The sequence below is a fragment of the Diprion similis genome, chromosome 1 (genome assembly GCF_021155765.1).
Source record: "Diprion similis isolate iyDipSimi1 chromosome 1, iyDipSimi1.1, whole genome shotgun sequence".
Taxonomy (NCBI): domain Eukaryota; kingdom Metazoa; phylum Arthropoda; class Insecta; order Hymenoptera; family Diprionidae; genus Diprion; species Diprion similis.
Window position 1 is genome coordinate 16,557,077 of NC_060105.1, and position 249,461 is coordinate 16,806,537.

Here is a 249,461-nt window from a genome sequence, read left to right on the forward strand (position 1 = left end):
GATATCAAAATCTAATCTACAATATAACTTATCAATCGTACAGATAATATTATTCATATTATTTTGCATAGAAAGTTTAATAAATAATAATTTTATTAAATTACGGATTATCTTGCCAAGTAAATATCCAGGTCAGAATAACTCGTGACCTCATTTGACATCGATTCATGTCAAGTATAATCGCATACCCATTATATTTATCGGTATCTCGAGATTAACCAGCTGATTTTTATTCCTAATGAAGAAAAAATTGAGCTAAAAGTTAATGTGAAAACGAACCTCTCTGCATTGCTATTATTAATAGAACAGTAGAGCCTTGCTTATTCCAACCCGTTCCATCAGAGTTCTTGTTTTGTTTGCAACATCCAGAAATATCTACATTTTTAGGACTTCTAATACGTCTATCACAGTTTAACTTTGCTCGTGTCATCTTTTTTACGTGAATTGGTATATATAGCTCTATTTCTAGTCGTTATTTAACGTGTTTGAGTTAATGCAAGTACATAACTCTGTTCATAGCGAAATATACATTTTTATACTCATTATCACTCAAAAATGTATTGAATTCTGTGTTCCCTGTTATCCAAGCTTTTCGATTATGCGAGCTAGGCTGGATCCACATTCGCTCGGATTAGCAAGCTTATTCTAAACTGTAAAATGATGACAATTTAGTTGGGTACATAATTGAGATGTTGCATTTTGTCTTACAAGACTTATTGCGAGCCGTTCCGCGATATTCTTATGCCTAGAAATCTTGTTGAAATTTGATCATAATTCTATAAAACTAAATATTCAGTATATAATCTCCGAACAATAGCAATATGGTTTTGTCCTCAAAAATGTATTCATTAGTATAACTATGTTCCAGGATAATATCTATTTTACGAGAATTCGACTCCGTGACCTAGTCCCGTCCATCTGTCTGGCACTGGTAGAAAGTAACGATGCATCGCTGCTATGAATCTGGCTCTGTATTCCTCTGGCGATACTATAGTTGGCAATTTTCCTTGACCTCCCAAGATGCCCGACTTCTTTACAATTGTTTCCAGCTTCTTATCCCACGTGAAAGTTCGTATGTAATCTATAGAAAAGTGAGCTAGTGAGTTATTTTATTTCTAAATTATATGAATTTATCTACACCATCACACTAATGCGTCATTTATCACCATATTTGCAAACAGACTTACCGATAATCCCTAGAACAAGCTCGTCGGTAGTTGGTTCCAAACCTACTAACAATGAGTAGTCCATCACAGAATTATCAGCTAAAAATTTTGTATCCATTTCTATAGCTTTGTTCAGTACTGCCTTGGCATGAGGTCTTATGTACAACGGAGAATCACAGCTCACTGAAAGAATACAAAGCTTATTTAACTATTGGATCGAATGCATGAAAATTTCAACAATTGTAGAGTATTACACTAAACAAATGATAGTAATTGATAGTAAAATTATGCTTCCATGAACTTTATTCGAATTTCAGTGTGTTTGAAAAATCAGGAAAATGAAAATGAATGTGAACGACTTGGGAGTAAGAAGTATTACATAACAGTTTCGATGAAATTCACCGTCTACCTACTGTTCAACAAGTTTTCATCGAGTAAAACAATTTCTCCTTCGTGATCTGTCTCTTCGGGATTAACTAGTCTATTTCTAACGGAACCCTTCAGGTCGAATTTATCCTTAATGATTCTGTTGTAAAACAGGTTCTCCATAACTAACAAACTAGTTCGTAGAGCAGCATTTGTAGTATTGTTTTTAAACGATACTCTGTATACACCAATAATTTTTCCAAGTAACGTCGGCTGCTTTGTTTGCTGACATTTTTCCATGTACGCAAAATAGTTAGGTGCAAAGTCAAGGAATATTTGCATTTCTAGCCGAGACATTTCCTTCAAAATAAACCGGTCATCTGAAACATTGTCAAAATTGGTGAATATCAGGGAGATTTTTTAAAATAGAAATACGAGGCTTTAGATTCACATCAAAATCAAACATCTGTTTCAATGCAAGCTTACTAAATACACAGAAAATTGTTGGATTTGCTTCAATATCAACTTAGAGCTTATTAACTGTATAATAGCGTTTTTACTGATGAGTTTTTACATTACCCATTGTTGAATTATAAAACAGTATACGCGGAAATTGTTTACCTCTAGTCTTGCAAAATGCACTGCCGCTCTTTCCACCTTTAGCAATCCACTGAACGCTTCGACTCAAACTCCGGGTGAATCCATCTTCGCCGCACGGTAAAACATTTTCTCTCAGAGCAGCAAACTGTGAAGGGAAATGAATTCTGCAGAAGAAATTCGTTGTCGAGTCGTTAAACTGAACTTCTATATAATTCTGTTGTTTAACAGCTTTTTTGTCTTCTTCAGAATCAAGAGTAGTGGCAGTAGTTTGTGGCAAATTGTCCGTTGACGGTACATTTTTTTCAGTTTCAACCGGACTCGGCAGATTGGGACTACTGCCGCGTAAGAAAGAAAGAACCGATGGCCGTTTTGATTCTGTCGATTGTGTCAATTCAGATGCGTTTTCTTTGTTATCGGAGAATTTCCGCTTGTACAGTGGACTCGGATGTAACTCAGAGCCTTTTGTAGATCGTAGCAGTTCTTGCAACTTATGTTTATAGTCGAGAGAGTCAAGCGCATAGGCTATTATCGAAGATGGTTCCGACTCGTATACAACGATCGGTACGACTGACCTGCAATTGATAAGTATATTGATACAGTAACTTAAACTGTAAATAATATATCGTATATGTTCAAAATGTTATAAGTTGCCGATGATATTCTACAAATTTCAGCAGCGTCGCTGTTGCACATTAAGATTTGATTTTCACAATGAAAAATTATAAATTAAACTTCAATTAGTTACAAATTACAAAGGATTTCTATAGGAAAAACGAAAAATTTTCAAATGTGACATTTTCAACCTACCCTAATGAGAGTAAATGGTGTTCAAGAGAACCCAACGGACACTGTATGGGGTTGACAATGGGGACCGACGGTAGCAATTGTGATAATATCGTTTTCTTCTTTTTTTTCTTCTCCGGCATGTCGTCCGAAGCCAACGGCAGCACGTCAGAATACGACCTGTGATGTGTTTTAGGCGATTCGTAAACCACTACAATGTCCTCAGGATTGTTATTTTCTAGCATCTCGTTGTCAGAAATATCAACAAATTCGCTTTGCAAATCGGTTTGAACCGCGGTAACTGCATCGACAGCGTTATAGTCGGCGGACATTGGACTCTCCAGTTGTGTTTCAGGAGCTGTATCTTCTGTAAGAAATCCTTCCGATTCAATAAAATTGCTACTTCCAGTCGTCATTGCTCGTTCCGCGAACCTCCTTTGCTTATCATCTTTTTTCTTGGCGGTGATCTCTAGAATCCTGTTATTCCAGCCAAAGACAGCCTCGGATATTAGCCTTTTTAAAATCACAATACCATCTTCGATCCTAAACATCAACGTTTGCACAATTTTCTCCGCATTTCTGCCCTCCATTTTCTTATTCTCCAATGTTGGCGACGTTAGCTTCAACTGAATTTCTTCAATTTTATTTTTAAAGTACTGCTGGTCTTTGGATAGCTGCTGTTTCATGGCGTTCAAGCTTTCAGGGTCAATAATCAAGGTAACGAGCTTATCTCGAATGCTAGAAAATACCTCGTCTCCTTTAAGTGCCACGTTTTTCATCTCTTCTATGACGTTGCTATGCTGCTTTGGATCGTAATTGATTGTTATCAGCGGCGGCGGTAAAGATATTTCCCATTGAGATACTCGTGTGTATTTGAATATCGCCAGCATATTATTTCTGCTGAAGTATTGACAATGATCGTGATGAAGCGAGTGTTGACAAGAATCGCTTCCTCGCCTGATGTAAATGCTTCCGTGAAATCTCAGCTCCAAATACTTGGCAAACGACAACGACCACGTGTCATCGGACATGGGAACGACAGGCGAAACACACTTACACTTGTTACATTTACTCCACATTAATATTCTGTTAGTATTTTCCTGGCCAAACGGTTCGTTCCCTAATTTGCTTAGACCGATATGAACACAGCCTCCTTCGTGAGTGAATCTTCGAGCATGCTGAGCTATTTGTGCCCTGCACGCTTGAGCCGGACACATGTATTCGGTCGTTAAGCAGTAACGTTCGAGGAAAAGACCCAACGCAATGTCGTTTCTACCGTACAAATCCATGTTCACTACCCAAGGATTTACGCAAAATGCCGGAGTAGTGTTACTGCTGTGAGAAAAACTGCAAAACAAAACGGATAATCTCTGATGTGTCAAAGGATCTAGGCAGTCGAGCCGTTTGGCGATATGATCATTTCCATCGCTCGGCACCGCGGTCGGTTTCATATCCAATATAACATTATTCGTAGGATATAATCGACTCCCGCATGCTCGAAAGTTGGCCAAAAGTGTTTGAACTTCTCGGCTATCCGCGCTGTTAGTTATATTAGTCCCGACGAAAGCATGAGCTGGTTTCAAATTCAAATTCATCATTTGATTATCTTGATGCCCGCATTCTGCGGATATACTGTTTGATCTAACGCCTTCGACCTTATCTGTGAATTGCAAGGAATGATATATTTCTTTGGGAAAGAATTGTCTCAGCGTACAATTCCGTCCTGGTTCAGTTTCTAGGTAGGGTATGGAAAATGTTAAATACGGTGATACGCTGAGTATCGTATCGTCTAATGCTTTTTTGAACTTATTGGATAATGGTAAATCGGCAACGCTCAATTGCTGAATGGTTGAGTTAACTTCGTCGAAAACATCGTTCTCCGAATTTAAATACTGATGCAGCGGATCGCTGTGATCGCTGATAGATTTACTGTAAGTACGTTTTTCGTCGCACGGTGCTTTATCTTTTGACTTGACTGTCTCACTCGTCGCATCGTCAGATTTTGAATAATTCGTTTCCTTTGCAACGTCGTCGGCTTTATACTTTTCGTTCGTCAGATTTATTTCGCTAACGTTAAGAGACTTGGCATTGCTTTTGATCGGCTCTGTAGCTATACTTTGATCAATTACAAGAGCAAACTGTTCAGTATCTCTTGTAATTTGTTCGACAGCACTGCTTTCATGTTCGCTTGAAGTTTCTTTATTTTTGTCACAAGACGCGACGGATTTCGATTTAGATTTGAATAATTTCAGAGTATCGTACGGATCTGAATGCTGTTTGAGTATCGTGGAAACTTGTTTGAAAGTATCGGGGCTAAACGTTGGATAGTCAATATCTTGATTCTCAGTTTCATCATTTTTTCTACTGACGTCAAATGGAAGATCGCTGCCTTTGTCAAAGGCGAATTCTTCTTTTGAAAATCCGTTTTTGCCGATATCATTAGCAGAAGATAATGTTGCAGTAGTTTGCTTCTCCAAGATCATATTTATATGAATACCGTCAACATTTCTTTCTATACTTAACGCATTTTCCGGTTGGTCAGTATTATCAACTGAATTTTTAGGAGAATTCTCGTCCAGAAATGCATCAGCTTTCGGCGATGGCGGTCTCGCAAATTCGTCCATGAGAAATGATTTTTCCATTCGCCACGAGTAAGCAGAAAATATCATCGTCAACGTCACCTTTTTAACTTTTTTCAATTCATTCTGAGATCCTCCGCGCAGTAATATAGTAGAACCCAAATGCGAATTTGCACATCCTTCGAAGAACATTAGCGTTTTCACTCCATCTGAAAAACAGTACAATTTATTCTAAGAATATGTGTACCGAGTCAATCCAAGTCAAAATCGGTTTTTATTGGAAACCAAATGGTTCAATTTTCAGTTTTTTTTAATTATCGGTTTTAGATACCGATTACTTCATGTGTTATGTATATTATTTTACACGAGTTGTTCCGTCAGGCAACCTTCGTCACTTCGATGACGGGGAAAGTATCATTCAAAAAATAGGTTTGCAGCGGAATATCGATTTTACGATATCAGTTTCAAACGAATCACGTAATTTCGACAGCGGATATACAGCGACATTCGAAATTTAGTAGTTTTTTTCTCGTGTTACATCAAATGAAAACTATTGCTAACCAGTCTAACTAGAATTTTTTTCATCCACAACTCCAACCGTCGACCTATACCTGTTTTTAAATATACTTAAAGCACGACTTGATTTTTGAAAATACTTGTTTTTGTAACTTCTCGCACATAGAGAAGTTCCCGAGTTCCTCTATCCTTGTATTTCACTGATATCTCGCCTCGATGTAAAACCGTGAACATTTTGAAATTGCAGTCGCATTGAACACGTGGAACTTCTATATTTCATATGTTTATTACATAATAAGCACACCACTTCCATCCCCGATTCTACACTCGGCATATTCGCTAGTCGAGGCGTAGACTAAACGAGTGAGTGACAATGAACTCGGAACAACGCATGTTTTGTTTTTGTTTTCGTTCTCCGAAGTACGCAAGAACATCGTAAGCGTAACGTAAATAATGGACATAAAGCAACGAGGAAGCTTTGAAATGTAAAAACGAAGAAACCAGACAGACGTATATAAAAAGTAACAAGTACCGAAAACTGGAATACATGAAAATCGAAAATTCGAAAAACTGAAAATGGAACTATTCGACTTTTCGGTAAAAACCGACTTCGACTCAGCGGTTTTCGACTTTTAAACCGATACTCGAAAGTCCAATAAATGATCTCATATAAATAAGGATTCCAACATGCACCAATTCAGTTATAGCCCAAAGACTCTTCTCAGAGTATTTTGTCCTGATGAAGTTTAATTGAATGGTAATTCAGATTGGGATAAAAGTTAAATACGATTACCTACGAGTCGTCGAATAAAAACTGAAAGTATATTCACTCACTTTTTTCGTTTGGGAAATTCCTAAGATAGAACTTTTGGCACGTGCCAAGACGATAGCGTCCTGCTATATGGGCATCCACGCTGTTAACAATATTTGCTCCGGTACACCGCGCCACTCTCTCAAGGATGCTCAGCTTCACGTTCAACACCAATGTGACACCGCACTCTCTCAGTCGATCTTGAGCTAATCTGGATACGGAACGATGGACCAATACAATATCTGGGCCAAGTGCCGTTATTCGTGCAACCGTACGACCTAGGTATTCATTTTCCTGTAATTTCAATGCGAAACTTATGATGGGACCGAATTGGGCGCAAACTCAAGATTGTTCGATCTATCGGAGTAATTTTTCCCTCCGAATGAGGGATGTGTAGGATGTGTGTGAGGAATTCCGTGCGGTTTTGAACGGTCAAAAAGTTGTCCATTCTCAAAAAAATTGAAATTTTGTCAAATTATTTAATTATATGAACAAGAGCAAAATTTCAAAATTTTCCAAGGACCGTTATATCTTGAAAGCATACAATTAAATAGAAAAATGTTTCAGACAAAAAAGTTTCAGTTTTAAATAATCTTTGTGAAAAATTTTGTTTTGTAATTTTTCGAGGCGAAAAAATAACCATTTTCATCAAATATATTCGAAAAATTATTTTTTTCGGTCGGTACGTCAGTTTCGATTTATTCGATTTATTGGATAAATCATTTTTGTTGGTCGGTATGCCAGTTTCGATTTATTCGATTTATTCGATAAATCGAAACTGACATGCCGACCGAAAAGAATAATTTTTGAATATTTTTGATGAAAATGGTCATTTTTCCAACTCGAAAAATTACAAAACCAAATTTTTGACAAAGCTTATGTAGAATTGCAACTTTTTTGTCTGAAATATTTTTCTGTTTAATTGTATCTTTCAAGATATAACGATACTTAGACAATTTTGAAATTTTGAAAAACTCAAAAAAATGCGATTCAAGAATTTCGAAAAAATTTATACTACTCTTTTTCATATAATTCAATAATTTGACAAAATCTCAATTTTTTTGAAAGTGGAAAACTTTTTTACCGCTCGAGACTGCATGGAATGCCTTATATACAGTAAGCTCAAAAATGTGATGAACCAAAAACATGACTTAACGAAGGTTTCAGAAGCGTAACTCACCCACATCGAATATAATATAATGAAAAAAGTTCTTGTGATCCAGAATAAGGTGCTTTAACACCAAATTTCAACTGCTAACACCTAGTTATCGACAATATCGAAGAAATCACATTAGTTTATTATTTTTTCACCAAAAAATCCATGCCGTTTGTCCGATTTCGATGAAGAATAACTTGTTTTATTCATAAATGAATGCACTAGAAATTGATTGAAACTGTTTTTTTCTTTAACTCGTTAGGTGGTAAAATAAAAATCCGACGTGTTCAATTTTTATTATTTACACACGATAAACTTGTGTTTTGACAATAAATACATTATTGTTACCGAGAGTCTACCTCGGACCATCTACGGAACATTCATTCACCATTCATTCATGAAGGAAGCATTGTAGATCAGAATCAGACGAGGCATATTTACGTAATTTTCAGTTGAAAATGACAGACTAATGTTACTTCTCTGCAGTTGTCTGTGCAGAAAAATCGCGTTTAAAATTTATCAGCCAGGTCATCGTGAAATTTTTAAACATAATATATGGGTCATTCCACGCCAAATCGACCACTTTTGAACCCGATCCCTTTCGATTTCGCTCAAATTCTTTTATCATTTTCTACCTCATAAAAGACGTCTCTCAGAATTTTTTCAAATTTTTTTACCTAACCAAAAAAAAATCATGAATTTTTGAAAAAAGAATGTTTTTTTTTTTTTTAAATCGCCACAACTTTTTTGAAAATTGACGTATCGGGACGTTTTTTTTTTGTAAATTTTTGTATTTCAATGTACTTTTTAGAAAAAAATAGATTAGAATGATCAACATCCATCTTCGATGTTTATTTTTAGATTTTCGGAAAAAATCGCGAATTTTTTTATGCTTGTCACTTTTAATTTTTTTCATTTAATTTTTATGAAAAACTCTATCATTTTTTATAGATTCTCAAATTTTTTCGGAGTGGGATTCTTTCATTTTCTATTTTTTTCATTCTTTCAAAAACAATTTTTTTTTAAATCTGGCTCATTTCACATAATCCCACCCTGAAATTTTTTATGAATATTTATGAGATCTCAAAAGTTGGAAAAAAAATTTTTGCTAAAAAATTTAAAGTGACAATCATCGAAAAAATTTCGACTTTTTCCAAAAATGTCAGAAAAAAAATAAAATCATATGATAATTATAGCTACTGTCAGCAAGATTGTTGATGAATAAATTCTTTTTTTTTTGGTGTGAAAGCAAAAAAAAAAAAAACATTAAAAAAAAATTTTCTTAATGAATTTCATTCCGCAATAACTACTTTAAATTTTCAGTTCAGTCAAAAATGAAGCTAATGTAAATTATTTTTTCCGTATTTCTTCGTTTTTGAACGTATTTTATGAAAAATATTACAAAAAAATTGTAAAAATTGTTTTTTAATTTTTTTTCTAACATTTTTGGAAAAAATTTTGTGAAATGAGCCAAATTTAAAAAAAAAATTTTCTTTGAAATAATGAAAAAAATAGAAAATGAGAGAATCCCACTCCGAAAAAATGTGAGAATCTATAAAAAATGATAGAGTTGTTCATAAAAATTGAATGAAAAAAATTAAAAGTGACAATCATAAAAAAATTCGCGATTTTTTCCGAAAATCTAAAAATGAACATCGAAGATGGATGTTGATCATTCTAATCTATTTTTTTCTAAAAAGTACATTAAAATACAAAAATTCAGAAAAAAAAAACGTCCCGATACGTCAATTTTCAAAAAAGTTATGGCGATTTAAAGAAAAAAACCATTCTTTTTTCAAAAAATTCATGATTTTTTTTTTTGGTAAGGTAAAAAAATTTGAAAAAATCACGAGAGACGTCTTTTATGAGATAGAAAATGATAAAAAATTTTCACCGAAATCGAAAGAGGTCGGTTTCAAAAGTAATCGATTTGGCGTGGAATGACCCATATATATAACTAGACTAGCTTTAGTACCGCTTCATGTTTCTTTGCTTCGTGACGTTTTTGTTTCATCGCTTTTTCATCCTGACTGTACTTACCTCTCATACATCCTTGAACGTTTTGTTCGGATTAAAAATTTTCAGTACCCACCTGTAACATGACTGGCTCTAAGCTCAGCAATTTTCCTTCGACGCGTTGGTACGTCAAACCGCATTGTAGCAGTAGAATTTTCGGATGGGCTATCATTGCGTTCATGCCTCGATGAGCAACATTCTTGCTACAAATCAAGCCAGATATGATGCCGCACTCATTTCTGTTGCCACCGGGCACCTTTTTTATTTGAACGTACTGTCTGATATCCATATCGTCGACGTCACGGTTCAGGTTTGGCCTAACTTGATCAACGATTTGATGCGCTATAGGAAGGATTGTTTCTGCCCAGCTTTGAGCCAAGCCTTCTCTGTTCAAGAGTTGTTTTAGTAACGAATCTTCGTGTTGCTTGTAAGCAGTTCTGGAAGAAAGTAATAAAAGCTCGTGCTAGTTGAATATATCATCTTTCTGAGCTGGTTAATAGTTAGATCGCCAGCATCGTTACTTACTCCAATCTATTGTAAGCATTGCTTTCCCCGAAAGCAGTTTTCAAGTTATTTGGTTTATGCCAACTATTTTTTTCTTTGTAGTCCTGAATGTGAAGTGTATCTTTTAATAATTCGTCCGGAACACCAGAGTTACATTCGTGTGCTGTAAAATTGACTTCTTTCTTTTCGACCAAGTTGTCGATACTATCGACCGAAAGTACACTCAATTCTTCAGACGTCGGACGTTTCAACGTCACCGTCGAAGCTTCCAAATTTAAATCCAAGTAAAAACTCGAACTGGATGATGGCATACGGCCAATCGTAGAAGACATTGAGTCCGGTTGCTTGGTTTCGCTTTCAGAATCTGTAAGCACGACGATCTCAAATTCTGAAATTTATGCAAATTCAATGCTAGCAGAACGTCGGTAAATTTTTACTCTACCCGTAATTGAATCGTGTTGAGGAATAGTTTTCACCCATGCAGGCTCTTGAGCGTCGCAAGTCGTTCGTTTGTCTGCTAAAAAATCTGAATTCATTTGGACTCGGGCTGGTTTCAATGGTTTGAATATTACTGGGCCATCCGTGAACACATTTTCCGTTAGCATACATTCTATGAATCCTGCTTCTAGCATCGCTTGACCGATCGCTGTTGCCTGAACACTGTGAAACGAAATTAACGGAAACGTTACACAAATTTATTGTTCAATCACTAGGTTTGACAAACTCAAATAAGCACTGGATTTTACCGAGTCGCGGCTTTATTTTGAGCTATCATCCAATCAACTAGTTCGCTACCCAGAAAACAATTAGGGTAACTCCGCAGCCTGAGTCGATGCGTTTGTAATATGATGGCCTGACTGGAACGAAATATTTCTTCATAAATCATCCTCAGAGAAGCTGAGTTTTGTAAAGCCATAGTTCGTTCTTCGGATGACAAGTATCCTGTCGAAGCACTAGAAAATCAAAGACATTATAATTAATTGTAACACTTCGGTAATCAAAGTGAAAGACAATGAACAGAAAATTTCTAGTCGAAGTGGTCTAATAATCATGTTGTTAACGGTACTAATGAGAATGGCGATCGCGATAATAATGCAAATCAAAAAGACAATGTGGCATATTCAAGTACCGTCCCAAAGCATATTTTTCTTCCATGTATCCAACGCTAGTCTTTCTTCTGACTTGGATCTCGGGATCCGTATCATCGTTGACATTTCTCTGAGCTGCCTGCGGTATATCGTTTCCATACTTAACTTGTAAGTCTTCTTGTAACGCTTTGAGATCTGCTGTGAGGTCAGCGCCCATATCGGAGGATTGCAGATAGGACAAAACTACTTTGCAACAGTAAGTACATACTCGCAAATCGCCTATGGAAAAAACAAAAGTAACGTTGATAATTGTAATTGCATAATATATTTTTCTCCAGTCGCGGTTCATACAGTTTAGAGAAGATTTAGGCAATACGCAGCAGCAGCAACAACAACAACACTAAAATACTCAATATCGAGTTCTATTACTCCAAAACATGTCCTCAGCGATTAAGAAATCGGTACTTAACGTTTGTCAAATCAATACGGAGTTCAACCGAGAGTTGAACAAGAATTTTTAATTAAAAACGTGAAACTGAAATTTTCAAGAGGCTTAAATTTTCAGAAATCCCTTCTTATTCCCCTTATTTATTTTTTTAAGTCTTGACATGATAACTAACTATACATGAACTGTGATTCCATGATTAATTTGACCAACCAAATGGGGTAAGGAAGTCAACGAATGCTTAAACAGAACTTAAAACTTCACAGAATCTTAAATAAATAATCTGTGGCAAAGTAATCTATATAAAACGGTTCATTAGTTGGTGCAATCATCTTGTTTAAACAGTATGTTAATTCCATTAACTGACCGGTGCAACCCATGATCTTTCCAGGAATCACTTCAGAACAACATCTTGAACAAAAGATCTGGCCACATACGCGGCAATGATGTCTCCTGCGAAAAGTTGTGAAGCGTTCTCCGCACTCGTAACATTGTTTACTGACGCTATCTGGCATCCAGTAACTCCTGAGTTGCGTATCCTTGTAAGATTGTAAATTCTGTGGAAAATTTTCATAATTGATACATCAAATGTAATTTCACCTTTAAATGTACAAATTTATGTGCCAAACAGTTTTTACTTCATACAGAATAGAAAGAAAAATATATATACATATATATGTATATTAGGGTGGTCGTTGAATGATTTTTTTTTCGAATCTCAATTTTGGATGGTCGTAGATTGACTTTAAATATACAAAAAAAAAACAAATTTTCAATTATGCTCAGGGCTCAAGGCTCTCCTTGTTGACCTTTTTTTGTGTACTTAATTCTTGAGCACTAAAATGGAATTCCCCACAAATCTTCTTCTTACTCAATCGAAAATAACGACGGTTCGAAATTCAATAGAGATTAAAAAAAAGTATAAAATAAGACATTATAGAGCGTGAAAAATGATTAAGAAATCTTATGACAAGAAAACTGAGCAAAGTGCTGAGAATAAAAATCTGAAAAAATTGGTGGCAATTTTTTCTACATTTGGAGCCGATTCATGACTATCCAACGTGATCTTCCACTTAACGACCACCCCTATATATATATATCAAAGTACGAAATTGCTCGTACACTGATTTTCGTTGAAGACAAATAAGCAAAAGTTTAATAAACTTATTTTGAATGAATGAATAAATGACTTATTTTGAACTTTCTATAGAAATGCACAAAGTTGATATCTGAAGAACGAAAAAAAACATTACTTGTAAACAAATTTCATACACTGCTTTTTAGCGCCACAATGTTACTGATACGCTTTAGAACATTAGGCAGGCTACGTCCCTCGATAGTGTCCAACGGTAAATTCATAATACTCGAGGTATCTTCGTCCGGAGTTTTTTCCACACTATCAGATTGTTTCCATGATTCTGATTCTCCGGAAGAGCTTTGTTCGTCATTGTTAGGAGTGGTTGCCGAGCCGTCGTTGGGCGATGATCCTAAAAAATAAAACGGAGTTGAATATTGTACATCATATTTCGTAATTGCTAATATTACTTATATTTCATCAATACAATATTCTGAGAATTTCGCAATGTTCTTTAGTCAAAATGTAAATAATCAATCAGATTGAAAGTATGAGTAAGAGGAAATATTTTTCCCTTAATGTAAGAGGCCAGATATTATCTTCGCAAACAAGAGAGTTTATCACTCACAAACTTTCATTTGCAATTACGAAACGGTAATCTCTTGGGGGAGGCATCGCCTCATATTACAAATCTAGCTATTAATAAAAGTTTAGGATAAAGTTACGTGATGCGATGTTGATATTAATCATTCTTCGATGATTGTGAACTAGCTTCGAACGTTCAAGGCGTGACTTACCTTTTGTAAAGTTGAAAAATTTAGAAAAGAGAGATGCAACAACTGGCGGACTCTCTTCCGGACTCAGTGGAGCAAATTCCGTCAATTTTGACGGGGAATTCATATTTTTATTCATTTTACCGATCGACTAAGCTCAGCCGTGGTTATCTTTTGGTTATATTCATTGTAACTGTCAGGTTTTCTTCTTCTATACAGCCTATTAACTTGAATCAGTACACGTCTAGTCCTAAACAACGTCTCAAGTCCGAGAGGATGTCTGAAGTGATCTCAATTCTCAAGCAATCTCGAGTTTGCGTTTGGTTTTGACCAGTTTTGACAGCAATCTGTCGGAACAGCTGATTCGAGTCACGTGTCCCAGCACGCATGCATTTTCGGGGTCTCGACGCCACTGTAAAAGAGTCGCATTTTCATTGGTTATTGCCTCTGTTTCCTAAACTGTGATTGGCCCAGAAAAGTAGGAATAATTTTATGATTCAAGTCACGTGTCGCAGCACGCATGAATTTTCGGAGTCTCGACGCCACTGTAAAAGAGTCGCATTTTCATTGGTTATTGCCACTGGTTTCTAAACTGTGATTGGCCGAGAAAAGCAGGAATAATTATCCCTGGAATAAGTAAAAGTAACCCAAAGAACCCGTCAAAAGCAACTAGAAGACTAAATTCATACGTTTTGATCGAACATTCTCTCCGATTACTTTGCAAGTTACAAAGATCTAAAGAAACTAAACTGAAATCTGTCTGATAACTGAACTTGAGTGTTTCAAACGCCTAGTATAGAAAACAGATAAACGAGAAGCACATGATTCCTACATGAGTATGTAGAGATAGTTTTGACAAATTTTGCGACAAATTTTTGCATGCAAACACAACTCTTAGCCAATCACGAGGCATTATGTCCGTTTGAACAATTACAGGATTGGCCAAGGACAAATCGACCTCCTCGCAGAATGAAAAAAACTTACCAATAGGTAGCTGCAGTGTTCGAAGAGCGACAAAGAAGTCTGCTAAGAGAGGTACTTCAAATTAAAAATTAAAAATTGAGACATGAGTTGATAAAAGTTGATGCTTAAGCAAGTTGAAGAAGATACTTAACTAATTTTGAAACAATTCATTCAAGGGAGGAAACCAGTTCAGGAGGCCAAAATTTTTCGTGTTTTTCGTAATTTATTTTAACAGGGAAGGAATAATCAGAATTTGTTTAAACTTGGAGGATATTTTACTCATGTTTTGAAGTACACTTTGTAATTTTTTCAAGTCATTTTCGCTGGAAATAGTGGAGCTAAAAGCTGATATCCATGGACGACGAATCACCATCCGAATTTTTTGCTGGTGGACATTCCTGAAGTCACAATTTTTATCTGTAATCATTACAATTTTTTTTTTTTTACGTTCAAAACATATTTCCCAAGAATATGAACCTGATTGTGATCAAAACAGTTGAAAGTTGCATGTTTTTGAGATGTTTGAACACAATGACATATTTTTATACCATGTTTTTTCACCTTTTTTGCATTAAGAATAATGTTTTTACTAATAATATCATCCCAGAGTCAAGTTCATATTCTTAGGAAATATGCTGTTAACGCAAAAAAAAAAAAATTGTAATGATTTCAGATAAAAATTGTAGCTTCAGGAATGCCCACCAGCAAAAATCTCGGATGGTGATCCGTCGTCCATGGACAGCAACTGCTACCTCTACTATTTCTGGCGGAAATGACTTGCAAAAATTACAAAGTGTACTTCAAAACATGAATAAACTATTTTCCAAGTTTAAACAAATTCTGATTATTCCTTCACTGTTGAAAAAAATCACGAAAAACATCAAAATTTCGCCCTCCTAAACTGGTTTATCCCCTTAACTGCGTTTGTTGATCAACCCTTCCAAGGAATATACACCATGTATGTTAATTTGAAGTCCATTAGAATCTGAGAAAAAAACCTAAATACATTTTAACCTGCTGTAGTTTAGAGGTTATTCGAACATGTGGATGTTGTCATATATGATATATAGAAATAATCTATTATTCTTTCTCTACATTTAAGAATTTTTAAAAGTCATTCCTGAGTCGCCGAATTCTATTTAAAAATGGTCTGCATTTGTGGCGAAAATTGTAAGGAACTATGGCACAAATTCATATGAAGATTAACAGAAATTAGTGTTAGACATGAAATTCAGAAATTTATCAAAAAATGTTTTATTTTCCAAGCAGGAAGTTGCTAGAGATCACAGATGATTAGGTGACCACTGTTGCCGATAGTCATCTGATCGATTAACTAGACGTTACCACTGATATATATGAGGTATTCCATCCCAAGTGTGTAAGCCCGTGACCCTCACCCTCTCGGATTTTTTTTTTTTTTTTTTTTCATATCATCGCATTGAGTCTAAAAGACACCCTCATATTTTTTTAGATTTTTTCAAACATCCCTTATTGAAAAAAATTGAAAAAAAAAAACGCCATTTTTTTTAAATCTGAAAAAATTCTCAAAAAAACTGTAATAACAAATAAAAATTTTCAAGCTATCACCCGTAGTGGGCAGATTTTTTTAAATGTGTTTTACAAGCTATTAACGTTCACAAAATTCCAAAAAATTCTCGAATAGCTCACCTTGAGCAGATATTAAATTATTTCGGTACTCAAAATGAATTTTATATTATCAATTATGAATTTTATATTCATTTTGAGTACCGAAATAATTCAATATCTGCTCAAGGTGAGCTATTTGAGAATTTTTTTGGAATCTTGTGAAGGTTAATAATCTGCCCACTACGGGTGATAGCTTGAAAATTTTTATATGTTATCACGATATTTTGAGAATTTTTTCAGATTTAAAAAAAACGGCGTTTTTTATTGAAATTTTTTTATTTATTTTTAAATAAGGGATGTTTGGAAAAATCTAAAAAAAGTATGAGGATGTCGTTTAGACTCAATGTGATCATATGAAAAAAAAAATCAAAAAAATCGGAGAGGGTGAGGGTCACGGTATATATCAGTGAGACGTTACGAGATCTGACAGGAAGCTGATACAGCTGCAGTGGCGCTGAGTCGTTCATTAGACGGTCAGATCAGATCGGCAAAGCCATCAATGTTTCGCAATTGAAAGAATACACTGTTGGTGCACCTGGCGATCGCTCTTTTGTCAAAGCACGAAGCTTATATAGTACACGGATCAAACCTAACCCAAAATTATTCAAATGGTACACTCGGTTGTGTTGAGTTATATTAGTTTTACCGTTTGCCAACTTGTCTCAGAATTTTCTAGCTGTATGATTGTATTGTATTTATTATACATGGGATATTCCATGCCGTTTCGAACGGTAAAAGGTTGTCCACTATCAAAAAAATTGAAATTTCGTCAATATATTTAATTATATGAAAAAGAGTAGGGTAAATTTTTTAAAATTTTTTGGATCGCATTTTTTTGAATTATCCAATATTTAAAATTTTCCAAGTACCGTTATATCTTGAAAGTATACGACTAAACAGAAAAATGTTTCAGACAAAAAAATTGCAGTTTTATATGAGCTTTGTGAATAATTTTATTTTGTAATTATTCGAGTTGAAAAAATGAACATTTTCATAAAAAATATATGAAAATAATTTTTCTCGGTCGGTCTGTCAGTTTCCATTTATCTAAAAAAAAAAATTCCAGAAAATACTCTGAAGTGTGTATAATAGGCACATATTTTTTAGATGGCTTGATTAGTTATTCCGAAGCATGATTATAATTTTCCATAAGAATTAATTTTTCGAAAAAAAATCACAGTAATTAAACAAAGCATAGCTTTGGAACGACTAATCGAGGCATCTAAAAAAATACGTGTTGATTGTACACATTTCAGAGTATTTTCTGAAATTTGTTTGTATAAGTCGAAACTGACATACCGACCAAAGAAAATTATTTTCGTATATTTTTGATATGGTCGAAATGGTCACTTTTTCAACTCGAAAAATTGAAAAACGGGATATTACACAAAAAAAAATGTCAACCTCCTGCGATGAAAATGTATGTATCGGGAACCTCTCGGAGTAGATTTTGCCCGCCGCTGTAAAAAACTCCTTCCGCATATACTTGCATCGCAAGTGGCTTAAAGTTTTTTTCTATAACATAATAATCTAAAATTTTGTGTAAGGATTTTTACATTCGTCTTCTAGTGGCGATTTTTTAAATATCGTCGACGTATCCCCGTAATCTTTAATTTTTTCTTACTGAAAATAACATCTTAATCATAAGGGTGTTTCGTTCTGAAGCAAATTTTTTATCGTTTTAATCTGAACAATCTGTTAAAGTAGATTTTGATAAGTTTGTTCTTGGGATTCGAAGTCTTTAGAAGATATTTAGAGATGAATTTCTACATGAAATTGACTTTTGAACCAAGGCTTATGATTCCTTTTCTTAGAGAATTTAATTCTCCACAAAATACGATAAAAAAAAAAATGTTCATGCGTTCCGCGTATTATTTACATAGGAAAATTTAGAATTGCGAGAAAAGTCTATTAGGAAAGAGAGAAAAATGTTGCTTTCAAAATAATAAAATACGTGCTGGGTTATTGTTTCAATTGTCCTAATCGTAACTTTACTGACAATTTGAGGAGAAATTTTTTGTTGAAATTAGACTGGCTACAAAATTTGTATTTTGGTTAAAGTTACGCATAAAATATTAGTTCATTACCGATTTTCAATATTTTAAAACAGTTCGAACTCGAACACAGTGCCTGAGAGCGTGAAAACTTCAGCAATGGTCACATATAATGAGGGTTTGAAAATACTGGATAATAAACAAATTAGTGAGACACTACATATATGATCAGAGATAAGATCAGAGTAAGTTATTTTTAAATCTGCTGCAATTATACAGTCGATGATAAAATTTTTAACATTTTAAACAATACCACAAGAAACAGAAAAACAACACGTGTCGAATTGTGTTCAGATTATTTGGAGAGAATTCGAGATAAAAAACAGGTCTAATACATTTCATAAATTACAGGTCGTAACGAATTAAGAGACAAGAACTTTTATTTTAACTTTTTTTTCAATTTATTTTATAAGGCTGGAAATGACTTCAAAAAAAGGAGTCACCACGGTGGACTCGGTCATGGCCGCAAGTATTTTCTGAAACGGAATTTTTAAAAGGATTATTAACCAGTATTAAAGCCGCTATCTTGCTATAAAGGTTTTTTTTTAACAAAATTGACAGCATGGCGGCGGTTTGAATAAAGTATCGAATTCAGCCTATTTTTTCGACAGTTTTTTATAAAAATAAATACGAAGATTTCAAAAAAAAAGCTTCCATGGTAATGAATAAAGAATCGCGTGAGACTGCTGTGTCCAAATTTGAGACAGACGGCTTGCAAGTTCTTTCGTTGAGAGTGTAGACCGTATTTTAACAATCGAAAAAAAATCGCGAAAATCAGCTATTTATTGACCCCTAACACTAGAATGATTCCATGTTAACGTTTCTTGGAGACACTCTGAAAGAGATCAACCACGTCGCTCTTCCTTCTGCAGATTCTTGCTGCACGAGACAAACGTGGTTTTACTTTCTTGGCAGGCATATAAGTCAGCCGTTGCTCCGGATTCAATACGTGATGCTATCCAGTGACGGATTCACACACTTGCCGCCAGTAGGCTATTCAAATTCTCCCGCCAGTAGGCTATTCAAATTCTACCGCCAGTAGGCTATTCAAATTCTCCCGCCAGTAGGCTATTCAAATTCTCCCGCCAGTAGGCTATTCAAATTTTGCCGCCCTACCGACCGCTACAATTCGATACCCTAGTTGACAAACATAATAATTACAATTTTGTGTCAATAAAACTGTAATTTTATGATTTGTGTATTATCGTTCTAATTACACCACCTTTTTCCCGTAATTAGTATGATTTTTAACTAGGGGATCGATGTATCAGTTCCTAGATTATTTTTCCAACCTAAATATTTAGTTAAGACTGCACAAGTAATCGTTTTTGGCTATATTTCTGAGCTAATAAAAGCTCGATCATGATCTACACGGAAAAAAATTATCGCAAATAAATAATAGTGCGACTATTAAACATTATTGCTTCAAATAGCAAAATTGTGGATTTAATATTTAATTGAAAATATTTATCATACAAATGCTAAAATTTTAAATTTACACGTAGAAAAGTAATATTTGAACGTAAAACTTTACCGTTTCAAACAGTAAAAATTACTAAGTCATTGTACTATTTTACCAATTAGGCACCCTGGGTTCCGCGTTACTATTTGAAATAGTAAAAACTGTCATTTATTTTTTTCCGTATACTAATAAGGCGGAGTAAGGTATGTCCTAATACTACTTATAAAATTTCTCTAAATGGTGAAACATATTATATGCTAAATTATTTGTGTAGACCTGATAACATTTAAGCACATAAATATGAATATTTTGATTTCTCTAAGATATAAAACAAATATTCGCCCAAAATTTGCCGCCCTTGGCTCCAGCCGACTCAGCCTGCTGGTTAATCCGCCACTGGCAATGTAGCCCAATCGGATTACGATTTCACACGAAAAATGATAATCACCAAAGTTGCTTGGAATTAAATTTCACAGAATTTTGGTCGTTATCAATTTTTCGCTAGGGTCGATATTTGTCGATTAAGGCCCGAAAAGAGAGGGTGAATTTTTTTATTCCAAATCACTTCGAAATAACCAATTTTCATGTAAAATGGAAAATAAACGTGATAATGCAGTAATAAAATTTTACCCTCTCTTTTCGGGACTTTTGAGGAGCGAAAAATTGACGAGGACCAAAATTGTAGGAAATTGAATTCTAAACAACTTTGGAAATTTCCATATTCCATGTGAAATTGAAAATAAACAAGTTATTTAGTAAATTCAATATGGCGGCTGAAGCAATGGGGTGCGAATCCCAAAAACCGAAATGTAGACTACCAGTGGCCCCCCCCCTCCCCCCCCCCCCCCCGGATGATTTCTGAAGGAAAGTCGCCACTTACCATTTTTTCCTGGTCAGCCCCTTTTTTGGTCTGGTCTAATGCTATCGCGTAAACTATGACCGTCGCAGTTCACGACGCATTTTGTCCGCAGCGTCTAACAGTTCTATAAAAAGTATGAATCAGGCTGGGAAATGCTCGAAATTAATCAGAATTTCACATGTCGAATTACGCGGCTCTAAAATCCACCGTGCCTGACCCATTTTTCCAGCCCTCGTAGGTACTTTCCTCACTTTTCAATGTCATAGTGAGCCAGCGTCACACCATCGAGTCAATTCCGCCACAGAAGAAAGCATCCTCGGAGTAATAAGCATAATCGATGTAATTATGCATGCTGGACTTCAAACAGTTTCCCAGACCAAACGGTACCTTAAACTGCTACTCACTTTATTCCCGTCGCTGATCGAGAGAATTTAAACACACTCATAGGGGGCATGCATAGCCGCTATGAACCTCTGAATTGCACAAGGAGGGCTTTCTCCTGGGTACAAGGTCGATTTATCTTTGCGCTAACACGATCCTGGAACCTTTCCCCAGTCTCTCCGAGTGCGCATCTCATCCACAATCCATTATGGACGTAGGTTGAATTTTAAGGAGGAAGAAGCCTCAATTCCATCATTGATTCCACTGAAATGATTTTCGTTGTGTTCCGAGTCATCTCCGGTTTAACAACACAATTTGTCCCGCAATTTCGATAGTGTTCAGTTGGTGTTGTTCGAAATGCTTTGACGTTGACGTATATTAATTATTTGCACTTTTACAAAACGTGGGAAAAATAATTTATCTCATCAACAGCGATATTGGATTTGTTATAAAAATATACCGGCTCACCTACTCTCTGAGCGCGATGAAAAAACAGGAGCAACGCAAATTACCATGATCCGGTACTAAAAGACGTAAAAGTTACCGATCAAACTAGGCTGCGCAGCAACGCGGTGAAAATTCTTCAGTTCACTCTCCAATAGCGCGTGTAACGAGGGAAAATTAAAAGTATATAAATATCATTCACTCAAGTGAATCTTATCTTTACGTTACAGCCGGTGTATCATGACACTTGCGTAAATAGTCGTAAAAACATGCAGTAATTAATAGCATAAATTTCTAGTTATCGTCAATCCTGTTTTCGTCATCTGAGTATTTGAATTTGGAAAGTTGGTAAGGTTGGAAATTGAATTTTTAAAAGAAGGAAATTACACCCTCGGTTGGCTGCTTGGTGGGAAATGACGTCAGCAAAAAATAGCGTCAAACAACAGTAAATAGGAAATTGAGAGCCTGGATGGCTGTAGCACAGTCTGATTATTTCATTACCGTGGAGAGTTGGATTTTTTTCATACCGCACGGTAATCACCAATTACTCATGCTTATCTTCGCGGTTTCACCAGTTGAAGGCTGTCTTAAGATAAACCGAATCGACGATGTTTATTTTACTGTCATTAACGAGTGCTAATAATTATAATAAATAAATTTTCGGAGGTAACTAGATTTCAAATTGAATATAAATTGAATCAATTGTAGATTTGAATATTAAAATTCCAAATTTTGACGGGGTAATAAAATTGATTCGAAACTTTGAGCAAATTAATCGTGTAATAAAATTGGTAAGGCTTTGGATATCGCTTTTTTCACTGGAATTGCAACCGATCATTTTTACCGGAATAGTTTTCAAGAGAGCTAAAAGGTTCTGAAGTAAAGCATTTTTTCAGAAAATCTTCAATAGTCTTCAAAAAATTGTGAAACAGACGCCCGAAATTAAAAACGCTCATCAAGTAACGACATTTAGGACCTCCAGATAAAAAATCAACACTAGCTGGTTATTGACTGCTACAAGAATAGCAGATACAATGAATATTGAGAATTATCATTTTTTCAAATAAAGTATACGTTAAAGTGAAACATCACGTATGAATCTTTCTTTATTCGCCGTCAAATTAAATTTAACTAATAGTAGTAAAATCGTAGTAACTAACAAAACGAGGGTCGAAAAGTTATCCTCATAAGTAACGTGATTTCTGTTAGTGCCATCAAAAATATGTTTCCATTGTCAATATGAATCCTACTAACAACTTTCGCGTTAATCATTAAAGTTTCAATGCAAAAAAAAAAAAAAAAAAAATTCGCATTATCAAAAATATTTTACACGACGAATCGAAAGTACGTTTTACCGATCGTCATTTGTCTGGCTGTTTACTGATCCGGAAAAATTTGTAACTAACGATTATCCTTCGAAAATCATTGGGGGGTTCACTGGCAGTCCACATTTCAGTTTTCGGAATCGCACCCCATCGATTCAGCTGCCATCTTGAATTTACTGACTAACTCGTTTATTTCCAATTTTACGTGAAAAATAATAATTACTAAAGTTGTTTGGAATTAAATTCTCTACAATTTTGGTTCTTACCAATTTTTCCTTAGGAGCGATGTTTTTCGATTAAGAGCCGGAAGGAAGGAAGGGGTGAATTTTTTTTTTTCCAAATGAATTTTTTTATTCCAAACCACTTCGATAATAACCAATCTTCATGTAAAATGGAAAATAAACGTGATAATGCAATAATACAATTTCACCCTCTCTTTTCGGGCCTTAATCGAAAAATATCGATCGTAGGGAAAAATTGATAAGGACCAAAATTGTAGGAAATTTAATTGCAAACAATTTTGGTGATTTCCATTTTTCGTGTGAAATCATATGAAACTAAACGAGTTATTCAGTAAATTCAAGATGGCGGGTGAAGCAATGAACCACGAGGCATGTGGCGATCGGTAAACTGTAACCTATATCGTATAAATTCAGACCGATTTACCTACCTTAAGTTCAAAAGCTTATGACATACTTCTACAAAATATGCCGATACATGACCAAATACTTTTATTCGGAACTTATATGATCCTTATAACAGATTAATGATAGCAACGTACATTCATGCCTAAAATAACACGTCTATTCTGAAATTTGAGCGAGAGTTCTCTAATGAAAATTTTTTTTTTTTGTTTTTGAGATCGATTTAAGAAATCGCAGACTGGAAACGTGTGGTGAAAAAAAAATTCTGCGGACTGTTTACAGGAGTTGTGTACCGCGACAGGATAAATCCTTGCTGAAGATAAAAAATGTCATGCATCAAACCTTTCCTGATGCACATGTATATGCCCGAGCGGGAGTGAAAGTTAGTCTCATGACGTTATAAAAATTTTGCCAGGTAAAAAAGTAAGTCCAACGAACGAAGTTCCCGCATTCTCGGGGGCGAGATTTCCCAGACAGCGGCCCGTTTCCATTCTCGCAGGCTACAGCTCAAGATGAGTCCCCTCCTTCCTCAGCGGTGCCTGCTCATTGTCAGCGAAGCACTTTCCTCGCGGAGTGCAGGCCTCATAGACCAAAGATACCAACGACGAGGAATACGAGCAGACGAGATCAGACCTGGTCTAGTTCGTTGCCGATCGCTAGCGCCAAAGCGTCGTTGACAGCGTCCGCGGATTTTCTGCAAGCAATTGGTCTCGACGCTCGCGTCTCTCGAGAGCCGTTACACCGAAAATCGGAAGTGTGATTGGCCTGTGAAGCCTGCTGTCAGTTCCAGGTTTTCTTGTGAAGGACGCGATTGGTCTGAAAATTATCTCCCGCCAACAAACCAGTGCTCATTCTAGCATGCGTGAGTCCAGAAACAAAGCTTCCACTCTGTGAGATTGGCTCTGTCTCCAAAAGGTGGCTATCGAACTCCATCAAGGGCAATGAATTTACGCGCTTTTGTAGCGGCCGCTCATCTCGTCGCCCTCTTGCAGAATGGACTGGGCATGATGAAGCTGGATAAGCACGAGCACGAAAGTGAGTACATAGGCTTTACAGATGCACCATCTCTGTCCACTTTTACGTAAAATTCTGCGTCTCTTGATTCGATTTTGACGCTCTGCAATCACGCAGTTCGTGACCAGATTCCAATGCCTTTGACATTCCGCACAAGCATTTGCATACTTGGCACCCTTGATTGTTTGAAAAATTATTGTACGTCGAGAGAGATCGAAGCACTTCTGTACCACTTGTGGGTACAACTTTCGATCACACGTACCGTCGTGGGTATGGCCAGAACTGGTACATCCACTCTATTCTGAATTCCTCTTGTCTGCGCCAGACTGGAATGAGGGATTAGCGAATTGCCAATTCATCCAAGGATTAATCGAAACTCTTTGAGTTGCTTAGAATGCGGGCGCGTCGCTCCTACGCAGAGGCAGTCACGGGCTGCGAACGACTCGACGTCGGCAACTGCTACGCCCTCCACCACGGGGAGGATCTTCAACGGGAAGCCGAGCAAGAGGGGCGCTTGGCCTTGGCAAGTTTCGCTGCAGCTTCTTCACCCGAAGATGGGCTTCATCGGACACTGGTGTGGTGGAGTTCTCGTCGATCCGATGTGGGTGCTCACCGCAGCCCATTGCATCCACAAGTAAGATGAATATGAGCCCAGTTCGGTTTGAGTAACATGTGTGAAATGCTTGTCGGTTCTGTATAACCGTTGACCGAATGATTTGCAAGATCATATTGACAGTGACTTTGGTCGTTATGATCATCTGATAGGAGGAATGAGTTTTGAATCTTCGTCATCTCAAAAACTCAAGGATATTACAGGGCGATAATCTTGATTTTATCTTCATTATTGATCTGAAAACACATCTCCATATTTAATGTCTCTGACAACGTGTAACGTAATAGGTCAAAACGAATTCTTGAAAGGTGCTATGTAATATTGTGAGGTTTTTCATGAACTGACTGAATTCTACGAAATTGATCAAAGTTATGAATAATGGATTGGATTGGTGAAAAAACCATCTCCGACACACTACAACGACTATCAAATTTACCTTCAAACTTATGTAGACAGTTGATTTAGGAACGTATAAGCGATTTTCAAGAATCGCTATAAACTTTCCGTATACATTGTTCGAGACAGAGAATTTCTTCCGGGTCACCTTGAAGCGCTTTGTCTGCTGGAGAAATTCACGTTGAATTCGCGAATTGGTGAAAGGGTCAATTCGGTGCGAAATTTCAATTAATTTACGAAATGCTTTGCAGGCTTTAGTTGCCGCCTCGTTTATCGCGTCGACAGCTATTTCCCTGCCCTATAATCCCTCCCAAGGGATTGGAAACAGCACATAGAGGAGTGAAAAGTTTCCGCGACTTTGGTATTCGCTCTTCGCGCTTCAACGCGATAACAAACGCGAAACTAAGTTTGGCAACGAGTATAAATAATGTACACACATGCACATAAGTTCTTCCCTCGCAGATCGGAATCGGATACGCAAAGGCACACCGACGCATGACATCGGAGGATTATAGGACATTTTCTATGCTGTTCGTGCACTCGCTATCTGTTAATTAGCCACAGAGAACTCTTCGTGTCCTTCGATCCCTCTCCCTCCGCCCGTTACTCTCTCCTCGCGTTACCGTCTCTTTTTCTTCCCACTCGTTCTCGTTCGAATGAAAATGAAATGAAGTGATATTTCATCCTCGCTACGCGTAAATAGTTCGCTCAACCGTCCGTTAACTCACAGCAATCAGTGATAACTGGGGCAACACTTTTACCACAAACTAAGAACAGCTCTACGTGATTCACTTGTTGGGCAGATTTCTAATAATCTGAATTTATTCGCTCCAGAAAATGCTGCAGTCGATTTACGGATGAGCTGGCAAAAGGTTGAAAAAGCAGAATAAATCGATGATCTTTATCGACCACGGAAATTTGCAAGTTACCCACGATTTTCCACAATAACGTTCTCACATTTTCACTACGAGTAGATACCTGATAAACTGACTCGCAAGTTGGCTGGATCATTGATCCAGCACGCAATGAAAAATTGTCGAAAAAAATTATTTGGAAAAGCATTTTGAAGGTTGTAACTTCAACTTCAAAATTGTTTTTGAAAATTGTTCCTACGGTCGTTTTTGACTTTGTGGCGTCAGTCTGAGTACCAGGTTGCGAAACGCCAGAAAACGCCACCCAAACTTACGCCACGAGGTCAAAAATGACTGTAGAAAGAATTTTCGAGCTTCAAAATGCTCCCCCAAATGATTGTTTTCGACAATTTTTCATCGAATTACAGCATTTTGAAAATCGGTATTATTTCGCAGAGTGCAGGGTGTGCCGTTAATTTTGTTGCTGAGTGTATATATAGACCATTGTAACCATTAGAGGCTCATGGGTAAACAAACAAAAAAAATCCGATCATAAAGTCTGTCACTTGTGTGAATAAATTGATATTTTTTGCCATTCTACAATATTAAGCTCTAGTAGTGAGAGTGACTAAAACTTACGCTCATATTTCGTTACGTTAATGGAAACATTTCATCTGAACAAAAAACACCGTGTCAATGCTTCTGATAGTCATTCATTTTTTGTGGAAAAAAATTAAAATCACGACAGATCATCGATGAAAATTCTATACCTATATGTTCAGCAAAACATGTGAACCTATCCTGATTACGTGATTCAAAAAGAAATGCTGAATTCAGTAAAAATTGTGAGATTATAAAAACATCAGACAATAAGTGCTAGAAAATGTCAACATATATTTTTCGAATTTACCTATCTTGATTGGAATGTTAAAATCTAGTGTACCCGGAAGCATAGATTACTTTTTTTCTGAGAATTCTATTAGGGTCCATGCATTGAGAAGTTTCGTTGTAAAGTGTTACAGTTTTTTAGAAAAGTACTTTGACAAAGAATCCTATAACCCTTACTGTTCTGAATTACGACAGTCCTTAAGGTCTTGTAATACTGATTCATCGACCATCAGTCAAAGAGCAATTTCTTTGGATTCCAGTGAACTTTTTAATTTGCCCGTTGGAGCCTTGTGGACGGCGGTGGTTGGCGAATGGGAGCTGGATTCTGGGCGTCGAGGATCTGCTCGGCTTCCGGTGGAACGAGTCATACAACACGAGCGTTTCAACAACTACGTTCACGACATAGGTGGGTGAATCATTACTCTAATTAGCCATCATCATCTATAATTACTTCATCCGTATGCACAGTGAAAGAAATTTCTGGTCATGGTTACTCTACAGTCCTCGACTATTTTCATTTTTAACCATTAATCGTGGGCACTAAATGAATATAAGTTTTGTCTAGTTTGTGTGTTACTATTTTTGTTGGTTCTGCTCGCTCGTGGTTGATTTTCTCGTAAATATTGCGATGATTTGATACTGTTGCACCAATCAATTGATGTTAAGGCCTCATTGGACTGAACAGGTGTAGTAAACTCAAACATAACAGATTCAATATTGCGAAAAAATAAGAAAATGTGATACATAGTAACAAGTATAATCTCACCATATGACTGTACCACATGTTCCACATTTTCATGTGATTCCAGCAGTATTTAAACCGTCACTATAACGCGATACCAATAATTTTATCGTAGTTATAACAACTGTACATTTTGTGTAATCTATGTAAGTCAACGTTGGTTGCACAGCTCTCCTAAAATTGGTCAGACCAGCTCCACTGTCATCCATGGTGAGGACAATCTGTCTGCCTGACAAGGACGTGAGGCTACAGGAGCAAGTTCACTGCGTTGCATCGGGCTGGGGTCGATCCGGTCCGTCACCAGCTCTTTCTACAGCTCTTCTGGAGGCCAGCGTCCCTCTGCTAGAGCTTGAAGACTGCGAAATAGCTTACGGACAGACTGTGCCAATCCGTGGTGGGCATCTCTGCGCTGGACACACCGATGGATCTACTGGAAGTTGCGTGGTAATGGAGTTTTTACTTACAATTAGTTGAGCTGTAAAGACTTGCCCACCTAAAATGAACAAGATCTTCACGAATTTGAAATCTCATTTTGGCGACATTTGTTACCGATATTACGCGCATGCCGGTAATGTATGCGTGTAATGTCGGTAAGACATTACCGGAACGCATGAAAGGTCGGTAAAAAATATCGCCAAAATGAGATTTCGGTGTTCTTCGTAATCGAAAACCAGATCAGCTGCCATTTCGTCAATTCATCATCAAATCTCATGGGACTGGGCTCAAAATGTGTGTTTCATCACCACCGAATGGCATCATACCGGATAGTTCGATCAATTCAGTGTAACTGTGAAAATTTGGCCAATTTCTGTGGGTGGTAACTAATCTGTAAATTTTTTTTCAAAATTTTGAAAAAGTAAAAAGATGCTCCACTTTTTGCCAAAGTAAGGCATTAACTGCCCAAGTTTCACTCGGATCGCTTGAGCGGTACAGGAGTTTTGCATCCCCGCGTTTTGGAGGTGTACAACGGGTCTTCATATGCACCTTAAGAGTTAAACAAACTAAGCGTATAGCCCATGCAACGTAGGTATATGAGCTGGACTGATTGAGAGTTCGGTTCGCATCATCCAGCGTAAACTGACATTCTAACAAAATAAGTGTGGCTGAAGTATCCTTCGCAATATTCGGATCCTCAAAGAAGTGTGAGGTGTACAGTCGAGCCGTGAGAATTTCTAACAAAAGAATAACGAAACGAAGACGGAACAAGTGCAACTGACTGTGAGTTTCATCCATGTGAATGAGGTCAAGGCAATGTCTTCTCAATACGTAGAAACAAATTTAAAAAATTGCAAGCTTACACGCAAGAGCTCAGTAATCAATAACTTTTAATGCTTTTGAACAATCGTTCGAACATCATCAACCATAGCGGTGATTCGATTTTTTCAAATTTATTCTTAGCTCTTTAATTGAGTAAAACGACTCAAGTTTGAAACCAATACAGATGAGATGTAATAAACTAATGCTTCGATTTCAAAATATATGACGTTCATAATGTCAAAAATCCATACCACGTGATGCGAACTAAATTAATTTACAAATACAATGAGCGATAATTAATTGAAATTGAGTAATCTCTACGAATTTGGCACTAAAAAATGGATATCGATAGTTTACTCTATACGATTACGATTTTCAATTTTTTCCCGTACCAAAGGAATAATTTTCTGGTCAACTTCTCAGAAATTTGTTCAATTTTTTATTTCAAATCTCGACTGTATCCACTTGAATTTGTATTAAAATTTTTATTTTACTGAATTCTACACCTGATACATCATCAACAGTCAATCCTTCACCAGGATCACAAATCATTTGTGTGCAGTGATCGATTCATTCCTAGATTCATTACTACGCGAGAGGCTAGGCATTGCCTTTACACTCGTGACTGCACTTCCATCGCTGCACTGAAGGGGAAAGCTATGTCGAATTAATTCTTTCCACTAGCATTGATCAATTACACGTCAGACGTGGCTAATCGGATCAGAAGAGATTTCCTTTCTTCACGGCCTCTTGTGTTTTCACTCGGACGTTTATGTACGCTACGTTACAACCGACAATAAATATGTTCTGAGCAAGTACTAATCGGCAACGCGATTTCCACTACTTACTATGATTGTCCAGTATAAATAGCATACATAAATCGCTGGCATATATGAGGCATTCCATGGCAAACCGATCTATGCATGACCCTCACCATTAGCGACTTCTTACATTTTTAAGCGTGGTGTAGAGTGTACAAAAAAATTATTACTTTTACTGAGCTTTAGATTTTTTTGGACCGAGGGTTTGATTTTCACTGCTCCCAAAAACACAGAAACCCAGTTTTTGAATGAATAGCCTTAATTGATTGGCTTTAAATTTTTTTCATGAATCCTTTGTTGATAAACGAAAATTTTTGAAACCAAAATGAGAGTGGGCATTAGACGTGTCCAGAAAAATCAGCCTTTTTTTAAACTCACATGTTCAATAATTGTAGGAAAAGGAAATAAGATACCCTTTTTAATTTGATGAATTTATATTAATATTCAGTGGTTCCTGAACGCAATTTTCCATTTTTTTGGTTGGTGATTAACATTGGAAAAAAATGTTAGTTATTTCGGAATGTTGTAGCTCAGTAACTAGGCAATATACATATCCAATAGATATTTTTGTAGGGAATTGAATGCTCTACAAAAAAGTATTTTATAACTTTTTGATAACTAAACTCTTTCAAAAGTTATTCAAGGTTAAAGTTGAAATCATGGAAAAATCACTTTCTTAGAGATTAACAACGAAAATACTGAACTTATCACAAAATATGTTATTCAATCAATTTTCAACTTGAGAAATAAAAAATTGTTGATTTTTTTGAACCAGTTTTTTGCTAGAAGCTACAGGCGTAGCAAGTAATCGCAAAGTGAGAAAAATCGTATTGAATATAAATTTAAAAAAATATGAATTCATATTTAATTTGGATTCTCTCGCTTTTGCGCTTTTGGTATCCGAAGCTACACGCGAACCAAGTAATTGAATATTTGACTGTGTAACTTCAACATCAAAGACTTCTTTTCGTCAACTGCACTCCAAGTAGCTCTCGCAGAACTTGAAATGGCACTATTAGGCTTTGAAAACATCTTAGTCATAGTTAATTTATGAATGTAAATTGTAAATTGACGATAAATAATGTTACCACAAATTCACGCGATGATCACTCGCAGTATCTCAAAAACCTGTAAAAATCTAACAATAAATTTACTTGCAATTTTTCAGGGTGATTCAGGAGGTCCACTGCAATGTAGACGTGCAAACGGCGACTGGGAATTGGCTGGTGTCACGTCATTTGGCTCGGGGTGTGCGCAGCCTGGTTACCCGGATGTCTATACCCGTGTAAAGCACTATGTAACATGGATCAGAGACACCATTCGAGCCGACAAAAACTCCTGAGATCACAAATAGGTACTGTCGATAGATTTGTCAACTCAAACGCCCGCACTTCCTTACGCCAAACTCGTTGTTAGAGATGTTTTGTGGCATTAGAGTGGAGTGCGGTGTCAATTGAGGGAATCCAATGGTTCAGTTCCTGATTATTCTTCGGATGGTTTGATTCGGCACTTAGTCCAGTCCAGTTAAGTAAAGTCAATGAGGTTCGAGGATTGGTCGATCCTCTTGCCAAGAAGAAAAATAAGAATCAGTAAGTTGATGATATTTGAGTACCTGAATGCAAGAACACCCTCCAATTAGATTTAAATACATTACTACCGAAATATTTGCCTAAGCGATAATGCGAGTGAATTTTGGATGCACAAAACTATTTCAATGGATCTGTCTTGAATAGACGCTTGAGATTTAGTGATTGCTATTCTATTTTGATTTAAATTAAAGCTTGAAATCAACGACGTTTTTATAAGTTGCAGGTGAAACCTGCACAAATAGATTTATCGGGTGAAATTATCGAGGTGCTCATTGTGATAAATGGTTCCTTGTAGATGTAAGAAGCATGCATTGTCTATTAACTAGTGTTGTAAAGTTTTTATAGTGAAATAAAATGAGTAAAAAGCCACGACGACGGTGTTCTTCGAAATTGATGTTAATTATATTGTTGGATATTTATTTATCTCATTGTCAATGTACTTTGTGTTAAATGATCAAGTTGTGAATTTGGGATGTTCTCAAATTCATATACTGAAAAAGGTGACTATGGAAGTCGTGAAAGTATATTACCTCCGTCAATGCAAAATGTGATCGTATTTTCTTAATCACAATTTAACCCTTTACTAGTTCATCGTTACCTGGAGGTGACTGAAAAATAAAAACCACTTGAAATTTGTCAATGCGACAATGAACACAGAAGTCTATTTATATGATAATTTCAATTGATTTGTCCTTACACGCAAATCGCAATTAATTTTGATGGCGGAAATGAAAACGCATATGTTGACTCAGTGAGGGGGGTGAATCTCTCCACATTATTGTGTATCTACTCATTACTTACCCCCGACATTGTATTTCTGTGCAAACAGCCACGTGGCCAGAATCCACAAGTGAGAAAATATGTGGGTAAACAATACGAACCGATAAAGAGAAGTGATTTGCTTTTGGCAGTGAATTCGTCGGAAGATTGGCCCGATTCGATCAAAGGTAAATCGTAGACTTCTGCCTTTTGACCAGGGCAGATATGTTTGTAGTTCATGGTGCTCGGAGTGTGAAATATTTCTATCCGGTAACCAGATATTCGAAATCGAGCTCAGCTTCGGTCTGTTATTTGAAAAACTCTGGTCCGTGTTCGACGGCATGTTATTCGAGTAACAAAGTTCCGTCCATTTCAGACTTTGAGGCTTCGTCTTACAAGGCTGTGTGGAGACTCGGTGGTAAAAGGCTCTCGCTCAAATTTTAGCGCCCTGAGTTTCAGGTGTTGTCAAACTGCCAATCGCCCCGGTACGGACGGCGAGAAAGGACGCTATCAACTCCTGGGGGCGAGGCGAGGTTGTCTCCGATTGCTTATTCATGAAAATGCGACGCGCGACGTAACTTTGAAAGAAAGCCCATTTCCTGAAGCACCTTCGGTCTGACTATGGGTATAACGGCTGTCTCACGGCGCTCTATCAGAATCAATTTCAAAGCCTATCTCAACTCGTATCATTGTACAAATCTGAACATCTGCATGTCTGCATTTGCATAACATGCTCCATTCTCCTACCCAACTTGCTTTTCTCGCCGTTACGCAACGATGCACGTGCCGAGGCTCTCATATATACTCCAAGGGTGGATGTGGCGCGATGCATGCGCCGGTAAATATGAGCTTGTTATAGATGTATCCAGTGTTCGTGGATCCCTTTACCTGACATGTGGTGAAATTATATAGAGATATCGATTTCTCGCTGCAATTGGCACGCGCACGACACGCCACGTCGCGTCATTGCCTCGCAAGCTCCAATGAACTATGTTATTAATACGTCGCCTCGTTGAGAGCCTACAGATGTATTCTCTATGTTTACACCATGCAGTAATAGACGCAGTATAGTCAGATCACTTAGGCAGGAGACTCTGCCGCCTCTCGCTTTTACCCGCGACACCTGCACGCACTGTATAACACATTAGAGCACGTGCATCTAACTCGTACTATGGCTACTGAGGGTTTTTTGCGTCAATAAGAACCTCCCGATTTACACTGAAAGTGCTGAAAAAAGTTTTGGGTGATGAAATGCGGTGTAAAAGGACTTTCTAATTTCTCATCTGATAGTCTCACAAGACTTCTTGCAAAATCCTAATAGCGGCTCTTTCTGCAAGATGATGATATTTACACACGTATATGTACGAATGTAAGTATAGGTTCAGTTTTGCTCTTCGCCGTTGGGTCTCATTGATCTGAATATTATCGCTCGGGGGAGAAGTGAAGACAGTTTTAGTAAAACTGGACCAGTGAAGCGAGGAAAATTAAGCTTCACTATTCGTATTACAGTCATAAACTTTCAGCAATTCTACTATACAATTTCTAAATTAAGCATAGAACTGATATCCTTATAATTTTACCTTCAGTTGCCCCGAGATAAATATTAATGCACAGCTAATGTTGCTACAATTGCGGTAATTTCAACTGCAACGAATCTACTATTTTGGACAAGTGAAATTTTCAACGATCCTTTCAAGACTGGGAGAAAATTTAACATCATCAGAAAAATTGCACGCAATGCAGCTTACCCTAATAAAATGAATCAAGACTATTTTACTGCATCTGAGCTGTAGTCCAGAAATATTGTGATTAATTCGACGAGTCATGAGTTCAAATCTGCAGATATAATATTTAGTCATTGACTCGACAATAATATCGCTTTAGTGACTATATTAAACAATTTTACTTAAGGTATACTAAGGATTAACGAAATATTAGCAGCAGCAAGCGAACTTGATAATGGATTTTAGATTCTTGATTCTCATTCTGGAGATATATTTGTGATGTCGTGTTGTGACGGAAAAATTTGTTTTACGGCCATTGATTCTATGCAATCATTGTACTTATTATCAAACAACAAAATTCCCGCGAGTAATCAAAATTCGGGTGATCAATGGACGGTATTGTTTTTAAATATAGGTACAGATGTATTAACGAATAAATACATCATTTCATCCAATCGGCAACGAAAACCAAAGTTACGGTCAACATTTCGTCATAGACAAACAAGAAGCTTTCGATCATTAATTGCAGAATAATTCAGAATTTGATATAGAAACGAAACAATGACTTGACAAAATGCTACCCAGTGATAACATATTTGCCAAATCATATCAAGTGTTGGAAGAAGAGATATCATAGATCATAGATATAGATCATGGTTATCATATCATAGATCATAGATATAGATCATAAATATCATAGATCATAGATACATGGGCAAGTGAAGAACTTGACATCTTTGAACCGGTATGGCGGGTACTTAATGACGCCGGATCAGGCTGGCATGGTCATATTCGTTGATGAAACATCATTTTCTATCACTGTTCCAAAAATTAGCTCTGAGCAAGTATTTCAAAAAGGCAAAAAAAAATGACACGTTTCTAATGAGCAATATAAAACAAGAATTGACTGTGACCTCATCACCCAAGGGCATGGTTTTTTCCGACATATTCAAAAAATTGCGCACCGCAACGATGACACCGACAGGCCGCCATACTTGCGTTTTCCTGTTACTTATAACACTGGCTAGCTTCTCAAAAAGTTTTAGCCATGAGCCGATCATACGTGCTTTTTGTTGGGGGCTCCCGGTCTATTACTTCATGCTGACGGAAAGGTAACTGCTGAACTACTACTAAACGCGTAAGCAGATTAGCATACATGAAATACAGATTAGGTGGTCGTGAAAATGAATTTAACATATTTTTACTGGGGCGCTGATTATTTCAAAAGTGAATTGTAGATAATTATGTAAAGTGGAACAAGATTGATTAAGATTCTGTTTCGATAGTCAAAAATCATTGCGTTCAGAACCACATTGAGAGACTATTGAGAAAGTGTTGCGCAAAAATCAGTATTCACAAAGACGAAGACAATTTTCATGATAAAAAACAATAAACAATCATGAGAGCTACTGCTCCTGATTTTTGACTACCTGATAATTGTGCTTGGATGTATGTATCGTCGTATTTTTTTTTTTTTTTTTTTTTTGGAAACGCTTTAAAGACTACTAAAACGCATAAAGAATTGAAACTAACAAAGTTATACGGTGAGGATGTCGATTTTCTGAACGTCGATTCTCCGAATCGTCAATTATCGAAATGAAAGGAATAACAAAAATAATTTTTGGCGGTTCCGCCAAAATCCACCACGTAAAGGACCTACAGTGCCGAACCTACATAGAGCTAATCCTGGACGTCAGGACCCACCACGTAGAGATCCAGGACGCAGAGAACCTGAAATGCTAGTCCTGGAAGTCACGATCCTCCAGGTAGCGGATCTGGACAACCAGAACTATGGAGCGCGAGTCCTGGAAGTTGAGATCCAACAGGTAAAGGACCTGAAGCGCAGGAACTATGGAGCACGAGTCCTGGAAATGGATACCCAGCAGGTAGAGGACCTGGAGCGCGAGTCCTGGAAGTCGAGATTCAGTAGGTAGAAAGTCCTGAAAGTCGAGATTTACCAGGTAGAGGATCTACAACGCAGGATGAAAGAGGTCGAGGACCTGGTGCTTGAAATTTGCGGCTAACTGATGTTCGTCGCCGAAAATTGTCGATCGATGACGTCAGAAGAGAAAAAAATTTTCGCCAACGTTGAAGTTCAACGTTTAGACATCCGGACATCCGAAATTTTCGCCTTCAAACTTCAATTATAAATGCATTCTATATCAAAATCACATGCTTATTGTAATTATTTCTTTAGTGAATTTGTTATGTATGTACAAATGTTCGAAACAAAGGGGTGTCCGAACTATTTTTAATGAAAACGAAAAATTTCATGCAGCACATTTACATGCATATAAATATGTAAGGGAATGTATGAACGTAATATTACTAAAGCGACAGTAGAACGGCGTAGCACAGACGTTGGAAATCTAATAAACAACCTAAATTGGAAAATTCAAGCAGGATGTAGGTGATTAGCAGAAATAATTTAATTATCAAAATATTCAACACAAGTGACCACAGGTTCTCTCTCTCTCGCTCTCTCTTTCTCTCTCCGGTTCCATGCCAACTTCTGATTACTAATTACATTATACGAGTAGTTTGCATCATGATATCACACACCTGTTACCAACTAGGAGCTCGCTTGGATATCAACAACAGCTAGTACAAATAGGGTACAGCTTACACTTGTGGACACAAAATAGGACGCAGATTAGCTGCTTGCATGTGCCGGGCTGTTTTAATCTCGCTTCGTTGGTTGAGTGGATGATAATTCGTTTCAGGTTCATTTAACCGTTATGTTTGTTATGTGAGGAAATGGATCTCGCCGTACAAACACAATGGGTGCGAGTAGATACACAAATGTTAGTATTATCTAGAGTTTGAAAACGCAGTTTGGGCCGTGACATTGCCAATTATTCGAATTTTTATATCAGAGTAATGCAGAGTTCAAGGTACTAAATGGTGTGATAAAATGTATAAAAATTTTTGACCGTGTACTAAATTCCTGCAGGGTATGCACCCTTCAAATGGACAAGACGTGTGTGGGGACGTCTTGCATGAGGCCGGAAAAAAGTTTCACATTTCAAGGAAATGGAATGAGACTCATTAAAGAATTAAAGTAGAATTGAAATTGTAAATAAGTGGGGCAATAAAGGAACAGCTATTAAAGACAGCAGTGAAGCTGATGTAAATTAAAATTGTCGAAGCCACCATATGATGTTCATTTCATCAACAATAACATATTAACACTGTTTAATAATGCAATCTCAATGTTCCTTAGATGTTTATTTATGCCTCGCACTGCATCTTGAGGTTCCTTTTTAAACTTCCCGCCATCTACAGATTTGCGGTGGGAAATCCTTGCCAAGAATCATAAATATCGGAGTCATTACAATCAGGAATTCATTTCAAAGTATACGTTTTGCCAGTTTGATGTAAAACGTAGCGGGAAAAAAAGTTGAAACATTATGTCGGTTTAAAAGTTGTACGAAATTTTCGAAACAAGAACTCCATGTAATTACCTATTATCAAAAAGGGTTTTCTTGACGTTTTACTTGTTTGTAAACAAATTTTCGAAAGAGCTTAAAATAGTAAAAATAATTTTTCATTCACAAAGTGGTCTGACAAAAGTTCGCCCGAAATTCAAAATTATTTTGCGCTCAGGAAATTAACTCCTGCAACCTCTTTGTCGCATAAATTCACTGTTTAACAGCTGATCTCAAAAAAGATAGCCGCGCACAGGCATCCAGCCCTAAATAGTATAGTGTAATGCAATGGTAAAATATTGTGAAATACGTATTTCATCTCACTAAACGGCATATTAGGGTTTATTCTTACTATGACACTATTAATCAGTTCAGTATTACAATTGTAACAATTTTTGATGCCTCAACTATGCATCGTCATCATCTCCGCATAAAAATTTTGGAGATACAAAAATAGGGCAGAATTTTGCATCGATATGCTGTCTACAAGACGAAGCTGAAGGAAATTTTTATCGCCTCGTACAGTAGTTTGAAAAATATACTTGCAACAATTTTTAAAATAGTTTCATAAGTACTTTGCCTTTATACTGTGTATGCTAATATCTGAAGAATTGTATTTCGCAGTTTCATGAAATCAATCTCACGTAGTTGCCGTAGTTATTGCATGCAATGCGGCTGATCTCGCAAGAATTATATTGGTTCGGACGTTGCGTACCGTGCATTTCAATTTAATTAGCACTCCGGCAGTACGGCCGTATTTTATTTTAAGCTCTCGGCTAGTATTCGGTGTGTAATCCTCACCATTACTTGATTGAAGAACTCAACCAGCTCCGAGAAATTGAGCAGACCACTCATACATGCATGGAGCTTGAAGCCCGGAGGGAGGATCCCTCGCTAGTTGCGTATTCAAAATGTATATCACTACATTTGTGTTCATGTTTTTCAATTCCAATAATGACGTGTTTGGCATCACTTACTTCATTTAAGTAAGTGCGAATCTCAAGCGAATTCTTTTTTTATTGAACACTTAAGGGACACTCCCTATAGAAGCTTCAAGATATGCACTTTTTTAGTGCTTAAAGTTATAATTTGAAATGTATGAAGGATCTTGGATGTGTAGATCATCAAAGCAACATTTTTTGTTTTTGCGTCAACCTTTCGACCCTAGTTTTGGGTCATTCTCAGGACGGTTTAATTTATTCTGATAACGGAAAAACCAAATCTAACAACTTGCTGGCGGCATAAGAACAATTGCAGAAAAAAAAACACAATGCAAATTGACTGACTTTAAAAGCATTCGTTAACACGTGGGATCAGAGTTCTCCTTAAATTTACATAATATAAATAAAATAACATGGATGGATAATGATAGACATGCTCATCATTATAACGGTAAAAAATTATTGTTTTCCTTTTTTTAAAGTAATAAAGAAATAAAAAGTGACGTCCCGAGCGCCTTTTAACTCCGATCGGCAACGAATCGAGCGGCAAAAAAGCGCAGCACCTTGTCAACAAAAGAGGCCCGTAAATCACGCAAAAGCGATGGATGGGCAAAATGAATATTACGAGGAAGCTGAAGGATTATTATATTGTGCTGAAATAGCTGACTTTTCGGTAAGTCACAGAATCATACGTACCAAAACGTGCCCTTGCCAAAACTTTAAAAGCGATTATCTCGAAACTTTTATTTTCAATGAGATGAAAATCGGTGTACACGATTACTCAAAAACTGTTTGACCGATCAAGGCTTTTCATCAAGTGATCACGTGTATACACCAGTCAATTTTTTTGCGCAGATTGTTTTAGATAATCCTAAGGTGCTGGAGTGTACACCGCCATATTTCAATTTTTTTAAGGAAAAAAAAAAATGTTTTGAAAGCTTTAATTATGTAATAAAAAGCACTTACGGCCCTGAAAAAATATACATATTCCTTACCCTAAAAAAAATCATTAAAATCGAATAAGATTTGGTGTTGTAGTTATACTGGATTTGACATCTTACTGCAGAAATTAGCCCTAATAAGTGAAAATATTTATCGTGAAATAACGTTGAGAGATTTGTGAATTCGCCGATATCGAGGAAAATATTGTTTTCCAGATATTGTACGTATTTCTAAAGCTGTTTCGAACTCTGGCGCAGAATCAACGTGATTATCCTCACATTTCTAATTTTACAATCATTCTTTGACATTTGTTGGCAATCAGATACTATTTTACGCCAAACGAAATTACAGCTAAACAGCTGAAGTACGATTCCATCGTTGCACTGTCAAACTTCAAAACCGCACGCTGAACAGTGGCCTCAGGGTTCTCGCTAGATATAATAACGACCAAATACATGTGCCATAGAATAGAGCTGAAAATATGACGAGAAGTGTGCACACCGCAACATATTAATTGTATGTGAAATAACTGGCACAATTATCAAGGAAATCCGCAAGGTACAGAAACGAAAACATTTTCGTATTCATATAACAATTTTCTAATAATTAACTATCTGTTTTCGCATCGTATCAATTGCGTGAGTTGAACAATGAAATATTTGTTATGTTATTGTTAGTAGCAGTGCGTGGCAATAGTATACATGTTGTAAGGGTGTTTCACCCTTCCAACGCATCTATTATCCGCCGTTCTCATCTAATTAACACGCGTTATAGGTAGGCCCAAGCGAAGCACATATGAGCACGCCTCCCGACGAGAGTTGTTCGCCATTTGGCCATCGCTTTGTAGGGCGCCCTAGTGCCGCTGGACTTGCGCATTGAACGCGAAAGGGCGTACAATTATTTGGTTCTTTGCACGTGGGACCCTGAGTTTCAATTAATTGGGAGTTACAGAATATGTTGATATTGTTTCCATTTATTAACTCCAGCTGATAATTATTCAAAATCAAACAATATTTGTTCGAGATATTGTTCAAGCAACTCTTTCATTCTACATTAAGGACTAATGAAGGCCATTTCAGACATCCTTTACTGACGATATATTTTTGTTTCCAAATTCTCAGTGATCCGGCTGTTGTTAAATATGAAATTCTAACTAATCCACGTTTGTTAAACGTGGAATACCGCTGGATAAGGGATGAGAGCTATGAAGCCATTGGAAAGCAGAAACATGATACTAAGCGTGTGTCAACGGTCACCATATCGATTTTGTAACAGTGTACGAGTTCATGGTGCAGAAATTTCACAGTTTTCAATCTAGATTTCAGTCTATAAGCTTTCAAATGATCACCGTTAACTGATGACAAGCTATCGGGTAGGAAAAACAAATAGCCTGTTCTTTCATTCATCCATATTGTTATTCATCAAATTTGGGCTGTATAAACAGGAGTGGAAATGTCAAGTAATATGGCTTCCAAAAACGAAACAGCAGCTGGTAGTGATCCTCAATTCCGACGAATATAAGAAAACAGTAAACTGCATACAAGCAACGGTGATAATTGTCCAAAATTCTCTCCCTTTCATACATCGCTCTTTTTACTTCGAATTTTCACCACCAGTAGGCAGTTTACTCAATGGTCTCTATCTATCCATATATAAACGGTCACATAAGGTGGTGAAGAAATGACGTTATATAAATGTTAAAATAAAAATCTTCAAGCTCTAGAAACATCCCCTCCGTGCACAGTCAACGATTCACGTCCGATTCCGATGATAAAGTATTGGAGACACAGAATGGACTCAAATTCCTCAAGACCTACGGAAAATGTGAGGGGACCGTGAAGCCCCAAGTTTTCTCGATCACCCTTGCCAGTTCTCCTTTCCAACGAAGTCAGCGATAGGGGATTTCTAGGGTTAGTCGGGGTTCAGTGGCGAGTGCTCACGGCCCTGAGTAGCCTTTCGGTTCGGATGATCGCCGACGGTGAGTTGACTGGTGTTGGATATCTAGCGCGACCGCGTCGTGCACGGCGCAGCGCACAGCGCAGTAGCACACTTTCTTCGGGCGGCAGAAAGCGAGTGACGGGTAGTAGGCAAGCGATAACTGAAGACTCTCTCCCTCGCCGCCGCATCCCGAGGTCTCCGTAGTGTTCACCCGTGGCCGTTTAACAATCCCCGGAACCGTCCTGTCGCGAAGCTCATACTCCTCGTTTGCACCCGGGGCGGACTGCTCCTCTCGGCCAGAGCGGCACCATCGTAGCTGGCAGCGGGAGCGGCGAGAGAATAACGGTGAGTCACGTAGATCTATACTATAGGCATTAGGCACGCGTCTGAAGGATGCGTTAGACCGTTGACCACGGCTCTTGCGGCCTATGTAGAGAGGTTGCGAGTTTCTCCTACTTCTCGCTGCCTTACCGCGGCACCGATAATCAACTTCTGCACTCGTTGTCAGAGTCGTCCAAGTGTGACGTGCCTCGCCGGCTGCTCCATGTATGTACATACATACATACACTCATACATACATATGGTACACACATGCATACCTATTAAGATTTCAAGGACTCCTGCGACGCCTCATGCCTTTCGATGACTCGCTGATGCTAACAAGGATTGTTGATTTGCCACCGTGATGCACGTGTGACTAAAACATGGTGGCCATAAGCCTTTCCTTGATTTGGAGCGCCCTGCTTTCAAACCTTGCTCTTCCATTTTATGTCGCCTACGTCTTCGTCGCACTTTAAATCTAGTATTCAGACTTCAGAGGCGACTTTTGTGATGGTTTGCGTTCTTGTGTAACACCGTTGCGATTGGTTATCCTTCTCGTAAATCTAGACAGACACATAGTTTTCATAGCTATTTTTGCTGAGCATAAGCTGTTTGCTTTATCGAACCGACGCCGAGCACTATTTCATCGCTACGGAGGCAGTTGTACGTATTTAGAACAACTGATCGGCCGCTTCCTTGTCCATTGGAGTCTGTCTTGGAGTGCGATATTGACGAAACTTTAGTATGGTTTTTGTACTTGTGATGCTATATTTTCACTGCAATTCTGTCTCCGGTTTTATACAGTAAAATCCGGTGTCGACAGAACTCCATCGATATTCCATAGAAACTCATACCAAATAATCATCAGACAATATATTCAGATTTTAATTGGCAATTCTTTCTTTCGCGTTAAATAAAACTCGTTATTGAACTCTTGCTCCACTACATAGACACTTAGTTGCATCATCTTCCATTTGAAATTGAAATATAACAGCATATATATAATTGACAGGATTATTATCATAACTTCACCGTTTGTAGAATCCTGAGATTATCTGCGCAGTACTAAAGTAATATTGCTATGAGTTTTATTATCAATGTCATGTGATAACAACCAGCAAGATTGACAATCACAATTAATATGTCAAAGTATAATTCATCGTTTGCTGATCCCTTCCAAATATTTTCTATTTACGATATAATCTTGGGTAAAAGTTTTTTCGTGAAGTTTCTTTATTCTTATAATCTCAATAGTATTTTTGTATGACCTAAGCAGTATCTTGATACCAGCTGCAGTTGTATATAGATGGCGTTACGTAGCTTTTCAAAATAAATTCGGCAACTTGCTCCATTCATCTCTTCACGTGTATGAATATGTGTATGCTAACAAAACCAACTCATCGATGTTGTATGAAAATTATATTCTATCGATGAAACGGATGTTTTAAAAATATTCTAACCATTCAACGTCCGTCAAGTAAATAAATACTAAATCATCTTTAGAGCGATTACACTTTCAATTGTTTCATATTGTTTGGAACTATGATAGTTCAAATTGGAGTTCAATAGAATATGTCCAGATTACCGCGATAAAACTATCAGTTACGTTATTCCAATTATTATTCCCGATAATTTCTAGTCAAGTTTTGAATGATGCAGTTCCTCAGGTAATTCAATGATCACTATTTATCATACCGTTTCACATTATACTAGGTCGTTTCTGCAAAGGTTGCTGTAGTCAGTCCTTACCAACCAATTAAAATTACACTTATTTTGTCTTTTATACATGCTTACGCATCTCTGAAGCAAACAGCTGTACGTAGCACCATTCCATATGCAATGCCGAATAAAAATATCCAAAAACTTTTTTTTCACCCAGGAATAATGTCACAAATGGTATTCAATTACAGAAAAACATTTCTTGGCTTTATTGTTGTGTAAAACATTTTTTTTTTTTTATGTTTGTAAACGGCAGTGCATTGCAATGGCATCATTTGCAGCTTTTTTACTTCAGCGATGCGTAAGCGTGACTAATACGGTCACAATTAGTGGAATTTTACTCGGTCAGTAAAGACTGACTGTAGCATCCTCTTAATATAGGTTGAATCTGTAATCCATGTCCATCAAATATATTTGAATGCGACCTGTATGATTCTTACCTGGACAGAAACAAATTTCGCCATGGATAATTCATGTACAACTGAAAGTTAGATTTAATAATTAGAGGTCATACAGGTCGTCACGTCAATGGAAAGTCATGATTGGGAATCGAGTTGCAGAAAAGAAGTAAAGATTTTCTCCTCTAATGTACTTCCTGTTCGTAATGTTTACCTTGTTATATATTTTCACTACCTACTTTCGTTTTTATCAACAAATTGCATTGGGTAACCACACACGCTTTCGAAAGGTGTAGACATGAGTTTCTTTCTAACGAATCTAATTCTACAAGCTGTGGGTAAGCTTTTTTCGCCGATCAGTTAACGCGAACCTTAAGAAACTCGATTCAGGATAATGCGGACATCATGCGTGGTTCAAAAATTACTGGAACAGAACGGCCACTCGCCTAGAAAAATTGGAAATCTGGAAAATGTCAAGAGATTACGTTTAGTATGGGAAAGTACAAAGAATGTCCGGGAATTTTAGCGAATACTCGCAGTTGTAATTGGCAATTCCCCGAAATATCGTATTCAATGCGATCTTTAAATTTTTCAACTAACACTAATAACATGGGTCCACAAAAATAAAAAAGTTTTGGATGCTGGGGGTTGGACTATATTTTTATTGTGTATTTTTTCCCGCTGAACACGATTCTAAAGTCAGAATTGGGGTTAGATGTGAAAAATCTTGAAGAAAACCACAAAAACCCATAAAAACCATGTTTTAGTCACTATTTCTTATGGTTCTTGCATCTAAATATTTTTCGTTCGTTTCTCTCTGTAACATGCACCAGCGCGCTACAAATATGTATTTTTCCATCATTCGGGGCTGTTCCGGAGGTCATGCATGGTTAAAAACATGTTTGTGTATGTTTTTTTACATGATTTTTATGGATTTTTGTGTTTTTTTTTCAAGATTTTTCACATCGACCCCCAATTCTGACTTCAGATTCGTATTCAGCGGGAAATAATACACCAGAAAAATACAGTCCGATCCTTGGTCTGTATGTCTGTCTCTCTGTTTGTCCCGTATGCATTCGTACACCATTCATTCGATTGCGATGAAACTTGGGGAAGTTTTTGTCCGCACGCCCGAGGTTCTGAATTGGCACCAGCATTTTACAATAGGTGGCGCGCGAATCGTTTCAACAAATTACCGTATTTCATATAGTTGCATGCCGGGGGTTATGCTAAGTTCGATTCTAGGTTAGGTCATTAAATTTGGATGCGGGCGAAGCCGCGACGGAGGCAACTAGTTCATTTATAAATATGATTATCGTGATATCAATCACAAAGTGAATATGTATGCCTAACCATAAGACCTGAATTTTATATTTACTAGTATTGACGATCTTCTGTTACTTGATTATAAAAATAACAATATAACTAAATATTCAACGTTTTTAAAGATGTAAAAAAAGTGTTATGAAATGCGCGATATGTTGAAGGACGAAGTCAGGGGATAAGCTTAATTTCGACCAGGGAAATAGGGAGAATTTAGAAAATTATAAAAACTTAATCCAATTAGGGTAGCATAAGACCCAATAACCCAGGTTTTTCTTTTAGGAAGTTTTTTTGGTTCTTTCATTTCTGACACAAATATGAGTAGTTTTCATCACTAAATTTATTCTCATACCCCATACCTCTTTAAGGAATGTGTATTTGGCTGAATATCGAATAGAATTAGACCGAAATCGGCGATTTTATAAACCACATACCTATATTAATTGTTTCAAATCATTTTATGCGACGAGCACGAATTGGTACTTATTAATACGGGTTTTCGTATTACATGTAGATAATGAATAAAGTCGATAAGAACTGATACGAGAATTTCTACAATATTTTAATTGTGTCAGGAAAAATTGTGGCCCCCCTTCAACTTATCTTTCCTATTTATTTTACAGTTGAAAAAAAAGAAGATGACGATGAGCGCAACGGATTCGGAGAAGATAAAACTCGGTGGCTCTTCCGCCATCCATGTAGGTCCGATCGTGACGAGTGGATCCAACGAGACGATCTCGATCGTGATTCCGCTGTCGGCTCAAGTCTCAACGTTGGCCAGCCAAGTGACAACGGACGAGGCGCGTGCTAGTGCCTGCAACGATTGTGGCAAGGATTTTCCGGCCACCGCAGCTGCCCCAGGACGATCCCGACCAGCCGACAACTCGAAGGGATGCCCTTTCCCCACATGCAGTCGTTACGGCAGAGCCTTCTCCAGGGCACACGACCTCAAGCGCCACATAGCTCGGCACGAGGCGAAGAAAGAGAGGCTTTCGGACACCGTCAACGTCCGCGTTCATCGTTGTTCAACCTGCGGCGAACATTTTCTCAGTGACGCTGTACTGCAGAAACACTCACAGATCCACGACAGGACGAATCAACGCGAGGAGGAAACACAGAATTTTCTCTGTCATATTTGCAAAAAGAGATATGGCCACGAAAAGAAACTCAAGGTTCATCTGGCAACGCATGATAAGGTATTGCAATTAAGTGTACATTCTGGATTGAAATAGTACTTTTCGTATCTAGTGCGTAAAACACGGTTTTACGCCCTGAGTGCTCAGCAAGATCGCTTCAAGGTGTAAATCGTTAATAACGTGCTGTAAACTTAGAAAACATGCTTAAAAGCAGGGTAGAAGAGGGTCGTGTATATGGACACGGAAGGGGTCCAGGGGCGAAGCTCCTGCGGGGGGAGGGCACTGCTTTCGAAGTGACAATTCTCAGAATCAATCTGACCTCAACTATGAGTGCGGAAAACAACGATTTGAGGAATTTAAGTGCTTTTTTTATTTTACACATACCAGTGCGAAAACGGGATTTTACACTCGCAAAATGGTGCGTAAAATCCCGTTTTCGCATACTTATGGCAAAAAAACCTTTTTTCTCCTTTCAATATACCTGGCATGAGGCTCAACTGATTGTGAGTCTTTTGATTGGGAACGAAAACGGGCAGGATTGTATTTTGGAATTGGGCTGTATTCAATTTCAAGAAACGTTCTTCATGTGCTGTTAAACTGTCGACAGTCATGATGGAACCTTAATCAATCCGAATGCTTCATGTTTGCATGGATGTCATTACGTCATAGATGTCATTACGTCATGGATGAAAATAATCTCTAGCAACATCAGCGTGGTCTTGATTTTCTAATTAGACATTTTTTTATCGCGACGTACCCGAAACCTGTTGCAAATAATTCAAAACATTTGTGTTCAAAATGTGAAGCACCTACATTAGTGGTTAGAACATTTTTCACCCCGGATGGTCAACTTCTGTATTTTGCACTGAATATACAAAGGCACAAGAAATTGAAATGAAAATTACGTTTAATTTGTTGAATTTAAACACGCAAGCTCACAGGAAGATGATTGACGGCCGATTTAATATCTGTACATATGGTGTCGACATTAACGAGAAATTTAGGCTTGATAATTTCCATAAAGTGATTACAATCAAATTGTATTATTAATTTCATTCACGACTCGCTTAATACGATTGGATGTGTGTTTTGAAACTTGTATATTGGTGCAAACATTTCAAACGTCCATAGGCTTTTATAAATATCGTGAACCTTATGTGCGATCCGCTTTTAATACGAAACTTTATACACCCAAAATGGGGTGATTGCCCACAAAAATGGATTTTATGGATTTTTGAAAAGACGAGTGAGAAATAATCAAATATGGCGAAGAAATGTGAAGAATGTTTTTAATGTGAAACAACTTTCCTTGTTGCAATAAAAAGAGTGAATAGTGATGTAGATTATTGAACTGATCACTGTTTATATTGTGACAAGGAACATTGTTTCAAATAAAAAATATTTCGTCACATTTCATCGCCATATTTCGTCATTTCTCTCACTTAAAAGCGCAATATCTGAGAATTAAACTCGCGAAGTGGTGCGAATACCCTTAAGATCGTCTTTTTTGATGCGGCAAATTTTTATCATACAGCGAAAATATGGAATCCCGTTGACATGTAAACCATTTTGTGGAGTTAAAGTTAGCAACGTTATTGTAATTCGCAATTGGAGGAATGTATAAAATGCAGTAAATTATATTAACTCAAAACATATTCATATTTGACTACTTCAAAGTCACTATAAACTTGCAAAATAGTGATTTTTACGCTTCATTTTGCATTTTTTGGTGACCGGAAACGGTGGTGAAATGTTTTATGAATTTAAGATCAGTTGAGCAATACTTGTTTCTATCAGGATATGATATTGTCAAAGACTTTTCAGGCTATATTCAAACTTTTAATCTTGACAAAGAACTTATAATGAAAGTAATGAATCGTTTGTGATTTAAGTAACAAGAACATCAATGATGACCTTTGCGTGTCTTATAGGTAAGAAATGATTGTGCTTTGATTCTAGAAATCAATTTCCACGATGTGCGCACTATGCGGCCTGAGGTTTGAAGACGACGGTGAATTGCAGACGCATATGAAGGAGCACACAAGTTGCGGCCTCCTTGGGGCAGAGACTTCCTTACAAGGCATCAGGTCCTTACCTCAGATCGAGAATACGGAGGAGGAATTTTTCACAAATGAGGAAAACCTCGACAAGGTTCCTGGGAAGATGTTCGCGGCTTCGGAGCAGCCCACCGTCGCAGACGTTGACAAAAACGCGAATAACAACGCGTCTGACAAAATCCGTTGCGACTACTGCTGGAAGACGTTCAAGTCAAAATGGACGCTGAACTCGCATGTCGCTGCCCACGAGGGCAGATTCCAATTTGATTGCGATCAATGCGGCAAAAGGTTCGTCCGGAAGAGTCACTTCGAGGGTCACAGACGGTCACACGAAGCCGCACGACCGTACGCCTGCGAGATATGCGGAAGCACCTTCAAGCAGGCGAAGCACCGCAGGGAGCACATCAAGAGGAAGCATCCTGGGACTCGGAATGCCGTCCAAAATCTCTTGGATAGCATCAGCGCTTGCGTTTCCGAGGAGTCCTCGATCGACCAACCCAAGTTCACTCTTCTCGTTCCTGTCGAGTTCAATCCATGAGTCCTGCAGTCTCGTTACACCTTGCGTTTGCCGAAAGATTGCCGTACAGTGTAGAGAAATACTTATGTCAACACTAATTGTTGATGTCATTGTTCAGACTTCGGTACGTGGTGATGCGGTACCATTAATTTTTTGTTAATAGGACGATGAACAGTATATACTGGTTCAAATGCGGAAAGTAGGCAATTTTCGGTGAGTTTGAAGTTTGCAGCGTGAGCCAAGGTGAGCGCTGCAGCAATCACACTAGTCAAATATCGTCTACCCACACACGCTATTTTCTGCAATTTTCGTGAAGGAAAGTTACATTTGCGAAGCGGTAGAGGCGTAACTCACAGCGCGTAAAGTAAAATTGAGGTTAAGTAACTTACGCTCAAGACACATTCGTAAATGCGCAAAAACTGCTCCGCCAGAACTATTTTTCCGCATTGTTCGAGAATGGGGCACTTTACGCACGCTCTACAGGCTTCGAAAATTGAACTTTCTAATCAGGTTTTGAAGTAATATTAATAAGTACAAAACAGTATCTGGACAAGTTGTAATACCTTTTTTTTTTCACCTCCGTGGTCACGATTTTGTAAATCGTCCTCGTCATAACTAGATATGGTAGATGTTATAGTAAATAATAATTTCAATACACTCATTGCAGTACCTATCTACACAGTAATTCAATGTTGTTTCTGTCCACTTTAACCGATTACTTCCCGACGCCATTACTTTACTTTATGCATAACAATACATATTGGAAAAAATATTTAAAACGAACTGACGTGCCTTTAGGATTTTTTTTAATCAATGGCTTTCACTTCGGTGTAGTTGCACATTCTTTCGATGAACGATCACCTTACAGATCTTGCCTGTTATTGTTGTTAGTCAACAAAGTATGGAGAAATCCAAGAAATAAAATCATATGCTAGTTTGATCTAAAGTTATCTACTCAACAATTATTTTCAACAAAGGAAATTTCAATGAACAAGAGTATCATATTTTACTATTTAAAATAACAATGGAATATTATAAACCTATGAAACTGTAATCGAAAAATGCCTTTAGGACACGCTAGTTCTTTATAATATATCACGTGTCAAGATTTTGTACATAACCATACTGCAGAAAATTTCTAACGACAGAAGAATGTATGATCAATGCTGTTGTTGTTATAAGTCAGTTATTTTCACAGTGTAGAAAATGTATTATGGGTGCAATTTATACCCATGTAAACCAAAAACGTCGTTTATTGTAGAATTACTTAAATACAGTAATTAAAAAGATCTCAGGTATATGCGGATTGATTATGAAGCATGGCTTTTGGTGTTTCACCGAAGGTTTTGGCACTTTTGGCAATTGTCTGGTGTATTGTTCGATTGTGTGTTTCACTGTATACATATATTTGATAATTCATATAGTAATCTGTTAAGGGTTTTCGATATAAAACGAGATACTTGTTCTCACAGAGCGAGACAGGTACTGATTCCTAATGCCGACTAAGAGTTACAGTCACTTTATAACATCAAGAGATGAGTGATTGTGTTGTTTCATCACCAGAGATAAATTCTATCGTGTTGATTGGTGAAAACAATGCGCATAAGTGGCAAGTGACGTTAATAATAACAAGGAAGTGTCGACTGTCGTCTAGTGCACTTTTTACAAAATTATAAAAGACTTGTATTCTCGAAAGTATTTGTTACGAATGGGGGTATCCCAGTCTGGAAACCGCACTTTGACGGTCAGAATCATGATTCTTTTTATGAATGAACTAACACTCTGCTTGTATTCTCTGTCGGCTTTGTTTTTCCAGCTAGTGTAAGCCTTGCAGTAAGAAGATTTGGTAATAATATTAAGCACCTTAGAATAATAGCCGATAAGAGTTTCCACGCCGTACAGAGTTGAAAAGCCTCTCTTTCTCCGTCTTCTGTCGCTGGAAATAATATAGAAACAAATTTCCAGATCCCGTCTCTTTTGAATGGCTCTAACGTCGTGTAGTCTTGGATTCTTTCGATCATATTGGCTCAGAACACGCGTGAAGGATTCCACTTTAAAAATATACAGTAAAAAAAAAAAATTAGGGTTGGGAATTTCCAGACTGGGAACCCCCTTGACTGTTCAGTATAGATTATGTATTATAAAGCGATGGACCTTATTTCTTTACGTATAGTCGTTGCTCAGTCAATTCATAGAAAATTAAAAATTATTATTATTACATACAAATAGGTAGATGGGTTTCACACTACAATAAAACATTAAAAAATGAGTAATTATAGTAATCTATAAGTGAGACGAAAAACGTTATATGTTTTAAAGTATATAAATTAACGTAATACTTACATGGTAATAAATTGCTTTGTTGTAATTTGCTACGTTGCCTTAATTTCCTACGTTAACTCCATAGAACTGCATATTTGGTCATTTTTACCTAGGTGTTACGTCTGTTCAATGTATCGTTTACGTTTTTCTCCGAATATAGCAGAAAGAAGGAAGAATTGTTAAATAATTTTTCCGACTAGAACAAACTTGAATCTTACAGTAAAATCTTTAAACTGGAACCTCAAGTTTGTTCAGATTTTTCCAAAAATATCGGCATATAATCATATGCTACACAATCAGTTATAAAGTATTTTGACAAAGATAGTTATTGGCTCAGTTACGAACAAACATAAAATACAAAAAGCAATAATATTCCGGACGAATCAAAATAACAACGAATTTCGTATTGTCAAAATATTTTTTAACACTACTGACTTTTGATTGTAAGAGTTTCGAATCGTCTATTGCAAATGTATGTATGTCATATCCTACCGAAGCCATTTGATGCGGATATTGTGTCTTGCTAGGGCCGTTTTTAGGCGAATGGTCGCCCGCGTTCAAAAGCATCGATAGCTGCCCCCCCCCTTCATTTTTCTCAACTCCCTAGATTTAGATGTCACCTGAGTAAGTGTTCAGGTTCATTTCAAAATCGATAGTAGCTGAAATTCCGGTGACATAACGCCATGTTTTAAATTTCAAATCAATCCGTTGAAACCGTTCGATTCGTTTTAAGGCTGCAAGAAGCTGTTTTGCGAACCTTCATTATCTTGTACAGTCTGAATACCGGTTTGAATTCTCCTTAAAATTAGTGGGAATAGTAGATTCCTATTGCATGAAGTTATATTTTTAATTTGAAACCGATCCGGCTGACCATTCGATAGATAACGAGGCCCCAAGCTACTCTCTATGCAAAAATGGAGTGGCGAAGGCGGAGAAGAGGAAGAAAAGAAGAAAAAAATTGTGTTTATAGTAAATTTTTCAGGTAATATCTCCGGAACCCGTACCGCTCAAGCGATCAGCATGAAACTTGGGCAATTGATGCCTTATTTTGGCAAAAAGTGCGACGTTTTACTTTTGGGAAATTTCGAAAAAAAATTTACAGATCGGTTATCACTCACCGAGATTGGGAAAATTTTCACAGTTGCATCAAAAGTATCGAACTATCCGGCATGATGCCACTCGACGATGATGTAACACACAGTTTGAGCCCAGTCCCATAAGATTTGATGGTAAAATGACGTATATATATAAGGCTATTGTAGATAACTTTATGAAAACCATTATTCGCGCGCATAATGAATTTTAATTGCAATTTGAATTGTTCAGCTTAGCATTATCAATTTTAAATATTCAGCAATAGTCCTTCAACAGATGAAAACATTCTAAGTTGACTTAGGAAATAGGTACTAGGTATGTAATAAGGTACTCACATAGACGTGAAAAAAAACATCCGTATGTAAAAGTGAAAATATTCATTTATTTTCGCATGAATATAATGCATAATGAATATAATTTTCGCATAATAATGAATATATGAATATGATACAAAATGTACATATATGTTACATGTGTACGTTTATGTTTTGCAGAATTTAGCTTTCTTTTTGTGCAATTGATTTTCTTTTTTTTTGCTCTGCATTCATGCGTGTGCAGTACTGCTGCATCCTTTCAGACACGTACATACAATTGGGTTAATTGATATATTATTTCATGCGCATGGTCTTTGCACGGGAATGCCAAGCCACCGTGATTGCATACGTCAGTAAAAATGTCCTCAAACACGTAAGGGGATTGGCAATGAATTTGAAATTTTTCTTCCAATTATTGAATGAAACGGTATAATTGGCCGTTTGGATGTGCCAACCCATCTCTTCGTTGCCAATTATTCAATACAGCTTCGGGAAGGATTGCCGTGTTCTTTGGATTTAATAAAGCATGTTTACATTTGATGCACTTGACGTTATTGCAGACTCGTTTAACTAAGTCGGCAGTCAAACAATAATTTATGCAACTGGCTACCTCTGGCATGGCATAATCATGCTCAGTGGTTTCTGTGAAAACCCAATCTTCGTGTTTAATAATTTTCTGCAACTGTTGTTTAACAGAATTTGCAAGTTCAATGGAAGTATCGGGATTGGCGTATATTGTTTTAAGATCCCCGAGTGTCACCAAAGGCTCTGCCAGGGTATTGTCACCGGTGCAAAAGTACAAAAATTAAAGTTCATTTTCTAAAATACATGAGTTTTTATCAACGACAATTGCACGGTACTATATCGGACAATACTGCTAGTTCGGTCAAATCAGTTCCTCACGGTTCCTCGGGACGGTTGAAAAAATGCGTAAAGCAACCTTGGTTCCTTTTTTGGTTTTTTTTTACGGTTAATGGCCTCTCAAAGGAACGGTTGCAGAACTTCCTAGGGTGAATGGACGAAAATGGGATACTCTGGAAATAGGTGGCTCGAATTACATAATAAATAGATAGATTAATTATAGATTAATTAATAAATTAATGGATATCGTTAATTACACATTTCAGTTACCGTATTGACACCCAACCACATGCAACCTATAGATTATATATTAGGGTGGGTCAGAAAAACCGACTATTTTTTTTTTCACTTTATACTCTGAAAAATCGGTTGCTATACACCTGTAAAAAATACTCACCAAATATGAGCTCTTAATTTTGATAGGAAGGTTCTCCGTTTTATAGTTTTCCATTTGTTCCTCAGTATTAGAAACGAAAATTTATATCTCTCTATTAAATGTTAGTTAAAAAATATCTCTTTTCATATTATTGTAGGAAATTGAACGCTCTACAAAAAAGGTCTCATATAATTTTTCCGTAAACCTCACCGTCTGAAAGATATCAAAGGTTTAAGTTTGATTATTTTAAGACAAATTTCTGTTTTGCTTATGAATTTTATAACTCGTTCAAAGAAAAAAATTTATGAATTGCGCGGTCCATAGTTTTGTAGGAAATTAACTGTTCTACAAAAATAGTCTCTTATGATTTGTCGATTAAATTAAGCGTTTCAAAGATATTCATCGTCAAACTCCAATGGTTGCAAATTTTTACAGTTTTTTATTAATAATTCAGAAAATTTTAATTCAGTTTATGACTTTCAGGAAAATTTATACGAATTTGAGAGGATCTTGATTCACTCGACCCGTTAACACGTACTCGAAACCACAGTGTTGTGTCGAGTATTCGACGAGATGGCGAAAACCGCAATTGTTTGTGTTTGGCCAGCATTCAAACTAAAGCGTGATTAGCTTTCTCTGAAAAATTTGACGATTTGAGGCCTTCATTTCCGAAATCGATCAACCCCTTGTACGTCAGTTCCTTTGTATTCACGCTGACACTCTCCCGAGTTGACATTTCATCTAGAAGAAGAATTCCAGGTCGCTGCGATTCTTCTATGTTTGCCAGAGAAACTTTGAGAACTTCAAAAAATTCTGAATCGAAACCGCAACTAGTTTTTATTTTCGATGAGTATCTGTGTATGATGAGTAGTAAATAGTTAAAAATAAGAAATCGTGAATCGAATTAAAATACTCAAAAAGACATTAACTACGAATAACTCATACATGGCAATTCTAAATAATATGTACTGCAAAAAATCGCACATGTACTTATCACAAAAATGTTTGTCATATAAAATAATATCGTCAATAACAATAACATACCTTCGAACCGTTCTCACAGACGGGAAAGGCAAAATTTCATTGGACCGTAGAAATTCGTACCCAGCTGCAGATCTCATATGCAACAGCATACATAGCAGCATCCATTCATCTGAATAATAACGTTCTTTTGAATTTTTATGCTTCGCTGCTTCGATTATGTGGTTTAGGACGTGGATTTGATTTTTGAGGATTTTTCCGCTCTCAATGTATTGCCATTTGCCATTTTCTGACGCATTTCAAATACCTCTTGCTTCAGACTTTTAATTTTTTGCCTCGCAAGACGTTTGATTCTCATTGCTGAGCGATACTTCGCCTGCATTTTCAGCAATTGTTTTTTCTGTTCCCTTAAATCGACTTTTTTTTTTCTTCGTACTTGTACCTTTCCCTGGATGTATCGGCGAAGATTTGTGTCGATAGCGTGTTTAGTCTTGCTACAATGTACGCAAACTTTCTTATCGGAAAGTAGCAGAGGACATTCAACGTGTCGCCAAGTGGAGGAAAAATCTTTTTTTAGTTTTTCGCAACTGAGCTGCTCAATTTCGGGCTTTACTGGTGGTTCCCAACAACCACGACACACATTCAGCCGATGAATTGCAAACAACAAATTCTGCACTTCGTGTACATCCGTGATGGGACAAGATATATTTAACCGACGAAGGTCGAGTTGTTCGCCAAGAACGTTAACTTGAATCGATAAATCTTCCGCTACAATCACTTCTTTGAATACGCCAGTTTTACAAATCCCCTCAGTTTCCACAGTTTTGAGGATGTAAAATCCTGTAAGCTGCTTTTTGATACAGCTAATAATTTGTTTTATCCATCCAGGTGGCTGGTCCAGATCTGCTCTCACGATATCTTGGAAATTCAGCTCGCGAGTTTCTACAGATTGTTGTTCCATTTGAATAAGCGAGGTAGATTCAATGGATGGAAAACCTGGTTCTTGAAAAACGATTGAATCGGGAGCAGAGATTCTACCGTCGTTATTGTTGGACGGTAGTACATGGACAGAATCATCAGATGCATTATCCTTTTTATCGATAACTGGAGGTTTTATCTGCACCTGATCAGGTTCCACTGGATTCGTCCAATCGTCCCAAGAAAACTTCGAAGGCACTGTACCTTTTCGCAGTCTGGGGACTTTATACTGAGACTGAAATTCGTCAATTGAACATTTTTATTGCTACCGCGAGACTAAAAAAAATTAAACAAATAGTTTTGACCTCCTGCAAAACATGAAAGATTGAATTTTCTAAGTGAACTTACCACTCCGAGCACTTTACTATCAGGACCGAGCAACTCTCGCTGCCAAAGAATTTCATTTTTGACGAAATGTTTTGCACAAACTGCTAGTCTTGTTGTAATACACGCGTCTGTGCGTTTCATAGCAATTCTCAATTTTTCAGCAATTACGAGATCTTTGGGAATTGTGAAGAAATGTACTTTTTCCAAGTTTGAAGGGTACCCGGAAGTACAGCCCGGGACTGAGCACGTTGGCATGTCGCCAATAAAACTTAAACACCTCGTAGATAAAACGATTTTATATATTTTACAATTTTCACTCGATTTAAACAATAAATTTCACACAAAGACTTGATGCGTTGACTGAGAATCCTCAGTCAACGCTTGATGTCTCGCTTTATATGCTTTATATCGAAGATTCTTACAGAACAGCCAGCGCTGCTGGTGGCGATTTCGAGAACTTTAGATTCCGAGACAAAACGCGTTTGCATTTATCCCATTTATCGTATGGGAAAAGGGACCAGTGTCAGGGGGTTGAATTACCGGCAGTCATGTAATGTCGGTAAGAAATGTTGCATGAATTACCGGCAGTCATGTAATGTCGGTAAGAAACGTCGCATGAATTACCGGCAGTCGTGTCGTGTCGGTAAAAAATGTCGCCAAACTGAGATGTCGGTGTTCTTCCTAATCGAAAACCAGACCTATGTGAAGCTGGCCTGCAACTTAAGATTTTTGAAATAATTAATACACCAAAAAATTGCTCCCGATTTGCTCTTAATTGCCCCGTACTTTTTATTAATTGCTCCCGCATGGATCCAGAGAAAAACTAAAAAAATGAAAACCGAAAAAAAAACTGAAATCTAGGGAAATTCTTTAAACGCGGTTTTTGGCTAAACGGAAGGGATTTAAAGGATCTTCTGTGCGGCAAAAAATTGCTCCCCGTATGCACTTAATTGCTCCACCGTCAGATTTAATGAATTCGCATTCGTTATCGAAAAAAAAAGGAAAAATGCAATGTGACCATAAAGTAGTGGGGGGTGGGCTAACTTCACAACCGGCTTGAAACAAGCCTGACGAACAAAAATTAAAAAATAATTATACTAATTAATTGCTCCTGATTTGCTCCTAATTGCTCCGTAGTTTCCATTATTTGCTCCCGCATAGAGCCGGAGAAAAACTAAAAACAAAAAACCGAAAAGAAGAAGAATCTAGGGGAAAATGGCTGGAACGGAGTAGGAAATAGATATTTGCGTCTATATATGAATGAAATAATTCAGAAAACAATTGCATTTGTGATGCTTTAATTTGCTCCACCTTTATTTCTAATTGCTCCCTCGTAATTGCACAGTTATGAGACGATTAAGCAAGCTAGATGACGACATAACCTTACGTTTGATCGGACCCCGTTATACGGAGTAAGAAAGGGATAATTGGGCATATATATGGATGGAATGAATTGAAAACGATTGCTCTTCTGTTGCTTCAATTTGCTCCACTTCTATTTTTAATTGCTTCCTCGTAATCGCGGAGTTTTAAGATGATATAAACAGGCTCGATGACAACATAACCCTACTTTTTGATAAGCCTTCGTCGTTAGGAGTAGGAAATAGATATTTGCGTCTATATATAGATGAAATAAATCAGGAAACGACTGAATTTGTGTCGCTTTAATTTGCTCCACCTTTATTTCTAATTGCTCCCTCGTAATCGCGGAGTTTTAAGATGATTCTCGAGCGCGATGACAACATAACCCTACTTTTGATCGACTCTGTTATGCGGAGTAAAAGAGGGATAATTGGGCATATATGGATGAAATAATTTTGCAAACGATTGCTTTTCTGTTGCTTCAATTTGCTCCATCTTTATTTTTAATTGCTCCCCCCTATTCGCGGAGTTACAAGATGATTAACAAGTTTGATGACAACATAACCTCCTTTTGATCAGACTCCGTTAAACGATGACGGTGATGGATATTTAGGTATATATGCGTAAAATAAATCAGAAAACGATTGCTTTTCTGTTGCTTCAATTTGCTCAACCCTTAATTTTAATTGATAGCTTGTATTCGCGGAGTTATAAGATGAAGGACAAACGCTCGATGACATCATAACCTTATCGTTGATCGGTCCCCGTAATACGAAGAAGGGATATTTGGATATATATGGATAAAATAAATTAGAAAACTATTGCATATTTGTCGTTTTAATTTGCTCCACCTTCATTTTTAATTGTTTTCTCGATTACAAATCCCCTGTTGAGCTGGATGAGGTCATGAATAGGACTTCCGTGGGGCTAACTTAACGGTAAAATTTCACTTCATTTAGAAAAAAAGTGTTTTATAGCCAAATTTTTAATTAGGCTACGTTCATTACCGCCAATTTACCGTCAAATTATTGAGAAGTGAAATAATTGAAAAAGTTAAAATTGAGCGGTTAACTTAACACCGGTGTCAATGTGTATGATGCTAGTAAAACTTTAGCTTGAGACCGTCAGAGGCGCGAAACCATTTTGGGATTGCGAATCGTGCTCTCTCCAGGTTTATAAACTCTATGGTCTCAGCGCGTTTGGTATCACTAGACGCACACTATTGGTTCACACCATTGGGCCCACAATACTAGGGGTTTTCCCCCTTTAACGCTACCCCTTCAAATCACACATGGCACCTTTATTTATAACTGTGTTTGTTATAGCTGCTTTCATTCTAACCGCGTATCTAAAACAGATTAACAAAGGAGGTTATGACGACTTTATTTTCAGTAAAGTACATTGTTCAACGAATAGTGTACATGCATAAAGAAAATAATTTTGGAATTCTATTTGAAGCTATAGTTTAGCTCCACAATTATATATTCGAGCTACCAAAGACTTTCATTGCTAAATAATTATCAATATTTTAGGCGATTGTAATAAGAGCTGTATAAAAGCGTGCCCATGCGGGACAATATAAACTATATCGGCTTCGTGCATTCCATTATCAATTATCCCTCTTTTATTCAGTATAACGGAGCGCACAATCAAAAGTAGGGTTATGTTGTCATCGTGCTTGAGAATCATCTTCAAACTCCGCGATTATGAGGGAGCAGTTATATATAAAAGTGGAGTAAATTAAAGCTACACGAATTCGGTCGTTTCCTGATTTATTTCATCTATATATAGATGCAAATATCTATTTCCTACTCCTAATGACGAAGGCTGATCAAAAAGTAGGGTTATGTTGTCATCGAGCCTGTTTATCATATTAAAACTCTGCGATTACGAGGGAGCAATTAAAAATCAAGGTGGAGCAAATTGAAGCAACAGAAAAGCAATCGTTTTCTGATTTATTTTATCCATGAAGGCTCAATTATTCATTTCCTACTCCGTATGATGGATTCCGATCAAAAGGAGGTTATGTTGTCATCAAGCTTGTTAATCATCTTGTAACGCCGCGAATACGAGGGGAGCAATTAAAAATAAAGATGGAGCAAATTGAAGCAACAGAAAAACTATCGTTTGCCAATTTATTTCATCCATATATGCCCACTTATCCCTCTTTTATTCCGTATAACGGAGTCCAATCAAAAGTAGGGTTATGTCGTCATGGAGCTTGTTAATCATCTTATAACTCTGTGAATACGAGGGAGCAATTACAAATAAAGATAGAGCAAATTGAAGCAATAGCAAAGCAATCGTTTTCGATTCATTTTATGCATATATGCCCAATTGTCCCTTTTTTATTCCGTATAACGGAGTCCGATCAAAAGTAGGGTTATGTCGTCATCTAGCTTGCTTAATCATTTCATAACTCTGCAATTACGAGGGAGCAATTAGAAATAAAGGTAGAGCAAATTAAAGCAATACAAATGCAATTGTTTTCTGATGTATTTCATTCATATAGATGCAAATATCTATTTCCTACTCCGTTCAAGCCATTTTCCCTAGATTCTTGTTCTTTTCGGTTTTTTGTTTTTAGTTTTTCTCCGGCTCTATGCGGGAGCAAATAATGGAAACTACGGAGCAATTAGGAGCAAATCAGGAGCAATTAATTAGTATTATTATTTTTTAATTTTCGTTTGTCAGACTTGTTTCAAGTTGGTTGTGAAGTTGGCCCACCCCCCACTACTTTATGGTCACATTACATTTTTCCTTTTTCTTTTCGATAAAGAGTGCGAATTCATTAAATCTGATGGTGGAGCAATTAAGTGTATACGGGGAGCAATTTTTTGCCGCACAGAAGATCCTTCAAATCCCTTCCGTTTAGCCAAAAACCGCGTTCAAAGAATATCCCTAGATTTTAGTTTTTTTTCGGTTTTCTTTTTTTTAGTTATTCTCTGGATCCATGCGGGAGCAATTAATAAAAAGTACGGAGCAATTAAGAGCAAATCGGGAGCAATTTTTTGGTATATTAATTATTTCAAAAATCTTAAGTTGCAGGCCAGCTTCACATAGGTGAAAACCAGATCAGCTGCCAATACGTCATTTTACCATCAAATCTCATGGGACTGGCCTCAAACTGTGTGTTACATCATCGTCGAGTGGCATCATGCCGGATAGTTCGATCCTTTTGATGCAACTGTGAAAATTTTCCCAATTTCGGTGAGTGATAATCGATCTGTAAATTTTTTTCCCAAATTTTCTAAATGTAAAACATCGCTCCACTTTTTGCCAAAATAAAGCATCAATTACCCAAGTTTCATCCTGATCGCTTGAGTGATATAGGAGTTTTGGCTCGTCGCGTTTTCGAGGAGTAGAACGCGACTTTGTAAGCACCTTAACACTAAATTACCAATTAATAATTCATGAAGCAAGCTCAGAACTACGTTGCAGGATCTTGAAATATATTATATCAGAGAATTTGCGTATACTTGAAAGTAAAAGGTACAGTAAATTCAATATCATGTTGACTTTTCTGAAATAAAATTTGTTTGAGATATTATAGTTTGGTTTTAGGTGTAAGATGCATACTTATAAATAAATCAAAAGGAGCAGTAAACAAAAGTGATTAAAGTTCAATTATTCATGAGATGCTTATAAACTTCATCGATTTATGATCACACTGCTAGTGGATCAGAAATTTAGGCCAATCGCTACGAAAATTAGACAAAATGTAATTGCATGATGTTCCTGAAACAAATACCATCGCATCCAATCACAGAGTTTTCAGTGTTATTTCCCTTAAATAGCTATTCTCGAGCTGTACCCTGCATGTGGATAATTTCTGTATATACCAGGACTGCATTCAAATTGACATGGCATTCATATACAGCATTGTTTGTGATGGGTAAATATATGTAATAATTTACTAGTAATTAATCAGACACGTGTCACACAGTTGTAACGTATTCAACATCGCATTGAAACCGTTAAATTAGGATAACCACTAGATTGACTTAAATAAGCACTATTGGTCAACATACTACGATGAAAAGGAATGACATGTAATTTGAATTCGGGTGGGGGTCAAAATTTCGAAGGATCAATATTTCGAATGGCCGATATATCGAAATTTCAAACATGCGAAAATGAAACGACGAGTGATGAATTGGTTGAAATTTTTATTTTTTAAAGTGACACTGATTAGAATGACTGCTAATCAGTGACACTTTCAAACATCAAGATTCGAACAATTCATTTTTCGCTATTTTATTTTCACATGTTTGAAATTTCAACATGTCGGCCATTCGAAATATTGACCCTTTCAAGTTTTGACCCCCACGTACCCTTGAATTCGTTGATGTCGATCGACCGTAGTACCTCAGGTGCTAGTGAAGCAGAAGTTGGCAGGAAATTCCCAGCAGAAAACAGGCCAGCGCTTTTCTGAGTTTGGTGCGCACAGTGGTTCTCACGCGCTGGTGAGATTTCGGGTCAGACGGTGGTTGAATTACGTTGGAATAGGTTTTTGAAGGGTGAGCAAACGATGAAACCTCATGCTTCTCATTATTATCATGAAAATTACGTAAGTTGGGTAACAATTAATTGTTTCCCTCAATCAAACAATCATCATCGGCTACATTACTTGTGAGCGCGAATCTTCTGCTAGACCGTAATTCGACGGTAGCTTTTTTTAAGGCAGTGAAGAAACGATAAAATTTCATATTACTCATTTTATCATTGGACTACAGAATATTAGCCAATTAGTTTTTTTTCGCTCGCATAAAATATCAAAACCAATAACAAACCCTTAAATACCTAAGTATTCTGAATGTATCACGGTTTTGAGGATGTAGGAGAATAGTAATGTTCAATGTGTATCAGCCGGATAGTTCAATTTCTCTCGTATAAAATATTAAAAATAGTAACAAACTATTCCAACGTAATTCCATGATCGTATGACCCGGAATTTTCCTAGCGCGTGAGAACCACTGTGTGCTCCAAACTCAGAAAAGTGCGGGCCTATTTTCTGTTGGGAATTTTCTGCCAACTTCTTCTTCATCAGCTGCTAACACTTTAGTTTAAGTCACAGGACTTGGGTTCAAGTCTACTGTCAATGAGGCTCTAGATGGCAACTCGCAAAAATGTAAGACGGGTCACGCCGTTCAGGCGTTGAGTTGCTGGTCGGTGATCTGGACTCTGGGTTTACAAACAGGTCGTAGTTGAATCTACATCAAAAGTTGTTACATAAAGATGCAGGCGAGTGTGGAGCTTTCAAAGAAATTGGTCAATGACATATTAATTCTAGCGTACGTTATTTCAATAATGTGATGGATAGCATATTTCGCAAGGTATCAGCCGATTTGACCAGATTTCACAAGATATCAAGTGATTCGGCTGATTTCATAGATCTTAAAAGATTATGTAACACTCTAAGTTTTTTCAGGATTTTCAAATTGATTTTACAACACTTCAACATACTTTTTTAGAAGATATTACTGGTTTACAAATAATATTTGAAACCTCAAATGATTTAAACATCTTGAATAAATTAAATGTGACACGATTGTACAAGTAGTTGAATGATTTATAATGATTTCAAAGGTTTAAAATGTTTTCAAACGATACCAAGATTTCAGATGATTTTGCAAGTTTACAAATGGTTCAAAATATTTCAAGAAATTCCATTTCAAATACAGAATATATCAGTAGATTCTGAATGATTAATAGATATTGAAATATAATTCCAGGCTTAAAATCCTTGGCTAGCCCTCGCCTCTAGGGTATAAACTTTATTGGCGGCGATTCGCCACCGCGAATCTCGATCCTTTCCCGCCCGATTTCAGAACCAATATTATGCTGAAGGGTTAAACACGCGAAGGGCGCTAAGTACACGCAGCAGCTCGTTTCACATCAAAGTGACGCATTTGTTTCGTCGTCGGATATACCAGACATTTTATCTTTTATTAAATTTTTATCTGGGAAAATAATAATTCTCTCGCGATGGGAGGGGTTACTAGTTGTTGTAAGACTTGTGTTACGATGGCGCACCGGTGACGTCAGGGTGCCAACATCTTTTGGACATCTGATCAACGCGCGTATTGGCGTTCACAAAGAGACACGAAACGAAGGGTTAAAAAGCAAAGGACCAAGCACCGCAACGAGGATTCGGATCATATCTAGAGGTGTAAAGAAACTCACATAGCGCGAAAAGTAGGATGAGTGGAGCGAAGCGCGCGCGCGTATCTCCGTCGGCAAGCCATTACCATCACCGTCACTCGAATTTCTCGACAAGGCAAACGCTGGACACACTGCCGCCGGAAGTTCTCGAGATGATTCTGCGCCTGCTACCTTTTTGCGACGTCGCCTACTCGGTCAGGTTGGTCTCGCGGCGCTGTTCAACGGTCTCCATCTCGGTTCTCAACGCGGGATTCCTCGCAGCCGGCGTTCGCCTCGAGAGTGCGATGAGCTTCGTCGAAGCCAGCATGCCGCGCGTCGCGACGGAGTCGGAACTCCGATCGTGCAGCCGCGCCTTTAACGCCCTGGAGCTCCTGCGGGCCCAATACCGGATGCTGCGGGCGGTCACGTGGCGCTACACCCATCCGCCGCGACGCGGGAATCCCCCCGAGCTCTGCTTCTACGCGGGCACCCTCCTCGACGAGCTGAACCGTCTGCTGCGGCTGGCGAGGTCGCGGCCCCCGGCGCTGGGCGGAACAAGCCACTGCCCGGACAGCGGGGTCGCGCGTTTCGTCGTGCTGTGCAAGCGGTTCATGAACTACTTCGAGAAGGTATCGGAACGGCGGGTGAACAAGTCGGCGCTGGTCTCGGGCTGCAAGGCGGTCGACGTGCTGGACTGCCTTGCGGAGGGCCGCCACGTGCTGGCCTTCCGCGTCGCCTCGGAGCGCGGCGGGGGCGGGGGCGGAAACGGGGCCGTCAGCATGCGGCTGCGTTACGTGATGCGGCGTGCCTGGTTCACCTGCCTGGAGGTGCCGCCGGCCCCCGACGAGAACAGCTGGCGCGACGAGCAGCGGTTCATGTATCTCAGGCTGCGCCGGCTCGTCGGCAGCGTGAACGAGCACCTCTTCGAGAAGTCGCACTACGACAGGGAACGGCTGCTCCGCTCTCCCGCGTTGCCGTCGCCGCGTGCCCCGCCCGCCTCGACATACTCAGGGTACGGCGAGTACGGCGGGCAGTTCTTCTACTACGGGAACATGAACAAGTACGCCTTCGAGAGCAAGTTCAAGGCGGCACCGACAGGCGACTGGGAGGACCCCGAGAACCCCGAGAACCCCGAGGACCCCGACGCCCCTGAGGAACACGAGGACCCCCCGCCGTGCTTCGACCTCGTCGTCGTCGTGGAGTTGCGCTGCTCTCCGGAGCTTGCGCCGCTGGCCGTCAGGGCGGCGCTGCGGTTGGACCATCTAGAACAATCGAGCACCCTGAATTACCGACCGGAACTGTATATGCGGCTTAACGTCACGTGTCCGGCTTCGGCCGCGAACAGGCTACCCGGGAGTTTTACCTGGGAGCTGAAAACGCCCCGCCGCCGCGGCCGGTTGCGGTCTAATTAAAACCGACGTCGGACAGAGTTTTACCTCTTGTTGATTTATTGTTATTGTATATCATGTACATACATACCTGGACCCTTGTATCCTCATCTTCTTGTATGCGTCTATATTGATTTTATTATTGCTGTTGGTGAAAATGTATGATCTAGTTATATTAACGCGGAGATGTAATAAACAGGCTTCGTGGATGTTTTAATCCTTAGCGGCACACATTTTTCCTTACTTACTATCGACTTGAAATTTTGTACTCGAGGGTTTTTGGGGTCGCTAATTACAAATCTGCACTCAAAAGTTAGAAATTCAAGATGGCGGATCCAATATAGCGGACCAAAACCACCAAAACGCAGAAGTCGTTTGATGAGAGCAAAAGTTGGTACTCGGGGGTTTTCGGGTTCTCTTTTTTAGTTTTTTCTTCTATCGTTTGACCTTCGCAAATCAAAAAACCCAAGATCTTTTCCATATTTTCAAATCAATTGCAATCGTTTTGCGGTCATAAAATCCGTTATTAAAAGTGTACAGCCGCCATATTGTGTCCGCCATTTTGAATTTTGCAAAATCTAAAAACGGATTCGTAATCAGCGACCCTAAAAACCCCCGCCTACCAAAAATCGTAAGGATACTCTTAAAACTATCTTCAATAATACATTTTTTCTAAAAAAAAGTGATATTTTTCAGAATTTGTTAATTTATATAAACAAATTAACGAAACATAAAAACAATTTGAACATAAACTTTCATCCTCTAACATATCAAGATCATAGAACTACAAAAAAAAAAACGGTTAAATCGAATAAAACTACTCTAAAATCGTAAAAACGTGTTTTAAAACAGGTAGCATTATGGAATGCCACTATGCCGCTAAGGGTTGAACTCGTCTCCGATAAGACTCACTTTGCATGTATATGTATACTATACGGTGTTGGTATATGACGTGCGTGAAGTGACCCATGATTAGGGACATTATTTAGGAATATTTTAACTAACTTTTATTAGTGAAAAAGCATTGATGAAACAATTTCTTACATTCAGTTTATTATCGTTACAGAAATTAAAGTAATATATTATCGTATATCAATTTCATGACACCTATTTCTAATAAGTGTAATTTATGTAATTTTACGATTGCCCGTTCTATATCGTACTAACGACGCAAATTATTGCAAGATGAAACACAAAAACACAGGAAAACGTTCATATATTTATTCGTTGCGCGATATAAAAATAAGTATAAAAACCAATCAACATTAACAAAAGCATTGAAGCCCTGGTATACTTTAACCGAATTACAGTGAAATTTATCTAAATCACAAACATGTAATCGAAAAAAATAATTTTTTTTTCTTTATTCAAGCACAAACTGCTACTAGAATTCAAATTTCAAATACCTTACGCAATTGCTATGTTCTCTGCTGTTTCGGTAATAGCTGCTTACAAGTGAAATCAAGGAGTCAATTGCCTCGTGTCATCAAATCCTTGCATAACTTTTTTTTTCGCATCGATTTCACTTCAAAAGAAGCTTAATTTTTTTTCAGAAGTTCCTCGCTACTCCTCCAGGTGGCTCGACGATCGTTTTTGTGTTAAAAAGGGATAACTCAAAAAACACCATTTTTTAGATTCTGCAATTTTTTCCACAGATTCTGGATAAAAAATAAGTAATATCTATCATAATTAGAAAGTGGGCTGTGGCTACCGCATATTTTTTTTACATTTTTTTTAGTTGCCAAAATGAAAAAAAATAAATAAATGAAAAAATCAAATCCTAATAGTCCTTACAGAAGTGGAAAGAAATAAAAAATAAAACATGTCTTGGAAAATTTTGATATTTTGCATATTTTTCAAAATAAATGGGAAAAATATTTTTATCTTTTGATCTTTTTTACTGAAAAAAAGATTTTTCTCATTTATTTTGAAAAATATGCAAAATATGAAAATTTTCCAAGACATGTTTTATTTTTATTTTTTTTTTCCGCTTCTGTAAGGACTATTAGGATTTGATTTTTTTTTATTTTTTTTATTTTTTCTTCATTTTGTCAACTAAAAAAAATGTAAAAAAATATATGCGGTCGCCGCAGCCCACTTTCTAATTATGATAGATATTACTTATTTTTTATCCAGAATCTGTGGAAAAAATTGCAGAATTTTAAAAATGGTGTGTTTTTAGTTATCCCTTTTTTACACAAAAACGATGGTCGCGCCACCTGAAGGAGCAGCGAGAAAATTCTTTGAAACAATCAGGCTTCTTTTGAAGTGGAATCAATGAGAGAAAAAAGTTATGCAAAGATCTGATGACATGACATGTTTTTAAAGAGTCATTACCGAAACAGTGGAGCACATGGCAATTTATATATAATGTCATAAAATTTTTTGCAGTTTCATAATTTCATAATTGACTAACGTTATGTCATTCATTGAAGAGACTTACATCTGTATATGTATATAATCCCTAAAAATCTATATGTATCCGATTTTTGCATAGAGTATTATATTTACAAAAATTGTCTATTTGACAATTTCCAATTGATTCCACTACGATAAACTTTTTCCAGAAAATCTCCGTCAGTCCTGCAAGTGCAGTTCTATCAGTAGAATCCAACACGACATGCTTTTTCAATTCACTACACGATTACTTAACTCCATCTTGTCACTTTGACAAACAATAATAATGAGACATTCTTTTAACATCTCTAATTAGGCAAAAATAACAAATTCAATTCTTCTCAATTTAATTCTAAACATTTTTCAATACAAATTGAAATAAAATATGCTCATTCGACAACAATGCCTACGGCATAATTTATATAATTGAAATTAACCTGTATTTTTAATACATAAACGGTGTTACAAAAGTAACGAGACGGCTAAATATTTCCTCAGGTAAGATATTGTTCAGAAACGTCAAGGTCATTTTTTCAGTAATTTACAACGAGGAATTCAATGTTGATCTTGATTTTCACTTTTTTCAAGGTTATTACAAAGTAATTAATAATTTCGGTCGTGACGAAAGAATTTGAAAAGCTTCTATTCCCAGAGGTATTCACACCTTGTTTAAGTTTAATTGATCCTAGCGTGACCTTCATGGTCAAACTGCACTTATGACTCAAGTACATATTTGAAAGTAAAATTTTGCGCTCCATGGATTGCCGATGTCAAAAAAAAGGCTTCGATGAAAAAAGTTAACCTTGAAATCACCTCGAGGGCCATCGTCAAGGTCAAAATCAAGGTCACCATTGAATTCCTCGTTGAAATTTACAACAAGAATGACCTTGAGCTTTTTGAAAAATGTCTTACCCGAGTAATGATTCAACTGTCCCGTTAGTTTTGTGTCACCCGTAACGTAAAGCTTTAATATAACATCCCAAGAATTTTTATAATAATTTTAAGTGTCGATTAATTCATCTCGTTTAAAATTTCATCAAAAATGAATATTTCAACCCTGTCGCGGCCAGTGCGAAGTCATACAGCTTTCAGTAATTTTTAACATCAAGATTTGTGTGACTGAAAAATATGATTTTTTTTTTTCTAATTTCGACTTTGCTAAATTATGTTTCCGGAACATTTGAAAAAAATTCGCAATCGACCGTTTGAAGGTTATAAATTACGTGTTACAATTTATAGAATATAAAAAGCATTGTTATATCTACAAGTCGAGCGGTGATTCAATCATCGCAACGTTATACATATATGTATGTGAGGCAGTCCACCCCAAACCGACCAACGTCTGACCCTTATTCCTTCCGATTCGAGTCATGATTTTGCATGTTGTTCCACCTTAAAAAAAACACTCCGGATTTTTTTCAGATTTTTAAAAAATTATCTCATTCTGCCAATCGATAGTCTCAATTGAAAAATCGGAAAAATTTCTGAAAAATCCTGCTTTACTTACTAAAATTTTTAAGCCTTGACCCAGAGTGAGCAGACATTTGTGTCTAGTTTTGTATCATTTTTTTTTTTCGAGAACAACGTTGAATAATATGAGAAGCAAACGTCTGCCCGCTTTGGCTAAGGGCTTGAAAATCTTGATAAATGAAACAGGATTTTTCAAAATTTGTTCAGATTTTTCAATTGGGGCTATCGATTTGCTCATTTTCAAAAATCACAAGTAAATGAGATGATTTGCAAAAAATCTGAAAAAATCCAGAGCGTTTTTTTTTTTTTAAGATGTTTTTAACAACACAAAAAATCATGACTAATCGGAAAGGTCAGGGTCAGACGTTGGTCGGTTTGGGGTGGACTGCCTCTTGTATAGGAGTACGTCTATAAATATTTGTATGGATCCATAACCCATCGCCTGTTCACCTCTGACACACGCGCACGCACACAAACGTACGACTACGACACCCCTCACATTATTTCATGCATCGATTCTAACATTATCGCTCTAAATCTTCACTAAAAGCTATAAAGTGAATTACATTTATCAACATCACTGACGATGAATTATTATTTTCAACCTAAGCTGCCAATGACGAATGAAAAATTTTTTGGACTGTGGTCGTTACGCTATGGAATGCTTGTAATAATACAATATTCTAATCTTCGTTGTGATAATAACAAGAAGGTAAAAACTTTCGGAGAAAAAATAAAAAAGTAACTAGTATAACAGCCCCGGTTTTTTTTTTTTTTTTTTTTTTTTTTCAATCAACGTGCCATCAATTCTGAACAATTCGTTTGCAATACGGAGAAAGAAAACAAAATAATGAAAAGTTTTACAGTAAACTTAGCGTGTACATTCAGGGTGCAGTGGAGTAGCTTATCTACTAAGCTTATGTATGTTTGTATAAACTAGAAGAAGAATTTCCGCTACTTTTGTCAGCCGTACATACTATATAACATTTTCACTTACCATTTCCAAAATGTTAGTTACAGTCGAATTTAAGTTTCAGAGTCTACAGTTATGCTCATTAGCCGAAAGTTCTATAAGTGAGATCTCGAGTGTAAGTTTTTTTTTCTTTTACTTTGATAACGCTGCATTTAACTGTATATGTATTTTGTAACTATTTACATAATCGTAATACGGTAAAACTGTTTGCTGGTTGTTGTTTGTTTTTTTTTTTTTTGCTGTTGTTGTTGTTGTTTTTTAAAGTAAAATTGACAACTTTTACCGTTTCTATAAAAAAAATAAAAATAATTAAACATGTAAATGACGACGATCGTTACAATTTGCGACGAACATCAACGACCTCAATATGTTTCGGTTTCCTAATTTACTTAAGACGATTTGTTTTTAACATCTAAGTATTTAGTAGTACGAGTAGTACGAGTTTTGTGACAGTGCAATGTTACTACCGACGTACGGACCTGTATATAATAATATTGATAAACTAGATAATTCTCCCTAATAACAATCAATAATAACAGTAATAATAATAGTTAATCTCACTATTATTATGACTACCATTATTATCTGTACAGATAAATCATTATTATTATTTTCTCTTTTTATACATGTTCGAACACTATTCACCCTCTATGGTCCCAGGCTCTGCTCGTTTAATTTTCTCGTCAATCCGGATCGACGTTATTGTGTCACTGTATACGTCGTCGCGTCGGCGAGTCGATCAGTTCCCTTTGATCATTTTCACTCGAAATATTTATCTTTCACTCACATCATTATTCGCCCCCGTTCACTTCGTCGTAGTGAGAAAATTTAAGAAACACTTGCTCGAGGGTCGTCTGGCTGAAGCTGTATTCTTCGATGTCCAATTCCAATTTTGCTGAAATTCAACACGAAGTCAACTCGTTAGTTCAATTGAGTAATTCTCAGTTTATCGTAATTCTGAATTTAGAGGATTTCTAGAGACAAAAAGGTGATACTAGAAATCCTAGTTTCTTACGAAATTGGGCAGCTAATATACGCGCGATCAGCCAAGCCCTGTGATTGATAATTCAAGTTTATGCATTTTCAACGAATTTTTCTAAGAAGGGGTCTAGCCGAATAAAAATTGTGAATCTGCCCTCGCCGAATTTTGTGGTGCCGATTTTTTCGAAAGATTCAAACCTGGAAAATAAAATTTATGCCAAATTACAGCCTTCTTCGTCGATACCGAGGGGTCTTTGTGCTGAAAGAACGTGCTTTTTCGATTTTTGCTGTTTTTAAATACCAAGAGGCGACCAAACATCTGGAAAAAATTCTAAAAATTCTAAAAAATCAGAAATATCTTGACGTTAATGGAAAAATTTTCTCCAATTTTTAAATGCTGAACTTTATTTTTAATCATCGAAGCTTTCTTTGAAAAATTTATTTTGGAGTGTATTAATTTTTCTGATATTATAAAAAAAATATTGACACGATTCTACTCTTCGTTCCCTACAGATTCCAAAAAGAAAAGTTTTAAAATTGAACCCGCGCTACATTGAAAAAAAAATATAATCGACAAAATTTCATGAATTTTTTGTTTTAGGTTGGAAACTTTCGAAAAAATCGGCACCACAAAAGCCGGTGGGAGCGGATTCACCATTCTTGTTCGGCTAGACCCTTTTCAATGAGGTTATCACATCAGATACCATACGTGTCAACCATAGTCAACTATCCCAACGTTTTTTCGGCTACCAGTAAAATTGTGAACTACAGCAGCGGGAGTAACTTGAAGAGGCGACAATTTTTCGTTTGGCTTTTCTGGATACTGATTAGCTGTAAAAACAAGTAATATCGACTGCTGGATAACAAGTGAAAGATACAGAAACCAGCATTGCTGTCAGTATCTTCAATGCTGGTTTTTAAATTGCTCTACGAATGACGCAATTGAGCGAAATCGCTCCTTCATATGCAACAGTTGTTGCAATTTTCAACGTATCTCAATTTCTTACACATAGACGTGCTCACATCAAGAAATCTCAAAGATTACCTCAGAATTACTTGCATTTTTCGAAGACGTTAAACTGGTTTTCTTTTCAAGCATGCATACTAGACGAATTGTAGCGCGTTGAAGATGTGTTACGGGAAAAAATTCCGCTGAAACTACATTTGTTTGATATAATAGCCGGGTACTTTGATTCCAAATTTCATGACACAAAAAAGGCCGCTTGGATGCAGTAAGTAATCCTTCCAATGCACTTTTCCTCGAATGTTTCACATTTCTTCTCATCAAGTAAACGGATTTCAAACCTAGGCACTCTAATTTCTTAAGATAATGGTCGTGTAACTGATTTGTTTGTGTTCTTTTTTTTAGTGAATTTATGTTTTTTGGTGCAACGTAAATAGTATTAGTTTATTGCCAATATTCTTTTGAAAACAGTTTTTTGTGTGTTCAAAATTTCCATACGTTGGATCGTAATAATTTGAGAAGTTTTAATCAAGGTTGAATAATCGTAGAAGCCAGTGACGATATCGGTACTATCGGAGAAGGATTGGAAAACAGCAAGATCACAGTATAAAATTTAAAACAATTTTCTCTCTACATTTTCATCCTTACCACTTACGATTAATTGAATCCTACTAGTAACCGTAATTTCTTAATTTTTTTCTGGCATTTCCTCACCCTTTTCAAGCTGCGTGAAGCACTCAGCCAGTGACTGCACCGCATGCTGCGGAACACCGAAGACCAGCCTGTCGGCAAAACTTTCCTCGAGAGTAGCGTCTGGGAAAAGACCCGCGACAAATTCCTTCAGTCCGGATATCCGGTCCCCGGACGGTGTCGTTGGGGTGCAATCGCCCCCCAACAGCTTCATCTCCAGGGTGTACCCGGCTCCGTAGAGGTTCTTGAGGTGCTGGGTCGAGCCTATGCATCTCAGCTCGCCCTTGACCATGATACCCACTCTGGAGCACAAGGCGTCGGCCTCCTCCATCGAGTGGGTGGTCAGGATCGCCCCTCTGCCCCCCTGTGCAACCGAAACCCACAATCCCATTGTACGCTTCGTGTGTCTTTGGACAGTTAACGTAGTGAACTCCACTCGTCTACCTACCTGGAAGCTGGCGAGGATTGTGTCCCAGAGAAACCTCTTCGAGCGGGGATCCATACCGGTGCTGGGCTCGTCCATAAGCACGACTTTCGGACCACCAACCATCGCCATGGCGAAGCTCAATTTCCTTCTGGTACCCCCTGAGCACTCTTGGGACTGTTTGTCAGCGTGCTCGTGAATTTGAAGACCCGACAAGTACAGATCGACGATCCTGTCGGAGATAACGGAAGTGTGGATTACAAGAAGTTTGGGCTGCATTGTTTTTGGAGAAGGCTCAGACGTCGCTCGGAAATCAAGCACTCGATAATATGTCTGATGGTAAACATGATGATGCAGAATACTACTATCGGAAATTGGTTTTGGGCTGTGGGTTCCTCAACGGACCGTATAAGAAAACAATGGGAACACCACGTCGGTTGAAAAATAAAGATATAACCTGAAAAACTTTTTTCGAGGGATTTAAGTGATGTGAACCCTCGATCGAACCGAATCTAACTCAAGAGGATATACGAAATCAACCATAACGATTACAGAAAATGCTGCATTGGTAGGTTCCCAGGCGTCTAAGGAAGGGAGTGAGTAGACAAAAATACTATCTGAAATGTAAGGACATATCGGGTCATTCCATCGAAACAGCGCCGTTTCTACGCAGACGACCCACCATTTTACGTTAAAAATGAATAGTCACTGTAGGGTTTGTATTTATATTTCTTGCAATCGTTAATTTGGTATTATTGTACGTAAGTAAATCATGAAAATTGACACGCTGTTGTCTCTTTATATGAAAGACATGCGCCCAGCTTTCAGTTCCGTAAACTGTTTGATGACATCGCTAGTATCAAGTTACCCTGCAAGTCTATGCTTTATGGATATTATTGCCAAGTTCGTTAAGCGTCCTGCGTCATAGTTGATCGAAGGTAGTATTTGATCATTTTTAATTTCGAAAATGATCTTTCACCCGCTGCAACTGATACAGGTAGTGTTAGCAAAATCCGCGAAACAATAAAAAGATTTGGAAATACTACTTGCAAATAATTTTTGATGAGGAAACTTAGTATTTCACTCAGGCATTTCCGATGCAAGCATATCTCGAAAATCGTGATTTCATCGCTTAAATCAATGGTGATAGTATCGGAATCTCTTGTTTGAGAGTCAGTCATTATAGACTGCACACTTTTACATCATTGCAAACGTTCTTCTCTGCCTAAATCTTTAAACCATCCACTGCGATAGAGAAAATTAAAAAATTCATCATGCTGTTTGCATAATTGGAATCTTTCATTCATAGAAGTAAGTGTTGTGTCCATGATTACGAAATGCAAACTTATTTTGAATTGAATCTTAGGATCAATGATAGGTTCATCATAGTGTTTGTAGTCAAGGAGCGTTGCTACTCTGCTTCGTCGTACGGTTTGTATGTCGGACATTTTTTTTCCACTGCAATAGATTCTGCCAAGTCTTCAGCTTTCTTTATAAATATTTCAAATCCTTCGTCCTTTCGCTGTTCCTTTAGGTAATTCATCAAATTTTCCATAAGATCAGTAGGAGTAGGAAAATTTAAATTTGGCGGTTGCAGCATTTTACTTACTACATTCGAAATGCATACGACAACTGAACACAAGAACTTGAAGTTTTTGATTTCAACAGTCAGACATTATGCTTGATGTCGAGTGCTCATATCTTTGTTTTCCCTCTCGGATAGTTCAATTAAACTTCCATAGTCTTCACCTAGTTGATATCTCAGTGGTTTGATCGCGTTGATTCTGCATTTCCATCATATGTCTGATACTGCGTCCAGTGTTCCTCCAGAAATATAGTTCTTCAAAACGGCCCCCTTTGCGTCGAGGCCGAGAAGAAAACATACAGTTCTTCCACAATATTAAAAAATTCAACAGTTTCAAAAGTGACTTTAACAGCATCGTTGACGACAAAATTTAAGCTGTGGGTGGTACAAGGGACGAATTATGCTCTCAAATCAACGTCCAAAATTCTCGTCTGTATCCATCTATCTATTTTACGCATATTGGCACCATTATCATAACTTTGACCCTGCAGGTCTACCATATTTATGTCAAATTCTTTTGATTTCTCGAGGACAAACTGAGTTATGCCTTCACCACTAGAACCTGTAATCGGAGAAAATCCTAGGAAGTGCTTGCAAACTTCGAAAGATTTTTCGATGGTACTTACGTCGGCCAAACGGATTATCAGTATGATTTGCTCCACGTGACTCACGTCTGGAGTACAATCCAAAATTATCGAATAATATTTTGCTTTCGTCACGTTTTCTAAAATGATACTTTTCATAACATCTGTCAGGATATTTATAATTTCATTCTCAATTGTATTCCCCAAATACGTAGGAAGATACTGACTCTGTTTTTTACTCGTCTAACATGTTCGGACATCACTGGGTCAAATTTGGATATCATTTCAATGATTTTAAAGAAATTGCCATTATGATGTTCGAATTGACTATGAACCACGGAAAGCTAAATTCTGCTGCGATGAGACTCTCACTACATTCATAAGATTTGTTCGATAACCCAAAATCAATGGCGTTTCTCTGCATCCAATATTTGTTGCTCTTGTTTATCTATAGTCCTTCAGGTTCTCAAGGAAATTGCAAGGTCTGACCATTTTTCAAAACTGGTAATATGACATGAACTTTTCTCATGTCGTGACAGATGACAATCCGAAAAGCCGGCCATCGTCATTGGAATCTCTTGGTTAGCGAAGATTTTACAAGAAAACCAAAGAATGAGGTTTTGCGAAACCGAATAAAGTAGCCAGCTTCTCTTCTTTTCTATGGTATGCATTAGAAAATGCTTTTTCCGATGTGTCGAGAGGATAATTTTGTCTTTTCTTAACCGCAGACTCATTTTGTACTAATAATTACACTTGCAAATTATTCAGTCGAAGAGGTCAGTCAGCTGGGTCATCGCTCAAACTGATATCAAATTCAGTGTCAGATGCGTCCCGGTTTCCATTAGTTCTTTTTTCTTTGCTTCGTTCTTCACTTCCAGATTTTCCGGTTTCTCCTTTCTTGTTTGTTTCGTTTCCTGTTTCCGCCCTGACCTCATTGACTAGATCCACTTGTTATCATTCAGGTTCTCAATCGCTACTTTTTCATTACTTCCTTTCAAAATTTCTGCATTTTCTTCGTCTTGAGACGTGTCGTATTTATTTTCCATTGTTTCTGAACTCGTATTTTCAGATCATTTCTTCATACATGTCTCGTGTTTATTTTGTGTATCGGTTGCCTTCTGGTCAATCGTGACCTTTACTAAGTTCTCGGCGAGAAGAAATATTTTTTTAGCTCCGCTATCTTTTTTTACCGCCATTTCCTGAATTAATTTCCGTTTTCTGTGTTGCGCCCCACACAACCGCTTAGTTTTTCTATCAGACATCTAAAAAAAATTACTATCTATTATACTACACCCAGCATCCGGATCGTCCGCAGAAATACATTTTTTAGAATTGACTCGCACAGCTGGACTGCACGAAATCCAGACATACTGAAAATTTTACTCTCTAAAAACTTTGTATGCATGTCACACAATACCAAATAATATGCTCACCTCGAGGCTAGCTTCCACAATCACGTACACCTACAAAAAAATCGACTAATGACCTTAGTAGATAGTCCTCAACGCAAAGTCTGATCTCATTGTCAGATGTACTGCTAAAAATGGGAATCCCCATGGTACGTATCCTTATCTACCGCAACGTGGCGCCACTTCCACTCTCAGTCGATAAAGTCAGACACTGTTCATGTTCCCAGGCCCACTGAAGCTCATTTTGCTCGCTCACAATCAGATTTTTACCCAGGAGTGCTAGTTTTGTGTCAAACAATTTCATTTGAGGCCTTTGTACGAAATAATCCATCAAAGAAATTTGCCCAATTGGTGTCCCATTCTCGTACACAGTAATACATTACTAATTTCATTGATAACGTACTTAGGCTTCTTTAAAGTTTACATGTCAAGTGACGGAATTGAAACTAAACATATGACTGGAGAAAACGGATGCTAGTAAGCAGATTGATATATCCAAAAAATCTTAGCTATCGTTACTGTCGACTGTTTAATGCATGAACACATTCAAATCTCACGTCTTATTTATCAAGTGAATCCATCTAGCACGGAGTTGAATCGTTACATTAATCACATGTCTTTGCATTTACATCTTGAATATTGATTCAGTAATAAAGTAAATTCTCAAGCGAAATGTAAAGTCGATTACTTTAAGTAACGTTTAAGTACTGTTGCAATGGTTTATCTACATCTTAGCAGGTTTTTCGACTTGTAATCATTCACAATATATTCATGAAGAACACCTGCTGGCTCGGGCCTATCAAACATATGGATTGGTTTAGACCCCAAACTTTAATTTAGCTTATAGTAGGAGTGATAAGTTGGAATTTTCAGCAGCAAACGTGGTGTTGTTCGCTTAACTGCCGGAGTACAGTTCAGTTTTATCGATCTGGGGTTCAAGAAGTGTAACAACTAGCATTCCAATAAACAATTAAAAATGATTGCCAACCAATTTTTATATATTTTTTTTTTTAAACTATCATTCAAATATTATCAACCTGAAAGATTGTATGGCAGAAATATTCAACTCGGGATCTAATATCAACATACAAAATAAAAAAGTCGTTTGCAGCCTAACAGATTCTAGAAGTAGAATCCCAAAACAATGCAGCACCTACTAGCTCGTGATGCAAGATAACCCCTTGAGGGATTGATTTGACTAGCAATTACAAATGAAACCGTATAACAATTTCAAAATTAATCACCTTTACGCCGATTACCAAAACAAAGACTCATCGTTTAACGTCTATATATAACGTTGTACCGTATATCTAAGTGAACAGCTCCGTTAATCATTGTTCACATAATGTGACGTGCCATTGGTATAAGATATGTGACTAGATTCTTATAGTGTTTTATTGAAAGTTAATGAAACGTTGGTTATTCAGAAAATATTGAAAAAGTTTCTCACCTGCCAATGTCACTTGAGGGCACACCTCGTATCGCAGCGTAACACTCGAGATGTTCTCTAACAGTAATGTTCTTCCACTGAGCGTCGTGCTGCGGGCAGTAGCCCATTTGTCGAAAGGCCTCGGTTATCTGCGACGTTATGTTATTTCCCCCGATTTGGACTCGCCCCCGGGTCGCAGCCTCCTCGGCAATTATGATCTTCATCGTGGTAGTTTTCCCGGCGCCATTGTGTCCCAAGAGACCAAATACCTCGCCCGGTTCAACGGCAAGCGAAAGATTTCGCACAGCGACTTTCCGCTTGGGCACGGGTTCGTCGTCCCGTTTCGTGCAGCAGCTACACGGCGTGATTTCTCTGTTTCGATACTCCTTGCGCAAGTTCTGATAACGGAGTACAAGAAAGTAAAGACCATCAGTAAATTGTAACCATCGTGGTCTCGTGGGTTTAGTGACAAACGATCAGCTACACTGTGGTAACTAAGGTAGAACCGTTGACCTACGGTTCAGTCAACAATCCCAAACTAATTTCATAATTTTCATCTTGAAACTGAGCGTCAGAGAATAAAAAGTGTGGATCCGTATCTCTTCAATCTAGTATGGTCTTGTTTGGTTACGGCTCGTGAATCGCTTACCTGGACCATCACGACCGGTGGTTCTTGAACGGAAGCGGCCATCAAATTGAATACTCTTTGCCTCTCGGCCTTCACGTCGCTATCTTCGTGTTCGCCAACGTCCGAGTTCTCCATGATTTCTTCGCCTATCGATCCTCCGTTGCGCTGGATAACAATCCGTACATAGATTTATGTTTCAGTGCGAACGATTCAAGAATGAAATCACGAGGACACATTTACCCTGACAGAGTTGCTCAGTTGGAAGTATTAATATTATTAGTAATTCAGCAAGCAAACTTACCAGGAAGTACTTCAGGGCGTCGCTAATGTTCCCGCCGGTTTTCTTGATGTCCAACATGACGAGAATGATGAACCAAATCGGAATGTGCAATATCACACCGACAGCCATTAATATGATTTCCGTGGTCAGGTAGTCCGACATGGTCAAGTGATGGCATGCCGCGTTTATTGAGCACATTAAGTGGACGCGGTCCACGTAATAGACGGCCGCATACGGAACGTACATGGTGTTCAGTAGCGAAAGGACCACATGAAGAGCAAAGGCCGCAGTTCCACCTTTGTTACCGGGAATCATCCAAAAGGTTACACCAAAGTGTAGGGTATTAGTAAAGGCGAATGAAGAATGGCAAGGAATACACGAGTTGCTGGCAGCTTTAAAGTTTATCGTGAATAGAGTTAGCACTTACCCAGGCCTAACATGTCAAGTCCCATGACCAGAAGAAAGGGAACCATCCCAACGATTGTCACTATGTTTGGCAGAATACTTTGCGCCGAGTCCATCTTGTCAAAGATGTAGCTGAGACATGAGGAGAAAAGAATGGACGAGGGACAATAGAGCATTAGCAAGACAGCCAACGTTATGAGCGCGGGTGGCTCTTGCAGGGACGGAACGTTGAATATAAATATTATTCCAAGGATGCACAGGCTGATGACAGCCATAAGTCCAGCCAATACGATGAAGTAAGTCAAAAAATACATTGAGAACGATAAGCCGTTCACTCGAAGTTGATTTTTAGCTTTTATCTAGAAAAGGAAAAAGCACGTTCTTTCGACGTAATTCCATGATTATTCGTCAGCAGTGTTGTGATAGATACGTCTTGATGGCCATAATCAAACCTCTCGTTACAAGCGCAAGCTTATCTATTTTTACCATAAAAATATACATAGAATATTCCACCAGCTATATATAAGAGGCTTATCTAAAAAATGTCGTGAATGCGACTATTATTTTACGAACCAGAAATCAGTTGGGCAGCAAGTCAATTCAAAGATTCCTCTGATCAGCAGATTTTTAATTTGCTACATCGTTTAATTATCAAAGCGAATCAACAAAATTGAGTACATGAAACTCTTCGTATCAAATTGAAATTCCGAAATTCAATTCAAGATAGTATCGAACACACTTGTGATGACACTTGAATTGTGCATCAGGGTATGAAAAATGAGTTCACCCAGTAAGTATTTATTGTATTTCCCATTATTTCTAATACGTTTCTCATCATCAACACGAAATGATTTATACATTTTCAACGCAAAATCTTGCTTCATCGAACGCGTAAGCAGAAGGGCAACAACAAAAGCGCATAATTAAATACTTAAAACTCATAAGAGTGACATTACAGAATACATCATATTCGTACTCGATGTTAATATAGTGGAATTGCAAGCCAATCACAAGTGACGTAAAATGTACGTGTGCAGATATTGAACATTCACAAGAGAAAATAGGAATAAATATTTTTTTAGAGTGTAGCTTACACAACACTGCTTTTCGATGGCTAAAGCCTGTAATTCCAGCTTACCTCTCTATCATATACCATATCTACTGCGAGTATTATGGGAATGAGTACAAATATCATTCCAATGAAGAGTGCTGAGCTTCCAATTCCTATATTGAACTCTTGCGGTTGAGAAGTTTGCTGGAATGGATGCGTTTTGACTTGTATAGGCCGAGGGTCTGCTGTGTCGCCTGTTAATAATCTTTAATACACAATTCAAATTAAGTTTGAATAATAATCAAGACTGACTGAGAGTAATACGACATTAAATACGATTGTGTCTCTGTGACAAATTCTAATTGAATTTATTCATCAAGTTTTCAGTGTCGTTCTTACTTGGAATGAGAAAATCAAACATTTGCAAAAAACTGAGGGTTAAATATTGTTAAAATTATTCTAAATTATAGTATCGGTAAAATTATTCCTTCTCTTGATAACTCCCGCCATCACCTCAACTCATACCCCATATCTTCCAATACTATATTACCTGTACATCGCCTTTGAAATGATGTTGACCAGAATAGGAAGAGAGTGCTGCATCGTATCGTTGTACATCATCGTCAAATTCAAACTTGCAATGTCGTAATCATTGATGTTAAAGGCCGCCATGCGAGGTGCTACATGGAGTAGGTCAACAAAACTGCCGTCATATTCATCAACCTCTTTGATATCTTTGAGGATGTAATTCATCAACGGGGTAATATTCTTATCCGTATTGTTCGTGTAAAGAATTCTAGTTTCTTTGCCGTAAGTATCTGAGAACCAAAACCACCAAAGATTTTTGTTTATCCGTGGAAATCGTGGAGACGATCGAGTGGCCGGATCAGAGAATCCCACTTACCATGATTAAGGTCCAGGGACTGCATTCTGATGTCCACCGTTTGAATGCTATTGATGTAAAGGCTGAGAGCAACGAGAGCCAAGGGAGCAACTATGGTGAAATAAAGTAGCTGAATGTTCCTAAATAATCTCAGTACCCTCAATCGTAACATGGCCTTGAGAATCTGGCAAAAGTTAGGCCGGGTTTTGACGGGATCCAGTCCCAATCCCAAAACAACAGGGTTCTTCTCGTTATGCACTCCGTCTGGCACATCGCCAGCAGCTGAAACAAATGGCGGTCAACGAGATTGCACAGAGAAAGAAACGTTTCGAACGAGCCGAAAGATAATGGCTGATCACCTTTAACTTGTCCGTCAGCTTGAACAGCTGCACCTTCGTTCTGCAAACTCTGATAAGAAGTGCTTTTCGACTGCAAGGATAAAGATCTGCTCAAAGCTCGATTTCTCACCATTTTTTTCGACAGATTGTCCATCGTACACTCAGTTTCCTCGTCCCTTTCCAAGTGCAAGAAAACCTCCTCAAGTGTTGTCATAGACACACCGTAGCTGCTAATTCCAAGCCTGTAGTTCTTTGTTTTGATTTCCTGTTCGATTGCCGAAAATAATGGAGCAAAATTTTCGACCGAATTGTGAGGCAGAATGAAGCTAAGCTCACGGCCGTGTCGCCTCGCTTTTTCGGCCTTCGACACATGCGAAGACACGAGTCGAGTTATCGCGTGTTCTCGAGGATTGCCTTCCAGCACCAGCCTGACGTTAATTGAAATTGAAATGAGAGTCATCTTCGAAAGAAGTGCTAGAAATGCCAATTAGGAAACTCACGTCAAGTGGTATCCAATTCCGAACTTGTTCTTGAGAAAAAGAGAACTTCCACAACATCGAAGTTTCCCTTTGCTAATAACGGCCTTTCGGTCCGCGAGTATGTCCGCTTCGTCCATAAAGTGCGTCGTTAAAAGAATCACTTTACCGTGTCGTCTGGATTGAAGGAAAGACCACATCTGTCGTCTTGAATAAGGGTCAACGCCGGCCGTCGGTTCGTCCAGAATGATTATCTTAGGGTCACCAATTATCGCGATACCGACAGACAGCTTGCGCTTCTGCCCGCCACTCAGGTACTTTGCAAACGCGTCCGCCTTTTCAGTTAGGTCAATATCTTTCAACGTTTTTTTCACCTAAAAACCAACAATTCATCGTCTGAAATGGATTCACGCACAGTTTAACCTCAACGCTATTCCGCCATTGGATCCACTGCCTCCCTACCTCCATCTCGATCATTGTCCTCGGTATTCCTCTAACCGCTGCGAAAAACTCCAGGTGTTCCCTTGGCGTAAGGAGGTCGAAGAGAATGTCATGCTGCGGGCAGACGCCAGTCATACTTCGAATCATCTGCATGTCGTTGTGATCCCTCACGTCATAGCCAAAGATCAATGCTGTACCACCAGACGGTGCTGTCAGACCGGTCAGAATGTTAAAAAGCGTCGTCTTGCCTGCACCGTTGTGGCCTAAAATCGCGGTGATCTGGCCTTCGTAGATTGTCAGATTGATCCCATTAACGGCCTTCACTTCAGGCTTCCGGCACTTCTGGTACGACTTGTAAAGATCGACGATCCTGATGGCTTCTCTTCCCTTCATCTCACGGACAACTGGCTCAACGTCCCGGTTTGTCTCCTCGCCGGGGATAAAAGAGTTAGATTCCCCGTTTGACGATGGCACCTTTGACAATGAAAGAAACAATGGCTTATACTGTTAGTCTCGTCGTCCGTGAATTATCGTTCACTTACCAGTGGAACTTTTCTTCTGCACCAAAATCCAGGAGTAAAACAAAAGAAAGGCGATCGCTTGACGCCATATTCACCTGTGGGATGAAGGAATAACCATGAGTAATGGAGAAGTTTGTGGGCATAAGAGGTATTGTAGATTTGGTTAGGTTAGTTTTGTAAAAATCTCCACGCACTAGGAACGACTGAATCGAGATAATAGGCTAACAGGCTGTATAGGAAAATGTCCAACGTCATCATGATGAGACTTCCACCAAAGGGAATCCCTGGGCCAGACCATAGATTATCGAAATTCACACCTTGCCCTTGCAAATCCAGGACTAGGGCCTGAAGTTAGAACAAAGATTAGAGATGATACAGATGTGATTCGAATTAAGAAACTCGCCAAAGAATGTCACTCACCTTGTCCATAGCCAGAGCAACACCCGAAGGACTGATCAAGGAAGCTACCCAGAATGCAATTGAGCTTGAATCATCCACAAAAACTTGGATAAAGTACATCAAGCTTAGAATAGTGACTGCGAAATTTCCCAAGACTCCAGCAGTCTGAAAGTTTAAGGAAACTTCTGTTATGCTGGATGCTTTGGTAAAGATGAAGTTCACAAACTATAGATAAATTTAAACAGAGGTGAAAAGCATCCGGATGAACATGTGAAAACGTCAATACGCAATAATAACGAAATCGCAACGCGACTTACCCGTGACTTGTCGAAGAAGGGTGTGATCATAAATCCAAACATTATGACCGAAAAGCTGTATAACACCACCAAAAGAAATATGGGCAGAAAATGAGTGTGTTGAAACATTTGGAGAGTAAATAAGAGGACTACCGCAACCGCGGAGAGTAGCAGGACGAAAACAGCGTATATAATGAACCACGACATCCTGGAACAAAGTAGAAACATCTGTTTTTCCCGAAATTCAATTAACCCCAAACTTTTGTACTGACTTGACGCGAAAAAGCTTACCAAAACACAGAATCCTTAAGACCCATAATTTTCATTCCTTCTTTAATTTTGTTTTCTTTCTCGCCGACGATTAATATCAATAAATAAGTAATGAATTGCGATAGTGCCAGGACCATATAAAGTGGAATTACGACTCTGAAGTAGAGAATCCAATCTGAAATCGATTCAACGAATGTCAGTGGTCACGTGATACCCATTGAAAATCTAAACTACGTCAGGTACTCGAAAAAAAATTGACTCACTCGCCGTATATGCTTCTTTTGGAAACATCTCTAACTTGATCATAGGCACTGTGATATTCTTTTCTGTCTTGAGCTGAAATTTCGAGTTCAATTACTTAACCAATTACTAATTCTACGTACGTTGACGTACAATTAGTAATGAATTATATGAAATTAGAATGAAAATTGTACAAAGTGTGGTACAAGTCAGGTGGTCAAATTTCAAGGTGAAACCATTTCTGTGAATTGAAGAGATCGTGGAGTGAATACTGTGAATCTACGCAAGGTTTCTGCGACCCTTACTCTTATTTTTGTTACGTCCAGCAAAAGTTGTACGGCTATAAAGCCGGAGTCATAATAATTTTTTACTGGGCACGAGCCTCCAGTTTCCATGGATAGGATTCCGCCCATCCAGTGGCTGGTGTCTTTTCGACAGGTCACAGGTGACGAGTACATTTCCGTCGGTGAGGGTGTCGACTGATACGAAGGATTTGTTCGTATCTCGTATCTAGAACAAACCAGTTTCACATCAAATTTAAAATAGCTCTTCTAAGGTTTTACGATTTCGTTGAGACTCGGTAGTCTGCAAAAATGGACAACGAGGCAGTTGATTTTAGGTCGTCACTTTAGGTTTTGAACAGGTTCTAATAGAGCTAGAGCGCGTCCTAAAGTTACCATTTTTCATCTGAAAATAAAATTGGATGGAAATTTTTGGTTCAGTGCTGTATCATGGTACATAGAATGACACATATGAGGTCATTGAAGGATACCTGGTCCTGTATTACGAACAGCTTGTGGGGATATTTAGAAAAATGTACAGCCAAAGTCAAGTGCCACTCTGCTAGAAGACGCTTTGGCGATCGGTGGCTTTAATAATAGTTCGTAGAATCGGCCAACGTTTTTGTTTTTATTCTTTATAAAATTTGTCATCTAATTTCGAACAGTAATTTTCAATGTAATAGCAGTATAATTGTTATCTTTTGTCAATTCCTGAAGTTTGATCACCTTCATAAGTTCCTCTCGTCGAATCCTGTGGGAAACAACTGTATAATACTGGAAACATCGACCTACCATCTTCGGATATTGGGAAAATTAGTGAAAACCGACATCGGAAAGTAACGAATTGTAGTCTGACTGTGTCACAATTCGTAAATTAGTTTCATAAAATAAGATAAGTGTCGTAAAGTGTGGAACCACATGTAACTTATAATGCTTTTCGCTGTTTTTCTGATGAAATATTATCAATTTAGCGTCAACTCGTTTTTGTAACAATTTAGAGTCACTTTCATAAGATTTCATCCTTGTTTTAGAGTAAAAATTTTATCTCCTTCAAGTTGTAGGCCGGTAGGAGTATTTTAGAAGTGTGAATGAGTGAATGAATGTGTTGCGTGTTGTCATTTCCGCATTTTGGTGATAAATATTCAGCGAAGCTTATTTTCTTGACCTTTTTAATAAATGCAACTGATCCAGTTCTGATAAATTTGTGCGTTAAATTTTCATTACTTCAACCATATCGCAATTTCAAATATAGTCATTTGTCCTCCTATATTAGCTTCAAATTAGCCAAATAAATAGATAGTTACAGTGCGTTACAACTCTTGTCGTAAATTTAATGACGAGAATTAAGTAGAGGAGGGTTGCGGAACATTGGATAGCAGACAGTCGAACACGTTTTTCGCGGTCCCATTAATTTGAGGCATAAAATGATCACGAAACTGATCGTTTCAGTTCCCATTGTCGGCAGCTTTTACTTGCTAGTGATGTTAAAAGTAACTAGCGAGTTACTACGGATAGTTAATTACTCGCCGGTCAATTACATGTCGTAAATAAGTTTAACGACTTTAGATGTTGATTCAAACCCCGGATAAAGGACCGGGAGCATAAATTGGTAGAGAACCTTCCTGTGAGGCTTAGAATTCAGATTTTATTGCTGGAAAGTATTTAACCTTTGACAAAGCTGGCCTCATAAAGATCAAACCAACCCTGAGCTTCATCTGACGTATCATTCATACGATGAATATTTAAAATTGTACTTTTTCCTGCGTGATCGATTGTCTCATATGGCGTTTTTTATTACTCTCAGGATAAAAAGATTTTTGTTATCGCTCTTAGCTTGTTCTATTACTGCTTGCAAGTATCTCAGAAATGAAATTTTACTACGATTCACATTCAATTTTGTATTAAGACTGAAATAGCATTACTATATTCAACAAATTTTCAAACATTCAGGTAAATAAACGTTTGAAACGCAACGAAAAGAGAAGCAAGAAAAAACCGCATTTTGTTGAGTTATGGCACCAAAATTGCCATTCAGAATATTCAAAATGAATAAAATCGCCGAAACATAAGTAATTGAATTTTGCAAATGATAATTGCATACTGATTTCAGCTAGTCACGAGGAAAGACCCTTTAGAAATGAGATATTAAGCATGACTTTCGACTCATGTATTAACCAATTCCCTGAAAAATGTAAGTGAACTTCTAACTTTGATAGGTCTTGCATAAAAATCGGATTATTTCGATACATTTTGAGCTTTATATTAGTCTGATACTATTTTCACTTAATTTCGTTTTGAAATATGCAATTTGTGTGAAGACCTTGTAAATTTCAACTGCTCATTGTGAGTTTTCGTCGTAACAGAATTTTTTTTCTCAATTTTCCAACTTCACAACTAAATGAATGTAATTCTGTAGCAAAAATAATAATCTTTACTTTAAGAAAAAAAACTCTTTCAAACCTTGATACACCGCCTCAAGTCAAAACGTCATGTTTTTATCTTTAATTGTGCAAAGAAAATTTCAAGTTTTGTATTCGAATGTTGTTCTCGTTTTTGTTCAATTTTTTGTTGCCAAAAAAGTGTGCCCATTTTGTTTTCAACTCTGATTTTTATCAACAATGATTAATTGAACCACGATATGAAAGAAATAAAATTGTACAATTTATTATATTACTTCAATTTTTCCGTATTGTGGTTCAATTAATCATTGTTCATAAAAATCAATACTGAAAACGAAATGGGGACATTAAGGTGATGTGATACTTCTCTTTCGGTAAGAAAAACTTTTTATACTATGTACATACCTATAAGTCCGTAAGGTGGACACATAAAAATAAATAAAAAATGTTTCACTAATTGGTAGCGAACTCTAAATATTTTTTGTAAGTACCCATCTTTCAGGAAAATCTTTTTTTAAGTATTTTGCAGCACTTACTTTGATGGGGAACAAGAATAAAATTCAATTTCTACACAAAAAATAAGAAATCGCTAAAATCAATTTATCCCTATTGATATTTCAATTAAGCTGTTTATAGCATGGTTTTTCAGAAGAATTTCGATCTGACTATTAGGCATCGTTTTGTAGCCTGGAAGACAAAACAAAAAAATTTATTACACGACGATTGACTCATTTACAGCAATTATTAACATTTTTCTCTCTCTTGACCTTCGCTAACCACCTCTAAATATTTTTCTATGCTCTGCGGTTTAAGATTTTTTTTCTGAATTAAGCACGTAATTTTCAGGCGGGAGGCGAAAAAAATGCAAGTTCAAAATGAACTACCCTAGTCTGCACTCTTTTAGCAACTTGCAAGATTTACATTCTTGGAAGTTTGTTTATTAGGGATAAAATTCTCCTAACAGTTCCAAAAAGTTTTCACCGTCAGTGACCAACTAAGTTCATGAAAGCTTTTTTCCTGTGGGATTAATTAGGATTCTGTGAACCCCACTAGATAAATCCTATTGTTCATCATTTTTTGACCAAAAATATTATTATTGAATATTCGGGTGCGAATTAATTTACCGGTTGTTCGTGTTTCATTTCACTAATCACGATAAGTAACATCCATATTCCAGGATAACATTTTAGCGTACCGACGACTGTAGGTTATAAAAACTTTACTTTGTGTGGTAAATTACCTGAGCAATCGATCGATTAATTACTTAACGGTCAAAACGTCATATGCGTAAAATATAAGAATAAAACAGCTCCTGCGATGTACGGAATCGAATTTGCTGACGGAGTACGGTGCGAAGAATTGCGGTAGGAAAAGGAAGTTTATTCTTCCTTTTCCCGAAGTTTATTTTAAGGCATTACAAAAGTTGCGCATCTGCAACACGCGGACGCAAATTTGGCACAAACTCAAAAGTATGAAACGGCCGTTCCACCTCAGGCGGATCAGTCACCTCTAAAATACTTCTCCCATTTTGTTTCTCGAGAGTTCTCCGAGAGCTGTAAGATTGATTGTGAGTATGGGGTATTCCACGCCAACTCGACCAGTGGTAAGCCCTGACCATCTAAAAATCTTTGCTTTTTTTTCGAATTTTTTTATTTAAGCATTTATTGTTTATAAATATTTGAAGCCGAATTTTAAAAATCTGAAATATTCTCAAAAAACCAGTGAATGACACAACATACCACCGTTAAGGAAAATATGGGCCGAGTTTTTTTCTAGTTTTTATCACCTCATTCGGAATTCAAAAATTTTTAAACCCAAAATTATCTTTACTAACTAGAGTGGCGCATCATCGAATTGGTAAAATCGAACATTCCCAAGCAAATTGACCCTTATTTGACGCATACGATTTGATCCTGTGTTAATTTTGGGCTTAAAAATTTCCAAATTCCCAAATAGGTGATAAAAAAAAAATAGAAAAAAAAATCCGACCCATGCTTTCCATAACGCGGGGTGTTTTGTGTCACTCACTGGATTTTTGAGAATTTTTTCAGATTTAAAAAAATGGGCTTTCGCAATCGACTTCAAATATTTATAAAAAATGAATGGTTCAATAAAAAAATTTGAAAAAAAATCAGGTCACGTTTTTTACCGAGTTGAATGTTAGAAAAAAATATAGAATGATTTTGAGATAGTCGGGGTTTAACACTGGTCGAGTTGGCATGGAATACCCCGTATACAATATAATGGTAAGCCTTATCGTTGCCGTTATCAATGGTTACAGTATTTTATATTCTACCACAAATATATCAACTAGTTGAAATTACGCCCTATTTTGCGTTGCATCACCATTAGGGTTAAACCATTTTCCGGCGAATAAAAAAATTACGCGCCTGGGGGGGGGGGGGGGGGGGGGCAAAGTGGGCTCCTTTTTTGATACCTCAAAAAATTTGGGGACAAAGTGGGCTCTCTGAAATTTTCGAAATAACAAGGGCTGAAAATAAACACCTCAACTTTTTATTAAATATGAATTATTCGGAAATCATATGAAAACTAAACGTTTTATTCTGATTTTAGGAATTATTTTCTTAAGGGGCCCACTTTGCCCCACCCTCCCCTGTAGTTTTTAATGTTCTGCAACATACGCTAGTTGCGACGAATTCGAGGGGGACACTAAACTGGTTTTTCTTTTTGGTATTCGTAATAAATTTTATTACATTTTATTTGAATCCACCGAATCATTGATCGAATAAAGAAGATCAGTGAGGATACATGGATGCCATTTAGCGGTAAAAAGCGGTCTTATTCAATGTAGTCACAATGGTATAATTGTAAGTTATGTTTTCATTTATTATTGAATACATGTAAATTGAAATAAAGTACATATTTCAGACTGATTCTATTACCCTCAGACTCTTGAACAATATACCTTACAATTTTATGTTTTCGATAATGTTGATTGAATACTGTAAATATGTTGATATTCATCGTGAATTGAACAATTTCATCATTTGAAAATCCGCCCGTATTTGTCGTGTAACCGAAGCATCGACTGTCCTGATTCTCGTTTTCGGGGACTCTAAAATAAATCGCAGTGAAAGGCTTCGGTAATTTGCCAGTGGTTAGTTTGATTTTATTCAATTTAGTCTTTTATTGAGAACGAAGAACGAGTTACTTACCGTAAAAGAGTACTTTTTTGTTTAAAGACATAAAAAAAGGCTTCATTTCAACTGGTTGATAAATTTGTAGTAAAATAGAAAATACTATAACCGAGGAATAAGGTAACGAAAATGCTTGCCATTATTTTGTATACTCGCAATCAATCTTACAGCTCTCGGAGAACTCTCAAGAAACAAAATCGTAGAAATATCTCAGACAGTTCTGCACCTGATGCTCCTTGTGAAATCAGTGAAATAGTTGTTTGATTCAATTTTTCGGTACACATCACAGTGGATTAATTACAAATAGACACCCCGTATTACTCGTGAACCGTGAACCGTTGACCGTTTACCCCACGTTAGGGAGGGTGGGGGGGGGAGTTACTTTTAACCTCTGCAATCTCCCGTGAAGTTTCAACAAAATCAATGCAGTGGGATCTGCGCTGCGTTGGGGTTCTTCTTAATTTTAATCCCAATATTTGTAAATAAAATTCTACTCGAGTCTAGCGACACGTCGAGCAATTTGACCCTGATCGAGATATCGAGGCGAAATGACTAGCCGAGCTATTAAGTTACAGGGCATTCCAGGGTGCACCAGGAGTGCTTTCTATAGCTGTAATGAATAACAGGAATCGCTTTGTAGGGCGACGTAAAGTTAATCAAACGGCGCACCGATAGTTGAATAGAGTTCGATCAGGAATGCAGAGGGATGTTATTATTATTGCGTCAATATAACCGGAGATACGTTACACCCGCGAAATTACAAGCTCGGTTATTTATACGTCAAGGGAATCTGAATACCTCGCGAGTTCATTACTGCTATTTTAACATATGTAGATGTGGCGACGCGGTATGCGCTAAGCACGTGGGGCAAAAACGAGAATAGACCGCAATGTCGTCGCACGCGTTAACATTGCGGGAACTACATAGGTAGGTAGGTAGACGAGTTGTTGGCAGGCGCCGCAAAGCCTTGACCTTGCCTTCCATCCATGCGCCTCGATCCTTTCTTTCCACGCTAGGATTCGTTAATTTTTCATCAGCTTTTGCTTCTCACAAGGAGTGGCCGTGCAATAGGATAGAGAAATTTTATCGAAATAGAATTTGACACACTCTTGGGCCGAAATAAAGAGACCCGTATATCGGCGATTCGCTGAAATGAGCATTCGTTAACGCGATGTAGCAGTCCTACCCTTACCGACCGAGCGAACTCATCCGTTTTCTTCCTATATTGAATGGACAAACGAACGGAATGGGTTGAAATGATTACATTCCTTGGTCGGAACCTTCGGCCGTGCGCCGTTCTGATCGCGAGAGAACCTTTTATTTAATAAATTATTGTAATCACTGGTTTTCGTCCATATTGCATCAAAACAGTCTCACGATGGCTCATTGAACTTCTCATTCTTTTCGCTCTGGCAGAAAGTCCCTGAAATATGCACTTTTTGCCCCTGAAATGCGGGAGATGTGGGACTAGCGACACGTGTAAAAAAAACCACACATTTTTTTGACGATTTTCTGGATATGAGTAACCTTCTTTGATTTCGCTAAAAAAAGAGCTGTGTACTGTCAAAATTTCAACCCATTCCGTTCGTTTGTTTATTTAATATAGGAAGAAAACGGATGAGTTCGCTCGGTCGGTAAGGGTGGCACTGCTACACCGCATTAAGACCGGATTACACGGCACGTGGTTCGACGAGCTTGGCTCAACAAAGAGTTGTGAAAAATGCACTGTTTCATTAATGCATTATCCATTTAATTATTCGCTAATTTTTCAATGATTAGTCTATTCCTTGGTCACTGTGCATTTTTTTGCCTATTTATATTGGGACGTCGCTGCATTATTCTTTACACATTCAATGAATAATGCAAATTCTCCCTATTGTGCACTATTTCAGTAATTAATAATGGACATCACTGCATTACTCATTACACATTCAATGAGTAATGTAATTTTCCCCATTATACATTACTTTGATAGTTAATATAGTGATAAAATGTGGCATAATTTGAATAATTGATGAATCATAGTTATCAATAATACGGTTATTTGAAAATTATTTAACTGCAAAGCTGAGCATACTCAGTATGATTTATTTGGGATGTTCCAGTCGTTACTCTGACGTCCACAGTTATATAGGTACTTTTAAGGAAATAATAAGACCTTGCCTAATAAGAGGCAGATTAAAATGAATTATAAGTAGTAATCTTCGATATTGTCTTTTGAAAATTTTATATTTCTTAATCTGTCGATGTAGTCAATTAATCCATGATATTTTATATATTCTAAGTAGAAATAAATTAATTCGATTCATTAGCAAACTATTTATGATTTTTCAAATAAAATAAAAGTTGGGCCCTTCTGCTGTGTAGCCACAAAATGCCATTTCGTTTATAAATTTTTGATAAAAAACCGAGTAAAATAAAAGATACTTGCCGTAATGACATGCTTACTAAATTATTTAAAAAAATAATAGAAAAATACGACTATCGTTTACTCAAACCTATTACTGCAGTGATGATTATTGCAAGGGGAATCCATAAATATACTGTCACAATAATTATAGCCCATTATTTTGGTAATGATTATTGCAATTCGAATCCATGACTCATTAGTTTGGTGACGGTTAAGGGAGTGCCCTGGTCGATGTCGACCTTGACTTATATATCTCCAAATATCGAAGTCGACGTATCTCAAACAAGATAAGAGGCCTCAAAGCCGCCTAAAAGCCGAACAAAAACACTCGAATGCATTTTGATTTGTCGCAGAAATAAAGAAATAGTATAGATTCTACGAAATTGCAATAGTAAATTCGTCGAATTCATGCCATTTCTTCATTTCTGCGTCAAACAAAAATGCATTGAAGTGTTTTTGTTCAGGATTGCTTTTGGAATGGGGCTGTTAGCCCCTTTTTGTATTTGTGATACGTGGACTCCGAAATGCAAAGGTTATACGTCAATATCGAAATCGACCAGGGCACACCCTCAATGCGATCCGAATCCATTACTCATTACTTTGGTAATGGTTAATGCAATTCGAATCAGTTACTCGTTACTTTGGTGAATAGTTAGTGCAATTTAAATCAATGATTCATTACTTTAGTGATGGTTAGTGCAATTCGAATCAATTATTGAACATTTGGGTAATTATCAATTGTATTATAATCCATTGTCAATTATTCAAGTAATTAAAAATCCTGATTTCGATGTATCACATATTATTTTGATATTGAATAATGCATTATTTTTAAATTAACAGTTTCGCATTCTTGATCACGAGCAAAGCTCGCCGATCCACGCGCTGTGTAACCTAGCCTTTAGAGACGCATAGCATATTAATACAGTAATATAGTACAGACGAAAAGACCGTTGCCTCCTTGTTGCACATGAATCTTTCTATAACAAGAGTAGGTTATTGCGTTTTCTCACGAAGCATGAAATTGAGGTTAGGGTCGCGTAATGTCAGTTTTGTTTGCGATAGCGTATGCGCGCAGTACAGAAAAGACTGCTCTTAACTCCTAGTAGTTAGAAGCACAGCCCTCCACGTCCTATCTAAATGCCTGTAAGCCAATTGGCACCTAAAGTGACGCAGCGGAACATGATTCCGCTAGGAGCGTTGGAAATCTGCTGATTCCTCGGGCGGTGGGGGATCTCATCCTTACCTTTTAATCCTTACCATTCTTACGATCCTTACGAAGTGCGGTTGTTTTACAGATCAACTGGAACTCACCAAGCAAGCAGAGTGAGTCGGTCTACCAGCGCCGCCTAGCAGACTTAAAGGGTTGTCGTTAAAAGTAGTCTTTTTTGCATCCCGCGTATGCGCATTCGCAGACTCACTCTAGCATCATAGAAACGTGTGCCTATACAATAGCACATTTCGTAACGGGTATGGATACCGTTTTTTGACGAGGCGCGAGGTTTACGTATGTAACACGTGAGTTAAAAAACCTTAACCGTACGAGTTTCGACCCGTAATTTTTATCACGAGAGCAAAGACATTTCGACGAAGTCGTGATTTTGATGTTAGAGTGGTAACAAAGATATTGAAAATCTATTATCGACATCTTCTGAAGAACAATCTGTTTTTCTGGGAATTCGAACAAAAGATGATTTTAATTTTTTTCTCATCAATACCTATGAAACATAAATATTCAATGAAATCTGAGAGTACGTTTTGAGCAGATTCTCAGGAAAATGGAACCTTTCCAAAAGATATTGAAAATAGACTTTCAATATTTTGTTCTCGCTAAAGAATGCCCGTTAAAGTGAATCGCCGGAATACGAGTCTCTTTATTTCCGCGCAAAAACGTGTACAAATTCTTTTTTTTTATTCGGCCTCACCCTGTCAGACATTGTTGCAGATGGTTGCCTTTGTTGTTAGCTTTACAGTGAACTGTGATAGGCAAAATTTGGCTCGATTAAACTTACTCCAGGCGGTCCGACACCGGCAAAGGGTTTTCGAAAATGACGGCCAATGGTACGCTAGAAGGGTCACGCCAATAGGCAGCCTGGAGGTCGTCTTCCGTGTCGAAGATCATGAAGTTCAGAGGGATCTTCACCGGAGTATCCCACATGGACATCCACAAAGTGTTCATGGAGTTGAGAAAAGTCTGGAAAATAGATGTTCGACCTCAGTGCCTGATGTTGACCTCGCGTGAGCGGTGAGTGTAGGATGGGAAATATTATGCGAAAGCATGTCGCGAGTGAAGAGACCGAAGTTTGGCTGAGCTTAGAAAAACTACTTTGAATAACTAAGGGCGGAGGGTGAAAAATCTTGAGCGACAGTGGAGTCGCAAGTCGCTATTGATCCTTTCGCTGATAACTTACAAGGGTCTCGGTAGTGTTGGGAACCACTGCGATCGTGTGGTTTTGCGTTTGGCTGAAGTCGTCGAACACGCCACCATTCACTCGCGGCGTAGTCATTGCTGGATAATTTGGGTTGGGTATCAAGACCTTGACGATAATCAGTATTCCAAGGGTGTAGAGCGGCAGAATGATCTCCTGTAAATGAAAAGTGTATATGTATAGAAAATGGATGAAATACGACAGAAATCCGAAGAAAAATGTGCTGAAATCGCAAGTCTGCGAGCTTCGGTGCAAGCTGACATGAGGAACGAGAGAAAATTGGTATTATAGTATTATCCTTCAACGGCAAAGCTCTCTGTGGCAAAGCGGGGCTTCGTTGTCACGAAGCGTTGAGGTTGCTATGGTAGTCAACAAGCGGCATCCGGCTCTCTTCACTCCGATTTTCCGCTCCCCAGTTTGACGCTTCGCACCGAAGAAGCCCCGGCTTTGCGGAGAGTTTAAGCTCTCGGATCACATTTGTGCAATGGTGTGACGGCGCGAAGGGCGGAGGGAGTGATGTCGTTCTTTGTAGACATCGTGACGGAGGACTCGTTCTACGAGAACCTAACACTGGGGATCGTCAAGATTTTGGAGGGCACCCCGTGCGTGAAGAATGTCCAGGTCGACAGGCGGCCAGGGTGCGATAGGAATGCTCTGGTGAGCTGGGAACAGAGGCATTGCTGCGTTATGCCCGACGACCTGAGAAACTTTTACGCGTCCATTGACGGGTTCCTGCTCACTTGGTCTCTCGAAATATCAGGTGAGACCTTCGCTCTTTGATGTGATCAATTGACTGCGCCAAGAGTGCTGGATCTCGGGTGATAAGTAATTGCAGCCACTTCTTTATTCGATGAAAAGGAGGAGAAAAGGTCGGGGGTTGCCAATCACGAATAAACCGCGATCGACCTTTGAGTCATTCGATATCCATCCAAAAGACTGTAGAATATCCAAATTCCCTGAAAGAGCGATTGCAGCTGAATAAAGAGTAAAACGTTTCCCAACCCATCTCCGGATTACATATGACGTCCCTAATTTCAACTATTTATTTCGAGAAGTAAATGATTCAAATTCATTTACGTGGTACACGTGTGCAAAATATTAAGATTGCCTGCACGACTCTTTGCTTCGTACCGCGTTTGTTGGTGCTGCAGGCGTTGTATCTTCAGCATGGTGCACGTTTAATTATTTCGTTGAGTTAATTCTGATCGACTTAGTCGCATGTAAAATTCACAACCAAACCACAGGGAGAGGAAGGCGGTGAGCATACGCCAATACAGCTTTAGCTACAGAATGAGCTTAGACCTAAGTATGTAAGTATAGGACGGGTACAGATAAGAGGAACGGACTCGATGTTATTTTGAACAAAATAATGGTTTTTTGTTCCTGAAATATTTTTTATGAAGTTTTTGAGTATTCATTGTCAGTTCTAATCATTGGTCAGATTAACCCTCGCCGCAACTGAATAAATTTTGAAGATATAGGGTAATCCACTGAACTCCAACGGACCTTAACGTTTTTGATCAAGCATTGGTACCTAAGCTTTTCTTCAAAGTTATAGTATTCTCTGATTTAGCATTTTTTTTTAAATAGTCTTAGTTTACGAATATGATAACTTGACGAATACTCAATGTAATACTGTTTCGTAACAAAATCATTGAAAAGAATCGATTTCTGATGACCTAACCTCCTCAATATTTACACATATACACTATCTGTTACTGTAGTCAGAATATGTAGTCTGAATAATTATTCGTCAGCACAGACTAGACGTCAGGTCTGATCTCATTATCTTTAACTTCCGTTTATTGACTGCAGGGGAAGAATTCCCCCTGGGACGCCTAGAAGTCGGAAGCTTAGGAGAGCTGAAGCGGTTCGTGGGCACGAAAGAGCAGCAATCCGAAGCGGAAGCCAGCCTCGCCGAAAACCCCGATCTTCCGTCGTTGAGCCCGCGTTGCAGACTCTTTGAGCTAGGCCACTGTGGGAACAGCAAAGTGTACCTCGCCTATGTCAACCCAGAAGAAGATCCGGGGATCTGGCTCCACCACGAAGAGTCTTCGCGCTGGCTTCGCCTCGCCGACGGTTTCACCAAGTACTTCCGAATGCTCCTGATCCACCTAGGTCTTCCGCTCTGGCAGTACTGTGCAACGGGTCTGCCCATGCCCACCTGGGTGGAGCAGATATATCTTCTCGTCGGGCCGAATCTCCTGCCAACTACCGTCAAGCCTTCCCAGTCCGTCTCGCGAACGCTGTGGAACGAGGGTTCGTCCAACGCAATCGACCCCGCGATATTTAAGAGCAAGGAGAGCAAGCAGCGGAACGCCCGAAAGAAGTAGTCGACCTTCCTCGTCCTTCCGAATAAAGTTGAGCGTCATCGACGAGACTGACTCTCTCTGTGTTGTCTCTGATCCCTTTTTCTCACTTTTTTCAACCCCCGCATCCGCGTTTGTACACTTGCCTGTCGGTTTCTATTCCCATTGAAATTGGACAAAGGTAGGGCCTTGGGTGGCGTGCAGTCGCCGATGCGGTCTTTCGATATTTCTTTTCTGACAGAATTCCTTGGCCTAATTGGCACGAGACTTGGTGGAAAAACTTTCTCAATAAATTGGCAAACTATGGACACGCGCTGACTTGGCACCTTGGTTCACAGAGAGAAATATCCTCGAGTAGAAATATACAATCTTGTTGCTTCTCTCACTGGGATGGAATTGCGGATTCCGGTTTGTATGATACTTATCTGGAATTCAATTTTGACGGATAAATTCTGGTTTTTAAATGGTCAAAGCGTAGAAATGCACGGTCATCTTTATTGCAGCTTCTCGTTTATTTAGAGCTCTCACTAGATACGTAACAACTGCTTGGATTCTTGATGGAAATTCACACTTCTTATCCACTTTTAAAGGTGTTGTGTTATTTTAAGTGGCTATGGTATTCATAGCAGAAAAGCTTTCCTAAAAAATGGATTACAGGAACATATTTCGTTACGTACGAAGTAAAAAATGAAATACATGAAATACAGTTAGCGGCATTACAATGTGATTAGTCTCACTATCTAACTAATGCGAGTTGTCTCACTATCTAACTATACGAGTTTCATACTTTTCTTGTGGAATGTTTTTTGTAGGCTTGAAGAGCGCCTGTAGCTCTGTTGCTGCTTTATGTGAACCAAAAAAAATATACTCATCATGGTAATCCTGATCGATAAATAGACGTCCATTAACAGTGTCTGGAACGATACAATTGCTATTCTACCTACCAGGATCAATACTTTTCACTGCACATTAGCATTACTCTTCTAATATTGATAATCGGCAAAATGATTACCGTCAGTTTACGAATCGTATAACGACCTCTCGTGAACGTAGGTGGAGTATCGATCCCGCGTTTGAGGAACATCAACGTTAGATGCCTCTACACAGTATGTTTCACTTTGTATGTATAAAAAGAAGCCAATATTCATATGCTAACGATGACCGATTGTACCAGACAGTGGTACAAATGAAAGTCCGATGGTTTGATAATATAGTTTCGTGACGCCTGCAACGACTACTTTATGTGAAAATTATTTATGGGGCGTAAAAATTTACCACAATTTTTAAATGGTTTCTTCCTCTCTATACAATGAGACGCATTTGCAGGCTATCCGCTAGGTAACTCTGTTTCATAAAAAATAAAGCAAATCATTACATAGACTAATGATTGGACAATGAGAAAATGGTGCGTTTGAAACCCAAACAAAATAAAGTTTAAATCGGTATCAGATGTGATACGTACCGCCGTTGTTTTTCGCTTATCTCGTTTCTTCAAGAGGAGATTCCGCACGAGCATTGCCCGTAGCTGAGACATGTACACCCCGAAGGATCCCATCCTCAGCTTGACCTTTGTGTCGACGTCTGCAACAACGAAACGAAAAATATTTTAATCATGATGCAAAAATAAGGAAAGAAAGCAACTGAAAAGCAGAGCTATAGCTGTAGACGAACTAGACTACTCGAGGTACCGAAGTATGCTACAAATGAGTCTGCTGATATTGGATAAATTTCCCGTCAACTTGCACCGCGTGTTGATTTCCAGCGGTTAAACGACCGCCGGTGCTTCATTTACACTCACTTTCTGTTTCGTTAACGTACGCAATTTGCGTGCTTTTCTGACTATTTTCCTCAAGCGGATCTAGATGGGATCTAGTCCCTGATTACTTTTGCCGTGAAACTTCTGAAACGTTTATTTTTTTTTTAAATAAATTACTATTACATTTGGACTCCATCTTGTTATGAAGGATTCTTCCAATCGTTTCCCAGACAGCACAAAACTTGAAGTCGTCAAAAAGATGTATAAAGGATGTCTTATGCACAATTTTCTGTTGTCTATGAGGCACCAAGCACATCTTTTAGGAATGAAGATAACTTTCGGACACAAAGATTTCTTTTAGGCGCCAGAAAATGACGCGTAAGACATCCTTTAGACATCTTTTCGACGAGTTCAAGTTTTATGCTGTCTGGGTTGTACCTGATGAAATTTAATCTATCCTTTCGCTGTCAGTATCGCATACACGGAGTTTTATTTCTCAAGGGACTTTATTGTAAGAGCAAGATTTAAGAGCGGGTTGAAATTTGGTCCGTCTATAGCTCTGTTCCACTAATTGTACAGCTCATACAGACATTTTTTAGTCCCGGTGCTTGATGGCATAGCTGTCACGAAACCATTGAGTGTAAGACTTTCGAATTTAATGCGGATTTATTATCTTCAAATCGGACTTTTTTTCGAATTTTGGTTTATCGTTATGGGCATAAGTTGGTACTGGGGTTGAAACAAGTGTATCTTGGGATTCCTTCGCAGAAATGCATAATATTTATGTTTATAAGCCTTTTTTCATTGCAGTTGAAGAATTAGAAAAAAAATAATAGCAAAATATTCAAAACTGGCAAAATTATCTGAAAAAAACTTGCGTTCATCTGAATTCAAAGCAAAACAAAACTTTTGTATAAGGTTCAAGAGTTTTTGAAAATAGAGTCGGTTTAAAATATCAAGTTTTGTTAACGTTTTGCCCCAAATAATGGCCCTCCTTAGAACGACATATATGCCTGTCACATTGAAAATTTTACATAGAAATCTTGACTGATAAGATTAAATGCTAATTTTACCCTTCAAACCCTTTGAGCGAGAAATAAGATACTGGAATATTTTCACTTAAATTAGACCAACGATTCTCAACTACAATAACGTTAACGAAATGTGAAATTTTAAATCAAGTTTAATTTCCAAGAAACTTCAACCCGAAATGAAGTAAAAGAAAGATCATATAGGGGAGGGTGGGGCAAGACGGCTTCCCTAAAAAATTTGGCCAAAAAATGCTGTTGTTGTTTTTTTCCAAATTATCGTAAATTTTATGTATTTACTTATTTTGAGGCCAATGTGAGCTTTCTGGAGCATGCCAAAAAAGTTGTCTCGAAAATTTTTTTTGATTTTTTTCACTGTTATAGATTTAGAGAATTGCCCACTATAAAACTAGGATTGAAATTCTTCAAATAAATAACAGTTTGACATAAGAGAAAAAAAAAAAAAGATCGAAGGAGACAATCGATAAAAAAAATGTGATCTTATGCTTAAAATTGAAAAAACTGATTGAATTGAAACATGAATTATTTAAAAAATAACCTTAAACGAAAGAGTATTTCAAAACAAAAATTTTGACCCCCTCATTTTTTCGAATCGCTTTATTTTTCAGAAAGTTATAGATAAACGAAAAAAAAATTGAACCTTTTTCCAAACAATCCTTACGGGTGCATTTTTTTAAAAGAGAATTTGATAAAAATCAGGTGAGCTCCTTGTCATGAGCTCAAAATGAGAAAAAAATATTAGCAAATTTAAAAATACAAGGTCCAGCAGTCAATGGTTTGGCTTGAATGCCTCATATGCATTCTATGCTCGGTTTAAACACTCTTTCAAAGAATTTTATGTCTGAAAATAGTATTTTGGTAATCTCAGTAGCCATGCAAAGGATTTGCAACAAATTTGAAGCTAATTGCTATGATACAAGTCGGCTAAATTTTATGACGTTTTCGAAAATGCGCTCAGGTCAAACGCAAGTTGCGAAATGTCTGAGAACAATATTTTTGGTAATCAAATAACAAAAACTATGTACAGTTTCAAAATCAGACATATTGTGATGATGACATCTGGCTTTTTTTCACAGCAGAAATCACCCCCCGCAACTGTGCAAGGGTTCTGAAGGTTACTGCTCCCTAGACGCGTTTAGGCTCATCTAAACTTTCGATTATATGTGGTTTCATCCTTGTTGGGATGAGACATGGTTTTGGTAACTGGCTCTCGTACTATTACGAAATTGCCATTACTGAAGAGGGCCATGGAGTTAATGACTAAAAGTAAATTTGAAAATTTTCATCTACTCTTTATCTTTACAACAATAGCAAAACCCCACTCGAAACTTCAAGGTAGTAGTCTGATAACTTGGGTTGGAAGAATCGATTATTTTTTGCTTACTTATTTCGAAAGTAAAATATATTGAGAGTAAATTGCAAAAAATTTAGACGAATTTCGAAATATCGAACTATGTAAGTAAGATTTTTTTAAATGTGTTCTTGAAATTTTAAACGCGTTTTTCTCGAAATAACGGTCGGTCCGGGTAATAAAAAAATTTCTACCCAACCGATTGGGCTTAAATTTGGATATGTTATTCTACTCATCAATAGCTCTCGCAGGTACTAGGATTTTTTTTTCGTCCCTAACTTTCCATTTTACAGCCCGATGTCCGCTGAAAAAAGTCAAGTCACAAGATTTCTTGGACTCCCTCTCTCACTTCTTACGTAAGACTTCACCTATAGTTTTCATTTATAAGCTTCAAAGTGTATAAATATGAACACATTTACGATTGAAAAAAATTATTCTGAAATCAAAATTTCCACAATAACAATATATAAATGAAATTGTATATTGAAAATGAAAAAATAGATCTCATAGGTAATGGAATGTCTAAATAGGAATTTTTTATACTTTTTGAAACTGCCCTCTAATTTTCTATGCGATTTTTGTTTCCTGAGACATCAGTGTACGGACATTTTGTCTCAATGGAAAATTTCTATTATGCACATTCCAATTTGTAAAATATTACTTAAGAATGACTTTTGCCCCCCCCCCCCCCCCCCCCTACTCCGAGATAAGGTCATGTATAGATTCTTTAACCCCCCTCCCCTCCCCCTTGGGACCCTTACGTAATCAATGAATTGCCCCTAAGGGGGCATATCCGAGTGGGATATGTTAAAATTCGGTACTTTTTTATTTTAGTTTCTGAAAGTTTGAAGTATGAAGAATATTGCGTATAAATTGCATGATGAAATTCGAAGAATTATCGAAGTCGTCGCCGATTCACCGAATTTTAAACTCGATTATCTCGGAACTACGTTTTCAGAGTCCGTGTTTAGGATGTCTCGAAAACGACACGACCAATTTTTACCAAATTTGGACACAATGTTTTGGTACATTTTGTCTCGTTCGCTGCGTATGGTTTTTTTTTTTTTTTTTTTAGTTAAATTATTTTTTTTTTTTTTTTGTGGTACAAAAAAGGTGTTAAATTTAGTCCGGAAAACGAACGTTAAAGTCAAAACCTTCACCGTTTCGTTAAAATAAAGAAAAAAAACTGTACGTAGCGAACGGCTCATTACATTATATTTCAAGATCCCGTTGGAATTTTTTTATTTTAGATCAACCGACTGTCCAACATGTACGGAACATGTTTTACACCGGCCACTGTAACAAAGCCAGGAGTGGATAAATTTTGATAAAAAAATTTCTGAATATACCTTAACGTACAAGCTTTGAAGAGAAAAAAAACTGATGGAATCGAATAGATATTTTTTTACATAAAAATTCTTGAAATTGAGCAATCAGCGTGTGAGAGTTTTATTATTCATAGTTTCAAGAACATTTCAGAAGTTTTTCATTGGAATCAATCACAAAATGGCAGTATGGTGCGTATATGTAGCAAAGGATCACGTTTTCAATCCGGTGACGTAAATTCCTCGGTCAATTTTTATCTGATTGACTTGAAATTGTGACACAATCTTCAAAACTTGTTTATTGATTTAACCTCACGACTGGATTTTTGATTTTCAATCTCATTTTTTTTTTACGTATAATTATTTCTACAATCTTATCTTCTTCTAATCTAATCTTAACAGAAAATTTTTGTTCTCTTAACATTTGGGCTATAAGATTGAATCCGAAAAGGTGTTTTTAACGCTAAAAATTTCTTTTACCTGCTACAAATTAAACAGTGATGTCGGAAGATGCGCCAACGCAAAAGCCCTCGAGTCCGGAGTCGTTCGCTACTTATATGCACCATGTCACTACTTTGTTATTAATTTCAGTGAAAAAATGCTAAAGTGTTCTTCAAACTAGAAATAATAAAGCCTTCGAACTCAAATTGCTCTAAAGTGTTTTATTTTCCTTAAATAAAAAATAAAAATCTCCTAAATAGAGGTATAACTTTAGACCTCACAGCTGTACCCCCCCCCCCCCCCCTTTCGTCTCTAGTACACACGTGTTGAGGCCAATTGTCGTAGCATGTTTTCAATATATATAGGTTACATAGGTACTTAGTTATGAGCATTGTTGAATATTTTATTACCTCCTTGCACACAGCAGTTGATTGTTTCAATTCCTTATCGAACTTTTCTCTACACAGGTCATAATTAACAAACTGCAGGAGTAAGATTCGATGAATTTATTATATATTCTTTATACAGGGTGAGGCATTTAAGTTGACAAACGCGAATAACTTGAAACCGAAGTGTTTCCGAGAAAAATATTTCAGACAAAAATTTTATCATCTTTGTAGCGGGATCTAATGGGTGTAATTTTTTTCAGGTCAGTGGGAAAATTCAAGGACATTTGAAGGTCGAATTCGTTTTTTCAAACGGATACCTCTATTTTATGTGAGAGAATAAGCCATTTTTGTTGCATTTTGTAGCAGAAGATCTCTCTCAATATTTCGGCAAGCATTTTTTATCCATTCTTTCATATTTTCCTGTGTAGTTGGCACATTTTTATGATCTTTTTTGTTTTTGAGATATCCCAACAGAAAAAAATCTGGCGAGGTCTCGTGTTATACTGAGTATTGGTTGAACAGAGTGGTGTGAAACCGCACAATATGAATCGGTAAAAAGCTAAAAAAAAAAAGAAGAAAATATGGGTATCGATTTGAAAAAACGAAGTTGAGCTTCTTATGTCTTTGAAGTCCTCCACTGACATGAAAATAATTGTAGCTATCAGAGCCCGCTTCAAAGATGATAAGACTTTTGTACGATTGTGAAAATTTTTTCTCGAAATTACTCCATCTTCAAGTTATTCGCGTTCGCCAACTTAAATGCGTCACCCTGTACATATATTTTGTATTAGGTATACTAAGAATGTAATTATATTGTACGTAATTTGACTCTTCAGTGCAGATCACAATTCAAATTCATCAACACGTCATCATTAAGCACGTACACTAACACGAATTCGTTACTGCACAGCATTTGTCGCACTACATTAGAACGTGGCGACTTGTATATACAGCTAAACTTTGTAGGAATCCGACTTGCCGACATACCTGCGGCCGTACAAGGCTCAATTCAATTATACGAGTATACCATTCTATTCTACACATTTTCAGACTACAAAGAACACGAACGCTGTGAATCACATAGATGTACTACGAGTGAGAGAGAAGGCAGCATAAGACATTCACGTATTCCATGATTTAGTTTTATAAAATGATTGGAAAAACTGTTTCAGGATGTACGGGACGAACAGTTAGCTGAAAAAGATTTCAAAACAAAAACACGGCTAAGCAAAGGTTTAAAAAATTCAATTGCACCTCCCTGTGATAATGAAAGATGTACGGACACTGAATTTCAATTGTAAGGAAACTGTTATTAACCCTAGAACGAAAAACTGGGGTGGATATCCACCCCAAGTGAACCTTGAAAAATGAGGTTTTCGCTGATTTTCATCATTTTGTATGTCTTCGAATCGACTTTTCACCAATGAAACTTGGATGAAGCTGATTTCGCCATTCTCTTCCTGATAAAAAAAAAACGAAAGGATTAATCTACTTACCCGTCCCATTATTGCTCTGGGAATGATTTTACAATCAAGAAACGCGTGGGGTAAATACTTACCCCAGTTTGTAGTATGGGGTTCAAAAAAAGTTTGTCGTTTTACGGTTAACACGATCAGAGAAACGGCATTATTCTACTATTTTTTCACCGCAATATTTAATCAGTTCGCCTGCGAATGTGAAAGGTGTTTTGAATGTCGAGAAAACAAAATGCCGTATACATACATAGTATCGCTGTGTAAGTACATACACTTGGGGATATGGATTCTGAGCGGCTAACTTTTTCGCGAGTCAGTTACGCTGGCAATGGAGATTCAGCAAGATTCTGCAGTACCACTGTCGGTCGGCCGCTACGGAGTGAATCTGCATTACCGACGTAATTGTCTTGTCGAAAAAGTGAGCCTTCTCAAAATCTTATATGCATACCACCGACACGTTGGAAAATGTCCTCATGACGTCAGAGCCTGGTTGTCGGCGCCATTTTATCACCACATAACCTAAGTTTTCGATTTTAATGGAGGCAAATGGTAATTCTTAAGTTTTCAAATTACTCAGGTCACATAAATTAATGACACATAATCAATAATATACGTCTTTTACTATCCAAACGTAAAAAACACGGTCAATGGTCAGCTGTCAGCGTGGTTGCATTAGTTTGATTTTTTTCCATCACTTGACGCATTCCAAAGTGACAATCCCGATAGTATGGACTACGCTTAAGCCAGTAGAATATGGCCGGTAGAAAGAGATAGTGATCGGTGGAGTTCAACCTCGTCTCTTTCTATTCAGGAGCGTAGCAATATGATTCAGGGCCCTTAACGCACTGGGCCAACACAAATTTTGGCGCGCGCACTGCGCATTCGGATTTGCCATCAAATGAACGTTAATTAAATTAACAAACTAATAGGGACTCAAATAAGTAATTTCGATCGCAAGCAAGTGTAATAATAAATGTATCAATGTCATTGTACGTGCCATCGAGTGACGATATTCATAGAGGCAGGATCCTCGATTTATAATTTTATGACCCGCGACCGAGATTGGCAGTATTTTTTTTGTAACGTATTAATTATTGTGAGTTTGAAAATTTTCAAATTTGTATGGAAACTCAATGTTCTGAGTAATTATTGAGGATTAGTTAGGAGAAAATAAAAATGTACATAAGTTACAATTTGAAAAATATTGGTCAATTTTTTTTCTCCTACTCGAAAATGTTCGAGAACTTTTAACAGCGCACCCTAAATTCTTACCTGTCAGACGATCTACGGAGAATTCATTAACGAATAAAAATGAACCATCTGGTAATAAAATGCGCCATTTGTAACCAGAATCTGGCAAGTAATGTTGATTTTTGGTTTAAAAATATTGAAATAATGTTATTTATCTGGGTAGTTATTATTAATATCACGAGGTCTTACATATGCAAGTCAATGTTTATATTTTCCTGTGACACAGGAGCTTTTTTTGGTTACATGTAACTTTCCTGAGTTCCACTACTAAAGATCGACGCACCGTCGAAAGGAATTGGCCGATTAGCCATAAGGTTTTGCCCACGACGTGTATTTGAATGAAAAAATTTGAGCTCATAGCGGAGACTTCCTACTTTGATAAATATATTTTTTTGGATTTTTTTCACCACCTTGTTTTTTGTAAAAAATTGGAAAACAGATTCTTGGAACCAAGACAGCGGCACACACAAAATTTTTACTGGAGGTGACTTTCCTCGAAAGAAACCTACCCTTGTTTGTGCAAACTATAAAACCCACGAGCACGTATTCAAATATCTAAAAAACCTCCACTAAGGGGACACGTCGGTGAAATTCTAAACTGTTTCGATTTACTTGAAACTTAAACTCATAATAAAGCTTCATAAATCAAGTGGTTTTTCCTCGATTCCAATCAGTTACGTTTCACTTGTGTCCAGTTATTATTTAGAATCACCTCAAAAAGTGGTGTTTTCCGAAAAGCTCCTTGCGTTCTAATTCTTATCGTAAAAATCTTAAAAACTCCACAGCCATGAGAGAAGCGTAGGAAAAAAAAGTTACTATGGAAATTGCAATCCTGCAAATCACCACAACATTGGTCTAATAATTGGCAATTGACAATTGTCAAAAAAACTGTCAATTATCAATTGAGACAATTAGGTGGTGACTTGTCGGATTGCAATTTTCATGGTAACTTTTCTTCTCTACGCTCCTCTAATGGCTGTGGAATTTTTAAAAATTTTTACGATGACAATTGTAACGCAAGGAGCTTTTCGAACACCACTTTTTGAGGTAATTCTAAATAATAACTGGACACACGTAAAACGTAACTGATTGGAACCGACTGAAAACCACTTGATTTATGAAGCTTTATTAGGAGTTCAAGTTTCAAGTAAATCGAAAAAGTTTAAAGTTTCACTGACGTGTCCCCTTAGAGGAGGTTTCTTAGATATTTGAGTACGTCCCCGTGGGTTTTATAGTTTGCGCAAATGAGGGTAGATTTCTTTCGAGGAAAGTCACCTCCAGTAAAAATTTGGTGTGTGCCGCTGTCTTGGTTCCAAGAATGTGTTTTCCAATTTTTTACAAAAAAGAAAGGGGTGGAAGAAATCCAAAAAAATATTTTCATCAAAGTAGAAGGTCTCCGCTATGAGTTCAAATTTTTTCATTCAAATACACGTCGTGTGCAAAACTCTTATGGCTAACCGGCCAATGCCGTTGAACCCTTTCCATTCACTTGTTAATTTAATATGGGAAGAAAACGGGTGAGTTTGCTCAATCGGTAAGAACAGGAATCGGTAGGCTACATGTCCTTAGGGTGCATATAAAGACCCGTTGTACACCTCGAAAACGCGGGGATGCAAAACTCCTATACTGCTCAAGCGATCAGAGTAAAACTTGGGCAATTAATGCCTCATTTTGGCAAAAAGTGGAGCGTCTTTTTAATTTTTCAAAATTTTGAAAAAAAATTTACAGATTAGTTACCACCCACAGAAATTGGCAAAATTTTCACAGTTACACTGAATTGATCGAACTATCCGGTATGATGCCACTCGGCGGTGATGAAACACACATTTTGAGCCCAGTCCCATGAGATTTGATGGCGAATTGACGAAATGGCAGTTAATCTGGTTTTCGATTACGAAGAACACCAAAATTTCATTTTGGCGACATTTGTTACCGACCTTTCATGCATGTCAGTAAATATCTTACCGACATTACACGCATACATTACCGGCATGCGCGTAATATCGGTAACAAATGTCGCCAAAATGAGATTTCGGTGTACTTCGTAATCAAAAACCAGATCAGCTGCCATTTCGTCAATTCGCCATCAAATCTCATGGGACTGGGCTCAAAATGTGTGTTTCATCACCGCCGAGTGGCATCATACCGAATAGTTCGATCAATTCAGTGCAACTGTAAAAATTTGGCCAATTTCTGTGCATGGTAACTAATCTGTAAATTTTTTTTCAAAATTTTGAAAAAATAGAAAGAAGATCCACTTTTTGCCAAAATAAGGCATTAATTGCCCAAGTTTCACTCTGATCGCTTGAGCGGTATAGGAGTTTTGCATCCCTGCGTTTTCGAGGTGTAGAACGAGTCTTTATATGCACCTTAAGCCTTTATTCCATCACATTTTTGCTTTAACCACTGTTTTAACCTGGCTGTATGTATATACAATACGTGCTTAAGACCGGTGTTTCATATTGCTATGCCACGATTCACACTATCTGAACACCAGAAATAAAATAATCTCTAATTAATATTAGTGTGAGTAGTACGTAGTTGGCAACAGACTACGAGAAATCTAAATACAAACTACATATCACAACACACAATCAGGTTCTTTCTTTTAACTCTATATAATTAAGTTGCGCAATATGTACTTAAAATTTGATATTTCGGCAAACACCGCGTGGTGAAAACGTCAGACCTAGAATTGCGGAAATATTGTTTTGAAAACGCTATAAAATCAACAAATAATTGCACTGAAATTCAATGAATTCAATCAGGGCTGATCATGTGCTATAATAACGACTTTTGCGTTACCTAAGAGGTCCAGTGCTAACCGGTGCCCACTAATGCTGGCTGAGCGATTGCTGTGTTTGAAAAAGTGTGACGATATGATGATATGATGAAACGAAAACGACAGGTTCATGTATAACAGGTTTCGGTGCTGCGGTATTCGGTTTCACGCATTAGAAAAAATATTCAAAGAAACAGCCCCTGTTCTAAGAAGGGAACAGAAGCGTTGTTCGATATTTCAATAGTATATTGTGTACCAAGGACATAAAGGACATAAGCCATAAAGCCCGCTTAGCCCTTATTATTAAGCAGGGCTGATGCAACCGTTTTCTGATACAGCAACTACGTAGTGATTAGATTATTTGAAATAATTTCGCTTATTAGAAGGAAAAAAGTGTGACTATATGTTTGTTAAGCAGTCTTATTTGAAAAATAAAAAAAATATATTTACAGTTCACATTTGATTTTTATTTGATTTTCTTGAAAATATTGAAAAATATTTTAGCGGGCTATTTTTCCAGTTTGTTTTTTTTTTTTTTTTTCTTACAAAATTGAAATTGAATCGAAAATTGAAAATATTGAAAACTGAAAACGCCTGGTACTTGAATAGCGGGCTAAAAAATTTTTTTTTTAAATCCGGCTGCTCAGCGTTGTAGCCACTTTTAATTTGGTTTTACCCGCGAGACTGAAAGCAGGCAGTTTAGCCCCGCTTTATGGGTCAAAAAAACGCAGACATCGTGCATGCGTTACAAAAATATATTTTCACAACTGCAGTGCATGACAATAAATGTCATTTAAAATGTAATTTCATTGTCTGGCAGATGGTGAAAAAAACAGTGTCACTAATTATATTAAAATATACAAAAAAAAAGAAGAAAAACAGACTTTCGCCCGATAATCAGATGTCTTACGTTTTATGTTTTTGGTTTCACTGATCGCAAGATCTTATACGGAGTCTAGCCAACTGACGAGCAAAAAAAAAGGTTTTCTCACGAATTTTTTTAATGAGTTTCAACTGTAAATAGTGATGTAGGCTTTCTTAGGCTTAATAAATACACTCTCAAATTACATGAAAAAACTTTTTTTATTGATGTTAATCACTTTTTAAACACGAAAATCGTAGTTGAAAATCAGTCTGAAAAAATGGTATGTTAATTGCGGTGTTAATGATTTCTTGGCAGTGGTTAACCTAAAATCAAACGGTTTTAGATTCAGCATTTTAATGGCCTTGGAATGAATCATACGTTTTTTTAAATTTTGATTTTAACTATATTTTTTTTGCAAGAAACGGCAAGAAAAGCGATCTCTTTCAACTTTTTAAAAAAATGGCCGCCATTTTGTTAATTTTACAAATATCAAAAATCCTATGATTCATTCCAAGGCCATTAACATTAAAACATCGTTTACAAAGATCAGTTTTTAATTGCGGTCTCAAATAGCTTTATAGCCGAGCCTCAAACGTAGATCAAAACCCCGAAGAATCACCGTTTGACAGGTTATAAAATTTTTCCTCACCGCGGACAGTTTTCGAAAAACAATATCTGGAACACGAAATAACCGTTTTCTCACAAAATTTTCAAAAACGAAAAAAAAAAATTTATTAAGAATTTTTTATGTCATTTTTTATGATGCTGGTTTGTATTAATTAATTATTCGATGTTGTTGACATCGGAAGATAACTTCAACTTCCCGACCGGATATAGTCCAGTCGAATTAGACCAAAAAAAGGAGTGACCCGGAAAAATTTTGTAATGATTTTCCATCAGAAATTTTGGGCTTCAGGATTCGCACTACTACTTCAACCGCCATCTTGAATTTACTGAACAACTCGTTTATATTCAATTTCACCCGAAAAATGGTAAATACCAAAGTCGTTTGGAATTAAATTTCTTACAATTTTGATCCTTATAAATTTTTCCCTATGATCGATATTTTTCGATTAAGATACGAAAGGAGGCGGTGAATTTTTTCTTTCCAAATAAATTTTTTTAGTCAAAACCACTTCGGTAATCCCAGCGATATATGTATGTATACACTAAGCCGGTTCAGAAAAGGACCTTTTTTTAGCTCGTCTTCGAGATTCTTGCACTTTTACACTAAAAAATAACCCACACGAAAGGACTGGGGTGAAAAAAAAAAATTCTCGCGTGACGAAATCTAAAAAAGGCCCTTTTCTGAATGGCCTTTATATCTACACACATTATGATTTATTAGATGGGTCTAAAAAGTTCATACTTATTCAGGGCTACAACCATGGACGATTCCAAATTTTCTGATCATCACAAGGAGTTCATGTCACAAGCTTCGCATGCTCGCAATGTGCAACGTGCATGAAAAGGTCTTTGACATCGTTTCAATGACACAACGTGACCTAAGGTGATGTTATATGAGAATTCTATAAGCAATCTGAAAGCTCGGAGCAAGCTTTCAATGTACGTTAATAATAAGGATGACCAAAGTCAAGTTTTACGTAACTGTATGTAAAGAGTTAGTCAACTTATGTGTGCAATTTGAAGTCCCCAATTATACATTGGATTGCTTTCTCGGCATTTCCTTGTATATAATGAGGCATTACGTGTTAGGTCAGAGAGCATTCACTTTTGTACTAATAAGCGGGAAAAATCACGTAAAGAGATATCGTATTTTTATTCAATAAATGCTGAAATATTGAATTCATTCTCATTCGTTCCTTTCGAAACTCCAACTTGTCTCATCATTTTTACAATAATACTATTACAATTAAGATTCTTGGTAATAATGCGTCTAGTGTATTTATCGATTACGCGAATAAAATGATTCGACCTTCAGAAACTGAATTACAAATAATACAGTTATTTATCATTATTTTTTTTTATCCTCGAGAAACTTTTGAAAATCTGTAGCTTTACACGTAATGAATTATTCGCTCGCTGAATATCTACATATTTTCTTTAAATTTCCAAGGAGTCTGGTGCAACTTAGTTATTGTTATTATTGAAGGTATAATGATCAGTTACGAAAGAATCGAATCATGCTTCAAGTAAAATTTCGCATGCTCTTATTTTTTGTTATTTATTAAACATTAGATGGTTGCAGTGGCTAAATTTTCAAGAGGCTGAAGTAAGTAACGAAAGTTTATTGCAATGATTCACGTTCCGAAAAAACGTCAATGATTCCACAGTTTCAGGATTGTTTGAAATGAAGTAAATCATAATAAGCCAAGACATTTTCATATTTTAAAAATTTAATCACTTTAAAGGGAAAAATAGATGCAGATGGCTCAAGGTAATAGAGAGTAGAGATCATTTTGCGGACTCAGGTTTACTCATCAAAGCCTCGTCCAAAAATTTGTAATATCGTATGTCTAACGTGCAATAACATAAGTCCACGTCTAAACTTGAAGAGTCTCATCGCAGAAAAATTAAGCTTTGTCCGAGTACATTGAAAGCGTCTCTTCATTTCACTCAAGATTTGTAATTATTGCACAAAAATATTAGTTACTTTGATTCCTGGACAGGTCGGATAACCATTGGGCTGAAGTTAGTAACGTGGTCGTAATAATGAAATATTGGGAAGAAAAAATCATTATTTTCCAATTTTACAGTGAGTTTGAAGTAGTCAAATTTTCAAAATACGAATACATCTTGTCTTACTTCAATTTACCAAATTTCAGACATTCCTAAAATTGCGAAGTAACGACTTTTCCGAAGCTTGAATCACCACAATAACGTCAATAGCTTCAGCTTCATGGATGACCTGTGTTTACCTTGAATGTTGTTTTCGCCACCATGTGGAGTACCGGATGCGCTAGTTGGCAATACTGATAATTAGTCCTGCACTATTCAAGCACTGGGCATAAGTAGTGCTCACCCGGGCACTGCGGGACACCGATATTCCACTTGTGGATGTCAATACTCCACACTTAACTACCGGTGACCATATTCAGTGAACCGAACAACCCGAAACTACTTGAGTGTGTCGCCTCTCCCTCGACCCAGCTGATCTATACCTATAAACAGCTGACCGTTTGTGATCGTCGCCAGTTATTAGGCATTTTCTGTTGTTTTTGAACAATATTTACATTTCGTGAGATAATCATGCCTTCCGAAGTAAGGAAAGGCAACGTTAACTATTGTGTCGTGAATTGCCACAATAGTTTTTGTAATACGACCCTAGAAACGCATTTTTATACGTTCCCTTCGGCTAAGTTCACATCCGAACGCAGAAGACAGTGGATAATTGCCGTAAAGAAAAATTACTAAGTTTTATTTTCTTTTACTATAAAATCAACTAAACTTTATTTTGACGCAACTAAGACCTAAAATATACTTGTAAAAGTTTATAAATCACTATTGTCATATGATTAAAGACAAGGGTAAAGGTAGACGCGACACAACGCTGTTCGCATGTAGAAGCAACGTCCTATCTAAAGGAATTTCGTTTTTTCTGTGTAAAGGTGGAAGTCATGTGATGAAATCAGTAATTGATATGTTATTACATGTTCAGTTCAAAGGGTTCGACATGGGAACCTACACCGTACTCTTGGATTTGTAGTCAACGCTTCGTTCAAATGAGAAGTCTGAAAAGCGATTCAACTCTAGCTACAACCCAACCATCTTCCCTGCGGTGTACCGGAAATCGTCTGTGGATGCAAACATTTCTCTTCTCTCAAGGTATCGGTTATCTTTTCATTGATTTATACATATATCTGTCTGATTCAATCTTAACTGCTCTTAACCCAATAGACATGAGAGGAGTATGAAGATAAAGAACCGATCAAACCAACAAAATCCATGAAAAATTCTAACTGTCGATACCAATCAGTCAGAACAGGCTGCGATTATTTTAGAAGACGTATTAAATCAGCAGGATGTCGCAAAAAAGTTGGCCAAGAAACTCGAGTCAACTTTCCGGAGCCAGGTAATAATCCTGAGGATAGCAAGTTGCTTGTACAGCTTTGTCAATACACGATAAATTCTGATCCTTTGCGTGATACGCTTGTTATGAATTCAGACGCTGGTAATTTTGTACGTCTCGTCGGCATCCTCTTTCGAAAAATAAGGGTCGTGCAAAAATGGCGGCATCACGATGACAACGCCTCGTCCACTTTCATCAAGTGCGGCCTTAATGCCAGGAACCCCCTTATCTGCAAGAATGATATCGCCAGGTCCTATCAAATCGAGGATACCAGAGCTATTAGTTATTTGAGAATGGCTTGTTCTTCCACCATAGCGTTTGGAAATAAATGAAATAAGGCCTCCTGGAGTACACCCAACGAGAATTTTGAGGGTAAACGCTTTCTTGTAATGAGAGTGCAGGCGCACGCGTTGTTCCACGGTTTACGGCTGTTCTACTTTCATCTCTGAACAATCGATGATAACCCGACAGTCTGTGCATGTTTCTTTAAAAGCCTGTGGCATAGTGGCTGTTACAACTTCTTTACTAGGCCATACTATAAATTCTTTGCAGGCAGCTGCTAAGTATTGGAGATCCGAAATGAATATTCTCGAGATAGTTGTCCTATGGACACCAGACATCACGCGTAACACTGAATACATAAGTCCACACTTTATTTCGATTAAGGATATCAAAAGTGCATTTTCTTTTGATAACTTCGTTCTTTTAGCAATCTAAAGAATTTTCAATAACAATTAAAATGGATGTAGTGACAGAAGCCAAGTCGAGCATTTCATATTAGTTCATTATATAGAAAACTCCATGGAATCCAGACGTGCATTTTAGAAAACCATTGAAGTTGACGTCACACATATCTAGCCCAGCAGCTCGGTTCACATAAATAGTATCGTTGCCATATTTCTTTTCCGCAGTAGTCCTTTTCGTACTAATTAATATCCTTCGATTTTCATGTAAACAAGTTTTGAATTCTGCAACGCAAGTATCCTCTTGAATGTAAATACACCTTCGAGCATGCTACCTCCTCCGATAACATTATGTTCATGTGCTGTGTTTTAGTCAATTTACAACCACCATCATAAAATACAGTGATTCGGAACAAATGTTCTGTCTTTGGCACTCAAATATCTTTATTGCTGTCAACTTAATAATACTGCACATAAATTGTTGCTCTGAATTTTTTTGGACTACAAACCATTTCAATTTGACTAAAATTTTTTACTTCAAAGTTGAATAAAACGTTCTACAAGTTTTTAGACCAGACATAGAAATCACACATTGTAAGTCTGTTACGTACATCTGTATTTGACCTTACGTGAAATATTCTTGACCAGACTTGCCATTATTCACAGTCAGGTATGGAACATTACTTTTATTAGATACGAAGTCCACTACGGAAAGTTTAGAGCAAGAGCTGGGACATTTCACTTCCAATAATTTTATTATGCATCCATCCTCGACAACTACGCCATCTGGACTGGCGCAAGGCCATGGTTGTAAATGCAGAACGAAAAGACCTAAGCGTCCAACTCTCATGTAGAAACTCTTTTCATACTCTGAAATAGCTATCATTTCATTTTTGGTGCCATAGTCAACAGCTTTCTTAGCTGCTCTCTTTAAATCAAAGGGATTGAAAAAATCTTTGAGGAGAGAACCTACACTCTTCCCACTTCGAACTTTGATAGCGTGTGCTTCATAACTAGCAGAGATTCTGAGTTTTCCAGCAGAAATCAATATTTCGGAATGTAACTGTTTTTCTGTTATAGGACGCACAATTCAACGACAGCAGTTTCACTAAGCAGAACCTGTTAATGAAATTGTATGCTTCACAATTGATTTGTCTGTTGATCGAAAGAACTTTGTCGAATACGAAACTCAAAACTATATTAGATTATATTTTATGAAGATTACCTAAAACCTATAACCCTTTTCAATACGTGTGTATCATCTAACAAGTCGAATATACTCATGTAATGCCCTGTACGGTCGATGCCACTTGTCCTCGTGCACAGAGTGAATATTACAGTGTCAATACAGAATATCGAAAATGACAAGCGTTTGGAGATTGAAATTGGCTATTTTTTCACCGATTCAAAACTTTGATACCGTTTGAAAACAAATATAACGACCATAGAACTATACCAAGTTCTGTTTCGAGTGTTGGAGTTCACCCTTCGCACAACCACAGTTCGTAGAATCGACTCGTCGGTCAATTTTCTGCCGAAATACTATACGTACTACTATTTCTTCCAAAAGTATCACATCTATGGATTATAACCTTCGGATTTTTGTTGCAAATATAAAAAAATGACAAAGTTATGGTTCATTATGTGGGGAAGGTTTCTTTTTGCGCATTAACCTCTTTACGATTTTCTTTGGAAATTTTTACCATTCGAGTTCTTATAAATTGACTTTTCGTACTTGCAATTAATATAGAATGTTCAACGCCTGTTACGTAATATTTAGTTCCATGTCGAACGGATAATTTTCTTGCAATCGCTTTATTTCAAAAATTTTACTTGCACGAACCCAGGTATTTTACAATTTACTAATTTTTGTTTATAATAAAGTAGAAATACGTCATTAAACTAGAAAAATTTCAAACCAATTACATAATTTCTCTAAATAAAGGGTGTATTTTATTCAAGATTCCTGTTGATCGAGTTTCTATTATTTTTCTTCCGAATTAAGTATCGTTTCCGTAGTTTTACTCTTGAAACAAAAAAAGAAAATCGAATTCTAACAAAACTGAGTTTCTTCTTGTTTCATTTTTTACAAGAAACTATTATTAAAAACAAACTCCAAGAAAAAAAAACGTTGCATCCTATTTTAGAACCATAATATAAAAATTTGTTTTCAAGATGATTTTACAAATAAGTTTAATCGATTTTAAAAACGTTCATCTTTATTTCAAAGATATTCCATCACTTCATGAGTCGCCACAATTCAACAAAATGGCAGAAAAATGTCGAAAAATTAGAGGTATTATTTTTGACCGAAACAAACAAACAGATTCATTGGTCATCAAATCCCAAGTGGTCAGATCGATGACCCATTGATTTGACGTGGAATGCATCATATATACACCACAGAGAGTTTTTGTAAAATAGCCAGAAAAAGCTAGGGGTTCCGGGTGACAACGAGGTGAGAAATTAACAAGTATTACAATATGCACAATGTCAGTAAATACTTCAAAAAAGTGTAGTATTCATCCCTTAAACCCCCAACAGGGGTTGCACCCCTGAACCCGCTCCCGCACCGCAAGTTCCAGCAAACTACACCCATATATTCATAGTATATGGGTTTTGAATTTGATTTTTTCATTATTGACCTCTGTTCTGAATGTTCCGCACAATATTGAAAAAAATATCGTACGAAGCACGTGGTTACGTTTAACGCACTAGTTGTATGATTTACTATTTCAAATTTTTTTTTTTTGCTTTCCCATAATCTACCCCTCTACTTTTTTCCACTTTCCAAAATTCATTATCTCACAAAAGAGGTGAACCAAAAAATTGTGGTTTTCCGGGCTGCCGAAGACATAAACAGCTCTTTGATTGATAATTTGTTTAAATTTTGTGACTAACAAGGAACTCTGGTTAGGTCGACCCGTCCAATTTTCATATATTTCATACATTTTTTTGTATATCGAAAACCGAGAGGCGGGTTTTTTTAAATTGAATAATAAATAGTTTAAAGGGGTGAGAACGACTCCCAAAGATGGGCACCAAACAGAATGGTTTCCCAATTTCGGATAGAAACGCTTGATGTATTTGAATGAAACGAACGCTGAAATGTTTTATTCATCAAGAGAAACGTTTCAGCGTTGGTTTCATTCAAATACATCAAGGGTATCAAGAAACCGCACCGTTGGGTGCTCATCTTTGGCGGTCATTTTCCCTCTTTTAAACCGTTTTTCTGCCGATAAAAAAAAAGTATCCCTTAGTTTTCGATGCGTTACAACATATATGAACTACATCAAAATCGCAGGGGCCAGCTAACCGAAATTCAAGAAAATCTTTGACGTAAAACAATAATTTCTTACCCTTGTTTACCTTTGCCTTGTAAGTAAGGCAGCAATACGTGAACATGTAAGAAAAACGTCATTTTGACCTTTTTACATTCACTGTGAAAGTCTCCATTTTGGTTTAACCTTAGAACGGTGACGTTATTTTTTTTTTACATATTCCTGTAACGGGGGGGGGGGGGGGGGGGATAGTGCCCCAATTTTGTAAATTCCATCTCTCGAGTACATCATATCTTTAAGAGTCCCACAGGGTCTCATTTTCTTCGTTTTTAAACAAGCATCACGTGGACTAAAATACTTTTTGCGTGCGTTCCAAAAAAATTGTCAGTCGAAAACGTAAGCTGTTTTCTTGCGGCAAGAAATTGAAATTCGCGTGGGGTGTTTTTCACCCCTCGTTACCGTTCTAGGGTTAAAAAGAACTACAAGACTTGCACAAACTGAGATATTGTTTGACTATCAGTAAATGCAATCACCCTACGGAAAAAAATCTGTTTTTATCTTCTAGGCACATGCCGTGAAATTTTTTACTTATTTCTTCATCTATGTTCGCAGTTATAATTTGTTAAACATGCATGCACATTCACAAATATTAATTATTTATATAACGCGAGCATGTTTGAGGCGTCTTTTTGGGGTAGTTTTCACGGCCCAAGGGAGCCCTTTCTGATACGGTAGAGTGCGTCTGCAAATGCGCATGTACGGTGTACGGAAAAGAAGATTTTAAGTTCCTGGGAGTCAAAGGTGTTTTTTCTGTACTGCGCGCATGCGCTGTCGCAAACATTACGCGACCCTAACCTCAATTTCGTGCTTGGTGAAAAAACGCGTAACATACTCTTGGTGCATGAAGAATCGTGTGCAACAAGAAGGCAACGGTCTTTTCGCCTCGCAAATTTGAAATATTTGCTTTAGGCTCACCTACAACTCACATTGTTTGTGAAAAGACCGAGTTTGCAGTCTTGTTAAGCAATATACAATTCCAATTCCTTGACAACCGTATTCTGACTTTTGCACTGCGCATTTTTACGCTTTGTTCAAAATCAGCGGTACAATACTTATAGTGGTTGATACTCAGGCTTATTGCGTACAGAGATATGAATGCCATACAATGGCATTTAACGACCAGGGCTGTATAGCTGTTTAAAATTGGATGTTTTCATTGGACGAAGAGAAAAAACGTGTTCTAATTAACATCGCTTAAAAAATAAAATATGCTCAAATTGAGAGTCTCATTATAACTTTTGTCAACGATCTCTGTATAACGAGTGCAACGACGTTAACGTCGCGAGTCCCTCTTTTATTAAGAACAAATGAGAGTAATAATACATAGAACAGCTTACTTTCTAGTTAGAGTTGAAGTGCAGGGAGTGCAAAGCGCCTCTAATAACTGACAATGAGCTGCTGCTGCTGCTGCTGCTGCTGCCGGCTGCGGTTCTTGCTAATTAGTCATAACCCGCTGGAACACGTTGCGTCACTCACGATGGCACTAAAATCACGCCGAAGAATATTCCTCGAGGATCATCGGTCTTCCGTATTATCGTTATAGTTATTGCCATCCTCAGTCGCTGTGTAACTCTCTGCTTGCGGCGTTCCTTGCACGGTACAAGTTTTCGATTTTTGTCCCCTTTGGATAGAAAAAACGAAACTAAAAACTAATGCCAAATACATTATATATAATTGGATGGGATTGTTCTACGGTAAAATTCCCGCCTATCGTATTCCCAATTCACGACCCTCCGCCGCGGCGGGGCAAAAACCATCCACCCCCAATTTTTAATCACCACCTTTACGCTCCCCTGTTTTCCCCATGGGAGCACCTATTTACAGCCAATATTAGCCTTCAGTTTACAATGCTTTCCCGAGCCCTTTAAGTCTCCCAGAAATCACGCGACCTTTGGTTCGTTAGTCGAAGTACGAACGCTTCTGCTTCTTTTTTTTTTTGTAATTTTAATCTTTGTCACTGAGCCGCATTTAATGATAGGACTTTATCCTTGAAGGATTTTGTAGAGGATTAAAATCTCTACAAAAGTGTAATTTCGATATCTACTCTGCAGTTAATATTTTAGCCACAAAGAGGATTAAAGATAAGTTTTCCCCGAAAAAATCATTTTCAAGAATAGAAATTTGTGAATCGCTAAAGCTGCAGACTTTGCTATTCCGAAATTTTCATAGAGAATTGAACTGTCGGGAAATTTATAGTTGGCATTTTTTTTTTTTTTTTTTCTTGCAAGTCATTAGTTTTGCCACTAAAAACACTTAGGGATGAACTTTCATATAAAAGTGACCTTCGAAGGTTAGTTACAACCTTAAAGACGTATGAGCTACGGATTTCACCTTGCAGGGAACGTGATTCTTTACGAAAAACATCCACGATCTATGTATCATTAAATGTGTTGGAATGGAAACAATTTTTCAAAAAATTACATCGTCTTCGTATTATTCATATCGAAAATCATCGATCTCCGCGAGTCATGTTTCAGAATTGGATTTAACAATAGGAGGTGATCGGCGTGAGCCAGGACTATTTTTTTTTTTTATGCAGAAGAAGGTTTTCACATCAGAGTGAAAAAAATTTGCGTCCAAACGAAACACCATAGTAAACGAAAAGCCCGTTTAAACGAAAAGTGAAAAATATCTAATAATATATTGCGTCGTTATATCGATCATTGGACGAATATGTTGCTTTGTTTTCGCGATTAGATAGGTGGTCTGTTCTCTAATTCAAACCAAACTAATGTTTATATCCACCTGATTGGAATTCGAATCCATAGCCAAAACTAATTTAACGGCACGTGTGTAAATATTTGTGTCAATTTGCGCTTGCATAAATAAAATCGTCACTTTTTCCCGCCAAATAAACTGCATAGGGATGAAATTGTCCCGCGTGAATGGGATTTGAATGTACGTAAGGCGAAAGAAGTGACATAACTTATTATTATAGTAAACCATAATAGCGATCATATTTTTTTGACTCGTTACCAATTCATGTGCTCACGTAAAAGAGAATTTTGCGATGTAGATTCTCGAAAATCGTAGAGTATGTATTTTGAGATTCGTTGGCAGAGAAATTACTTCCAACATACGGGTATCAGGCCGTAATTAACGTTTTCAAGATTTTCCCAAAGTATTTGAAAGATGAATTTAAATGCTCACATAAAATAAAGATTTGTAACTTTATTTCAGTTCGACGATCATTTTCGGAAAATCGGTAACTACGAAGGAGTATTTAGCTCAAACCAGGATTATCCGTGGAAGTAACTAAAGTAAAATTTCACAGCCAACTAAATCCTAGAAACTAAAAATTTATCTCGCAAAGTTCACTTGTATGTATGTGGCGTATGTCATATGGTAAATTCCGCATGAAAAAGAACGGATTGCCCGGGGATGACGCGCAACATTAATAAGAAATCCAAGCTTGCAGTCCAACTACTGATACCGATACATTATCAAAGAAAAGCTCTTTCATTTTCGTGACTAAAAGAAATCGGTACTTCATTTCTCTTCTGAATCAAAAACATATTATTTTTCCTCTGCAAATATGAAAGCGCTGCTAGAATATCGCATTACCCTTATTTCGATAAATTATAATACCCGCGTAATACACCCTGAATAGCGCTTAATTGAAAGAGTTCGATAAGGCAAAGAAGACCGAATGCCCTGAAAAATTCATAGCTCACGTATCACCACCTAAGTGAAAGATGATTCGCCTCTTTGTCGGGGATTCGAGTGTACGAAGGTGCGCCATAAAGCCTAAGGGGATGATCGGTCGTGCGGGAAAATTAAGCCGCTTAATTCAGTCGGAGAATATTCGAGAGATCGATTCGCGTGCTTCGAGGCCATATTTATCCAAGTCCGCAACCGTCAAGAGGCGGTCAAATATTCAGGATTTAGCCGGTAGAGTGTACAGAAGAAAAGGTTGAAGGGGGGGGGGGGGGGGGGGGGGGGTTGGTTACATAAAGAGAAAACGACCACTGCAATTTCATTATCACCATCGAGATTGAGACATAGGTGTCTCCTTCCTCGTGCTAGATATTAGGAATGTTACGCGGTGCGTTCTACATGCATGCAGTTTTCAGGGGAGCCGTCGTGTCGCCGACGGCAGGGGCTCTACCGCTCTATGCGCTGCGCCGCACGGCTCCCGTATCGACCGAGCGATGCCTCGGCCTGCCGCACAGCCAGCCCCCCCCCCCCCCCCCCCCCCCCCACATCGCGCCATTGCCCCTGCCCCACGCCGCGTACCGCGACCCGCCGACCCGGTGTCCAGATGTCCCAGGTGTCCCGCTAATCAGCCTCGTCCCACGTGCCCGTTCAGCGAATATTCCGGTCGACTGTCGCGAGTTATGACTAACCGCGCAACAGCAGCCCTCGGACTTCAGGCCCTGAGCCCCCGCGTCGGGAATTCCCTCCAATTGCAAGGCATGCCTGAAGCCATTTGCCCCATCACGCAGGGCCCAATTGGCGGTTAATTTGATTCACGGGATCGTCGTAAAGCTCGTCTAGACCAACCTGGAGGAGGCTTAACGATATATTGTCTGTCGAGACGGGATTCGGATACGCGGAGATTGTGCACTGATGTAATTACGGTGGTAGAGACTTTGGAGCCTTGGCATTGCTTCGCGATAACCGAAGGTCGTTAGGTCTAGCTCGTGATTGGCGAGAATGGTAACAGCGATTGCCGGCACGAAAGGGACTGATTCGATATTCAGGAATCCGGGAAACCCCGGATTTTGTCACACTCGATAATCCTTGTACACATTGTACTTATGTGTGCCGCAGCAACGAGTCGGCACAACCTTCACTCTTCTTGTTATTGGTGTTAAACTTGTTTCTAGTTGACTATAAGTGTCAAGGATCGATATTATTGTACGGAAGGAAAAATTCGCTGAGGTCAATTTTTCAGGCATACGTGTGGTAATATCGAGCCGAGGGTGATGGGATTCCGGAGGTTCGGGCCGGCGGCGGTTTTCGAAAGTCTTTTCGACTTCCGTCGCTATCGCAACGTTTTGATAGTAACGTCGAAAGCGCGGGGAGCGGCAGACCGATAATCGTCGATATCGTCGCACGGCCGCTTTGAACAAACCTGTCGTCAAGCTTCGTTCCACGCACACCATTTGGCCGCCATAGTTGCGCAGTGTTGAACGCGTTCACTTCCGGGATCTGGCGAAAAGCAAACAAACGACAACCGCACCCCCGATTTAACCGGAAACCCTGCGATCCGTTGACGTCGACCAGCGACGCTAGACTGCGAACTCCCCGAAGACCGACGTCGCTGTGCGTCTGCGTTAGGGCACCGAGTGTCACGACGCGCGTCCCAGCCGCCCCAGCGCCACCCCCGCAGCCACGAACAGCGCCTCATTTTCACTGCAGTGACCAAGAGAGTTAGTCAATGGCTGTGCTATCTCTCCCCCCTTCCTCCGCCCCAACCGATAATCAAAACGGAGTAGACAGTCGCTTTTCTTACTACTTCATGGTCAGTATTTTTTTTTTAACAAAATGATCACTTGAGTCGCATATTGCAGCTATCCGTGGTGCGCAGTGGAGTTCCATTTATACATTTCAATCGTATTCCAACTGTTCCGTGAGGTTACGAGGAAATAGTTCAACAAAATTTTTAAGCATTATTTCAGTGAAAAAGAAAATAAGGCCAACCATTTTAATGAATTATTTTAATTATTTTGTTGTCCCCTTGAGGATTGTATTTAATCTTGATTTTCCTTAAAAATTGTATGCATATCTAATTATGAGGGTAATACACCCCGTTGACAATGGTATCGAGAGTGTTTCCTGCGCATGCTTACTTGCACTATAGCACTGCATTTAAGAAAAATTGCTTTGTTTCAATTCTAAGTATAGGCGATTCTTAAAAAATTGGTAATTTTTTCCCAGCTGCTCAGAATCTGCCGATAATTTTTTTAATTTTCTTACCAATGGCAAAGGCTGACGTTGGTGACAATAAAATTGCAAGAAAACAGCAAATATAGCTCTAAATAATAGTTCGTACCAAACTAATTCCGAAAAATATTGCCCGATCTCGGTAATGCCTGCCATAATATTACACTATACAGGGTTATACAACCCATTTGAAAGACTTAGAAACTTCACTTACTGCAAAACTTAAGAAAACCAATCACATTTGCCATTAACGGAGTTGAAGGTTACTTACAGCCTGCGGGAAACATTTGCAATTCTACAGAATTGATATGACGAATTGAGTACAAAGGATCAGAGAACCAAATTTTCTTATCAAATAACATGATTACAAATTTTCGGTCAACCGAGAAAACTCAGAAGAGAACTTAGGAACCAGATGCTGAAAATTTTACGGACACTACTGATTACGTAATTAACCAATGGCAACAACCTTCAAAATTTGAAATTATTGATGTTTAACTTTCTGTTGCTTCAAAAATAACAGTCCTTCCAATATATTGTATTAAAAATAGATACCTAGGTGTAAATTTTTAATCATGACGAGATGCTTCAACTCTTTGCATTTGATCCAACTAACAGTTTTCGTTATTTTTACATTCCCCCTGTGTGTTATCCAAAAATCATCACTTGAATAATTTAAAATTATTCTATTTCTAATCACGATTAGTATTCAATCTCACTGAGAACCTTTAGAATAATATTTCAATGCAATCCGTTATAAATGGGGCTCTGTAACCGGTAAAGAATGTTTGAAATCACAATTCAAACAGTAATGAAACTATAACAACCCTGTTCAAAAACTTGTTGTACCCGCTCCATGAACTCAAAACCTTTTCACCAATAAAATAAGTTACTGGCCCACACGCTTCAAAACTCAACCATGGATCGACAAGGCAATGAAGGCAAACGAACGATTCGGAGGTCTTCCAAGTCTGTCAAGTAAAAGTATTCAGAAATTCTTTGAATAACCATCACACAAATATTCCAAATATATTTCCGACCAATCACTAGACTGTAACATGATCCAAAATTGTGATGACCGAGGCAATTAGGGTAGACGAAGAAACGCGCACGCAAACTCTGGGTATTGTGTTATCGCGGTCGAGCTTGCGGTAGTTTCTCCGTTTTTGGCTCTGTCTCGGTTTTTTGTCACGAACGTTGTACCCTTACCCGTGTCATGTCGTACCCTGCATACCTATTATTTCTGTGTAATCCTGCGGATCCTCAGGTTCAGGGCGTGGTCCTGTTTTTGTTTCGAAGTAAGGAACGTACAGTCGTAATGGTTCTTTAATTCTCAATTACCAATAGCGCAAGTAGCTCTTCAAAATATTGGAAAAAGCATCGGATTAGTGTATATTGAATCCCGTGATTAGTTACCGGCTCTTGTTATATGGCCACCACAACAGGACGGTCTTCAAAAACGATGGATTGATGATGATTGAAGAATTCGCTCTGTTGAATCTTAATGTCTTGGTCGATGATCAGGTGTGATTTGATGTTGTTGCGGATGAACTGAGTGGATAAAGCAGATTTCCTAAGATCAATATTTCATTAATTGGGGTATAATTTGGAAATTGTGATCGATGGCTTCATAAAAGTGACAAGAAGGGTGCAGTCGATTGCTTATGTTGACTAACAAAGGTCCAAAAATCTGGTCGAAGTTAAGCAACAATTAATTTAGGCGATTGCTAAAACAAGATGGCATACTACAAAAAATCATTGTCTCGAAAAAAATGAAGCTAAAATTGTGGGGTAGTACAGTCAAATTATTTTTTGTACTTGTAATCCAAAACTGATACAGAAGGATGATACTACGGCTGTTTTGAACTTTTTGTGGACTTCGTTTTCTTGAAACTGTTTTCACTCATGATGGCTTCGAACGATCCTTAATTCAGCCCACAATGAGTTTCAAGAACTCTCAAAATGCATTTGATAGAAGTCTGCACAGCATTCATGGATAGATTCACATGATTTCCTAGTTATCTGATGGATACTTGGATATCTTGCGTTTTCCCAAAAATCTCGTACTCAGAAAATCCCGATCGATTGGTAACCTCTTCAATACATTTTTTGTTGCTCTTTCGATCACGGGTACGCGGACTTGATAATCTTCAAGTTGCTCTTCGCGTTACAATGTACAGACAATATTTACACCGTTCTTATCTTCTTATCTTTTCTGCTGTTGTAAATAATTTTTGTCGGTTACAACTATTAGAGTAAATTTTGGTATTATACATAGATAATTGACGTGTAATACATTCACATTGGAATATTTGTTGCAACAATTGTACATAATATTGGAAATATTACAAGTCAGTGCGTACATGATAATTTCATGCGAGAAATCATTTTATGCACAGGGAATACTTGATTCCGTATGGAAATCTGGGGCAGAATCAATTGCGTATGGAATAATTTTATTTACGATAATTTCATGATGAATTCACCCGGCGTAGAGGAGCCTTTACGTATTCCATAAAAATTTTCCATACAAACTTATTATTACAGACACATAGATATCTACGATCATGTGCTTTTGGATAAAACCAATAATTCAACGGCAATGCAATTTTTAATAACTGAAATCATATTTGTCTTTACAAGATTTTGGCAAATATCGCACAAGACATGTAGCATAAGAGCCTGCTAATGCCAATGACTGTTAAGTTTGACAAAGATTATGCCATTGCAAAATATTCAGGTACGAGCACGCCTTTAAACTATTTCTGTGAGTGATGCCTGCCAAGTGTGTTGTTAAACAATGACTCCGACTTTGACTAAAGCCACCTGAACACTAGCGGTATGTCTGAAGCATATTCTTCGACTGTATTATTGCTGTGTGTTACAAAACGGTGCAAATCAAAGTAAAAACATTCATTCTCACAACCATGAAAATATCGTCAGAAGCTATCGAAAGCTCTGCGACTGTGTAGTATGCTGTAAGCAACGCACCCTCATCCTTTCCGCTGGCAGTACCTAACTGTGAGTCATCTAATGACGTGCCGGACAACGGAATCGACAGTTGGCAAGTCGAGAGCTCTCGTGTCTCTGGAGTTGCCTGTGCGAATATATAAGGCATTCCGAAACGAGCGCGTGTATCTACAATAAAATTATTCGGTGCGAAAGTGAAGGCGCGGCAAGCCTACGTCGCGGCACCCCGCGGGGTAAGCGAATACGATCGTTATCGCCATGAGTTATACATTGCCGAATATAACGGGTGATAAATCGTTCCGTCGGAGTCCTCATACCAATCACTCCAATCAGTTCTCTCTGTAATCACCTTATTTACTTATAAACCCCATTAAAATCGAGTAGGTATATATGTATAATGCATGGGTATAACCATCACTGCTGTGAACAACCTCTCGACAGAGGAATTTTATCTTTCGAGGGACAGACACGAATCAGTTCTGTAACTCACCGGTGAACGATGTGATAATATGCTTACCCTCGCATGTTACGTGCATGTGGTCACCGAGAAGAGTAAGCCTTTTTACCCCCTAAATCCTGGTAATCCCCCTCTTAGGCCTTTGACCGAAGCCTTATAATGCACTTGAAATGTCCCCCCGGCTAACATCTAGGTTCCTATTGTGCATTTTACAGGTTACGATGAACTTGAAATCCTTATTAAACGATTGCTCATGTCTCTGAACAATTCGAACTGGTATCGACTGTTGGTAGCATTACTTAGCATGTCGAAATCTATATACCTAATCTGACTTTTGAACAATTAAATTGATTTCCCGGTGGATCGTCGAAATGGAGTCTTTAATCACTCGACTGATCTGACTGAAATCTCGAAACGTTCTTTCAACGATCACTGTCATAATTTTTTGATACGCCCAGTATGGAAATTTTTCGATCGTGAAGATCAGTTCAACGTTTTTAAAAATAGTTATCATCTGGAACTTTTGATTAATGAGTTGGAGATCAAATTGCGACTCAATGTGAATTATGATAACGTTTATTATTGCGAAGAATCTAATGGCAATATATGTAAGTTAATTACCATTGTATCATTGTGTATTAAGTAATTTGATCTCAAAATAAGAGAATTCATCATTCGTAAAAAGTATTTCAATCCATCCCCCTTGCCATTAATCAAAACCTTGAAATCGATTCATTACCACACCTACGGCTGCTGCCGGGTAGTTTCAGTCGATGACCGTTTTGTTCTCTACTGCAGGGAGAGAGGGAGAGAGTAAAAGGAGGGTAGGCTGAAATGAGTTGAAAGAATTCGCAGTCCTAGGTTCCCAGACTTAGACGTCTACAGGATGTCTTATGCACCATTTTCTGACGTCTATGAGGCACCAAGGACATCTCTTGGGCGCCAGAAAATGGCGCACAAGACAACCTTTAGACGTCTTTTCTACGCCTTTGAGTTTTGTGCTGTCTGGGTTACTAAGCTCTTGCTTGGAAATCTTGAGGCCGCAAAAAATTACTGGTGAAAAGGATCTCTCTCCTGTAATCTATGCTACGCAGCGTATTGCTTATTATACTTACGCTGCCGGCAAAAGCAGCCACTGTCTTACCGTTCCTCATCCCCGTATACCCGAACCCTGAAATGGTGGGCTTGGCATTTAATAAATCAGGTGACGTCGCGGCTTACTCTTATCGGCACGTAAAGGTCACAGACTCTCCTCGACGTATTTCGCCGGATAAGGATGTCCCGTGAAGCTCTGGCTTCGAGACAGAAACCTTCCCTGATTTCCCCTCTTCGAAATCGAGGCCGGTACTAAGGAGGAAGGAAAATCCGTCTCGGAGTGACCTCAACGCATAGTCTGTGGTCAGACCCGATCGTCGTACCGCAGATTCCATTCACCAGGAACTCGGATTACGAAATTACGATTCCAAATCGCGGCCACGACCTCCGCCATTTGTTACATCACACGCACGCTGCAACGAAACTGTACAACGATTAGCATAACAGCTGATGTTTAATCAAAGCTGATCAGTTACGTTACGCTTGGTACGAAGAGGATGGCAGTGGTCATATAATTTCTTTAAGGTAGGATTGGTACCACCTTCGATAGCTCAGTTGGTAGAGCGGTGGACTGTAGTTGGCCAAGATTCCCAAATTCAAAAGACATCCATAGGTCGCTGGTTCAAATCCGGCTCGAAGGAGAAATTTTTTTAGAATTTTATTCTGAATGTTTTAATGTCATACCGAACAACCGTAAACGTAAGAAATATAATATACTAATTTTGTAAAATGCATTTGATTTGGTGTTAAGTTAAGTTCTGAAGCATTGTTTTAGTACATAGTACTTTCTGTAGGGAAAGGGCGGGCAAAACAGGGTACCCTTAAAATTTTATAAAAAAGTCTTGTTTTGCAAAATGGTTTTTAAGTAGTCAAAAATGACTTCTGTAAACATTATTGAGCATTATTTTGAATTGTCGAAATTTTTTTTTTCCCTGACGTGTGAAAATCATTTTTATTCTCCTTGGTTACAATTAGGGAAAAAAAGTTTAGCGTATTTGAGTCCTCGGAAATTAAGTATTTTCTTAACCCTGCGCCAGCAACGTGGGTCTTTTAAGGCACAGTCGATATCACAATTGCGTATTTTACCGAAACAGCGGTCGCGAGAGATTTGGCTTCCCACCCTAACAAAAGTTAGTAGTAGTAGCTTCCTACGTGAGCATGGACGTTAACACTCGAGCGTCAATGTGTGAGTGACAGACAATACAACATGCGCATGGGTCTTCAACGACCCAGGTTGCCGCGGTGTTAGTACTTTTCGTAAATAATCAGGGTAAGTTTTTCGATGTATTCTATGATTTTCTTTTTTTTCTAAATATAAGACGCATTTTTTCGTCATTTTAATAGGTAATAAAGGGCTTTTTGTCGTGTAAAGTACTTTTCCGTAGACTTTTTCTTGAAATTTACCCGATTTTCACATCATCGAAATTGTCCATTTTCAATTGCTCGAATAATATAACTATTTGCTAACGCTGACGCATTCCAAATATTTTTTTTTTTTCGAAAAGTATGCAGTCTCAACTATATAAGCCTAAAATGATTTTTTTGCTCATGCCATACTCAGATGTTATGAATTTTTTATCACGCGAACGTATTTTCAACATTTTCGCTCAAATTTTAGGTCATAAAATGAACAAAAAAAGAATCAGACCTTTCGAACCACAGATATAGGTTCTAAAGATCCTCGAGAGCAAACGTGAGTTTTTTCAAATTTTTAGTAGCGCTACGAAGGATTTAAAGCCTTGACTGGCCCTGAAAGATCCACTTTGCCGACGGAGGTAGTGAAATTACACGTTTCCCGCGCTGAATTAAGTACCCCGTTTTGCCCCCCCCCCCCCCCCCCCCTCATACTCTGAATTCTGGATTAATATTGCATTAAAGTTTATTTACTGAACAACTGCATAAACGAGAGTTTATTTGTTTGAAGTCAACAGGATTTTACGTTCGAACAAATTATTGCTTAAAAACGGCAACAGCAAACTACCGAGTGATAGATCGTTAATGAAATTTATTTTTGCACCACAGCTGCGCGGAAAGTACAACTTTCGGCCCCTCGCATGAACGGAAAGTTGTACTTCGCTATGCAGGGGATGGTGGAAATTAGTATACGTCAGATGGAAGTGAAAAAGGCTATTCCAAACTGTGCGTAAGATTGACACCTGAGCCGAAGGTGAGGGTGGGAAGAACGCAGTTTGGAATAGCCTACTTTCCCTCCCTAGGTGCGTAATATGCTATTTCCGAGTCGTTGAATTAATAATAGCCGCTGTTCAAACTCCGTCTACACATAACGGCATGCAATGCAATATGCACATTGCACAGATGTGTACAAAACCAAGAATGCACATTACGCGTCCCAGAGTTGGCGGTCGGAAGTTGGCCATATTTTATTCAGACGATCGGTTCGAGTTTCACGGCTAATGAAACTCCCTGTCATGTTCCGTTCGCAGAATAAGAATATCGAATCAACTTGGCTCGAAGGCCCTCGCTGCGTGGGTACTACATTATTAACCCGATCCAGGTTCCCCCGCAACAATTGGCAAAGCCCTAACAACACTTATCTACGCCGAGCTGCGCCGGAGGGGGATTACTAAGTTAGATATAGCTGGCGCCACGCATCACGCGTCACGCCACGCCGCATGTAAGCACGCACGAATATTTCTATCGGGTGTCTCGGAGGCAGGGCAACGTTCAAAAGATCATCTACCGGCTCCTCGACACCCGGATAAATCGATTCGAACTCGAAGGTATAACCCTTACAATCCGAGATCTTGAATGTTGCATGCGCACATGGAACTGCTAAGGAAATTCGAGCAAATGACATCAACTAGGATAAATAGTTTGGTTAGAAACTTGGAAAAAAAAAAAAAAAGAATTGGAAAATTAAACAGAAATAAGTTAGAGAAAACTACCATGCATGCAGACATTTTTTTATATAACAACCGCTGTGGCTTGTAAAAACCCGAAGGTGATACGGAGACTCGTTGTGATTTACGACATCATTTGCCACAGGCGCAGACAAATGATCCTTTTTCGCGATGCTTCTAGCTGCGACGCTGCGCCATAAATGGTCAATTACTTATTTTCGTTAGTGGCTATTTTTCATGCCGACATTTATCATCGACTCGCGGAGTAACGGACTTTCAGTTTGTGAAATAATAGTGGTTGCAAAAACAAAAATAAAAAAACTATCGTTCGACCGTGACAGGACTCGAACCTGCAATCTTCGGATCCGAAGTCCGACGCCTTATCCATTAGGCCACACGGTCTGTTGAAATTTATCGTCACCATATTAGACTTAACTAGATCGACGCGAATGTCATCTGCTACTGGAGCGTCATTAGATCGTAAAGCGTGAATTGTCAGTCCACTTTTATAATTTTTTTTGGTTTTGAAGCTGCGTACTAACGTGACGGCCGACGATGAACGATGCGGTGGCGCTCAAGTCGCTTATATTACCATGAACACGATGTACTGCCTTGATTTGAGAAGAAAACATTTCTACAACACTGAATCCATTCAGCATCAATTCACGTACCTATAATACGATGAGTATTTGGCGATCTATTTATTTTTAACTCTGACGATTATCATGAGTTACAAGATCTTGGTCAGTATTCCTACATACACATGCACGTAGGTGATAAGTCAATACCGCTCTTACCTTCTGGTTCAGTCTCTTGTCTGATGATAACGTAGGCACGGGTACTTGAACTCATGTCACGATGATGGGAATCCGTTTTTGTCAGACTCTGCCCAGAGGGCAGCATCATAGATCATTCTATGTCGCGAAAATATTCAATATTAGAAATAATACCTGAGTTATCGAACAACATGGATAAGAATAAATGAACGATTTTATTTACTTTTTACAATCATTAAGTGAAAAAGGATGACTCAAAGGGCCATTCATTGATTACGTAAGGGTCCCCAGAGGGAGGGGGGGTTAAGAAAATCTATGCATGCCCTTATCTTGGGGGAAGGGGGGGTAAAACCCATTTTAACGTAATATTTTACAAGTCGAAATTTATTATTAAAAATCTATTTGTATTTCGGATGCCGAATGATTTTCTTCATTCCATAATGTGCACTTCGATTTACATCTTATCTTACAAATTTTTATTGTTTATTAAAATTTTTAAATCTTAAATATGTTCATTTTCATCCGTTTTAAATGTCATAAATAATAATTATATTATAGTGAATTCTTCCAGCGTATTAATTTTATTTTATTCATTTGGAAAATAAGAAATGATTCTTGTGTTATTCGTTTAAAGATTGCTTAACTGATTTATGTTAGTTCACTTTGAGATTATTTAAAAACTTACTTTTAATTATAATAATAATATTCCAAAGACTAGATAGTTATCTAATAATATAAAGATAATCTAATAAGATAATTTTTAAAAAGAAATAAAAAACTTGCTAATATGCTGCTCCCAAGCGGATGAGTTTGGCAAAACGAATCCCCGTTAATCATGCCTTAGAATATACTTAAAATACAATTTAAGATTCATACTGTCTTGATAAAGAAGTAAGATAAATGCTGTGTTACAGCCAACGGTAAACTGATAACGCAATTTTAAGGTTTCAGAGCTTATCGCAACCCCTCACTAGATGGCAACAGCATCCAGCTGTTTTACGCTGTCAAAAATTACAGGGTGTGCAGGGTAAGAAAGGTCATGATTCGGTTTTGAGTCTATAGTTTGCCGCAACCCTAAATTCGGTTGAACTATTTTTAAACTAAATTTACATACACTTATTATAAGAAAAACATTACAATTATAACAAAAAATATTAAATTCATGTGATTAAAAGTTTCGGCCAAACAAACTTATGAAAAATAAAATTTGAAAATAGCAAAAAAAATTATGTCTGATACGTCATAAGGTCAAATAACATTAATAATATTAATCACAGAGGCACGTTGCCTAGGCATGGATTTCATTAACGTTTGAATCCTTGTATAATCAATTTTTTGCCATACTTTTCGGACTTCTTCCCACAAATTGTTTTTATTAAAACAATCAATAGCTTCTACTTCTATTTTTAACTCTTCCCATGAATTTTCAATAAGATGTACGTCAGGAGATTACTTAGCCACTAGAGGAAACGAATTTTTTTTTACCATACAGTCAATATTTGATATATACAACCACATCTGGCATTTTTTGGCCGTCGATACCTCTTACGTCATTTCCAAAACGATTAATTTTTGTTTCGTTTAGAAAAAATACTCATTTCCAATCTGCTACTGTCCAATTTTTATGCGCCTTTGCAGATTCTAATCTCGACTTCTTGTTCTTTGCACTAACCAACGCTTTCTTAGTATAGCATACAAAAAGTCCAACTTCGTTTAATCGACGTGAAACGGTATTGCGGTTATCATCAGCCAAGTTTATCATTCTTCTTTGGATCCATGACTGCCTTTTAATAACTCTATCAACGCACCTAATCGTTTTTTTTTTTTGGGCCTTTCAGGTACTTGTTTGTCTACCAAAGTGTTTGTTTCTTTCCACTTTTTGATACTATTATTAACAGTCGTTTTTCTAATCAACTATAACACGAGAAAATTTGTTTTCTTGGGGTAATTTGATAACAATTTCGTTTCGGCATCTCGACTTCATAGTACAGACACACAGGTGTGAACAAACTCGAATTCCTACTATTACCGAAATTTGAAATCAAAAACGTAAATATACACAAGCAAATCGTAGTTTTAATTGCTTGGCCTGAAAATTATGAAAGATGGAATTTTATATTATATTCTTTCATTGTAAAAATTTACTATTTATGTCCTTCGAATACATACTTGATTAAGTTTATATGACAATACTTGATTTTTTTTTATCTCTATTTATATAAAAACTATCGGTGAAAATTAATTTGGGCCGAAACTTTTGCACGCAACTGTACTTGGTTTATTTTAGCTAGCGTAAGTATTGAGTGAAAATGATGCTGTAATACCTGTATTATGTTATTCATTAGCACGTCTAAAATCTTGCCAAGTTCCTCAAATATGCCGCATTAGATATTTTTGTTCGAAATTGCTCGCAAAACAATATGAGATTCTCGAATATCGAGCTGAATATAAAAGTAAAAATATGTTAAAAATTAATCTAAGCTGGCCAGAAGATGATTCTCACTATGGAGTCAATATTCTTAGTCAAGAAAATCAATTCAACTGATGAGCTTGAGTAAAGAAAAATGTATTGATTAAAAACGTTGATACAATTCTTACGAAAATCACAGCAAGTATGATGAATATAATGAAATTATGAAGATACTGAAAAGAAAACTTTGAAGTACTGCGTGCATTTTAATGGCAGATAAAATTGCACGGTTGCGGGACAATGAGTTCTTAATTGGATCCACTCGCAATGAACCAGCTACCTAAAACTCATGAAAATTCAACATCAACCGGCTCTCCTTAAAATTAATGAACGAAATTTTTTGAAAAGCTTGGCGTCCTTGACGAAATTGTAATATAGTATGACACACATCGAAACTTTTCAACTTCCACAATATAATTAATGTATCACCCAAGAACTTCATTAAGGTATCCACACGGAAGGAAAGAATTATTTGAGTCAAGTAATATTCGTTTGATGCTGTAGTGAACTAAATGCTGTAGTGAAATGCGACGAACATAATAATAAATACTTACTCAATTCAATAAAATACTTTTGTCGGACGAAATACTTATGACAACTTACAAATAGAATTGAATCAAGCCTTTGAATGATGATGCTGATTATTAATTTATTCAAGATAACACAGTGCGAGTTCCTTGCAATAATTCGAATTTCGTATAAAAAAAATGTGTGATTATATTTACTAAGAATTTTATTGAACGTCCTTCGATCGTTTTGTTTGGAAAATATGAAATTGTTGTATCAAAACAAATTGCTTCTTCTTATTCATGTTTTGTTTGAGTCAGAAGTTCAATGGTTGATTCTGATAACGAAATTTGCTGTTACAAAGATCTTTTGCATTGACTGAAAATTAGAGTTATTCAAGCGCACAAAACGTATTCGTTGGATATCATTTATAATTCCAATGACTCAAAATTTTGTCCGATTTACCCGATGTTTAATGGGTAAAACCCGAAAACTTGTCGTTGTATGCTAGAAGTATAAATTGAACATGTGTCAATAGTTTTGATTATTAGTAATCGACGTTAACTTCGATGACCCGAAACTTGGTATTATGTTTTCTTCTTATACCTATAATAGGTCTGATGACAAATGTGACTTACGTTATCCGTACCTGACTTCCTAACCGACTATCCGAATTTATAAATACCTCTGAAGCTATTGTGGTAGCGAGAGAGTTCACCGCCTAGTGACCATTTATAGTACTAGTATACCAACGTTTATGATAAGTATATTCTGTACCCACTTGTTTTAAAGCATATGCTGTTTCTTTCAGAGTGTAAACAAATTAGTGTAACTGATTCAACCAGTTACACCAAACAAGTTTCGGTTAGATCAACAAAGTATGGCATTCAATCCATGTAAATTTTTCGTTGGCTAGATTCATGTACTTATTTTATTTAAAGTACCTAATTGTTTCTGTCAATGAACATACGACTTGGAGGAAAAGTACATTAACTTCAAATGAAATTGTACTTAGTTGACTCATTTTCGGAAAAACATAAAAAGGTTCACTCGAATCAATTCTTCACTCGATCGCGACAAGAAAGGCTTTCGTTGCGCCAATGAATTCGCTTGACTAAATCATTTTGCCAAAATAAGTAAATTGGAATTTTTGTTACGAAGTTATCGTATTTGGTCAGATATCCAGAAGGAGATCAATAATTTTCAATGCCAACCTCACAAGTATGTCTCAAACACTTCTGATCGTGACGTTACGAGCATCGTAGGGGTCAGATTCCCCTTCACTATGCCAAGGGATACCGAAACCGTAAAAACAATTTACCCAAGAGGGCTAGGTTTACTCTGATTTTTGATCTGTTTCCTGGTTTACGTCAAGGAATGCGATCCTTATTAGGTTAAATAGAGAATATTAGTATATAAGTACCTAATTGTTTCTGTCAATGAACATACGACTTGGAGGAACAGTACATAAACTTCAAATGAAATTGTACTTAGTTGACTCATTTTCGGAAAAACATAAAAAAGTTCACTCGAATCCATACTTCACTCGATCGCGACACGAAAGGTTTTTGTTGAGTCAATGAATCCGCTTGACTAAATCATTTTACCAAAATAACTAAACTGGAATAGTTGTATTGAAGTCATCGTATTCGGAACAAATAAGGGATACTAGATTGAAGTTAATGGACTCCAACAAAGTCTATTTTGTTGGTTCAAGAATTCCTTTACCTCGGTGTGCATATGTACTTCAATGTAAAAAGTAAACTAAAACAAAACTTATTGATAACTAATTTTTTCCAGCTTCAAAAGAAGTAAGTAGATACCTACATAAAATTGTATATTGTAAGAAATAAGTTCGTAGCCAACTGTGAGTAACGATATCCCGCTGACGAACAAACACAGCACACACCTCGATAATTTGTAAAGTTGAAAAATCATGCAAATAAAGTTTATTTATCTTTTATAACCTTGCACATTGATCCATACGCATATACTTAGCTGCCTTTCAAATTAGCTATAACCGCTATATAATAAGGCCGGGGGTAAAAGCAGTCGCGAGGAAAAGTTCCAATCAAGAGTCGCCGAGCCACGCTACTTCCAGAGGATTTCGAAACTTAAGTCAAAGGGGCTTACCGGTCACCTCTATCTGCGCCACGAGCTCCTGTGGGTTCGTAAAGAGATTATCGTCGCTGCTGACTCGTGAAGCCCTGACGATCCGCGGGGCTGGTCAACAGCCAGTCCAACCCCGAAGTTCCTTCAATCCGACATCTTCTGCGGCCTCCTTTCCTGCCTTAGATGCGAATTATGATCGTCAAGACAGATGCTGGGTCTACCCAACTGACAAGCAAACCAAAAGGGTTTTTGCCAAGATTTTTTTCAATTAGTTTTAACTGTAAATCTTGATATAGGCTTTGTTAGGCTTAATAGATACACTCTAGAATTATGTGAAAAACATTTTTTTATTGATTTTAATCACTTTTTATTCACGAAAATCGTAGTTGAAAATCCGTCTGAAAAAAGGTAGGTCCGTGGTTTTGATGATTTCTTGGAGATGGTTAACCTGAAACCAAAAAATCGAACAGTTTTATATTCAGTATGTTAATGGCCTTGGAATGAATCATAAGTATTTTGAAATTCTGATTTGAACTATATTTTTTTGGATAAATGTCAAAAACAGCGATTTTTTTCAAATTTTTCGAGAACTGGCCGCCATTTTGTTGATATTGTAAACATCAAAACTCGTATGATTCATTCCAAGGCCATTAACATGCTGAATCTAAAACCGTTCGATTTTTTGCTTTCAGGTTAACCATCTCCGAAAAATCATCGACACCGTAATTAACCTAACTTTTTTTTTAGACTGATTTTCAACTACGATTTTCGTGTATAATATAAAAAGTGATTAAGATCAATAAAAAAAATTTGTTTGTGTCATCCGAGAGTGTATTTATGAAGCCTAACAAAGCTTATATCAATATTTGCAGTTAAAACTTATTAAAAAAATTCTTGCAAAAAACCTTTTATGCTGCTCGTCAGTTGGGTAAACCTCTTAATAACGCAGTACCTAACAAAAGACGGAGAATCACAAGCCATTGCGTTCGTCCCGGATTATTACCACATCCAGAGGAAACATGTGCGAGAAAGTAGCGACGATTTACTCGTGTTTATTTATTCAGCATATTTTATGCACCAGACGGAACACGTGGGGCGAACTGGGATGGAGAATCGCCATACGCACAGCTATTTAAGGATTCGTCCGCATCTTCTTGGGCTTTGTGATCTGCGTAAATTGAGAAGGTTGGTTGGCAAAAAATCACTACAGATAGTCGTACGTAAACAATTGACTAAATTATTATATTCGTGAGCTGCGAAAATCTCGATGAAAATATATATTATTATTTTTTAATATATCTACTGGAATAATGAACAAAAGATTTGACGCCGATGTTTCGTTTCAAATCCCTTCAAATTGGTTGTTAATCAAGTAAGTTATCTCGATTTCACTCAACGATTGCTTATTTTTTATGCAGAAGACCGTATTTTTTCTATAAAGTCACTAAAATATATTCTCTTTTTCTCAGTAGTCAATTCAATATTTTAATATTGCCATTTGTTGATTATGATTGATATCTGTGCAATTTTTTAACGTCGAATACTTAACCGATTGACTGGCATTGTACCATATATGATCGAAAAAAAGTTGTGCCAATTCTGCTTATGTATCATATATGATCAAATCGAAAAACTTTATTGTTTTTCAACCAATTTGAATGAAACTTGATGTACAATGGTTTTTGAAGTCACTGAATCTGAATCTGGCGATAGAATCGCAAAATTCAATGTGGAGGATCCAAAATGGCTGACCCAAAATAGTTACAAATGTTCATATGTTACAGAGATTTCAGAAAAACTTTATACAGGGGTTTTTGCCGTCACTGATTACAGACCTAAAGTTAGAATTTTGAAATCAACCCCTAATAACAGTTTTTAACTTTTAAGGATGATCGATAAAAAAAACAATTACTGTGATAAAATTGAAAGCACGAAAAACTATCAGTACAAAAAATTTGAATACGATAGAGGAGAAATTGGAATTTAGAAGGCATTGAATAAATTGCAAAAATTCACCCCCATCCCCAAGCTTAGGTGTTCAGAGTAGCAGACAAAACTAGAGTATCTGCTGCAATTGCCCCAATTAAAATATTTTTAAAAGGTTTTCTGATGAATTGGAAAAATTGAAAAATTAACCCCCAACCCCTATAAATAGGCGTTGGGAGTTGGCAAATCGTATGAACAACCCCCAAAATAGATTCAGCGACTCCAAACATCCCTACATTCCAAATATTATGTGATTCGCTTCATTTTTTAACTTTGCCAGTTTGAGCATTGACAGTGAAAAATGCTGTGCCAGTCAATCGATTAACGATGCTATCGTAATAGAAAAAAGCGCTTCAGTAAATTTGTAGAAAACAGTTTCAAGAAGAAAATGACCTTTAGTAAAGTAATTTATTAATAAGAAAATTGATTACTTTCTAAATCATTTTAAAAAGTGGTTTGAATCAAAGCAGCACTATCTAAGCTTTGATTCATAATTTCAAAATTCTCCATTTTTTTTTCTTTTTTTTCTGTCATCAGAGAGAACTTGGCAACTTATGAATATAACAATTGGGGCACGCAGGTACGCAATATATGACTACACTGAAACAAAATTAGTGGGAAGTATCGATTGCTGATCAACGGATCTCCCCTTGAGGGAGGAATCGGTAAAATTTTGATAGAATCGATGTTTTCATTTATGGAATGAACAAAGGGAGTGTCATCATAAATTTCTTCCTGTTAGATATAGGTTGCGCTGCGCTTGTGTACTGAAAATAATTTTTAATGTGCTTTCAAACTTTTGCAAGCGATATGCTGAAAAGTTTCTGTCAAAAGTTCCTTGCCCATGCACTTTCATCGCAGAAGATTGAAATTTTTTTTCTGAGAACGTTCTACCTTAATCTAAATTTTGTTGGAAGGAATTTTTGATCACATTTTTTTTAGTCGTTTCAAAAATCATAAACTTGATATTATCAAAATTTCATTGTAGTCCTCCCCTTAAGAGAATCGAATTGTCAAAATATTGAATAAAATAACAAGAGCTAATCAAGATTACTGAAATCGTTAGGAATCACTTGAAAACACATGATAGCACTGAAGAAATTACGCGACAAGTGTTGGCAAACATAGAATTTGTTTTAAGGGGTTGTATATTATCAGAATGCCCAAAAAAATGGATTTTTCAAAAATGTTCATTCAGAAAACCTTTTAATTTATTAAAATACAAATTTGTACATATATTACGGTAACTTTTAACTGTATTTTACATTTTTTATCGGTAAAGATAATTATTTTGAAAGCTGTTATAGCTCATATTTGGGAGCACCTCTAAAAAAAGGCGTCTCGTCTATGAAATAAAAAAACCAAAAATATATCATTAATATAATGTATTATTTTGTAATTGCTCGAAGGAATAAGCAAAATAATAATGATTGAAAAAATAGCGGCTTCTCGAAAAAAAAAAGAAAAACGTATTTTCACAAATATTTCAGCCTTAAATAATTTATATAATGGAAAATATTTATCGGTGAGAAAAAAAACCTTTGATTACACTGTTCTGCAACGAAATTCTCCTTGAAACAAAAATATGCTAGAAATAAAGGTATTGAAGTGGCAAATCCAGATTAGCTTTCCATTTTATGCCATCACGTATATATCACGTGATATAATTTGTTTTTTTTTTTCAAATCTTAGAATTTGTAACTTTTAGAAATGTTTTTTAAAGAAAATGAAACCGCTGAAAACAATTCGAGTCCAAGGGCATAGTTTCAGGAACATTTGAATAGGTGTGGTTGAAAATGCGGGGTAAGAATTGATGGCGACGGTAGATAAGCTACGGCAAGTGAAGAGAGGGGGGCGGGAATCGTGAACGGGGAGGTTTTTCAAGAAATGCCAAAAATAAGGTGGAAAAACGTGATACACTTAATAACGCGAGGGCAGCGTAGACGGGCGTCCCGACGGGAGTCAGCGCGACGCCGCGTCCCTTTCCCTTCGAGCTTCCGGCGCGTTCCACCCCTCAAGACGACGCGGGCGTCGCGACGCCTCGCGATCACCGGGAGCTCCGTGGCAGTAGTGTGCGGATCGCCGTACGGTCGACATAGCTTTTGATGGCCACGTGCGCAGGCAGCGCCGTTAGCGAGACGAACGCGGGGGCGACGAACTGGCAGCAAAGGGTGTTCGGCCGGCAGCTGGTGCGATGCAGCCAGGCGGAGTCGGCCCTCTGCGACGTGGGGAAGGTGCTCGCGAACGAGGGAGGCGAGGCCGCCTGCGAGACGATCGGTGTGTACTTCAGTTTCATAAACCCGGGCGCGACGTGTGACGACTTCACCAGACAGCTGAGCGAGCTTTACGGTTCCGTAAACGCCGCTCCCAACGCCACCAAGAAGCGGTTCGAGGTCGTCCATGTGGTCCTTTGGAGCAACGTGGCCGACGTCATCGACTTCCAGGAGAGCTTCCAGGGGCACGTGGCCGAGCTTCCGTGGCTCGCGGTGCCCAACGACGACTACGAGAGGAAGGTAGGGCTCGTCGATCTTTAATCAATTCTGCCTTTATCTAGGCAAGGGTTCGGGCGCCGGTTGCAATTCGTAATGGGGAACACGCTGAATAATCGAAATTCCTAATAACACCGAATAGTCAAAACTTCGAATGTTCAAAACACCGGATAATTTAAATTCGGACCAGTCGACACACCGAATAGTCAAAATTTCGAATGGCCAAAACACCGAACAGTGTAAATGCTGAACAAGCGAAACACTGAACAGTCGAAATTTCGGATGATTAGAATACCAAATAGTTCAAATTCTGAATGGTCAAAACACTGAATAGTTGGACTTTCGGATGGTGGGGACACCGAGTAGTCAAAATTTCGAAGGTTAAAATACTGAACAGTCAAAATTCCGAATGATCGAGATACCGGATAGTCAAAATTCTAAACAGTAACAGAGAACACCGAATAGTCAAAATTTCGAACGGTCAAAACACTGAATAGTCGAAATGTCGAATGGCGAAAACCCTGAAGGTTAAAAACCTTCATTGCCTTCAAGCACTATGCGCATACATGTATAAGATTCATAATCTCGAAGTTTTGACCATTTCGAACTTTAACCCGCATCCGCGTTTTTGATGTTATACTTGCACGCGAGGGGCCATTCACTCTTTATTTATGTGCACCAATGATTTCAATGAATAGTTGATTTCATGTGATTTCGTGTATGATTTCTATAATTTAATCTGTACATGATTTCAAAGAATCGTTTCCGATTTCTAGTGATTTCATTAAAAACCATATGATTCGAATCATGATTTCATGTGATTTCATGTGATTTCATATAATTTCAAGAAGATTTCAAACATTCTTCAGGATATTTTGAAATCGACGATGACGGATGATTTCGAGAGATTTCTTATGATTTCGCTCGTGATTTCATTTGAGGTGATTAGATGATTTCAGTAGTGAATGGCCCCTCGCTTGCACGTCAATTATAACTACGATTTAAATTTCAACGATTTAATAGATTGATTCCATAGAAAATATTTCTAAAGAAATCGATTGAAAATCGATCCGAGAAACGGTTACTTTGAAAGAATCGAATGTCTGTGTACTAAGTGAAACGTAACTGCGAGCGCTAGTCTCAAGCTCGATACTTCCCAAAAACATAAATTCCCGAAACGATTCGTGACCACGTGACACGTGTGTAGAGCCAACACAACTTGCGGTCAGATATAATGAGTCAACGAAGAATGCCCGCAAACATGCGGGGACTTTATATATGCCGGCTGTTTAATTCATTAGAACGTAAATTAACCGGCCTTAAAACACCGCTGTAACAGGAAGAATAAATAAAAACATACGCTCCCCCCCCTCCTCAATGGACACTCGTCACGCAGTGCCCCCTGCACGCCATCTCGCATACACGCCTAATTAGTTTGGGGTTTTTTGGGAGCCACCAGCCATCGCAAGTAAAGTGGCTTTAACTCTGCATATTACGTTGCAACGGCATGAATTCAAGTTACCACCGACTTGGAAATCCTGGCAAAGTTAGAGAATGTTTAAAATAGAGCAACGATGCATTTTGAGGAACACACACTGTTTTGCAAGTTTGGGGTTATGTGATATTCGTAGCAGAACACCTTGAAAGTTATTTCAAAGTTGGAAAAGATCGCTTGTTTTGTTCAAGATTCTGCTATTTTAGTTCAACTATTTCTAACCTGTAAGATTGGAATAGATTGTTGTAGTTCGTTGTAAAAAACACAGTCCAATTACATCAGTCTATATGATTACAAATCGGCACTTTCCATCGGTTGTATTTCATAATTAAGGGAAATTAGGTACCTACCAGAAGTTTGATTAGTGAATAAAGCAGTAATTGTGCCTAACAGTTTGCATAATTCAACAATCATGTTTAAAATTCATGGAAAAACACGTAATTGTTATGCAGTTTATGAAGGAAGAGAGAAAAACTGCACGTAATTATATAATAAATAATATTTTATAATTGAAATGTAATTGATCAATAATCGAGATGAACATGACTAACTTCAGTCGCGTCATCTGAAACCTTTATTTCATATTGTTAATTGATTCTGTTAATCTTTTTATCTTTTCTCACCAAGTGACATGTAAGCCGCAATGCATACGCTTAACTCGAACAAATAACTTCAAACAGTAAGAATTGTACAATGCGGGCTACCCAATTGTCTCAATACAGCACAGAATTAGCCTGCACACTGTTTCGTACAAACGCTCCTCGAAAGTGCAGTCCGTGTCTTCAATGACAATTTCCGCCGGGGCTTCTTAAGGGGTCTACCCAACTGACGAGCAAAAAGGAAAGGGTTTTTTCAAAAAAAATTTTAATACGTTTTAACTGTAAATATTGATATAGGCTTTGTTGAGATTATTAAACACACTCTCGAATCACATAAAAAAAAACTTTTTATTGAATTTAATCAATTTTTATACACGAAAATCGTAGTTGAAAATCAGTCTGAAAAAAGGTAGGTTAATTGCCGTGTTGATGATTTCTCGGAGATGGTTAACCTGAAACCAAAAGATCGAACGGTTTTAGATTCAGTATATTAATGGACGTGGAATTAATCATACGATTCTTGATATTTGCAAAATTAACAAAAAGGAGGCCATTTTTTGAAAAAGTTGAAAGAGAACGTTTTTTTTCATCAACGCTTTGCATCAACACCGCAGACCTGCCTTTTGTAGGTTGTAATTAAAATCAATAAAAATGTTTTTGTATGCAATTCAAGAGTTTATTTATCAAGCCCAACATAGCCTACGTCAATATTTACAGTTAAAACTTACTAAAAAAAAATCTTGAAAAAACCCTTCTTTTGGCTCGTCAGTTGGGTATGCCCCTTAAACTACACCGCGTGTTTTCGTGTAGAATTTTATCAGGCAGTGCCCAACTCGGGATCACATGTCTGACTCACTCCGACATTATCTGCGCTTCTGTTCACGGCTTGCTCCGTCTGCGCAGGACCCTCGACGTCTCTGCACTTTGCAGCTCCGACTTAACTTGAGGTTATGTTTTCCGACGTGCGGCACCCTCGGAATTTGGAGCCGTGCCAGCATGGATTTAAAAAAACAAAGTCACCGCTTAGCTCGGCCGATGCTCATTCCGCGGAAAAATTTCAACTGAACTTTAAATTTTTTATAGATGTACCGTGAGCGAAGCGATACCGGTTTGACTGTAATTGTGAAAAATGAAGTGAACATCCGGTTTGAGATTTCCTTCACTAGGTAGGTATATTATGCACAAGGTCGATTTGCGCGAATTTCTCTTTCCTAGGTGTTAGTTGTATTTATTACATATTATGTCATCGGTGAAATAAGAAAATTAACTCATTATTCTGTCACAATTAATTTACAAATAGCGAATGGTCGATATGCAGCTGGCAGTTATTTATTAGCTTCGAAAGGTCTTTTTAAAAAAAACGTCAAGAGTCAACTTTTTGACGAGTGATGGGTTTTTGAAAGTCGGAAAATTGTGTTTTTTGTAATTTTGATGTATCGAGAATATTCTCTATTTAACCTAATAAGGATCGCATTCCTTGACGTAAACCAGGAAACAGATCAAAAATCAGAGTAAACCTAGCCCTCTTGGGTAAATTGTTTTTACGGTTTCGGTATCCCTTGGCATAGTGAAGGGGAATCTGACCCCTACGATGCTCGTAACGTCACGATCAGAAGTGTTTGAGACATACTTGTGAGGTTGGCATTGAAAATTATTGATCTCCTTCTGGAGATCTGACCAAATACGATAATTTCGTAACAAAAATTCCAATTTACTTATTTTGGCAAAATGATTTAGTCAAGCGAATTCATTGGCGCAACGAAAGCCTTTCTTGTCGCGATCGAGTGAAGAATTGATTCGAGTGAACCTTTTTATGTTTTTCCGAAAATGAGTCAACTAAGTACAATTTCATTTGAAGTTAATGTACTTTTCCTCCAAGTCGTATGTTCATTGACAGAAACAATTAGGTACTTTAAATAAAATAAGTACATGAATCTAGCCAACGAAAAATTGACATGGATTGAATGCTACACTTTGTTGATCTAACCGAAACTTGTTTGGTGTAACTGGTTGAATCAGTTACACTAATTTGTTTACACTCTGAAAGAAACAGCACATACTTTAAAACAAGTGTGTACAGAATATATTTATCATAAACGTCGGTATACTAGTACTATAAACGGCCACTAGGCGGTAAACTCTCTCGATACCGAAATAGCTTCAGAGATAGTTATAAATCCGGGTAGTCGGTTAGGAAGTCAGATACGGCTAACGTAGGTCAAATTTGTCATCAGACCTATTATAGGTATAAGAAGAAAGCATAATACCAAGTTTCGAGTCATCGAAATTAATGTCGATTACTAATAAACAAAACTGTTGACACATGTTCAATTTATACTTCTAACATACAACAATAAGTTTTCGGATTTTACCCATTAAACATCGGGTAAATCGTACAAAATTTTGAGTAATCGGAATTATAAATGATATCCAACAAGTACGTTTTGTGCGCTTGAATAACTCTAATTTTCAGTAAATGCAAAAGATTTTTGTAACAACAAATTTCGTTATCAGAATCAAACATTGAACTTTTGACTCAACAAAACATGAATTAGAAGAATCAATTTGTTTTGATACAACAATTTCATATTTTCCAAACAAAACGATTGAGGGGCGTTCAATCAAATTCTTATTAATTACAATCACCCATTTCTTTTTATACGAAATTCACATTATTACAAGGAACTCGCACTGTGTTATCTTGAATAAATTGATAATCAGCATGATCATTCAAAGGCTTGATTCAATTCTATTTGTAAGTTGTCACAAGTATTTCGTCCGACAAGAGTATTTTGTTGAATCATGCGAATATTATGCCTCAAATATTCCTTTCCCTCCGCGTCTGTCATAATGTCAATCGCTGGAAAAGTGCCACCAAAATTTCTCCATTTACATTGTCTCATTTTTATCAGAAACGGTAATGAATACACCACGAGCTTGCGACAATTGACAATAGTTATTACGTTCATAGTTTATCGCGTGATTATTTATTTCAGTCTCAACAAATGTTGTTCATAGTAAGCATGCAGCACGCTGGTTCACGACTCAATAAAGATGTTTGCCGGAGGCACCAAGGCTATAAGTACTACGCCAACAAGGTGCGCATGGGAAGTTCGGAAATGCAAGTAATTTCATCTGAGTTTACCTGGTTTGGGGCTCCTGCAGTAGAAACGGGTCTCCGTCACGCGAGGGTCGGCTCACAAGCTGCTCCTTGTTTACAGAGAAACCTGCTTGTGTGTAGCAGCCAGGTGAACTCAGGCCTCACAGATACCTCATGGTTTCAAACGAAAGCAAAACACTCGGGTCTCAAAACTTTTTAACCCGCGTTGTTTGCATTCACAAATTTCCCCCGTATCTCTACCTTGTGTCAAACAACCCAATGGGTTTGGTAGTCCGTATTATATTGGACCTATAGCTGACAAGCAAAATAGGTGTCTCATTTATGGATCGATTAAAGCCACCTTAACAGTCTGCCTTAGCATCATTAATAATTCATTCGAACACGTGGCAACTTTTCAGTAGCGGGTCTGGACGCAGCAATTTTTTTTACGTTATATTTTGACTGAATTCGAATTGAATTTCAACCGAATATAGAATTGGTAAGCTGAAAAATTTAGGTTTTAGTAACTTACTAGAACTGGGGAAATGTCATGGAAAACTAGGTTTCAGGTCCTGGAAAAACTGGAAATGTCGTGGAATTTTTTTCCCAAAAATTTGTGGTCACCCTGAATCAATTGAAGGAGACCGATTTATAGAGCGCGAATTTTCGGTGTGATAGTAACTCATTATGTTCTAAATTCGCAATTACTTGATTACAAAAATATAAAGTATAGCGCAAAAATTTTTACTGCCAAGTTTTTTCATTCGTAGTCGTACTCCCCAGGATCGAAATCATGTTCGTCATCTGTAAAATTAATTTAAAGATGTTAAAACATTGCGGTTACCTCAGATGCCATAAGACCGAGGAGGATGACAAAAAGTTAGCAGAACAATGGGCAAAGTGAGTAAAAAATTCGAAAAAACCAACAATAGTTCAGATAAAATTTGGTTCCGAATGAATGAATAAGGACTGAATCCATGTAATATAAATCTGAATCAGACTCTAATGATTATTTTATGATTAGGCTCACATTGTAGCGAAGGTGAAGCCGTGCAAGATCAACATTTTGATACTGATCTTAATGCATAATTTCACAAATTCTTGAGAATCCAATGCCCGTAATAAGCCATTATTTTCCATTTCAATCTACCTCAGCCATCGGGATAATTATTTATCGTGGAAAACTTTTGAGAAACATCTGAAAGGAAATAAAACTATCGTTGATCGCTCAGAAGAGGCCATACGGAATGAAAAACAAAGAAGGAAGCATATTCTAAAAATTGCAGCAGATTGCTTTCTATTTTGCGGTACCAATAATTTAGCTTTCAGACGCTCCAGTATCAGATCGGGGATCCGAAGTGCGAAATATTTTTGGGTTTGATTGAGCTAGTCAGTCATTATGATGCAACAATAGCTAAGCACATTGCCGAATCCGAACGAACGACTTATTTATCTAACAAACTTCAGAATGAATTTATAGATATTCGAAGCACAAAAGTAAAATCTGAATTACTGGATAAAATTTGAAAGATCAGTACTTCGTGGAAGGAAACTTCATCGACTTTATAAATACTTCGAAAAAAACGGGGCATGAGTTGGCTATTGATGTCCATCAAGAACTGATCGACGATGATTCAGATATCGGTAATGACAATGGGGCCAATATGGCGTAAAAGTATCAATCTCACATACAAAAATCCAATCGAATGGACTCTATTCACGTAGCTAGTGTTTCGATTAAAATGGTAAACTTTTTCAGTGTTGTTCAGCAAATCTTCAATTTTCTTGCGGTCTCTACTCGCCGATGAGAAATGTTAAAAAAACCACTCAGATGCACGTTGAAGACACATTCCTGTATGAGAAGGACGTCGAAATATAACTCGGTTCATTCGTTGTGTACCCAATTAGAGGAAGTAACTGCCGTACGAGAAATATCGGAAGATCCTTCATTTGGTGATGGAGTTGCTGCTGCTAAAGGCTTGCTGAAGCAAATAACACTCAATTTTGTTCGTTACTTACTTAACAACGTGTATCGGGCGAACATCGTTTTACACAAATGCAAATATTTCGATTGATGAAGGTTGTAGAATTATCCTTGGACTTAAAAATGCATTGCAGATCCTGCGATCAGGAAACACCGATGAAATCATTTCCCAATCCATAAGTATATGTGAGAAATCATCAATTGAAGCTCCATTTAGTCAGGGAAGAGTAAGGAAAATAAGAAAGATGTCCGGAGAGCTTGCATCCGATTAAGTACTTTCTCCAGAACAGCAGTTCAAAATTGATCATTTCAATGTATTGGAAACTTTCTTATCGCAAGTGAAATAGCGATTCGACAATATGAAAAAACATACGCCATGGACTTAGGCCTATTGTTCGCTAAGGGCATAGAACTTGCGGAGCTTTTTAGCGAGATAGGAAGTTTTAAATTTATGGCAGCATCAGTTTTTCCGAATCCAAAAAAAAACTACGCCGTGACAATTACTTCACGGCATTAGGAATTTTTAACTGACCTCAGCCAGTCCCAATATAAAGATAGCTTATCCCATTTTATTGACTATGCCAGTTAGTTGGGATCAATGATGACTAGAAAGATTGAGAGACTTAGCTGCACTATCTATAGGAAATCATTTAGCCAAGACTTTAGACTATGATGAAGTAGTTCATGAATTTGCATCTCGCAAAGCTAGGAGAATATCTACTTTATGACTAGCACCACAACTTGGTCTAGCTGTTCTGTACTGTGTATTCGATCAATAAAAGTAAACTATGATCTTATTCAACAAAACTGGTGAATGATTATTTGTGACACCATATTCTGTTGGATTGGATTTTACGTGCACTTATCACGTGCACGGGAGGGGGGGGGGGGGGGGGGCATTAGTTTCATACTGCCCAGGGTGCTAAATTATCTAGGCACGGCGGTGCTTACTATACTTGTACCACTCTACTTATGAGATATTCGAACTCGAAGAGTGAAATTAATAGAGACGCGTATTAATTCCTTTTGCTACAATAGATTTCTAATTTTAACAGACTGTAAACGAATTTTTTCGTAAATTTATCACGTAAATTTAGTAGTACGTTTAGTGAATTCCAAACACCGTATAACAACTGTATGGTAAATTTACAACTATAATACATTTATTACATAATTCAGTAAAATCAAAATTACAAAAATCAATTGCAAATTTAACGAGAATAATTAGTAATTCACCTTAAAACACGAAGCTTTTGTTCAGCTACACCTAATAAATTCTATACTATTGCTTTTTACAAAAGTAATCCGAAAATTTGCAAATCATGTTCATTTTTTCGAGCATACCTTATACAACTGCATCACTTCATGAATGTGAAAGAATCTTTAATAATATCTAACACAAATATATTCGCTACATTTCAATGTTGTTTATACTTCTTTTTCACTACGAATTATTTTCCGATTGTTTATATTTTTTTTTAATACACGGGAGAATATTCAATATCTCCTTGTGGCATTTCTTTTAAAGATGAAAAATCTTTCAAACTATAACCATCACCTGTGTCGCTCGTACTGAAATTCAAAAAGTCACATCCATAATTCCAAACTAACCTATTTCCGTCAATTTTCATTCGTTTCTTCTTCTTCTTCTTCTAGTTTTTCTCTGCACACGTGTAGCGCGTTGAACTGAAATCACGGTGAATTTACGTGGAGGCTCAGGAGGAGTGCAACGAAACGTTTAAATTATTTGAGTTCGAAAATTTATTTTTCTTGGCATGAACCCGTGCGGTTGAGGAATGGTAAAGCCCATAAATTTCATTGGCACCATCCTCTCCGAGTTTTGAGGACACGGCATCGCTCGAGGTGTACACAGAATAGAAGTGAGCGCGGATAAGGCGGGTGTAAACAATGCGGTGAACCCAACCCAACCTAACCTAACCTAAACCTAACCTAACCTGACCTAACATAACACAGCTAGCTAAACCCAACCAATGCGTCCTCGGCGGTACTCCGGATCAGTCGAGAGCATGCGAGTCATTCTGTTTGCTTAGAATGATAGAGGATATAAACCAGTCCGATGTGATTCTCCGCTTCGTTGACGAAGGGACGCAGCCACGCTACTGAAAATTAGGTAGAACGCCTAAGGCCTCGGCTCTCCGAAAGATCAATCTTAGAACGAGATGAAAGACTGTGCCGCATTTTCTCCCTTAGTCGTACAATGTGGACGCTTCGGTGTTTGCACTCACCTTTTCCTTACTCTCATAGATTGCCAGCTGAAACTTCAAGAGGGTCCCGACGCTCTCTCTACTACTGTTTCACCGTAACCGTATACCTACTGTAGACATGTCATTTCGCTGCAGCAGCTTGGAACATGCAGTCCCGGTGAGGGGTTGACTGTACTCGAAATCTAGTGTAGACCACTCATGAATTCTTACGAAATCATGTGAAATCTTTGAAATCCTTGAAATCCTTCGAAATCACTCGAAATGTTGCAAGACTTTGAACTCACATGAAACGCAGAAATACTATGGAATCTTTCTAGGATCTTGTAAAGAACCTATTGATACCCTTCAATAGCATTTAAGGTCTTTGGAAATTATTGGGGACACTGAATCCTTGAAATTCCGTGAAATGATCGGAAATTTAGAATGTCTTTGAAGTCACATTAAATTGCTAAGATTTTTTAAAGTCGATATCTTGCATGTAAAAACACCTGAAAGTATTGAAATCACCCAGAATACCTGAAATCTTATGAAATCATTCAAAGTCTCTGAAATTACTGAAATCTTTAAATTCACCAGAAATCATCTGGAGTCTCTGAAAGTATTGTAAGCCTGTGAAATCACCTGGGATCTCTCTGAAATCATTTGAAATCGTTGAAATCCCATGAAGACCTATGAAATGCTTTGAAACCCTTTGAACTCCTTTAAGATCTTATAAAATAGTTCGGATTGTCGGAAACACATGAAATCATGTAAAACCTTTCAAAATCGTAGAATCTTGAAAGTCCAAATTGTCGTAAACTTTCCGTTTTCACTGGTCACTCAGCCTCTTGGCTATACGTTATTTATGGAGACGATGAGTCAAGATACTCATGCAGTGAACTTGCAAAGGGAGATTCGCACTTCCATGTGGACCCACGTCGAGTGTGTTCATTTCACCGGTACATGAAGTCGGGCAAACACTCCGTCGAGAAAGAGAATCTCTCTGTACTAGGATAACCTACCTTCCCGTGAATAGCTGTTCCTTCTTTGCATCTGATTGTCTGACGGTACTACAAAAATCTGTAGGTATTCCATTTCCGGGAACACACCAGTGGGATGTTTACTTTGGACAAGACATAGAAAGCTACTCTTGGTGCCCTCGGGCATATTTTGGTTCTGTTTGAATGCAAATTACGCAAATACAAAATCCCGTACAAAGGCTGCTCAGCAAAGTGATATTAATCACCGCATGTAAAATACCTTTCAAGGCGATAAAGTAATTGTACTTCTGGTAATGTATGCGTGTAATGTCGGTAAAAAATTACCGGCATGCGTGAAAGATCGATAACAAATGTCGCCAAAATGAGATTTCAGTGTTCTTCATAATCGAAAACCAGATCAGCTGCCATTTCGTCATTTCACCATCAAATCTCATGGAACTATAGGCTCAAAATGTGTGTTTCATTACCGCCGAGTAGCATCATACCGGATAATTCGATCCATTCAGTGCAACTGTGAAAATTTGACCAATTTCTGTGGGTGGTAACCAATCTGTAAAATTTTTTTCCAAATTTTGAAAAAGTAAAAAGACGCTCCACTTTTTGCCAAAACAAGGCATTAACTGCCCAAATTTTACTGTGATCGCTTAAGCGGTACAGGAGTTTTGCATCCCCGCGTTTTCGAGGTGTACAACGCGTTGATAAGCACCTTAATACTTGGCACGAAATTGATCTTGTGCGTTGATGCACCGGGAATTTTGGATGTGCTAATATATTTCTCTCCAAGAATCATTTTTTCTTCAACAGTTTGGCCAGTTATTTCGATGCGCACACTGTTACTTTCAAAACAGCAAAAAAAATGTTTACCGAATGCCAGGGAACCCTAGTTTCGAGATAATTACACTTTCCTCTAAAAATGTATCGTTACATCAACGTTACGAACTGCAGCCTCTTAGGAATACCTTATGACATGTTAAAAAGTAAAAAAATTGGTCTCCAATATGTCTCTGAAAAAAGTCTGAATCGCTTGAATCACTTTGAGCTAGCAGCATTTCACAGAGCCACTGGTGGTATTCGGGTGAGTTGAACGCGCGGATGCTGCAGTATTTCGGTGGAATGCTTACATTATACAGAAAAGAGCCAGTGGGAGTAGAGTCATCACCTGAAAACAAAGAGCAAGCAGAGCTGCGGTGTCGGTGTCGGTATGTAGGGTGTTTCCAAGTAAACGACGCAGTACGTTGGGTTGCATACCACTGAGGAGAACAAATATCGGTAGTACAGACCTCTCTGTGGAATATATATATGGGCAGATCCATTAATTTTCACCGAAAAGTTACGGGGGTGGGTCACCGAATTGGGTGTCAATTTTTTTCTCGAAAGTAGGCCAGAAACAAAGGTGATCCTGCAGAGTCGAGCTCGATACACTTAAATCCGGTCGCTAGAGAATTTTTAAAAATTTGAGAAATGTTGATTTTTCAGTCCTTCTCAAAAATTTATATCTCAGCTTCTATATAACCCAGAGAATCCAACCAAATGGCATCCTTCTCTATCAAACTTATATTTTCAAGAAAGAAATAGTTGCTCAGTTAAAACTCATATCCGGCTTAACCGGACTGCTATTTTGATAGTATTTTCCTTATTTTTCAAAGGCTCTCAAATCTACATTTTTGGGAATCGAAGGATGGTTGACGGCTTATGTTTTCCGTTCAGCTTTATCCTGATGATATCTGCCCTATTTTTGCTCGATCGCTTCTATTTTACTGAGATTCGCCACATAAAGTAGGTCCATTTTTTAAAAAAAATCGCTGTTTTAGAATAGCTACAACTTTTTTCTATCGATTCGAAATTCTCTGAAATTTTCACGGAATATACTTCATTGTATCCCTAAACAACCCTGAAAATTTCAAGTTTGGAATCGAACTGGTTTCCCAGCTATGAATTTTTAAAAATGTCAAATTTTCGATCTAATATGACATTTTTTGTGGTTCATTATAAGCTTCGATAATTTGACGCAATTAATTAACACTTACTCGAAATTCGATTGTAGAGTAGGGGGAAAAATGAGCCAGCTAAAAAAAAAACCGAGGAAAATAATTATTCCGTCTGACTTTTTCTTCTAGTTGTGAATTTTAAATGCTTAAAATCTTAATAATATATATAAATTTTAATAATTTATTTAAAATTTTCAATATTTAAAATTCAAGAAAAAAAAGTCAGAGGGAATGATTATTTTCTTTAATTTCATTATTATTTTCCTTAGTCCATCATCTTATAAATTTCATAAAGGTAAATGGTTACGGAGATAAAGGCGAAAAGAGGAGAAAAACAAGAAAGTTTATGCATTTCGGACGAAATAACTCGAAAAGTATTGATACAAGAAAAAAAAGTTTCGGGTAAAAAAGTTAGAAATTTTTATTTATAAGAAAAAAGGTTGGAATACTTTTTTGTCTAAGATGCACCGTTCTCGACATATCGGATCAAATGCGTTTCTCGCGATAGTGGCGCCCCCGACACTCCGCGGACCCCGCAAATCTGGCATTATGCTCAGAATATAACCTCATCGAATCCCACGATCAACTAAATGACCATATTTTTTACAAAATAATCCACAGATTGACTGGTCGAGTTTTCGCACTACGAAATCCTTAAATTCTAGTAGATTTCCGCTGTCGCGGGACGCTGATTGGGTGCCGGGCTCGCCGGTGTTCCATCGTTCGGCAGTGGCGTGTTGACGGCCTCGCGAGGCTTGCGGTATTGGTGTTATGCAGAGAGGCTACGGCTCGCTGGCCAACAACGGAAATCTCGTCGGCACTCTCTCTATAGCCTCGCGTGAGGCGTTCTGCTCGCGGTGTAGCCTCGCTCTCGTCGTTTCTCCATCGAAATTCTCTGCTAATACTGTCTCAAGACGCTGTCGAATTCGTCGCCAATTTTCTGCCTGGTGTCGCACATACTCGAAACAAAAATACGGTATTCGCTAGCCTTCAACGTGTCCCCTCTCAGAGTTTTGGATACATGACCTTTGTCCTGGCGCTCTTTTCGAAATTATTCACGATTATCATCGCGAAATCCCTACTTTTGGGTACCGTCTAGGGTTCGGAGAGCCGGTTGTAACCTGCGTTAAAAATGCCACGTTACACCATCTATCTGTCTGTCTCGTTCTCGCTCTCTTCGTCTCGGGGTTTCGCCGGGCTGGACGAGGCGAGGCGTCTCGTGGCAAATAGCAATAGGTGGTTGCCGGCGTAGGGAGTCCAGAGAAGAGAGCGGTATCGACCGGGCTGAACGAACCGGGTTACGCGACGGCAGCGTGGTGCACCCCCTGCACTCTAACGGGGCACCCCGTGTTACCGCTTAGACCCCCCCCCCCGCCCCCCGCCCGCCACCTCTCAGGATGCGGACGAGTCTATAGCCAGACGCTGCACGGCGTCCCATCGGCTCTGGGATTCCTCGGGTGCGCGGAGTCACTCGTTGTGCAAGGGTTGCGCGCGGAAATTCCTCTCGCGAAAAAGCGATGGAGTAGACTTCGAGGGGACACCTGCATCGATGAAGCTTTAAAGTTTTTCGAATTACATTAAACATTGTGATTAATGTCACGGTAGGGTTTTATGAAACGCGTGTTTCCTGCCTCATAATTGGATCGAGTGTATTCAGAAGTTATACTTGGTACAACCGTCAAATGACGTGAAAAATTGATCTTCTTTGAAAAAGCTTCTTGCCTCGCCATTTTTCTCTGAAAGAACATCCGCGAAATGTTCGTCTCCGATTTTGATGAAATTTGGCAGGAATGTTAAGTACGCTAAAATGAGAGATGCACATTTTTTATATCAGTTGAAATTAATTTTCAAGGGATGAACTACCCTCCTGAAATGCTATTGTTGACAATTCCTATACGTAATAGGGCCGAATGTACAGATTGCAGGGAAACTTGATTTTTAAGCGTTTTTGACGTTGCTCTTTCCAAATTAAAAAGTTAAAAATAACAGATCCAACATGGCCGACGTCAATAACCAAACATCGATGGATTTTCACCAAAAATAGGTGGAAGCTGTTTTCGAGGTTGCTGATCATGGATCTGACCACGAAAATTCGAAATTTGACGCCACGAATACAAAGTTGGTAATAGAATTACCCAACTTTGATTATCTGACAATGAATATTTAATTCGACGATCATATAGCGATGGCAATTCTGACTATGAGAATCGATGGTATTGAAATACCTCCTCGAGAAACAGATATGGATACCAATTTTCGTAAGGATAACGGATATTGTGACGAGTTTCTACCGCCGTTTTGAATTTATCGCTTCGAATTTTAAATTTTTGTGGTCAGATCTATGATCAGTGACCTCGAAAACAGCTTCCACCTACTTTTCGTAAGAATCAATCGATTTTTCGTTATTGACGTTGGCCATATTAGGTCCGCCATTTTCAACTTTTTAATTTGGATTTCAGATTTGGAAAGAGCAACGTCAGTAGCCCGTAAAAATCAAGTTTCCTAGCAATCTGTACGTTAGGCCCTATTATGCATAGGAAAAGTCAAAAATAGCATTTTAGGAGGGTGGTTCACCCCCTTAAAATTAATTTTAGCTGATATAAACCATCGCAAGAAATAGTTTAAATAATCAAAAAACGTGTAATCGTTGAAATTTAGTATCAAAACTATTTATTAAATTAAATTTTTCTCTCTGCTATGACAAAAAAAATTATTCAAAACTTATTTAAACAATGTTGATTGCAATTAGGTCGCATAGTTAATGGCTAATCATCAGATTCCAGGTTGTAGCAGAAGGGGTGTGGTGTTATTTGAAATTTTCATGAGAAATACAAGTATCCGCGAACTTACTAAATAAATTTCAATCTAAACGGATAAAAAAATTTTACATGTTCTGTGAAATTTTGACGTTTTGCCAAAGATCTCCTAACTTTTCACACAAACTATACAGCGGTTTTTTCAAAATATATCTTATTAATATTCCAAGCTCATTAACCGTAAGATTATTAACGATCCTGTTTTTTATAAAATTTCTTTTCCATGTGAGTACATTGAGATAAAAAAATAATTGCATCAACTAAATGTGCAATTCAAGATCTGCTGGTCTAACAAAATGTTTAGTTGATTCATATAGTCTAACTAGTAATGGAAACAAATGGATATATTCTGACCGCACAATTAGTTGATTCAACCACTTATTTCTCTTATTGCGAATAAAATGAACTCGTCAACGAACTTATGAATAATGAATCGGTGTTCATAGATGCACAAGGTTCTGAAAAAATCAAATGTCTATCGCACGTTTATATAGTACAAAGTATCCAGCCATCTCACACAAGAAGTTAAATGTTTCGTATTTTAAAGTAGTTTTTGAAATAATTTTGAATCAAACATTAAACAATGTTTTTGTTTCTACAAAAGAACTTTCTTTTATTTATTTATTTTTTTCTAACTGTGAAATACTAAAAAACGTCAATAAAAATTACACCCGTAAATTTAAAGCTGTATAGGTTATCCTGTTCTAAAGTGTGAATGACGAATATAATTACGCAGGCGACAAAAATTGTCGAGAAACAGATAATTCAACGTCATTACCGCTAGCAAAGTTCTCTTGAGGCGGGGGAAAATTACTTATAACGTATATATAGCTATAACGATCTGCGGTGTAAAGAAGTTGCAAGAAGCCGAGAAAAGCGGGGCCGAAACTCTTCTGTCTGTATCGTAAATAAAATCGTACTTATACGTATACTTTGCCAGCTAAAAGGAAAGTTTAATTATGAGCCTGCAAAAGCTGTGTATAAGTTTTAATGTGCATTAAATATACACCGTAACGAAAACAAAGTCGTTGTGAACGGAAAGCTTACATCTTTTCCCTTTTCCTGTCTATATAATTTCAAAAATTATGTCGTATCCATTAGTCCGAATTAAGTGGCAAACGAACAAAGTTGTTGACAATTTCATGTAATCTTGCTAACTATGTGAAATGTGCTGTTCAAATTTTCGTGAGTAATCAAAAAACGGCATTTTTCAATATTCATGCTCAAATTGACAAAGTCAAAAAATTAAGCGAATCACATAATATTTGGAATATAGGAATGATTTGAGTCGCTGAATCGATTATGGGGGTTATTAATACGATTTGCCATATAAACCCCGTATAAATAGATTTCCCCTATAAATAGGCGTTGGGGGTTAATTTTTCAATTTTTCCAATTCATCAGCAAACGTTTTTAAATATTTAAATTGGAGCAATTGCGGCAGATACTCTAGTTTTGTCTACTACTCTCAACCCCTAAAATTGGAGATGGGGGTGAATTTTTCAATTTATTAAATATCTTCTAAATTTTAATTTCTCCTCTATCGTATTCAAATTTTTTGTACTGATGGTTTTCCGTGCTTTTACTTTTATCACAGTAATTGTTTTTTTTATCTATCATCCCCTAAGAGTTAAAAAATGTTATTATGGGTTGATTTAAAAATTCTGACTGCAGATCTGTAAGCAGTGACGGCAAAAACTCCTGTATAAAGTTTTCCTGAAATCTCTGTAACATATGAACATTTGTAACTATTTTGGGTTAGCCATTTTGGACCCGCCATATTGAATTTTGCGATTTTATCGCCAGATTCAGACCTCAAAAACCCGTGTCCACCAAGTTTCATTCAAGTTGGTTGAAAGACAAGAAAGTTATTCGATTTGATTATATATGATACATAAGCAGAATCGGCACAACTTTTTTTTGGATCATATAATATATGATACAATGCCAGTCAACTGGTTAATTGAACTTTCATTTATTTTTTATATTCTCGAACTATATTTCGCTTCGATAGTATTACTTTTTCTATTCAGAAATACGTAATCGTATGACGTTTAAATCGAATTTTGCTCGATAACAAAACAGGTTAGCTGAAACAAGATGAATTTCTGAAATTCCTTGAAGAGAAATAATGCCTATATTTTCTTCACTCTTCGATAATTTGAAATTGCCAAAACCAGTTTTACACATAACGGGATAATGTTTAACGTTTCAAAATTTCGTAGACATTTGAAAAAGTGTGTTTTTTTATCTGACTCCACCAAGGTAGGAGGGTCGATTCCAAATACACATTTCTATAGGTGATGCTGAACCGATAACGCACTGAAGGTTTTTTTTTTAACGAAATACTTGAGCGAATACCGATGGCAGCCATTGGAATGGAATTTTCCAACCCACGTGAAGCGACCTGCGAACCTTTTTCATAGATCTCTAATGGGATGCTTAACCAACAACCCGCTGAACGTTGTCGCTGTGATTGTGAATCATATTCCTATCGGTCCTGTTTTCCACTATCTCTTGCCATTCAGGGGTTAGAATACACAGAAAAAGACATTTCAATTCCCCTTCAACTGCATATAAAATCTAACTGCATCGACGTCAAGACTTGATTTCACATTTTCCTCGGAATGTTCTTCTAGGAAGGTTCACCAGCAGATAAATAAGCCTCCATTAATTATTTCCCCCCATTTATATTATACCAAACACATATCTATTTTATCCGACGGCAACCAACACTTTGGAAACTACGAAACAAATTAATTCACACGATTCTTTACCCAACGAGAATGTGTAACGCTTTTTTCACGATGCACGAAATTTAGGTAAGGTTCGCGTAATGTCAGCTGCTTCGTGTAATGAATGAAATCGAAACCATCCGTCAGATTTGTAAGAATTTCGAAGCAATTTAAAAGCAAACATCAATACTTAAACATTTCATTATTACATCAGTATTTGGTTCTATGTATACTCAAAGATACTGCGGTAGCTTACAATCATATCGCATCTTGAATTCAAATTAATACAAATTATCGATTTATGGTCGACTGACCTCCCTAAAGTGTCTCCGTCCATTTCCCGATTTTTTCTTAATGACAACGAAGTGTGAAACGACTTTATTGCCCAGAAGTACGAAAAAATACTGTAAAATACTACTTACACAACGCGAGCGTGTTTTAAGCATCTTTTCATGTCTATTTTCCGTACACAAACTACCCGTTTCTATGACGGTAGAGTAAATCTGTAAATGCGCATGCGCGAAGTGCAGAAAAGACCATTTTTAACTCCTAGGAGTCGAAAGTGGTCTTTTCTGTACTGTGCGCATGCGCTGTCGCAAAAACAACTGACATTACGCGACCCTAACCTCAATTTCGTGCTTCGTGAAAAAACGCATAACATACTCTCGGTCTGAAAAGACCGAGTTTATCCGCTTGTTACACAATATACTATTCCTCACTCGATCGATACTCTAACCTCCCTTTAAATTGTAAAAAGAAACATCCCAAAAGAAAATGACAATGCTTCGATTTGCCCAGGAATGATTCACTTTGTTGGATATGAAACATAGTTAGATATAAGCGAGCACGAAAGCAACGGCAACGGGATCCGGGCGGTGCAAGGAATTCATCCACTAAGCCGACAACCTGCAGCGCACGGCGTTATAAAGAGGGTTGCATATTTAGTCCCCGCGCGAAACCGTCGATCATGGCTACCCTTGGAGGGGGACTGACTCACGCCGGAATATCAGCGGGGTGTAACCTGCGAGATATATACGCGATGCACCCCTCAAACGCTGCCTCTTTCCTGCTCTTCGTCCCTGTTGCTAACCAGCACTGCGCAACGAGATGGGTGCAGTAATTTGCATACTGACTCGTCCGCCGCAAGCAACACATGCCGGGGATAGAATAAGCTCTGTGTTCTCGAATACCCGCGTACTTAGTTGCAGCCGTGCACGGATTCGTTGTCACGAGCGATTCAGTCACTTAAGCTGCAGCACGTGCAGCACATGTGTACAATACATGCAACTCCGCGGTGGAAAGTCATTTATAACCTTTTTTTAAAACAAATTTTATTTTTTTAAACTTTATTCAATCAAGGCATCAGAACTTAATGTCTTACATAAATATTGACGAAAATTGGGAGTGCCAGTTACCAAAACGATGTATCATCGCAACAAGAAACCATTTATAATCGATAGTTTAGATGAGCATAAACAAAAAAAAGCCAGATTTCATCATCAAAATATGTCTGATTTGGAAAATGTACACAGTTTGTGTTATTTGATTACCAAAAACATTGTTCTCAGACATTTCGCAACTTGCGTTTGACCCAAGCGCATTTTCGAAATCGTCATAAAATTTAGCTGACTTGTATCATAGCAATTAGCTTCAAATTTGTTTCAAATACTTTGCATGGCTACTGAGATTACCAAAATACTATTTTCAGACATTTCGCGACTTGCCTATAATCCATAGCGCCGTTGATGACTGCGATGAAAAAGACTATGAAGATGGGTCCGACCGTGACTAAAAGCATAAGCTGTTATTTTCAATAAATATTTTTCATCCGTACTTCATCTTTTTTTTTTTTTTTTTTTTTTTGTAAAATTTAATTTTAAACGTCCTTCAAGTTCAGTCCTACGGGTTTGAATAACTTTTTTTTCTTCCAAAATTTGTCTGACTTTGCAATTTTGTAGTGACCTTGAAGTGGCTAAGTTTTAAAAATATGACTTATCGCTTTGCCTTATTGTGATTTACTCCATTTCAGAGATTCTTAAAATTGCGAAACAACGGGCTTTCCGAAACGTGAGTCATTGCAATAACGTTACTAACTTCAGCCTCATCCTGTGCCTGAATTATCTCCCACCTCACTGCATAACACGGATACAAAATCGATGAAAAAATTTTCTTCTGCTAACCAGAAGCCTATCTAAGTAACTGGCTCCCCCGATTGCTCTGTAAGTAGCAAATAGATCAATCCGGAGGCGAAGAGTCTGAGCTATATACATTATACATATATATCTGTATAAGATGTATGTATGTATTAATAGGTACATGGTTTCTAGATTTTTTGGACGGATCTTCTGAACCCATCCACCGCACCCTCCACTTACTGATACACAATTTCATTTCCCCCGTAATCCAATGACGTCCAACCCCAATAAGCCCTATCCCCCCCCCCCCCCCCCCCGACGCTCTTTCCCCGCCCGTTTACCTCGCTTCTATTTCCTCCGTTTTCTCAGCTTCTCCTTGGCTAGGACACCAATGCGATGGTTAAGGTCTAGAGGTTTAATTCTGGTCTAGAGGTCCAAATTTTAGGCATTTTTCTAAGTGAGATAAAAAAGAAATGAAAAACATTTTTACCATCCATCTTTTTACAAGACCTTTGTTGATGTTTCAAGACTACAAGAAAAATTCATAAAAAATAAAATCAAAAATTACAAAAAGTTACGGGGTGGTAAAGTGGGGACTATAGAAAAAAAGGTGCGTCCTGGTCGACATGTTTTTAACTCTTGTAGTATTCCGAAACAGAAAATTTAAAGAAATTCTTTATTAGTAAAGACGTCTCAATAGTCCAGAGCACGGAAGGAGAAAAAAAAATGTTTCACGAAATGCCGACGATTTGAAAAGAAAATTTTTCTTGTGCCCCTGTTTTTTGACCTTGCTGGATTATTTAAAAATAATAACAAATTTTTTTATTTTAATCTATGCTTCTAGCCATAGAGGGATATACAAAGAACATTTCCACCAAATTTCAAGTAAATCGGTTCATCAGAACTTCAGATATCTTGTCAACCGTATCGAAAAAAGTAGTTTCGAGAAAAACGCGTTTAAAGATTCGGATCGGACTGGTTTAGTTGGCACGTCACAAAAATAACTGTAACTCCGAAAATAATTTGAATTTGCAAAAATCCTCTTAGAGGCTTATTCTTAAATGTCTAAACTTTGAAAATATGGTGGAAAAAAGACGATTTTTTCAAATTCCTAGACCAGAACACACCCTTAAGGGAGTTCCAACCATACGAGAATCAACATTCAGTTTTCGCCAAAACTTGCCAATTCAATAGATTTATGCCATTCGATCACGAGATTAAAATTTTGTATAGATTCACGGAACTATTTATAAGATATGAGCAAAGTGTCTTCGCTCATTTTACACGTATTCTTATGGAAGAATGGATGAGAATCGGAGGTATTAATTAAATTTGTAATGAAGTGACATTGAAATTTCGTTGAAATTTTTTGAGGCAGCAGAATCAAGTCTAAAGATAATGGATAAAGATATTTCAGAATTATTCACCACTTGTATAATGTTGGAAAAAATTATCTAAAAAAAAAAAATGTATATATGCTAAGGTTTAATGCAACTGTGCAGGCCATAATAACGGTTGTAAATTTTTAAATAACGAGTCTTATTTATGACAGATCTTGGAAATACATAGAGTGAAGATACAAATCTTTTACAATAACGAAAACTAGCTGCTTGTTAGGGGCCATTCATTAATTACGTCAGGGTCCCAAGGGAGAGAGGGGGTTAAAAAATCTATACATGATCTTATCCATTGAGACAAAATGTCCGTACAGCAATGTCTCAGGAAGCAAAAATCGCATAGAAAATTAAAGAGCAGTTTCAAAAATTACAAAAAATTTCTATTCAGACGCTCCACTAACTATGAGATCTATTTTTCATATTTAATATATAATTTCATTTATATATTGTTATTGGAGAAAATTTTAATTCATAATAAGTTTTTCAAATCGGAGAGGCGTCCAAGAAATCTTATGTGTTCTTACATGGTGGCAGGGGGGGGGGGGGGGGGGCTATATCGTCCTTACGTAATTAATGAATAGTCCGTAATACTGGTAAAGAAATCGACTATACAAAAGCAAAACCTTTAGTTTTGAAACCCAATAAGCGATTCGTAATCAGTGCTATCCCATAGTCATATAATTTTCCTGTCAGAAATGTGATGTCATGTTTATTACAACTATTATTATAAGACTAGTATAAGAAACAATTTTTGTAGTCAATTCGTAAATGTAGCATCGGATAGTATTAAATTGACACCAAATTGTATTCCATAGCAATCTATATTGATTTTTTTCACATAATTGTCGTAAGTCGACTGTAATGGAGACGAGAGATTCCAAAATATTTCTATTTCTAGATGGAATGACATTGTTGATAATAACAGGCTGTACTTGATTTTGCATTTTGCATTCGCTTTTGAAAAAGGCAAGAGGGTGTGTAATTTCTTTATCGTATCTATGCTTAAGACCTGAAAATATGGTCAGAAACGTTGAAATTGAACAACAGTTCAACAATCAAAAGCAAAAGGTCGTATATACTGGTAGGTTCGAGCTTCTCCTGTCGATTCAACCGTACAAATTCGTGTCGATTAATTCCATAAGGTCGTATCTGCCAAAAAATATTTTTTTTTACTTTTTTAGATTCGAGTATAAATTCATCGACTAGAAGGAAAAGGTCGTAAGTGCTGGTAGATACAAACTTTTGATCCTGATATAAATTTAAAAAATGATCTACTACGGCAATTGCAGAAGAGCGTAACCGCCACAAATTATTTTAAGCATTCCTATTTTTCTTATAATTGACGATTTGAATAATCGGCTTTCAAAAAATCTGCATCCTTACTGTATAACTTTCTTAGTTTCAATATTTTATGCGTTTCAGTAGTCCTTAGAGCGTTTTCAAATTGAAAAAAAAAAAATGGCACTTACGAACTTCTGTTCTTATCTTCGAGAATGTTTTCTATTAGATTTCTAAATTCTTGCAGATTTCAATTTATCTAGATGCATTTCAATGATATCTACAGTGATTTCAGAATAAAATGGTTGTTACGGCCATCTGTTTTGATATTTTTTTTCATAAACTTATCAATGGAAAAAGGTCGTAATCGCCTAACATACGACCTTCTGCCTTTGTATTTCTAAGCGTCTGATTTTTCTTGAATTATACGTTTCGTTCATCCTCAGAGCGAAGGAAGAAAAAAATTTATACGCTCTTTTGCCACTTGAATCGAATTTTTTGTAGATACGACCTTATGCCATTAGACCACACTTTGTCATAACATTTGACGTCAGAAGTAGGATTTCTGTGAGAAAATAAAATAAAAAAGATTTTTGTTGGAACATTGAACATGGCATTTTGAAAACGACTTTTTTCACATATCTGTGAAATGACTGCCGTAACAAGATTCATAGAGATTATCTGATTGGTTCAACGAATTATGATAGAGTCTGAACTGTTCACCGGTAAAGCGGTAAGAGTTGAAAAAAACAGTAATAATCCTTGGAATGCATTATGTCAAGTAAAATAAAAAATGTGGAAACTTTTCGTACACCGGAATGTGAAAATTGATCGGAATGTGTTACGCGTGGCGCGCTCAAAATCGGTACCCAACTACTTACCGAGGTTTACTGCGCAGGTCAAAGTCGTAAAACTTTTACCCTCTCGGGCATCTCCTTATTGAATGATTCATGTAATACATTAAATGTTATTTTTGAAGTCACCCACTTTTTTTTGTTGATCCTACGAAGTTTTTTTTTTTTTTTTTTTTTCTTTCTTTCCCTTAGTTTGTAACACATAGTTGAAAAAAGTTCCTGTTAATTATTTCAGATTTCATTATCCAACTGTACGAAAAATTCTCTATTTTTTCCCGAAACTTTCGTCCACGATATGCTTTATCTTCTTTTTAACAAATGACAACATCCGTAGATCATTAAAATGGGAAAACTTTAAATTCCAAACGCAGCCTTTTTAAATCGGACGAGATAACCATCCAATAGTTTTTTTTTCTTTTTTTTGTTTTTAGCTTTATACACCTAGTTATTCAGCTGGTAGCAGCAAATAATATTTGCTTCCGAACAATACATCTTTATACACAAGCGTGCGTGCGTGCAACAACAACAACAACAACAACAACAACAACAACAACAACAACAACAACAACAACAACAACAACAACAACAACAACAACAACAACGACGACGACGACGACGACGACGACGACGACGACGACGACGACGACGACGACGACGACGACGACGACGACGACGACGACGACGACGACGACGACGACGACGACGACGACGACGACGACGACGACGACGACGACGACGACGACGACGACGACGACGACGACGACGACGACGACGACGACGACAACAACAACATTCAGAATGGACGTCTTGCACAAATGTGTGCTTAACTTGTCCATCGGACCTCAGCATAACTATTTTAAATTCATGTTACAACAACTATGATAATGATAATCTCGGACGCACGAAACTCGACATACGTAAATTTAAAACCGTTTTCCAAATCAAATCGCACAACAATGTCCTTCCATTACACGGCAACGCCTATTCCAATTTCGATTTTACTCAGCCACCCCGTTGATCCTCACCCTCGTTCCATCCAGTCTCCAGTCCTTGCCATGGGAAGTAACCCCTGGGCACCACGGGAGGCATTCCGTTTTCCCTTCAATATACCTAAACTCGAGCACATCTATTCAACATGGGTTACTTTGTACGGAGGTGGAACGAGAGGCTTACTGGAGTCGTTAATCACTCGTTGCAATCTATCTATAGTGATAAAAATTTCATTTATATAACGCGAGCATGTTTTATGCGTTTTTTCATGCATGTTTTCCGTACACAAAGTATCTATTTTTATGACAGTAGAGTGAGTCTGCGAATGCGCATGCGCGAAGTATATTACGCATTACGCATTACTCAAGAAGCACGAAATTGAGGTTAGGGTCGCGTAATGTAAGATTCCAAATTTGGAAAATGTGGGAATAGCAACACGTGTCAAAAACCACACAATTTTTTTGACGATTTTCGAAATTCAAGTAACTTTCAGGATTTCCGCTACAAAATAGCAATACAATGTCGAAATTTGAACCCTTTCCGTTCGTTTGTTTATTCAATGTGGGAAGAAAACGGGTGAGTTCGCTCGGGTGGTAAGGGTAGGAGTACTACATGACCTTCTACTTCTAATAGCCAATCAGGGCACTGTAGTGGATAAAATTAATTAGATACCCATGTGTACGGCGAGTGTTGAGTTGGTTGAACAACAAATCTGCATCAGCCATTGCAAACAAGCGCCCTTACCTTCTATACTAACAAGGAACATCAGTTTGATGCCCACCTCTGATTTCAATGAGTCTCTTGTATGCTGTAGAACATTGAAAACTAAGAGACACGTCTTTTTTCTATCTGCGGAAAAACGGTTTAGAGGGGTAAAACGACCCCCAAAGATGGCCATCCAATGAACAGATTTTTTGATGCGCTTGATGGATTTGAACAAAACTAACGCTGAAGTTTTCCTATTCATTACAAAAACATTTCAGTGTTGGTTTCATTTAAATATTTATGTCCCCATCTTTGGGGGTCGTTTTCACCCCTTCAAACCATTTTTTCGCAGATAAAAAAAAATATGTGTCTCTTAGTTTTCAATATTCTACAACATACATGAGTCTCAACGAAATCAGAGGGGGGCACCAAACTGATGTTCCTTGTAGGACGCCGATGACCCTCCTTTCCTGACTCCAACCTATCTGCGCACGCTTGGTCCCCCGAATCCGGAAGCCAATACTGTAGATCAATCTTTGTCATGGTCAATTAGCCATTTGTCCACGAAATTGCTTGTTTGTCAGGAAACTCCTTATAAAATCGAACAGGCGTTGTAGGCACTTGTGCCCAATCGTGTTGTCCTCTTTTTTCTTCAGATACAGACCTATACACGAGACTGTTTCAGACCTGACAACACTTTTCTTCTGGTCGGAATGAGTTTTAAACACTCGTTTTGACGAACTAAGAATCCTCATTAATCATATCCTCATGCCATGTAACTGTTTCTCATTTAGATAACGACTCCCATCATTTTAAGACAGATAATGACATATCTTTTCTGACGACCTTAAGAGGTTGGCTTCAATTCGATATTTTAAATAACAGGTATAAAAGGTCCTGAATTTGCTTATGTACCTGGATTTTGGTTGCCCCAACGTAAAAATTCTGCAACGAAATTTAAACAATTACAACGTCTTTTGACATGTTACTCAAAATGAAAAAATTGACATACTTAGAAAGCACATCTTGATTTCGAGGCAAAAATTCTATACTTTGAGAGGAGCTTTTGCACAGCACAAACTAATGTTCAGATCTTGTTCTACTGAAGAAAATATGTCCCTAGTTTGAAATAGTCTATCTACACGGCTCTAACAATAAAGTGGTTTTGCGTCGCCATTTATCGTGAGGGCTGGGTTAGTTTGATAAATTATACAGCGGTTACTATTCGAGCGTTATGTTCATGGTGAGAGGCGGATGAAAAATGATTTTTTCCAATATTCGCACGTATTGGCACTCAGTTTCCCTTTGTACCACTGATATTGGACGTTTGTGCATTTTCACGTTACGAACGTTTCTTCAACCATTGCTGCGTGGTGAAGGATAAAACGTTTCCACCCGCACTGTTTTTCACGTCAATGTATCAACGGCGAATGTAAACAACGCCCAAAGGTACGAATATAGATTTCAGTTTTTACCAAACATCGTTCTTCCCCCAATGCATGGTTTGAACGTATCAAAAAATTCCATCTGAACTGAACGAGCTTTCTCGGCTCTGTTTCATTTTCACGTTTTTGCCCGATAAAAATAAATTGTATAACATAGCTACCACAAAAAAAAAAATGAAATCTAGTTTACCGAAAATTTCAATCTCGCATTTAAAAAAAAATGTATTCAGAAATTTACTTACGAGAAAAGTTGAATTATTTATCTTTTTTAGTATATTACTAAAAATATTTTCGAGACCGCAATTTTGTTCCTGGAAGTGGAATTCTACACTGGAGGCCAATGGAGGATTGAATATTCGTTAATGGTGCCTGGTTTTCATATCTCTGTTTTATATGCATTTCAAAAGTCATAGCAATTTTATAAATACGAATCAATTTATCTAAATTTCATCTTTACCGGATTAAATTAAAAGATAAATAATAATCTGTGATACCGCAATAAGTTAATAACGAAAAGCAGCTGAATTTTTTGGACTGATTCAAATTTATCGCAATCTTTCATGCAGTCTTCCAATTTTGGCCTTAAAAAAAATTATCGGTAGTATGAATGAAGCATTCCAGGTTTAGGTTTTACCAGGGCCTTAGCCACACCTTCCTGGATTTGGTCTGCGATATCGCACATTGTTGTTCCAACTTTAAAAATCAGTTAAATTCTTTTTGAGATTTTACTACCTCTGATATTTTAACGGTGATTACGAAATTTTCGAAAATTAAGAAACAAAATTATACAAATTCTGTAACCAAAACCAAAGATATCCCAACCGAAATCAAAGTGAGCAGACAAAACGGTAATTTTTTTAAGGTATTCTTTAAACATTTATAATTTTTCATCTGATATTTAAATTTTACACTAATTTTCAGGGTTCAATATATATTTCCTGATATAACGTCTCTCACGAAATTCTTATTGAAATTCAAGAATAAAAAATTTGAAAAAAAAAATTATCTCGAATTTTTAATTATTTTCCAAATTTCTATAAAAATTTGCAGATAGTTGTTGTATCAGGAAAAATACATTGAACCTTGAAAATTGAAAATAAAATTTTAATTCTTAAAAAAAAATTATCAATCGGTTGAAAACTCAATAGATAGTTAATATTTGCCTGCCCACCTTAGTTTTGGTTGGGATATTTTCAGTTTTGGCTGCAGAATTTATGTGATTCTTTTTATAATTTTCAATCGAAATATAATTTTATCGAAAGAAATGGAAGAAATTTATGCCAGAGTTTTACTGAAATTTTCCGTGCACATCGATATTTTCTCACGAACTCTGGATCTTTCTGGTGTCAATCGGAAACGAGAATCCCGATCATTGTTTGAAATTTCACCAGGCGAAGATTTGTAATGCATGGCTGAGAAAGGTGAGGCAGCGTTCCAGTGTGCAGGCGTGTTTATTCATCGTCTCTCGGCCGAGAATGTATAAAAGACAGGGAAAAACGCTGCAGGAAGCTGCAATGAGAATACTCATCGTGAGATAGAGCCGCAGTTCTGAAAGGAAGTCATTTCAGAGACTTATTTTCGTTGTCTCAAAACTTGCGCTTGTTTATGGCTATCATTTCGACTCTGTACTTATATGAATGTAGATACAGGGCATTCCACACCAATTTGACAGTTTTTTTCCATTCGATTTGAATTTTCTTCAATGTTTAGAAACGATTTTATCGACTGACCAAAATCCATTTGAAAAAATTCTGAAAATCCTGTGTCAGGTATCCAAATTGTCAAGCTTCGAACTGGAATGGACCGATTTTCCCTTCTTACTGTTTTCAAGCTCTTTCCGAAAAAACGTTAAAAAACTTAGAAGTCAAAGTCATTTTAGTATGGATGGTTGTTGAAAAATTTTTACATGTCACATCGGTTTATGAAAATTTTTTCAAATTCTTCGGAACCATTTTACAATTTGCAATTTTTTTTATCAACAAAATGAAGAGAAGAAAAAATGTCTTACGAGAAGTCTGAAAAAATTTAAAAAAACCCAATGTGACATGTAAAAATGTTTCAGCAAACATCCATACTAAAATGACTTTCGCTTCTACTTATTTTAACGTTTTTCTCGGAAAAAGCTTGAAAACAGTACGAAGGGAAAATCGGCCCACTTCGGTTCGGAGCTTAAAAATTTTGATACCTGACACAGGATTTTTCAGAAATTTTTCTAATTTGTAATTTTGGTCAGTCGATAAAATCGTCTATAAAAATGATAGAAAATTCAAATTGAGTTGAAAAAAAAAACCGAGTACCTTTCAAAGTGAGAACAATTATTGAAAAAATTGCGCGCCAAATCTGAGAGTTCAGGGGTAAAACCCAGGTCGAATTGGCGTGGAATGCCCCATACATGGTTGTCATTTTATACTCGTATATATTTCGTATATAAATATGAAAGTGATTCGGAAAAATCGGGGGCTATGGCTCATTTCATAAAGCATCGTGTCTTGCATTAGGCGAAGCACTTTTTTAATATGCCATTTCCACCGTGAAATATGGATACCATTCAAGATTTAAAAAACGCTAATAGCTATTAGATTTTTGATTTCACTCAAGAGTAAACCACACGTAAAGGCAGTGCTTCTAGTTTTTCTCGCGAAATTCTGATAAATCTTGGTTACCTATAACATCGATCTATCCGAATACCCATGAAATATGTAAAATCTCATTTTTCATGGAGTTCCATCAAGTGCCTTGGAACCCGGTGAAGTCTGAAATTTCACAAGATTTAATGAAAAATCCGGCGATGTACCTCAAATTTCACAAATTCCCTTCTAAAATCTCGACTCGTAACGTTACACGAAATATCATGACATCCAATGACGTATCTTACGAATTCCCATGAAATCTGGTGAATTTTTTTAATTCTTGTGAAGTTTTGTGATATGTTTTCAAAACTCTAGAATTATTCACATTCAAAATTGTATCAAATAACACGAATTCTTACGAACCTCTAGAATGCATCGTTTCAAACCCAACGAGGTTACGTGTTTCTTGAATTCCCATATAATTCCCCTCGCAAAGTCTGGAAAAGTCTATAAAATATTTTGTATTCCGCACATCGAAATATTTCATATCTTGGAGTTCAGTACGATAAGTACACAGATTTTTCTAAGTGAATTGACCTGCTCAAATGAAAGGAATACTTCATCAGCCTAATCATGATGGGCACTTACTTCGAATTGTAAAAATGAAAAAAAAAAAATTACTCTCACCCTGGGTCAAAGGACGAGAAGAGAATAAACTCTGGAGATAGCCTGCAGTGCGAAAAGATATGGCTTCATGTATATCTCATGGCCTGCGGAGTGCAAGGACCCCAAAGCCTTAGGTCCGTAGGCACGATAGGCAAGAAAATTAATTTCACCGAATCCCTGAGATGATTCGACGAGGCGAGGGTAAGTTTAGGGCATTCTTCTCGTCCTTCGCGTCCACCGACTTCCTACTTATTCTTATTCCTTCCTTTCCTATTATCCGCACGCATATCTGAGCCCCCCTTTGGGGTGATGGGCGCATAACGAAGTAGGGCGCAGGGTTTTTATGGTTATTGGCACCATAGTACGTCCCGCTTCCGCATGCGGAAGAAACGTCTTCTTTTCTTCTGTAGCCTACTTCGCTGCCATGTTTGGTAAACCCCCCCCCCCCCCCCCCCCCCCCCCGCCCCATGTAAAGATCGATCCAATTCATTCGTGTACTCTACCCTGCATCGTGGTTCCGTAGCGATAAAAGTATACATGAGGTATAACTCTTCCAGCTCTTCTCTCCCGATAAAGTCTAGTCCACTCAATAGTTCATGGTTCGTCCACGTGTTTCTCGAACAGTGCAAAGGGAAAGCGTCAGTAAGACTTGGATTGATCGTATTCAGTAATGTTCCTTACTATAGTAACGAAATAAAGTTAACACTTAGAGGATCAGAGTCGGCGGAGTTTCGAAAAATCATTTTTGTCTATAGAAAAGTGATCTAAAGTCCAGAACATTGGACCAAATTGAAGTCAAACGTTGGTAGGTCAATGACCTTACACCAAGTGGCGTATGCCGATCCTCTAAGGGTTAAGGATTGGTGGGCTTCGAAAATATTCTTGCGTTGCAATTTTCTTCTGATTATTTGAAATAATTCCACAACTATTCTGCGAAAAGCTTTTTGCAACAACACTTTCATTGCAGAAAACTGAGTTTTGATTCTAGTGAACATGATACCACAATATATAAATCTCATGTAGATTACAGAGATTACAAAGATTACTGGAGATTACAAAGGTTGTCAAGGTTACTTGGGATTACAAAGAGATTGTAAAAAAATAACAAAGGACATATGAGATTACATTAGACTATGTACACCGGAAGACAACAGTGATTAACCTCTTCTTACACGAAGAAGATTTTGAGTTGACTTGTAGAAGTTATCGCACGATCTTTATTCTAGGCTCGAGTAATCTCGATCCCGTGCTTCCAAGTTTGCTCAGAATTCGGGCAGTAAAAAAATTGACTCACCTATACCTCATCGCAAAATTTGGCGCCATTAGCGGCGGTTTTTGCTATCAGTCTACAGACAGGATTCGTTTGGCAGTTAAAGCGACTGTATTTTTAAAGCGATGTAGATCATGCAGCTCCCTCTATTGTATAATGGACATTGATTCCTAATTTCGCTTGATGAAAACCAAATTTAAATAACAACCTAGAAATACGGAAAAGACTTTTTTATTTCTGCAGATGCACTGCAAAAGCGAACGACCAAGTTTGAAATGCTCTTTTCGTCTCCATTGTCTGTACAAGGTCGCCGCTATGCTTGAAGCTAGATTCATGGAGGGCTAAAAATTTAACGAACCGAAGTAAATGTATCCCGTAATCTCAGTTACTGGTAATTTACCTCGGGTATGAACGTTTCCCCGTCCCAAAACTTTCCATGTGGTCGACGTTTTTTTTCTGCTCTTCTTCTAACAAGGGTGGTATCCCAGGTCGATATCTCCGTTTTGATTTCTATTGTAATATGTTATAGTAGACTAAAAACCGAGTGACACGTATTTTTTTTTATCTGCCATTCAACACCCCAAGGGCGTGAAACCACCCTCCAAAGTAAGGCATGTCAAGGGACGATTTGACAGTTTTATTTTTTTTTGTAATTGAGGATGAGAGCCTTTTCGGATGTCGGAGAAATGCAGGTAAATAAAGACAAATCCTACTTTACCGAGTTTTCTACTTACGCCACTTTTCCCTGCATCTCTCTCTTTTTCCATCGGCAGCTTGTTTCTCATTGATCAAGATCAAGAAGCAAGAAACAAGATCACTCTATATATTTGAAAAAAACTCATTTATACTGGCAAACAACGTGGCTTGGATCATTTATGCTTATGCATGTATCAATCGTTCAGTCTGTTAAGAAATTTGAGGAATGAATTCAAGCGAGTTGAATTTAAACAAAATGATGCCGGCTGAACTTCGAAAAAATGAGGGAACGGCAAGTTTCAACCGCAACAGCACACTTATCAATTCCGTCAAACTGGTGATATAAATTTGAATCATTTGTTAAAAGAATCAGCGGTTTGTTAATGAATTCAATTAAAATAGCCGAATCCAGATATTTTATGACGCTAAGATATTATCTGATAATTTGATTTTTCTTATCTAGTTGAGTGCGTGGTAGAACATCTGCCTTTGGCAGTTTGTATAGAATTTATTATTGGATAAAATTAAGCCTTGGTTTAGTAAAATTAGTCCAAAGATACGCTTTTTTATTCAATAAATGATTGAATAATGCGATTCCAATTCATCATATCAAAAATCACCAAGTCTTCTCAAGAATGGTTTGAATGTCCGTTTCAAAGCGATGATCTTTTTAAGATTTATGTTTAAATATAGAGCAAACTTTATTGCCAATGACTTATTTGATAGTTGATCATTACGTTTGAAAATTGAGGGGAATTCTGTTCGAACACTAGGACAATGGACACAAAATGAAATAAACACAAGACTTATCACTAAACACAGTCCGATTGGATACCACAAATTTTATAGACTTTGAAAAACCCAATCCAACACATCATTTCATTTGTTATGTACAATAAATTTCATATTCGTGTGATTCCTTTGAAGTATACTTTTTATCTACATTTTGTGTCTATCATTAATTGTCTAAACGTCAAATCAAATATTCTCAACTCTATTTTCAATTTTAATTGTTCGAGAACATTGATTGAACCAAATACTCCACATTTATCATTTTACTATCATACACGAGAATCATAAACAATTTTTAAACAACTTGCAAAGATTTATTGGTTGATCATTCTCTTGATACTTCGATGACCACTTAAGAGAAGTCGTCCCAAGAGGTATGAATCCGTAAACTAGATGGTTGGTGCAAGCTACTTGCATCAGAATTCGCTATAATTTTTAAACTGCAGAATAGGTGAGAGAAAATATAACGAAACCCCTTCGGAAGGGGAATATCGTGAGCGACAAGGCTAATTGCTAACTGTTTCCAGAACTTAAAAAGAGCTTAACTACGGATACAAAGTTTAAGGACGTATGGGGCTTACAGTCAGGTCAAAAAGGTGGTTATAAAAATGAGGTAAAACAAAGACTTGGAAAGTCTCTCTTAAGTTGTTGTTGGTCTAGTTACACATTACTGAGAACGTTGCCGTGGGACGGGGAAAAAATTTAAAACGCTACATTTTAATTGCAAAGTCTTCATATTGTGTTAACAACTTCAGAGAAGTACCATTATTCTGTAATTTTTCACTGGAAAAATTACCCTTCTTGTCCAATTCCAATTAATTATAACTCATCTTATTCGTGAATGAATTCTCCATCGGTCGTCTGATTATAAGGCAGATTTTTGGTAAAAATACTGTATTTGTTGCTAAATCACAAGTTTATCATTTGTTACTTATAACGATTATACACATCGGATTTTTTCACTTGTGCACGGACTCAAGAGAAACTCTGTTTCAAACGGTTAGTAATGTGTTTATTTGTTAATAGAATAAGCTCTCTTCTACCAAAATCGGACGAATTATATGGATTTCATCGGTGAAATAAAAATTGAATGATGTAATTTTCTGATGTTGTTACAATTGAAATTCAATGATAAAACCTTTTTGCCGAATCACAGGGACTTTTCTTTGAGAATATTTAACTTGATGAAGTAAGTTATAGTTTTTAGACCCTTGTTTAGTCATGATTTTGTTTTCCCGACTGTACGCCCGATGCATCTTTAATCTCTAGTTCAGATCAAGCGTGCGCTTTGTTACCAACTCAACACCGAGTCAAAGCCCCTTTACTCGCATGATTTTTTCCTCGCACCCTTCGAGCGCCCCGTCGCTGCTTCCTCAAGCGAACTGGATCAAATGGGGTGGCGTTAATCACACGTACATACATTGACGAAGAATCGATTTCGCCTACGGCGACAAGATTGGCAAACAAGTACAATCTGTACGCAAAAAACAAAACTGCTACCGCGAGTCGAATGCTGGAGCGTTCCTCGGGCAGAATTTTTAATTTTGAAGAATTGTATGCCGATAGGAATGCAAAGAAAAAACACTAATATACAAAACTGCGGAGACAGATTTTTTTATTGAGCTCATCAGTTGGTAAAAAAAATCCGATACGCACAATCGTTATAATTAACAGATGATATCATTGTTAACCCAAACTTCACTCAGACAATTTATGGGAAATTGTTCACAAATAAAATGAACGATTGGCAATTTAAATCAGCGAGGCAATGTAGATTTTTCGGTAAAAAATGATAGAATAATGTTATTTTTCTAAAGTTGTTGCCATTATAAGAGCATTCAATTAAAAATTATGCGTTTCAAAATTTTTTCCTATTTCACGAGAACTTATTCAATTATGTGCAACCCGATTGACTTGAGTGAGACTTTCTTAGTTACAGTTTTGCTACGTCTTTATTTCAACCACTTTTTCGACTTGACCTTACTTTCCATACATAAGGTAGAACTAAAAGTGAATAAAGCAAACAATGCAAGCGTGGTAGGATAGTAAATCAAAGTAAATCAATGCAAAGTTTTTTTCTTCAACTTAATGAGCGAAATATGTTACTTCACTTCTCGTCGTCGAAACTATTTGGCACGTAAGATATCTTGAATTCTCGACAAATAATTCATGAGCATTTGGTCAGCGAGCAGAATAAACTCAAAAACATTGCAGCATCGGATAAAACACACTTGAAATGAATCAATTCTAAAATTCGAAGGAGAAATTTTTTTCTCACATTACTGATATCTCAGCTTGTTATATGAAATTACTCAGATTAATTTCTACCTTCTCTTCTTCGTCGTTTATTAAAATTTAACGCGCATGCGCTACAATCCGAGAACGACTATTTGCCAGGATGATCAACCGCCATAAATTCAAACGAGAATTCGCTGCGATGTACATAACCTCAAAAAATTTTACAGTCGTCGACGTTGAGCACAACTGCCAACGACAACTGTCAACATTTTTTAGGTTACATTTATGACGGTTGGTCGCGTACACAAATACCCGCCTTTAGATTGTAGCGCGTACTCATTAAATTTTAGCACACGACGGATTATGTAGTCGTTAGAAATTCACTCTGCATCTAAAACTCAACGTCTCTCTGCCTGTCTCTATGCATATTCGCTCATAACTCCAGAACTACTGAATCGATTTTGATTCTTTTTCTTTTTTTGCATAGCTACAACGTCTGACTAAGTTTTACGCTATATTTCGTTATGAACAGATCTACCTTCGAAGTACACACCTATTTTTTCGATTACTGACAATGAGTACTCTCTGGATTTATGAGACCCTTTGCTTTTTCCACAGTCTACCATTTCAGAACCACTCATCCCATCAACTCGAAATTTTTTTTTGCTATTCCTCAAATATTGTAAAATCTATATAATTCCAATACCTCTTCAGAAATATTAAATCACCGAAAAAAATTGAAGAAAAATTTTTTTTCATGAAAAAAGGAAATTTTGTGAAAAAATTATTACTTTTAAGATTCTTTTTATATTTTGGGTAAGAATGTGAAAAAATTTGCGTAAAATAATGGTAAAATCTCTGTGTGTTCTCCGAGGGTTAATAGTTTTGGGGATGTGGAAATTTTTTAAACGGTCTCCTTTCTTCTCCTAACCGTCGATTCAGATGGCCCGGCCGATGTGAATATATCTCAACGACAAAATAACCGTCTTGGTATAACTGGTCACAATAATATCAGATGAAACGTCGACGAAATAACTTGCGACAAAAGAAATAGGGATGAAAAAAAACCCCACTGATCCCACACACACCGACGAACTGCATACAATGCAGCCGTGACCCGTCACCTCGAGATGTTTTGTTCTGAGATGTTTTTGTCTACGTTTATTTTGTCTTACGAAGTTTTGAAGAATAGAATATTCAATAATAAGAATGAAAATTTGGATACTTTTTGAGCTATATTCAAGAAATTTTATATAAATTATTAAGTACATTGACAGTTATGTAGGATTATATTAGTATCATCTTAATTAGCTAACTTTTAGTAGCACCTCTATATCATATTATGAATATGGAAAAAAATAAAATAAATTAAATAATAATGGCAAAAAAATTTTTTTACAACAAGTAATTTGGATCCCATCTTTTCTGATATCTCAGAATTTTTTTTACACAGAATTTTATAAATTTATTTGAAAGAAATCGAAGGTGTCCCATTGAATGGAAATCGACTTCTTTGGCTAAAATCGGCTAAAAACGTCCAAAATGACATTACAATTTTTTCCGAAAAGTAAATAAAAAACAAAAAAAATGGTCCACTCAAAAGTTAAAATATTTTGATTTTTATAGAAGTTATGAATATTTTAAGAATATTTCTTCTAAAATCAATAACTGCGGTACAAGTTGAGATAAGGAGTTGAAAATTTCGGTGGATACTTCTTTCTGCATGTATAAACACATGTTAAAAAAAATTTCAAATTGAAGTGGTCATTCAAAAAACGTCGTTGAATTCACATAGAATGACCCATATCGTCGGCACTCTTTTGGAAGTAAAACTACAGCAATTGTGACACGATTTACAAATCCGACAATAACAATTACAAATCAATGGTAAGAGTTACATAATATGCGTAGGAACATCTATCTCCCGCATTTGCGGGAAAAAAGTAGACTTTTTTCTCGCTAATCTTGTATTTCCCGCAAAATGGAAAGATGATAGAATAATTACAAGATAGAATATGATAACGATGACAATGAAGATAATGATGATGAAAAACGAATATTCTTAAATAAGGGAGCTCCCCCCCCCCCCCCCCAGCCGCCCCGTAGGTGCTTTCCCCCCTACACCCCCACCAGGGCCTGCGGCCCTGGACCCACTCCGAAAATGGACTCGGATGTTAGTTTCACAAAAGAACGATAGAGGATAAGGAACGAGATGTGGGAGAAATTCTTGAACACAAAAAAGTGAAAAAAACATATACAATACATACATGGTCTCTGAGACCCCAAAATTTTTATCATTCATATTTCAGTTACACAACCATGATTCAAGCTCCCTGACTTCAACTATGTTAAAGTCGGTATTGGGGTCAACTGGACCCCAAGATTTTTTTCATCAAATTGCAGAAATAACCCTGATTTAATCGCGCTGTCTTCAAAATTGTACGTCAAAGTCGGTATTGGACTGCCCAAAAACGGAACCACACGCTTGCGCCGCGGTCGACATACATAGAACACTCAGCTTCTATGCGTGACTGATTTCCACTTATTGAGTCGGTAGATGTGGCCAGAGTTGAGTCGGAAATAAAGTCCTATATGTAACACAGAAATAAAAGTCGACTTTATTCCCTTGTTACATAATGTTCTATTTTACGGTATAGGCATTGAAAAGTTCACTTTTTGTGGCAGTTTTCGTTCCGTAAAGTGACGCTTTATACGGCAGCGAACAAAGTTGCGGAATAAAGCCTTTATTCCGCAGTTTTGATGCGCAGTTCGAAGTGCGCATCCCAAACTGCCGAATAAAGTAGCTTCGTCGAACAGTTCGCGACATAACCTCACTCTTCGTTTTGCTTTTCAATGCCCATACCGTAAAAAATATTGTACGTGGCATGCCCGTAAACCGTTTTTTGGCTCGGATAATTTCAGTACTCGCTTCCGGCTCGCTTCCGGCTCGTCTTCAGCGTGTCCTGAAATCTTTATCCTTGCCAAAAAAACAGGCGGTTTACGGTCATGCCATATAAATAGCTATTTCGTGTGACACACACCGAATGTTGCTGATGATCTTTTTCGGCTTATTCCAGACGCGGCTGACGAGGAGGTATCGGATCAAAGCGGGTGTCCCGACCCTGATTTTGGTCGAGGGTCGCACGGGATCAGTCGTGACTCGCGGAGGCGTCGAACGCGCCCTGGCAGACCCGACGGGCGCGAACTTTCCCTGGAGGCCACCGCATCCCAAAGCCACCCTCGTCGACGGGCCACTCTTGCCGTGCGGAAGCCGAGACAACAAGGAGCCGATGCTCCACGAGGAGCTCAGGCACTGCGTCAAGGGTGTGTACTTCAGTGCCCATTGGGTAAGTCGGAGTGGCGCTGATGCAGATGGCAGGGCCGAGTTACACTTAGGATAGTTTCATTTTGAAGGTGTTGTGGGGCGTACATTCCCAGTGAAAAGTGAGTCGCGGTGAGAATATTGAACACTTCGCGGTGTAATGAGAATCTGAAAAAAATTAATCATAACCAAGTTGATGAGATACTTCATTTTGAATAATCATAATAATTCCAGAAAATTGCTAACGAATTGTTGATACAAAAATTTTTTTAACAAATTTCTAGTAAATTTTTTTTTTAATTCGTACAAAATGAAATCGTGGATCTTTCTCAATACCTATGAATTTTTTACAATTCTTAGCGATTTTGAATAATTTATAACGCTTTACTTATGAACCTATTCGTACCATGCCTCCAAAACGTCTTGAGTTTAGTGTATAACTATTTACAAAAACCTGTCCAAAAAGTTAGGACTTTTGATCCATTGTACAAAATTTTTCAGATTCTCAGAAAATTAAAAAAAAAAATTCATAGGTACTCAGAAAAAATCAATGAATTCATTTTACATATGAAATAAGAAAATTTGTATATTCCGTAAACAATATTTCATAACTATTTGCTTTTCATTCGGAATAGATTGTGTTAGAATTAGCAGGCCTTTACTTAATTTGCTAACCGAACGAGAGTGCATTTAGGAATGAATCGATCCTTACGCTCGGATTAAACTGTGTTGCGATGAACATATCGACAGAATTTCTCCTGAAGATGAAAAATGTCCAACTGACATCTTCCTCTTCGGGATGATCTCCTCTGAAAAGGGAGATGACAGCGTTTGTAATGATATTTCTCATATAAACAGCCGTGTCACTCCAGTGCGTGCAATGTCTTTTCAACGAGGTTGATCAGCTATGTCTAGCTGGAAGAATCTTAAACCCTGCAATTTTTTTTTTATTGGCAAGCCGTTCCGGAAATACAGATATGCCTGCATCATATATAAGAACAATAATGGATGTACAAAATGAAATGACAAACGCCAAGGCATATCTGAATTATTGAGAAAAATTTTAATATTTACAGTACGTGTACCAATTATGAAGAAGGTATCTAAATGATTCTGTTATTTCACGAGGTATTCATGGGCACAACGTATTATCTAATGGCAAGGATTAATTTCGTTCTGATCTGAGATCTGCTTGATCGATGTAGACAGATGGGGGAGCAAGAAGTGATTTGGCTTAGCTCAATATCAGCTGCGTTTAATCCCGGGAGCAGATGTATGGTGGAAAAAAATTGGAATGCCGATAGGACTTGGCATAGGGTCAAGAATAAATAAATTTCATCAGCCCGCACGGATTCAATCGTGAAATCCTTTATGCGATTCGACCCCTTGGGTTTCCTCCAAACGTATTTCAACTATTTCACAGTCTATTGGAAAATGTCCTCATGACGTCAGAGTCTGGTTGTCGGCACCATTTTATCACCACATAACCTAAGTTTTTAATTTCAATGGAGAAAAATCGTAATTATTGGGCTTTCAAATCATTCATGTCACATAAATTAATTAATCATAATCAATAATATACCTGCTCTATTATCAATACGCCAAAAAAGACAGTCAACGGTCAGCCTGCTTGCATTAGTTTGATTTTTTCCCACCAGATGTCACATTGCAAAGTAACAATGCCAATATGCGTGCATGTAGAATTTAGTCGACTTCCAGAAACTTGCCGGTTCTGTACTTCAACAACTTTTCAACAAGTACAGATGAATCTATACCTTCGACTGATCGAATCGGATCGACTATGACTTCTCTGAAAATCACTTCATTCTTTAGAAAAATCTATGAATCTCCTCAATATAGTTTGCTGATCGGATGATCACAAAGAATCGTTGAAAAGATGTTTCAATTGAAATGAACTGATGGAGAGTGTGTGAACCACAGATTATCATTGCTATAATCAGCTTATCCCGAAACGTATCCTTGACTTGTCAGGATTTACAAACATCCAAATTTCACATTAGTTATTGTTTCTTAGAAATCGATGAATACCTGTGAAAACAAAATTAAGTAGAAACTGTACCTTAAAAAATCAATTTTCACGGAATAAACGTAATTTAAAACGATCAGTTTGCCTGGCATTTACCAGAAAAAAGTTTGTTTCCTAAACGTGTGGACCACTCTGATGTGTCCTGTAGTTTTTGATAAGTTATAGTTCTATAGTTAATTAATGCATTGTTGCTTTTTCACATTTCTAGTGTCCTCCGTGCAAAGCCTTCACCCCACAACTGGTCGATACCTACCAGAGGATTCGAGAACGGGGGCACAATTTTGAAGTTATTTTTGTCAGCTCTGATCGGTGAGTATCTATTTTATCATCTAATCTAATTGAGGAAAAAAGACCCAGAAAATAGTCGTGGAGGGCACAGTAATTCTTCCAAACATAAAATTTGCACCCTGAGGAATACCTGATATTTTTTTTTTTTTTTTTTTTTTTTTTTTATGTTGGTATAATATTTACGGCACATGAGTCGTACTTAGGTAATTCAAAAAGCTCCTGGACTGTAAAATGCAGTCTCGAATCCTGATCAGCCTCGGTAGCAGCCGCAGAACCAAGATTTTTCTTGCCATGATTGCTTTGCGTTTTTGGAGTCATTTTTTCCCGCTAATTTTGCTTTCAAAAACATTTTTATAGCAAAACCAGAGAAATTATAAAACACTGTCAGTTCATTGGCAAAATACAGAATTTGATATAAAAGCATTTTCTACTTTGTTGCATTGCACTTTCAAAAAGTACATTTAAAAACACACAACATGGAGAAAAAAATTGATTGTATTTTCAGAAAGTTATGAGAATTTAAAAAAAAACTGTTATAATTTACAAAAATTTATATTTCCTAAACGCATTGATGACAAAACTTGAACACATCAAGGAACCTGTTTCCACAGAATGCAAAAAGATATCCAACTTTCAACCAATCCAAAAATATCAATTCTTACAGTAGGTTGGATTGGCATGGACTATCCCATTTACATCAGACTATTGTTTGTTTATACAAGTGAAATTATTCATTCTAATTCTTGTCTTTATTTCTCATGCATATGTATACTTATTTTGAATTACTAGTGGTTCTATTGTGCTATTCCTAATCTGAGATGTTTATTGATAGATTCAATGTTTTCAAACAATGCACGGTAAAATTGAAATCAGTCTCGAACTGTCAACAATTTTATCAGTTATATATAGTTTTGAATCTCTGGTCAGATATTTGTCATAGAAAACCTGTTCTCATTTATTCTAGTGATTTTTTTTATGGCTAACAGATCGTAAGTACTAAAAAGGGGGTAAATGTTTCAAGAAAGAAATTATAAGAGCCGTTGAAAAAGTTTTGGCTGAAAAAATTCACTGTAATTGTAAAGAATGGACTCATGAAGCGTGCCCAAATATTATTTAGTATATCGGCCAATATCTTTTGTGACCACTTCGAAATTTCATGATTTTATTATTACTTGCTATATTTACTATCAGTGCCCGTTACTAGGTGTCGCTATTGTGACACAACGCCGTTTACTAATGACAATTAGAGTACATTATCTAAAGCCACATATTTACAAAAAGAAAGACAAATGTTCCAAATACATACGCCAGGCGACAAGAACATTACTTCCTTGTCGCACATTATTTTATATATAAAAATAGTATATTACGCGTTTTTTCACGAACTACGAAATCAAGGTTAGGGTCGCATCATGTCAGATTGGTTCGCGACAGCGCATGCGCATTCAGAGACTCTCTCGAGCGTAATAGAAACGAGACATACTTTGTGTAAACGGTAAACACGCATAGAAAAACGCGTGAAACATGCTCGAGTTATATAAATATATTTTGTTATGAGTCGCGGCCAGGCCGTAAAGATAAGCTACGTCAGTGAGAAAACTCCGTTTGAGGCACGATAGCCGAATGATAGTTGATCGATTTTCCATAAAAGTAAACGAGAAAAGGCGGGAGATTCTCTGCCGGCCCGGCATCCACTGCGCGCGTAAAATCTACGCCGTTGCCTTGAATGCGGCGAATGCGTAGACGGTGGACTATGGCGCTTGTACACCTTGCGCCACGTTGCCGGAGGATCAATATTTCTCTGCTCTCCTCTCTTCCCACGTCACACTCATTACCGTCAAAAGATACGACTGCAAAGGAACGTTTAAGTTCTCCTTCTCTCCCCGCGGCATTCCATTATCCGAGCAGGCAAAATGCTAGAATAGCGAGGGTGTATTCCTACTTAAAAATTTCTTCCTCTTTTATCTGCAGGCATAAAAGCACCCTGACCTGATTTTTATGTGGACACATCTTTAAGACTGAATGAGTCCAACAGACTGAATCAAAAGCTAGAAACAGAAAAGAATTGGTTAAGAATCTTCGTCTATTCCAGTTGCGTAGCTTTTTTTTTACAAGTAGTCGTCTCTAGAGTTGATAAAACTATAGGGAATCCCATGCGAACCCGACCAAAGTCTAACCCTCACCATTTCTGATTTGTTCAAAAATTTTTACGCGATTTTCCTAACCCTGAAACGGTACCCCGAATTTTGTCAGATTTTTTTTTTACTGGTCAATTATTTATAAATATTCAAAGTGATTTTGAAAACGACCACTTATAAAATTCTCAAAAAATTTTCAAATACTGTATTTGCTTTTCCGAACATTTCAAAACGGGACCCATGGTAAGCTGATTGTTTTCTGTTTTTTTTTTATAACTTTTTTGATCAACTAAAACATTGTTTAATAAGCCTGAAAATTTCCAAAGTATTCTGACAATTTTGATTTTTCACTTCGAACACTTTTAGACTGGTTCTATCATGGAGTGATTTGGAAAATAAAATTTTTGATAGTTTTTGCGAATTTTTAGACCGTTTAAGCAATGTTATAGTTGATTGACAAAATTGAAAGTGCTAAAAAAAAAAAAGAAAAAAAATCGGCCTAACATGGGCCCGGTCTTGAAATGTTCCGAATAAAAAATACAGTTTTTGAGAATTCCAAAAATGATCGTTCTCAAAATCACTTTGAATATTTATAAATAATTAACCAGTTGGATGATAAATCTAAAATAAATTTGTGGCACTGTTTCAGAGTTGGGAGGATTGCATAAAATTTGCTGAACAAAATCAAAAATGGTGTGATTTGGGACTACATTATAAAGTAAGATTTCTTAAACGCTCTTCAAACAATTTCTGATGATCTGACCAGTAAACAAAATGAGCCCAAAAGCGTAAGAATCAGATAAAACACACCAGAGTTTAATGAATTAGAAACTTTTAATTACGAACATTTTCTTAGATGGTTGGTGTCTTAGCTTGTGTAATTCGAAATTGCCTGGATTCATTAATATTGCACAAGAGAAACATTATTTTGTTCGTGTCGACGATAATTGAAGCGAATAACATTGCTGGAAATTTTCCAAACTTTTTATTTCGACGGTGGGATACATTCATCCTTGAGAAATGCCGGACGTTTAACGTAAGCGTTTCACGCAAAGGACCATAACAGTGTAGCGCGTAGCGTGCAAGACTGCGGAATGGGAGGACCTGAGCTCAAATGCCCAGTCTGTCGAGGATGACCTGAGCGGTAACCATGGTGTGAGTAATTGAGTATACATGGTGTGCCTAGGAGTGCAGCTTCTTTCTCCAGAAAAGTTTCTATCTCGCGCTGGACTGGACCAAAATTCCCTAGATCGATGGTGATTAATTGTTGTGACGTTAAATCTGCGTGGGGAAAAATGAGCGGGACTTTAAGTAACACACACCACAACTATACACAATGGCATTCTGTGAGTGGTTACCAGTACGTAAAACTTTTTTCCAAATTTTGAAAAACTAAAAAGACGCTCCACTTTCTGCCAGAATAAGGTATTAACTGCCCAAGTTTCACTTTGATCGCTTGAGTGGTATAGGAGTTTTGCATCCCCGCGTTTGCGAGGTGTACAACGCATCTTTATGAGCACCTTAACCTCAAAAAAAGGTGCGTTTCATTGGAATTCTCGGCACACCATGTATACTCACACCACGGCGGTAATTCACAAAAATTGTAAGACTGGTCACGCTGTTCAGGCGCTGAATCGGCGGGCTAAGGTTTGAACTCGGTCCGGCTACATACGGGCAATGTTTTCTACAGTTTACCTTATCCCCCATACGACTACGGGTGCTTCTATTGAACATCTTAACGAGATGTAGCAGCCCTACCCTTACCGACCGAGCGAACTCACCCAACCGAACAAACGATCGACTGGCCGTGCGCCCAGCTCATCACAACAGCATCTTTTATTTACAAAATTATAGTAATCACTAGTTTTCTTCCAGCGCCCTCAATATTGAATGAAAACAGTCTCACGATGGCTCATTTTACTTCTCATTGTTTCCAGACTAGCGGAAGATCCCTCAAACATTCACTTTTTTGCCCCTGAAATGCGGGAAATGTGGGAATACCGATGCGTGTCAAAAAACCACACATTTTTTCACGATTTTCAGAATACAAGTAACCTTTCTCGATTCCGCTACAAAAGAGCTATGCACCGTGAAAATTTCAACCCATTCCGATCGTTTGTTAATTTAATATAGGAAGAAAACGGATGAGGTCGCTCGGTCGGTAAAGGTAGGACTGCTGCATCGCGTTAAGTCGACTGTGCAGCATCATAATGATGGTCACTGATCCATCCCTTTCCTTGCCCCGCACAAGTCTTCTGTAGACTTCTGAGGCCATACTCCACCAAGTATGGCGGGAAATGGCGGTGAATTAATGCGTGAACAATTCATAATTATTGATAACTTGTTTACTTCAGGAGCGAAGAATCTTACAACACGTACACAGAGACGATGCCCTGGTTGAGGATACCGTTTTCACAAGAAGAAAGACGGCGGAAACTCGCCCACGCTCTTGACGTCCAGGCGATACCAACCCTCGTGATTCTGGATCAACGTGACAACATTATCACTTTGGAAGGTCGGGCCGAGCTGCTCGAAGATCCGGAAGGTTTGGTAAGGCTTGAGGAGGGGGATGGTTTCTAATATAATCATGATTTTATTCGTAAATTCTATGTTCTCAAATATCAAAATTCCTGAAATAAATCAGGGCGGCAAAAAAATTTCTTTTTGCTAAGTTGCGTAGCATTTTTTTGTTAAATTTTAGATATTAAAAAAAATCGAACTTCTCGTTTAAATATTTCTTTTTTGAGTCATGTATGAGAATGTTGATTAAATAAATAACTGGAGACAATGTCGAAAAACTACGCTTACTCCGAGGGTCATTGGCATCAAATCTTACTAAGGCCACTCAAATATCAAGAGACACAAATCCACTGTTGACCAGTGTTATAGTACGTAGCATATATACCTTTGATCTAACTGGTCTAAAATGAACCTAACAAACTATCAGATTACTACGAAATACACGTGAAAATTGAAAGTTTTCAATACATGAATTTGTCTTAATATCTATTTGACTGAAAAAATCGTTTGGAAGCCAAATTCTTACATGGCTGTTATTTTGACTTATGAGTCGTGAAAAAACTACCTTAAAATGCATCAAACGTATAGTCTTCCATGACATAAAGGATATCGAAACAGAAATACGAAAAGCAAATTATAAGAGTGCAACTGAAAGTAATCGAATTGACTGAATTTTAACTAATGTCCCATAAACCGGAGAAAAAAACGAAAACAGCGAATTTTAACTATACTGTAGTTGAACAAGATCACATTATTGAAATAGTACTTCACTTGCATTTTTGTAACCTTTGGTTCATCGTTTTATTGTCTTGAGAGATTTTTTACCCTACCATCCATTTAATAAGTTCTGAGCGTACTCTTAATTTTTAGAATTTTCCGTGGGCGAGCCGACTAGTCAACATTTTAACGGAAAAATACGCGACGACTCTTCACGACGCTCCAGCAATCATCCTCTTCGTAGGTATGTAAATCACTTCTTGCGTAGCGAGTAAAATCGATAAAAATACACCACGACATGAATTAAAAATCAAACAAAATACTGAAAATACAGTTTTTTTAATTTAATTTTTTGATGAGTTTTGACATTTTAAAAAATTTGGAGCGACTTCTTGAAATTTTTTTTTTTTGAGCTGTCCTTTGAAGTGGACTCTTAAAACATCAAGAACTAACATTTTGTCACACGAGACTCAAAAAGAAAAAAATGGTCGATTTTTTGCGCGACCCTAATTTGTATAGGTACATTTCGTGAAGCGAAATATTTGTAGCGATGCTAGTCTGTGCATATCGTTTGTTGGGTCAATCTGCATTATACCCAGCCTTGTAACTGCAGGCTAATGAGAACAATTTGATTACTCAGTTAACTGAAGTTGTCTGTTAGACTTGTTAAGCAGTTTGTTAGCAGTTCCTGCTTCAGAACCACAAGCCTCAGCCAGACACCGGTTACATAGATTAATTATTTCAATGACAAAATTCACATGATAATTACACAAATTACGATTATTCTGCCGAGCGATGACACAACCAGTTTCGGTTCTTGTGAAATTCGTAACACACGACAGCCTACATGAATTTCACTGACAATGGAAAGAAACTAATATCAGATACTTCAGATTTTAATACCTACCTACAAAAAAAAAATTATTGATTTCACCAAATATGGTTTTTTTTTACGTTTTTTAGCGAGTTATTTACCACACCTATGCATGCGTGATTTCAAATGTCCAACTTGGATATGAGTGCAGTACAAAAACTATCAAATAAATGAAATATAATTTACAGCGATAGATCAAAATTTTTTATTCATTATTTTAATTTCTGTAGATGCGAATGAAACCAGGAAAAGTTACAGAATTTTATAATCCAAGGTTGGTGGCAACGATGCCAATATTTTCAGCCTGATATTGAGAGTTTTGAATTACTCAAGAACCCTTGCGACTGGTGCGACGAAACCGAAGAGACAAACTACGCGCGTCTAAAATGAAACTCTGATCAAAGTTACGCTTGAAGTGAATTTTAATATTCCAATTTCTTTTTTCGTCGCTTTTCTTGTAGAGGGTGATGACTGCGAAATACAATTCGGAGAGACTGTTTTGCTCCCGGCAGCGGAAGCCTACCGACGTGATCATCCGGATTACGATCCTACATATGACGACCTGGATGATCACCTTCAATTCTTCATAGCATTAGACGTGAGTTGGAATCAATAGTTCATAATTCAAATATAGTTATTACACTTACAATCAGATAGCACAACATACAGTCCTAACTTCACACGAAGTAGACACCAAGAGTATGTCGTATAGCAAATATGTTGGAATTCTAAATGTATACATTTCTACATCCGGGAAACGAACAATGCAACAATAACGCCAATTATAAACGTTTACTGTAAAGGAAACGGAAATCTGAAAAACCATTTTAAAGACTTTTACCTAAATAAGCGTCAAACCAATGAATTATCTACTGAATTCTTAAAGTTTGACCCTTTGAAGCAAACATTTTTCCTTGCAGTCAAATTCCTTGAAACTGGGTATATAAGACATCTTGACGTCGATGATTTCAAAAATGGGCTCATATCTGCGAAATTTTCAATATTCAAAATGGCGGATACAAAATAAGCGAATGGAATCAATTTTTATGTTTTCAGTCCGCCGAATTGGATCTGTTATCTTTAATTTTGAAATTTTGACGTCAGGTTCGATTTCAGCGACCCCGAAAACCCCCGGGAAACAAAATTTCAAGCGAATAGGATCAATTTTTATCTTTTGAGTCCGCCATATTGGATCCGTTATTTTGAATTTTTTACGTCAGGGTCGTTTTCAGCGACCCAGAAAACCCTCGGGTAATAAATTTCGAGCGAATCGGGTCAATTCTCATATTTTCAGTCCGCCATATTGAATCTGCTATCTTGAATTTTGAAATTTTGACGTCGGGTTCGTTTTCAGCGACCTCGAAAGCCCACGAGTAACCAATTTCAAGCAAATAGGATCAATTTTTATATTTTCAGTCCGCCATATTGAATCTGCTATCTTGAATTTTGAAATTTTGACGTCGAGTTCGTTTTCAGCGACCTCGAAAGCCCACGAGTAACCAATTTCAAACAAATCGGATCAATTTTTATATTTCAAGTCCACCATATTGAATCCGCTATCTTGAATTTTGAAATTTTGACGTCGGGTTCGTTTTCAGCGACCTCGAAAGCCCACGAGTAACCAATTTCAAGCAAATCGGATCAATTTTTATATTTTCAGTCCACCATATTGGATCTGTTATCTTGAATTTTGAAATTTTGACGTCAGGTTCGTTTTCAGCGACCCCGAAAACCCCCGGTTAATAAATTTCGAGCGAATCGGGTCAATTTTAATATTTTGAGTCCACCATATTGGATTCGTTATTTTGAATTAACCGATTCAATAAAGGTGTCTTATAAATCAGACGCTGTGCCGGAAAGAGTTAAAACTTAAAGTCGGAGGTATAATCAACTAGTGCTGGTAACAACTGCTTGTTGCGATTTTACTCGGCGTCAAATAACGTTTGACGAGTGGGGAGTTCTGAATATAATTGCGTAGTCGAAATGAAATTACTCGCGTGCAGTCAACGGTGACTAATTGCACGCATTCAACTTTCCATGAATTCCAGTTTCTTTCAGATCATAAATGAGGGGAAAAATTGTAATTTGCACTAATTAGAGATTTTAGCTACAAATTGCAATTGCAACGTGAAATTGAATTCTTCCCAAACATCATAAATTACACATTCAATTCTTGGGGGTCCAAAATTTTTCAATTTCATCGCTGCTACGTTGGTATAATAGCGATTTTAACTTGAGATGAAACATGCGATTATAAATCGTAAAAATAATCAAAGCTACCGTTTCTGAACCAAAAATTCTGATTTCAACCTTGTTCTAAAATTTCAGTGCGAAACTTCGGATATTCTGCGAGAGTTTGTTGGCCTGGAAGATGCCGTGCCACTCTTGACCGCAGTTGACATTCCCCGAGGCATTTACGCAGTTATGGAGGATGGAGCAGAAATCACAGTAGATTCAGTACAGCAATTCGTCGACGGTTTCTTGAACAATAAACTACCAACAAACAAAATCGCCGCCGTCCATAAGTCCGTCGCAGGATCAGACCAGATTTCAACATAAGTAATAATGACAAACAACAGCTGTAGAGAATAAACTGGAATCCTGACTTCGTCAACACTTTCCGCCAATAAGGTGCCGGCCTACCTAAATGATTATGCAAGAGTATATTTAAGGGGTTATGTACGGTCAGGAGGCACAAAAAAATCGATTTTTCAAGAATTTTCCTTGAGAAGACCTTTTAATTTATTAAAATAAAAATGTGTACATATATTATGGTAACTTTTAACTGTATTTTAACATTTTTCATTTGTAAAAATAATTATTTTGAAAGCTGCTGTAGCTGATCTTCGGGAACACCTCTGAAAAAGGCGTCTTGCGGCGAGCACGGTATCACTGGACTGAATAATATAATATGAAAAAAACAAAAATATTTCGTTAATGTAATGTATCATCTTGTAATTGATCGGGGGACAAAGCAAAGTAATAATTTTTTACAAAATGGCTGCTTCTCGAAAAAAAAAATCGACGTTTGACAAAAATTTAGGCCTTAAATTGTTGATAAAATGGAAAATGTTTATTGGTGAGTGAAAACCTTTGATTAATTACTAAAAAATATACTTGAAAAGCTGGTATTAAAATTTGAGACTGATCGGTTGAGCCGTTTCCGAGTAATCTTGCTCACCGACTTTAAAAACACAGTTTTGAGAAAAAATGCGTTTAAATTTTCAGAAGCACTTTACATGTAGTGGGAAAACTTTTTTTTTCAACTTACATCAAGTTGTCAATATTTGCCGGATTGACTAGAAATTTTCTGTGTGTGTACTTAAATATATGTACATTACGAAAATAAAATCAAAACGAAATCGATTTTTTGAAAATTTTAACTGTATATAACCTCTTAATGACAGGCGGAAGCAAGCCCTGGTGAAATTAATTTTTACGATATTCTACAAAACCACGAAAAAACTGAAAGTTGTAGAAAATCATTTGTGTTTTTTATAATTTTTTTGTAGAAATACATGAAAACTACGATTATATAGAATTATAATTATTCACAAAGAAATAAAAAATCGATTCAAAAAATTTAAATGAAAATTCGTGAATTTTCGTACGAGCTGAATCCACTGGTCGTAAGAATGAAAACAAAATTACGTGATTTTATACGAAAATCTGCAATGTAATTAAGAACAGTAACAATATTTCGCTGATAATTGTAGAAAACTGCGAGTCCTTACGAGTATTAATGAGAAAATCTGTAACTCAAAAACGAAGCAATGTTCATAAAATGTCGCACAAAAAGTACCAATGTCTTGAAATGACTTTTCTTAATGTTGTGATTCTCTCCGAGCAGGTATCCCCGAGAAAATAATTTCCACGCCAAACTACAATAAAATGCAGTTCGTTGAAAATTATAAGGAATATTTTAAAATTGTAGGAAATTGACCAAAAGCGTGAAACATCGTGAAAAATCGTCGAAAATCGTAGAACTTTAAAATTCTACATTGGAAGACTGATCTTCTCATCTTTTGAGTATGAGCTAGATGAATTTTGAGAATCTGTAGTATATTTTTAAACTCGTATTTATTATTTTTCTAAACCATTCACGATATTCTACGACAAATGATATCCATTTCAACATTTGCTGTAAGAAAAACGATCGCATAAATGCGAGCCATTCCACAATTATTTATAAAATACGATGCTAATCTACGAAAAAGTCCGATAACCTAGTAAAATTCTATACCAGAACTACGAAAGTGTTAGAATTTCTATACTTATTTGTAAAACCAAATTCCTAATTGGGCATCGAAATTATTTTCACCAGGGATGCTAACTCGTGAAGCACAAGAAAACAACAAGATAAGTCTCGAGCAGATGGAGGGCTGCTTTCAAAGACACTTCTCATTTTTTTATTATGATCTCGAAAGATTTAGAGAACCTGTCGTATACATTATTAGAAAAAAGCAAACAAAAGTTGTTTTTTTACGATTCACGATAGACCACGAAATTCTTCGAAAAATTTCACTCGAAAACTACGATCGTGATCCAAATTTCTTAAAAAATCGTCAGAATTTTTCCATCAGGAATGCGACCCCGGTTTTGTCAACATCAGATTCCAACGATAAGGTAAACCTGGAGTTCCAGTAATTAGGTATGGATCGACAGTGCTAATTAATCGTAATAATTATACAATTTTTCAAAACAAGAACTTCAATCGTCAGTGTAAGAATTTGCCATCCACATCTAGTGCTCTGAAATTAGCCTAAAGGATAGCCCACTGTGCACAGGTTGTATGATAATTGGTGCGGCAATGGACAGTTGATATATTAAAAATTCTTCAATAAATTGAAAAATATACTAAATATTTAGCAATACTTACCACTGTCAATTATTATACCACTTCCACTACAATCGTCTATTTTATTATTATTTTATTTTAGTTACATTTTTCTTTCCAGGTTGAGTATACATCCTTAAAAAAAATGTCCGACACAATCTAATACGTTCGGATAGGATACAGACAAGATTTCCGGAGAGACCTTTACAGATTCTCGAGATAAAATAGGTGATGCGGAATTGTGTTATTCTCACGTCAAGCTCAACGAGATTCACTCATCCCCAAGAATTTCAATTTTTTTTTCTACAAACTTAATTCTCCACATTTCAAAGATTCTAAACCTGTGGATTCCTGAGATTCCACAAAAACCCTACAGAGATATCGCTGAGATCTGCAAGATCATAACATTTTAGATCACTCGTTCAGTTATGACAGTTTACAGGACACACTGATTGAAAAGGAAGACAACTTATTGGAAAATGTCTTCGTGACGTCAGAGCCTGGTTGTTGGCGCCATTTTATCACAACATAACCTAAGTTTTTAATTTTAATAAAGGCAAATCATAATTCATAGGCTTTCAAATCACTCATGTCATATAAATTAATTAATTATAATCAATAATATGCCTGTTCTATTATCCAAACGCGAAAATAAGACGGTCAACGGTCAGCCATCAGGCTGGTTGCATTAGTTTGATTTTTCCCCACCAGATGTCGCATTACAAAGTGACAATCCCAATAGCTGCAGCAAACATTCATCATCAAGAGCCAACCATACCTATTTCTCGAAAACTTGCCGAAACCATCGGTCATATCCGCCCATAATATTTCCGCCGAGATCTCAATGTTTCAATAGGATTAACAAATATGATGAAATTTTTTAAAGGAATAAGAAAAAGAGATAAAAAATTTTTTTGCACATCCATCTTTTTACAAGATCTTTGATGATGTTTCAAGAATACAAAAAAAAGAAATTAAAAATACAATAAGTTGCAGGGTGGCAAAATGGGGGCTATGAAAAAAGCCCGTCCTAATCGACATGTTTTTAACTCTTGTAGTGTTCCGAAACAAAAAATGCGGATAAATTCTTTATTAGTAAAGACGTCTCCGTTGTCCGGAGCACGGAACGAGGAAAAAAAAAATTCACAAAATGCCGACGATTTGAAAGAAAATTTTTTTTGTGCCCCTGTTTTTTGAACTTCCCAAATTTTTTAAAATTGGTAGCAAATTTTTTTTTTTCAATCCGTGCTTCCAAGAAAATATATGCAAAGACTGTTAGATATATATATACATATAAAGAATATTTGCACCAAATTTCAAGTAAATCGGTCCATTAGAATTTGAGATATCATATGAACCGTATTGAAAAAAGTAGTTTCGAGAAAAACGCGTTTAAAGATTTGTTCTAGCCAGACCGGTTTAATTGGCGCGTCACAAAAATAACTGACCTCCGAAAATAATTTGAATTTCTAAAAATCCTCTTAGAGGCTTATTCTTAAAGGTCTGAACGTTGAAATCATGGAGAAAAAAATAGATTTTTTTTTAATTTTCAGACCAGAATACCCTCTTAATAGATAAGACCTGGTCTTTTGTGAAAAGAAAGATACATTCGAAGAACAATTACAACAAATAAGGTGTATTCCGGAAAATTGATTTTAACGGAGATAATAATCGAGGTTTTACAACTTCCCTGGTGAAAATGATTTCTACAATTTTCTCAGAATTTTTAGAAAAATTGGAACACTTCGTATAAATTTGTAGGAACATTGTTTTTCCTGAAAAATTGCAAATACGCGTAGTTTTTCATAAAAACTTGCAAACTTTCATCAGTAATTTACGATTATAAAAGTAAGTAATCATAAAACAAAGTCATTTACTATTCCTGTTATCCGATTACGTGGAAAATGTAATAGAAAACTTCAAAATACCGCTTATTTGCTGCCAACGATAGTACACTGAATAACGTACAGCACTAATGCTTGCAATAATAAGTACACTAATTCTAAACCGCGGCCAAGACAAATTCTTGTTATACTACGTAACGTTCATTATTTCCAATTAGCTCATTTGTTTTAGAAATATTATGTCGATCATTCAGAATCGATGCTATTTTCATCCGATGTATCGATTCTCAGAATCGGAGGACCAAACATAATTAATCGATTTTCAGAATCGATTCTTTTATTCTCTCGCATTTGAATTTCACTGATGCAATCGTTAGACAAGTTTACTTAAATTTCACCTGAATCGTCTGTAATTGGAACTTCCTAATAAGAGTATGAAAATTTGATTTTCCAACCACCCATCCCTAATTCCTAATTTCCCTAAAAAAGGTCCGTTTTTACGACCGTATTGAAACAGCAACACAATCATTGTCATAAATTTTGTATCGTAACTTCTATGCCTATAATTTTACAGAACAGACGCAGTACTTATTGCCACAGTAGAAAAGCAGCTGTTTTTGTATTCCAATACGGAATTAAGTTATCGGTATATCGACCACTTGTTTCTAAAAAAAAACATGGAGTCTGCAAGTGGAAGTTCTGCTTGTTCGAAAATTAAACTAATCGGAGTTCATTGGCAAACTGTAGGTATCATCACAACTGAAATTGGCATCATTTCGTTTCACATACATATCTTTATGTACTAAACAACACAAAGTTGATTTATCCATAATGATGTGTCTGACTTTTGTATCGAATATCATCGTTTTTACTAGCATTTGGCTTCATCTCCATTTTTCCAACTGAGCAATCTATCGCCACCACTTTTTGCCTATAAGCAATTACAAAACAGGTCTAACTTTTAGTGTAACTAAGTCGGACTTGAAATAACTTCAAGATAGGTTTGAAAATGAACTTTTACCGATTTTAGCGATTCTTAAAAAAATGACCAATATACAACTATCTTTAGTCAAATGTGATGTGAAATGATTAGATTTACATTGCTATTTACATCATAGAATTCTACAGTTCTTGATTATACATCAGTAAAGACACGTTTATACTATCTATCTACGTTATACTGTACACGAATGCAACATATTATTGAAAATCAATATGCGGCAATATAATTTACATTACGATCCATCTAGATCGATTCAGGATGTATTTGTAGCGTCGGAACATTTTTTGAAGTTCGAACTAGATTTTTGTTGAGTGCTTGTGGAACATCCAGCTGCATCAAGTGTCGCATTGTCTAATTTTTCTGTATCCTTAGTAACGCGAAGTGCTGAAAATGTAAAAAGATATCATGATAACCTTTTGCTGTTGATTTTTATGCCTAGTAAAATCGATCTATGTCATTAAGATCAAGTGATTATACCAAACTTTCCAGGCTCCACTTCTCTAGCCTGGACAATTGTAGTTCGCACCTCTCGTTCGACTGCCAGAGCGAACTCATTTAGCTGACGGAAATCGAAATATTTAAATGTATGTTTCAGATTTTGTACTAATCTTGGCGATGAAATTTCTAGAAAGTATACTTCATTCTCGACAAAAATATCAGAGTGCATTATTTTTTTTCTACTTCCAAAGATGCACTCAAATAATGAAAGTTACTCACATCTGCAATTTTATTCTCATCTGTAATATCCTTGCATTTTCTATACTCGTCGTTTATTTTCTTTCTTGTTGCTACAATAAAAAATAAATATTAATACACGTGTGATGCCACTTTGAAGTTTTTTTTGTAATGCTTTGAGGTGTTTCAATAATTTATCATGCCATATTATCTAAGTTTTGTCACTTTGACAAAAGTTTCTTAGCTTTCTCGAAATTTTCGAACCGAATAAATTACAGAAGCAAATGTATTTTCTGGGGCTTAACTTCTTTAAATTTCTGGAAGTATAAATTTATTCAAAAAATCCCGATTACCTTCCAAAGCATATTTGTCATCTCGAAACGTGTTGATGCGCGTTCGATGCAATTTTTTAAATGTCCCAAGCACCTGAAATCAATGGTTTTTGCATTTACAATTATAAAACAAGTGACACAATGATAGATTAATTTTTTCAGGATTTTGAAAAGCAGTATACTTAGAAAGAGGATATTCCATGCCAGATCAACCAAAATGGGAAATTTTTCTTTGCTTCCAATATTCACTCAAATCAATGAATTGACTCTTGACAAATTTATGCACAATTAACGCATTCAAAACTGAAGCCTTTAACAAAAATCTTTTTTTTCAATTTCTTAAAAGGAGTTCAATGTACAGTAACTAGTGTTGCACGATACTCGATGAAATATCGATATGCCATATCAATATGTATTGCGCTCTTCAATATCGATATTGTGAATATATTGCTAGTCAAATATCGATATCCACAATATCGATAATTATGTTACTTGGAAGAAGTACTGCAAATCTGCTTTGGTTTAAGTTATTTATCTAGTAGACTTATACACGACATTTAACCATACAAAAAACAAATTGCACACATGACTGGTAAGAAAAATGAACAATCAAAAGACAAGTTGCCAATATTCCAAAAACAAAGTACTTAGAAACAATAACTCTCGGAAATGTTACAATGCAAAAATCGATTTTACTCTCTTTTCCTCAAGTGAGTTAATCTGTATGTTTGTCTCCCATGCCTATATCTACGTAAGACCGTGATTTTGCATTGGATTTTGAGTGATTTTGATACACTCTTATCGATATTTTATTTAAAGTATCGATATTAATGAATATCGAGTACCTAATTATCAATATCAATAAATATCGATAAATATCGAGCAACACTAACAGTATCGTTACTAACTTCATCCTCATGCAACCGTAACGTCGAACCTACTAATAGTTATTAGCCAATTCGTGAAAGAAAAACAATTGGCACGTCAACATTCCAAGATACCAGAAAACGACATGGATCATAATTGATTCTTTTGCCAAAATTACCTGCCCTCGAAGATATCCACTCATTTTGCGACCGATATAATTCAATCCGCAATGAAAACATAACAGATAACACGCCTGAAGTTCACCCGGTCGCCCCCTCCACTCGGCAAATCAGCTGTAAATTGGTGCATACGCGCATGCTGCACCTCTCAAGAGTTGTGATCCATCGTCTCGTGGCGCCGAATGCCGGGTCGTGGCAACGGGCAGTACTAATTGCATGGTAAAGCTGGAATTTCATGACCAGCAAACTATAACAGCAGCAGCAGTAGCAACATTTCCTACCATCCAAGCATTCTGATTGGTTATTTAAGGTTAGAATCGGTTATTCAACCAATCGGAATACTTGGGTAGTAGGAAATGATCATGAAGTGATAAACTAGCGAATCCTCAGTCAACGGCGATCTTCTTCTTTTTCCGTGATGGCTAGATCCCGTTAAGCGATGTAACCTTATTCTATTAAAGATAGCCAGCTCTGAGCAATATTTTTTGCATCTTCAGGGGCCAAGTGAGGTAAGTATTGGTCGGTATTTGACGCGATTCGCAGTTACTTCGATGAGCAGAGACTGCGGCGTCCGGTCGATAACCATGCATTTACTGTCTCTTTCTAACACACAACAAACGGATGAAATAGAAAGGGGCAAAACATCATTATCGATAAAGCAGTCAGCCGTCCCGACACTACAGTCCGCGCATCTGTCTGCCATAATCGTTTATGTCGGTAGGTTACCATTCAGTTTGTGTGGCGAACGAATCTCCACAGGGCTGACGATGACTCTCTTTTATAGAATATGGCTGTTCAATGCTTGAACTTGAACTAAAGTCTGCCAAAGACAGCTAACTGAATGGGACGTTTTCAAGATTTAGTATAAATCTTTCCTATTGTTACCGACTAATCAATATGGCGTCTCGTAACTGAGTCGGTAAATGTAGAGCACTGCCATTATCCCGCATCTATCGTGCCCTTTTGCTTGCTTTGAAAGAATACCCGTGACTGGTCGTTTAGCAATCTCCAATCTTCATTCGATGTGTTAAATTAAAGGAATGCCCTGGTCGATTTCGAAGTCGACGTATCTCCAACGCAAAAATTGGCATAAAAGCATAATCTTACATGCAATACGAAACAAAAACATTCCACTAAGTTTGAAATTGACGTAGAAATAAAAAAATCACATTAAAAACGCGTTAGCAAATGGCAGTTTTCACGCAATTGTTGTACTTTCGTGTGAAACTGTAATGTTTTGGTATGTCTATGTTATATCAAGTTCACACCCTGATTGAAAAGCAGCCGTTAGTAGAGTGTTATTAAAATAAATTGGCGTTAATTATATAATCCCGCGTAAAGTACTAATTGTTAATAATTTTTTGATGTAGATACATTACAAAGTGGAAATGCGATTTCTATATGCACTGTACAACGTTTTTGAATATTCTCAATTAAGCCTCGTGATTTATTTTGGTATAAGTGATTAAAATTTATATACAAATAATCCCCTACATTAATTATGAGTATGTCGAGTGATGATTGCGTATTTAATTTCATTGAATCGGTGGCATCCATGCTTTTCTGCCCAGGACTAAATAGATTCAAGTGTTCCTTTCAACTTTCAATATTCAGATCATGCCGGGCAAGTCGATGTCATCTCCGATATTTCATCGCAGTTACTTGTTGGTCGTCGGAAACGTGGATTATATCGCTATTCCGTAGAAGAGGAATTGTGATTAAGAAAGTAATTGTTGAGACATCAACGAAGTGAAGAATATACTGCTGAACTATAAGAAGGAACGTCTCAAATGATTTTAATAAGCCCTGTATCTGCATGCTGTTAATCAAATAAGCGACTACTAAGATAGATATAAGCTGGTAATACTCTAAGATTATTATAATTCAGAAATTGTGATGTTAATATAACAACCTCGCTTTTGGTACAATTTTGTTACAATTTTTCGTACGTAATTCTTTGTATTATCTGGTCAATTATCTGCTTAACCCAGTGCAATAGTATAGCCACCAATTGTAGTTATAAATAATAAATGAATAATAAAACGATAGGCTGAAAAACGTGTCTTTTATTTTGTATTTTGTATGAAAATTTCCTACCGCATAGCTAGTGTTCGATTATATTCGTCCTTCACGTATAAAACTAAAATCGAAGCGACTGTCAGGCTACCGAAGACCCAATAACTGGACCAACGTTCACCTATAAAAGTAAAAAGTAATTCGATTTAGATAAAGAAATGCAACGATAGAATATATCGCACAAGTGGAAAATATTATGCCAATCTATTTGAACTAAGCAGATGGTCAAATGAGATGAAGGATTGTATAACACAAATATTCGATCTAATCTGAAACTCATAAAGATGATTTCGAAACATTCACTCCCAAAGTGATAATAATAGTTTCTAATAATATCTCACTCATATCAGGCACGAAATAAGAGAAGTAAAATGTTGCGGCGACGAAATTGACCAAAAAGATCATGTATCCCCCCACAATAGCTTCGGAAACCGGATAGGCAATTTCGGAAGCTAATTCCAGAAATAAGGCGGGCGTTGCCCAACTGGACGAAACTCCGAGAGCCACAGCTGTGTAGAATTCTCCTTTGGTGAAGGTCAACACTCGCTTTTCCAGCAACAAAACCCACAAGAACATGGCTGAAGATGCAACAAGTAAACCGAAGATGGCGATCTTCAAGTGACCTGATAAGTATCGGAAATTAAAGTAGTTTTCTGTTATATTGTATCGCTTAAATCGCGTGCCAAATGCCAAACGGACGTATTACAGCAGTTAGATAGGCTTTTGTGCGAAAAGGGTGTAGTAAATTTTTTTTTTTTTGCCATTCAACTTAGAATTGCTCAAAACGTAAAGATCTGTAAAAATTTTTTTGATGTACTAACGCCAAAAGGGCGTAAAAAAATTCAAGTTTCGCTCTGAAACACAAAAAAAGATTTTTTCACTTTTTTATTCAACAATTGTTTTTTTTTTTCGAAAAGTAATCAATTTCTTTATCATTTTTAGGCTTAGAATATTTTTACAAAGCGATTGTCAGGAAAAAAAAATTATAAGCCTTATGGTGCTGCAAACCTAAGCGTATCATTTTATGTACGCCCTTTTGGCATTTGGCACCCGGAATATTAAAGGAGTCAATTTTAGACCAAGAATAGCGTCGATTACTGACCTTGGAAAATATCCATCAACCGTGATGCGCAAACACCCAGAGAACTACCCAAAATTACTGTCCAGAAAGCCAACCTATCGGCTTCGCCCTGCAAAGTTGAGCCAATCTATATGGGGTATTCTAAGCCAATTCGACCTGGGTTTTACCCTTGACTTCTCAGATTTGGCGCACGATTTTTTCTGTGATTGTTCTCACTTTGAAAGGTACTCTATTTTTTCCGACTCAATTTGAATTTTCTACAGTTTTTAGAAACGATTTTATCGACCGAACAAAATTAAAATTTTTTCAAAAATTCTGAAAAATCCTGTGTCAGATACAAAATTTTTAAGCGTGGACCCGGAGTGGGCCGATTTTCCCTTTTTACTGTTCTCAAGCTTTTTCTGAAAAAAAACGTTGAAAAAATTTGAAGGGGAAGTCATTTTACTGTGGATGGTTGCTGAAATATTTTTATATGTCACAGTGGACTTTTGAAAATTTTTTTTTCCTCTTTATTTTGCTGATAAAAAAATTGCAAATTGTAAAATGCTTGAAAATAGTAAAGAGGGAAAATCGACTCACTTCGGATCCAAGCTTAAAAGTTTTAATATCTGACGCAGGATTTTTCAAAACTTTTTCAAATTTTCAATTTTGGTCGGTCGATATAATCGTTTCTAAAAATCGTAGAAAATTCAAACTCAATTCGAAAAAAATGAGTACCTTTCAAAATGAATACAATCGTCGAAAAAATCACGCGACAAATCTGAGAGGTGAAGGGTAAAACCCAGGTGAATTGGCATGGAATGCCCCATATACATACATATTAATAATGAGCCATTTTGTGACTTTCACTAACTGTAAAACAAATGTTGAAGATTTCATTTCATAATACTCTACTATAATTCATTTTCTCAACTTTTTTCTGAATCATTACTGTTTTCTCCGACCTGCCTTACCATTTGAGTCAGAAACGCGAACTGCAACGACAAGCATACGCCAATGTCTTTCAGCGTGGGTAGGCGTTTTATAATTCTTACCTGAGTTACAGTTGAAGCAAAAGCCATCGTGATCATTGCGAGCCAGGGTCCAGTCACTCCTTGGCTCAATGCTGCGGCTCCACAAAGTTTCCACACGCTGATATTGCTTCCATAAAAAAGTACATTTTAGAGCCGCTTGATCATATAACATCATGCACACCGCATGCATTCCCTTCACGGCCCACGAAGTATTGCCGTAAATTTCTAATTGATTGTCTACATTACTAGTATAGAGTCATAACAACAAGCCTGAGAACGATGATAATGAAAGCGAAAATTTAAACAAAAAAAAACCCATCCCTTGTGGGGATCGAACCCACGACCTTTGGATTAGAAGTCCAACGCGCTATCCTCTGCGCCAAAGGGACATGATTGCTGTGATAAAAATGTTATATTTAAATCCGACAAAAGAAAAACAGCATCCTGTTGAATCGTAAGTATTATTCATCGAAGATTGTTTGATTTTTTAATATGAAGGAAAGTGAAGAAACAAGTAACCAACTTTGACTGAATTGGGCTAACAATTTATGAACATTTCAATAACAGTAATGAAAGTTAACCCAACTTGATGATGATTAAACGAATTTCGGTAACATCCTTACTAGGAATGCATTACCGTTACACAAACAGGCCACGAAACTTTTTTTATACAAATATCTGTTCTTCAGTAATTGTGACATTTGAGAAAAACTATTTTTCATTTACATGCGAACCTATAAAAAAAAAACAAATAATAAAAACGTGATTATTAACGAATAATTATCAATCGCCTCGTTGTAAAGGGTAAAATGAGTTAGTTGTTGATGTGATAAATAATTGGGTTATTTAGTTTTTCTGGTGTGTCATTACGGTTGTAACTAGGAATTTTGAAAAGTTGTTACGAAAGATGAAGATACGGCAACCATTGATGACTTTGAATTTCTTTATTTATTTACAAACTCAAAAGTGGAATCAAGATCCTTCACTTTTTTAGGTACGGCCCCTATTGTAGCCCCAATTAGTGCTTAACCGCACGAAACCGTGTAAAGCATTTAAAGTCGTCTAAAAACCGTTTCTTCGTCAGGAAGTTTGTGGCTCAATTCATCACACAAGATGCCTTAAAAGCCCGGTTCAAAGTTTCAGGGAGCAAAAGTTCAGTTCGGAGACGTTTCCATTTGCAAAACAAATGCGAAATTAAGATTAATCTCATTAAGGTGTCTTTTGGCTCTCAAATTGTGATAACCTATACTATAGACTTAGAAGTAAATATGTATAAGTCATAACACAGTAGTGTTATAGATCAACCTCAGTCGTCAGTATGTCAGCGTGCCACGTAGACGTATAATAAACACAGTCTTTCCCTAAGCTGCCGTCTCCTCATTACCTGCCTAATACATAATTATACACAAATGTCTGAGACAACGAATTTTTTCGTACCGAACGTCTTTTTGTCGTCTTTCAACTCCGGCATTATTTGAAATTTTGCCTCTTAGGTACTTAATTATAAAACACGATAATTATACTATATTTTTATTAGACTTTTATATAAATAATGGTCATGTAGGGCTTAAGTGAGTCCATATCTTCCTGTTTTACCGACAAACCTAGAAGTTTCTCACTCTTGTAAATTACAACATTGCTGCAAACTTAAGAAACTTATGAAACTGATAGTTTACAAAACTAAGAAAACCATGTAATTAATTGTATACGGTCTCGTTCTCAGAGCACATGATTTACATTTAATAATGTCGTGATATAATTAATACGATACAAATTCCAGTTACTTTAAAAAATTTAGTTAAAATAGTGAAAGGAATAAAATATGCTTTTCTGAGTTTGTCGATAAAAACGAGATTTTCTCTACAACTGGTAGTTTCAAACGTTTTCCAGGTTCAAGCTAGCGTACCTATAGCTAAAATTCCAGATAAGCTACGTCCTTAGCTCGACTAAGAATAACAAAAACATTCTAAGGCACTATAGGAAACGAAAGCAACTCATCGATATACTCACTGGGTCAAGTAATGGAGCGACTTGAAAAGGCCGAAGTGACCACTGGAAGCTGGCGGACGCGGGCGTTGAAATTGCGCCGAAGGCGTAGGGAAGAAGCACAAGAAACCGGTCAGAATCAGAAAGAGCATGACGAATTCTGCGCTTCAAGGACACCAAATAATATATATACCTCATTTTTCACATTCGTACCTCATACCTCATTGACGGTTGATGTGATTATTTCAACACACCGATTCGCATCAGAGACATAACTTGAGCGCGTACGGAGGAAGGATCTGGACCATTTATCACACCCCTGTGTTCATCCGCGATACTTCGATTACGGAGTCTAGGTGCCGCTACTATTCCCGGCCCAACCAAATATGAACCAGCCACACCAAGCTGGTTGAAACAGGCCGAGATGCCTGTAGCAGGAGAGCAGTTGCAAGTTTTACTTTCGCAATAAGCTCGATTCAAACATCAAAGTCATGTAGTACTCCTACCTTTACCGACGGAGCAAACCCACCCTTTTTCTTCCTATATTAAGTAAACAAATGAATAGAAAGGTTTAAATTTCCAATTAAATAAATAAGAGAGAGGTGCCGTCTAAATTTGAATCCTTTCCGTTCGTTTGTTCTTTTAATGTGGGAAGAAGGAGGGCAAGTTGGCTCGGTCGGTAAGGGCAGGAGTACTACATCACCTTGAGAGTGACCGTTAGTAAAGTTATCGACCCTATTAAAGAATTCTACAGAACAACCCATTTGTATGAATATTATCAGTTTCAAATAAGTGGCATGATCAATCCGAACAGGCGGGAAAATATTCGTTTCATGAATGTTGACTGATAGTTAAAATCTCATGTTGGTCGAAAAAGTTTGTAGCTTTGGTGACGTTTCCCTTTGGGGATGAATCGGCCCAACGGCCTGATTAAAAAATTATGAAAGGAGAAAGAATCGATGAAAAATCTCCAGGAATGATATTTGTTGACTGGTGAAGAAACTCATTCAAAATGTGAGTTAACAACCTAACGGTTTACCTGTTGCTGTGGTTCGCTCGCCAGGTGGAAACCAAGTGGCAGAAACCAGCGCTGCGGCTGGGCCAATTATCACCCCTGACAACCCGTTCATGATCGCTGCCACGTGTGCTGATCTATAATTTCAGTAGAATTGATAGATTCAGATGTGTTAAATGAAAAATGCAGACACCATTTTTTAAATATTCGACTGAACTTCCGTAAGAATCGAAGTCATCGTACAGAATAACTAAAGTAGTTTTATGCGTGACAGTTTCGTTGGAGCTTCTCAACGACTAGTGAACATTATTAGAATCAACAATGGCATCTAATTCATCCCGGGTTTGAAAATATCCTGAAATTCAATTTGGTTGTATGGATAGTCTCAGTACGCATTTTCAATGATCTAAGATACTCTCAATATACTCAATACTGTGGATATTCAGTATCTTTGAAGATTTAATTGATCTTTGCTTCAAGTACCTAACCAAGTAACCAGACTACTTCTGATTTTAAAGTTCTTCTGTAAGCGTGTGATAGGTGATCAAAATATCTCCACAAAGTAAAATGCAGTGAAAATGTAAGATGCTTTTAAGACTATGGTAACTTGATTTGGTCCATAATACATAATCAACAGGTTTTGAAGATGTTTGAACGGCACAACATAACTCTCATGTCATCTAACAAAGAACATCAGTTTAGTGTCCCCCTCTGATTTCATTGAGACTCGTGTATGCTGTAGAACATTGAAAACTAAGAGACACGTATCTTTTTTATCTGCGGACAAACGGTTTAAAGAGGTGAAAACGACTCCTAAAGATGGGCACTCGATGGGATGATTTCTTGACGCACTTCGTGTATTTGATTGAAACCAAAACTGAAATGTTTTTTTAATGAATAGGAAAACTTCAGCGTTAGTTTCATTCAAATCCATCAAGTGCATCAAGAAGTCACCTTGTTGATGCCCACCTTTGGGGGTCGTTCTTACCCCTCTAAACCGTTTTTCCGCAGATAAAAAAATACGTGTCTCCTAGGTTTCGATGTTCTTCAACACACATGAGTCCCGATGGAATCAGATGGGGATACCAAACTGATGTTCTCGGTGAGAAATTAGATTAAATCATAAGGTTTGTGTAAATGATAATTAAGAAATGACAACCAATATCAATTCCAAGGGTAGAGAACGTAGAATACATGCAAAATTAAAGATACGTGATGCAGTCACACTGTTAAAAGGTTCAAAACATACACGGTGAAGGCAGTTTCCTGTGATGTCAGGCATCGAAGAAACGTAGCAACTGTCGATATAACGGCAGCCGTGCGCAATGGCGCCTTTAATCCTGCAACACAAATCACATGCCAAGTTATTTGACCATTCGCCAATGAGGTGAGCGACTACTAACAATAAGCCTCTCACTGAACATGTACAGGGAGAAAGACACTATCGTTATAACTTGACACTCCATAGGCCAAGTCGTAGATGATTAAGACTCCACATCAGTCCAGGTGTAAAGCAGGGTTATACATGTATATGGGACATTCCACGTGAAATTAGCAGCCCATAAACCTCACCCTCTTTGATTTCAATCATTTTTTAATATGATAATTTTACCGATCCAAAAGGGTCTCGGAATTTTTTTCAGATTGTTTTAGCCACCGGCGCAATTTCAAACGAATTCAAAACAATTTTTTTTAAACTGAAATAACTTACACAGATTCTATGATGTGAAATGTGATTTTTAGGCACCGCACGATAATAGGATCGTAGTATCTACTATTTTTTCCGCAAGTTTTTAGTTTATCCATGTCGGAATTTGTATTTTTTTTTCTACTACCCGATCTCAATAGATTACGGAATCATAAAAATAATGTGATGCCATAATCTATTTAATTCGAGACAAATGAAAGAACAAAAAACCCTTGCGATATTGAAAAACTAAAAACTTTTGAAAAAATAGTGAATTTTGAGATCTCATTATCGTGTGATGCTCAAAAATCACATTTTGGATTGTTTAGAATGTGAATTACGGTTTTTTTAATCAGTCAAAAACGAATGTATCGAATCGATTCTCATGTCTTCGTAACCCATACGTGATCTTAGGACTTAATATAGATCGTACTCGAAGAGATTTTTATTGAATAACACCCAAAAAAACAGGTTTTAATTTTTCTGTACATCACCCTCGATACATTGTCAGTATAATTCTTATCACTTCCGCGTAGACGAGAGAGAATTTAGAGAACTAGTTTCTATTCGGATTCAAAGCATCTTTCAATATTTTGCATCTCATACTTGTAAATTGCAATGGCGCGCTGATCGCAGCTGGATATTGCAAATATCATGCATACATCGAAGACTTATACGCTTACGTATAAACAACCAAAATTCAAATCAACAAGGAAATTTTTTTTGCAAACCTATGGTCTGATCCATCAGTTTCTCAGATAGTTGGTATCAAATCCATATAATACAGTGTAAACACATAGCAATTGTCGTAAAGTTACACGAATTACCCGGATTATTTATGTTCGTTAATATATATTATTAGTCATACAATTTTGTCAACGCAGGTAACATTTTACCAGAAATATTAGGCTTTCTGTAATTTATTTTGAATATCGCTGTTGAACGTGTATAAGAAACAGACCAATTATTGTTTCATGGTACTCTTCATCTAATCACCTTAAAAACCAGTTCAATTACTAGATAAGAACCACCAAGTATGATCAAATTCTTCTTTAAATCGTTTTCGTTGATATCAACTTTTCTTCGTAAAGTGGTTCATTTATTTCTCATAAAATTATTTCTCAATGCAGTATTTTATTTGTTTTATAGTAATTTCCATAAAATTTTTGATAGGCGTTGTATAAATTCTATCGGAGAGCTTGTTTCCATCTATAGTTATTGAATTTTGAAATTTCACTAATGTAGAATGGCTAACTATACTCGCTAATAATTCGTAATGTTTGACACATTGTTTTGCAACGTCACGATCTCAAGGGAGTATTTCCGCCTAGAGCACTGTTTTTAAGCGAATATTTAGGTCTAAAAAATCTGTCTAACAATTAGTTTCAATCATGATATTTTTCGACCGTGTTGATTAGTCTTCTGAAAACATACCAAAATTTTTTTGCGATCAAACAAAATATGTTAGTCTACCTTTTGTACAGTAATATTCATTAATACCTCAACCTTCCGGCTAACTTGTGTTGACTAACCACTGCGCGAAAATGTACAAAAATGGGTTGAAAAATTTTGTTCTGTCAAAAAAAATTTGGGTATATTTTTAAAGACTATTAGGTATCGGTGAAAAGTTTCACGATTAAAATTCAAACGGTTATTTTGTCTAAACCCAAATATTTCCTCGACAGAACAGCGCTATAGATGGAAACACCCCTTTTAAAAAAAGTTGCCGACAAAAAATATTACACATGGTGACGTGTCATACCCATCATTCGAATTATAATTTCTGTGAATTTTGTATTTTTTCATCCAACTATTTTCAAGATCATCACGGAAATTTCCCGGCACTGACAGACAGGCCGATGTAAAAAAAAATTTTTTTGTATACTGGAGACCTAAAAATTTGAAAATTCAGAAAGGCTTATTTCCTACCAAAATTTAATACTTTTTTCTATTGTCAAATCACTATTCGGTGAGGAGAAGTAAAAATTAATAAATATTAGTTTATTGTACGAAGTAATTTCATTTTTTGAATCTACTATAGGACCGCTTCATTTGGTTCGTAATTACGAATAGAGACCATAAGAGTCGCCTCAGAAGCCTATTATTTGTGGTAAATTATATAGTGAACCTCCGTTTCAGTCTCGGACACCTCCATGATAGACCGGAAGATGGTGTACGTAGGGAGCATCTCATTTTTTACAAGTATGGCACCCCTTGAGGGGTCGAATTAAATAATTAATGAAAGGAAAATGATGGTCATGGCGCTGGTCGTCGGGGCGTTATCGCATGACGATTAATCGAACATGTCGGATAAATTGGGGTGTTTGAATAATTTTTTACACAAAAAATCTTGCATTTTTCGGTAGTTTATGAAAAAAAAATCGTTTAACAACTTAAAAAAAACCTTCTCCTTTACTGCAGTATGGCGACTATTTAGACCCGTCAAAACGGTATGGCGTGGCGATTTTCGTGAATGTCAGTTTGAAAATAACAAGTTGAAAAAAAAGAACCTGTAAAAAATCGTTTATAAAAAAAAAAAAAACTTACCTGTTTCGGTCAGTATGGCGGACTTTAAGCCCCGCCGCGTGAGTATGGCGTATTGCTTCCGCCGGATTTTTTTTTTATAAACTACCGGAAAATGCAAAATTTTTTGTGTAAAAAATCATTCAAAAACCCCAATTTATCCGACATGTTCGATCAATCGTCATGCGATAACGCCCCGACGACCAGCGCTATGACCATCATTTTCCTTTCATTAATTATGTAATTCGACCCCTCAAGGGGTGCCATACTTGTAAAAAATGAGATGCTCCCTACGTGCACCTGTGCACCATCTTCCGGTCTATGACACTTATTACCATCCCCATACAGTGAAATGATTCGCGTTCTGTCCGCGTTTTTAACTCTGCTACCGTCTTGTGTGTGGCACTGATAGTTATCTGCCTGGTTCACCTGGCTCGAACATAGTTGTCAGCCCGTACCATAATTATGGAAAGGTACCATAATTTGACGGTTCGTACCATGTACCTTAACATGTGTACCATAACTCACAAATATTCCATAATTTTACATTTCTACGATTTTCACCATAATTTCGCATATTTGCTGCGTAGCCCCGAATAGTTTAGTGCCTGATAACCTCACTTTATTTGAACTACAATCGCCATGCGGTGTTTCCATTTATCTGGGGCGTTATTATGGGATATTACTAAATTAATTTTAGATTAATCACCATGATCTCCCATAGCAATTTGAATTTAGAAGATGATGAGTAAAAGCATCAAAAGATCAAAATCGTTGTTTTCGTCATCATCTTAAGATGGTGAAATCACCGGTCACATTTCAACTCTTGTTCATATACACGGTCCTGGGGGAGCTTGTAGGCTTGTACTTAGCGCATTTAGTACATGGAGGGAGCCTTTATCGACAAGTGTCACCCCCTTAGTCTGCACCCTTGCTGCAACGCTTGGTACAGCTCTGACATAATCACGTGACTATTTTAAACCAACCAATCACATTTTGTGCGAGAGAGAAAGGCTCTCCAGCTACTATGTCCATCCTTTCTACGCTCACCGCTTATGGGACAGGAAAGTACTGCCTCTCGCCATCTACTATATGCTCTAAGGGCCTGTACCATAAAAGTGCCATAATTTCACGCCCCTGAGTCGATAATTCAGTCTCCCGAGGCTGGCAACATTGGGCTCGAAGTACGTGGTGGAACTGGAGGAATTCCAGGACACCAGGCAGATAACTGCCAGTGTCACGCAGAGCACGGTAGTAGAGTTAAGAAACGCGGACAGAACGCGAACTGATCGGCGCAGTCCGTGTCCAGGAGGGGTGCTTCGGACTATAACACGAAGGGTTGGCGTCAGAAACAATATGAGTTATACCATGCCGATTGAGAAACCAACAGCTGGGTAGACAACAGGAGAGGTAAGCAATGCATCCCCAGTTGGAGAGTAGAGCGACGATGCTCTTCTGCCAGGATGGGAAAGCCAGCATGGCCGAGGTGGCGATGGGACCCCAGGTATTCCCGACGCAGCACTGGGCGAAGGTTAGGGCACAGAAAAGAGCCAAGGCGTTCCACCGTTTACGGGACGCTCGTCTGTCTCCATTCACGTCCTGCAGCAGAAGGGACGCCATATCTTCATCACTCGAGCGTCCTACTGCTCCGGGAGAACCGACATCGTAGGTCTTCTTCGCGACGTCCGCTCGTGCGATTATTACACTTCGTAAATCACCGCCGATGAGGGCACGGTCGTCTGAAGAATCGAGTGATCAATTTTTACATACCGATAAAAGGAAGGTTGGGCTTGTTCTGGGATGAATTCTCCTACTGGAATAATTGCCTTACGCAAATTTACTCATATTTATCGGAATCTTTCGGAATTCGATCTTTTTCTAACTCAATTATTCAGCGGCGTGATTATTTGTAAGTTTAAGAAGGTTGGCTGTCTGGAAATCGATACTTTTTAATTACCTCATCACGTCATGTTCTTAATTTTAGTATTTATTGCATTTTACGTGAAACGGACTACGAAAACAATGTGGGGTTCTAAAATTTGTTCATATTCGGCCTAATTCTATTTCTAGAAGGTATGAATGTGATCAACTATTTTTTTTTTACGTTTAGTTGTCTATTTATGGACTTCTAAAGAATTGACGTAATTGAAATACAGATCTTTTGGAAGCAGTATTTCTTCCGCCATCATTATTGTAGGAACTTAAAAGTTACACGCCTTTATTCCATCAACCGAAGGCCTTCTTGTAAAAAGAACTAGTTCTAGCGTTGATTCTCATAATAAAATTGTCAAAATTATAAAATGAAATCCTTTTGCCTATGTTACAATATTCCTTCGTTTGATTAAAGATTATCATTAAAATATGAATATAATTATAGAAAATTACTTGTGGAATAAATTCAATACTAAATACAATACGTTAAAAAGTATTTATGCCTACATACGTGATATCGCAACAGTTTTACTAAGTATGTTCTTTATTCGCGCAAACCAGCCGAATTAAGTATCTCCTAAATTAACGTGGATCCCAGTTTGAAACTTTTAGTTTATTATCTACGTATTGCAAACTATTTTGGAGATCTTTAAAAAAAAATGATCGAAGTTGGTAAAATTCCCGTTTGAAATGTTTACTTCCAGTTATTTGCAAGAAAAAAAAATCAAATTTCGAATCTGATTTCATAATTAAAAAGTGCAGTCAACTTCCCAGAGATACCACTATGCTTAATATTTTATTGTAAATTCGTTCAATTCGAAAAACTGTTTTCAAAAAATCAGTATTTCAATTATCTCAATTATTTAGAAGCCTATGACTTGACAAATAGACGTAAAAAAAAAAACAATGAGAAAATGGTTGATCACATTCATACCTTCTAAGAGTACAATTAGGTCGAATATGAACGAATTTCAAAACCTCACATTTTGTTCCTTGTCCGCCTCACGTGAAATGCCCCTTTTATCAAATTATAATAGCCCAAAGCTATTAAGATATTTTTGAAAACAGAAAAGTAAGAAATACTGGAATAATAAGCAAATAAGCTTAGATATCGATGCTTAATTTCAAATTGCGTCATATTGCGGAGGTTATATTAACTGGTAGGTTCATTCGATCTCACTCAACGGTGGCTCAATTTTATTACTATTTTCTACAAATTTACTTGCGTTTTTTCCATTTAATTATTACCAAACATAGAAAGTACCAGTACTGTCATCGTTGCCGTACTTTTATTCGCTTACATTTAATATATACTATAATTGGAATTCAATGCTACGGCGTTGAGGCCTCGGAAATATTTTGATATTCCCAAATTTTATCAAATAACATATTCTGCCCTATAAATACCACATAAGTTTCAAAATTCGAAAGAAGTTTATAAACATCCTGAGATCAAAAGAAGAAGGTTCAGTTTACCCCTTTGTTGTTATATTTCCCCTTCAGTCTTGGCCAATAAAAACTCATCGATCTCTACTTTTTTTATTGCGCAAAATTTCGGCGGTACGATTAAAAAGTGGCGACCTTCACGTAAAAGCCTCTACTCGCTGAATATAATTTGGAAGTTCAGTTTTCGAAAGTAGTAGAGAATATTAAAAATCCTAAAAGCTGCCAGGCGTGCGCAAAGTTGGAACTTTTCGCATTGAAATTGGTACGGAAAACAGGTGTCAACCAAGAGTAAAGCATCGTTGCATACCACTGTTGCAGGTTAGCTTAATCTGAGTTGCAGCGTTCTTTTTCCTTGGCCTTCTTCCACTCCTGGCAATCTCGAGGGAGCGTTTTGTCCTGCGACATCTGTGCTTCTTAGAAGAACTTCCGTATTTCATTTAATCCTTCGTCTCATGTGTAGGACCAATTAAAATAGATATATTTCCAACGTTCAGATGAAATGATATGATCCCTACGGTACATCAACGTCAAAGAGGTGGAAAAGAAATTCTTCTACGAAACGCAAGGCAGCACGATGTGAATACATAAACCAAACAATCGCTACCACACCCATGAAGATCATTCTGCTTTGATCGGTGGATCAAGTGAAGCACACTTCACGCACATGGTAATAAAGTACAGAATATTTTTTATGTCGGTATTCGAATATAGTTGGTTAAAAGTTGAATTTGTGGTAATTTTCAGAGGTAATTCGTCCGTCTGGACGAAATAAAATCTCACAGGAGTTCATATTACAAGAAACAATGCTTATTAATGGATAATAGGTTTCACTTCATTATTTTACGTGTCTAATTACGAAGTGACGCCGATTGGCATCGTCCATAGAAGTTTGGTTGAGTATTTAGAAAGGACGTCTCACATACATCCGTGTCTAACTTGTTCATCGGACCTTAACCTAACTATTTTTATATTCAGGTTACAACAGATATTTATAATGTAAAAAAGCGATCCGTGAGATGAAACACTCCATGAAATGATGCCAAAATTCTAGGACTCGAAATCAGCGAATCAATGTTCAGCAGATCTGCAGATCGAACAAAAATTCGCCAAATTGAAGGTTAAGTGTACGGACTACGAGGTCAGTATATACATATACCTAGAATCCGTCACAAATTCGTTTTGCATACTTCACGGGTGAAACATTATGAATCATTATTGATGATAAGCTCATTCGTTGCGGAAAGAAATTAGCAGCTTCTTCTTCAGCAACTGCAGACCGAAATCATGTCGACTGGAATAATTGCATGTGTAATGTATACGCGGAGATGAAACACCTATCGAAACCCTCGAAAGCTCTTCTCTCCACTATTACAGCGTCGGAGGTTATGGGGTGAGCGTATCCGCCAATTGTCGCTGGATGAGAAATCGACGTAATTACATTTCACGAATCAGGTCCAAGAGACAGGAGCATGCGCCTCGACAAGAAACTTTTCGACGCCCCCGAGTCACGTTCACCGAACGACACGGCAGTCCCGACGTTAATGCACCCCATGTCGAACTGCACTAACAATGCACTTTGTTTCGCAATGCTAATTATTCGAATACTTGATTTCGAAATTAATTGCAAAGGCACGTGCAGATAAAAAAAAACTGTCTATTCCAAGGTTTCGAATTTTCTTACTCATTGTACAGTATAACGTACCAAAGGATGAACGGAATAAAAGTTTTTAAACACTAAAACACTGCCATGCACATGTCAGCTTCTCACTCACCAATTGTAGAAATAAAAAATCGATATTTTTTATCGTTACTTTGACAAAATCCAGCATTCACGATTTTAATCTCTTCTGTCTGAATTTTTAAATAGTTTAGCTGTTTGGGTTTCTCGAATGCAAAATTTGCCAGAAATTTTCGAATGAAAATCAATTAGTTTGATATCAGTCTGCAGTCTTTTAAAAATACAATCTTACAAGCCAACACAAATCCCAATATCCCCAAAGTGAAAAATAAAAAAACACCTGAATAAATCGTAGAGTTTAAGACTAAACATTTTACCAGAAAAATCGATTTACAACTTTGGAATTCCTACGTCAGTAGATCAATGTTCTATGAAAATCGAAACCTTTCAAACAATTTTATTCAACAATATTTATATTAGGTATCCTGAAAATTTTTTTATGTGAAATGAATCGTGCTCAAGATATCGAGTTAAACGCGTCATTCGCGATAGCGGCGCCATTGACGCTCGGGGAATGCCTCAAATCTGGAAATTAGCGCAGCCTAGGATACACCCTTTTAACAAGTAATATTATCCCGCGAATTATGTTTTCAAATGCATACTTTTCGTTTCTGAACGACATGTTCACTGAAATAACGACAACGATAACAGACCGACAATTGGAAATATTAGCTAGTCATCGATGTAAAAACGGCGTCAGAACTTGAAATCGGAAGTAACTGCTAGTGATAAACAATGAACAGGTTTCACTTGTGAAGAATCTTTTTTATTTCAGAGTTTTGGGTCCAAAGACTTTGAAACTAGTTCTTCCAAACTGATTTCATATTGCAGTTTCCAGTGTTATTTCTGTATGTGGAGAAAATCGTCTTGAGCTTATGCCCATAAAATATTGAAAAATATCAGTTTTGAATTCTTTAACAGTGACGCACCTTTTGAAAAAAACTGAAAAAGTTACAGAAAATTACACAAAACCAGATGTTCACGCTGTAAAAAAACAAGGTACCCACTTTTCAAAATCTAGTAGAAACCAGTAATTTGAATGTTCAAGAATTTTAACCACCTGGAGTTTGCCACAGAAAAATCTAAAAAAAAAGTCCTTGACACGAGCACAAATTTCTACTGGATTTGTGATTTATTTCATATTATTCGGAGTGAAAATGGTGGATTTCATGCAAAAAATCTGAAAATCACGTTTTTTTCAATAACTTCAATCAAGATGGAGTTGGAAATCTAAAACTGGATATGAGTCAGTCATTTGTCAATAGAAAACAGAAGGTCACTTGCAGAATCCATTCCAAGCGGGGGCACTTTCGGGATGCTCACTCGGCTGTGCCCTTCCTACATTCTTAGCAATGTACAGATTGTCAGTATTATTCGCGGTATTATGCGTGCAGGAATGAGAGTATAATGCTTATAGTGCGCGAGACTTGACGGTCGAAGTTGAATAGAAAATAAGAAAGATTGGCCGATCAATTTTGCAGCCCTCTTGGTGTATCCCATCCGTGCACACCGACGCTTGATAAAACCCGGTATGATTACAACTGAAGAAAAAGAATGGACTTATACAGATTGCTTGTTGTTCAGCAAAGCGTAAACGCGCTCGTTGCGTAGGCATTAGCCTCACCGGCTTCCAATACACTTATTGTAGGCTTACACCTACGCTTCTACATCCACACAGTTGGTCAGATATATTTTTTAATATTGGCACTCGTGGTTGTACAGAGAAGTTGTGCGAGGCGGCCGATTCAGTTCGGCAACGAATTACCAGCTTATAGGGAAACATTCTCCTGAAACGAGAGCACTGATTTCAGCACGATTTTGCAAAAATGTACTATTCGTATAAGAGATCGAAGTATGTACTTGAAAAATGTTATTCGAAGATGTTTCTTTCAACCGTTGAGAAGATAAGAGCTTGCGGATGGTTGTAGTTTCCGTATATTTTTACATTTTTTTCTACTTTTCAATCACGTTTGTTTGTTTTTGCATGGTATTTTTAACAAAGTTCAAAAATAATGTGCGAAGAAATATTTCTTTCTGATTAAACATTGGAGCTATCCACCCTAAAGAGTAATAATACACAGGTTTTAGAAGAATTTCTAAGACACCTGCCAATGATTGAAGAAACATTCAGAGGTTTTTGAAAAAAGGTTCATCCCTCTGGAAAATAGTATAATCAGTAAACACCGAATTAAAATTTGACTGCAGCTCGACCTGTGTTCGAAATAATGTTCAATACATAACGAAAAAACAGTCTTCGTTAAGAAGATGGCAATGCTCATACAGGCAATCCAAATTTTTTCAGAACAAGTTATTAAAATACGCATCTTTTATTACAAAGAATGATGTAAATTTTTTTCAAGTCATTTATTTGTACCTTTTCTGCCTGCGGTCTACTGCCCTTGGGGTGAGGCTGAAGTTCCGAAACTCGAAGTAAAGAAATCAAATTTTCTGAAACCACAATGAGTTTCGAATGGTCGGAAATCCGACGGCTGAAAGTTCCGAAATGTAAAGATTCCGAAAATTTAATTTCAGATAGAGCAAATTTCTGAAAAATAAAATTTTGACAGAGAAAAATTCCGAAGATCAAAATATGCTCACACAGTGTAGTTTATTCAACGAGTGGGTGTGAAAAATGTGGATAATCGAAAATCAGAATTATCAGGATTCCGAACCTAAAACTATCTAAAATTCAAAGCGAAGAAAAATCGAAGTGATGAAATTTCACCAAGCTAGAAATTTACAGAACTGAAAATCTTGGATCATTCGGAATTTCAATGTTTCAGATTTCTAAATTTTCTCATTTTTGCTCTTTCGTAACTCTGCACTTTCGAAACTTCAAGCGTCAGGTTTCGGACCATTCGAAACTTCGATGTTTCGTTAAAGTTCAATTTCTTTACTTTAAGGGGTTAGGCACACTTGCAAGGCCAAAAAAACGCTTTTTTGAGCCTTTTTTTGAAGACAGTTTTCATTATTCATTAATCAATATTTATCGGTTCAAAAGATACACATTTCAAGTAGTTACAGTCATTTTTTCATATAAAAAGAGTGATAAACAACCGAGTAGCAGCCAATCCCCCAGACACCCAATAAAAAAGTTGTTTTGAGATGCGTAACGTAACTCATGACTGGATCATCCGAAACAAACAAAATCGTCAGAATTAGTTAAAAACAACATTCTCTTGTACTTGACGGCGAGATTTTATCAAAAATTAGATTTTTCGACAATATGGCGGATGTTGAAACTAAAAAATGGTTCTTTTTTTGGCTAAAAAAATTGTTCATTTTTCGGTTGTATAGAAAAAATTAAGAGAAAATTCAAAATGTTTCACCGTCAAGTACAAGAGAATATTATTTTCAACTAATTCCCACGATTTTGTTTGTTTCAGACGATCTAGTCATGAGTTACGTTACGTACCGCAAAACAACTTTTATATTGGGTGTCTGGGGGATTGGCTGCTACTCGGTTGTTTATCACTCTTTTTACATGAAAAAATGACTGTAACTACTTGAAATGTGTATCTTTTGAACTGATAAATATTGATCAATGAATAATGAAAACTGTCTTTAAAAAAAGTCTAAAAAAACGTTTTTTTTGGCATTGCAAGTGTACCCAACCCCTTAAGGTTCGCAACCAAAAAATTCGGGATTGGACGCTTTCGGGGCTTCTCAAATCCACAACTTCAACCCCGCCCCTGCGCTCGTGTGGTATCTGGTATAGCGCAGGTAAAACGACAACTTCGCAGCAATTATGTGATGCGTAAGAGTGCGCCAGCGTGCTGGCTTGATGCAGACGTGAGGGGCAAGGAACGACACGTGGGGGCGGGCCGATCATAATCGAGAAATTAGGGGGCGGCGGCGGGAGAAGGAAGAGCAGAGAAGGGGGCGAGATCCTCCCCGTTGGCCCGTGCTGAGTTAAGCGTCGAACTGAGAGTGCCGTAAGGCGAGTGCATGAATGATGATGGTCAGGAGTCTCAGAGGTCGTCGTCACGTCGGGAACGGTGCCGTGGTGAATTTCAAAGTATAAAAAGACTCTAGAAAACGAGGAACGGACTATTAATTAAACCTGTGATTGTGATATTTTTGGTAAAAGAGATATTTTCAACATGCCGGTGAAGTGTAATCGAAGTCGGTGAACTTGACGTAGGAAGAGAAGAAGGTTAAAATTTTAAAAATATAAAAGAAAATGAACAAGTTCTAGAGGAGACGGTTGATGGACAATTCATGTACGGTTTAAAGAAACTCAGATTGTTCAAAATAAGTTGTGAAAAATCGTTGCCACCCAGCCTTAACGTAAGGTTAAGGAAGGTTGATGTTTTACTTTATCGAAATACTTCTTCGATCTTCTCAACGAAAACCTGAATTTTTTTTCAAGCTGTTACTCAAGTTGATATTCTGAATCGAAACGCACCTTTCCGTACACAATAGCGCGTGGTTTCATTCATCCTTATATCAGTTCTTCATTCGACTCGGAGCTTCTTCTTGACCTACAATCGATGACTTCGATGTATCGACTAGTCTCGTAATTGTTAAGAGAATTCATCAGTGCTCTAACGATACTTCCTAAATCCGCAGTGTTAACAAAAATGTCGATTTTGCGGAAGAACGGTGACCACAATCTTGTGTCTAAATCAACATACTTGCAGGACTATTTTAACGCAGTTGAGTCATCGCCACGCCATTAATTCCTGTGTTAAACGCAATCTTTCCTGAGTACTCGATGGATATTCGATGGATATCCATGTCGCAACTCTACGTTGATAATCGCCGGGCCATAAGATAATTTCGAGTGAAAAAGGAAAAAAAAATGACTACAAAAACGCAAGCTAACGGGCGGCCATCTTCGCCCAGAAAATTCTTCGCGCGTCTCTACGGTCATCTGGAGTCGAAGGGTGACGTCGAGAGGCCCGTTCGAAGCCCCGACGCGAATCCCTGCTGTTCCGCTGAGGAACGGGTGTCGGAAGTCGAGCTCGAAAAGTCGCCGAGACGGACGCCGGAAGTGCCGAATCATCGATGGCTACCGGACGCCAGCGACACCCGGAAGACGGATGACGCGGACGTCGGGGCCGCGGGCGAAAAGGGTCCGCAGGGCCAGGAACGAAGACCCGAAGGGTCCGTGCAGGGCGTGTTGCCGTTCCTCCAGGGGCCGCTGCTCTTTCCGGCGACGGGGCCTCACCTTCAACTTTCACACCTAACCCACCTATCTTACTTCCCGCACATCGGAGGCGCCTCGTCACATCCGCGCGTTACCGTTCCGCCCCTCGCTGAGAGCCACTTCCACGGATTTTCCGCCTTCCGTGAGTTTTTCCCAGCAATGTTGATTGTCTGTTTGGGGTTTGTGAAGCCCTCGTAGACGCCATATTACGAAGCACAAGATGTCATGGAACGATTCGGAATTGCAATTGCAAAGCAACGATGTATGCTTTGAAAAACATGCTCTACTCGGCTTGTGTCACGTGATAGAAATGAACTCGAGCGAATTCGAACGACCCAAGCTCAGATATTAATAATTTTAATGTTTCCGGGCTCATTCAAATTAAAAACGATCAAAATAAATACTTCAGTATTCACCCATTTTGATTAACGTTTCAATTATTGATTATAAAGAACTTTTTCTCTAATCGTTAATATCTTAGCTTAGGAATTCGAATTTGCTCAGATTTATTTATGCAACGTAGTAGGGATATTGTTTTATTCGTGATTATCATCATTTGCGCAAATAACACAAAATGTTAGAATTTTTTAATTGTTTTTTCTCTTGTTCCCTAACTTTTGATTCAGACACCTTTCATCAATGTACTTACCTGAAAGTTCAATCGATCAACCAAATGGTGCCATTCAAAAACAAATCGTATTTTGCAACTGTAAGACTATCTGAAATTCAATAAACCGTAGTAACGCGAAACATATGAATATGTCGTAAGCCCGACTCCTTCAAAGTTGTTCCAAAATTGCTGAATAGTGATTTTTGTTCTCAATGTTTCATCACGTTTACTAACTTCAACTTCATGAAGATTCTGGAAGAACAACTTAATTCAAATAAAAGTCCGGTGAAGAATCGATTATTCTGCAATTCTTGGTTAAAAGATAAGGGCTACATAAAACGTTCGAAAAACAGCAATTTTCAGGATTTCTCATGAATTTTGATATACATATATTTGTCATTTCACATACTTATGATATTTGATTGGAATTTTTCGTCAACAATCTTTGCAATGTTAGGGTTTTAAATATTGTAGTCAATTTAGCTGAATGTTTGACAAAAACTTATACATTTCGGATAGTTCAGAAGTGGACGATTACTTTCAAACCCTCTGCCATTCCCGATTAAAAACGTACCACAGCTCTCGTAAATGTTGCGAAAATTAGCAATTTCAAAAAATCCGGATGAGATCGTGAAATAAAATTTTCTACTCGATCACTCTACTTATTCTCGACTTGTTCTACCCGTCTTTAATCGGTTCCACACTTTGGATATGCAATGTCGTTGTGGACCTTATTAGATGTAGCAACTTAAGTTCTATAATTTTAATAATTGCTGGTTAAATGACTGAACCGTGAGGATGTAAACTATGGCGTGTCCCCAAGGATAGTCCGTCCCCTGCTTCTCATTCGTCTTCCTCATGGTTCGTGTCCGCATATACACGTAAACCTGAGCAACCTTCACGATGTGAAGGGATACCTTTCATGGATGCCTGGGAGGTTTGAGCGGACAACAGGTGTACGCAAACGTCCCCCGACGTGTGTTAAACCCTAGAAATCCGTAACGCGTTACCTCGTAAATATTCGAATCCCGATCACGATGTAGCCGTGGTCGCTTTTACAAAAATTATAAGCAGATTCTATGTCTGCGGTACAGGAGTTGATGCAGTCGAGCGTGATCTTTTGAAAGTCCAGAGAATTTATCAGATCCGAGGAAAAAATAGGTAGAGCAATAAGGTTCTCTTTTTGAGTTTCTATGACACGCATACATATGCACTGAAGCACCTTCGAGTGTGAGGTTGAAGTTGATAACGTTTATACTTCAACGACGGATCTTTAGGATTGTCTCAAATTCAGCTAGTTAATCATAACAAAGAAAACATGTTGACATTTCGTAAAGTCAACTCCTTGAAAGGTGTTCTAAGATTGTACAACGATTTATTCCATGATGTTTCGTTGAATGTTATTAACTTCAAAATGGTCTTCAAATCGCCATCAATTATTATTTATTTTTTTCTTGTCTATTATTTTTCGTTCGTCCAAATGTTCTTGACTTACGAATATTCAAATCTTTTTACAGTTCGTACTGTCTTTGGGTCTTAAAAATATTCCAAAAGAAGTTTCTCTCGCGCCTTAGATATTCAAAAAATTTACCGCGTTGCGGCGGCCATCATGTCGAATTGTTGTCTCGGTGACTGTGCCAACCCCACACTGCTGCCATCGTCTACCACACAGACCCGATCGTACAAACCACGATGTCCTCTGCGGGCACATCGCGACAAACGTAGAGGCTTATCACGCCTCGCCACATCGCGCTGATATTATGATGAGATTATCAGACGCAGTTGGCCGCCTTTGAATGTGATTTCAAACGCGGGGATGAAGTTGCATGATTTCAACATCTCTGTGCGATATAGTGCACCGGTGAGGCTACACGAAACACATTCACATTGATATTGACGCGTGCCTCGCAGTCTAGCTGTCGCTACAACAGAGACCTACCGTCTTACCACTGTCGACTCCTTTCTCGGTCAAATACTCACGTCAAGTTGATGGAATCTGGCGTGCTGTGATGCATGCCGTTGAACTTGGTAACGTTACTGTCACAGGAGATTTTTCAAAAATCGACTTTGATGACTTGACGGCCCTCGAGGAGGTTGAGGCCAGTCTATAGTATCACCTAAATTGTAGAAAAATATATTTTTTTTATTTGTGTTTCCAACCCTTAAACAATACTTTATACGACCTGACTAGTCACGGTCGTAAAATTGACTTTTTGATACTCGTGCGTTACATAGCTTGCGGGTAATTGGGCCTGGGGCCATAAGAAGCCATGTTAACAATCCGGTAACTTCGTTATCAGCGGGAACCGTGTAACACGCAATTCCATAAGATACGCAAAATCTCATTAGGGTAACTGTCTTTAACAATTTGAATAAAGTTCCGACAAACCTATACCTCCGATCAATTTAATATTTTGTATATCCATGTATTTTGACTCGCTGATCACGAATATGATAGTGAAAATACCCAGAAATGTCATTTTCAAGATCAAAACTCACAAAAACTGTATTTTAACAAGTGTTGATCCGAGGGAAAAATGTTTTCCACTGAAGTTGGAACCTACAAAACGACTGACCCCTTATGTTCCGTACCGTTTTTGTCAGAAATAACTTTTTTCGAGAAAAATAGGACAATTCTCCAATTCGCTCCTGTCATACAGAAGCCGGAGTTCAACCTTTCGGCTACAACAGTCACCTTCCGCGTTTTTCGTACAATTCAAAACACAATCATATAAAAAAAAGAAAAAAAAAAAAACAAGCAAATACACTATAACAACAAAAACATGCACTTCAAAGACCAAACTCTAACCTCACCGCGGTAAAGTGCGTAAGTACACGATGTCGAAACTAATGGAATTTTGGCAAAACTAACTTATTAGAACATTCTCCCATTTTTCTCGAAAAAAAAATGTTTTCAGACGAAAACTGTATGGAACATAAGAGATCATTCTTTTTATACGTTACAACTTTTGTGGAAAACATTTTTCTCTGAGATCAACGCTTGTTAAAAATCAGGTTTTGTGAGTTTTGACCTTGAAAATGAGATTTTCGGGTATTTTCACTATCATATTCGTAATCAGCGAGTCAAAATACATCGGGATACGAAATTTCAAATTGATCGGAGGTAGTTAACTTCCCACCGGTTGGCATGGTTTTTCTTTGCTTTTCTGCTGCATAACAGCACGATAAGAACTGTTATCAAAAGCCGTGTTGCAAATAGCTGTGCTCTGACATCACCTTCTTTGAGGTTAGGACACCATTTTGACTTTGACAATCCAACAGTAAGTGCAATTAAAAATAATTGGTATAAAAGAAATATAAAAGAAATGATACACATAACTAGGAATAATAACAATGTTTGTAATCGCAGAACAGACATACAAAATCTATGTCAATTCTACCAAGACATTATCTTACATTCATAAAATTCCGCATTTCACAAATCAATTACCTCATTCGATTTACTTGAGATTGATAGATTATGTGGATCCTTTCCGATTATATTACTTCCTCCACGATGGCGATAACATAAACACCTCAAGCTGTAGGATGTCTTATTTTAAGTAAGTAATCTGCTATTATTTTGTACATACATCTATTGAAAACAAACCTTTCTTTGTAAATTGTATATAACTTGCTACTATTTACTACGAAAAAATTAATATATTTATACTCTGACAAAAAACAATATGAACTACAGTATGTAATAACATAACCTCAAATGAGGCAAATCTGTAATGCAACCCAGAATTTCTATTTACAATCATTATTATAAAAGTGTAAATAAACAGAATAGGAAAACTTTAGCAATACATATGTTTTCCATCCTGAAGATGGTAGGCTGCAGCCCTATCGAAACGTTATACCATATTATTATTAACCAAACAGAGGTCACGAAATCAACATAAAAATAAGAACTTTCTTACTGAAAATGACTAGACTAGACGATGCTCTATTTAAGAAGCTGTTCCTAGGTCTATGCCGCACTGTAACAATAAATACGAATTCGCCCTATTTCTACTGAATGCCCCATTATCAAAAGAATTCAGTACCAGCGATCGATATGAATCCTCATGCGGGTAAAATCTTGGATTCTATGTGATAGATATATATTTCAAGCAAATCCTATCCAAGCCTCGTTGAAAGCTTGAATCGCTGCAGAGAAGATGCGGAATAAACTCGAATCCCCGTGAAACATTGAATTTCCATTGTCACCTACTGCGACTCGCCGAGGCTTAAGGGCACTCAGTTGATATGATATATTTCTGGATGTTTATGTTTTGTACTACAGAGCGAACGGAAACCAACCGTACAACTTGAAGGAAAGTAATTTATATAACGCGAGCACATTTACGCGTTTTTTATGGGTGTTTTCCGTACACAAAGTACCCGTTTCTATGACGGTCCGGTGAGTCTGCGAATGCGCATGCGCGAAGTACTGAAACAACCACTTTTAACTCCAAGGACTTGAAAGTGATCATTTCTGTACAGCTTTCATGCGCTGTCGCGACAAACACAGTGAACCGATCTGACATTTCGCGACCCTAACCTCAATTTCGTGCTTCGTGAAAAAACGCGTAAGATGCTCTTGTTATATAAAGTATCCTGTGCAACATGGAGGCAACAAAGAGAAGTGCTAACCAAGAATAAAAGTTCTAAATAAAGCTTTCACCTCATTCTACTGAAAAGATATTTATTTTTGGTCTGTTTATTTAACTGAAATACTTTTACTGGGATCTGCGTATTTCAAAGATATGGAACATTTTTTTAATCAATATATCGCACGTTTTACCTTCCACGAAAAAAATCTACGAAACGTGTTTTCAAATCTTCAGTATTATTATTACTCCAAGCCCTATATGAACTAATTCTGCATATATGATGTAACCGTGGAATCTACGTAAACTATTTGACAGTGTGGCGACTTCGACAATTACTGCAGGGTTCTGCCCTCAAGTATAATATCAGGATTAATGTCGTTTTCATTCGCGTTATTGTTATTATTATACTATTACAGAAAGGATTTAGCAAATTTCTCGTAAAGCGTAAGGAGTACATTGTACCCAGCTTTAGATTCTGCTTCCAATGTAATCCGATCATACTCGCACCGCGTGACACCTGCGCGGATGTGGCGGGACATGAAGGTGGGGAGGGGTGGAATACAATACGGAATGCTCGCCCAATCAAATTGTAACCAGGACAAGAATATAATTACTACTTGTCGTCGTTCCCGTGGAATAATTCAACAATTAGACCAGCTTATTGCGTTTGTACTTGTATGCGAAAGGCATGATCCAAAGTACCGTTATTTCATATTCATATATTGGACGAAAAAGATTTGTTAACTATAAAGAAATTAAAACAAGTTCAGGGTAGATACTTTTATTTTTCATTCATCAAAACTGCGTGTCTGACTAAGACAGTTTCTTTCATTCATTTAGTCATTATTCTTCATAGAATTTTGGTAGACTCGAGTTATCTGAAGATTTACTTTATACGGTGAATCATGCAACGCTGCACTGTTTCTCAAATGTAAGTGTCAATCTGTGTTTATGATCGTCTCGAAATATGAATAATCTGCAGACAGAAAATTCGTAATTCAATACGCCTCGCGTAACCGGTCGTATAAAAAGTAATTAGGATATGCGGAAAGTGATGCCGGACGTACATGAGCCTTACATGGCTTCGAGCAATCTCAGTTTGACCAGAAACATGATACTAAATGTTCGAGAATCATCGGGGAACACCCAATGTGCAATGCAACGCGACGAATAATGAGACGTGGGACTAACAAATATGTGAAAACAGCGTTGCAATAATTGACGGCTATTAGGTCATACGTTATAGCTATAACCGGCTTCTCAGTAAGCACTTCAAACAATGAAGGACGCTACTGCCAAAGATCTGAAATGATTTTTCTTGTGCGAGCTAAGTGTCATAGAGAACGAATGTGTTTCGTTTGGTGAAACATACGAACGATTGTCAATTTCATCGATATCAATCAATATCAATCACTAGATGGGTGCATTTCTATGACTGATGCCATGTCACTTCAATCATATAAGTTACATGACATGGCAACATGTAAATTATGCACAAACGTGTTCCAAGGTGACACGTTCGTTAAAATTAGAAGTGTGAAAGTACTCAGGGTACTACAGTGGATAAGAAAATTCACAACTTACCTAACAATTTGCAATACACTACAATTTCCCGGTTGGGATTTTTCATTTCATACCTACCCTAAAACCGGCCACATTTTCCCTCGTGTTCTTGAAATAAATCCTTTGTAATTCATTGAAAGATGCTAGACCAACTGAATGGACACGATTAAACGATGGCTGGTACGTGTGACTAATTGATGATATAGTATACAAAATATGAAGCAATTCGGGGCTCTATAGGGTAGGAACTTACATGCTACTACCATAATTTATAACTCATTTTGAAAGAGATAGAGGGTGGAGATAGACACGTGAGGGGTTCGCCCCTCTCTTATCCAGGTGTTGGATTAATTATGAATTGAGAGGGTCAGCGGAAGCTGTGCTGCATGGACATAGTACATGTATACGTATAGCATTGGTTCGAGCATCGCCTGCAGTTGCTGCCGCTCGGACGGAAGCCACGTGTGGTTTCTCAACCCAATCAACCGCTGCCACTGCGTCTCTGTCTGCAGGCGTGCTTAATTGAACGTAAATTTGAAATGAAAACCTCGCTGTTCAACACGCATTTAACGAATTAGATGCGCATTAACCGTTTCTCACGTGGTATTGCCTCAAATTGAAATTCGGAATGGAACTTCGTGACGTCATGCAGGGTTTTATCAACCCACGTTCGACTGGTATGACTTATGTTAGCATTGTTCGTTCAGAACCTCAACATGGAATCCAAAACTGATGAGGACACTGAAATCCCTTTACTAATCGTCTAATGAAATGTTGCACCTCGTAACCAAAACAGTACAACACATATGCACTGTAATGTTCATTAATGTCTTCCCTTCTGGCCACCTTGTTTTCGGTCCGAAACAAAATGTGAGTTCAATTCTTTGCGAATTATGTGAAAATGTCTGGCGATGTAGCTGACGTGAAGAAATGGATGCATTCTCACATAATTCGTATAGAATCGAAGTCACATTTTTTCGGACTGAAAACAAGTTAGACGAAAGGTCTATATGATTTATACACTTTACTGTGGATACAACATTAGGCACGACTTCGCTCAAACATGATACATCGAGCCAAATCAATTCCGAACTTGGCTATCATACATTTATTTCCCAATCTTGAGGCTTATTATCAGTTCTTAAATCATCCAACAACTCCTTTTTATGTGTCGCGTAGGTATAGAAACTTATTGGGAATCTTAATGTACACCGGAAACAGAATTCACTCTGTGAGTGGGAATCCGGGAATTGCGTTGAATGTTCTTCGTAAAAATGTATCATACACTAAAAACTATGCATTGTTTTTTTCTCACTCCTAAATTGCACAGAAATTAGGAGTATAGAGTCGCATAAACTATTGCAGATTGCCCATCGATATATGATAGTTTGAATTGATTAGTTTGCGAATTGCACTAGAGATTTGCAGTCTACACGCCTATTTATACACACGCAGACACATCACCTTGGGTGTCATCGACATTTTATCAACTTTCAAGGTTTAACGTTTCAGTGGCTCGTCGCCGGCGGAAGGAGGGAAGACCTCGAAGACAGAGGACTACCTTCAGCGGGGAGCAAACCCTGCGGCTAGAGGTAGAATATCGGCGAGGTGAATATATCTCGCGAGGTCGACGTTTTGAGCTTGCTGCCTCACTGCAACTTACCGAGACGCAAATCAAGATCTGGTTCCAAAATCGACGTGCCAAAGACAAACGAATTGAAAAGGCGCAGCTTGATCAGCAATATCGGCAAGTCCGCAGAAGAAAATTACATATTTTGTGCACGCTACAAGAGATTGCCTTTTTTCCTACAAAAGTATTATAATATGTAGTTATAAACCCTATCATATATTACGTGTACAGACTGATAGTTTGGAATAAGTTTGGAATTATTAAATTAAAGCACTTCAGAACTAGCTCTGTCATATGGCTGTAGTGTCAAAGTTCCAACTCAAAAATAGTTGTTATTCAATTTTATGCATGGGAAAATAGAATTGATCCTGAAGGTATTTTGGGAGAGATTTTTACGGCCTTGCTTGTATTGAGTTTCAATTTTTTTTTTATTACATGATATTTTTGACTTGTCATTGGTGACCGAAGTTTTGAAAATATTTGACGAAGTATACCACTTTTGACAACTTCAACTTATTATCAAAATAGAAATCTCGAAAAACCGTACGATAGTGCAAGAGCAAGTAACTTTTGTAAAACTTGTAGAAAAAAATATATTTTTTCTCTGCAATTGAAATTTTCCAAACAGTTTTACAGAAACCCGGAAAGCTTGTAAGCAGAAAAGGTAATGAAAGTTAGAAAAAAATCATCGGTTAAAAACGTTTAATTATTATAATAAGCATGTTAAATGATATATATATATATACATACAGACATAAATTCGAAAACATGAGAAATTTTAATCGTAATAAGATTTCATGGCATGACTACTGAGGCAATATCAGCGCCATGAGGTATGGTATCAGTACTATCGACTTCAACAAAGATATAGCCTATCGTTATTACGCTACTTATTAACATTGTAAGTATAGTACAACTGACTCACCTATTATAATTCTTCTTAAAGCACAGAGCCGTGCTACTTATGACCGAATGAAGATACATGTGATTATAATAATAGAATGATTGGATAAGCACTAGAACTAGGGGAGTCGAGAGAAAGAGAAAAGTCGAGGGTACATCCATCTACAGAGGCCATATTATAGTCATCGGCGGGCCTGTAAGAACACTCGACGTGTGTAATCCGGTAGTTGACGGTATTTATCGACGCCCGAGTCCCGCTAATCCCACATAAACTATATTCATCCAATCTGCACCTGATTTGATTTTGCCCGAGTCGAGCTCTCTGTAAGCACCCGATAAGCTCGTGATAAACGCTGAATAAACTCAGGCTAGTTACAGCCGTGATGCGAGCTTCCGCACCCCTGCAGCGCCTCCCTCAGTACAATATTGGTAACATCCGGCGTTTCCCACGCGAGACGTTGGCGAGATCCGGGATATAACTTCGTCGCGTCATTGTGTTTCCACCCCCTCCAACCCCTCACCTTTCCCACAACCATCGTTTCATTCTTTTCCAGCTCTTTCCGCACGTCTCGTTAGACAGCATTTAACCACTCGTATTTGATCGGGATTCTCCATACTCTTCTATTTTCGTTTTGTGTAACCGTGTCTGACAGTAAGTACCTACCGATAAGACATGTATTCAGTAGGGTGGTCCGTGTTTAGGGTGTGACGAATTTTTGCCGCCCCATCCCCCAGATCAACTTCAAATAATTTAAAAACAATTACCTAATTTTTTCAGATTTTTACTTCAACTCTAAGATAATCCGCTTTGTGGTCGAAGTTTCTTATGGAAATAGCGTGGGAAATTTTTTTTTTCTTAGTATATATTTTATTGTGAAAGTAATAATGTTTAAAAAAATTTGTAACTGTGAGGCTTTAGTTGGTATTCGTGCTACTGTCTGGGAAAAAATTCACATAATCATACCACGCAATCTCGACGAATTGCACACCCTCGAAATCTGACCTTTTTATGCATTTAGAGGAAGTGCAATTAGTCTAGATTTGCTGGTATCGTGATGTCAATTTTTTTACAGATAGTAGCATTGATGCCCACTAAAACCTCGCAGTTACAGATTTTTTTGTATATTACTACTCTTGCAAGAAAATATATACTGAGGAAACAAGCTTTTCCTATGTTATTTCCATAAGAAACTCCGACCACAAAGCGGACTATCCCAGAGTTGAGGTAGAGATCTGAAAAAATTGGGCGATTGTGTTCGAATTATTTGAAGTTGATTTGGGGGGCGGGGCGATTGAAAATTCGTCAACACCCTAAATAAGGACCAACCCAGTATTCAGCGACATTTACGGAATACAGCAGATGAAGACCAGTTTGGGAAAAAACGATGATTCTCTAGTTGCAATTATTATTACTATCTAAACTGTATTGTGTCGAAACATATTAAAAAAAATACTTATTGTACAACGCGAGCATGCTTCGCGCGGTTTTTCATGCACGTTTTTCGTAAACAGAGTGCCAGTTTCTATGACGGTAGAGTGAGTCATCGATGCGCATGTGCGGAGTGCAGAAAAGACCACTTTCCAGTCCTAGGACGATACTGCGCGCATGCGCTGTCACGAACTAATCTGACATTACGCAACTCTAACCTCAATTTCGTGTTTCGTGAAAACACCGTTGCCTTCGGTTCTACTACGACTCATATTGCAAACTTAAGTTCGGCCCAAAAAGACCGAGTTTGCGTCCTTGTTACGTAATATACCAGTTTTTCGTTACCTTACGAGGATGCTATGTTCATATCTTCACCGACCGAGTATAATGTCAGCATTTATGTTCAGCATTGCACATAAAACTCCGCTAACTGTCAGTCTTTCTGGTCAACGATGCACAGGTACTGATAATAGTCAATACTGGTGAAAATAATTCTCTGAATTTATATGAAAATTTCTACAAATTTTTACGAATTTTCACGGAAACTTCTATGCAAAAGTGTAGGATTTGGACCGATTCTTAGTTTTTGGACGTAGATTTACGTAACAATCAGTAGTTTTTCGAAGTTTGTCGTACTTTTTATCATAGATTATAATGTTTGGGATTATGTTTAAGAATATAATCTATGAAAAAGTACGATAATCTATGAAAAACTACGAATTGTTACGAAATCTAATGTAAGATTGAAAACTACGAATCTGTCTAAATCCTATACTTTTACATAGAAATTTCCGTAAAAATTTTTAGAAATTTTCATATAAATTCATGAAATTATTTTCACCAGGGTTCCCGAATAACACGAATGTTAGTTTTTTCATAACACTCACCTATCGAGATAAGAGGAGTTCCAAAATATACGAGAGATTCTCTAAATCCGTCTAGATCAATACTCACGATCAAAAAATGAGAAGATCAATCTCGGGACGTAGACCTGAATTTTACTAGGAACTTAACTTATCTGAAATAAGTTTTCATTATGAGCGAGATGCGGCATCTAGCGGTGGTTCGAAAATAGTATTTCATACTTTTCCATACATATTCATAATCTTATCGATCTAAATTGAATTCTAAAATTGTCGATCATCGTCATTTTTCGTAAAAATTTGTACTTTTCTATGAAAATTCATGGAGTTTACGAAAAGTTGTACTTTTCAACACTTCGAATTCCAAGCTTAGATTTTCAGAGATGGTCATAAGTTTGTTCTGCCTCATCGAGAGAAACTATTCCATTTGATAACGATTGTGTTTTTGCATAGATTATAATTTTTTCAGTTATAGTGCGAATTCCATGCTCCGTGTTCGGTAGATCGTCATAGTTGTGTGTTTTGCCGCATCGAGAGAAACTATTTCATTAAACTAAGGCTAGCAGACGTCCCGGATTTGAGCTATTAAATGTCCTGGATGTTTTCTACACTGAATTCGTACCGCATTTATTAAAATTGTCCCGCATGCACCGGATTATGTGCGAATTCGTTTCATTTTTTTTCCGCCATAGAAGTATTCATTAGGAGTCGATACAACCCGACCCAATGCGTCGGCTATACCGAGAGTCTGAAGATATTTTAAAGAAAATCCACAGTTTGGAAAAGTATAAGTTCGCACCGAGAACTAAGTAGGAATTTCGCAACTGATACGTACTATAGATAAAATATTCAGACCTGGTGGCCTTACATTTAACTACGGTTATATTTTTTCATAGATTTTCATTTATTCAGATTTAGTGCGAATTCCAAGCTTAGCTTTATCATATCGTCGTAGTTTTGTTCTGCTTAACCCTCCGTCGGTCACCCTGGTGAAAATGATTTCTACGGTTTTTAACGACTTTTCAGGGAAATTGAAACATTTCGTAGAATTCGGTAGAAAAAATTGTTTTCACTAAAAATAGTAAATATGCAAAGTTTCTCATAAAAACTTATAGATTTTCATGAAAATTTGTATTTTTTCAGGAAGAAATCTACAAGCTAGTACTATTTTCAAAGAAAATTAACAATTCTTCACGAAAAACTATGCATATATACCATTTCGTACGAAATAATATGAAATGTTCCAATTTCTGTAAAAATTCGTAGCAGCAGAAATTTTCACCAGCGCACCTAGGACGAATTCATCCGTTCGTACATTCTCCTATACTACCTTGGTATCTAAAATTAGTGTTTTCTTATAAAATTTGAAATTTTTTCACAGTGTTAACCAATCTAGAAAAAAAAACAAATCGTTTGCAATGATCTAAATTAAAAAAAATAGATATATTCGACAACATGGAAAATAAACTTAGCCAAAGCCGTTACCTTTCGCGAAATCATCCACCACTAAAGAGAGTCATTATTTATATAAATGTTATGAATTTTTTATTTAAATATTTTTCTCTCGATCTCCCAACTTTAGAATTTACCTTTTTATAAATTAGAATTAAGATTTTTTATGAGTAAAAAGTTCATTTTTTGAATGATAGTTCATATTTATTGAAATTACGCCTGAAAACATACCTTCTTTTCAGGCAGTTAAGTAAATAGATTTTTTTAAGTCGGGAGCAATATTATCAGGTTTATTTGAAAGAACATATTTTCGAGTGTTAATCCCTGGAATATTTTTTTTTCGACTCTTCAGGTCCGAGATATGTATTTTTTAGTAAAATGCTCGCGCGGCTCGATTTTCTATTGTTTATTAATTTTTATTTATGCGTGACTAAATATTTTGTTATTCTGACTATCGGAATTACCAAAATAAACCTCGAACTAGTTACCTCAATTTTTTTAGAATTTTTCTCACCTGTAAGTGGGTACAAAACGGCCTAGGATGAATTGTTTCTAGGTGGCCAACGAACGGTTAATCATGAAACACTATTCCATTGAATTATGGTTGTGGTTTTTCCATAGATTTTTATACTATTAGATTCAATGTGAATTTGAGGCAGGGATTTTCGTAGATCGAGGAATTTAATCTACTTAATCGAAAGAAACTGTTCCGTTCAACTACGGTCTTAATTTTTCATAGATTTTCTTTTTTATTTTCTCGAAAATGTATAATGAACTGTTTCTCATGATTTCAATTGTAGATCTTCACAGATATTCATACTTTTCTACCAAAATCTACGTAAAAATATAACGTTTTTACAAAAATTTCATATTTTTATGAATTCTCGTTAAAGATTGTTAATTTTCATAGATATTCATGAAGAGTCGTAGTTTTCCATGAAAAAACTACAGAAAATTATAATTCTTCATGAATTTTTACGATTTACCCTTTTTCCAAGTTAGTCATCTAAATCATTTTCACCAAAGAAAATGAGTGATATATATTATACTCGGTTGGTAACGACTTACTACAGCATCCTCTCAAATGAGACTCTATCATCTAGCAACTATCAATAATGCATTCGCGATTGTCGCCTTTCTATATTGATGAGCTTCTTATTTTTGATTGACAAGTCCAATCAATCACTTAATCAATAGTTTAAAATAAGCAAAGATGTCCTAAGCAACTCATAAACGCTCAGCTCAAGCTAATGTATCTATAAACATGATATTTTGGGGAAAAATTTCCTTTCATGCCATAAACACCGAATAAGAAAGGATTTTTCGAAAATGGACTTCTGAGGGGACGAAAAAGGATGGAACGTTTTTCACAAATTTTTCGATATCTCATGAGTCTGATGAGACATCGACTTGGTTTGTGCTTCTAAAGTTTTCAGGGTATCAAATCGTAATTTTCTCTCTGACAATTCATGACAGAGTTCGTGACATACACGTATGTATGCTAAGGATGAATTCGAATGGAAATTATCGGCAATAATTTATGATCACAAAAGTATAAGCAAAGCTTTTTCTACGTTGATTTTGATGACAAGGAACATCAGCTTGGTCATTTTAATTTTTTTTGTCACCGTAAAAACCGTTCAAAGGGGTGAAAAGGACTCCTAAAGATGGTTACCCAACGGGGTGGTTTTCCAGTTTCGGATAGAAGCCCTTGGTTTCATTTAAATATATGAACCGAACACGAAATCACTCTTCTGGATGCCCGTCCTTGGGGGTCCTTTTCACTCCTTTGAACGGTTTTTACGGTGACAAAAAAAATTAAAATACGTGTCTTTTAGTTTTCAATGTTCTCCAACATACATGAGTTGCAACACATTCGAAGGGGTACATCAAACTGTTTGTTTTGAGAATTAAAGTGTCTTAACAGGTATTTCGATGTTTCTGTATATCCTCTGAACCTGAATGGTCTGATTATCGATAATTAAAGATACCGTTCAGCGGTAATTATAAATAAATAAATGGATATGAAGGTATTCCGATATTTGTAACAGTGGCAAAAACCATACCAATTAATATTATTGAAATATGAATTCACGACGTTGTAAATAAAATTTCCTTACAGCCTTATCAGAATGTTATAATTGCAGGCTTCACAGTGCCCAAGCCAGATCATTTCAGGGGAAATAGGGGAAAGCTTTGTGATAATAGGGTGGTATAGGGTTCCAATATTTTTCCATTGTCTGACCAAATGGAGCAAAATTGGATACACACTAGAGTGTCCCTTACTCAGGTTGTTTAGAAATTTTCTCGTTTGCGCTCCACAAATATGTTCGTATTATAGAAAAAGAATCCCCTGTAGATATAAACATTTTTGGATAATATTTACATGTGCCGGGGATGATTGAAATTTTGAATGTAAAATAGATTGAAATTTTCAAAGTTACCTACTTTTTTTTATAAACTCTAATGGACAGAAAAATTGAATTTGATGCTCGAGAACAATATTTATATTTCCAACTAAATGAATAGGAACAAAGTAATTTGGGATGAGCCCACCTATTTCGTAGACAACTACACTAGCTAGTCAATTAAACCGTGAAAATGATGATTTTGTGACACATAAGAAAGTTTTGAGAATCAATGTCTTATTTCTCGTCATATCTTAAGTTGAAAGTATAAACATTGTTCTAAAACATCGATTTGATTTTTTTCAGTCTACCTTAGTTTATGAAAAAAGCAACCGACTGGCAAAAATAGGAGGATTTTAGGGTGAAATTCACTCTTTTGGGGTACGTTTAGGGGAAACCTTCGGTTTTAGAGTACTTATAGAGGAAGAAAAAAAAATAGGGTACTTTTAGAGAAATACGGGATCCACTGCGTAACCTGTGATTGCATTATGGCAATAGTGGACGAATTGCAATTAAAATGGCTAATTCCTTACAAAATCGAGCTTTCGAATTTTTTTTAGTCGGCCCAACCTGCTAGTTCATGGCCCCGTAACTCAAGAATACTTTTTTACATAGGTATATGGTGAGTGTTACGTTGGCAACACTCATTGTCTATTGCTCGGTAAAAGACCCTCCGGACAGCCAGTTTCTAGACCATGCCTCGCCATAGATGTAACTAATCACCAACTCATTTTATCTGAACCTATGATAACCTAACCTAACATACGTAACGCACGTATAACGTTGGCTTCTTATACTGTAGTTATTCTGTAAATCGCTATAATGAACAGGAAACAAGGCAAAGGCGAATAAAGAGAGAAAACACAGCAAATGAATTACGACCAGCTAACATTTCTCAGACGTACTCTTGCAAAACAATTAGCACGATGTGTATAACACAATGTAGGTACACAGCTGCCGACATCGCATCTGCACGCAATGTACCTTTCAACTATGCTTCGGAATTGGTTTGCGCAAATGATTACATTGCGTTTTGCTCTATGTTATCACGTTCTTGGTACAACTCGCCAACCCCCAGCCCCAACGACCATAAACCATTAGCCAAACTCTGAGTTTGGCGTGTTTCTTTCTTTTTATTAACGCTATTTCGTAAATTAGGGTGCAGAATACAACTATTAATCTAATAGCGATGTGTACAATGGGCAGTGTAGTAAGACGCATCTTACAAAAGCTTCGGGCTTAAGGGGGTCTCTGGTCGATTGCGACGTTCACGAACATATCTCCGGATATCGAAGTCCATGTCTTTTAATCCGTAGATGCATAAATTTTTCCTCGTACCCAAAATCCTTGAAACTGAGTATATAAGAGTTCTCGAGGTCACTGATTTCGAAAATGGGGTTAGATCTGAGAAATTTTCAAAATTCAAAATGGCGGATGTAATATGAGCGAATAGGATCCATTTTTATATTTTCGGTTCGCCATATTGAATCGGCAGTCCTGAATTTTGAAATTCTGACATCGGATTCGTTTTCAGCAACCTAGAAAACCGCCGGGTAACTAAATTCAAACGAATAGGATAAATTTTTATATTTTGAAGCCGCCATATTGGATCCGCCATTTCGAATTTCTGTATTTTGAGCTTGAATTCGTAATCAGTGACCCACAAATCATCTCTGAATTCATTTTTTGTTTATTATTGCCCTGCCGGATAAGCTACAATTACATTTATTATGTAAAAAACGTGTTTTTCTGTACTGTCGTTATTATGAACATCCACTAGTGAAACATAAACCCTTAATAGTCATATTGTAGTAACAATTGATCTCCTAACATAATATAATATAACTAAATACACATTTACATTCGTCGTTATGCGCTAAAAGAATTTTTTATCAAAGAAAAACAGAGTGGAAGTAGGTGATATACCAGTATGTCACTATGCTTCAAAGGGTTAAACGCAAAAAGGGCTTAGCAGCCCCATTCTATACACAATTCTGAACAAAAGGACTATAATCAATTTTCATTTGGTACAAAAATAAAGAAATGGCACGAAGACTACGTAATTGCAAAAGTAAATCCGTAGTTTTTGTGCCATTTCTTTATTTCTGCATGAAATAAAAATGTTTTGGAGTCTTTTTGTTCAGAATTGTGCATAAAATCGGGCTATTAGGTCTTTTTTGCATTTAAAATACGTGGACTTCGATATCTGAAGATATGTACGACAACTTATTCGAAATTTTCTTATTCTTCAAAATTTTTCACGTGATATAAATACTACTATAAGCAATAACGATTCATCAAGACTTTCGAAGAACTGTCGAGTACTTATCCTTAGTGTCATTGTCAGACGAAATCCGTTGCCAATTACAATTAGTAAATACTTTATCAGGGCCCTTGATTAGACTCTGATATCAAAATACATACCAATTGTCAGTTTTTGATGAAAGCTTTTGAAGAATTTCAGGCCCCAGTCCTGAGGTTTTTTCATGAATGTCTTGTACTCGGCTCATGGATGACTCAAAAACTTCAGTTCTAGATCTCAATCAGCAGACTACCAAATGGCGCTATCATTAGTCATGTTTTTCCATACGAGTTCTACATTGATATAAATACGAGAATTACTTCCGTGTCATGTTCCGCCTTACACTTAACTCCCCCCAATACTACCGAGCCTCTTGTCAGTAATTGGATCGCAACACATACCAAGTATCGATTGATTATTCGGTAAAATAGCCTATTTCGCGGGACTTTTCGTCACTTCGCCATCGATTTCAATTACTGAAAGTGCCATAAAGCATGATCAGAATTTTTTCTCGTTCATATTCTACTTTATCCATTAAAAGGGAGTTGGAAATTTTTTATGTCCATCATTGGAATGTAAGGTTATGTAAATTTTAGATTTTGCAAATTACATTCGTATACCAAAAGTAAAAAAACATGAAGAATCACTGTGATTAGAAATACATGTACAATCATTCATGACACGTGTGTGATGAAATGTAAAAACTCGAATAACATAAAATGCTCTGTGCATATTAAACTAAAAGCAAGAGAAGCATTACAAGCCAGGAAAGTACAGTTGCCTTTGCCTAGGTGAATTACACGGACAAGGTACTACTTACTGAAGTTGGTTTGTTGGTGGAGCTCTGTATTCTACCATATCATTAACCCCGTTATGGGCCAAACGTTTAAGGTTTATCTACACTGCTTAATTGGGCCATTAATGCATTATGAAGAATAAAAAAAGAATAAGAATAAAATGTAGCGTGCTTTCCGGAAATAAAACGAAATTTTTAGATATCTAATGTAATATCAACGGTAAACTGCAACTTCGGTCTCTTATCTGGAAATAATGCTACACCACGAATACACTAAAGATCTCTTTGTAAATTTCAGTTTCTCGTCCAATAATTTGTCAAAAATTCTACAGGTATAATATACCACAAGTTCCGTTGTGGATTACGGATTTCGTTCGAGGCAAAGCTCTTGTAATGGATCTAGTCATATAAGATAGTCAAATCGGCCTATAAGTCACCTGAAAAAGTGATTATACCATTATGTTCGGACTAGATCCTTTATTGTTATATTTTTGATCGTTTGTTATCTCGTGATTACTGTTTTATCGACTTCTTGGAATCGGTGGATTTTCCTATGCATTTCAAACATACATCGGACAGTAGACAGTGGTGTTTATCTATTGGAGCCTATAATATTAACATCTTGTAGTCTCTCCTCGTGTCCGCATATAATCTATCCTTTGACTTTGGTTATTGTGACTCCGGTGTTTGCTCATTTAAATGTTCAATACGACGATTTTCTCAATACGAATTTCGATTATCATCGAATCGATTCTTTTCCTATACGAATCAATTAATTATGACTTAACGAGTCGTTAAAAACAACTTCCTATGAAAAAATAACGTTATATCTAGTTTTTAAAATCGATTCTTTTATTCTCTCTCATCACTAATCATACGCACATACTACTCATACGTATGTACATACGTACACAGACACACCAGCGTCCATCTGAAAATAATTGGCGGTGATTCTGTAAACTTCAAAACCTCACGACCTAATAAAATAAAGTCAACTTTTCATTTTCGGGGTGATTAGAATAACTTCCTTTTTTTCTAAATACAGAGAAACGGGAAGTTAAAAAGTCTATGTCACTGAAATATAATAAAACGATAACTGCGTTGGGGGGGTTTCGGAGAAAAATATAACTCGGATGGGAAGATTCTGAAAAATTCTCTTTTTAATAGCTACTGCGCATGCGTGGGACAGTCTAAGCAAAAATGTAACGTCACTCATCACTGATTGGTTTCTTGTTCTAGTCACGTTTGTTTCGTTTACGCCGTTCACGTCTAAATCTAAATCACGTATAAATAGCTTTATAGCAAAAATGGTAAAGGTTTGCTCCGTCAAAGGGTGTAAAAACTCTTCGGACACTGTCTGCCGCAGCTCATTCTTCGTGTGAGTATCGTTATTACTTCTAACCCTTCTAACGCATTGTATCAATCATAACCTCCAAATGAAGTCAACGTTGGCAACCGCAGCTAAAAAAAGCAAAGTAGTAACAGTGGAAAGTCAAAATCATTCAAGAAGGTAGAAATGGGTTGGAAAGGTGTTTCCTATGTATTACTTGACCAGAAGTACATCTTTGTTAGGAGGTTAGGTACACTTGCAAGAACAAAAAAAAAAAAACGCTTTTTTCGAGACTTTGTTTTGAAGACATTTCTCATTATTCATTGATCAATATTTATCAGTTCAAAAGATACACATTTCAAGAAGTTACAGCAATTTTTTTTACAAAATATTGTTTTAAACAAGTCTTGTACATGTAGCTATAAACTCTGTCTGCTAGTTTTTGCACCACAACGTTTAACTATAATTATTAATCGTATATCTGGTTCTAGTTTCCCATATAACAACGAAAAGCTTAAACAATTATGGCTCAACAGTGGCCCTGGATATAAAACAATATCCAAGTATTCGTATGTTTGTTCATGCCATTTTTTCGCAGAGGATTATGTGGAACACAAGCACATTGGCAGAAGAACATTGAAAAAGAATGCAGTACCCAGCATATTTGACGACAACGTAAGGTTTTCTTTTTGATTTTTTCGAGAAAAAAAATTATCCTGAAGGCATTACTTTTACGATTGCTGAAAGATTCACTTTGTTTGGAGAAATTTTGGAAAATTATTTTTGTTTTAGAACCAGGCACATGAGAGTGCTGATCCTGAGATGAATAGTCTACCAAGCTGCAGCTTTCAATGCGATGCTTCACCACCGCCACTAAAGAAATATGAACAAAATGAAGAAGATGACGAAAAGCCTGTGAAAAAGTTTCATAGCGTTGCAGTACAAACTTGTTCACAACTTAGTCGACCAAGCGTATCGGTTCAAACTTGTACACGACTCAGTGGACCAAGTAATCGCGAACAAGAACTAGTTCATAAAATAAAAATTCTGCAGGATCGATTGAGGTATAAAAAAAAAAGGATTCAAAGATTCCAGGAGTTGGTAACTCATCTGCAGAAAGTAGGTGAATGTTCAGACACTCTTGAAAAGAAGTTTTTTTTTTTTTAATTAGTGACTTTGATTAATAGCTACTCAAAAATGAGATCCACATTAATAAGAGAGGTAAAGATAGCAGAACATGTATCCCACAAATGAAAAAATTTGCTTGTTCTCTGTTTTTTTATTCGCTAGGAGCCTATGATTTTGATAGATTTAAACTTAAGTTACTTACACTTGCGCATTGAGACAATGGTTGCAATATTATTTTATCGATTTCCGTTTTATAACTAATGTCTTTCAATATCTAAGTATCACAAGTATCGATAAGGTGCAAATAAATAACTGGAATATGTTTCTTTTAGGTATGACGAAGGTACAATCAACGAAAATGATAGCACAAAAGCAGAAGAATAAACAATGAATACTGCATTCCAAACAATGACAACAAAGAACTAATTGTATCAGGTTTTGAACACTGTTAAATTGTGCATACGGTATTAACCTAATGGCGAAAATATCGATCTGACAGCATAAGTGACGATAACAGCTGGCGGTTGCATGAGTAGTTGACCGTGAAGGTGAATGGAATATTCTGAAGATGTCCAAGCAACGAGTGACAGAAGCTTTAGTATAAATAGAGCTGCAGCAAGGCACATTTCAGCAGATTAGCAGCAAAACGCTCTACTGTCTCACTACATCGGAACTGAACAGTTCTCGTTGAAAGGCTGTAGCCCAATTTAGTCATTTTCGTGACTTTGAAAATTTAGGCATTTTGCTTTTCAACATTTTTTCAACTCTTTTCTGTTTGATAAACCTAGAATATTCTCGTAAAGTATGGAATAATTCAAAGACCGGATTAAAACCTAAACTTTATGCGCAAAGCACCAAATAGTATAGTTTGAAAAACTTGGTTTATGAAATTTTATAAAACTTATTAACTCGGGAGCAGAACCTATAAATTTTATAAAATTTATTTCTTTTATTTTTCTATTGCAATCTCTTTCGTAGAACTTTATTTTTTATTTATTTTTGTTATACTTTGTATTATTATTACAATTATCATTTCGTATTAAAACCCACTTAAACGTATCTGCTCGGTTGTTCGACAAAATCTTTCATTTCATGATACCATTCAAGTTCAACAGAAGAACCCCATATCTGGTAACGATACCTGGGTATCTTTGACCTGACAGACAGCTACGACTAAAGCTTTGGTCTTAGGTTGGAAAAAAATTCCTAATAGAAAATCAAGATTCGTTCTAGGCATTTTTTTATTTTGATGATTAGTCAGGTTCTTTGGATACACTGAAAAACGAGTAGTCTACCACTTCTTACATACTACTGAAATAAAATTCTCGTATAATCAACCCTCTGGTCTACACCATTTTCCGTTGACACTGTTATGTATACCAGGGGTCATTTATGACCCGAAAGTATTATTCCTTATAAGAACAATTCAGTGCATTTGTTTTTACAATTTTAGTAGTGAAATGGAATCGACAGAGTGCCCTGCAGAGTAAGAATATGCAAACACAAACGCGATATCTACATTCAGTTAATAGTTATTAAAAAAAAAGATTTCCTTTAGTGGGGCGTAACTTCTAAAGTGCCTTCAAATCATTAATGACCCAAGTGTAGACCAGAGGGTCAAGATATGAGTACTATAAAACGTGATTAATTGAGCTGATGCAAGTATGCGTATAGGTTATTCATCATAATACAAAGGGTTGTATAAGCTTTTTAAAAAACTGTACTGGTGCGAGAGAGACAGCATCTCTCCTTCGAGCTATCTCTCTCTCTCTCTCTGGATAGCCAGCAGTATACCTAATCATGCAAGTGATTGTTCCAATGACATTATAGTTCAGTGGTCTATTTAAATGTAGAGTTTTTGCTACGGTAACGTGATCTTAATTGTACTCTATTTTATGAACACCTTCTACAGGGTGTCCCACCTTCAAGTGACCAAATTGATAGGGGTTATAGAGAAGGTCGAATTGAATAAATTCACTCAAAGAACATGTGGTCTCCAAAGTCGCGTTCGCGAGATACGACCGGTTAAAAGGGCCCCGCTAAGCGCCGACATATAGGCAACTGAGCACGCTAAGTGCCGGCATATAGGCAACCGAGCACACAAGCCCCGGCATATAGGCAACTGAGCACACACAGCAGGCAGCGGTCTCGTGATGCGCGCTGACTACTTATACGAAACATAACGCTTTGAAATTCACGAATCTCAAGCGAAAACACTCTGGAAATAGAATTTCCGCCAAATCCAACAAACTAAAACGTGCGATGGGAATAGCCTCATCATTTATCCACGTCGACTCTATACTCGGTTGCCTACATGCCGGCGCCTAGCGGAACTTTTTTAACCGGTCGTATGTCGCGGACGCGATTTCGGAAATCACATGTTCTTTGGGTTAATTTATTCAGTTCAACCTCCTCTGTAACCCCTATCAATTTGGTTACTTGGAGCCGGGACAGTCTGTATGAACGGAGATAGTCCTCCAGCTTACCTCTACCCTCCATAGTTGCAGCGATAAGCCTATTAAGCAGCGCCATTAAATTAAAAAGGTTCTGACGGAACTAGAGAATCGGACTTAAAGCAGCTGGCGAGAAAGATATTGCTCTGCGGATTTCTCAGCAGAATATAGGTATATCGTTGATGAAGATATGATATTATACCCATATGTATCCCATCTTCAGCCGTGCCTTACGATATTATAGCATCTAACAAAACTTGGTTTGATATTTCTATATGGGATGACGAATTGACCTTTTCAAGTTTCAAAAACCTTCAGATATGATCGTAACGTCACTACTGTATCTGTAGTAAAGCGAGAAGTGGTGATCTTTGAATACTGGCGAAGAATTCAATACGGCGTAGCCTGAGACTTTTAATAAACATAGCTTTGAGTATGTCTCTTTACACATTCAGGACGTTGTTACAGATGTGGTATTCGTATTGGTGCATTTTCCCCTCTTTACTTGTTCACCAAATTACGAGTTTCAAGTGGAGATGGACGAATTTGCGAATGAAATCGAAGGCCTAAATCAGAGTTTCCAGCCAGAAAGTTCTTAATCTGTGGGGATTTCAACATTCCAGAGTGTAGATGGATCTCTAGTAGTGATCATATGTCCCTGGAAGGTCATCATCACACTTGTGTCGTTAGAAATGCTATTTATCGCCTCGTCTCTTGTATGAAAGGCATTAAGTGTAATAATTGAGGGACCGAATGTGTCCAATGTGTCGGGTAACATACTAGATCTCGTTTTTCTTGATATTCACCCGCTGATCCTACATCACTGCCCTTTTCTCAGGCCCTCAGGTCTACACCTGAAACAACTCCATTCATCAGTAGGCTAGCTGATTATGCAAAAATCCTACAGGACTCAAATGTTATATGAAACTGATCGGAGCTTTACGGCTAACGTCAGCGTGAGCGTAGAGGCTGCTCTCGATCAATTCTACACCCTATTATTTGCGATTATTGAATCGCATGTTTTAAGGTTTGAAAAATGTAACTCACCGTACCCGAAGTTGTTCAATTCTCAAATAGTAGCAGTAATTGCTCTGAAAAAACACATACATGTACTTTACAAGGAGTTTGATACTCTTGCTCACTACAGACTTCAAGATTCAGCGTTCAATTTGCAAAAATTTGTTCTATAGTGCCTTTGACTCTTTCATTTCAAAAACTGAGGATAGCATTGAGGCTGTTTCTAAGAATTTTTAGAACTTTGTAAATGTTGGTAATTCTAGAGATTTGCCGAATCGTCTGTTTTTAAACGATGAAGTGTCTAATAATACGGGGAATACTGTAAATCTATAAATCGCTAATTGTGAGCATTTCTTGTCATGTTTTAATTTAAACGGATCGATACCTATAATGGTTCTGTTTATCATAATTTTTAATCATGCAGGTGATGTAGCCCATATGTCAGGTGTGTCCACTACGTTGAACTGGTATATATGTATGTGGAAGATATTGTAAGATAGTTTGATGGGATTTACGTTAACATGAAATCAACCTTCGATGTAGTAAATCACGCTCATGGCATCACTGGACACTCGTGGGAATGGGTTAAATCCTATGTTATGGGACACAAATACCGGATTCAAATGGTTGTAATATTTATAACGAATATGAGGCGTCATTAAAGGCTCCGCAAGGTTTGCAATATGACCCTATATTTTTTTAATGTAATGATTAGTGGCGTTTGTTCGGTTGTCAAAAACTCCAGTGTCGCTCTATGCGGATGACTTGAAAGTATGTGGGAACGTTAGCACTATGGAAGATGCCATGAAGCTGAAGTTCGATTAAAATATTATCGAGCACTGGTGCTGGCGAATGATTTGACTTTCAATGTGAAAAGTTTGGTGTAATTACTTTCTGTAGCCTGAACAGTTAATTCCAGTCTAACCATTGCATTAGCTACCGGGTACTCGATGGGAAGTTTGAGGTTAAGGATCTCGGGGTCATTTCTGACTCTATGTTGACCTTTCAGCCACACAGTACAGATAGTTGCAACAAGGTAATGAGATCTCTATATTTTGTCCTTTGCGTCCTGAATCGCTATGTATTTTATATCATACAAGGTTAGGTCCAAACTTTATTACACTTCGTTAATTTGGTCAACGAATTAGGATTTGCAGTCTAAAAAGATGGAGTTTATCGAGCACCGATTTCTGCGGCATCTGGTATTTAGTTTTGGTTCCTCTTTTGTGCACCGTTTTTACTATAATCATTAAGAGATTTCTATGCAGAATTATTAGGAGGCATGCAATATTCGTTCCCTGAAGTACTTTAGGGGTTACCAGAGTTTGTTCAAATTTTCAGGAACCTGGTTGATGCCGAGGGATCGACGGAGAGGCTGAACTTATCTGCTCCAAGTAGGCTTCTGCACGTTAATCATAATATGCTTAGTATTATAATGCATAAATGTGATAAATCATTGCTCACTTATGGATCGCTTACGATTAGGTATGTTGCCAAATAACAGTATGCATCGGCTCAATCTTACTTCGACTTCAAACAGCTGGCGCGAGATGCACTTTTTACTTTCCAATTATTTACTATATGGCATGCTTTTATTATTGAATCCATTCTGTGCTACTTATCATAATAATTCTTCAGTCATTCTGAACAGTCATGAACGGCGTAATAATGATGTACTCAATCATTATCTGAGGATAGATTTGCAGACGTTGCGATTAACAGCCCAGTCGAATTAGACCGAAAAGGGGCTGATCCGGAAAAAATTTTAAGTAGCAATTTTCTTTATGAAATCATTGGGGGGGAGGGGGGCACCGGCAGTCTACATTTCGGTTTTTGGGATTCATACCCCATTGCTTCAGCCGCCATCTTGAATTTGAGGTCTCAATCAAAAAAATATTGATCCTGGGTAAAAATTGATGAGGACCAAAATTGTAGGAAATTTGATTCTGAACACTTTTGGTAATCACCGTTTTTCGTGTGAAATGTAAAATAAACGAGGTAATACAATATTTCGGTTCATCCCTAACCTCTTTTCGGGCCTTAATCGAAAGATATCGATCCTAGGAAAAAATTGTTAAAGACCATAATTGTAGGAAATTTAAATCCAAAAACTTCGGTGATGTTGTATTATCTTGTTTATTTGCCATTTCACACGAAAATAGTAATCACTCAAGTTTTTTGGAATTAAATTTCCTATACATAATTGTGGTCCTTGTCAATTTTTCCCTCGGATGGATATTTTTTGATTAAGACCACAGATTCAATATGGCGGCTGAAGCAATGGGGTGCGAATCCGGAAAAGTAGACTGCCAGTGACCCGTGACCCGTGACCCCCTCCCCCACGATTTTCGAAGGAATACTCGTTACTCACAATTTTTGCTGTGCCAAATCGTAATTCGACTGGGCTATAAGTCGATGATAAAAACAAAGTAGAATTTACTGAAGTGCGTGTTTTCTTTTCAGAAATTTCGCCATGAGCAGCGGTCTCGTGAACTTTCCTTCCTACGCAGGAGCAACGCTTTGCAGTCTCTGCGTTTACAAGGACGCTGCAGCGGACGGCACTGACAAACATACTTGCAGCGGCCTAACAGACTCTGCATTAGTTCAGGGCGGTCAGTTACAGAGACCCATTAGCAGTGGCAATAGCACCAGCAGCAATAGCAGCGAAACTTCGGAAAATCAACACTTCGCTGTGTCAGCTCTGCAATAAATCTACATGTAGATACGCGAAACTTAAATATCAGACTTTCGAACGTGTTTGAAAGCCAGCCACATCCATTTTTGTTTGCAGCATTACGCGGGCTAATTATCGGAGATAAATGTATTCATGACATATTGGATTTATGAAAATTATTCCTTCGAAAAAATGTGTTTCATGAAACAACATCTCAAGAATTTAGTTTTACAATCTCCACCATGAAGATTAATTTTACGATGTTTGCCAGACGGATTTAAACATTAACGTGCAATCGATATGGATATAGTTAGATTACACAGGTCCACAAAAATAAAAAATTATGGTTAAAATTCCTTCATTATAATGGTGACTTCAGTGAAGAACAAGGAGAAAGATTCTACCAAAACTCGAAGGAATTTGAACGCCGATTTCAGAGACAATAGGGTGTGAACACTGAACATGTTTGCCGATTACTGTTGGATGTTACAAAGGGAAACAAACGAAAAAGCAAGGTAGAAATCCACTACATAGGTCATTTGAGACAAACTTGTCCGGAAACGACATCCATTATAAAAATATAACAATCATACAGAAAAAGTTGCTAAAACATGGCTTTCATAGTTTTTTCAAGATTTTTCACATCGACCCCCAATTCTGACTTCAAATTCGTGTTCAGCTGGAAAAAATACACAAGAAAAATACAGTCCGATGCCCAGCACACACAACTTGCTTATTTTTGTTGACCTGTGTCATTAATATTTACTTCGACTCTAGGTTGATTTTGGACACTCTTTAGTTACGTCAATGCAAAGAGAATATCAGCTAGTTCCCGGAACTTCCGCGTGGGATGACTAATCATAAACAAGATTTCACAGTGTTACAATAAACTGACCCTCTGTACTCAAAATCACGTCGGGTTTCAGGTGACCCGTGTTCTGGGAATTAGATAAATACCCTCAAAAAAAGCTAATTATATTTGATGAATCCCCGTTTGACTCACGATCAGATTTTCCCCATGAAAACTGCCGGAGAACAAATTAGAGTGAGAAGTGATCATGAAAGGCTGAAAAAAGCCTCGTGGGACTCTGTAATTAGTTGCGATAAGAATCTAAAAAAATTAGGAAATTGTTTTTGAATTATTTGGAATCGATTTGCGGGGACGGGACGTAAAATAATTCGTCTGTACCCTAAATAAGGACCACCCTAATGCGTAGTGTATACGTCATTATACTCAGAATATCACTAACGGTACGCTGCACTTTGGGTAAATTTTGAAAAAAATTGTATAGTGTAATGTACGAAAAATTTCATTCGCTGATATGCTGCAACATATTCGAAAACTTATACTGTGAATGCATTATCTGTGGTCGCTTTACCACTCGTGGGCAATAAAAAAATTAAATTAATTTATTATTGTGATTTTGAATCCATTCAATTGTTCAATTCGTTACTAAAATTCAACTTTAACCAAGTCGTCGACAGAAGCTTTTAATACATGATGTACTCTGTCGTTTGAAAATTGGTGTTTATTTAGATGAATTCGACTACATGTAATGAATATTCCACGACTAATTCAAATAGTGTCCAAATGGTACTAAAAAGTTGGTAGATCTACCCTAGGTATGGTACATTCACGCGAAAAGGATCGGTTCAGACCTCCGGACGCTGAGAAGTAGGTTTCAATTCAAACAAGGAAAATTTTATCACTAATTATATTTTTTTCTCAACTATTTATATTGATGATAAAAGAAATATTTTGTTATATTTTGCCTCGACATGCCTATTGCAGTTTTGACTTTACGATTGCCGTCATTACGATTCTCAAGTTCGTCCGGAATTATCGAATTTTGCTAAATTGCTTAGTGTATTGGGTTTAGGGAATGATTGTTAGATATTTCGTGATTCCCAAATTTATCAGAGAATTGAAAACTCAAAAAAATCCTGAAGCACGTTGACACTTAAAACAGGAAATATGTGACGAGGGTTTCAAAAGCAGGCAGTATGCTCAGAGTAAACTTTCCAAGGGGTCGTCACCTTGAATTTGAATATATATGACAGGAATAAAACAATAGTTGAAATTGATTTAAAATATAAAGAATGAATGACATCCAAAGAAATTATGTAATAGTAGTGAATTTAAAGAATATTTTTACAGAAAAATATAGGAATTATCTTCATCAAGACAATCGAAAGCGAGAAAAATGTCGAAACTTTATGATTCATCAATGTCACATAAAGTACTCCATATGTCTTATAATAGATACAAGTGAAGTCTGTAATTGGTATTTTCTTCACTTTAATTTAAACCTGAAATCAATTCCACAAAATGTTTGCTTCTCGCCTGTCGGATGTCAGGCACCCTCGTCTCCGTATTTTTACTGAAAATTGCTTCGACTAAAC

General features: G+C 37.2%; 10 protein-coding genes, 2 long non-coding RNA genes and 3 other non-coding genes across 20 annotated transcripts; 7 read left to right on the forward strand and 8 right to left on the reverse strand.

The window, feature by feature from the left end:
* Positions 1-536: 536 nt before the first annotated feature.
* Positions 537-14,119, reverse strand: LOC124416559 (1-phosphatidylinositol 3-phosphate 5-kinase). Its single transcript, XM_046897745.1, has 14 exons — positions 13,903-14,119; positions 13,303-13,517; positions 12,398-12,587; positions 11,627-11,864; positions 11,244-11,450; positions 10,940-11,157; positions 10,519-10,861; positions 10,070-10,430; positions 6,845-7,115; positions 2,940-5,703; positions 2,154-2,704; positions 1,580-1,912; positions 1,188-1,349; positions 537-1,081 (listed from the first exon to the last, which is right to left on the reverse strand). The coding sequence occupies exons 1-14, from the start codon at positions 14,015-14,017 to the stop codon at positions 882-884; spliced, it is 6,168 nt and encodes a 2,055-aa protein (XP_046753701.1). The 5' UTR covers positions 14,018-14,119; the 3' UTR covers positions 537-881.
* A 9,988-nt stretch (positions 14,120-24,107) lies between these two features.
* LOC124404978 (chymotrypsin-like elastase family member 2A) lies at positions 24,108-31,787 on the forward strand. The gene is made up of 5 exons (XM_046879553.1): positions 24,108-24,692; positions 25,065-25,305; positions 27,680-27,825; positions 28,331-28,605; positions 31,408-31,787. The coding sequence occupies exons 1-5, from the start codon at positions 24,599-24,601 to the stop codon at positions 31,579-31,581; spliced, it is 930 nt and encodes a 309-aa protein (XP_046735509.1). The 5' UTR covers positions 24,108-24,598; the 3' UTR covers positions 31,582-31,787.
* Positions 30,873-41,924, reverse strand: LOC124404984. The gene is made up of 3 exons (XR_006929041.1): positions 41,915-41,924; positions 35,437-35,441; positions 30,873-30,937 (listed from the first exon to the last, which is right to left on the reverse strand). It is a non-coding gene; the product is annotated as an uncharacterized LOC124404984 (long non-coding RNA).
* LOC124404966 (zinc finger protein 846-like) lies at positions 41,630-50,322 on the forward strand. Of its 2 annotated transcripts, none has more exons than XM_046879533.1 (3): positions 41,630-41,910; positions 45,951-46,517; positions 48,417-50,322. In XM_046879533.1, the coding sequence occupies exons 2-3, from the start codon at positions 45,960-45,962 to the stop codon at positions 49,050-49,052; spliced, it is 1,194 nt and encodes a 397-aa protein (XP_046735489.1). In that variant the 5' UTR covers positions 41,630-41,910; positions 45,951-45,959; the 3' UTR covers positions 49,053-50,322. The 2 variants fall into 2 exon arrangements, with proteins under 2 accessions (XP_046735489.1, XP_046735498.1); XM_046879542.1 differs by having other exon boundaries at positions 41,630-41,905; positions 45,945-46,517.
* Positions 50,323-69,976: 19,654 nt separating this feature from the next.
* On the reverse strand, positions 69,977-123,278 carry LOC124404300 (cholesterol transporter ABCA5-like). 2 transcript variants are annotated; one of them, XM_046878340.1, is made up of 25 exons: positions 123,115-123,247; positions 119,375-119,658; positions 98,762-98,880; positions 94,973-95,146; positions 94,574-94,755; positions 84,619-84,823; positions 84,337-84,409; positions 84,095-84,248; positions 83,825-84,011; positions 83,529-83,672; positions 83,303-83,453; positions 83,130-83,203; positions 82,609-83,061; positions 82,171-82,520; positions 81,692-82,098; positions 81,354-81,614; positions 81,000-81,267; positions 80,537-80,714; positions 79,421-79,757; positions 79,015-79,289; positions 78,735-78,878; positions 78,107-78,483; positions 73,103-73,310; positions 72,679-73,033; positions 69,977-70,914 (listed from the first exon to the last, which is right to left on the reverse strand). In XM_046878340.1, exons 3-25 carry the CDS (start codon positions 98,852-98,854, stop codon positions 70,811-70,813), a joined length of 5,154 nt encoding a protein of 1,717 aa, XP_046734296.1. In that variant the 5' UTR covers positions 98,855-98,880; positions 119,375-119,658; positions 123,115-123,247; the 3' UTR covers positions 69,977-70,810. The 2 variants fall into 2 exon arrangements, with proteins under 2 accessions (XP_046734296.1, XP_046734287.1); XM_046878331.1 differs by lacking the exon at positions 119,375-119,658 and having other exon boundaries at positions 72,679-73,018; positions 123,115-123,278.
* On the forward strand, positions 95,320-97,368 carry LOC124404314 (tubulin polyglutamylase complex subunit 2). Its single transcript, XM_046878352.1, has 2 exons — positions 95,320-95,750; positions 96,806-97,368. Exons 1-2 carry the CDS (start codon positions 95,507-95,509, stop codon positions 97,321-97,323), a joined length of 762 nt encoding a protein of 253 aa, XP_046734308.1. The 5' UTR covers positions 95,320-95,506; the 3' UTR covers positions 97,324-97,368.
* Positions 123,279-128,988: 5,710 nt separating the features above from the next.
* Positions 128,989-129,089, forward strand: Trnay-gua. The gene is made up of 2 exons: positions 128,989-129,025; positions 129,054-129,089. It is a non-coding gene; the product is annotated as a tRNA-Tyr (tRNA).
* Positions 129,090-131,638: 2,549 nt separating this feature from the next.
* On the reverse strand, positions 131,639-131,711 carry Trnar-ucg. Its single transcript has one exon. It is a non-coding gene; the product is annotated as a tRNA-Arg (tRNA).
* A 4,957-nt stretch (positions 131,712-136,668) lies between these two features.
* Positions 136,669-159,998, reverse strand: LOC124405165. The gene is made up of 3 exons (XR_006929069.1): positions 159,987-159,998; positions 157,615-157,616; positions 136,669-136,807 (listed from the first exon to the last, which is right to left on the reverse strand). It is a non-coding gene; the product is annotated as an uncharacterized LOC124405165 (long non-coding RNA).
* On the forward strand, positions 141,230-191,176 carry LOC124405108 (nucleoredoxin-like). The gene is made up of 7 exons (XM_046879731.1): positions 141,230-141,673; positions 179,685-179,954; positions 182,185-182,285; positions 186,757-186,952; positions 187,793-187,883; positions 188,975-189,111; positions 190,836-191,176. Exons 1-7 carry the CDS (start codon positions 141,266-141,268, stop codon positions 191,070-191,072), a joined length of 1,440 nt encoding a protein of 479 aa, XP_046735687.1. The 5' UTR covers positions 141,230-141,265; the 3' UTR covers positions 191,073-191,176.
* Positions 191,177-196,322: 5,146 nt separating this feature from the next.
* LOC124409717 (complex III assembly factor LYRM7-like) lies at positions 196,323-197,304 on the reverse strand (the record flags this gene model as incomplete). Its single annotated transcript, XM_046887507.1, has 4 exons — positions 196,323-196,581; positions 196,675-196,756; positions 196,915-196,985; positions 197,226-197,304. Coding segments are annotated over 4 exons (363 nt in total), but the record flags the coding sequence as incomplete, so codon positions are not given.
* A 2,466-nt stretch (positions 197,305-199,770) lies between these two features.
* Positions 199,771-211,354, reverse strand: LOC124405124. Its single transcript, XM_046879779.1, has 9 exons — positions 210,999-211,354; positions 206,671-206,761; positions 205,446-205,558; positions 204,431-204,834; positions 202,442-202,547; positions 201,429-201,516; positions 200,668-200,949; positions 200,348-200,447; positions 199,771-199,943 (listed from the first exon to the last, which is right to left on the reverse strand). Exons 4-9 carry the CDS (start codon positions 204,556-204,558, stop codon positions 199,886-199,888), a joined length of 762 nt encoding a protein of 253 aa, XP_046735735.1. The 5' UTR covers positions 204,559-204,834; positions 205,446-205,558; positions 206,671-206,761; positions 210,999-211,354; the 3' UTR covers positions 199,771-199,885.
* On the reverse strand, positions 202,737-202,809 carry Trnar-ucu. Its single transcript has one exon. It is a non-coding gene; the product is annotated as a tRNA-Arg (tRNA).
* Positions 211,355-219,551: 8,197 nt separating the features above from the next.
* Positions 219,552-247,120, forward strand: LOC124409723 (homeobox protein rough). Its single transcript, XM_046887521.1, has 3 exons — positions 219,552-220,041; positions 228,129-228,420; positions 246,848-247,120. The coding sequence occupies exons 1-3, from the start codon at positions 219,552-219,554 to the stop codon at positions 247,092-247,094; spliced, it is 1,029 nt and encodes a 342-aa protein (XP_046743477.1). The 3' UTR covers positions 247,095-247,120.
* On the forward strand, positions 239,714-241,499 carry LOC124405134. Of its 4 annotated transcripts, XM_046879810.1 has the most exons (5): positions 239,714-239,834; positions 240,278-240,461; positions 240,579-240,905; positions 241,021-241,025; positions 241,247-241,499. In XM_046879810.1, the coding sequence occupies exons 1-5, from the start codon at positions 239,764-239,766 to the stop codon at positions 241,296-241,298; spliced, it is 639 nt and encodes a 212-aa protein (XP_046735766.1). In that variant the 5' UTR covers positions 239,714-239,763; the 3' UTR covers positions 241,299-241,499. The 4 variants fall into 4 exon arrangements, with proteins under 4 accessions (XP_046735766.1, XP_046735746.1, XP_046735774.1 ...); XM_046879790.1 differs by lacking the exon at positions 241,021-241,025 and having other exon boundaries at positions 240,579-240,909; XM_046879818.1 differs by lacking the exon at positions 241,021-241,025.
* Positions 247,121-249,461: the final 2,341 nt, after the last annotated feature.

What these genes read in the sequence shown, in the direction of transcription:
- LOC124405134 (XM_046879790.1), top strand. Translation starts at nt 239,764, where the DNA reads ATGGTAAAGGTTTGCTCCGTCAAAGGGTGTAAAAACTCTTCGGACACT. An exon ending in TGCCGCAGCTCATTCTTCGT is followed by an intron (nt 239,835 to 240,277) that starts GTGAGTATCGTT and finishes ATCTGGTTCTAG; the next exon opens with TTTCCCATATAACAACGAAA. An exon ending in AACTCATCTGCAGAAAGTAG is followed by an intron (nt 240,910 to 241,246) that starts GTGAATGTTCAG and finishes TGTTTCTTTTAG; the next exon opens with GTATGACGAAGGTACAATCA.
- LOC124404314 (XM_046878352.1), top strand. Translation starts at nt 95,507, where the DNA reads ATGTCGTTCTTTGTAGACATCGTGACGGAGGACTCGTTCTACGAGAAC. An exon ending in TTGGTCTCTCGAAATATCAG is followed by an intron (nt 95,751 to 96,805) that starts GTGAGACCTTCG and finishes TATTGACTGCAG; the next exon opens with GGGAAGAATTCCCCCTGGGA.
- LOC124404966 (XM_046879533.1), top strand. Translation starts at nt 45,960, where the DNA reads ATGACGATGAGCGCAACGGATTCGGAGAAGATAAAACTCGGTGGCTCT. An exon ending in ATCTGGCAACGCATGATAAG is followed by an intron (nt 46,518 to 48,416) that starts GTATTGCAATTA and finishes CTTTGATTCTAG; the next exon opens with AAATCAATTTCCACGATGTG.
- LOC124409723 (XM_046887521.1), top strand. Translation starts at nt 219,552, where the DNA reads ATGACTACAAAAACGCAAGCTAACGGGCGGCCATCTTCGCCCAGAAAA. An exon ending in CCACGGATTTTCCGCCTTCC is followed by an intron (nt 220,042 to 228,128) that starts GTGAGTTTTTCC and finishes ATACACACGCAG; the next exon opens with ACACATCACCTTGGGTGTCA. An exon ending in CAGCTTGATCAGCAATATCG is followed by an intron (nt 228,421 to 246,847) that starts GCAAGTCCGCAG and finishes TTTTCTTTTCAG; the next exon opens with AAATTTCGCCATGAGCAGCG.
- LOC124405124 (XM_046879779.1), bottom strand. Translation starts at nt 204,558, where the DNA reads ATGCTCTTTCTGATTCTGACCGGTTTCTTGTGCTTCTTCCCTACGCCT. An exon ending in TTATTTCGTGCCTGATATGA is followed by an intron (nt 200,448 to 200,667) that starts GTGAGATATTAT and finishes TTACTTTTATAG; the next exon opens with GTGAACGTTGGTCCAGTTAT. An exon ending in AATCGAACACTAGCTATGCG is followed by an intron (nt 199,944 to 200,347) that starts GTAGGAAATTTT and finishes TCTACGGAATAG; the next exon opens with CGATATAATCCACGTTTCCG.
- LOC124404978 (XM_046879553.1), top strand. Translation starts at nt 24,599, where the DNA reads ATGAATTTACGCGCTTTTGTAGCGGCCGCTCATCTCGTCGCCCTCTTG. An exon ending in GGATAAGCACGAGCACGAAA is followed by an intron (nt 24,693 to 25,064) that starts GTGAGTACATAG and finishes TGAGTTGCTTAG; the next exon opens with AATGCGGGCGCGTCGCTCCT. An exon ending in GATCTACTGGAAGTTGCGTG is followed by an intron (nt 28,606 to 31,407) that starts GTAATGGAGTTT and finishes GCAATTTTTCAG; the next exon opens with GGTGATTCAGGAGGTCCACT.
- LOC124405108 (XM_046879731.1), top strand. Translation starts at nt 141,266, where the DNA reads ATGGCCACGTGCGCAGGCAGCGCCGTTAGCGAGACGAACGCGGGGGCG. An exon ending in TCGAAGATCCGGAAGGTTTG is followed by an intron (nt 186,953 to 187,792) that starts GTAAGGCTTGAG and finishes CTTAATTTTTAG; the next exon opens with AATTTTCCGTGGGCGAGCCG. An exon ending in AGCAATCATCCTCTTCGTAG is followed by an intron (nt 187,884 to 188,974) that starts GTATGTAAATCA and finishes CTTTTCTTGTAG; the next exon opens with AGGGTGATGACTGCGAAATA.
- LOC124404300 (XM_046878331.1), bottom strand. Translation starts at nt 123,145, where the DNA reads ATGGTGTGCGTGGAACGAAGCTTGACGACAG. An exon ending in TCTCGATTCAGTCGTTCCTA is followed by an intron (nt 83,204 to 83,302) that starts GTGCGTGGAGAT and finishes TTCATCCCACAG; the next exon opens with GTGAATATGGCGTCAAGCGA. An exon ending in GTCCCTGGACCTTAATCATG is followed by an intron (nt 81,268 to 81,353) that starts GTAAGTGGGATT and finishes TTTGGTTCTCAG; the next exon opens with ATACTTACGGCAAAGAAACT.
- LOC124416559 (XM_046897745.1), bottom strand. Translation starts at nt 14,017, where the DNA reads ATGAATAAAAATATGAATTCCCCGTCAAAATTGACGGAATTTGCTCCA. An exon ending in CACCATTTACTCTCATTAGG is followed by an intron (nt 2,705 to 2,939) that starts GTAGGTTGAAAA and finishes TATCAATTGCAG; the next exon opens with GTCAGTCGTACCGATCGTTG. An exon ending in TGCATTTTGCAAGACTAGAG is followed by an intron (nt 1,913 to 2,153) that starts GTAAACAATTTC and finishes ACAATGTTTCAG; the next exon opens with ATGACCGGTTTATTTTGAAG.